General features: G+C 55.0%; 3 protein-coding genes across 3 annotated transcripts; 1 reads left to right on the top strand and 2 right to left on the bottom strand.

Annotated features, from left to right (window-relative positions):
* Positions 1 to 3,400: 3,400 nt before the first annotated feature.
* LOC119257025 (L-threonine 3-dehydrogenase, mitochondrial-like) lies at positions 3,401 to 15,571 on the bottom strand. Its single transcript, XM_037524751.2, has 10 exons — positions 15,546 to 15,571; positions 13,302 to 13,431; positions 9,297 to 9,470; positions 8,485 to 8,527; positions 7,881 to 7,951; positions 6,673 to 6,822; positions 6,428 to 6,600; positions 5,678 to 5,768; positions 4,180 to 4,449; positions 3,401 to 3,890 (listed from the first exon to the last, which is right to left on the bottom strand). Exons 2-10 carry the CDS (start codon positions 13,321 to 13,323, stop codon positions 3,751 to 3,753), a joined length of 1,134 nt encoding a protein of 377 aa, XP_037380648.1. The 5' UTR covers positions 13,324 to 13,431; positions 15,546 to 15,571; the 3' UTR covers positions 3,401 to 3,750.
* Positions 15,572 to 29,319: 13,748 nt separating this feature from the next.
* On the bottom strand, positions 29,320 to 58,447 carry MTMR9 (myotubularin related protein 9). The gene is made up of 10 exons (XM_037526547.2): positions 58,244 to 58,447; positions 47,850 to 47,958; positions 43,562 to 43,687; positions 40,958 to 41,131; positions 39,138 to 39,355; positions 38,269 to 38,430; positions 37,491 to 37,632; positions 35,586 to 35,806; positions 34,628 to 34,779; positions 29,320 to 34,150 (listed from the first exon to the last, which is right to left on the bottom strand). Exons 1-10 carry the CDS (start codon positions 58,423 to 58,425, stop codon positions 33,987 to 33,989), a joined length of 1,650 nt encoding a protein of 549 aa, XP_037382444.1. The 5' UTR covers positions 58,426 to 58,447; the 3' UTR covers positions 29,320 to 33,986.
* A 35,117-nt stretch (positions 58,448 to 93,564) lies between these two features.
* Positions 93,565 to 265,005, top strand: XKR6 (XK related 6). Its single transcript, XM_054701097.1, is given in 5 exon segments — positions 93,565 to 93,880; positions 93,883 to 94,217; positions 94,219 to 94,298; positions 250,571 to 250,767; positions 263,069 to 265,005. Coding segments are annotated over 5 exon segments (1,890 nt in total). The 3' UTR covers positions 264,031 to 265,005.
* The last annotated feature ends 12,565 nt before the right edge of the window (positions 265,006 to 277,570 follow it).

Below are 277,570 nucleotides of genomic sequence, written 5' to 3'. Positions count from 1 at the left end.
GAGAACTGAAGCTGACCGCCCGCTCCCCCGCCCCCCGGCCTGGGGTGGCTGCAAACGCGTCCTGAAAATGTGGAGGCTGACCCGCCATCGCAGCCTTGGGATCATCGAAGAACACGAAGCCATCGGCTCGGAAAGACATGTGCCGACAGCGTCGATGGCAGCGCAGGTCACAGCCGCTGGAGCGTGGACGCGGCCTCCGTGTCCTTGCTGCACACCTGGATCAAGGGGACGAGGCGCACTCAGACATTGTTCAGCTAAAAGGAAAGGAAAAATGAAGCCGTTTACAGCAGCCCGGGACGAGCTGGGGGCATGGGGTGCGGAATAACAAAGATGAGCACCGGTCATTTCCACGGTAGACGATCTGACACAGCGGGCTACGCACAAAACCCGGCAGATGTTTGTAAACACGGCAAGGCCTGAGGCCAAGAGGGAGGAGCCGGGCGGGGGACATAAGGGCTGCTGGTGGGGGAAAAAATGGATCTTTCTTTTTTTTTTTTAATATTTTTTATTTATTTGTTTTTTATATTTATACAAGCACTGAGTACAGTCAGAAGCGCGGGAGGGTGAGAGAATTCACCAGAGCCAGAGTAGGGAGCAGAACAGGCAGAAGGACCGAAGGACACTGCTGAGGGGAGCAGCGGGCGGCAGGAGAGGTCTGCGCGCCATGTGGGACCCTCCTCCGGTGGCCGGGGAGCAGCCGGGGATTGAACCGGCGCTGCAGAGGCTGCGGGCAGCTTCGCAACCCAGCGCTCAACCGCTGCGCCACCAGGGAGGCCCAAAAAATGGATCTTTCTTAAGAAGAGCGTGTAGAGTGAACTTTGAGAACACTTGTGATGGGTTTCACCTTCGATCTAGAAACACTGGGGCTGTGTGGAAACAAAACCCTGGGCTATACATGAAAGAAGCTACAGGAGAGAAAAATGAGAAATTTATCCTTACTAGCAGCACCTCTTACATGAAACCTATTTTAAAAGCTGTAAAAAGACAAAGCTTTTTTAATCCTAAAACAGTAAAGATATTAAAAAATTTTGCAATTACTCCCATCCTTTGCCTTCTAAACAGCGCCTCAGATCATTTCCAAATTAACCATAAAACATCCTCTTCCCCAGAAGAAAGGGAAGCGTTCATAGCAGACACCACGTCATCTCCCGGGATGCCGAGTGCACAGGAGCGTGTGTTGAGCTAAAAGATCACGTCTAATTTGAGTGGTAACTGGAGGGCAAGGCTGTCGCGAACAAGCAGCACCTGAGTGCTGGGACGGCCACTGTCCCCTCACAGGCTCTCCCGCAGGTGCCGCCACCAACTCAGGAGGAGGACAGGAAGCCTCCAGGGACCCCAAGTCCAGGTCGTCTGAGGAATCCGCTGGAAAGTCTGGAAGACCAGACCCAAGAGACACTCCACGCAGGTGCTTCACCCCCCACAGGGAGAATTTCTCACTCCTTTAAGGCACTTGAGAGTAAATTAAGAGCTTAAGTGTAAACAAGGAAAAGGTGGTCCTGAAAGCCCCGTCAGCTACACAAATATTCTGGGGGGCCTTATTTGACGAAAAGTTACAACCCAAACGAGACCCAACTGACAAACGGACAAAAAACGTGCTCCAGTGAATGACTCGTGGTGGGACGATCGAAGCCCTCACCGGGCCGTGCCCTGGGGCTGTGCACGCGGTGCTAAGGAAGTTGCTAACATCAAGAGGTGGGAACCCCCCCGCCCCCCACACCTCTGCAGCCTTGTACAGACCAGGTCCTGTGCGGTGGCTGCTGGGGTGTCTTTGTGGGACGAGGAAACAGTCTGATGTTAATTTTCATGACAGCTTGTTGGGTAAGTGAAAAAGTATCAGGCTTTCCCGTCCTCCCGCCATTAGCATTAATGATGGAGCCCAGCGGTCCTGCATGCTTAGGTGGGCGCACCTGGGCTGAGACCGGGCTTATAAGGGCGGTGTCATGGGGACGCCAGCTGAATGCGAAGAGAACGAGGAGCAGCAGAATGAGAGCAGAACCAGCAGAGCAGCAAAGGAGGAGCAGAGACCGCGGGAGAATGCCAGAGAGCCCAGGAAGAGTGAAGACTCGGAGCCTCCCCGGTGGCGCAGCGGGTTGAGCGTAGTGCTGTGAAGCTGTCCACAGCCTCTGCAGAGCGGGTTCGATCCCTGGCCGGCCAGGGAGATTGCCACATGGCGTGGCAGACCTTTCCTGTCTTGCCCGCTGCTCCCCTCAGCAGTGTCTTTGGTCTGTCTGCCTGTTCTGCTCCCCGCTGTCTCTGGTGGGCCCTCTCACCCTCCCGCGCTCTGGCCTGTACCCCGGTTCTTGTATTTAAAAAAAAGGGAAGACTCGCTGAGGACCTCCCTGCTTTGTAAAAATCTCAATAAAATCCTGAAAAGCCACCGAGAGCTCCAGGACTCTCCTTTACCATCTACCCAGATCAGAGATCCTGCTCTGCACCTTCCCGGCACTGCGCGGCTGCACAGCTGGGATGCTGCTAAACATCCTGAACTTCAAACCTAGTGAATTTTACCATATGTGAAAAAGATCTTATTAGAGCTAAAAAACACCACTCATGACTAGCTGTTTAAGAAAATAAAATGTGCACAGCCAGACTTGATAAGAAGGGGAAAAATTCAATCCACCTGATGATGAGACAATTCAATTATCTGGAGAGTTTCCCATGCAAAGCAAAATAGGTTTTCAACCTAGTTATGCCTATGAAAAACATTCACATTTTGACCTAGCAGTTAAGAATTCCAAGCAGAGGCCGGTAAGCATCTGAGAGAACTGCCTTTTGATCCTGGGCAGCCACTGGCAGCGGGTGAGGTTGGCCCTCGGTGTCTCCCAGGTGAAGCCACCTTCCAACAGCCGACGCTGCAGAGGGCCCAGTGCTCGCCCGAGGACGCCACCGGGCGGGTCACACACAGGAAAGCAGGGCTGGGAACTGGCCTCGACTAGTGGCGAAAGAGTGGGGAGACCTGGAGATTCAGTCCCATTTACTGAGCTGCTCTGAAGGGGCAGAGCCCAGAAACCTATCTACTTAGAAAATAAGCCCTGGGGGGCCTCCCCTGGTGGCGCAGCAGTTGAGCGCTGGGTTGCGAGGCTGCCTGCAGCCTCTGCAGCACCAGCTCGATCCCCGGCCACCAGCGAGGGTCCCACAAAAAAAAAAAGAAAAGCCCTGGGGATGGCCACGGCCTGCACCAGGAAGGCACTCAGGGCAAGACAGACGTTACCATTAGATCATCTCTGATATTCTTAATTTCCCAGATATATCGTCTTAAAGAAAAATACTCAATGATAATTTTCAAAGAAAATCCCTTGAACGTTATGGACACAGGATTAATCGAACGATGTTTATACTCTGATAGGTCAGTCAAGGCGACTTTTAAATGAGAAGATCATCTCTAAAATGTCATCTTTGGTCTCTAGTCAAGAGAACAGAGTCTTATGAGAAACATCTGAATTTAATTTCATTTCACACACATCACACTCTGCCCTCCCAGAAAAGGCCGCTTCACCTTAATAAGGAAAGTGGGGACCTGTGTCGTGGGCCATCACTGTGCCGTGTATTTGGACAAATGGCAAAGATCTTGAAGCCCACCAAACCCAGAGGTCATGGAGATGGCTGAGGTGTCCTCCACTGGGCTGTCCACAACGGGCCGCGAGCCTCAGCTACCAGGTCGCCCTCTCCAGTCACCAGGCCCCCGGCCCACACCCTGGGGTGATGGCATCCTGCACCTCTGCCCAGGACCCGGTGCTCTGCCCAGCCCCGTCAGCTGGCTCGGGCGAGTCTGGCATCAGCCCCGCTGTAACTCAGCATCGTGGTCACCAGCTCGGGGAGGTCAAAATCGTGTTTCCATCCCCAGTCCTTCCGGGCGTTGCTGTCGTCGAAGTTCATGGGCCAGCTATCCGCTGGGTGAGACAAGGAAGGCAGCTTTGTTATTCAGGCTCTAGAACATTCTAGGTAATGGTCTATCATGCAAGGGACCTAAAGGAAACCCCCTCCTAGGGGGACTAGAGGGGCCATGGTTCTTGGACAGCTCCTCGCGCAGAGACCTCACAGTTATGTGGCTGCTGCGGCTATACCTCCTCCCCCAGGTGGGGGACTCTCAGGGGGACCTTGCCCTTCTGGCATCGGGGTTCATGTCTGAGGAGCTGCCGCTTCATGAAGGCGTTAGGCCTTCGGCCAAGAGGTACCCACCGATGGCCTGCCTGACGGAGTCCACGTTGTAGGTGATCCGGAACCCCGGGATGTGCTTGAGGACCTCCCGGGCCAGCTCCTCAGGGGTGAAGCTCATGGCATTGACATTGTAGGTCCGCATGGAGAGGGCGGCAGCGGGCGCCTCCATCACCTGCAGCGTGGCCCTGAGGCAGTCCTCCAGGTACATCATCGGGAGCCTCGTCCCCGCCCTCAGGTTGCACTCGAACTGGCCACTCCTGACCGCGTGGTGGAAAATCTGCACAGCGTAGTCTGCAAGAGAGCAGGCCTGGCCCTTGCCCTGAGCCTCCTGGGCAGAGGTGGTGGCTGAGCCCCTCACCCCGGACTCCACTAATGGGAGTTACAACAGTTACTGCATCAGAAGTGACCCGAGAACTGAAAAACTCCTGCATATTAAAATGCCCCTCGCAAGCCTATCACATGTTCCTGGGTATAGTTCCTATGACAAACAGGCTCCAAACCACAGACAACTGAGGAGCAGAGCGGTGCTCAGAGCTGGGCTCCAGCCCCCCAAGAACAGCCTGCAGAGCCCCGCACCCACGCAGTCTCCGAGGCCACCCCGGGCTGGGGAGGACAGCAGAGGCAGGTGACCCCTGAGTGTGGCGGGAAGCCCGGGGAAGGGTCTCGAGGACCCCGCGGCCCCCAGATGCTCTTGAAGAAACGGCGTGTTAAGGCAGAAACTTTTAAAAAGTAACCAGACCAGTTACTTTACATCCCCTCAGATTTTGCCAAGTACCCTTCATGTTCTGTATCGGACCCTCCCAGGGAAGGGGCCCGCGTGGGAGTGTCTGCCACAGGCACCCCGAGTCCAGCAGGGGGACTGCTGCTACTGTGAGTAACAATACTGGTGACCCCTCACACCAGGCAGCTCGTCCGAACAGAGCTGTGTCCCGGGGGCCTGGAAGGGACCACGCTGAGCAGACAGTGGAGACACCATGTGTGCTCACCCACGTGCGGGGTATAAGGGACCAAGACAAAGAACAGACAAAACTAAACCCTAACCAACCCTTGAAACCTGACAGCAGAACTGAGGCTCCTGGTGGTGGTGGTGGCGGGGTGCTGCCAGGGTGTGCGGGAACTGTGGGTGCTCGGTGGAGGGCACAGTGCGGTGACATGCATCTGAAGGGGTGTGAGCCCCTTACAGCGTTGTAAACCCCTATCACTTCAGCCAAAATAACACAATTAACAACAAAAGAACTCTGTATTAAGAGCCAAAGGCTGTATTCAAAGAAAGAGACTTTCTTATTTGGCTTCTTCCTACATTCTGGGCAACAAATTTCCCCTCCAGTGTTAACGATCTGGTTCCTGCACATTGTGTGGCCACCCCCACAGATGAGCAGGCGCCCTGAGAGAGCCGCCAGCTCTCAGGCGCACACCCGGGAAGAAGCAGAAGCTCCAGCAGGAGATGGCAGCCCCGCCTCCTCCAGACCCTTGGGTGGCAAGAAAGCTCCTCACACCAAGCTCCAGACCCCACACACACCTGTGGTCCCGCCTCCGGGCTGGGAGTCGGCCGAGATGATCCCGGGATAGCGCAGGCACCGGAAGTCTAAGCCATAGCGGTGGTGGTAGTACTGCGGCGAGAGAGAAAACTCCCCTGAAAAAGGGTCAATCAGGTAGAGCGATGCAAAGGGCAGCCTTCTCCCGGGAACGCTCCATGCAGTCCTGCTAAAATACCCCAGGAGGTTCTAGGATCTCTGAAGTGCGTTATCAATAAACAACCCCATCTAAGTTGTCATCTTCAGACTGAGCGTTCAGGTCGGTGCTGTAAATAACGCAGCAGCCCCTGAGAGGTGTGAACCCCTCTTCAGAAAGGCGTTACTGCTCCTTGTCCCGACACTTCCCATCAGCATGCTCCTACAGGGCAGGTCTGTGGGAGGCCAGAGGGGGCGACTCCCCCCCACAGCTGAGGCCCTGGCACCATCAAGCTGTCGTTACCACAGGGCATGAAGGAAAAGAGGACACGTGAGCTGCTCTCCACAATGCCAAGTTCTAAACTCGTCACCCAGCTGCCGTGCAAGCCGGACTGTCAGCAAGTGAAGGTGGGGACAGCTGAGCCCCGGGCATGGCGTGGCCAAGGGTGCCTCCCAGTGCCATGTGGCAAACAGAATTGGTTTATGAGCACATTGGGGGGTTGGGGTAGGGGGGTTGGGGGACTCCCTCCAAGGATGACGCGGCAGCCATCTAAGGCAGAGAGATCAGACACTGGGCTACCTTGCCTGGCAAAGCTTACCTCCCCCATGAGCTCCGCATGGACCTTAGACACCCCGTAGATGGTCCTGGGCCTCTGGACGCAGAGGTCGGGGGCCGGGTCCCGGGGAGAGGTGGGGCCGAAGGCACCGATGGTGCTGGGCACAAAGAGCCGCAGGCCGTGCTCGGCCGCAACATCCAGAACGTTGTGCAGCCCTGGAAGGGACGGACATGGATCACAGCCGGGAGGAGCACCCCGAGGGGGCTGGGGTGGGGAGGGGGGCTTACCCGTGATGTTCACGGCCCTCGCCAAGGACACGTTGGCCTCGCCCACGGCGCTGAGCAGGGCGCTGTAGTGGACCAGCCAGGTGACACGGTGGTTGACCACGACCTCCCGCAGATGCTTGTAGTCCAGGATGTCGGAGTAAACGAAGGGGCCTGTGGGAGGCACAGGGTGAAGGGCCTGGGCTGCTGACTGTGCCTGTCCCTCCGCCCGTGGGCCAGGGTCCCAATCAACTTGGAAATGAAAGCCCCTGGACACAACACAGTGCTTGGTTCCTGCTAAGGAAGTCGCGCTGCCCGCGGGACGGGCACAGCCTCAGGTGTGCATCTCGGAGTCAGTGTGTGTACGCGCACGTGCTCACCACTAGTCAGTCCTACACGCTTCTCTTGGGCAAAAGCCACACCCTCCAGCTAGTCACAGCTCACACCCACCCAGGCCTCTCTGTGCCCAGGGGCGTCTGCCTGCTTGGCTCTCACAGCCCCGATGGCAGGTACAGTCCACTCGTGAGCAAACTGAGGCACAGGGAAACTAACTCACTTGCCGAGATCGTACTGAGTAAGTGGCAGGTTGGGTGGCAGCCAGGCGGCCAGAGCTGGCACGGGGACCACCCACCCCACACACAGGGACTCCAGGATGCTCAAAAGTGGCGAATTTTAAAAGAAACAGAGAAATAGGAGGGGAATAAACCCCAAAACTACTGCCCCCTGGCACAGAAGAAACCCCAATGGCGAGTCCATCACCCCACATCGGACTGGGGTCTTGTTCAGGGCCAGCTCCCCCTCATTCACAAGCTGCTGCCCGCCTCCCATGAGACCGGAAGGCTGACGCCAAGCCGGGGGGCCAGAGCAGGGCCACACAGAAACAGGACTAATCTCTTGAAATTTTTGTAAAGGGCCTTCTCCTCTGTAGAACTCATTGTCCGTTTTTTTCCCAAGTCAAGAAGTTGACTGAAAACACAAAGACAGAAGAAATCTTTTATTCCAAAGATGCAACTAGAAATAATACCAAAGACACGATGCCAAGACTCCAAGTTCAGGAGGCCCCATGCAGCCAGGCTGCTGGCGGCCGCCCTTCAGGACCACTGAGGACAGCACCAAGGACCCCGGGCGCTCACAGCCTGTGCTCACCACCTCTCTCTCCCCCAAGCCCAGATTCCCGAGCCGCCTCCCAGCTGCGCCTGCCAAGGAAAGACGGCGCACAAGCAGGCGCTCACCACTTTGGAAGACGTGGTCGGGAGGCTTCCTGATGTCAGACAGAATCACGTTGTCCTTCCCGAACCGCTTCCTGGAGGGAAGATTGGACGCGTGAGCTGCCTGTGCTGTCCGTCAGCCCCTCCCACTCCCCAGCGCACAGGCCTCCCGCTGTGGCCACACCGAGGCCCACCCGCCAGCTTCTCTGTCTCCAGTCACCCCCCGTCGTCGTCATCGCCGATTTCTCCCCACACCCCTATGTGTCTACCTCTCCCTCCTCATCCTTCCCGCCTCTCCTGCTGCCCATCTACCCTACTCTCCAGATCTCACCGGGGTCCTTTTCAGCTTCTGCCTGCACTCCCACCACCCCAAACATCTAGCAGCCCGGCTGGGGTCAAGTGTCTTTCTCTGGCCAACTTAGAGAAGAGAGGGCAAAGGGCATGCAGGAGATGCTGCGTGAAGGGCCTGCAGGCAGCGCGGGGAGGGACAGGTGCACACTGGCTGGACAGCTGCTCAGACACGGCCCTGGGTGCAGGCAGGGCGGGGCAGGGACCTTGGGCTGGGAAACCCGGGGAGTTGTGGACCTCGGAACACCGCTCCTCAACCTCACCGTGTCAGGGCTCTTACCTCAAAAAGTTAGCCAGTCCCACTCCAAGCTGGCCGAGGCCCCCTGAGTTAAGAGGAAAGATTTAGTCCAAATCCAAGCACCTGAATTACCCCCAGAGAGCAAGAACAGAATGATATCAACTTCGGTCTTAGCTAATTAGGAAGGTCACAGGTACCCCGGTGTCGGGGACAGTGCTCTGCCCAGGAGAAGTCACAGCAGCCAGACAGCCATCCTGGGCCAGGAGCCCCAGCCCACCTGCCCGCCCCCGCGAGGGCCCTGGTGCCTGACACAGCAGCCGCAACACTCAAGGTCAAACAGATCGTCTGCTCGAGGGCAGTGGGTCATCCAGACCCCTGCCCCCATTAATTGGGTGGAGACACAGAGGAGGGCCAGGAGGTTCAAGAGGTCATCTGCTGAAAGGGCAAGGAACTTTAGTGACCATGGCAGCTTCCACACTTGGAGGCTCCAATGTGCCGCTTACAGAAGCGGGCGCCGGGGGCTGGAGCACATCCAGGCGAGAGAAGTTACTGAGACCGCAGAGATGGCAGAAGGGTCTCCAGCAAGCTCTGGCTAACGTGGGACTAACGCCCAGACCCTGGAGCTGGGCTGGGGGTACTGGTCAGCGGAAGCCACCCGAGTGAAGGGGAGGGCCCGGGGGTGCTGACGACAGGATTCTAGCTGGCAAGTTCCGAGGAAGCCAAGAGGGAAGAGCTTCTGGTGAACAACAGTAGCTGGTGGTGTGACAGAGGATCCGAAAACAAGCAGCCACGCAGAAGCGGCACAGAAAGCAAAGCAAGACTCAGGCTACAAATGGGGGTGCGCGAAACCCAACCTGTAATTAAGACGCGTGGCCGTTCCAATTCTGAGGAGGCAGCATGGAAGCCGGCGTCGGCCGGGATTTGCCGAGGGGATGAGGCCAGATACCTGATGGGCAGGCCGGACGCCTGCCGACCGGGGCCCATGGCGCTCAGCAGTCTCCCGAGGACCAGCATGCCTCTCCCTGCACCTGAAAGACAGCGGTGGCAAAGGTGACAGCAGAGCCTTTGTCCCCAACACACAGCCCTCTCGCCACGGGGGACTCTAGATCCCCGGAGGGCGTGACGCCAGTTCACAGTCTCTGAACTGTGATGTGAGGGCAAACTTTCAGCCCCTGGCTCAGGCCGGTGCCTGCTGTCTGTGCGCCCAGGGGTCTCAATTCATGAATAGCGAGCGGGGCCACAACCGGGAGCTGATCGTGTAGTGTTGTCAACGGTCACACAACAAACATAATTTTTAAAGGCCCCCAGTACCGTTTTGTATGCTGGGATGCATCTGACTTAGCAGCGTCTCTTCAGAAAGGATTGTTTAGAAAAGCCGAGTTCTCCTTCCCAGGTCACGTCTGCTGTCAGACCAGCGTCCCCCACCTCCCCACCATCAGCCTCGCTGCTGACGGAGCATGAAGCCAGCCCGGCCTCAGAGGTCAAAGGGGTCGGATCGCATCTGGCTGAGGCTGGACACGCTCACGGGGCTTTCACCACCCTCATCAGTCCCCAGCACTGCGCAGGATGTCTTGGGAGGTTCTCAGAGCTGCTGTTTCGCAGGCGTGAAGCAAACCCCTGTGAGCCCAGGCCTGTATGCTAGGCCGGAGCCCGGGACCCCTGTCAGCTGTGAGCTCTCAGCTGTGTAAGTGGGAGATGGACCTCAGATGCCCGCCCTTCAGGCCAGGTCCAGCCATCTTGTATTCTGCACCAAAAAGGAGGAGAGGAAAACCAGCCACAGCTGAAGACATTTCCAGGTTCAGCTCAGGGCCCTGAGTCCTAGCAGTGACTGGACTGGCAGCAGGTGCAGGCCTGCGGCCCCAAATCCCGTCACAGTTCAGGTGACGGAGAACAAAAGGAGAAGCCACCATCTGAACTTATTCACTTTACACCCCTGGGTGGGTCCTGGCAGTGTGTGTTCAGGGCTCCTAAGGTGTAGAGCGTTGGGAGTCTGGTGGGTGGTGCGGGGCCTACTGTCAGCAGGCAGCCCCGCCGAGAGCCTGGGCCCTGTCCGGCTACTCCCCAACCACGGCAGAGGCTTCTCCGACTTCACTGTGAGGGGCCAGGCCAGGAAGACAGGTGTCCACACCTCATTCCAGGGAGGCCTGGCTTCTCCCCCAGCTCCCCTCCAAGGCCCCGAGGGGAGTTCATTCTTGCCTGTGGACACTGAGACCAGGTAAGAACTTTGATTCTCAAAGTCTCTTATTTCAGCAAATTCAAGGAGGGTGAAGAAGCCCATGGCAGAAACTCAGCATTCTTAGCTCCCAGAGCAGCTGGAGGATGGTGCCAGTGGAAAGCTTGGTTTTCCTTTCACAGGTTGGAGAGAAGAGAAAAGGCTAATGATGACCTCCTTCGTCTTCTCTCGGCCCCTCAAGGCGAAGGTGTGAGTGTCGTCAAGTTCCAGCACTGGGCAGTTCAGAACTGGTGCTTCTTAATCCTCTACAATTAACAGTGAAGAGTTGAGGCTCACTGCACTGGGCCCTACAGCACCCCCCGACCCCCTGTTTTTACCCACCCAGCAGCAGCACTTCCCAATGATGGATGGCTTTGGGGAGCAGTGTAGGCATTATAAACAAAGTCAGAATCAGAAACCTTCAAGCATCTTCAGCATGCAGTTCTTCCAACATGTTAACATAAACATTCTCATGAAAATAACTATTTTCCGAAACACACTTAGGGAGGAGAGGGCTGTCAATTCACATTTTGTATGATGTTTGATGGCGGCTTAATAGAAAACAGCTGGTTTCTCACATCTGCTTCTGTCTCAATCAACCAGTTTGTTGCTTTGATTGAAATACTGGAAGAAAATCCAGACTCACCCAGTGCAATAGTGAGGGATGGAGCAGGATTTAAAAGCCTTTGCAGAGAGTTTCGAGTACTCATCTTCGACACCCAAAATCCAACACAGGGTGCTTCTTAAAAGTCAGTGGCCGTGGGGAATCTGAGCTAACGGTTAACCTCCCTGCCCCGGCATCCTAAAACCCGCCGCCTGGTGACGCTTTGAATGGCTCTTCTGATCCAGTGGATCTGCAGGATTAAGTTCACACACTGGGCTCGTGGGCCCATGAGCTACACAGAGCTACCAACACTAACACTTCTCTCCTCCACCTCCACAGTCCCGCTGGTTAGTATCATCCCGATCTCACCAGAAATTCCTAAGGATTAGAAAGCTGTCAAGTTCACAGTGGTGGGTATAAGTAGATTCCACACTTAGTCAATCCTTCCGAGTGAAATGTTCTTTAGGAAAAAAAAGTGGCCAACTCAGGCCTCCCTGGTGGCGCAGGGGTTAAAGTCTCAGCACTATCAAGCTATCGCCAGCCACTGAAGCACCAGTTCAATCCCCAGCCAGGGAGCTGACCTACACGACGCAGCAGACTTCTCCTGTCTTGCCAACTGCTCCCCTCAGCCTGTTCTGCTCCCCACTCTGTCTCTGGTGAATCTTCTCACCCCCACCCCACACCTCTGGTCTACACCCCAGTTCTTGTATGCATAAATAAGCAAACAAACAAACAAATAAATAAATAAATAGTGGCCAGCTCACACTCAGTAACACAAACAGAACAAGGACAAATGGGCTGTGGTGGTGGGTGCATTATAGAAGCGACCAAAGGGGGTGGATCCTAAACTCCCAAAATACTGACAATTGTGTAAACCAATGGTACTTCAATAAAAAAAAAAAAATTACAAATAAAGGACAAGTACATCCATCCACTCACCACGTGCCATACTGAAAAGATACGTCCTCAGGGTCAAGGGTTAGTAAAATGAATCACTTTCCCTGTTTGGTGAAGGGCTCCTGAGCAGGATGTGGGCTCTGCCAGGCTCCCGCCCACCTGCCTCCCTGGGCAGGTTTGACAGCAAGCAAATCCATGGAAAGCGCCGGCTCCTGTGATTCCCTTCAGCGTGGTTTCCTCCGGACAAGGCTGTCTTGTATTTCTCCAGCAACTGCAACGTGGTAACTTTCCCTGTTGGAGGCTTCAACAGCCTTTTCACTTCTGGCCTGGAAGCTGACGCAGGCAGCTCAGGGCTCCCCAAGGCTGCTGTCTACCTGCACGGACACCCACTCTTGCCGTGGAGGACCCGAAAGATAACCACGATCAATGGTGCCAGCGTATTATTCACAAAGCTTCTGTGGCCACATGCAAAGCTACTCCTCTAACAGTGGGAAGACAGGGTTGCTGTGGTTTGCTTGTCTGGCTCGGCCTTGCCTGTATCTCAGGCCTAAATCCCTCCCGCCCACGAGCTGGGGAGCGCTGACCAAGTGTTGAGGGTGCAGCTTCGAGTTGAAAAACTTAAGTCTTCTAATTATCCCCCTTTGAAGCCAACAAGCTATCGTAAGTATAAAAAGTATATCAATGAATAGCTTTCTATTTTAGAATAAAATATTTTTTCCCCAAATCAGTAAGAGCTTTGATTGCATCACCAATGATGACACCTCTGGAAACTGCCACTGTGCACTTGTAAGAGAAAGAAAAAAATAACATTCTTTTAAACATATGATGTCACAGACTATGCATGGTTGTGGGGAACCCCAGCATTCCCTAGACTGCGCTTTGAGAACAGCTGTTCTAAAGTGAAACTTGCTTTGCCAAGCTACTTATTAAGTTTATATAAGGAAACCATCAAAGAGGAGGTTCAGTCCCTCCTCCTTCAAGACCAGATGGCGGCACTTTCTCTCCAAGCACCTTATTTATTTAACTGCAAGGGATTTAAAGAAACAGGTCAGCAAAGTTGCCTCCATAAACCAAGGGAAGCCTCCCCAGCCGGGCCTCTCTGGGAGGCTGTTGCACAACCTCTCTGACCCCAGCGCACACGCTCACCTGCACAGCCAGCCAGTGGCATCAGGATACAGGCTCAGGGCTCGCCCCCTTCGGAGACTGTTGGGATGTGGGGTGCCAAGGAGCAGACACTGCTCTGCTCTGCAAGAACAGGCTTCCTGGAGAAGCAGGTCTGGCAGGAGATGAATGGACAAGTTAGTTGGTTTAGGTGCCCAGAGGCCAGGGGGCTGCCTCCCCCAAAGCCCTGAGCAACACGCGCATGTCACCCCGGGTCAGCGCTCACCGAGCGCCTCATCCAACAGACAGTCAGGAAACCAAGTGTTTGGTTCCACAAAAAAACGGAACATCCCCATTCTCAGGAAAAATTACTTCATTTCTTGGCAGAGGAACAAATTCAATTGTGATAGATCTAAAGATAGATAATTCTGTTTCCTGAATAGTAAAAGAAACTCCAATTTGAAATCTGAGAACCCACAAAACATGTCTTTTCCCTGAAAAGGCACCATCTGCTTCCTGTAACATTTCTGCTGGCTTGTGATCACCCTGAATTTCTAGTCTAGCCCTCTCAGCCATGAACAGTAAATAAGAATGCACAACGTAATGACTTCCACGCATGAAGTCAAAGACATCAGCACCCCATGGGTGAATGAGCAAAGGCAGTAGATACATATTGTGGAATATTATATAGCCTTGAAGAAGGGGACCCTCCACACAAGCTGGGACATGGATGAACCTCAAGGACATTAAAAGTCATAAAAGTCAAGCACCCTGTGATTCCACTTACATGGGTTATAGGGGTATCTACACTACTATCAACATTGCAGATTAGGAAGCTGACAGGCAGTAAGAGAGGGGTGGGCAGAAGGGGATATGAGTGTTTAATTAGTAGGCAAAGACTCAGTTTGGCTAGACGAAAAAGCGCTAGAAATCTGTCCTACAACACTGTGAATATACTTAAGCCACTGAAAAGTACACTTAAAAATGTTAAAGGTGGTAAATTTTTGGTTATGATTGAAGTGATAAATTAAAAAAAAATTTTTTTTAACTATGTCCAGCCCCAAGCAATGGTTTGCGTGTAAATTGCTGAGAAGACAGCAAATCCGGGGTGGGGATGAGCCCTGCCCCAGAGACCTGCAGGTTCACTGTGGTGGCCACCAAGCCCCCCCAAGTTTAACCCCCCAGCCCCTGTCTCCCGAATCCTGGGGGTTCTCTTCTCTCTGCTGTAAACCTGTTGAAACCTCTTGCACCCCACGGACTTTATCTTTCCCCAGTCTCAGGGGTGCCAGAGTGCCCCCCATCCCACCGCCCCAAAGCGGATCTCACAGCTGGCCCATGCCGGCCCTGGCCGCACGCCTCTGCCCCAAGCACCCCACCTCACTGCGCTTCAAGGACCGGCAGCGCACCTGGGGGAGCCGCCTCCTTCCCGCGGTCCCCTGGACCTGCTGGTGCCCACGGCGGGCGGACCCCGCGGCCAGGCCCAGCCGCGGCGCCTCCTCCCCGCGCCCCTGCTCCCCGCGCCCCTCTCCCGCGCCCCTCTCCCCGCGCCCTGCTCCCCGCGCCCCTGCCCTGCTCCCCGCGCCCCTGCTCCCCGCGCCCTGCTCCCCCCTGCTCCCCGCGCCCTGCTCCCCGCGCCCTGCTCCCCCTGCTCCCCGCGCCCCTGCTCCCCGCGCCCTGCTCCCCCCTGCTCCCCGCGCCCTGCTCCCCGCGCCCTGCTCCCCCTGCTCCCCGCGCCCCTGCTCCCCGCGCCCTGCTCCCCGCGCCCCTGCCCTGCTCCCCGCGCCCCTGCCCTGCTCCCCGCGCCCTGCTCCCCCCTGCTCCCCGCGCCCGCACGTGCTCTCGGGTACCGGGTGCAGAAGAGGGGCGCCCCGGGCGCGGGCCCGCCCGGTCCCCTAGAGGGGAGCCTGGGGCTGGCTGGGGCGGGCGGCCACACCCGCCGCTCCCCGTGACCTCGCGGGCCCCGGCCCCCGGGGAGGGCAGCGCGGAGGGGCGAGCTCCAGCCCTGCCTCCGCGGGAGACGCCGGACGAGCCGGTTTCAGAACCGCGCGGGCCCCCGATCCCCGGCGGGGCCCTTGCCTCCCGGCGAGGGGGGCCCCCCGGCGCGCTCCAGCCCTCCCCGGCCCCGGCGCGGACCACCGAGCCCGCGGCGACCCCAGGACCGCGGCGAGCCGGACCCGACTCCGCGGCGCGGCCCCCGAGCCCGCCCCGGCCAGGGGCCCCGCGACGCCGCTGGACGCCGGAGCCCCCCCCACCCGGCCGGGCGCGGGGCCTCGGCCGCCGGGCACTGACCTTGCGCGCGGCGGCGGGGACGCGGGCCCGGGCGGGAGCGGCGGGCCGGGGGCGGGCGCGCGCCTTTATCCTCCGGGGCCCGACGGCGGCGCGCCAATCCCGGCTCCGGCCGGCCGGGGCGGGCCGCTCGCCGTTGCCGTGGTGACCGCCGCCCCGCCCCCGTCGGGGCCGCGCCCGCTGGCCCAGCGCCCCCGGCCGTGCGCCTCAGACCCTCGGCCGGGCGCGGCGTCTCCTCACGGGCGCGGCGTCTCCTCCCGGGCGCGGCGTCTCCTCACCGGCGCGACGTCTCCTCACGGGCGCGACGTCGCCTCACGCGCGCGTCGATTTCTCACGGGCGCGGCGTCTCCTCACGGGCGCCCCGGGCCCGGCCGTGACCCTCGTGGCGCCGCCGGAGCCGACAGCGGGTACGAGGCCGCCTCCCGCGCGCTTCCCCGTCAGGTCCCGTCCAGTCCGCGCCGCCCCGGGGCCCGCGAGCGTCCACGCGAGGCCCCACCCAGACCCGCCGGTCGCCCCGCGCGCCCGCGGCCGCGCTCCGTCAGGGGCGGGCCCTTCTTCCAAGCTCAGGAGAATCCGAGGTGCCGCGAGGCGACCCCCGCCCGCCGCCCTGGGGCGCCCCGCTTCCGGCCGAGCCCCCCGGGGTGGCGTGCGCGCCGGGGGCTGGGAACAGACGGCGAGGCGCGGCGCGGGGGCCCCGCGTCCCCGAGAGCTCGCGGCGGGGCGCCGGCCGGGGAGGGGCGCGCCTCCGGCGCTCCGGGGCGAAGTTTTTGCGCATTTTGTGACCTCGGGGTCCGGTCGGTCAGGTTCGGTGACTGAGGCTCCTCTCCGCCCCCGCCTCTGCCCGAGCATCTCTCCGGACCCGCCTCAGGTTCCTGGAAACTTCCATGACCTGCCGAGTGCGCCTCCCCCGCTGCGGGGTGTGGCCCCGCAGACTTTCCATCCCGGGTTCGCGCCCCGCGCCCTGACCCGCCTCGCGCCGCGTGGGGAGGCCTGGGGGGCGGCGGGCCGGGGTGGGCGCGGGGCTGGCCGCCCGGGCCGGGGCGTGCGGTCTCCCCAGCGCTGGTTCTGGAGGGGGTGCAGGCTGCGCCCCCGAGGCGAGGGGCCGCTGTCCTCTGCGGGGAGGTTGGAGCTAAACTGCCTCTGGCAATGCAACTGAGTGAGGAGAGTGAGCAATACCGCGGCGGCGCAGGGGTCTTTTGGGGTCCTGGGAAAGGCCGTGTCCGAGGGAAGGCCTGACGTTTTGTGGGGTTACCTGTGCACTCTGGCGCAGTCAGCAGCGTTCCTCCTCCTGATGAAGGCTCCTTCCCCTGGGGCTGCGGTGTCGCCCGCGGGAATGCGGATGGGCTGTTCCTTCCCAGCAAAGAGGAGCTGGTTTTGGTTTTTTTTAAAGATGTATTTATTTATGCATACAAGAGCTGGGTACAGGCCGGCGTTGTGGGGGGTGAGAGGACTCACCAGAGACAGAGTGGGGAGCAGAACAGGCAGGCTGACGAAGTACACTGCTGAGGGGAGCAGCGGGCGGCAGGAGAGGTCTGCTGCACCATGTGGGTAGCTCCCTGGCTGGGGATGGAACTCCTGCTGCAGCCTCTACGGGTAGTTTCATAGGTTGTGTCTTAACCCATTGCACCACCAGGGAGACCCCAAGAGGAGCTGGTTTAAATCTGGTTTGTCCTGGCAAAGGCAGCAGCCCCCAGGGGAGCCCCTGAGTGCTGGGAAGGGCCTGGGGCCACAGACTCAGCAGCCCCCTGGGCACAGCAGGGAGCCCAGAGAAAGGTATTACCCCAGTTTAGTCAGGGCAGGGAGTATCCTGAGCAAGAGCAGTGTCGGGTGGGGAAGTGAGGTGAGCTTCAAAGTGAAAAGGAAGGGTCACCGCCCACTGGCTTGGGTGGTAAGGTTTTACCTGAGTATGACAAAGCCACGGTTTTCTCTCTTTCATTTTAGGGCAGAGTGGGGGATGGGAAGGGCAGGATGGGGTCCTTTCCAGGCTTCTGGATGATGCTTCTAAGTGTTCAGAAGCACCTGATCATCAGGGGAGACTTGTGCAAAGGGGTGTCTGACGGACGCTGTAGCATGTTAGGATCAAACTTGTGCAGAATAAATATTAAAAATGTTAGGGTCCAGTCCTATTTGCAGACTGAAGAGGACCAGAAATTGGTATCAAATTACTGAAACATAATTTCCCTCCACCCTCACTGCAGTTATACCAACTGATTCCAGTAAAATCCATTGGCAAGTTAGTTCTAGTTTGTCTGTCAGGCTCTTTTGCATAAGCACAGTAAGGCCGTAATATTGCTGCCCTTTCAAGACTGGCTTTGCGGGAACCTCCACATGGACTCTCACAGGGGCAGGAGATGCCACGGTCGCCATTTACCTGTAAATACCTGTACTTTTAGATAAGTTCCTCTCCTTAAGTGCATTTCGATCCCAAAATGTACAATGTACTGGAGTCTTCGGGACTCCCAAGGGAGTGACCTTCTTTACTCTTCTTGGCAGACCTCGGACCCCCAAAGTAAGGCAGGAGTCTTTGTTCTCAGGCTCTGGGATCTTTGGACCCCTGAGGCAGTCTGGTTTCCAGTCCAAGCCTCAGTCATCTGACTATAGAGGAAAAAACTCTTATTGGATTTGTGCAAACACAGTGCCACGAAGTACCAGTCCTCACACGTTTTATGTTTTGGGATGAGAGAAAAGCACATGTTCCTCATAAAAAGACTCAGACTGCTGCAGACCACGTGGCCAGCTTGCAGGGCAGCTTTCTGGAGACAAAGGCAAGGCAGCAGGAAACATTCGCGGAAGGCACTAGTTCTTCTCAGGACATTCAGTAAAGTCTCCATCTCCCATTAGCCACTTTTAGGAGTCCAGTTTTTCAGCAGCTCTGCAGTCTTCTCAGTTCTGTGATGCGCCTGTTTCCAGACCACAGTCAGTTCCTTTTTCTGTAAATTAATTTTTCTGATTATAAGGTTTAGTAAGCAAACCTTTTAGTAAATAAGATAAACATACTTAAATTCTGAGTATAAAGCAATAGACGAGGTGGTTTGCTCATTTTTGTGACATACATCTCTTAAAATCAGAATTGACCAACGATATTGTAGCAGAATATTAGGTTTGAAGAAGTCCCATGTGCCTTAGAGCATTTAGATAACTAAATATTTAGATCACTTTAACTCAGTTAACCTATATGTTGACAAGTCTTACTATTTCAGACTTTGGATATCTGGAAAGTTTTATTATAAACTTACACAAATTTTTACAAAATAGTACTCAAATTACCCAGAATGAGAAATACAGGTTTTTAAGAGTAGATCTACTTTTCAGATAAGGTGCTGATGGGAATAAGATTCCTCTCAGTTAACCTAACCTGAGGGTAAAAGAGCACCAAGATGTTCAGATTACCTAAATCTGTTACGGAAATCTAGTAAAAGCAGTTTTAAGAATAACTGACTCTGTTGTAGAGCAGCCCCGATACAAAACGGGGTGCCTGACTGTGGGTCCTCACCCGCGCGCTTAAAAGGACTTATCAATGCTCTACTGCAGGCACACGTGAAAGGTTAATAAAAGGTTTATTTACAAGGGAAAGGGAAATGAGGAAATGTACAGCTCTGGGAGAAAAGTGGGAGACAAAGTTTTAAATGAGTCCTACCCGATCCGCCGATCAGGAATCCCAAAATGGCGCTCTGAGAGCTGGCCGCCAGCCAGGAGCGGTGAAGCCAGGAGGCGAGCGATCGCGAGCCAGAGAGAGAGCAAGGCCCACGTGTTTGGTTTTTATATCCAACCTGGCTGCCCAACTCCACCCTCAGGTCCCAGCCACCCTCCCCTTGGTGGTGATGGGATTTGTCTTTCCCAATGTCCTGATGGCTTTAGTCTGGAGTGGGGGTGGAGTCCACAAAGCCTGTATGAGATTATCTCAGGACATCCTTTTCCCCTAACAATTCCCCCCTTTCACTTTTTGCCACCATTTCCATGGTGATGAAGATCAAACATATGGATTCTGGGATACAGTCTCAGATGAAAATTTTCCAGGGTTCCAGTCTGAAAGAAAACGAATCCCTCCAGGTAGTGTCCATTGTGGAAAGCAAAAGTAAAGTTTGCTTTTATATAAGTACACTACTGATATTAAATTTAAATATTGTTGTAGTAAGTCATTTGAGCACATAAAATTTCTTTTCCTAAAATACCTCGCTCAGACCTTCAACACTTTATTTATACCATTTCATTTCAAAGGTAGCCATTTCATTTTGACACTAAATTCATCCCAGGACCTTCAAAATATCCATTCCCAATACATTCCTTCTTTTTAAACCCACACCTCATTTTACTTGCATTCAGAGTTATTACATCCTAGTTTTTAATTTCTAGATTGTAGGACATTGTAATAGCCGCTATGGCTATGTTATCATCCCTTTGGACTGCATGACTTACACATAAACACATGCTTTAATCTTCTTTTAGGTGGTAATGACATTAATACTTTGGTTTCCTCACAGTAAAACCCAGTTATTTTAGATCAAGTGATTCCAGATAATGAGAATAATAATTCTCATTATTACACTTAGTAAAACTTTAGTTTTTATAGGTGATTTGGGTCACCATTTAAATAGTGATAAAAGGAACAGGTTCAAGATGGAGATACCAATTGTAGCTTTAGTTTCTCTTAGGACTGGTATTCCAAATTAATTATAGGGGTGGAAAGGAATTTATCCTGTACCCCTTGGGGGTTTTTCTACTGGCAGATAACTAAATAAGCCTTAAACAGATTGGAAAAAGCAAGAAAAATCAGAGAGACATAATACCATATATACTTTCATACACATAAGAGCGCCCAGCAGGACTAACTCATCTAGAGGCTTTAGACGCCATCTTTAATTCCTTAGCTGGAAAAGGGGGAAGAAAAAAGTCACTTAGGGCATTTACTGGAGGAACAAAAATATTTCTCCCCCAAGGGAAGAGATAAGTGGCTTAGTCTTCCTGGAAAAGTTCTTTACAGAGAGAAATTTAGGTAAAAACATTTAAAGAAAAGTTATCTTTGTTAACATAGACCAAGTCAATTACTGTTTCTCCCTGAATACCGTTGAGTGTCCCTTTTAAGTTAATACAAAAATTTAAGAAAAATTAAATTACAAATTTAATTTTTAAAAATTAAAAATTAATTTTATTCTGTATTCTGCAGCATGTTAGGATCAAACTTGTGCAGAATAAATATTAAAAATGTTAGGGTCCAGTCCTATTTGCAGACTGAAGAGGACCAGAAATTGGTATCAAATTACTGAAACATAATTCCCCCCCCCCTCACTGCAGTTATACCAACTGATTCCAGTAAAATCCATTGGCAAGTTAGTTCTAGTTTGTCTGTCAGGCTCTTTTGCATAAGCACAGTAAGGCCGTAATATTACTGCCCTTTCAAGACTGGCTTTGCGGGAACCTCCACATGGACTCTCACAGGGGCTTACATACTTTATAAAAGCAAACTTTAATTTTTCATCTGCAAACGGAAACATGTGCTTTTCTCTCTCTTATCCCGAAACATAAAACGTGTGAGGACTGGTACTTCGTGGCACTGTGTTTGCATAAATCCATTAAGAGTTTTTTCCTCTATAGTCAGATGACTGAGGCTTGGACTGGAAACCAGACTGCCTCAGGGGTCCACAGATCCCAGAGCCTGAGAACAAAGACTCCTGCCTTACTTTGGGGGTCCGAGGTCTGCCAAGAAGAGTAAAGAAGGTCACTCCCTTGGGAGTCCCGAAGACTCCAGTACATTGTACATTTTGGGATTGAAATGTACTTAAGGAGAGGAACTTACCTAAAAGTACAGGTATTTACAGGTAAATGGTGACCGTGGCATCTCCTAACATGCTACAGAATACAAACAGTAACACCCGACTTTATAGCTTTAAGGCATGTGTGCTTTACTTTAAACCACTGAAGTTGGAACTAGTTGACTAAAATTCTAGATCATGATCTCAAAATATTGCAGGGCAACCCCAAAAGGAAATGGGGTGGCCTGGGTGTCAGTCCTCACCAGAGTGCTTAAAAAAACTTAGAACAGACCCAAGTGCAGGCACACATAGAAAGGTTCATAAAAGGCTTATTTACAAGGGAAATGAAGAGGGAGCCCAAGGAGGAGGGCAGGAGGAAGAGAGGGAGAGACTGGCAATACTGTCTTGAGTTTGGACCCCAAGAGCACACTGAACGCTGGCAAAACCTAAAGCCCATAGACCCACATCTTTTGGGTTTTATACCAAGCATGGCAGCTTAACTCGATCCTTCGTGCCCAGCAATCCCGTCTTGAGGAAGTTAAGCATCATGGCAGATCAATGGCATGATGGGATTTGTAGTCCTCAGGGCCTGGGAAGCTCTGCCACAGAGGTGGGGGGAGAGTCCATAAAACGTCAGTGGGAAGAGTTTACTCAAGACATACTGTCCTCCCCAACAAAAATTTGGGTTTTTTTGAGTTAGAATTTATGCAGGCACCATTTATAATTAACTTTAATATCACCACATTCTGGAGACAAAAGATACAAAGACAAACACAGACACAGAGAGCTCTTTCATTTACAGTGTTGGCCATGTGTACTAAGTTATTTTTCCAGTATTTGTGAAGGCACTGAGAACTCTTACTGATTCAATTTTTGAATTACTTTTTATTAATTCCTTTAGATAAGACGGTCCTTAAGTTTGCACTTTTAAGAATGACTTTTTGGTTTTAAAGATGTGCACAGAAAAATCTCTTTTTTTGTATTACTTTCCTAAGGTCAGAATTTTTTTCTAAAATTCTTGGAAGAGATTTGGATCACCAAATAAGTTTTGGGCTTTTTGTTAAGGCTTGGTACACCCATTTACGTAAGTTGGGGCTCAGGGAGTCTGCTAGAATTACAATAACCTTAAGTCAGTGAGATTAGTTCCTTCCAATTCTTTAAGAGACAAGCCAGTGGAGAGTCCACAGAAATGGACTGGGCAGACTCCAGCACAATGAGTGTCTGGAAGAGAAGTGGAATCTGTCACGGTCAGATTATAGTGGGGGCAGCCACTATAGGGGTGCCCCCTTCCCCCAGGGTGGTGGTTGGTCACCACCTTCACCCTGTGCAAAGGTCAATGTCATCAGGGATGAGCCCCATGGACAGCACACACCCAGGGTCCCGGGAAGTGTAGTGTCCTTCCCCAGCCGTGGAAACTCCATGGAATCATGAGAAAACAGCAGACAACTATTACCATCGGATCCAGGGGATCTCAAATGTTATCATGTCACAGAATCACCCAGTGAGCTTGTGCCAACACAGACTTCTGCTCCCATCCAGCGTGTCTGATTCAGTAGGGCTGGGGTGGAGTCTGAGCGCAAACTTCCAGCAAGTTCCCAGGTGCAATTCTGGCTGCCAGCCAGACGGCACACTTGGGGACTGCTGTTCTAATCCCTTTTCTCATGCAGTGTCCCTGTCTAGAGGGAATCTGGCCAGTTAGGGGCCCTTCCTCGCATTCAAGATGATAGTGAAATGTCTCCCCCATGTTCATAAACAAATTGACAACATATCTGTAATGTATCGGTCTAGGCTCCACATGTGATGAGATACGAGCCAGTCTTTGTCTATCAGGGTCTGGAATATCTCACAGTGACTGTGATGTGAGTGCAGGTGTCAACACGGCTGGGCCATGGGGCGTCCAGATATTTGGTTAAGTGAGAGTCTGGGGGTGTCTGTGGCAGTGTTTCTGGATGACATTGACATTGGACCCACAATTAAGTGAAGCAGATTGCTCTCCCCAGTGAGGGTGGGCCTGGCCCAACATGCCAAGAACCAGAGGGGGGATGGCTGTGTAGGGGACAGTCTGATATCTCTCTCTCTCTCCAGCCCTCAGACTGGGACACGGGTCTCCTGCCTCCACCTGGACTAGAACCACATCCATGGACTCTCCAGGGTCTCCAGGCTGCACATCTGGAAACTTCTTGCTTCCTAACCAGTGAGTCAGTTCCTTATAATCAATCTCCTGTTGCATAAATGGGTAAAGATCGGGTGGAGAGAGAGATCCTATTGACCTTTCTCTGGAGAACCCTAAGTCTTTTGAAGTGAACCCAGCAACTCTGGCAGACGGGACGTTACCTGATCTGGGGCAAGCTCCCACACAGAAGTAGCCCCAGAAAATACTTTCTCAATGGAAAGACTTAACATTGACATGACTCTTTATTGAAATATTTGTGTTTATGAACAGAGTCAAAATATTCCTCAGGTAAAAACGATGGAAAAGAGGCCCCTGTACCCCTTCCCATCTTAGTGCTTGTCGGTTCCATACAACAGAAAATCCCTTTTTTATTAGGCTGCAGGATCTCTGTTGCATGCGTGTGTAAACAGGGTCTACAGAAGAAATGTCTCTTTAGCACGGTTTGTTTATATTGAATTGGCGATTGCTGTGGTGGGCAGAAATATCAGGTGAGGCTGGAGGCCCCGGGGGTGCAAGAATCCACCAGGGACGGAGTGGAGAACAGAAAAGGTGGATTTGTTGAAATAGCCTGCAAGGGAGCAGGGGAGCCAAGGGAGCGGTCTGTGCAGGAAGGAGGGTTGGAGTCTTCTACACAGTGTGAAAGTTTTCTAACTTGGGGCACCAGTTCACACCAGTTGTCTGCTGCGATGTCTCGTCTTGGGCACCGGCCTTTGACGCAGAATGGGCCCGGGCCCCGCGTCTGCACTCCTAGAGCGGGGAGGTTTTTCTGGTTGTGGTGGTCAGTCTTATGGCCTGGTCCCAGGCGGCCCTGGCCGTTCCTTTACCTACTCAGGGCTCCAAGCCTGCCTGTTGGGCAAGGAGTGGGGGCTTAGTGTTTAACCTCATTAAGTAGTGCCCTGACGGTTACCATGCGCCTTTATGGAGGGGTATTTGTGAATAATGCAGAAAGAATCAAAATATAAAACTGTCACTTGGACAGCTGCACTTTTAAAAGGTCTGTGTCTGAATGATGGATGGATAGGAGCAACACAATGATTGTTGGAAACAATGTTTACAAAGGTTGCCTCTGCCTTTGTGTTGAACAATATATGACAATTAAAAAAAAATAAAACAAAACCCTCTGGATTCAGTGGAGAGGGTTGAAATCACAACCGTGACCTGCTTTCCATCCAAATTCCTTGAAGTGACTGTAGAGGCATTGAAAGAAGCGGCAAATAGCGTGATTAAGAAGAGGATGAGAAATGGTCGCAGACCGAAGTCAGCATTCTTGAAGCTGGAAACTGATGACAGATACATGTTTTACCAGACCTGAGAAAATGGAGCCCCAGCTGTTGGGTGGAGAAAGGTGAGAGCAACTGGGCTCACAAGACACGGGTGCGGCCCTGTGCTGCCTGGCACCTCAGGTGGCAGCTGGGAGTAAGAACAGGCCGGGTTGCATGCTTTCACAACAGGAAGTCGGATCCTGGAGATCCCCCTTCCCTACTCAACACAGGCTTGGCAGCTGTGGGCCTTTGGCGCCCGGCGCTCAGGCCCGAGTCCCACGGCCAGGGCAGCGAGCTGCCCTTGCACTGGCCGGAAGTGGCTGCAGAGCTCTTGATCTCCGAGGCCCCCTGGAAACTGTCAGCCTTCCCAGGCGCCAATGAGTGGGGCCTGGCTCAGCATTGGAGGTGCAGACTTGACTCAGGCCTCCCCCTTGGGAGAGGCGCCTTGCGTGCCCAGCCTCCTTGGCCCCCCCCCCAAGCTCTTCCCGGGGGGGCAGCCCCTGGATCTTGGCGGTTTGTCTCCCCTCTGGTGCACGTGAATCTTAACAAGGTCCCCCCACTACTTAGTGCCTGCTCCCCAGATCCAACAAAAATGATGCATCGACTTGTGGACCAGCCTGTGTGTATAGTGGAGGTGGGCACTGTTTTCCGGGAGGGGGCGTGTCACTAGTTCGTTCAGTTTTGCCGCCAGAACTGCCCAACTCTGCGTTCGTTACACGGCAGAGGCAGCTGTGAACACACACACAGACGGTCAGTTGTGTTTGCCGACTTCGAAAGGCAGCAGCTAGCCCAGCCACCGTGGGCGCGGCTTCCAGGCCACGTCCACACCCTCACCTCTCCCCTTCCTGTCCTGCCACCTGTATAAACCCCACCCCCTGGCCGGGCCCGAGTGGCCCTGGCGAATCAAGTGTCCACAGTAGTCAGTCTGTTAGATCACCAGAGAGGATCCGGACCTGACTCTTACCTGAGAGTCCTTCCACCATCACACGTTTGAATGTGGCTCATGTCGCAGGACAGTGAGCTAGTGACAGTTGTGGCAGGGGGTGGGGCGCTGGTTTTGCATTGTTTTGACCTCAAGACACGCTGTAGTGTGTGTGTGCACAGAGGTAGGCCAGGCTGGGCTTTGGCTCTCCCGTGCACACAAGGGCTCAATGACCTCATTGAAATTCTTGTCATTTGGCTTTTTGGTCATCGGTGAGTTGGAAAGACTGAGCGGCCGCGGGGTCCGTTTCACATGACTGCCTCACTGGCTCTGCCCTCCTGCTGACTGGCGGGGGGGGCCCTGAGGAGCCGGGCTCACTGTGCATGGAGTTCCTGAGCAGCAGAGGAGCGACTCAGCGGCCAGCCCCGGGCACTAGCCACAGGTGCTGTCAGGGCAACATCCAGGCAAGCTGGCCATGGCCCTTCCCCAGGGCTCTGTGGCCCTGGAGCTGATAGGCCAGGCGTTCCTGTGGACAAGGCAGGCAGCCAGCGGGGTACTGGGGACAGAGGGAGTTCCCCATGTGACAGGGAAAGGGCAGCTACCATGGGTCTTGTTCTGGCCTCCCAACCTCATGTACATGGGGCTCTGAATGTTAATGCTGACGCATCCAATAAAACTTTATTTACAAAAATGGGCCATCGGTCAGAGTTGGCCTGCAGGTCTTCGTTTTCTGATCCATTTCACAAAGCAGCCAGACCAGCATCCCTTCTGACTCTAGTGTGACAGAATGAACAATGACCGTAGGCCTGCGGGAAGGCCAGGAATGAAGGCTGAGGATCACGCCAGGGCCGCTCGCCCTGCTTCCTGTTCTTCCTGAGGGGCACTGGAAAGAATAAATCAACGGGATAATTTTTTTTATTATTTGTTCCCTTACATCATTGTTCATTTTGGGGACCATATCTTCTCCCCTCAGGTGTGGTCCCCGTAATTCTCCCACCACCAAAGCCCCCTAATCCATCACCACAGTCCCTCGTGCTCGTCCCTCCCTGTTCTGACCCCTCCCTCCACATCGTCTCTGGCATTTGTTTCTGTCTTTTCCAGTGTGGGCCAGTGTTGCTGGGGTGAGGTGGCATCTCGTTGTGGTTCTGAGTTGCGTTTCCCCGCTCATAAGCTGCATGTTTTTTCTTGTGCCTGTTCTGGATGTGTACATGTTTGCGCACCGTCAGAGGCTGTTGTTGTGCTCTGGTACAACATGGGACAGCAGGTGGCCTCATGTGGGACGCCCCATCACGTGTTGGCTCTCGTGTTCTCGATGGCTGCGCTAGGGCTTCCGGAGCCGATCAGGACATTTCTGCCACTCGGAGGACATTGCATTTCTTGGACTTAAGAGACTCATGTCTTTCTTCAGGTTGGAGGTGTTCTCAGCCCCTCATCGTACAAAGAATCGTTCTGTCCCTTCCTCTCTTTGACGCCCACGATCCCGTTGTCCACTTGATGGTGTCCCATAGGTCTCCCCTGCCTGCCCACTTTGTTCTTTTTCTTTCTGCTCCTCAGCCTGGATCTTCTATTCTCCTACCACCTTCTGCCTGGTCAAATGCGCTGCTGAGCCCTTCTTGTAAATTTTTCATTAAAGTGCTTCTCTCCAGTTTCAGGACTTGGTTCCTTTTTTATAATTTTTATCTTACTGGTATTTGCATTTTGTTTGTACATTTTCCTGGTTTCCTTCAGCTGTCTGTTTCCTTTTAGCTCTGTAACTCGAAGACAGTCTTTTCCAGTAAGTCCAATGTTAGAATTTCTCAGGGGTAGGTTCTTACAATTCATTTTGTTCCTTTGCATGGATGTTATCTGTTTCTTTGTGTGCCTTGTGATTTGTTTTGTTTAAAAATGAACATCTGGCCGTATGAGGTGCTAGCACGGACACTGGTATTCTCATCATTCCCCAGATGTGCTGAGGGATTTTTGTTTCATTTTTATTTTTCTATTCTGTAAACATTAAAATTTTCTTCACACAAACCTCACATATCACTTTGCTCTATTGGAGGAACAGTGTTGGATCCTGCATCTTTCCATGTTTACATTGGTCCACAAATCGTTTCTTTCAGAACCGTTTCAGAATCGTTTCTTTCAGATTTGTCTATCAAATATATTGTTTTCAAATTTATTAATTTTGGCTTTCAGTTTATTTTTAAAAAGATTTATTTATTTATTTATACAAGAACCCAGGGTACAGGCCAGATTTGCTGGAGGCTGAGAGGATTCACCAGACACAGAGCGGGGAACAGAACAGGCAGACTGACAAAATACACTGCTGAGGGGAGCAGCGGGCTAGACAAAAAAAGTCTGCCATACCATGTGGGACCCTCGCTGGCCAGCCGGGATCAAAACGGCGCTGAAGAGGCTGTGGACAGCTTCACAGCGCTGTGCTCAACTGCCTGCGCCACCAGGGGAGGCCCTTGGCTTTTAGTTTATAATTCCTTTTTATGCTTTAGAGAAAGAGAAATTAGAAGGAAAATTGTGTGTGAGAACTGTTTTAAATTTAAAGGAAAGGTAGTATTTTCATTCATTCATTAAATAATTTATAATGCCTGCTATGTTTTAAGTTGGATACTAGACAACAGGAAAATTAAAATATATATTTTTATACTGAGAGAGAAGTTATTTCAGCATTTAAATCCTACTAGAACTACAGGGATGCTCTGCTAGAAATTCTGAACCAGAATTTTGGTCACACTGGCTTTCCCTGGCTCCACCCATCACCACCTTATATGCTCCCTGGTGTGTCGGTCTGCCCTGTTGGTACCATTTTCATTTCTGAAATAGCTTCTCATCTTAATTTTACAGCTTGAATGGGCATAGTCTGCTGTTTTCTGTTCACTTTGTGCCTTACATTTTTAAAAAGTAATTTCAGGCTTACACAAGAAGTTTTTGTCTCAACCCCCCACCCCCTACATAGTTTAAAAAAAATACAAACTCTGCAGAATGTTCAATTGACCTTTGCTTGGTACTTCCTCATAATTCAATTCAGATTGTGGTTTTGTTAGTTTTTACCAAAATACCACAGAAATGATACTGTGTTCTCAGTGGATGGTGTAGGAAGGCAGAGGGCATGAAGCCCTCTGGCAGTATTGGTCGTGCTGGGACAAGGCGGCATCTACTGGGTTCCTTCACTGTAAGGCTACTTTCCCCATGGTCACTACCAGTATTTTATGGAAAGATACTTCGAGACCGTGAGCTTTTCCTCATAAACTTCTACCTGCTAGCTTTAGCGTCTGGGATGACTGGCCCTCTGGTCTGTCCCGGGCTCTCCCTTTGCTCTCACTGGCTTCGCCATCTCATGGGCCCCAGCAGGCAGCAGGCAGGACGCACTCAGTTCTCGGGAGGGGTCTGTGCGTAACGAGCTCTGTTGCTGACCCTCCACGCTTCAGCAAAATGATAGTGATAATGTACTCACACACCAAACAGTGTAAAAGCAAGTGTTAAAAGTGTTAGAGGAAAATGTGAACAATCTCCATGAAAAGTGCGTGGGAGATCATTGTACTATTTTGCAATTTTTTTTGCATGCCTGGCTTTTTTCCAAATATAATGTCAAAGAATGTAGCAGTTTTAATTGAGATACCATCAAAACCTTCACAGATACTTGAAAAAAATCAAAATCAGCCTAGAGATTTAATTTACAAGCATTTGAATATATTCAAATTTTATTACCGTTGTTTATAGAAATTTAACACTAGCATCTGTGTAACACCCTCTGAGGCAGAGGGAGAACACCACACACAGTTCTTGCACACTAAGGTAACAGTACCGTTGTCGACAAGACGGATTCAGTTAAGCACACTGGACAGAGCAGCCAACTCAAGGTGAAGATTCCAGTTTTAGAACACAAGTGAATCTATCATTTAGCGAACATGACAAGTAATATTAAAACGGCACACAGACTTACAGAAATTCAGAATTTCCCCCTCCAATTAAAAGTGGAGACAGGTTTGCAATATAGAAACCTGAACATTACAGCACTCAGGGTCGAGCAAAGCACACATACAGACACACTTGCCACACAGTGCAATTTTATTGTGTAAGACATGAATAATAGTGCACTTAAGTCCAAGAGTCACATTCAAATATATCAAGAGTGCAGTCCAGATACCCGGCTAGCGAAGAAACACACATTCTTTTTAACTAAGTTGTGCAAGGACATCATTTTAGTGTGGGTGGTACTGGATCCACAAAGACTCTGAACAACAGAACTCAGGTGCATTTCTGTTGACCAGCCCACCTCTCTAATAGGTGCATTTTTAAAAAAGAAGCAAATGTCTTGGGCAGACAGACACGAGGCAGTGTTGTAACGACTCATTTTCTTACATGTCACCAGCTAGTTGTCTGCAGCCTCACACCAGAATGGCTCTTGGTCAGGAAGCCTTGTCAGAATGGACTTTCCAGGACAATGTAGTAGCTGCAGTGAGCCCCAAATCTTTCACCAAATTCAGCACAAACTAGTTTTGTAGAGTAGCTCAAGAGAGAAGACAAGGTTTCCAACAGGGAATGCAGACAAGTTCAGACTTTCTAAGGCCTAGTCCTAGTAGAGCCTCAGGGGTCTCTTGGGGCATTTGGTTTAAGGAAGAAACTGCAGACACTGGATTTTAAAGATGCAGTGAAGGTAGAAGTTGTTTTATTCAAGGAAACAAAAGTTAGAAAACTGAGACCGTGAACACACAAGCGTTTCATATTATCTAAGACTAAATATTAATGGGACGTGTTCTTGTCAGGGCGGTGAGGTGCATAAAGTGACTGTGGCGCTGGTAGGAGAGGCGCAGGCCAGGTCAGAATCAGCAGCCCTGACCTGTCGCTGGAAGGCGCTCAAACCTGGCAGCAGACTGGATGGTCTCACTGTGCTAAGCCTCCAGGCGGCCAGGACATCGCTGATTCCGCCTAGTGTCATTCCGGCCCAGGAAATGCCTTCCTCATGAGGAGCGTGCTAATGCCCCCTTGTGGTTTTCGGTTCCTTCCGTTTGGGTTCACAAAGACCGAAACTTATGCCTCAGGGTAAGGTCAGATGATGAGCGAGACTGGTGTTCTAATTAAAACTGGCAAAGTAGCTAATCCTGAAGCCAGGCAACTACAAGAGTGACATCTGTAAGCAAATTTGCTTTAATGCAGCAAAATCTTCCCATTTTTCTCTACAAGAAACAACTACTGGTCAGTTCTTTTCCAGGACAGTGATTTTTAAATTTGATACAACTACTGACTGAATCAAAGATGAAAATCTCATTAAATACCATCCTTTAAAATGAAAAGCAATGATATTTCATCTCTATAAATCACACCTTAGAATTTAAAGTTTTAAAATTCCCCATTTGGGATCTTAAGTGTCTACTGTCTTCCAAAGTTTTCCCAAAAATCATTTTCAAACCTTGCTTCATAGTCCTAATTTTTCTTGAAAATAAAATACATTTATCGGTACTTTTAAAACCTATGTTACAATTTTTCCTTTCTTTTTCCTGTTTAATAAAATCAAAATGATAAACTTTTCATTAACTATTGAAAAAGTATTACCACCAAAAGTTTTAATATTTTTGTATGATCAGTGAACTCTGTTCTTCTGATTTTAAAAAAAAAGTAATTTAAATTAAAGGTTTCTTGAACTGCTGACAGATGATTCTAACAGATTCTTTTTAAAAAAAAAAAAAATTCTTTGTGGGGCCTACTTTTCACATCCCCAAACTGCACACCAGCTTTCCTGGTCATGAGTAAGGAGCACGTCACCTGCATCCGAGTCCTCCCCCCGCCCCATTACTGCCGGCTCTTCCATGGCTTTGCTCGCTCAGTGGTTCTGCCACTGTTCTCAAGAAAAATTTTAAAGTCACATTGACTGAAGACAAGTCTCCACACTTAATGTTTAACAAGTATCTTCTCGTGACGATGTCCAAGGTGTTCTTCCCATCCAGGGCACAGGTGGATAACGTAGTAGTGTCTCTAAAAGCCTCTTTGAATGATGATGATTATGCACTTCTGACAGAGTTCTCGTGTGGGGAAAACCCAAATATTTGCATTATTAGATGACTCCTTTACAAATACACTAATGCCAAAGTTTGCTTTTATGACCCGTAAACATAACTGAGGTTTGAGCGTCCTGACAACCGAGAGTCTGTCTCAATAAGAACCCAAGGCTGCTCGCAGTGCTCTGGGCGTGCACCAGGAAGTGGGCACAAATCGACAGCACCGGTTTCTCTGTAACAAGCCTAGTAAAAGCCCTCTTCGGGGCTCCATCCAGTGGCCAATCACATAACCAGGGGGTCCTTCTAAAGATGCAGTGAAAGCTCTGGAGCTTGAGCCCACTGTAGAATCTCCGGTCCCTTTCAAATTCCACATAGTTATCCAAAATCGATGGCTCACAAAGATGAGCCTCTCCCTGCCTAAAGAAAATGATAAAACCTAACGCTGTCCCTACAAAGGGGCCGCTCTTTCTGGCTGCTTGTGTCTATGCAGTGTCTTTTGCTTTTCTGTCCCTTTTCTAATAAACCTGCTCTTTAAATATAAAAGAAAAAAAAATAAAGATGCAGTAAAAGGATCTCCAGCTGGTTTTCCTTTTGGGTCCACAAGCTAAGAAGGAAAGGACTCTCTCTTCATATCTAGTCTTGAGACATAGGAGGAAAAAAGAGGGGCTGCGTGCACAAAAGCAGCAGGTCGTTTTGAGGGGCCGTAAAAAGCTGGGATGTTTGCTTTTTATAAAAACTAACACAGGCGTTTAGGGCAATGCAGAGCTGTGGCCAGCAGAGCGCGGCTTCCTTGCCTGGCCAGCCGTGCCGCCCCGGCACCCCATGGTGCCTCACCACAGCCAAGAAAATACCCAAGAATAGAGCTGAGGTTGGAGGAAAAGGCAGGCGAAGTCACCAAGAAAGTTTCGACTGTGGGTTGTCGTCTGGCCTTTTGCTACCAGTCTGAGGAAATGGGAAAAGGGTGCAGCTTCGGCAGCTGGGGACAGGCACCTCTCGAAGGCTCTGCCAGTGGCCACAGACTTCGCTAGAGTAGATTTTTTAAAATTCTGTTTTTAGCTCAATACATAGATCTAAAGCAGGTTCAGTTTGGGAGTGGTTTACACTGAATGGCTGTGTACAGATGGGGTGAAGTGCTAAAAAGGTTACTCTTCAACTCTCCCATTAAAGAAAAACCAGAGTTGGTCGCATCTAAACCAAGCAGGGCCACGAGCCGAAAGGTACGGGCAAGCTGCGCACTGCGGCCACCCCGTCCGGAAGAGCCCCGCACCCCAACCTGCCTCTGGAAGCTGAGATGTAACAGCTGAGTCGTGTTCACAAACTTTCACCTCCACTGAGTTCCACTGGCCTCACACTGAATGGACACCAGCAGGCAAGATAAATTGTCAAAAGGCTTAAGCCAACACGAAAGTTTTAACCTCAATATTAGTAAACTCTTAAAATACTTAAAATCAGACGAAACAATGAATACACACACATGTAAACCAGTGCAATAAGAACTTCAGACAAGGGCAGTGCATCTCTGGTTTAAGGAAAACATATTTGTAGCTTAATTATGACAAATTACCTCTAAATGATGGTTTAATGTTACACCCAGCATTTGATACATATTTAAAGGTGGGTTAAAAGAAATATCTGAAAACCAACCCAGCAGTTAACACCACCATATCAGTAACAAATTCCTACTTTATTTCTATATTGCACATTGTTTTAGTGTCTACTGTTAAAGTGAATTTACTTCTGAATGTAAATATCAGAGGACTGTGCCTGTTGCCTTGGAAAACAGTTTACCTGGACTAAGTATTCAGATTTTTTCTTGACAAACCAGAATAAGAATGGATTCCACTTTTTCAGTCCGATGCTATTTTAACGAGAATGGCTATTTTATGGGACAAAGATATTGGAAAATGCATGTTAAACATGAAAATCTTGATTTATCAACCATTTCAGTTTTGAAAAATACTTTTACACTTGCAGTATTTTTTAAACTAACAAATCCTCCCTCGCGAGATGAACGGCAGCCTGCCTGATCTGGAGTGCTATCTGCAGAGTGGACAGAGAGAAGCAGCTTATGATGAAACGGCGTCTAACATGAATGGCGCTAAATAGGTCACCTATTTTACATAAAATGGCTAGCACCTCCTTCCTGTTCCCCAAGTGAGGAGGCCTAACAGGCCACACGATACATGAGTAGTTATAGTAACTTTCATTCGTAAGTAATGGGAAATCCACGACACTATGGGGTCCCCACATCTAAAGCCCAAGTCCCAGGTTCGTGGGTAGAGGTGACCTCGGGGCACAAGGGGGCGGTGGAGCACTGGTGGCTGGGGAGGGCGAGGGCACGCTCTTAGGGACTCGCCTGTGGCCCATCCTCCGTTTCCAGTTCTGCCAGCTGCCTCCTGAGGACGTTCACTTTTGCTTGCAATTCCTTGTTATATTCTATGATGTTAACCATTTCCTCATATGCTTCATCCAAATGCCGGGAGGATCGATTCCAGCGCAGGAAGATACCTGTAGGGCCCAGGAAGGGTAAACAGAAGGGACAAAGCGACATCAGTGGGGTTAATGGTAATATATAATTCCTGGGTTATATATTTTTTTCTCTTTTCCCCACACTTCACATCTGTGCTCTACTAGACCCTGGCAGATGCAGGCATTCTGTGGCGCTGAGAGAACGTGACTGAATGCAGGCTCTGAGAGGTCCCGTTTCCATGCACACGCTCACTGTGCTTGCAAAACCCACTGTCCTGAGAAAGGTCAAAAGTCTGTTCTGAGACATGTGCTGGGGAGCAAGCGACAGTCACAATGCCACAGGCGTTTCCTTACAATTCAGGGCTTATACCCACCCTTGTGTGACCTCCTACACATGGGAATTCACTTTTACTGGAAAGTGAGAGTAAACGCAGAACCATACAAATCATCGTCCCTTAAAAAGCTCTCTTCAGAGTCCCCCTGTGCTCGCAGGGTCAAGAAGGCCGCCAGGCTTACCCTCCCACAGCTGAAGACTCTGCGGGGCCACCGACGGCCAGATGACAAGGTTGTTGGCTTCAAAGAGAGGGTTGGTGAGTCTGCTCAGCTCGCTGGGCTGATTGACCCAGGACCACAGAGACATCGTTTTCTGCTGGAGCTTCAACTTACATCTGATCAAGACAGAAAGTTGCCATTCAGGCAATTAGTTTCTAACAACTATTAAATGCTCCTCCTACAGGGACACTTTTCTCTGTACAGGTTAGGGAGGCAGAACCTAAGACTTTTAGCAGGGGAACAAAATGTAAAATAAAAATATTTTGAAAAACCAATCAGCATTACAACAAAACAAATACTGTCTTACAGGTTTCCAAAACCAACGAGAGGGTTAAAGACAGAACCTGCTTGTGCCAGATTCAGAGTTAAACGTTATTACCCAGACATTCCTGCACACACAAGCCCTTTGCTGTATCTGGGGTTGCATTTTAGTTTAAAGAAAAACTTCCTGACATTTGGTTGTTTCAGAGAAGACTAAGTATAAACTGGACTAGAAAGACACAAGAATTATGCGTGGAATTATCATTGAAAACAGAGGGTAAGTCAAATCTTAAAACTTACAATGTTTAAGATTTGTTTTTTTAAAAAATATATAATTGCAGTTAGCACAGAAAAAGCAACTGACATCCTTACATGGCAGGAACACTGAACAAACTAAGACTCCAGGGAATCTCAACAAGCTGAAGGGCACATAAAAACCCACAGCTGACATCAGCTCAGCGGGAAGGACAGACACTTCCGCCTGAGAAAAGGCAAAGATTGCCAAGGAAGAACAACTATATTTGCAGACAAGATCCTGTTCACAGAAAATCCCAGAGAACGCACATGCATGCACACGCACACACACACACTACTAGAGCTAACACTGCTAACACTGCAGACACTGCTTTCAGGAAGTGGCCCCAAGGAGCGGTGTACCCACCTTTCACTTTCATTGTTGCCCAGAAATGTTCCAAACTGTGAGGCGTAAGCGTGCTCAAAGAGCAGGATAAGGAAATTCTCATTAAATTCGAAAGAACACGGGAACTGCCGAAGGATCTGCCACACACAGTCCAAGAAGAGGAGGAAGACGGGCGACTCCCACTTCTGCCTGCTGCTGCAGTAGGCCGACTGCGCGCAGCGCTGCTGGAACGGGTGGCCGGCCTGGGGACAGGGAGATATGTCACGCCTGGGCGGCAGGTGGGGGCATGTTCTGCTGCCATTTTCATACCATGCAGTGGGACTCGTTCAGCAGATAATCCTGCAACTAGGGCGGCTGCCATTTAGATGTTTTCTTAAACCCATTTTTAGCAACTAAGGGAAAAAGACACAATTCCAAATCCTCATGAGGTATGCCGTTAAGACGTCACCATTGGAACTGCTCTGCCCTTGGAATAGCAAATGGAAGAATAATGAACTTCAAGAATGATACACATATAAGCTTTCTTTCCAGGCCTGTGAAATTTGCAGCAGAGTCTGAGAACACAAGCTCTTCAGGTGTGGTTACGGCCTCTGTTTACCCAAAACATTGGTCTGTTGGGAGCTACATTGCCTTGCCACTAAATGGAGAGATGTGGGCGTCTCATCGACAAACTTCAAAGGTTCTGGTATTAAATCTTTAATGACAGGGGAAGAGAGTAACTGTCGTGAAGAGACCTGCATGAATACCTTCACAGCAGAGATAAAACTTGTGCTTGGTTTCCCTCTTCTCCCAAGAACTGGAAGAGTCTGCCATCTACTGACCAAAGAAGATCTGAGGGTGTCAGCTGGCCTCCCCCAGAGCCCCAGGATAGACCCTCCCACAGATGGCAGCCTTTGGAAGGTCACACACCTGCTCTTCTTTGGTCTTCTGACTGCTTTATCTGACATAGCCAAAGCCACGAGCACTTCCCAGCGGCCAATGGGACCTTCAGACCCACTAAAATGGCAATAGAGAAGCCAGGAGGCAAACTCGTCTGTTTGCTGTGCCTCATGTGGACTATGGCTGAGGAGATCGTCACCTAACATGGAAGGTGTGTTTAGGACAGCCTGACTTAAACAAAGATAAAGACCAGCATCAGGCAGGGTGGATGTCTGTGTAAGAAGGGCTAGTAATAACTCGCAACTGTATCGACAAGGCCAGAAATGATTCCTTTCCAGGGATTCTCTCACCCTCAAGATAGAGCTATACAGTTGTTTCCAGCCACAACTGCTGACTGAGTTACAGTCTACACTGCATTCAGGTCACCTGTGTCAGCTGCACGTCAGCACTGTGACAGCACCGGGCTATGCCCAGGAGACAAAGAGGAGCTGGCCTGGTCCCCTGCCCTCACTGCATCTGGGTCCAGCTCAGACAACAGGGGCACACAGAATGGTGGACTTTATCCGTGACGGAGGGTAAGGTCCCACAGATGTCTGAAGGCAGTGGCATTCAGCTGGACCTCGGAGGACGAGGATTTCACCTGCTCCGGGAAGAGGACAGGGTGGAGTGAAAGGCAGAAAGAGCTAAAGTGTCTGCCTGGCTGCTACAGCACACCGCCACAGCCCTGGCCACCGGCCACACCCACACGTGCAGTTGGCGTCTTTTACTCAGGCGAGACTAAGTGCTGTGAGACAGAACTGCTCACGTTCCCTGCTCCTCCCCTGTAGGTAACGGGTGCAGCCAATGAGAGTCTGTTAAGGGACTCAAACGCCCAGTGAGCTATACAGGCAGAAAGAGATGGGGTGATGAGAGGCTCCCTGGGCGCCGGTGGCTTCTCAGGAGGGAGAGTTAGTGAAGATCGCGATCACTGAGAAGAAGACAGGGTGACGGCCCCAGAGTCTCGCGCACTGCACCTGCCGCCCCACTGTGTATGGCAGCTTCCCTCACCTGCAGCCACTCTCTCTCCACGAGGGCCTCAAAGCCACGGATGGTCCTGCTTCTTGGTTCCAAGATGATCTGGGCCAGGGAGGTTACCTGAAGCGTAGAATCAGTTCCTTCTGTTCCGTGAATCAAGACGGATGCTCCTTCCCTGAGAGGAAAACCCAGAGCACAAGTAGGGTAGCCGACACTGTCACTCAGCTCTGTTACCAGCAGCATCACCACGCACAGCACTTCAAAGTCCTGTGCATGCTGCTCTGTCCAGGAGACTAGTGGGGGCCTAAATAAGGGGCTGAAGGGAGCTGCCCGTGGGGGAAGTAAAACTACAATGAGTCCCAAATTTAAATGGAAGAACCCCTTCAAGTTATAACAGATCTCACACCTTTCGGCTGAGAATTTCCTCCCTTTACAAAACTGAGAAACAGTTCTCACCACTCACAGCAGGCACATAAGCCTTTTCTACTTTAATAGTTCACCTGAGCCTTTTTTCATCAAACCCAGAAACAAACGCTTAAAGTTCCTTTCCTGTATCTTTTTATTTTTTTAAAGTATTATTTCTTTAAAAAAAATTTATTTATATTTGTGTAGAACTGGGGTGCAGGCCAGATGTGTGGGGGATGCAAGGATTCACCAGAGACAGAGTAGGGAATAGAACAGGTGGATCTACTGAAATACACTGCTGAGGGGAGCAGTGGGCAAGACAGGAGAGGTCTGCTGTGCATGTAGGTCAGCAACCAGGCTGTCACCGTGCCCCCCGCCCCACTGACCTGCACAAGGTGCTCCTCACCTGTCCACACACTGGGCTGCGAGGCAGGCGGTGGTCAGGATCTCTTTGATGTGCGTCAGCCAGTTGGATGCCTCCAGTTTGCTGAGCCATCGGTCCATGTTATGTGTCTGGTCGTTACAAGCTTCTACAAGTTTGACGAGGCTCTCCTGCAGAACGTGATACCTTTCAAAAACAAGAAAAAGGAAACAAACAATGAAGAAAACAAACCAAAACTCAGCCTTCACTATATCCAACAGCAAAAATAGTGCCAAATACTAGAAACACGTTACCTTGCTAAGGATTAAAGGCCAACCTGTCAGGCTCAGCCCTCTCCCATGGCTAAAGGCGAGGAGGGGCTGGGTACCGCATCCCGCGGCAGGCAGGATAGCATGCTGGCACCTGCAGCCCTCTCCCAGGACCCTACCCTGGCCACCTCCTACCACCCCCATTCTCAGGAGCTGCCCTGGGCTAGCTCAGACCCACTGTCTTACCAGCTCCACCTCCCACCCACACAGAAGACTTAGTGGCTACCGATGTCAAGCATCAGCAAGAGATGACACAGGCAGGGGGAAAAGGGTGTGCGGAGGTGGTTTGGGGGAAATAAGCCTCTCTTTTGACTTAGGAGCGTGTGGATTTCAGGAGTCTGGTGATGGCTGGTACAGGAGTGTAAGAACAGACCTGCTGGTGATGAGACTCAGCTGACTGAGAGAAAGCAAGCAGCCTGACTCAAACTCCCCGCGGCCTTTTGTGATTTCTTTCTGCTTATCTGAGAGGACACACCTTGTCCTGCCAATTTCTGACTATGCTAACGTGTAGGAGTGTTTGAAAACTTGTGAATTTTGAACGTCATTAGCTCTCAGTAAGTCCATCCTGTCCCCAGAGCCTATTACCTCTCAATGGACTTGTGGATCCGCCTCCACTGGGGATAGTGAGCTTCCTGCTCGAAGCCGCCCCCTCTGGCCCGGGCCTGCTGGGCCACGTTGAGGGCCCGGGTGTCCACTATATAGCCGCGCTTGCCTGCCCTGAGGGTGGCGTTTATCAGCTTCTCGTCTTCCTTGCACCGCCTTCCGTTTGTGCCCGTGAGGGGCTGGCTGCTTCGCATGATGACCTCAGAGCAAATATGGATTACAATTTAGTAACAGTTGCTTTTGAAGTTTCTGAAGACAGAAATGAATTAGCTGTATTAAGAGTATATCAAAAACAATCATGTGACACTTGGAAATGGATTTAATCCTAAAACAAAGATATTTCTATATGTTGACAACAGTTAAAAACTGTAAAGCAGAAGAAGCCTTGCACTGCTACTTGATTTTTCTCTGGATGCTTCCACGTGATACAGTACCCGCTGCAGATCAAACATTGTTACTCGATTAGTCAGTGAGCGGGATACCCAGCAATCAGGCCTGCAAAGGAGATAGACACAGTGGCCTAAGAGCTAGGAAATTTTTTGAACTACATAAACTTGGCAGATTTTATAAAGAGTTATATAGACAAAAGGCAACAATGGCAAAATTTAAAAAAATTATGCACTATTCTTCATGGTGGGGGAATCATTTTCAATCTCTGAAATGCTGCTTATTCTCCAGTGGCCTCTCCCACCCTTCCAGTGCCTGAGACGTAACTACTGCATAGATAGTTGGTGGCGTAAAGACCTGCCACTTTGAAAGGTTTGGTTTTCAAATTTCTCTGAAGAAATCAACACCTAATATACTGACCTTTTCCTTGGTAGATGGTTTAAGAGTTATTTCAAGACACCCCAAAATATATACGGTTATCTTAATAATCTTGAAATTTAACCTGACCAACAGAAGTCACCTAGAGGATGACGAGGGCTCGCTTACAGACAGGGCTTGTCATTTAAACGGACTGACAGTGCATCTAACTGAGTCAGCGGTCACAGTGGGAAGCAACGCCCCCACGCAAGCCAAAGGGGGACCTGATGCCAAAAGCAGCAAATTGTTAGAGACCTTGTCATTCTAAATGTTCCCATGTGACCAGGGGAAAAGGAAAATGGAACGTGGTTACAACTTACCCACTAATTACTACTGGGTCAAAACAAGAAGCAGAATTTACGGGCTGAGAGAAAGCAGGAGGGGAACAGATTTAGGACATGTTCAGGGAACAGACAGGCAAGGCAGCTCGCTGCGCCCGGAGTGGACTCTGGTTGTCATCAGTGACGCGCGCATCTCTCCTCTTTTTCTTACATTGTGGTTTATTTTTGTGCAATAGTTGATTTCTCTGCTTGTGTACAGGCCCCGCAAGTCTCCCGTCACCATGTCACCCATGAACCTTCACCCTATCCCGTGGTGCGCTTATGTTCGTCTCTTGTTCCTTTTGCAAGTAAACAGTCTGCTTAATCCGCCTCTCACAGGGAAATGTGGAGAGAGTAATTGGAGTGTTTACCATTATTCTGCTCACAGAAATTTATGTTTCTATCTAAGCGTGTCATTTTATGTGTCAACACTGGCTTCCTCTACTGAGTCCTGACGATGAACCCACCTGGGGTTCCCCAAGGCCGGGTGGCATCACAGGAGGAATTCAAAGTCATGTCCCGATCACAGAATACACCCTCCTTCTGATTCTCTAAAGTTTAAACAGGTGTACGTTTAGCAGGAGTCACTAATCACTTCAGCGTGAGGAAGGGAACGTTTCTAAGAAAAGTTCCTCAGACCAGGCCTCTCCGCAGTCCGGCAGCAGCACTGGGACTCACCATTCCGTTCTTTTTATGGTAGTAGCTGAGCACAGGGAAGCGGCCGCCATGGCGAAAGGCAGCTACCTTCCGAAGTGCCTCGTCGTCGATGGACTTGGGGACGAGGACGACGGGCGGGTAAGAGGGGCAGACCGCGAACTCCTTGTTGACACAGCTTAGCCTCCATTCACTGGTCTGAAAAACACAAAAGCACCTCAAACCTGAGCAATGGTCTCAATGCCAATAAATAATCTGAAATATTTTAAAGGCCCTGATAGACCAACTTTCACACAGTGGAGAAGCCAGCTCAGAATTTAGCCAAAGGGTACAGGGCCCACCCTCACACTTGCAGAGAAAAGCAGCTCCACGATTCCAAGTCAGTTTCCTGCATCTCGCGATCACCCTACAAGCTCTTCCTCACCGAGCAATAACCACCGCTCTGCGACTCCCTCTATTGGCTTGACTATGATGTCGCTACAGGTTCCTCACTCACAGGCGTCCTGTCAGACACTTGAAAGACAGTTGTTTCTGCCTCAGCCTTTTACGCTCCAGAGTGACTACGGAACACGCCCATGATTGTCAGGGCTGACTCATCTGTCCTTCGCAAATGGCGCTCAAACAGTGCAGCCGCAGGAAGGCTGACGGCCAGAGGTGCCCGCGTCAAGCCCTTGTTCCTCTCTGCTATTCGCAAACGGAGAAGGCTGTAGACACACGGGCACATCTTAACACAAAGATGACCACGCCAAGAAAAGTTATACTCCGGCGTCAGTGAGGTGATTTCTCACTCTGGGTGCACGGGACAAATGCAAACAATATACTGTCAGATCACTCCTTATTTCAAACATCAGAATTGAAAACAACTTGAAGAATATATAAAAGATGTATAACATCTTTTATGGTACAAAAAGAATTTATGTAAATTTTGGTATGTTCCAGTAAATTAGAGTTGGCCACAGACAAGCTGGGGTTGGCAGCACCCAGAAGACTATTGTAATTTTAATTTTTTTTACTTTACAACATTATCCGTGTTGCCAAGCTCAGCCTCTTCATGCTGTTTCCAGACACACACGTCATCACTGTCAACACCCCACGTTGACGCAGACCTTTCAAGCAGCTTGAACTCTCTTTAGGATGGACTCAGGGACGTGGGCCTCAGAGGCCCTTTGCATTTGCTGCCTCCAGCGCCAAGCTGGGTCTGTCCCCGCCGGGCACACTTTCTTTCTGCCTTTCCCACCTCAGAGGTCTCTCACACAGTGAGTAGGTCACCAGCCCTTCAGTTCCACTTCCTGGCACCCTTCCCGCACGTGACCCCTGTACTGATCAGCCACTTCTTTATATTGTTACAGCGGCCTCTTCAGCAGCTTTGTAGCACTTTGCATCAGAATTGATTTTCTATAACGCAAATCTAATAATGTCATTTCCCCTGTGCCTTGTGGATGCTTTTGTCAGCACTTACTTTACTGTACTCAATCATTTAGATTATTATTAGACTTTGAACAAGTAGAAGGACAGGCCCATGCTCTGCTCATCTTCCCAGAATTCAGCAATAGTAAAACTTCAAGCCAGGGCTTTAAAGATGTTCTCATTAAATCTCTGGGTTACAGAATTGCAGGAAAGTAGCAGAACTTAAAATATACAAATTACTTAAATAATCAGCGTAAACCAAAAACTGAATACAAACTAAAAAAAAAAGCATTGCCTCTAAGTAAAAATAAGCATTACAAAAATGTACGCAGAATCATTTAATAACACAAGATTTTAGTTTATTTCATTCATACTTTACTTAACAGAACAGCTAACACAACTTAAGGTTGCCTTGGAGTGTCACTTAATCTCCAATCTACACTGATATGGGGGCCTCGTTTCAAAGAGAATTAATGACAACTGCAGGCTCCACTGAGGATGGCCAGGGCAGGGTGGGGCCCAAGCTCAGTGTCAGGAGATAAGGTTGAAAGAAATGCCAGTATTTCACCTACAGCAAAGCAAGCAGGCGGGGGCTCTCGACCTGAAGGGCAGTTCCTGGAAGGGGCCACAGGACGTGGGCCCTGTCCTCACTCACTGCTGCAGGGACTGTCAGTTACAAGAGCCTACGCCCTTCCCCTCGAGCCCTCTGGCCATTCAGAGGCGTGAGGACGAAGGGAGAAGCAAGACAGTGACACGGGAGAATGAAAGCTGCTTCTAGTTACGAGATCTTGGTGACCCAGAGGGAAAACGCAACCTGAGTCCCCGGAAACAAAGGTGCTCAGGGACTCGCAGATGCGGCGCAGCGGCTCCACAGACGGCTCCGGGGCTTAGAGCCCAACCACGGCACAGAAAGGTGTTTCTGGGGAGACACTTTAAAGCACCCCACGGTTCACTCAGAACATGCCAGGACTATATGAAGAGCTTAGTGTTTATCAATGTCATTCTCAAAACTGAAAAGGCAACATCTGGGCAGAGCAGGAGAGACGCGGCCTGTGCCGAGTGCTGGACAGTCTGCTCGCCAGAGGCCGCAGCACTGTGATACCTGCTTCTCCAGGCACAGGGGAGCCGTGCACCCCGCCACTGCCGAGGGAAGGGCCATTTGCACAGGTGCAGCAGGGGGCTGGCTTACTTCTCGTTGCCCACGGTTCTGAAGTTACTCACAGCAGCAGAGTGGAGCTCAAACTCTTGCTCAGGCAGGAAAGAGTGCCAGCCGTCCTCTATCACCTCAAACATGGGCCGGTAAAAGAACGGGTACATCAACGTGATGGAGTCCAGGGTGGACAAGGCCTGCGGGCAAAAAGAAAATGAAGACGGGAAGGGACACAGCACAGTCTGAAACGTCTGACTCACGACTTGGTCACGGCCTGACGGTCACGGACACCAGTCGACTTCTCCAGCACCGCATTCAGCGCTGGACACAGCGGTCATCTGATCCCAGCTGATTCTCATGACCCCGACACCCCCGAGGGACCTGGTGCTCAAACCGACTAGGTGGGAGGGACAGACACTGAGCTGAGCCTGTTCCAGGCATCGTCAACCTCGATGCTCCCAGCAGCCTCAGCAGGTGGGCCCGGGCCCCTCCCACTTCCCAGCCGAGCTGGTCACGTCATTTAACTGTTACGGGGTCTGGAACCAGAGTCCAGCAGTCAGACCCCAGTGTGACTCTGGCCCCGAAGCACAGGCACCTTTCACCTGGCAGCCTCCTGATGGGGAGCCATGGCTGGGAGAAGACCACCGAGTCCCGCCGGCATAATCCAAACTGCGCTGAGATGGAGAGTGGGGCCGATGCGCTAATACCCCCAAACTCTCAAGAGTGAAGCTGCTCCCCGTGAGGACATCAGGCTCACAGAAGGACAGGCGTGCACACACTGGGAAGCACGTCCCCTGAGTTCCCACGTCCAGTGCTCGGAGTTACCTGGTGTTGCCATTGAGAACAGCCACGCTCTCACTTAGCCAGCTTCACGCACACAGTATAGCGCTGCTGCCCGCCTCCACCTAGCGATACACCAGGCCCCCCAAGCATCTCCTAGCTGAAGGTCTGTACCCTCTGCCAGCCTTTTCCTATCTCCCCATCCCGGCACTGTTCTCCTCCACGAGTTTGACTCTTGGCCTAGACGTCACGTAAGTGACGCGGCAGAGCAGTTGCCCTTCTGTGTCTGGCTCATTTGGCTCAGCAGTGTCTTCCAGGTCCGTTGATGGTGAGGCGGCACTCTCTTGAGATGGTGGCAAACAGGACCCTGCACACATCATAGGCCAGGGCACACCCATGTGCACACATGTGCATATGCCCTGGCTTCCATACCTCAGCTATTAAGAATCACTATCAATCATGAAAGCGGAGTGCTGCTAGCTCTGCGACAGTGATTTTGTCTTCTCTGGGTAGATCCCAGAGGGGGATGGCTGCGTCCCATGGCAGCTTATTTTGTTTCTGGTGGAACCTCCACACTGCTGTCCATAGCGGCTCCAGTCGTCACCTTAAATGCCAGCTGCGGCCGTGGGCCCAGGCGACAAGACAAGCTCACTTTTCCGACTTGTCAGACTACAGCTTATGTCACTCGGCTGGAACTTGTCCTTCAACACATGAGTGCTAAAAGAACTAGAAACATTTCAACTCCAAAGGCAGTTGAAAGAAAGAAAAATGTCATCAGACTTTCTGCCAGGCTTTGGGAAGTGAGAACAGGCCTGCCAGCCTCCTGTAGGGCCCTCAGGAGGCAGCAGGGACGCTTGGGACTTGGACTCTTGAGGGCAGAACCGTCTTTTATGAGCGTTCACTGGTTACTCTGAAACCGTGTCAAGATGCAGAGAGGGCGGGAAGGATTGGGTGCCAGGGAGAGGCCAGAGGCCCAGTTCACTGTGCGCATTCAATGAGCTATGAAGACGTCGCTACAGTCCCTCTGAGGTCACATTAGGAGAATGGCTCGTAACTTCCGGCTTCACTGCAGCCATTAAGGGCTTCTGGATAATGAGTCAGTTTCGATAGAGCTCTAGGTAATATTTCTGGCTAATTAAACAATGATTAGCGTCAGCTCTAACAATGCTAAGTTAAGGCAGCCAGAAACTGGGTAGTGTGCTTTGCCCTGTTTCTGCACCACGGTGAGTATCTGTGGGCAACCTCCCCAAGGCACGCTATCCAGGTTTCTTACAAGTTACAAAGGGATAGAAAAGATGTCAGTGTAATCCCATCCCACAACTGAAACACGCAAAACCCCAGGCTCAACTGAAGTGGTATTCTCTGGTACATAGCAGGACGTGACCTCAGGATACCAGCCCAGAGCCTGTGCATTGCTCGCCCTGGTTACCAAATGTGACCAAATCAGCACGGCCATGTCCCTTCCAAGTGACAGACAGTTGGCTCATCTTCTCATTTCCTAGATTAAAATTTAGCAAAGGCAGAAAGAAAAATGTTACCTGCCATTGTCTAGTACCACAATAGTTGTTCTTCTCAAAAGAGAGAAATAAAACAAATAAAAACAAAAAGCAAAATCCTCTTACAGATTTTACGCCTTTCTTCTCCCTCTTAATAGTTAAGCAACAGCAGTTTTTTTAAGACAAATCCTAGATTAGTCAGACAGAAAAAAAAATCTGTGTGTCTCTGTAATTATCTAAAAAATACTGCAAACATAAAGTTAATTGCTATAATTTCATGGTAGTGATCTAAAATAAGGCAATTTAAGAAGTGTATACCAAGATAGTTGGTTAGAAAGGGGAATACAATAGTGTGAGTTTTTCACTTTAAATGTTAAATTACCCAAATAAAGTTTACATTATTTGTAACCTAACAGAGTCAACACTGTTTATGCAGATATAAAACAAACACATCCTGTCTTAAGCAAACCTGACATAGGGAAATTCAAACTCACTAAAAACCAAAGAAGACAATATTTGGTGACAATTTCTTGCTTTATAAAAGTAGTGACGGGCCTCCCCTGGTGGCGCAGGTGGTTGAGTGCCACACTGTGATGCTGTCCGCAGCCTCTGCAGTGCTGGTTCGATCCCAGCCGGCCAGCAAGGGTACTACATGGCGCAGCAGACCTCTCCTGTCTCACCTGCTGCTCCCCTCAGCAGTGTATTTCAGTCAGTCTGCCTGTTCTGTTCTCCGCTCTGTCTCTGGTGAATCCTCTCACCCTCCTGAGGATCTGGCCTGTACCCCAGTTCTTGTATAAATAAATCAATCTTTAAAATAAAATAAAAGTAGTGACTTTGGAAGGCTCGCCGTGCAGACACCTGCAGTGGGGTCCTCTCCTGGAGAGGCTGCAACCTGGGTGAGGCCTGAGGATGCGGTGGCGGGTGAAGCCAGTCACCAACGCACAACTACTGTGTGCGCCCTAAGCCGTGATTGTTACAGAGACAGAAAGCAGAGGGGGGCTGGGTTGAGGGGGGTCGTCGTTTCACGGCCAGAGTTTCAGTTTTGCAAGATCAGAGGCTCTGGAGATCTGTGGCCAATGATGTGCGTTCACTTAACACTACCGAATTTTACACTTAGAAATTGTTAAGGTGGTGTATTTGCAGGTTTTTCATCACAATTTGGAAAAAGTCTCAGCATAAAACTTCAAAATAAATGACATAAGGTCTTCAAATGGTAGCTGCTGTTTGTCAAATATTATACTAAGCATCCTACATATATCTATTATAACACAACTTACAAGTACGTAATGTTATCCTCATTGAATAAAAACCAGCCAGAGTCAGAGAGGTCATTTACCTGTGGCCACGAGTACCAAGCAGTGAAATCAAAAGTCAAGCGGGCTATTTCAATACTATTTGGCCAGCATTATTACTTCTCTTCAAATCTAGGATTGCACCTATTGTAAAAAGATAGACTGTAAAAAGTAATCCTGCGCTGGCTGCTGGTCTGGTGGAGAAGGCAGCTGAGCTTGGTGATTCTCTGGGCATTTCCAGTGTATCTGTGCAAGCCTGCGAGGGCAGGCGGGAAAGGCTGGATCAGCGGCCTCTTGGACCCCCTACACCCTCCTACTATGAAGTGACAGAAGCAATTTTTATAGTCATTACTTCATTGGTTTAAAATTCCACATAGGATCTTACTTAGGTAAACCCACTGGAGCTGAAAAAAGTTCATGAAATGTCTTTGGTATAGAGAAAATATTAATTTGTTTAGTAAACATGGAACATCAAGGAAAGCTAAAATTTCTCCCAAGATCCTATTTCCTAGCTCCACTAATGGGTTCTCCAAATAAGTATTCATACGAACAGACAAACCCAGTGTTGGTTACTTGACCAATGAACTCAGGGATTGAAATCCCTAGGGGAGCTGGGGTCATTCACGTGAAATGCCATCACACAGCCGTGCAGCCCTCCTGCAGGGCGCCCGCCCCGCCACGGAACATGGCCACAGGCTAACGAAGACACACAAGAGCTACAAGGAGTCTTGAGTATGATGCCCTTTTTATTGTGGCTTACTTTCATCCAATTTTCCTTCTAAAATACTTACTTCAATGGAACTGGCTATATTCAAACATTCCTCCATTCCAGGAATATCCAACTGAATAATTCGAAAATCTTTACATTTTATGATGATTGTACCCAGAGGTCCAACAAACCTGTAAAAAATTATAAATCATGCTTAGGAACATGTACATACCTAATGGAAGTATGTGGTTATTTCTTCGAACAAAGAATATAGCAGTAATTGCCATCTACACGCAACTTTCCTCTCCCAATTAGTCTAATTAGAGAAGATGATGCTTGCCTGCATCATTAAGATGTGAGCCACAGATCTAAAATATTGTGTACTTAAAAATTTTTTCAAATACACAAAGTAATTCACATTAGGCTAATTCAATTAATGGAGGATATTTGGGAGCCTTATTTCAAAGAACAAGAAAAAGACAGCTGCAATGAATGTGGTGTGTGTATGCAGGCATTTCTAAAACAGAAAATTCATTTCAGATTTTACTTACTTAGAAGATTTTATAGCAGTGATTTAAAATACAAGCATCTCTATTTCTATCTTTCAAAAACGATTAACTTGCAATTTCTCTTCTAAATCAAGGAAAATTTTAGAGTAAATGTTATAGCTAATAATAAATTTTGTACCACTAAGTTCTATTCACATTTAATTTCACTCTATTTGGGATTCCTGACTTGTATTTGTTGTGGTTTTGTCCGTACTTGCTGAGAGCTCTGATTTTTCTTTTGCTTTGCCACTGATTGTTTCCAGGTCTTTCCCATTCATACTTACTATTCCTTGGCCAGGAATTCTTAGATTGAGCAAAAGCTGACCATTATACTTGTACATGGTCCAGTTTAGAAAGCTCCTATAGCTACTCTCTTGAGCTCCCTCTCAATTGTAAGCACCCCGTGCCTCACAGCCCTGCACTGGCTAATTCAGACTGGCCAAGGTCATCAGCAGGGTCACATTCTAGTAAAAAAAAAAAAAAAAGCCACTGGACACACACAATTGATCATCACAGGGGGCTGTGTCTTATAAAATGTACTTGGAAAAACCATACTCTTGGTGCTTCCATTTCTGACAAAGGTGGGATAACAGAAGCCAGTGTGACCCTCCCACCTGGAACAGTTAAAATAAGCAGACAAAATATAAAAACTGTTTTTAAGACAGTGGACATCAGGCAAAAAAGAACAGAATGGGATTCAAGTCTGCCCCAGTTTACCGGTTAGGTCTGTTGGCTAATTTGCAGGGGGAGGGGGCCGAGGTACAGCTGGGAGCCCGCACACCTCTGTTAGAGGGAAGGTCTCAGATTCCACTTTGTACAAAAAGAAGAACAAATTAAATCCCAGAAGAGGAAATTAAATAGTAAAGATCAGAGCAAAAGTCAGTGAAATGGAAAGGAGAAAATTACGGAGGGAGGAAAAAAAAGAAAAATGAATGCTTGACAAAGGGTGCTAAGTCTTTCGTCCAGACTGATGCGGGGGAAAGAAAGTTAATCACAATTTATCAATACGGGAATGGGAGATGCCAGTCACTACAGAGTCCACAGGCATGGAAAGGGTGAGGGATACTAGGAACAACGTTGTGCCAATAAGTTTAACATGGTAAATGATATGGAAAAATCCTAAAAAGACACAAACTACTATAGATCATTCAAGAAAAAATTAACTAATTCTATAGTTATCCGATAGACTGAAACTTTCATCAAAATCTTTCCCACAAAGAAAACTGGGTAGCCTCATGATGGAGTTTTTAAAACATTTAAAGAAAAAATACTATCAAATCAAGACAAACTCAGAAAATTGAGTTTGTCACTCACTCCGCAAGGTACTACCCTCACACAAAAACCAAAGCCACTACACAAAAACTATGGGCCAATATTTTCCTCTATAATCTTAGATGCAAAATGTCTTTTAAAGAATTAGCAAATTAAATCTAACAATATATAAAAAAGGACAATACATCAATGACCAGCTGGGGTTTTCCAAGAATATAAGGCTGCTTTAACATTTGAAAATCAAAGTAAATTACTTTACCATACTGATACCATCATCTCAACAGATGCAGAAAAAGCATGTAACAAAATCCAACAATTCTGGATTAAAAAGAAACAAAATTGAGCAAGCCAGGAACAGGACACTGCCTCAACCTGGTAATAGCACTGACCGGCAACTAAGGAGGACCACTCACCACTTCTATTTAACACCGTGTGGACAGTGACAGCCCAGTGACAAGAAACGGCAACTGTCTGTATCTGCAGATGAAATGATTATTGAGGCAATCCAGTGAGAACCACAGAGAAGCTACTGCAGTGAGCTCAGTGAGGCTGCAGGATACAAGGACTCACACAGAGTTAACAGTTACTTCCACTCACTATGGCAACAATGTAGAATATGCTGAGGATTTTGTTTTTATTTAGGTGTGGGGAGACCAACAGGAGCAGAGGAGGAGATGACTGTCACTGATGAGCTGATTCCTTACAGGCCCCCAGAGGTGGGGGCGCACCATGGACAGGGGACACATGGGGAGGCAGGAGGGCAGTCCAGAGGCAGAAAGAGCAAGGAGCATGGTCAGGGCCCTTACTATGATGTTTCACAGAAAGGAATGGCAGGACGGGGCAGACACACCGATACATTAGGATAGGATGGTTGGGAAAATCGCCTCAGGTCAGAGCTACCGGTGGTCCCTGCAGTGACTTAGGGCAGGGGAAGTAGGGCACCGATTGCAGAAGAGGGGTACGGACTTGGGAGTGGCTGGCTGGCATATGAAGGGGTATCTGCAGGCAAGTTAACTGCCATCTCTAGGGACTGGCTAGCCCTAAGAAAGGCAGTCTCTCTCTGGGTCTACACGGCACTAAAATGAAAGTATATCAGATCCAGAAAGTAAAAAACTGATTAGTACAAATGAGCAACTGACAAAATACCACCCAAAATGATGAAATACATAGGGGGAAAACCTGACAAAAGGTATAATAAGAGCTGCAATTGAGAACTACACATTATTGCTGGAAGAAACGGAAGCAGGCCTGAACAAGGCAGATGGAGAGAGATGCTTGGTTCACTGGGCAGAGACTCGAGAGTAAATATGTCCGTTCTCACCAAATCCATTTCCCCGGGTCACCATAATTACAATCAGAATCACTGTACTTGAAGAAAGTGACAAGCTTCTCAAACCCGCAGCCCCTCCATGTCCTCTCCAGGGGTGCTTGCCTCCCCCCAACCTTTACATGTTCACCAGCCCAGAAGCTCTCTGAAGCCCCTTCCTCCTGGGCTTTTAAGGGGGCTTCACCACAGACACAACTGATTAAATCACTGGCCACTGCCAAGTCCCAGGAAATGGGGAGGGGGGTGCAGCCCTGGCTTTCATTCATGTTGGTGCCCCTAACAACCAGCCCCATCTTAGGGGTTTCCCAAAACACCCCCCGTATCTCTCCCTATTCATGTCTTCCACCTGATGATTCACGTGCTCGTGCTTGAGCACTCTTCGTCATCGAGAGATGGCAGAGTGGGTAACTGCATTTCCCGTGGGCTGTTCGCGGAGGTTAACCAGCCTGAGGAGGGCAGGAGGCTCTGACTGAGGCGGTCACCAGAAGCGGAGATGAGCTTCACCTGGGGGCTCTCGAGCAGTGTCTGAAGTGGAGGGAGCGCCCGGGCAGGGCACCTGCTTCTGGACATGGGGGAGCCTCTACATACCCACGGGAACTGGGCCCAGGAATTTCACAGCATAGAGAGGGGCTGAGTTACCAGATACCCACATATCAAGGACAAAAAGCAACTTGGATCTGTACTTGAAACATAAAAACCCAGTCAAAATGGATCATATATCTAAATGTAAAACCTAAAACTATCGAACTTCTAGAAGAAAACATGGGATAAAGTCTCTGTGACCTTGGGTCGGCTAAAATACCACAATCCCAAATTATAACAGAACTTCAAAATTTGAAGTGCTCTTTGAAAGATACTGCTTATGAGGATGAAAAGACAAGTGGGACTGAATGACAATATCTGCACATCTTGTATCCAATAAAGGACTTGTACACGGAATATATACATGATACATGCAATTTCAAAGCTCAGTAAAGGATTCTGGGAAGATGGTGGAGTAGGAAGCACCAGCGACCTCCTCGTCTGGACAGCAGCACTGGTGGAAGCTGTCTGCGAAAGGACTGTGGAACTCTGGGCTCCGGGGGAAGACTGGAGAATGAACTGGAGCAAGCTGCACACAATTCGCAGGCGTCAATGTGGACAAAATGCACCTTCTCCGCCCAGTGTCAGGAAACTGCTATTTCTCATCACAGGGGAGTGCAGAGAAGACAGCCACTGCTGCCTCCCACCCAGGCCGCTAGCCCTCCCCACCCCGGGGAGGTTCCAGTGGATTTAAAGGGCCAACTCCCTTTCCCATTCCCTTTCATTGTTCATTCTTTTATCTTTCAGGAGCTGGACGTTAAAGACCAGGACATTAAAAAGCACCCGCATATACGGGGAAAATTAGTAAGTATTCATGCATGCCCAGGGAAACTCAAAAAAGACCTAAAAAGATCTTATATTTACATCTCTCATTGATCCTTGGCACAGAGACAGCCTGCAACAAACAACCTAAAAATAACAAAAGCCAGGAAACCTGGGGAAAGAGGGTGGACTCAATCTGATCTGCAGATTTATTACCACATTAGCAGATTCAAATGCTCGGTGTTCAACAAAAAAATCACAAGGTACACAAATTAAACAGAAAAGTATGGCCCATTCAAAGAAAAAAAGAAATCAACAGAAACTGTTGTGAACAAAAGACTTGGGGGCAGGTATATTAGACAAACATTTTTAAAAAGTGGCTGTAATGATGCTAAAGACCTAAAGGAAGATGCGGGGAAAATCAAGAATATGAGGTGCAAACAGAATGAACAGACCAATAAAGAGATAGAAAACATAACTAAAAGCCAAAAATATTCTGGCACTGAAAAGTACAATAACTGAAATTGTAACCGGGTGGTCCCCAGGAAAGGGGGAGGTTCCCTGCCCCACCCAAGGGAGAGTGGAGCTGAGCATGGAGAGGAGAAGCTGCAGAGGAGACTAAGGAAGGAAGCAGGATGGAGCCAGAAGGAGCCCTGGAGGAGGCACATGGAGCCCAGAGACACGTGAAGAAACTGCGCTTGCCTTTTGGTCGTGGACGGGGTGACACAGATGTGGGTGAGACCTGTGGGGAGGTGACAGTGGCAGCTTTTATCTTGATGTTGATGTTGCTCTTTTCCTTCCGGGCTTGTCTGGTTGTTTCTGACCCTTTTCTGTGGGTCCCCACTGGAAGGTGCTTTAGACTGTGGCAGGTTTGGGGCCTTGCTCTGGGCCGATCCCATTTGGATGGAGTTTTTCTCCTGAGGGGACGGGTGACTGTGGGTGCTTGATTTAGAAACTAGATTCTTTGCCTTTCCTGTATTGTTTCCTATTTGTGTTAAAGTTCCTTCCCGTTAAAGTCTCATGTTTTGTGTTAATGCGGCGGATGGCAGAACCCTATATAGAATAGGCAGGTTTGCGGAGTTTGGGCTGCCCCTCTCCCTGCCCTGTAACAAAATAAGAATTCACTGAAGGATTCCAAGGCAGACTGGGGAGGCAGCAGAGAGAATGGGCGACCTCGGAGGGCAGGATGATGGAAATCCTCAAGACTGAGGAACAGAAGGAAACGAGAGTATAGATGAGTGAACAGGATACCACCAAGCGGACGGTGCTCGGCAAGAGCCCAGGAAAGAGAAGGGGGCAGAGAGCACTTGAAGAAGTGAGACCGAACATTTTCCAAATCTGAGGACAGAGCTCAGCAAAGAGAAGAAAACAGTTATCCCCCAGACAGCGATCAGCATTGCAGGTCTCGACCCTCCTGCTCCCTCCTGACCCCGCACTGGAAGCCCGGCCCCCATCTTTTGTCCTTAAATAGCCTGCAGTTTCCTCTTGAGGTTCTGCACCCAGCGAGAACCTTGCTAAGTAGTAGACACTTGGAACAGGGACCCCATCAGTACCCCCTGTATGCACATCCATTTCAGAGCGTCTGCATCAGATCTGACTCCTGAGGTGACCCCCATCTCCCTGCTGTCAAAAACAACTGATAACAACATAGGCGTCAGGCCCCAGCGGAGTCTCAGGCAAGAGCTTCTGTGCTTGGGACAGGCTCGAGCCATAGGCAGATGTGTGGGTCAGAGAACAAGGCCAGGTGGCGCCCCAAAGTGCTCTCCCAGTTTGCCCCCCCCCATGTTGGTCCTATTGCCACCGTATTCATAGCTACCTGGATATTACTGTCTTTCTAATTTTTGCCAGTTTGATGACTGTGAAATAGTATGCTCTTCGTTTTTAACTTGTACTTCTCCAGTTACCCGCTGGCTTAAGTATCTCTTCATGTCCTTGCTCGCAATTCCATTTATTTCCCTCTGAATTGCCTGTGAGTTTCCTTGACTTGCCGATGAAACTGGGTCTGTTGTCTTTCTGGTGTTGGTCTGTGCCAGTTCCTTGGATAGTCTCTAGGTCTTCACTTAGACACTGCAAATGTCTTCTCGGCTGTCAGCCATCTGTTAACTTTCCTATGGTATCCCTTGTGGAACAGAAGTCTTCATTTTTAAATAACATGTTAAAAGCAAAATATGTAAACTGTATACTTAAACAAGTGACTCTTCTGCATTTCAAACTTTATAAAACCAAATATTCTTGTCTTTGCTGACAAAAAAGTTCTTTAATCTTTTTTTTTTTAAGATTTATTTATGCATACAAGAGCTGGGGTACAGGCCAGAGATACGGGGGGAGAGAGGATTCACCAGAGAGAGTGGGGAGCAGAACAGGCAGACTGACTGGAACACACTGCTGAGGGGAGCAGTGGGAGAGTTAGGAGAGGTCTGCTGAGCCATGTAGGTTGCTCCCTGGCCGGCGGGGGATTGAACTCGTGCTGCAGGGGCTGCGGATTGCTTCACAGTACGGTGCTCAAACCCTTGCGCCACTAAGGAGGCCCCAAGTTCTTTAATCTTAATGCAAAATTCATCTATTTTTTTTTTTTTTATGGCCTGTGCTTTTTTAGGTTTTCCTTAAGTCCTTCCTTACCCCAGGCCCATGGGATGCTCCTCACTTCCTTCCTTGTTAGCGCTATAGTTTGATCCTTCATTTTCAGTCTTTAATTTGTTTGGATTCTACCTTTGTTTTAAGTGTGTTGAGTAACCAACTCTTCGTCTTCATATACTAAGCCTGTGCTCCTGACACTACCCTGTGGCAGCCCACCCTTGAAGGTCTCATACACCGAGTGCCTTTCTCACCGTGTATGCAAGAGTCTGCTTCTGCTGTGTCCCAGACATACATTTGTCTCCAAGTGTTTTCTAGATTTCCCTTGTGATTTCTTCTTTAAATCATTGGTGGTTTTAAAAACATGTATTTGATTTCTACAATTTTGTGACTTTTCCCATTTTCTTTTTGTTACTGATTTCTAACTTTATCCCATCGTGGCTGGGGAGATGAGCAGGGGCCAGGTCAGGTGGGGCCTAGAGCTACTGATGCTTTTCACAGGAAGCCCTGGGTGCGTTGAAAGCAAGGAAGTAGCAACCCTTAGACATTAGATGATGATTCTAGTCAATGGCAAAAAATGGGCTGTAGAGGGGCAAAAAGGGACAGAGCCGACCCAGTTGGACTGTTGCAGTTGCAGTGAAAAGGAGAGTGACTTGGAGTGGGAACAGCAGCACCAGTTAGAAGGCCACGCCTCCTGGGGAGCTGTAACCGGGTGGGGGTGAGGGAGGAGTAGTTTAAGAGTGACTCCTTCACTTTTGCCTCTCTAGATAGGTGCCCTTGGGCAAGCTACTTAACCTCTCTGAACCTCAACTTCCAGTGCATAAGACAGCTCCCCTCAAATCTAGTAGCAACTTATATTTTAATAGGCTTGTGGAATACTTTTATGTAAATTGCACACATAATTTTATTTGATCCTTTTAGCACCCAAGGGTTTATATTTACAGTTTTTTATATTTAAGTTTTTTTTTAATGGACTCAGATACCGAAAACTGAGTTAATTTGCTCAGTTGATGACTTGTTTTCATGACTGATTCCCTGCAAGGTTTCATCGGTTTATTTTGTTCTTCAGCCCTAGTTTCGCATCCACTTCCCACCTCGTCCTCAATCCCTATAGGCAGCTATGTCAGCTGCTGCTATTTGTCCGGTACAGATACAGATGCATATCCTGTAAGACACGCAGCACCACTGTGTGTGGGTGTCGTGCATGCATGTGAGTTTAGTTTACCAGGACAGGGTCATGTTGTAGATCTTACTCTACTTGACGTTTTAACCCAGTACTCTTTTTAAAGATTTCTTCATAATTACATCTCGGAGAGAGTTTAAGAATGACAGACATTAACAGGGGACAAGCTATTGGGAGTAAGGGTATACACCAGGCAGAAAGAATACTGATTCTTTAAACAAGTTACTTTCAGGGCCTCCCTGGTGGTGCAGCGGGTTGAGCGCAGCGCTGTGAAGCTGTCTGCAGCCTCTGCAGTGCGGTTTCGATTCCCGGCTGGCCAGGGAGATTCCCACAAGGCGCGGCAGACCTCTCCTGTCTTGCCCGCTGCTCCCTCAGCAGTGTACTTCGGTCCTTCTGCCTGTTCTGCTCCCCGCTCTGTTTCTGGTGAATTCTCTCACCCTCCCGTGTCTCTGGCCGTACCCCAGAGCTTATTTATACAAGCTCTGTATAAGTAAATCAATCTTGAAAAAAAAAACAAAACCAGAATTTCCCAAAAAAAAAAAAAAAAAGTTACTTTCAGACTTTAATGTATATGAAAATCATGTAGGAATCTTGTTAAAATGCAAATTCTGATTCAGTAGCTCTAGAACAACTGAACTCTGATCTGACCACCTAGCTCTTGCTCTTCCCATTCCACCATGCAGCTTCCCAGGAAGGAGGCAAACATGTACATTTCGCCATTTCTTGCCTAAGTGATCACATGGTCCGTGGGGTGTGTGGTCTGTGTTCCTTCCTGTCCTACCAGGCCCAAGGGTAGACTCTGGGTGTACATACATGAAGCAAAAGACTGCAAAGCAAATATAAAAAGAGAAAAATAAGGAAGGAAGAAGTTGATGGCATGGAGAGCCTCAGTCTGTCTCCTCCAGCCCCAGTGACTGTTCTGCAGGCAGTCCCTGCATTTCTTGTATGCCTTGAGGGCCAAGCCACCTGCATTTCTTGTGTGCCTTGAGGGCCAAGCCACCGCAGTGGGGAGTTTGGAAGGAGATTAAAAACCAATTGTGAGTCCTGGCTTCCAGGAGCTAACACACATGTAACTATCAAAACAGAAATATGGATATAGATTTACCAAAGAGATCTAAAGAGCTATAGGTTTTCAAGGTGAGGGATATTATTTCTAGTTGTGAGATTAACAGAAAAACCTGTGAAAGAGGTTCGGAAGGCTCAACTGAATTCTGGTGAATGGCTAATAACGATAGCCTAGAACCTTCTGAAAAAAGCTGTATTTTGTTCATCTTGGCGCCCTTAATGTGTCATAAAATATCTGAATAGAATGACATTCAGTATGTTTAACAAACTGGAGAAGCGAGGCATCTGGGCAGAAGGAAGAGAGTAGGACACAGCCCTGAGGGGCTACAGGGCGGGGGTGGGCAACAGTCAAGAGTGAGGCCGGCTGGGGAAGGTGCTCATGAAAGGCGTGGCAAGGGCTAGGGGGGAAGAGCAGGTGAGGCCAGACCCTGGGGTTTCAGGTGTTGTTAGGCAGGCCCGGGAGACCAGGGAAAACCTTTATACAAAGAAATGTGATCTGGGAAGTCTGGGAGGAGCTTGAAAAAATAAACCCATCACCACTTTACCCTGAGAGGTAACAGAAAAAGCTCTTGCCATTTATTTCTGCTTGAGTATACACTGGACGCTTCATTTACCGTCCCCGGGCACAGCAGCAGGGCGCCGGGGGGGGGGCTGTGACCGCGGGGGAGGGCGACCCTGACTCTGAGGCGCTGCCTGGGGAAGGCAGTCGCGGCTGCGAGGAGCAGCACCCTGCCGGGCGCAGCCTGCTCGGCCCCAGGCGGAGGCGGGAACAGCCCGGAGAGGCCCCGAGCCTCCCGCGGCGGGGGCAGCGCGTCGACGACCCCGCGCGAGCGTCTGATAAACCCGACCCCTCTAAGGGGAAAGCGCCAGGAATGGCGACTCCAGCTACCCAGTTCTTGGGGTTTTCCTCGGAAGCGTCGAGGAGGGACCGCGCCTGCACCTCCTCGGGCGTGGGGCCGGGGCCGGCCTCCCGGGCGGAGCGGGGCGTGGAGGGGACCGCGGCAGCCCGGCCACCACACCCGCCCCGGGGAGCCGCGGCCCCCGCGCCGGCCCTGCCCCCCCCAGGTCCCGCGGGCCGGGCGTGCGGCGCCGACGGGGCGGTGCGGGCCGCGGGCCGGGCCGGGCCGGGCGGGGCGGGGCGGGGCGGGCGGGCCGGCACTCACCGCTTGTCGATGGCGTCGATGTTGGCGTGCAGCAGCCAGAGCTCCTCGGCGCTGTCCTGCCGCGAGGACAGGATCAGGTGGTGGCCCGTGAGGCACAGGGTGCCCTCGACGGCCGGGTGGAAGGGCCGGTGCAGCACCACGTTGTCCACCCGCGGCGTCTTGATGAGCTCGGCGAACTCCATGTCCGCCGCCGGCGGGGGCCCGGGGGCGCCGGGGGCCGCGGCTCCGAGGCGGGGACGGGCCGCGCGCCGGGCGGGGAGGCCGAGCCCCGCCCCAGGCCAGGGTGGGCGCGCCGAGGCCTGCGGCCGCCGTCACCGCCGCGGGGCAGCGGGCCCGGGCCGGCCGCTCTCCCGCGGCTCCGGCCGCCCCGGCGCCGGGGCTCGGCTCCGGAGGCCGCCGCTCCGCAGGCCCGGCCGCCGCCGCCGCCGCCTGGGCGCCCCGGGCAGGCTGGGCGGGCCGCGCGGGCAGCAGAAGGCACCCGGGGGCCCGTCCCCCGTCCCTGCCGCTAGGGACTCCTGGCGGAAGTTGCTGCTCGGCGCCGGAGCCTGAGCAACTCCGGGCGGAAGTGGCGGGGCTGGCGACGGGGGGGCAGGAAGGCGGGGCCGGAAGTCGGGCCGCCTGGTCCTCGGGGAGGGCGTCCGGCAGCACCGCCAGACTCGGGCATTCGTGTTCCGCCCAGAAAAACAGCGTTTCTCCCGTTTGCTCTCGCCCCCGCCCCGGCCCGCAAATTCCCCCCGTCGGAGAAGTCGGGGACGGCGGGCCGCGAGGAGGGCGCCCGGCCGGCCGCTTTGAGGACTGCCGGCCCCTCCCGGGTCCCGTCAGAGCGTGGGCTGCCGTCGGCGGGCCGTTTTCTCCTCCCGCTCTGCGGGACGGCCGGGGCGGGGGCCAGTCGGTGGCGGGGGGTCCGGCGGGGCCGCCGAGCGCGACGCCGCAGCCCCCGGCGCCCGCCTCCCCGCGGCCCGGGGCGAGGAAGAGAAGACGCGGCGGCCTCGGACAGGGCCCGGGAGGCTTCGAACGCGCAGACGAGGACGCTCGGGCCCCGGCCCGCGCCGCGCGGGCACCTCCTTCCGCGCCCGGACCGCGGGGCGTCCGCTCGGGTCTCCCGGGGCTGGGGCCCCCCCTCCTTTCACGGGGGCGCGTCCACTCCGAGCAGGAAAGCAGGGGCGCGGGCGCGGGGCTCGGCTGCCCCTCGCGCCTCCAGCCGGCAGCCGGGAGTGCGGAGCCGGGCGAGGCCCGAGGCGCTGGGAGACGAAACCAGCAGCTCCCGGCCCCGCGGAGGCCGCAGGTGTCCTGGCGGCTGCCCTCGTCCTCCCCGAAGTGCTCCCCGAGCAAAACGCTTTATAGAACCGCTGCGGGGACGGCTCGGGTCGTTAGTCTGCGAAAGAAAAACAGGAGCCCACAGGTAAAGGGGGATGAGGAGAAATGCCCCATAAAGCCGCTTCTGATCATGGGAGTTTTTGGCCAGCCTCCCACTATTGTTAACGACTACCGCTGTGGAAGGGAGAATTTACTTCCAGAAGAGGAATAAGGGAAAGTTCTACAGTTCAACGTTTGAAGGAAGGTCCTTAAAGAGTAAGATTTACGCTCTGAACGGAGTGTCGCCAAGAGAGATGTCCCGCTCGTTGAGATCTACAAGAGACAGGGGGAGATCTCTTCATGGCCTCCATGACCCTATTTCCAGTTTTCCTGAAAGTACCAAAAAAACCCTATGAAAAGGCCATTGTATCCTTAGAATGTTTCATAAAGGCACAAAGCCATACCCATGACAGAATCGTCTATCAGGTGGGATTGTTACAATGAAACACCGGGAGCTATGTAAATATTACAGGGTTGCGGCTTGAAGTATAGAAAGCCCTTGAGATCCGAAGAAAACAAACATTGTCTCGCTACACGAACAGAAGATGGCAGCAGAGGTCGACAGGAAAGAGATGGGTTTCCTTGCGACTCAAGTAATTCAGTGACCTTGCACTTCAAGCTCTGTTGCACACGCAGCCTGGGCATCAGCACCTCAGGGGATTCTGATAAGCCAAGGAAGGCGATGGCATTTGTGATGCACATAAAACACCGGTCGCCTCACAGATGTTATTTGCATCATTCTGTAGTCGGCTGGCCAGGGTTATGTGCCTACGTGCTGGCTAGCGCCGGGGGAAACGGGGGCGCGGTTCCAGCACAGCCCTTGCCCTGCAAGGGTCACGCCTGTTGGGAAGGCGGACGCACCCCGGAGCAGCCAGTAAACAGAATGGGAGAGCGCGTGCCAACTCCTGTACACACGTCCTGCGCTGGGCTGCTGCTTCCCCTCCAGACCTGCAGCGGCTAGCAGCCGAGGAGGCCGGGGAAGGCCAGCCGTTGCAAGAGTGTGAGGGGCAGCGTGAGGGGCAGCTCGGGCAGAGCCCAGCCTGCGAGCTCCTGAGCAGCTGTGCGCGCAGCGCTGTGTTCCTAGCGCGGCCAGCAGGCGGCTGAAATCAAGCCCGGCTCCTCACGCTGAGTCCTTGTGTTCTCACCCCCTCTTCCCCCAAACAAGTCAGTCCCCAGATTGTTGCTGGGTCTTCTAAGAGCTCTGGAATTCCTCCACTTTCTCACCCTGAGAGCACTGCCTGGTCGGGGCCATCGCTATTTTCCAGCTCCTCAGCAGGAAAAACCTCTCCTCGGTCTCCTTTCTCCAGTGGGGGGACGGGGGTTCCTCTTCAACCCATTTTTCCGCGTGACAGCTAAAGACCTCTTTGGCGTTCAAAACGTTTTTCTTTACTTAACCTGTGAGACCCTTTGTGATTTAGCCCCTTAGGCGGTGACCCGCATCGCAGGTCCCATCTCTCTTACTCTCTCCCTGCCCAGCACAAACCCCCACCCCCACTCTTGGTCATTTTCATGCCCGTGATCCCCAAACAGCCGGCAGTGGCCCTCCTAGATTTTGACCTGGCTAAAGCGGGTGTGTACAGCAGGCACCGGTATAACCAGCACCCCTGGGAACTTCGTTCGGTGTGTTCTATCCCTGAGCTGTTGAGGCAGACCCTGCATTTTAAACAAGTTTCCTGCATGGTTTTCCTGTCCGTTAAAGCTTGAGAAAGCACTGTCTGAAAGGATCGGGGGTCCTTTCTGCCTGGGGTATGCGACCCTCCCAGGCCTCTGACCTGGTAAGTGTTGTCAGCACTTTCTCAGATGTCACCGCTTCTGGGAAGCCTTCCCTGATTCCCCCGCTCAGACTCTGGGCTCCATGTTACGTGAGCTCCACAGTGCCGTGTAATAACACTAGTTGATATTTTTTGGAGTGTTTGCTTTGTGTTTCAGACATTGTGCTAAACGCTCATGTAGTCTGAGGTTGATGAAGAAACCAAGCCCAGTGATCTTTGCAACTTTTCCCCAGTTAGACAGTAGGTAGTGACATCAGGCCCCACCCACATGCCACCCTGGAGACCTGAGCTCACCTGGGTTACTCTCTGATTTTACCTCTTGATAACCTGTATTGAATTAGGCTCCTTATGTGTCAATAACCTTCCATGAGCCAGAAAGCCCTCTGAGAGCGGGACCATGTCTTGGTTGGCATGTGCCAGCTAAGTGCCCATATTCAGCAGCCACTCAAGGTGTTTTGAAGAGATACCTTGTGTTTTATGTGACATATTCCACCCTGACTCCCCCCCCCCACTCCAATCTGAACAACTTTAGAAGTTGCCGCAGATGTTTATGCAGTGTTTTGATGAGAGTAGGAGAAAGAGGCTATTGTATTATCCCTACCTTGCCAAGAGGAAAATAAAGCAGGTGAGTAACTCCTCAGTGATGACGACACCGGTCATCTCTTACCTGTGCTCAGTGTTTTACAGTGGCTCGATGTCAATGGCCTGAGGAAATAAACAGGAGAGGAAGCGCACAGGTCAAGCAGATGGCAATGACCTTTCAATAACAAAACCAGGCAGAGAGGCAAAAACCCAAAGGCCGCAGTGGGTTTGTGGATTGCAGTGGGTGGCCAGTCCCTGCCATCCCACTGACATGGCTTAGACTTACTGTGCGACTGCTTTTGTCTGTAAAGAGTCTGACTTGAGGTGGGGAGAAGACAGCTCTTCGTAGGTAAGCAAAGCGGCTAAAGTTTCATCAGGTGGAGCAGCAAAAAGGAAGTTCCGAGAACAACAGTACCGTCGATGGGTCTGGTCAGATATTCAGATACAGCATGCGAAGAGCCACATTCCTTGTGCCTGGTTCTGACGTGCCAGTCCCCCAGTCACTTCATTTGTGAGGCCAATGAGAAGACCAGAAACCTGGGTCTCCAAACAAAGTGGCAAACTGGGGGGGAAGAGGGATTGTTGCCTTTGTTACATAAAGTAAGTCACCAACAAATGTCCTGCCTGAACCGCATCCATCTGCCGGCAGCGGGAGCTGGAGCAGGGAAGAGAGGAGGCGGAAGCGGAGGAGCTGGCCCTGGCCGGGCCTCTTCCTGCAGTCTCGGCCTCTCCTGGTGGTCTCCTGGGAGCCAAGCTGGCTTCCTACCTGCAGGTAACCCCCGGGCAGAAGGGGGCTGCCCAGAGCAGCTGAAGGTGTCAAGTGAGAACTCCTAAGAGCCAGGCAGAAACAACTTTCATGGCCTAGATGTGGATGTCGTTTGAGGTCACTGCCACAGCGCCCTGTTGATCTGAGTCACCCAAACCCACTCAGTTTCAAGGGGAGAAGACCCGGGGCCCTTCTCAATGGCAGCAGCATCAACAAGCGTGTTCGTGGGCAGGTACGCTGTGAGCATGTGGGGAGAGCGGGGCACACGTGTGTGTGAGCTCAGCTGCCCTTAGACACACCAGCAGCTGGCATGAGAAATAAAAAGAACATTGGGAAAGTCAGCACACTTTTTGGCTAAGTGCTTTTCTGCTCATAGCCATAATGACATGAACTAAGAATCTGCAATTACATATAATTGGATATAATTAAAATAAAGAGACATGTCTAAAATAAAGGCGTAATTAAGAAGTAGGAAAATTAAGTAGGTGGGAATGTCAACAATGCTAATTCAGAGATTGCTGTGGGTTTACTTTATTGTCGCTGAACGCAAATCAGGGTTCGCCTGGAAAGTCGGAGCCGTGGGAGACACAACAGGAGCGCAGGCCAGAGGACAGCCCGAGCCTGGGGGCGGGACAGCCAAAGGCAGGGCAGGGAGTGCAACTGAGTCCCCAGCAGGAAAAAGCAGTACCAGAGACACTCAGGGGTGTGCATGTGGACCTGTGTCGTGCACTACTGTAGATGATGCTGTTGAGTTCTTGATGGTCTTCTTGGCTATGTAGGAAGCACAAGTGGGGATATTTAAAGGTGAGGTCGCACAGTGTCAGCAGATTACTTTCAAGTCTGGAGAGGGAACACAAGAGGGAGAACGTGGCCAGTGATTGATGGCTGGGAAGTACAGGTGAAGTGTTTCCGAAGTGTACTGCACCATTTTAGCTTTTCCCTAGTCAGACATTTTTTGAAAATTTAGAAAAAATCAAAATGAAAAAGACATGAGATTTTCACAAGTTGCAATATGATAAGCATTAATGCAGCTAAACACCATCAAATAACAGACCTGCAGCTTGACTTCGTGTCATAGGTGGCCCAGAGTGACCTGCATTGTCCATTCAATTTCCCTAATACAGGGAAGAGTAATTGCTACCAACACTTGTAAGGATGTGGCAGTCCCTAAAGACCACCAAAGGTCACTCCAAGGGTAACCAGTGTTGTGAACATTATTGTTCGATGGTAAGGGTTGTTCGTGGGAGTTACAGTGGGAGTCACTAAGTCATGCATTTATCATTTCAAGTTCCTGCAGTGTAATCTTGTTATCAGCCAGAACTTCTCTAGATCTGAATTTTTCAAATCCAGAAATTCCCTCGGACAGATCACAGTTTCCTGCTAAATCTGCCTGTGCGGGCCAACTTCAGTCTCTATAAGGCTCATTTAAGGTCACTGCGTTCCAGGTCCCACCCACAGATGAGCAGTTTCCACCAGACTCTGCAGGGCCGAAGCCCTTCACCTGCACGAACACAGAGGCTGTCTGCATTTGCAACCCCAGGCTAGAGCACAGATGCTGGCACAGAATCGACATTCAATACAAATATCTAAATGAAATTGAGTTCTCTAATCCAAGCCTCTCCTTTTACCCATAAGGAAAAATAGGCTCAGCGAAGTGGAGTGACTTACCTAAGATCAGAAGTCATTGCAAAGCAATGGTAATCAAAACAGTATGTCATTGGCACAGGGTAGCTATATAGATCAGGGGAGGAGAATCGTGAATCCAGCAATAAACCCGTGTGCCTACAGTGAACTGAATTTTAATAAGAATGCCAGTACCTTTTAGTGGGGGAAGAATAGTGTTTTTAACAAATGGTGCTAGAACAGCTGGATAGCCAAATGCAAAAGAATGGAATTGGACTCCTAACTCACACAACCCACAAAAATTACAAAGGATCACAGGCCTGAATGTAAGAGCTAAACTATAAAATTCTTAGGAGAAAATCAAGAACATGTCTTCATGATGCTGGATCTGGACATGGGTTCTTAGATATTATATGAAAAGCATGAAGAATAAAAGAAAAAAAAATTGGACCCCTTCAAAATGTGAAACTTCTATGCGTCAAAGGACACTGTCCAGAAGCTTAAAAGACAACGTGCAGAATGAGAGAAAATATTTGCAAATCACCTCTTTTCCTCCCCCATCAGTTAAAATTACTGCCAGAATTCGAACAGAGACCACTGCAGATGTGTCATCCTACCATTTACGAGCGGTGACCCTCGTTATCAGCTCAAGCTACTGGAGAAAGGATGTGACTGTGCAGCTGGTAACAGGCACCATGGATGTGACTGTTGGGGCTCTTCTAGAAGCCCTCTGATTTGCTTCCAGTGCGTTCAGAGGGGCAGCAGCATTGCAACAGCGCTGAAGAGACAGGTGGAATCCTAGTCAGTTTTTGTGTGTGGTTAAGAACTGACCAAGTTCTGACACCATTCTTTTTTTTTTTTTTTTTAAAGAGGCATGTATTTTTATTTATTTATTTGTTTGTTTGTTTGTTTGTACATGCACTGGGTACAGTCAGAAGCGCGGGAGGGTGAGAGAATTCACCAGAGCCAGAGCGGGGAGCAGAGCAGGCAGAAGGACCGAAGGACACTGCTGAGGGGAGCAGCGGGCGGCAGGAGAGGTCTGCGCGCCATGTGGGACCCTCCCCCGGTGGCCGGGGAGCAGCCGGGGATCGAACCAGCGCCGCAAAGGCCACGGGCAGCTTCGCAACCCAGTGCTCAACCGCTGCGCCACCGGGGAGGCCCCTGACACCATTCTTTTAAGCAAGCGTAAATTGCATCCTCTGGCAATTGTAGCCAGAACACACAAGGGTCCCTGATCTGAGCCTGCCCCGCCCTCCAGGAGGCACAGGTTGGACACCGTTCTAACTCAAAGTTGGTGTTTGTCAGGGGCTCTGAGACCCTCCCAAGTCGGCCTCCTTAGCGAAGGGCAGGCACAGGAGACATCTACCTTTGGCGCTGAAGGGCTGGAGGGGGTGTCACGGAGTGTACCTTGTGGGCTGGAGCTGCTGGCTTGCATTCGCTGGGCTCCCAACATGTGTCTCCCCGCCCAGCACTGCTCTCCCAGCTCCCCCAGTGAGGAGAGCCTGCCTCCCTCCAAGGTGGCTGTCAGCAGCTGGCCACCACCCGGAAAAGGAGGTGAAGCGGGAAACAATTTACTGGGGTGTGAAACAAAGTCATCCCTAGCATAATGTGCCACCTAGAGGGGGTGGGAAAATGGTAACCCCCCTCCTCCCCCGCCCCCCGCCACTATACAACAAAATTCCTTGCAGTAACAATCATGTAATATCATCACAGTCCCCTGGACCCTGGTCTTCGTTTGGTTCCTTACCATCTTAATATTAAGTTAACCTGGTCCTTGTTTGTTCTGGAAACAAGACCCTGGCCGCCTGTTTCCCGGCTACCTGGCCCTGGGGTCAGCCCCATAAAATCAGAACCCCGTCGCCTTAGGCCGAGAGCGTGGCCCAGGGCAGGGCTGGCCCTCTCCCGCGGTGGGCCTACAGTCCGCTCTCCCGGCCTGCGCCTTTGATCCAGTTTCTCCCTAAATTCCTTTCATCACAGCCATTAAACCAGACACGAACTCCAGTGACATTCAGTCTGATAGTTCTTTTCTTGATTCACTTTATAGTGTCAGAATGCACGACGGAGGGGAGACTCCCTCTCCCATGTAAATATTATTCAAATTTAGTAATCTAGTTCATGTCTGAACCAAATTGGCACTTGCCAATAGGAAATGTTTGATCTCACAATTCTCAGTTTTACCGCTTTAGAAATTTTTGGTGAGATCTAATTGACACATGAGGCTGTATTTGCTTGAGATGGGCCACATGACGATGTGAGGCCTGTGTCGGGCGCAGAGTGCTTGTGTTTAGCCAGTCCCCATCACCACTCAGTCACAGCTGTTTTCTTGTGGTGAGCACTTTGAATTTTTTTCTTGTGAAGCGTCTCTTAGCAGCTTCCCAATACACAACCAGCGCCGAGGACCACAGTCCCCACACTGGGGATGCAGTGCGCGCGCTCTTACTCCTCAAGCGGTTTCAAATGTTAAACACAAAAAGTCCGAGTTTGTATCATGTAGAATGACGAAAGAGCTAATTCAAGGCGACTTCTTTGTCTTTCTGTTCACTGTGTTATCATGGTTTCATTTGAATCTGCTATTTAAACACAGACATTTGAGGCAGTTGCTGTTCAAGAAGCAAATGCCAAGCGCCAAGGTTTCTGAGCGCTAGCGACGGCCGCTGGGAGGAGCCTGTCCCAAGCCGAGTCCTTCTGGTGGGAACTTCCACAGCACCGAGCGTCCTCTGACTTCCGACCAGATAGATACGGTGTGAGGGAAGGAAGACCACCATGAACCACGTGGAAGCGTCCAGATGTAGCATTAAACACATAGTACATGCAGAGATTGTTTAGAGCTTCAAAAAACAAAAGATTTTTTGTGGAGGAGTATTTTATCACTGGCATTATTCAGAATTCCCAGCACAAATGTTCTAAAAATACTGAACTTTCAAGGAAATGTATTGTGTTTAAATTCTCTACAAAGGATGCAGCCCTCGTGCCTGCCCGGGGCCGGGCTGCCCCTGGGGCTCTGTCCGGGCTCTGCTGCTCTGGCCTCTGCTGCTGTCTTCGTTTAATGAACAGTCTTGAAATTGACTTTTTATTTTATACATGGGAAATCTCAAGGGTAAAAGGCAAGAGGACAGGAGGAGAGTTTGGTAGGTCCTTTTTCTCAGACACCATTTCTTAAAATTTTTCGAGCAAGTTTTACAAAGTGAGAATTTGGGGCGGGTGGGGCAGGGGCTTTTTCAAGTTTCAGGACTGCATCTGGGGCCCTCTGGCCGACAGTTGAAGACAGGTCAGCTACTGCACAGCCATTAAATGCATTGCACTAAGCCCTTTGAGTTCATGTTCTCGTCCTTACAACTGCCTAAGAATTAGACATTGATTCCAGTTTTACTGATTATGGAACTAGCTCAGAGTGGCCAAGGAAACTGGCCACAGTCCCCAGCTCATAAGTGGCAGCAGTGGGGTTTGAACTCAGTTTGTCTCCTAGAGCCCACGTTCTCTTAACCACCAGGGACTTCCAATCAGCTTTGCAACTCAGAGCCGGCGGGCTCTAGGGATGCCTACCCCAAACTGTGCTCGATGGTCACTGAAAGGTTGCGACTTCCTCAAATGCAGGCGTGGAGGCTTGGTCTGTTATAGTCTTACACTGTTTCCCTTAACCGGTTCTGGCCGGTCCCTGGCAGGGGCCTTTACTGTCCAGCAACAGCAGCTCTCAGACTTTAAAGAGTACAAGCACTGCACTACCTCTGGGGGGTGCCGAGCCTCTTCAACCATGGAATTGAAGCTCCCAGGATCTATGGATTTGATAGCCCTTAAATGACAATCATTTGGAATTTTAATATCTCCAGCCTTTTGGAGATGAAGGAGACTAGATGACCCGAGAGACCAGGGCCCAAGAGGTGTGTTCAGCTGACAGCGGCCGCAGGGCAGAGCAAGGCCCATCCCGCTATAACAGGACTCCAGGTACAGGGTGCAGACTTTTCATGGGGCCTGCCTCTGGGGAGCCGCTGCTCTCCGTTCCCGGTTTGCAGCCAGCCTGGGCGCCAGCTCAAGGCTGTTGCCGTACAGCATCTGCAAACACAGCCTCAGAAAGAAAGTTCAATATGTTTTTTCTTTTGTGCTCTTTAGGATCTGAAAGCAATTCAGCCATTTACCCTCCAGTTACAATAGGGCTGGACCCTGAGCTGGCTCCAGGCCAATTCGTTGCACCCCAAGACTGGCAGCGAACAGCCACATTGAGTAAAAATTCCAAAAAGACAGTATTAACGTGCTCTGCAGACACCCTGGGTGAGCACCGAGGACAGTGCTCTGCGTGTGAAGGCCAAGCGGGATGCATTTTTCACAGCAAAGACTCACCAATCAAGCTTGTGTTTCCTCTCTCACTTCACAGGGGAGTGAGACAGGCCCTCTCCCTCCTGCCTTCCTGGGACTAGTTTCCTTCTTCTTTGGGCAAATGCACATGGTGGTTTCCTCTGCTTTTCACTCCCTCTTCACGGCCACCTTCTCTGTAAAGTCTTTCCTGACTAGTTGATGGCAAGATGGGCCCAGCCCCGGGTGTTTCACCAGACCGGACGCATCTCTCCAGGCTGGGCAGGCCAGCCTGCGTGCATGTGTACCTGCCCTGGGGCTCCCGTGGAAACACAGTCTGGAGTTCCCCACATGCCCCCAGGCAATGCCGAGGCTGTTGGGAGGGACCACACTTGGAGCAGACTGCGCAGACACGCTCAGACTACACCAGTGGTCCTCAAGTCAGGCCCTGCACCCCGGATCTGAGCACCTTTTAAAAAATACGGCCAGGCCTCCCGGGTGGCGCAGCAGGTTGAGCGCCGCGCTGTGAGGCTGTCTGCAGCTTCTGCAGTGCGGGTTCGATTCCCAGCCGGCCAGGGAGAAACCCACATGGCGTGACAGACCTCTCCTGTCTCCCTGCTGCTCCCCTCAGCAGTGTCTTTGGTCCATCTGCCTGTTCTGCTCCCCGCTCTGTCTCTGGTGAATCCTCTCACCCCACACATACCTCTGACTGTACCCCAGTTCTTGAATAAATGAATCTTAAAAAAATAATAATAAAAATACGGCCTCTAGCACTCGTGGTGACCTACGTTTCTAGCATAATCTCCAAAAGCTGAGCCTGGAGTTTGAATTTCTAGAAAACCTCTAGGTAACTGATAATTAACTAGGAGTAGAAACCTTGTCCCCAGCAATAACCAGCAAGTGCTGACCTCCTGTTTATGTGCTGCGAAGACACTGTAACTTAATTTTGAAATTGGCTTTCAGAAGTACGCGCCTCGCAGGCTGCGACGAACCTGGAATGATCATTAGATATTTTCATGCTCAGGCCAGATTCCAAGCTCTGTACCTTCCCACGTAATTAGGGGACCGCAGCAGATGGGGAAACGGTCTAAAGCAATCGTGTGATGTTAATATCTTATTTACATGTATTTATACATCTCTTAAGATGATCATAGTAGTTGCCGGAAACCTAAATTGAGACGTTTGACTGCATGGGAATTTTAAAACTGGGGCAGAGAAGTATATTTCACCACGAGTTTGTATTCGCACAATTACACGTGGGCTTCATGTCCTCGGCCCTGGTTCTGGGTCCCAGGCAAAGGCTTTCTCGGCGCAGCCCCAGAGGGCAGTTCTCAAAGCAGCCTCTTCCCCACCTCCAGAGAGGGTGATCGAGGGCGGGAGAGAGGCCAGCGGGGGGAGACCCCGTAGTGCTGCTGTAGCGTGAACGTGGGCCATGAGGTTTTGGACCAAGGAAAGCTCTTGCGGGGCGGGATCAGCGGGTCAGACGACCCCAGCCAAGGCGCCGCCGGCCCCTGTCCTTGGACACCCCTCGCGGTCTGGAGGCTCAGCCTCGCCACCCGGCGCGCGAACACGTCCAGCCAGACGGGCATTTCCTTATGCGGAGCCCTTTCTCTCCCGCGTCCCTGCCTTTCTCGCGAACAGCTCGTGCTGTTCCCCGCTGTCTGGAGCTTCACACGTGCTGTCACCCTGTCTGGAACTGAGCAGTGCCCACACACACAGACATGCCTACAAATGCTTGTGCCATGGGCTTTGCCCCAAATCCAGCGCCTCGTTTTCTTAAGAAACCCCGCCTGTCCCAACGCCGTCAGCCAGCCCTGCCTGCGAGGCCAGGGACGGAGCGGCAGCGGCTGGCTGGGACCCTTCCCTGGAGTCTTCTTCCCGGGCAATCCTCTTTTTTTTTTTTTACTTCTGAGAATAAGTGTTTCCCTTTGCGGGGTGCAACCACTCTGTACTAGTCACGATTCCTGGTACCTGGAGGCGGGCCCCTGGAAGGCGAGTTGGTCGTGAAGACCGCCCCGGGATGGGCCTGGTGAGCTTATGAGAGAGGCGGGGAACTCCTGGCCTCTTCCCCACAGGAGGACACGGCCAGGGGGTGACCGTCTGGGAGCCAGGAAGGGGCCTCAGCAGACACGAACCTGCCAGCCCTTGACCTCGGACCGCAGAACCGTGAGGCGTGCGTGCCTGCTGTCCAGATGCCGCCGGCCTCTGGCGTCACGTTGGGGCTGAGACAAACGCCCTTCTGAGCTAGAGAAGCTCCTAAAGAATTTTTTCCAGAAGAGCCATTGCAGATGTGGTTTTTTCTGCATTACAAGGAAAGTGCAGGGAGGCCAAGCTGCCTGGAGGGTTCGAGGTGGACAGGCCTGAGAAAGTGGGAACCGGGGCTGAGTCTTGCTTCCTGCTCACAGAAATGCACCTCCGGCCTGAGATGCTGTGCGAGGGAGGTGGCGGGGCCTGGGCTCTGAGAGGCAGCGCCCAGCCCCGCCTGCTCCAGAGCTCTCCAGGAACGGGGTGGCCGGCTGGCAGGATGAGCCGCCTCAGCCCCCGGGGCCCCGGTGCACCCTGCACTAGCTGGGATGAGGGGGCAGCGTTTGGTGAGTTTCCCACATTCTCCTGTAGTCAGACCTTCCCAGTGCGCCGTGTTCTCACCTGACTGTGCTGAGCAGGTCTTTATTCTGGCGCTTTGACTCTGGGCCTTGCTGACCCTGCAGGGACGGCCCCTCCCAGGACGGGCCAGTTCCTGGAAACATCTGGAGCCTTCCACGTGCAAACCAGCCAACCCAGAGCCCACCCCGCAACTGCCTCTCCCCACCCGTCACACTCAGGCCTCTACCCTTCCCCTCATCACTCCAGGCCACCCCCATTCTGCTCTGACTCCTGGTGCCAGGAGTCCCCTCCAGCCCCCTCTGTCCCCTCCAGCCGGCCTCTGTCATGCAGCCCCATGTGCTCATGGTCCTTCCCTGCTGCAGCAGGTGTGAGAACGCCCTTCCTTCTCTAGGCTGTGGAGAGTCTGTTTCTAATGGTGGGGAGCCCCGCGTCTGTCCCCGGCAGAGCTCAGAACAGTAAGAAATTGCAGGGGTGGTGGGGCAAGGCGGGTGGTGCCATCCCATGAGTTTGGAGCCCAACAGCCTGGGCTCTCCTGGGGCCTTTCTGCTGACAATTTTGACAAATTCTCTCTTTTCCACAAATCAACCTCCGCATGTGTGAGACAGACAGGGCTTCCCCAAGGGCCCCTGTGCCCAGAGGAGGGAGCCCTGGGGTGCCACGTGCCTGCGTGCCCTTCCATGGCGGGGATCCCGGGAAGCACCGACCGGCCTGCGGAGTGTTCGCCCTCGTTTTCTTCAGGAGAAACAGAGGTGGAGGGGACAGTAGCCAGGAGGGCTGGGCAATGCCCTGCGGGCTTCCAGGCGCCCTCTCCGGGCTCGACTCAGGGTGCACCGGGCCGCACCTGCTGGGTGCTCCGAAGCCCCTGCCCGCGCAGTGTCAGGTGCATTTCTGAGCTTCGCTGGGGTCTGTTTTTCCTGCTCGCCAGTGGCCGAGTGGCCAAGCGCGCTGCTGCTGCGGGCGGGCGCCCAGGAAGCGCTCCGGGGGCCGTGTGGACAGAGCGGCATCTCGTGCTCATTTATTTCACACTCATGTTTTAAAATAGTTCCCTTCGGCTGAAACAGTATTTCCACCTACGATGAGAGATGGAAGTTGTGGGCCGGACCGTCCCCCGTGCCGTCAGCATATGGGCCGCCGCCCTCCCCAGCCCCACCCGCCTCCTCTCTGCTTTTCTGGCTTTTTCTGGCCCTGAAGAGGAAAATTTAGAAGAAAGCGCTGTCTTGTGTAATTTGCCGCTTCCCTCCCTCCTCTCAGCAGAAGGCCGAGAGCCTGCGGAGTCCAGCAGGCTTCGCTTCCCAGGGCAGGAGCGCCCCAGCTGTGCGGCCTCGGCCTCTCTGCCCCTGCGCCCTTAGCATCGGCCTCTGCTCCTCCCACCTGGGTCCTTACTTGCCCCCCCACCAAGTGGTCCTGCGTCTTCATGTCCCTTCTAGCCCATCTTCCGCCCTGCCCCAAGGAATGGGCCGATACTGCAAACTGGCCCTGCGGCTTCCTGTTTCATCCTTTCCTGACCTCCCCCAGTGACAGGATGCCACCCGCCCCTTGCCAGCCATTCCTCTGTCACCCTCTCCCCCGCTCCGGCCCTCCTTGTGGTTCCACGCCATTCTGCTCACACAGTGGGACCGCTCCTGTGCACAGGACCTCGGCCAGGGCTGCTCTCCTCTGAAGGCTTGAGTGGGGCTGCAGGATACACCTCCAAGATGGCTCCTTGACATGGCTGGCAAATTGGTGCTAGCTGTTGGGAGGAGACCGCAGCTCCTCACACCTGGACCTCTCCATAAAGTTCCTTGTGGTCCCAGCAAGGTGGAAACGGGATGTCATGGTGACCTAGATTCAGGACAGGAGTCACATTGCATCATTCCACAACGTCCTCCTGCCTTACATAGTAGGTCTACCCCATGCGTGACCGGCTACACAGAGAGCAAAAGCCAGGACATGAGACTGAGAGAGCGATTTTGCAGGCTGACTACAACGTGGACCTGTTCCCCCCGGCCCCCCAAATTTACTCTGTGGCCCAGCTGGGTTCTAGGCTTTGTTGGTTGATTTATTTTGCATTGCCTTTTTACCATTTACTGACTTGCAGGAAGGGTGTCTTAGCATTTGATGGCAGGAAATCTGACTCTGCTGCTTCTCATGGTTGATGCCTCACTAGAAAGTTGAGCTGGATTTGTTTAATGAAAGTATAATTGTTCACTAGAAGCCCTGCTAAACTCAGCCAGCGCTCTTACCTCTGCTTTCAGAGTCAGAGTCAGGTCAGACCTCGCACACAGCAGAATGACTAACAAATCCATGCTCCCAACCTAGTGGTCTTCGAGACCCTTGAACTCCCAGGTCTGGAAACTCCTCCTTGTCTGCCCTGCCCCCTCCGCTGGCACCATCCAGGCACCATCCCGGATTTCAGTTCTGTTCCCACCAGGCCTTTGGGTCTAAAGGCAGGATGGGCCCAGACACCAGCTTGGAGTGAGCACTTCACCCAAGTGCCTGGGTTAGCCCTTTTCTGTCTCACCTTCCCCCAGGTCCCCAACCCCTGCCCTGTGCAGGTGTCCTGTGTTTATTGGTGGCACCAGCTGTTGCTACCTACACAGCTGTGCCCCTGCTTTCTGCACGAGCCCTGGCCACGTCTGGGCTCATCTCACCAAAACATGGGCCCAGCGTTGGGGCAGCTGCCCATGTGTGAATTACCCCTCATGTCTGCTCGCCTGCTGGCACTGAGGCCCCCTCTAGAAGGTGCCATGGCAGGCGTCTTAGAAGGGTGTCCTCTGCGTCTTCCATGGCAACGTTCCTAAAAGAATCGAGTTTCAGTGTATCGAGCCCGTGTCACCAGTCCAGTGGACCCCTCTGGCCCTTCTAAGCATGGACCTTGCAGGGGCAGTGGGGAGAGGCGACTTCTGTGTAAAAGAACAAAAGGCAAATCGTTTTTCCTTGGCATTTTCCGCAGCACATAGCAGCAGGCCCTATTTTAAACTCTGGGATAATTCGATCTTAATTATACGGTATGTAGAGACGCTAATAAGTTTACAAATTCGCCAGCAACACTAAACACACATGTCGTAGAAAATGCCGCCCTTCTCCTGGCTTATTGTAGGGCTGGGAACGCGGGTAATTGTGGGCAATTAAGGGGGAGTGACCGGAGGGTGACTCAGAGGAGTCCTCCAGAGACAGTAACCCTGGAGAAAGCCTCAGGTCTGGCCTGGTGGGAGAGGGGCACCTGGAGGCGGGGAGTTGGCCTAGAACCCCAAATTGAGAGCTCGATCCGTCACCGCTGAGCGTGATCCAAAGGAAAGCCACGACCTGACTGTCCTGCTAGGCGCAGATGCCAAGAGGCCCTGGGACGTCTTTGAAGACAGACACCACATGGAAGGCCACCCCCTGTCCCGAGCCTCGTGCTGGGTGGGATTATCCTGGACCTTGGTCTCCCTGTATGCATGGCTCCCCACGAGGGTCTGCCACTCACCAGCCAAATTAAGGGGGTGGCTCTTGCTTCATTGTACAGCAGGGGCGCCCTATGGGAGTCCCGTTGGAGGTAATTGACGTGGCACCCATATAACTTCAAGCAGGTGTGCTGGCGCATGTCTGTAGCAGTTAACACCCATTCACAACCTCCTCAGCCTCCTTTCTTGGGGAGAGGATAAGTAAGGTCATCTGTGACTGCTGACCCGTAGAAGGTGCTTCATCAGTGTTTGCTCAGGAAGGAACAAATAATCCATAAACATTGTTTCCTACTCAATCAAGGTATGAAAGCACAGAGAGGCCAAGCCACTTGGCCAAGGCACATAGCAAGTGGACAGTCAGCTGGCCCCTTGTCCTGACGGGGGTGCATTCAGCTCAGCCAAAATCAGGGCAGAACCAGACTGCGGTATGGAGATCTATTCCCTGATCTTATATTGTATAAAAATGTTTATTTTCAAGAGGGGGAAAACAAAAAGGAACACCCCAAAAGCTGAAGGAGTGTGAATACCTGACTGCACACTTCTTAGGATAAAATAGAATCTTTGCTTCCGGTGTGTGTGTGTTTAGGCAGATGACATTCATGTTTGATTACAAACCCCAGGATAGAAGGAAAATAAATATGCTCACAAAGCCTAGGGACTCCCAGAGGGAGGAAGGGAAAAGGATCATTAGTCAATGATGGCTGCTGACTCTGGGGGCGCCTAGATCTCCCGGAGTCTCCCCGGGCTCAGCTACCCTGCATGGGGCTCCCGCCTCCCCGGAAACTCCACATTCAAGCATGGGACTCGCAGCCCTCCTGCTCCATCTGAACCCCCACATTTCCTGGCCTCATCTCTCCTGCCTTCCCTCCGGCACCCGCTTCTGTGCCACACAGAGAAAGCTCCCGGCACCTTTCCTTCCCCCTTGGGGATACAGTCCGTCTTCAAAGTCCCACCTAAGTCCTCTCCTGGAGCCGGCGGGGAGCGATGGCTTCCTCTGCCGTCCTGCAGCTCTTGGTCGTTCTCTTGTATCTATCAAAGCCTGCCTGTCATTACAATGACATGTATTTGGGAACACGTCTGACTTTCCCTCCGGATCTGTGAATACCCTCTCAGTGCCCCACTGCCAGAGCCCTCTGTGTGAAAGTCTTCAAAGTGTTACTTGTTGGAGAACAATTTAAGTACTCCAGATTAGGGGCCTAAATGAATCCGGTTCCATTTAGCCGGACAGTGGGGTTTTATGCGACCACTGAGAGTATGATGTGGGGACTGAGAGGATGCAGAAGCACAGTCATTGACATTCATGTTTCTGCTCCCCCGCCAAGGCCACAGATACTCAGAGAATATTCCCGCCCTCTCCCGCCCCCTTGCAGCAAGTTAGCTGGGGCATGTGAGTATTTAGACAATGCAGTGTGACTTTGTTGTGGCCCCGAAAAGCTCCTGCATGCCTCTCCAGGCTCTCTTCTGTGCAATGACCAAGATGCCATGGGGTCCAGGCAGACCATGGGGTCCACTCCTCCCAAGTGACCAGTCAACAGAGGTATGAAGTTTATGTTTGGAAAGTGAGAACTGACCTTTGTGGTGTTAACCTTCTGGGATTTTGCTGAGCAAAACACAAAACAGAGGCGTTAATACCGCCTTTGAAGGCCAACATGTCAATGAAATGCTATTACAGTACCTAACCCAGTGCTTGGCACATAGTAGGTCTTGTTAATGCTAGTCCCTGTCTCCGCTTAATCCACCAGGATACCTCCCATGTCACAGCAGAAATGCTACAGCTGTCAGTAATGAGTGCTTCCTCTGCGGCGCCAAGCCACTTCTTGTTCTAGTTCCAGCTGGTGCATTCGAGCTTATTCCAGGATCCAGGCCCAGAGCCCCGGAGAATCAGATGGAGGGAGCACTTGCCAAGACTACCCTCTGCGGAGCTGCCTGGATAGAGGCAAAAGGGGTGGGGCTAGGGTCCACTTTATGCATATGAAGTTTCCAGTCAGTGCAGTTCTGATTGGTGGAAAGTTTGTCAAGCTGCGATTGGTGTCTTGTCAGTCCTAGCGAGGCTCGTCTGTGTGGTTTCATCCTCGCTGGGGATACACCTGCGTGGCCGGAACATAGCTGGGGGCCTGGACCTCAGGGGCCCGACCCGCAACAGCTTCCAGGCTCGTCTTTGGTTGTTACCCAAACTTGGGATGTCTTTATGTTTGTTTTTCCAGCGGGGATGCAGAAATGGGGAGCCCGGGATGCCCCCAGTTTTGTGGTTTGACTTCTGGCTTGCTTGTTTGCTCGCTTATGTAATGGAAATCATGACTCTTGCCTGGGTGGGGCAGGAGGGCAGAGTCAGGGCTTCCTGGGCCTGGTGCTAGCAGCGCTCAGTCCGGGGAGCAAGGGGTAAGGGTTAGGAGGCTGCCAGAGAGAGGGAGGATCACGTTTAATCCTGTTTGTCCTCTGGGAGTTTTCCAAAGCCAGACAAGGACACGGTCTCTAATGCCCGGCCGCTCTCACACACGTCCAGGACCGGCTTTGTGTTCTTTTTAAACGCTGCACACACTTGGCTGCACAGAGTTTAAGGAGGACGAAGATCGTCTTAATAGTGTTAATGGGTGGTGATGGGCAAATCATAATCTTGTAACCAAAATGGCCCCCTCGTTTGTGTGGGCTATTGAAAGCCAAGGCTCTTTGGTAGGTAGAGAAGAAAGGATTTGAGATTGCTGCCACCCACCTCCTCCACGGGAGCGTGTTAATGGGGGGACGTCTTAGCGCTGGGGATGCCTGAAAAGCAGTTGCTTTGTCAATTCCAAACATTATTGTGACTTGCTCAAGCAGCGCTGAGGGATGGATGGGGTGGGGGCCGGTACCGCCTGTGGTGTTTGCATTTTAGGGTTCCCACGTTGCTGCAGCAGCAGAGTGACTGCTGAGAAAGGCCCAGGAGCAGGGAGTGCGTGTTCTGGATTCCTGCTCCCGCCACTCACTTGTCTTTCTTGGAGACCCTGGTCTCCGCGCGGGCCTGCTGTGGCTGCACGTGGCTTGAGCTGCTGACTTTTAAACTTATTTTTGGAAGGACACTTCAGTGCACATAACTCAAAGCTTGCATGCAACTGGGTAGACACCCTCAGAATCGCCACGCCAGGCAGGGAGAGCGTGACAATTGTGCATCATCTTTCTTGCAAAATAGCTACAGATGCTTCTAAGGGAGATAGCCTTGGTCTCGAGCTGTGTGTAGAGACGCTGCGGGGAAGCAGAAGGCAGTGAAAGCCGCGCAGCACGTGGGGAGGGGTTCAGCGCCCACGTGCACTTTCCCTCTGCCATCCCGGGCCCTGCATCCAGGTGAGCACCAGTGAGTACCCGTGAGGCCCCCCAGTGAAAGGTCTGAGCAAAATAGGAAAGTCTTCTGGTTTCAAATGCCTTTTGTTGTTGTTCAACAACAGGAAATACACTAAAATTAAAGGGAAAAACACGCCAAGATGCTCACTCGAGGACCAGAAGCCGGGGGCTAGAAGTGGGGGAGAGGCTTTCCGAGGCTTAAGCAGTGACTTTTGAACACATTTTGTTTTGTTTTGTTCTGTTCTTCTGCTTGGGGAAACCACAGTCTGGTTGGTGAAAGGGAGGGCAAGCGGGGGGCGGGGGCAGCCGGGGGAGGGTGGCTTTGTGAATTCTGAAGCTGCAGTGAGTGATGGCAAGACCCGGCTCAGAGCAAATTCGTGGAAAACCTCCAAGCGGTGATCAGTGTAAATGTGACTCGAGAAACAACTAGAGAGAAGCTCACATGGGGTTCTGGGATGGGGTGTGACAGGAGCCCATGGGAGTGCACTGGGGAGGCATTTGGAGGGACAGATGGCGGGACTTAGGGACACAGTGACACCCAGGTAAGCCCCCATCCGTGGAGCAAGAGCTGGTGTTAGCTCTCAGGTCGGAGCTAGGTCCCTGGCCAGGGACCCAAGTCAGGCAGTAGCAGTGATAACGCTGAGACTTAAGCCCCTGGCCACCAGGGAGGCCCACACAGAGTGTTTGCATGGTGGCTCTTCCCTTTTCCTCCCGTGACTCAATCGCAGTTAACGCTGGTGCATAATAGGATGTGGCTTCCGCGTGGGCTGGGGCTTAATGGGGTGTGGGGGGAGGAAAGAGCGGGGTTCAGAGCGCCTGAGGCCACAGAGGCTGGGGTTTATCTTTAGATAGTGGATGTCATTCTTGGATGATCCCCCAAACATTTACTGAACACCCACAGATACCTACCGCACACCCAGTGTAGACCGCCCTGTGTGTATGTGAGGGGGTACCGGGCTGAACGGGTAATCCTTGAGCTGACCTCATCCTCCTAACAACTTTAAGATCTAAGTGGGGGACCAGATTATTTTTCCTAATTTTATGTTCAGGTTGAGGGTCTAAATGGAGGCAGAATGGGGTGGCACCCAGATGGCTGTGCACCTGGATTGGGGCTCACAGCCGCTCTGGCATCACAGGACACCCCGACTAGCACGGAGTCTGGAGGGGCAGCGGCTGAACATTCAAGCTCCTGCAATAGGAGAATTGACGTTTCTGTTATGAACTGTGTTTTGAGGTTTTACGACTCAGACTGAAGAGAGATGACGGAAGCCAGGGAAGCGGTTCTTTACGTCAGGAATGACGTGCTTCACCCTGACTGGGCCCCGGTAGGAAAGGGCAGACTGTTTCCACAGAGCTTTTTAATAAATGTTGACCATTTTTTACTGTTTGCATGAGACATTTTCTCAAAGTCTTTTTATAATTACAGACCCTAAGAGTAACTGAGTCAGGGACTGTTAAATTCCCTATGATTTGTACTTATATTCAGAAAATCTGAAGAGTGCTGGTCACCATGATGATGATTTTGTACTTTCATAAAAGTATCCTCCAACTTTGCCAGACCTTGAAAATCTGAAGCGGGAAAGCCCTGAAACCCTAGACTGCTAGGAATCTTTGCTGCTTAGCTCAAACCTGTTTTACGTCTTTCAAAGTTCTCCCGACACCCTTCAGGAAGCCTGTGATTCTTTATAGCTAATTCTTTACAGCAAGACTCACTCCCAAGCATCATGAACAAAACAGCAACAGCCAAAGGTCTGAGCTGATGAACAGACAGATACACAGTGACACGTTCCCTTTTTTTTTTTTTTTTTTTTTTGTGGGACCCTCGCCGGTGGCCGGGGATCGAACCGGCGCTGCAGAGGCCCGGGGCAGACTTGCAACCCAGCGCTCAACCGCTGCGCCACCAGGGGAGGCCCAGACACGTTCCCTTTTGACGTTGTCAGTGTTCACGCCTCCCTCTGCCAGCAGCAGCTGCCCTGTCCACGAGGGAGTGGAGGTGACACCCAGGGCTCCCTGGAGTTCATCTAAGTGGCTAAAGAGTAACTCACTGACTTCGTGTTCGGTTCCGTAGTTGAAGCGTGACCCACCATTTCCCCCGGACTCAGGTGGTTCTCTTATTTGTCTGCATCACCTGCTGGGAGGATCGCCGTGAGCTGCTCTTGCTGTCAGTTGCAGGTGAGCCCTGCTTACACCCCAGCATCACTGGCGTGGACTCGGGGACACCGCTGAACTTCTTTGCAGCTCTGATTCCTCGTGGGCAAAATGGGGATAATTCCTCATCTTCGGGAGGCGGTGACAATGAAACAATAATGCACGTCCGGTCACCCAGGGCCTGGAGCAGTGCGCGTCACGGAGGCGAGCTTCCCGTCTCTGCCTCTAGCAGACAGACGCGTCGACAAGGACCTGCTCACCCTGGCCACCTCCCGTCTTACGTCACAGATCACACTCAGACCCTGAATCAGACGCTTCCCAGCACACACGCCCCGAGAGCCCGTTCTGACTCGGAGTCTCCAGAAGAGCTGCTGCGGCGACTCCCCCTGACTCTGGGGAGTGGCAGCTTTCACTTCAGAAACCAGAATCGTAGGGCTTGGAAATAAACATTTTAAAAAACAGTTGGGTTGCGGTTTTAAGCATATTTAAGTAAGTTAAGTAAGAGTATATTTAAAATTTTTTATTTATTTATTTTCTTTAAAGAGTTATTTATTTATACAAGAGCTGGGGTACAGGCCAGAGGTACAGGAGGGTGAGAGGATCCACCAGAGACAGAGTGGGGAACAGAACAGGCAGACTGACTGAAATCCACTGCTGAGGGGAGCAGCGGGGAGTCAGGAGAGGTCTGCCGTGCCATGTGGGTATCTCTGCAGCCGGCGGGGATGGAACCGGCACTGCAGAAGCTGTGGACACCATCACAGCGCTGTGCTCAACCGCCTGCGCCACCGGGGAGGCCCTATTTTTAAATTTATTTTTATAGCAGTGGAAGTAAGAGTGAGGGCCTGCTGGATGGCCAGGTTGGGGATGAATGGTGCGGCCATTTGCTCTGGGTCTTTGCGGGATTGTCTGCCTTGCACCCCGTTCTCTTGGGAACCCCATCTCCCTGGGCTCCACCCTGCAACCTCCTTACCTGACTCACTTTGCCCATCCTGATTGGCTGGCCCAGGAGAGGTGCCTGGAAAGAAGTGGGGTCTTGAGTATTTTCTGTACGATTTTCAGCCAAATGGACCCGGCACCTCCGGCTGGAGAGAAGACTTGGGTCTCTGCAGAGGTCGGGCTGATGGCCAGGGTCAACCTGTTCTAGCCTACGGAATCTTCTCAACCAACTCCCGGTGCCTCTGAGTGTCACTGCTTGGAGACCAGGTCTTCCCCGAGCAGTGCAGAGAGGAGAGGGATGAGGTACGTGCACGGCCAGGGGGAAGGCGCTGCTGTGGGACGGGCCGCAGCGGAACGCAGCCCTCAGGCCTCCAGACCTGAGACAAAACTAATTTTTGTTGCTGAAGCCCTGGCCCGTGGTGCCTCAGGCTGGCAGCTGATGCCCAGCATCACCCCGATGCGAGACCTCAGGACCTGATTCCACCGGGAGGCCTTCGGTGGGTGGAGGCTGAGGTTTGCCAGCCTTTCGGGCGAGGGCTTGGCATCCAGTTGTGCTTGCTTTGGTTGTAGGTGAGGACACTGGATGGCAGCTGGGTGGTGGGTCGCCTGACGGCTAACAAGGGGAGAATTTGACCTGCCTGGTTATTCGGAAGGCTCCCTTCTGTGCTGTGACTGGGAACTAAATTCTGTGGTTTTAAGAAAGCTGTTGAAGCCACGCGATTCTGTGCGGTTTTATTTGAAGGCCAATTGTTTAGTGAAAAATAAGCTAACACCTTACTTCTGCCACACCTCAGGCTGGACTCTGTGATTTAAGCTATTTTGTTTCATGTTGATTTTGCTGTCTCATATTTTGAGGGATGTTTTTATTTCTACTATTTCTTCTCTCTTTATGTATCTCTTTTATTACTCATTATATTAGGACCCATTGTGAGGTTGTTCAAAATCACCAAGTACATTTCTCACTCCTTTATTATTTCCGAGAAGCTTGGTTATACAGAGTTTTGTGTTGTGTTTAAAGCCATGTATATATTTTTTTCTGTTGGAAACCTTCACAAAGAAGTTCCACTCTAGAGAAGGGACTCAGGAGTAGGAATTGGAAACCAAATCCCACAGTTTGCTGCTGATTCTGCTTATGGGAAGCAGGACAGACCAGCAATACACAGTGAAAGCAGTGGAAAAGCTCAGAGACTTTTGTGATTTTATCAGCAGATGGCAAGTATAATTTAATGTAGACAAACTAATAATTAATTGGGGAGCAAGGAGGCCAGTCCAGGGATGTGTCTACACAGAAAATAATCCTCTAGCACACAGATCAAGAAAAGGATTTAGGGATTATTCTTGAAAAATCATTAAAACTATCAGTCTGGCGCACAGATCTGGGAACAAAGGCAAATACAGTGTTAGCAAAGAGAAATCGCAGGCGCTGGAGGTGGCGCCTGCCAGTTTGAAAAGGACTTGTTTGATCTACTCAGGAATATCATCAAGTTGGCCATTATTATGCAAGGAGGGGGCAGGAGAAGGCTAAACACCCAGGAGTGAAATGTATCTTCTTCGGAGAGGAGATGTAGGCCCACATGGCTTCAAGGACCTTGAGGGTTGTGAAGGCCTGAGCTGTCTTGGTAAGACTATTGGGAATGGTGGGAACTGGGTCAAAATGGAAGGTGCTTCAGTCTTTCTCTCTCTCTCTCCCTCTCTCTCTCTCTCTCTTTCTCTCTCTCTCTCTCTCTTTCTCTCTCTCACACACACACACACACGCGCACACACACACACTGGCCCTCATAAGAAGCCTGCCTGCCCAATTCAGCTTTGGCCACCAACATGGATCCCAACTTAGCCCCAAAAGTTTTGCTTTGTGCCCCTCTCTGCCTCCTCCCTGAACTGAGAATCCCCGGAGGATGAGCCTCTGTCTCACTCCATCTTGTCGCCTGCACTGTGTCCAGCATGTTACTTCAGCCTGGAAGGCCGCTGGCAGGTGCTGTGATGGAGAAGGGTCTGTGCAGAGCAACAGGCACAGTGCCTGCCCTGCGGGGGCTGTCGTGTCTGGAGGCAGGTCCCCAAGAGCTCACGAGCATGCCCAGCAGCCCACGCTGGACTTGACTCAGCCTTGTGGCTCCTAGTTTGCATGCGGTGTGTAATGATTTCTGTCCCTGTAAAGTATAATGCTGTGTTTTTTTCTCTGTCTCTTCCTCCCACCCAGCTCAGCCTCTCTTCATCCAAGATCTTTCTCTTTCCATTTTTAGCAAATGGGAATTTCACAGATGGCTTTTTCTTTTGTTGTCCTCTCATCCTGGTCTGTTTTGCTTGTTTTCCTTCCCCTTTTCTCCTCTACCTGGGCCACCAATGATGGGAGACAAAGGAACCTCAGGGGAGTCGATCCTTGGGGGGTGTGATGCTCTGGTGAGCAGAGTTTGTGTTTCACTGACATTCAGCTCCATCAAGTAGCATGCCCTTTGCTGGGAGGTGATATGTCTAGAATAGATTAATAATTAAGCTCGTCAGGCTGTTTTTAATGTTTATTTATACATTTAAATTGTCCCTGTTAGATATAGATTGTAGCCTGTATAACCTATATCTGCAAATTATAAAACAAAATAATACAAGTGAATACCCGCAAACCCACCTCTCGAAGCTAGAACATTCAAAATCCCATGGAAGTTCCTGTATTTTCCTTAGCATTTCTTTGATGCCTACCAACCCTGCCTTAGGGCATTAGGAGCATCAGTTATGACCGTGCACAGAGTAACGCTTTTGTCAAAAGGTGAAGTACACCTTTAAGTTGTTTCTTGCATCTGTCACCTCTTCTCCTCCCCACATGCCACTGCTGTGGCTCAGCTCCCAAGATCGCATTGTGACCATGACAGCAGCCCCCTCATTTGTCTCTCTGTCTCCATTTTCACCCAAGACAGGGCCAGGAGCTGGATAAAGGGGCAACTTTGGTGGGGGGAGTCAGTCTGAAAGAGGCATGTACACATCTGAATCAATTAAAAATATCGTGCCAATAAATTTCATTTTCATACAACTCCAAATAACTAGCAAAATACAAGCTGATTCTATTTACTTTACTGCTATTCAGTTTTCTTTGTTGAATAACACATTGCTACAAACTGAACAACTCAAAACACACATTTCTTAGTTTCTGTGGGGCAGGAGTTCAGGCACGTCCCGGGGGGTCTGCTGCTCAGCATCCCAGAGGCCGTAACTGAGGTGTCGGCTGGGCTGTGTTCTCATCTGGAGACTCGACTGGGGAACAATCCATGTTTGAGTTTATTCAGGCTGTTGGCAGAGTCCATTCAGGGAGTCTTAGAGGTCCCCTGACCAACTGGGCTTCTTCAGCCTTTCTTCTTCCTTCACCAGGCCCAGCCCAGCCCACTAGGATGGAGCCTGGAAGAATCAATGAATGCCAAGAGAGTGAGACCATGTCACCTTTGTCGTATTTGGTGGCTTTGAATCAAGTCATGGTTCCCTTCCACTTCAAGAGGGGGGATTACATGGAGGTGTGAATGCCGGGAGGGGGATCACAGGGGGTCATATTTGGTTCTATCCACTACCTGTACCAAAGGAAACAGTGCTTTGAAATGGGGGAAATCCTACTCAGGTGGAAATGATTTGTCATAATTTCTTCCCAAAGATTATATGTGATAACTGAAACTTGGCATTCTGCTAAAATTTGAAAACCAAATAATGCATTGTGTAGTTGTTGAATATTTGAAAGGAGTGACTTGTTATAGTATCTAAATTTAAAATCCTTTATTTATCTACAGCACAATAAAAGTGCTTTCATTTAGAAAGTCATAAAATATAACTCATGAATGAAAAAGAATTCCATGAAGGAAGTAACTATTTTTCCAACTTTTAAGAAGACTGTTGATTCTGTCTGGGCTAGAAAGAATCCATCTGTTTCTGAATATGACCTTTATCTGAATATTAGTTACTCCCTATCTCCACTGAATAAATGTTGAACCAAAAAATTCTGATTTCTAGAGACACCAGTTAGTCAACTGAGGACACCCACTTGTCAGCTTCAACTTCTATACAATCATGCGACAGTGACTTTTCAATCAATACCAGACACTAAACCATGGTGATTCCAATCAGCTTTCCCATATAGCAGACGACAGCGCCTTGGCTTGTGTAACCACACTCTGTGACAGTCACAAGGATGAAATCTCATAGCGACGCATTTCCTAGTGTCCCTCTTGCTGACACCTGATAGTGCTGCTGTTGAAGTTATTTATCTAAAGCACAAACTTGATTTTGTCTCCTCTGATCCGCAGTCTCTGATGATTTCCCACTGCATCACTTTTAAAGTCATAACGTGGGCCTCCCCGGTGGCGCAGCAGTTGAGCGCTGGGTTGCGAAGCTGCCTGCAGCCTCTGCAGCGCCAGTTCGATCCCGGCTGCTCCCCGGCCACTGGAGGAGGGTCCCCATGGCGCACAGACCTCTCCTGCCGCCCGCTGCTCCCCTCAGCAGTGTACTTCGGTCTCTCTGCCTGTTCTGTTCCCCGCGCTGGCTCTGGTGAATTCTCTCACCCTCCCGCGCTTCTGACTGTACCCAGTGCTTGTATAAATAAATAAATAAATAAATCTTAAAAAAAAAAATAGTCATAACGTGGTCATTTTTGAATTTTATTGGCTCCAGTCTGCACTAGCTATCTTCCCCTTCCCACGTCTTCCTGCATCGGTCGATTCACGAAGCAGCAGCATGAACGGCGCTGCTCGCCTGTGTCATGCCTCTGCACATGTTCTGGCCTCTACTGGACACATGTCTGTAAGGATTGGCACAGTAAAGAGTACGAGAGCCAGGCCAAGTTTCTGACAGGCAGGAAATTTATTGTGCCCTTGGGTGAGGTTCGCTGACCCCCGAGGGGGTCGAAGAAGTCGCACCCGTTGGGTGATGAGGGTAAGCTTTTGTAGGGCGGGACCTGGCATTGGTGGGAGGTGGAGAATGAGGAGTAGAAGTTGCTTTTCAAAGAAGTTGCTTTTCTCTCAGAACTGGTTGTTCTTTCATTGCTGCTTTTCAGGCCCTGTGCAAACCAGGCAGAGCCAGCTCTCAGGATGCAGGTGGCAGCAATTTCCAAGTTCCCTTTTTCTTCCCCAGCCTTGCCCTGGCCTTGACCTTACAATGTCCACCCCTTCTCTGTGCATCCAGAGACTTTGCTTTTCTTGCCACCAGATTCCTTGGGTGAAGAGCTTAATATGCAGTACGCGATAAATATCACTCAAACAACAGAGCCTGAGACTTGATTTATGAGAGGTTGGATGAAATGATACTTCTTTATGTTTTAAAATTATTACACAAATGAGAATGTAAGGCTGCATGTTAAAAAAATTAAAATGTGTGGTAGAGATTCTCAATGCTATAGGACTCCGGAGGAAGAAGGTGCCCCTCTATGCTGGCATACGTACATTTTTGCTGAAGGAAGTGGAATTTGAAATCAGTGTTGAAAGAGGAGAACGATTTTGAGCCATGGCTAATGGGACATGTTCTTCAAAGTAGGACTTCATTAAAAGTTTATGGACCTGAGTTTTTGAATTGCGTGATAGAAGGAGGAAAGACTTTGTGAATGAAAAAAAGCAAGATGAGAAGGTCCAGCGCGGGAAGGAGCAGGCTGTGTGGTCCATGGGGACATTTTCTGGGTCAGGCTGTGTTCTGCCAAACACAATCTCAACCCCCTAAACAGAGCCCCCCTACTTTCTACAACGGTGGATGTGTTAGTTTATACCGCAAAAGACACTTTAACATTAGGATGCAAGTATTTTGCCATGGGGAGCTTCCTGGATGAGCTGGGGGGATTAGAAGGCCAGGAGGGAGGAAGGGCAGGGTTGGAGAAGGAAAGCTGGTCACAGGCAGCGGAGGGAGGAGCCAGGGCTGGTCTGGAAGAGGGGGGGAAGCTGCTTGGTGTGCTGGCAGCTCTGGAACCCGGATGCGGGAACAGTCCCTGGACCTGCAGAAGGGACACTGTCAGGCGACACCTTCGCACCAGCCCACCCATGTGGTCTTCCCAGGACCGTGAGATAATAGGTGTATGTTTTTAGATTAAATTTTGTTCTTTCAAAAGCTTTGCAGGGAATAACCGACTTAAATTATTATATATTTAAAGTGAACATGAGGTTTGATATGCACAAACATTGTAGAATGATCGCCAGGGTCAAGATGGACACACACGTGAGCTCACACAGTCAGTTCTTTTGTGCAGCGAGAACGCTGAAGAGTTACAGCCAGCAGCTCCCAGTACGGGTGCTGTGTGACTGGTTACCAGGCCGTCCCTTAGATCCTCACAACTTGCTGTTCTCACGATGAAAACATGCACCCTTTGATCTCCATCACCCGCCATCCCCACTGTCCAGGACCCGGCAATCCCCGTTTCTAGGAAATTAGCTCTGTTTCCAATGTGAGTGATACCACAGTCTTTGTATTTCTCTGTCTGCTTCTCTTTACTGAACACAACACGCATTGTTTTAAAGCCACTAGGTTTGTGGGCATTGGCTATGGCAGCCACAGGGGACACGGAGTAACTGGGGAGGGAGTTCTGATATTTAGCACGTACTACACCCCAGTCACGAATGTCACGGTAAGCTGTGGGGAGGGGTGGACACATCAGGTTGATTTCAGTCTGGAGGACCATGTCCAGGGGCCATGAGGGGCTGGTGCAAGCTTGTTCCATCACACGGTTCCTAGAATGGAAGACAAGAGTGCACGGGAAGCCTGGACTCCTCTAGCCACACAGTCCTGGAGAACCAGGAGGGAACGTGGTGTAAATCTCTGGGCCAGCAGCTTGTTGACTCGTTCACCGTCCACTGTTTCACTTGACTGCGGGGGGTCAGAACCACTTAATTCTCAGTACTCAGTGGGGCACCCGGTGTGTGTCGAGGGCACTTTGATATTTGTTGATGAAGAAATAGCCTCTAATCAGTAATTGTTCTATAAATCTTAGCATCACTTCGTGACTCATCTATTATGTAATACTGTCTGTTCGCTGGTGTTGCTAGGTGTCTACTTTCTGTCTCCTGTAGGATTGTGATCTGCAGGAATTATACCTCATATTTCTTTGTGCCTGAAGAAGTCAGATGAATAGTATGTTTTCAAGCAACACTTGCTGAATCAGACTTAAGTTGATACAGTATCTGTCACATTCTGAAATACAACCAGAAGACACACCTAGAACTTGAGCGGGACACCCTTGGGGTGGTCCTATTCCTTGTGGAGCCGGTGGTATTGGCTGGGGTCTTAGGGCAGCACTGAACTCAAGAGCCGTGTACATTTTCTTTGCATTGGAGACATATCAGTTTGCCAAAAGGCAAACCCAACCAGCATTTCCTCCAGCAACTGATTGAATCCCATGTTGTTGGGTAAAGACCAGAGAAAGGACTTGGCTTGAATTTGGGGGTCATATTGTAGGACAAATACACGTCTTTAAATTCTAGAGTAACCTTTGGTCTGGCAAGAAGCTCAGGGACAACAGTCTATAGTAGAACCAGTATAACTCCCTTTCCCATCCCGTATTCAACTCGAACGGAGGGGAGGGGGCGGGAATAGTCCTTCTATGCAATGATTGGATATGTGCGGTGTCTGTATGATTCCATGTATATCGCTTGCTCTTCATCTTCTTTGGTGAAGCTTGAAGACTTGATTTCATGTAAGTGTTTGGATGATGGAGTTACACTGAGCTGTGCACTTTGGGGGAGTTAACTCACAGAGCTCATAATTCCTACTTAGACATTACAGTGGGCAAAAAATATAAGGACTCTCAAGAAATGTTTAAGTCAATTCACAGATGTTGGAGGTCTTAAAAGACAAGAACTTTTACAAAATAATCCTCAGGGATGTTACTCTTTGAGAAGGAATATGGATGTCCCTACCCCGTCCTCTTACCTGTCTGGGTGACTTCTCCCAAGCACTTGTCTCTCTCCACCCCTGCCCTGGGAACACGGTTCTCCCCCACTGCCACCAACACCCTATGGGTGATCACTTTTAATTTTTTTCTTGTATATCTTTTCTGAGCTGCTTTATGCAAATACAAGTAAGTAGGAATAACCACCTTATCCCTTCCTTACAGAAAATGTTGCCTTTTCTATATTGTCTCCTACTCAGTTCTTTTTGTATACAAAAGTATCCTGCACCTCCTTCTGTATTATTAAAAATAAAACTTAAAATTTGTACCATCATCATGTCTGACTCTGCCCTGTGGATGTACCACAATTTACTTTTTTTCTCTTGTTTTTTTTTTTTTTCCTCCTGCATTCTCCCCACCTGCCATTATAAACAATGCCAAGTGCATAAACTTGTCCACGTGTAATTCCTGCGTGTGCCTGTTGACTTGTGGGACAAAGTCCCATCATTAGAACTGATCGCACTGCTGATCTTGGGAGTGCCAGATTCTCTCCCATAGAGGTTGTACCATTTTGTGGCGCCAGCAACAGTGTGAGTGTGTTCTTAACATCAAAGATAGAAATGCAGCTTCTGTGGATAATGGATTCTATTCACCTACTCTGCAGTACTCAAAGAACTCCTATTTCTATAGAAGGAAATAAAAGAGAAAGAGATGGTAAAGATGCCATCTACCTACCAGTCTTGAGACTTTAGCCAGACCCAAATAAGGAAAACCTTGTGAAGAATGTGTGAGAAATCCCCTTATAATGCTTTTGTGGGGGCAAATTGCCATGTGGGAATTCTCCCAGAGGTGTATTAGCATCACAATAGGGTCCCTTCTATGCCTGGTATAGTAACCCTGACTCTTTAGAGGGGCCAGAACTGCCTGGTTCAGGCGATGGTGGGGTAAATGGTTTAGGGTTTGGAATTAGACCTGCCTGGATTCTAATCCATGGCTATGCTACCTCCCCATGACTTTGGGTAAGTCATTTGGCTGATGTGGGGCTGCTTTCCAGACCACCAGAATAAGGATACTATCCCCATGTCGTGGGAGGCATCTAATACATAACAGCATTCAACATGAAGTAACCCCTCTTTGCCTTTCTGAAAATTAGTACAGAGAATTGGGGAAAAAATATCCCAAAGTCCTCCCTAATCAGTCAAAATTTATGCCACAATTTCTAGATTTTAAATCGGGCTTACTTGATTCATAGAAGACAATGCAAAAATCTGTTTCCTATTATTTTATATATAATTCCAGCATACCTTGTCCCTGGGCTTCTTGCCTATATCAGCACAAAAGTAATAGGTACCAAAGTTGTTCACTGACTGAACTATGGAAGCAGAGCTTAAATTTTTATTTATTTATTTATTTTGCTATTTAGAAAGAAACAACAGAAATGTCCAGTAGCCTCTTTGCAGCTTCTTAGCATAAGGTGACCTTAAGGTCAAGTCATCTAGAAAGGGCTCCTGGTGTCTATGAAGGAAGCAGGCCAGTGGTGGAGGCATTTCCCATGCTAGTCAAGAATTGAGGTTTCTCGGGGCCTCCCCGGTGGCGCAGCGGTTGAGCGCTGGGTTGCGAAGCTGCCCGCGGCCTCTGCGGCACCAGTTCGATCCCCGGCTGCTCCCCAGCCACCAGAGGAGGGTCCCACATGGCGCGCAGACCTCTCCTGCCGCCCGCTGCTCCCCTCAGCAGTGTACTTCGTCATTCTGCCTGCTCTGCTCCCCGCTCTGGCTCTGGTGAATTCTCTCACCCTCCCGTGCTTCTGACTGTACCCAGTGCATGTATAAAGAAAACAAGCAAACAAACAAACAAATAAATAAAAAAAAAAAAAAAAAAAAAACATGCCTCTATTTAAAAAAAAAAAAAAAAGTATATTAAAAAAAAAAAAAAAGAATTGAGGTTTCTCAGCAATAGAACGAGCATTATAATGATTTGTATTATAAAGTATAATATACAATTTTTTAGGTACTCGAAAGGCTTAATTTCAGTTATCTAGAATGTTATTTCACTCATTTAACCAATTTGTGTACTCATCTAAACAGTATTTATTGCATGCTGGCTGTGTTTTCAGTCCTGTGCTAAGTGCTGGACTTAACTTGGAACAAATACCTAAGAGCCCAACATTTCAGGTAGAAAAGGTGCCATTCATGGCACAGTCTAAATTTAGGTTAATCTTTCAATGAATCTTTGTGGTAACTTTGCTGTTGCTATAAATGATTTTGATTTTAGAATTTCCTGGGTTCTACCATGTGTCCCTTTCAAAGAAGGCAGAATGAGATCATTGAAATAGCAAATGTAAAGTTGAAATCACTTGGCAGTCCCCAGATCTGATACAGCTTTTATCAGATGTAGCTTATATTTGCCAGCCTTATATAGTGAGTATGATTTACTTGGCTAATTCTACTGGTAGATTTTGTTCTCTGCTGCCTGCTTTTATATCTCATTTCATAGCCTCATAGGCTTAAGTAGAGGAATATATTTAAAAACACAAATGAATAATACTTCCTAGAAGTATTCCAAACTACTTGCATTCATTAGACAGTCCCAATCTACTGACTGACAGAGTTAAGTAACTATGTGTTGGTGCAATGCAAACATAGCAACAATGGAAATTACTGTTTATTTAGTGCTTACTGCCTATGCCATATCTTGGTGAGCATTTTGAGTGCATTGCTACCTTTAACCAACCCGGCAATTTCTCAAAGGCATTGTTGTTATTTCCATTAGATAACGGAGGAAACTGAAGTTTAAAGAGATAAACTGGGATCCCAACTTGGGCAGTCACACGCTACACTAATGCCAACTATCCAGGGCATTCTTAACTCAAGTCCAGGAGAGAAACAGCGTCCCATCCATAAGCAGAAATAGTCTTTGCCTGCTATCTGTATGTTTTATTACCAAAGAAGCTTAAATCATAATTTAAAATAAAAGGATACAATTAATATGACTCATTTCCAAAAGTAGATTTTGGAATGACTGTCCCCCATCCTCCCATTTGGCTGGGATACAAATTCTCTGTGAGCACTTTCTATAAAGTCTTGACAGGTTTTACCTTGGCATAAATACTCATGAAAAGTGTGTCCTGAAATGGGGAACCCTCATCTTGCCCTGCCACTCTGAAACTCTACTGGGTGCTAGACCATCAAATATCATATTCCTGAAAATAACAGTAGAGAAAATTTCAAAGGTAACTTTCTTCCATAGAAGAACGAATTTGTCTGCAGCATCCCAGAGAAAGGTATTGGCATGAATAGGTTTTACTAAGGGAGAAGCAGACAGAGTCAAAACTGAGTTCATGGAAGTAAATGGAAGGTCAGTGAGAAAATTCAAGGCTAAAAACTTCAAAATGTTCCTCTCCCATGACCAGTAACAGCCGCGGTCATGAGGCGCGCCTCCCCCTGGCTTCCCTCTGCCTTCCCTGGAAGATCATTGTGATTCAAATCCATTCAGTGCTGCTTCACCTTGGCAATTGTTAGTTCGGATTAAGTCGTGTACCCTGCACCTATTTTAATGACATAGCACATCGACAACGTTTTCATTCATTTAAAGCCATGTTTGCCGACAGAGACTTAGCACCAAAAAATTCTGAAAGGGGCTCTTCACACACTGCCGCGGCCTGCACGAGGAGCTGGCACCGCGTGGGCTCTGGCTGCTCGGGGTACTTCCACAGCAGGTCACAGCCTTCGGACATCGCTTGGTTAACAGGGGTGCCGGCGGGACAACTCTTCCCCCGTGAGGAGGAAAATGCACCCACGCGGGGCCCGCGCCCCCGCTCAGGTCACGCTCAGGCCGACTTTCAACTGGATTTGCCCGGAGCCTTGTCCGGGGCCCGTGGGAACTTGACCACGACAGACAGGAGCGTTGTGAGCGACGAGGGTCAGGGGCGGCAGAGGAGTCGGGGTCCAGGGGGTGCGCGGCAGCGGCCGTCAGGGGCCCCCGGGCCGGCCGGCGCTTTCCCGGGGCCCCCGAGGGCGAGGAGCGCGAGGCCCGCGCGGCGGGGGCCGGCGGCGGCCACGGGGGGAGCCACGGCCATCTTGCCGGGGTGGCGTCTAGCCACACAATGAGGTCATCCTCGCTCCCGGAAGTGACACGCCGTCACCTGCCCGGCCTGGCTCCGCCCCTTCCCCCCGAGGCCCCGCCCCCCGCCCGCGGCCGGGAGGGCGTCAGGGGGCGTTTCTGCAGGAGGAAGGCCGGGCGCCGCGACGCTGAGGAAGGGGACCCCCGAACGTCTGGCACTGCCCCCTCCAGAGAGCACTTTGGACCGCCTCGCTCGGCCCGGCGGGATTCAGAAACGCCGAGGGGTCAACCTGATGGGTTTCGGGGTCAACGGAAGAGGGGGCGGGGAGCCCTGGCGGGGAGAACCCCCCGGCCCCCCGCCCAGCAGCTGAGGCCCAGGAGGGCGGCCATCTTGGCCGGGAGGGCCGGGCTGGGGAGCGGCGGGCGCCGTGCGATTGGGGGGCTCGCCCGGAAGTGACGCCGCGCGCCCGGAAGCGGAGGGGTTCCCCGGCCACTCCCCCCGCGCGTCCGCTCCCCCGCTTCCTCCCCGCCCCCTTCCTCTCCAGCCGTCTCCCCCTCCCCGGCCCCTGCCTGCTCCCCCGCCCGCCCTCCCCCACCTCCGCGCTGGGAAGAGAGTCAAGATGGCGGCGAAATCCGATGGCGGCGGCGCGGGGGTGGGCTTCGCCCAGCTGCACAACCTGGACGAGGCGGTGGGCAGCGGCGGCGAGGAGGACGGGGAGCCCGGGGGCGGCGGCGGCGAGGAGCCGGGCGAGAGCAGCTCGCTGCACATCTGCCACTGCTGCAACACCTCCTCGTGCTACTGGGGCTGCCGCTCCGCCTGCCTGCGCGCGCTGCTGGGCAGGACGCCGCGCCGCAGCGCCGCCGCCGACGGGGGGGACCAGCCGCTGCAGCCGCCCGGGGCCGCCGGCCGCCGCCCCCCGACGCCCGCGCGGCCGCAGCCCCGGCGCCGCAGGCGGAGCGGCCGTGGCTCGACTGCCTGTGGATCGTGCTGGCGCTGCTGGTGTTCTTCGGGGACGTGGGCACCGACCTGTGGCTGGCCCTCGACTACTACCGCAAGGGGCACTACGGCTACTTCGGGCTGACCCTCTCCTTCGTGCTGGTGCCGTCGCTGCTGGTGCAGAGCCTGAGCTTCCGCTGGTTCGTGCAGGACTACACGGGCGGCGGGCTGGGCGCCGTGGAGGGGCTCAGCAGCCGGGGCCCCCCCATGATGGGGGCCGGCTACGGCCACGGCGCGGCCCGCGGCGGCCCGGGCGCGGGGGGCTCGGCCACGCCGGGGGGCGCAGCGCCTGTGCCGCCTCTCCGTGTGGATCTGGCAGTCGGTCATCCACCTGCTGCAGATGGGGCAGGTGTGGAGGTAAGCGCGGGGGGCGGGCGGGCGGGGGTCCGGCGCGGCCTCCGCGCGCGCGGCCCTCGAGGCGCCCGCGGACGGGCCGGGCCGGGCCGGGGCGGCGGTGGCCGCGCGCTCCCCGGCGCCCGCGAGAGCCCGGCCCCGGGGCGGATCCCCGGCCACGCCTTTTGGCCCGCGGCGGCCCCGGCCGCGGTCAGCCGGGCCGCAGCCCGGTGCCGCTCGGCGGGGACGCGGCGCCCTGCGCCGGCCGCCGTCCCGGCGGACCTCGGTGTCCCCGCGCCCCTCGCGGCGGTCCCGGCGCCGGCCGGCCGCGAGCTGCGCCCCAGCGCGCCCCGCGGGGGCCCCGCCTGCGCCCGGCCGGCCGGCCCGCGGGGTGCGCCCGGCGAGACGTCGTCCCCGCGCCGGGCCTCCGCAGTGGCCCGGGGGGGCCCGTGCGCGAGCCCGGCCCCCTCCTCGGCCTCCCGGGCCCACGCCCCCTCCCCGGCGGCGCCCCGCGGAGGACTCGGAGCCGCTGCCCCCCGGGATGGAGAAGGACTTCGTGTGTTTATTTATCCCGCTGGAGCAGACTTGCCTTTCCCGCCGCCGGGGCAAAGCGCGCGGGGGGCGGCCGCGGCGGGGAGCGCTCACCCCGGGGACACCGCCGGCCGCGCGCGCGGACAGCCCAGCCCGTCGCTGCCCACTGCGCCGGCCGCAGGCCCCCGGGCGAGGTACCTGTCCCGGCCGGCCCCGCCCGGCAGCCCCTCCCTCTGCCAGCTCCCGAGGCCAGGGCAGCTCTCCAGCCGCTGGCCGCTTTTCCTTTGGTCACCAGCCCCCCTGCCCGCTTGACCGGCCCCTCCCGGCCCGCGCCCGCCAACTTCAGGCAGCTCGGCGGGCGCCGGGCGCAGCGGGTGTGGGTCTGAGCGTTTACGAGGGAAAGTCTTGCTGAGGATCAGCCCCCGAGCTCTCCAGGTGCAGGCGGCTCTGAGAAGACATCTTGCCTCCCGCCCAGCCCCCTGCTGGGAGGGCGCGGCAGGGGCTCTGGGCTTCAGTCCACCGGGAGGTGCCCAGGTTAGCTGAGGTAGAAAGTTTGCTGTCTTGTGGATTGTTGGCTAGGCACTGAGTTCAGAATTTTAGGAGAGATGTTTCACAGAGCTTGGGGTTGAATTAGCCAGATCATGAAAGCGAAGCCAGAACTTTGCAGAGTTAACGTGGGGCTTGGGCCTGGGGAGGGCCTGGCGCCTGCTCTCCTGGCCCTCCGGGCTGGTGCGATGGCCTTTCCAGATTGAGCCAGGCCACCTTTTTTGGAGCTGCATTTGTCTGCGGATAATTTGATTCCTACTGAGTTTATAAGAAGAGGGGAGGGCGATCAAGCAGATAAGAGAGATGATTGGATGACGGGTCAACTTTTAGCTCCCAGGAGCCTAGTTTGGGTCACATTCCATTTTGAAATGTTTTGATTTTGAAATCTAAATCTTAACAACACCTTTCAACACCCACATCTGGAACGACTTTTTGGTTTCTTGCAGGTTGGTGAAGGAGGAGAGGGAGAAAAGTATGGGGAAGAGAGATTTTGAGATAGTAGTAAATTTTAATAGCACGTGGGTGTTGAACAACTAGACCGGGGCTGAGTGGGCCAGAGTCATCTACTCCCCGGAGTGAGGTTCGAATTCCTGGGAGAACTGTTTCTGATGGAATCCACTCCAGATGTTCCTGATGTCATTATCAGGACCCAGTGAAGTCGGAGTCCAGCTTCAGTTCTCTTTAAGGCGGCGTTGCTTACCCCCGCTCACATAACCGTCATCGTGTTTGAGCAAAATAGCAGTCCAGAAGTTAGACAACCTGGAAAGTACTTTGAGTGCAAGTACTTTTGTTTAAAGTAGGGGCACATATTATTTTTCCTGATCTTCACTTAATTCTCAAGGTCTGATGAGGTGTCGGTGTGTATGATGATGAGTCCTGCGGGTTTACTATGTCTGAATTGTTTTTAGTCGTTTTCAAGATTAGTCTGTGTCTCTAAATATTTCATAAAGTTAAGGTTATTAAAAGACATGCTAATTCAGCTTATTTCTGCCAACATAGCTCTGCTTCAGAAGAAATATGCACTGAGGAAGGATTTTATTTTTTTTATTTTTAATGTTTTTTCAGTAAGCTGGTTTTGCTGGAGATGCTCCAGGAGCCGGGTCAGCTCTTTAATGCCTTGCTAGGCATGTGGCTGGCGTGGAAGTCATTTAGATGTAAAAGCTTTGGAGAAAGGTTTTTACTCTTGTTTTTACCCTCATGACAAACAACTCCTTGTCAGTGTGTATAAACATCCTCGTTTTTACTGCAGATCTTTTGGGGGCCACAGTTGTTCCCTCCATCATGTTTGCTACTTAAATTTTGCTATTTCATGTGGTCACATGACATAAAGGTTAAGATCTGTCATGTGACTGGAGCCACATTTCTGGGGAAAGATGTCTGTGAAGTTGTACACTAAACGCCGATCCCCTTACACCACGAATACCTGTCTCTGCATGCACTTTTTATTTTTTTTAATGAGAGATTATTTAACTCTTGCTTGGACAAATCATAGCATTTAGTTGAGCAGATTGCGTCCCTTGCGAGCAAGGTGGCAAACTTCTGTGCGTGTTGCTTTTCCTGTTGAGCTGGAATGTACTTGACATCTCTTTGCCCTAATGATCATCCGGGATGTTGGGGGTGTGGGTAGGGTCGGGTGGGAGCTGGAGCGTGGCTGGTGTGGTGGCTGGTGTGGCTGCAGGCCCTGCTTGGGCCGGCCGGGCACTGGCGCGCTCCCCGGTCCCTGGCGGTGCTGTGGCTCCCAGGGTGGAGGGCTGTCCCGGCCCCGCATTTCAGGTGCTCTGCTTCGCAGGTGGATGAGTCACCCAGACCAGGACTGTGAGTCACACCGAGCTTCGATTGCCGGCAACGTGTTGTTATTAGAAAGTGAGGTGGTTTTCTTAGAGGGTTAGACGGCAGGAGAGGTCTGACTTCATTTGCAGGTTGTGTTGCTGGATTAAGTGTTTTCCTTCTGCCTGTCATCCTTTCCTCGATTTCGTGCCTCGTGTGGTGGCGGGCCTACCCCCCCAAGGAAGACGTGTTCCTGGGCCTACAAGTTTGCCGAACGTCACCAGGTCACAGCCAAGTCACTTGTCTTATTTACTTATTTGTATGGATGGGGTCACACTTTGACTTTCCGAAGGAAGAGGGGAATTTCCTGGAGGTCTCAGCAGTAGGAGTAACGTGTAAAGTGAATGTCAGCTGGCCTGGGCAGGCGGGGTGGGGGGGGGGCTACTTTAAAGGGAGAAAAGAAGACGGTGTCCCCTGTACCCTCCTGGGCCCACCCGTCTTGAGCAGCCAGAGCAGGACGCTCCCCTTGGCATTTCTGTCCACAGTGGAGGCCGCGGTCTCGCAGAGGGACGAGCCGCCTCATCGCGCTCCCTTGCTGCTGGGCTGGGGAGATGCTGGTGCTCGTGGCTCCCCTGCCCCTCCTCTCCTGTGTGATGCGACTTTGTTCTCTTGGCTGTTTCAGATAGTGGTTGTCAACGGAGCAGAACCTATGGTAGCTTTAAAAAGAAGAAAAGAAACACCTGAGCTCGCTGGGCCTGTGGTCTTGCCTCTAACTCCCTGCAGGTGCCGGCAGGCCGCCAGGCTTGACAAACACTTTTCGAGTTGGGTTTCTAGAAACCCGGTGAAATCAGGTTCTTCCTTGGAAGTTACTGCACTTTGTTCTCAGTCAGTAGATGGAACAATTGGGAGCGGAAGGCCTCACACAGCGAAGCTGGGGTCCAGGGCAGCCCTGCGGGGACAGATGGCTTTGCTGGGAGGCCGGGGGGCCTGGCGCGTGGGACTGTCTCAAGTGCACGCACTTAAGGCGCTTGGTGGCTTTTCTGTGAGTTCAAGTGTGGATCTCATCCTAAAAGGATTCCCAAGTCCTGAGCAACCTTCAGTAAAGCTAGGCCACTTCCTGCCTTTCATCTGCTCCACGTGGCGCTGAGTGTTAGGATTATGCGGCATGTAAAGGTGTAGTAATCTTTATCTCCAGATGATTCTCTTCAGGGCTTTGGGAAACTTAGCTGGGATTACAGGTGGTGCTGGACCAACTGAGCTGTAATGTCCTGGTGGTGCTGAGCTGTCGTGATTGAAGAATGACGATGTTGGCTTACAGGTGTGGGTCCCCATCCAGGGTCGCCTCACCCTGGAAGCGGGCGCGCATGTGTGGGGGACTGTAGGTGTCTGCTTGTGATTGGGTAGGAATCTCAGTGTTGTAAAAATGTCATTTTTTTCTATTTTATTCATAAACTGAATGAAATTTTAGTTTAAAAGAGACTCAGTGAGACTTTTGAGGGGAAATGAGAAAAAATGGTCTGAGAGAAGTCAGTGTGTTTGAATAGTCAAAAAAGAGAAGACCCTTGACGAGACAGACGGGGCTCACGCTCCAAGGGGTGCGCGCCCGGGCGGTGCTGAGACAGTGTGATGGCGGTGTGGGGGGGGCTCCGCAGGCAGGCGCAAAGCAGAATAAAAGGGGTGAATTGACATGACTGGGGGGGTTGGTAGATGGTAGAGGCGGTATTTCTCATCTGTGGATAGAAAAGGATTGTCTGACAAGCAGTGTTGGGGCAGTTTGGTTGCCGCCTTGCGGAAACATGTTCTCAAGGAATAAGGGATCCGTCTGAGCGGGGTGCTTCCCGCCAGGCCGCGGCCTTCGCCTGCTCTCCGCGCACAGGTTTGCCGCTAACGCCTGCGTTTCCTTTCCACGCTGCTCTGTTTGCCTACTTGCTTCTGGTCAGGTGTCATGTCTTTCTTATTCTCCTCTGAAAGAACGAAGCGTGTTTTAAAAAATCAAGAAAATCTGGCCTCGTGAATAAAGCGGAGTGACTTTTGACCGTTGCCTGAAGGCAGCTCGCGTTCAGCGCGGCGCGTAGCCCAGCCCGGTGGAGGGAGATTCGAGGGAAGACTCGGGTTCATCCTCCAGCAAGTTCCAAAACTGGTTCCTTGTATTTACCAAGTGAATTAAATAGGTTGATCTTTAATGTCCCGTCAGTTTTAAAGAAAATTCCATGATGCCGGAGGCGTCAGCGTTGAAGGCTCATCAGACTCTGGCTTGAACAACTCAAGTAGTTAAAAATGTGTAGGTTTCCCAGTGCCTATTCTGTTATTTTGATTTAGTGAGCTAATTCTCATTATTTTCAATCACTTTGGGAGCTATAGGGACAATTTACATAGGTCTCTTTGATGTTCAGATTTGCAGCAGACTCGACTTCTGAGAAACGCTGGTCAGGTAGCTAGTTTTGTGAACTTGCAATTTTAGTTAAAGGTGGCCACTTTTTGCAATCTTCTGTTTAAATATTTTATTTTAAGCTGCTTTCGGTTAAGCTACAGCAGCGTGCTGTCTGGCAAAGGTATGTATGTTGGCAGTTTATCTGATTGTTTTACGGAGAGTTTCTTTACCGGAGGGGAGCCTCGGAGTTATCTGCTGCAATTTATTGCTTGGTACATTGTCTCTCATTTAGAAAAGTTACTGTTTGTAAATTTTTTTTTTTTTTCTAATGACAGCAGCTTCCATGTCAGTTGTGAGCTGTTCTAGGCAATAATTATGAATAGACTTTCCCCCTTGGATTAAGGTAGTGACTTTTTTGGTTCAATGTGAATTTTGGGGAGAGCTGGAATTTCCGGGGAGGATTCAGTGACTTGTTACAATATCATTACATTTCTACATAAAATTTAGCCTGAGACTTTTCTGTGTGCAGTGTGGAAGAACTTGGTCCATTGCATTATTTTAATATTTCTTAAAACAAACCCGGAGGCATTTGGCAAAGTGCTAACAAAATGTTTCTTATCTATCACTTTTATCCTCAAACAAGTAGTTTTAAAAATTATTTTTGTTTTGGATGCAGCATTTTGGTCTTTTTTTTTAAAGTCGTGAGGAAGTGATTCCTGTTGTCCTGGTTATCAGTTCCTAGCTCGTGAGTGGCAGGCTTGGCGCTCACTTCTCAGAAGAGATGTGAATATTGAGTTCACAGACTGGTCAGCACAACAGCTTTCTCCCCACCCTCTGGGAGGGAGGTGGCGCTGCTCCTGCTCCGCCTGGCCAGGTGTGCCCCGGGCATCACAGGTACGTGCCGTGGAAGCTTTCTCTTCCATCTTTTGGCTCCTTTCCCTTTTATAAATGTCTTGGACTTGTGAGGGGAGATGGCGAAGGCGGGGGAGACCAAACCCAGGGCTTGGAGGCCGCTGAATAGAGCTGGCGGAGGAGGAAGAAGCAGGTGCGGTGCTTGCTTCATCTGTGTCCTCAGTCAGCAGAGGCCTCCGGGCTAGGCCAGGCCGGCGCCCGCGCCAGTGCAGCTCGTGGGCCCACTGCAGGCTGACGGAGTTGCGCCTCAGGGAGTTGGGCCAGGAAATGAGAAATTTTGCTCAGACTTTCCTAGGGAAGCCTCACGCTTGGAAGCAGGAAGCGTCGTGCGTGGGACACCTGTTGCCAGCAGCTGGCCTCAGTCACGGGCGGGCCGACCTCCCTGTGTGTGATGTCATGACCTGCCTGTGTGTGACGTCATGCCGAGGCAGCACCTGCCGGCGTCCCTTCTGCTGCTAGAGCATCAGGCCGCGCCTGTGTGCTGCCCGCAGGGCCATCGCCTGAGAAAGCCAGGGTTCCGTGAGATTTCTCCAGCTGGCCCAGCCACGGCTCTGGGTCTTCCCCGCCTCCGAACTGGAATTTGTCTTGTTTCTCAACTGGAGAACAGTCTCTCCTTTTCTCCCTCCTCACATTGACTTTTGCAGAGTCCTGTGGTCAGTATTTTGGGTTGTCTGGTCATTTCCTCCCAGTGCATCTGCCCTCGGTGTGCTGGGAGATCTGGGGGCCGCCTTGGCTCGGTTATGTGGACAGCCCGCCTGGGCACAGCTGCCTGGCCCGCCCCACCGCCAGCCACGTGCGGCGTCACCTCTTGATTCATGTTCAGGTGCCAGATTTCTTGGGGTAAAGGGAAATCATGAAATTGTTGGGATTCGTATTTTATTTTGTTTTATTTATTTTAAACAGATGACACTCCCCCCCCAAAGATGATCCATTTATTCAAGAACCGGGGTACAGGCCAGAGGCGCGGGAGGGTGAGAGGATTCACCAGAGACAGAGCAGGGAGCAGAACAGGCAGATTGACTGGAATCCACTGCTGAGGGGAGCAGCGGGGAGACAGGAGAGGTCTGCCGCGCCACATGGGTCCCTCCTTGGCCGGGGATCAAACCCATGCTGCGAAGCTGCAGACAGCCTCACAGCTCAGCGCTCAACCGCCTGTGCCACCAGGGAGGCCCAGGATTCGTATTTTAAACCAGCGCCCTCATCAGCTTCACCGTCTCTCAGGAGTAGTCTGAGCCCCGCGCTCCTGCTTCAGGCCCGTGGGTGAAGGAGTTAGCAGCCTGTGCCCGGGGCAGCTGAGTGGGTGTGAGTGGGCCGAACTCACCCTTCAGCATAGTTTTGGAGGAAGAGCTTTCACGTTGGCCCCACTTTAAAGGGGCAGGGCCCAGGAGGGGCAGGGGCCAGGAGGGGCACATGCAACGCGTGAGAATGGGTGACTGGAGTGAGAGCAGAGGGCAGGAGGCATGTAGACATTCCCAAGGAGGAAGGGAAACATGGAAAATTCTGTTTTTCCAAATACTGTCTCATTGTAATTTTGGCAAGGTCCCGTGTGCCCGTTGTGGAGATGAGTGGGTGGTGGTGAGGGCGGGGCGCCTGGTAGGTCACCGGTGACTGATGCAGGGGGTTTGGGCTAGACCCCACGGGTGCCCAGTGCGTGCTGTTCCCACCTCTGCTTCTCTGCTGATCGGGCTTTTCTTGCCAGGGACTTTGCTTCACTTTGGGTCTCCGCTGCTGGCTCATTGGATGTGAGCAGGGGTGTCCTTGCACCCCTGGGGTCTCCTGCTGCCTGTGCCAGGTCCTCGGAGACTGACTCGCAGTCCTACATGGGAAGCTCTGAGGACAGCGGGCAGGCCCTTCTGACAGCCTCTGCCGATGGGTTCCCCCGGCGGGGTCACCCCAACACTCTGTACCCTTCAGAGGTTATTTTCAGAACTTCATCCGCTCTCTTCCTCAGGATAGACACACCCTCCCGCCTTGGGGCTTTCACACTCAGGAAGGGGAGCTGTTAGGCTGGCAGTATCCACCGCTTGGCCAATGCTCTGCAGGTGCCCGCAGGCTTCCCTGGGTGTTGCTTGTCTGCGGACGCGTTGGCAGCTGCAGGAGCAGCAGCTGTTTCCAGATGTGGCTGTGCTTTGGAGGCTCCTGGGGCACCAGGGATTTGGGTCCTTCCGGGAGAGGTTGTGCTCCAACAGGCCTGGGATGGGCCTTAGACCCTTTATAGTTCACAATCCTGTGCTTCCAGGAAGATACTCAAGCAGTGCACAGACAGGGATGAGAACCACAGTTAAATAGGCTGATTTCTATCAATATTTACAGAAGTGGTTCTCAAGGAGCAGTTTATGCTAGAATCACTTGGGATTTTTTTTTTTTTTTTTTTTTTTTTGTAAACTTAAGCACTAGGCACGTCGGATAGAGAGGGGTGGAATGTGTAAAGGGAGAGCGGATGGTCTTAGTGGAATTCCAGTATTTAAATGGTCTCTGATTGGACCTTCGTCTTAGATGGAATGGCAGAAAGTGTGTATTAATCAAATAATAGCTGTACTTGCTATACACTAGGGCATGTGGGTTGCCATACACCATCGTAAGGTTTAGATGCTGTGAAGATACTTAACGTTAAAATTGTACGACAGGCAGTTGAGTATTCCTTGGCGTCAGAAGCTGCTTTGGAAGTCTGAAGTACCTCAAGGTCATTACTAATGTGAAATATCACTGCTGGGGTTTGGAGGTGCCAGATTGGAGGCATTTTACTGTGTTGGGAAAATTGATATTCAACCCAGAGTGGATATCATGTCTCAGATTCTCAGAAATGTTGTATTGGTTGAAATCGGTGCCAAAGATAGGATTCCTAAAAAGAAACTGGTGAGTGCAAGGGGAGGAGTGACCCGACAGGCATCCCTGGGTGTCATGGAGACAGAGGAGGGGCAGCGGCAGGATGCCCTGACTGCCCTTTGCTTGACAGCATGAGGGAAGACTGGCTCGGCTCGGGGAGGAGGCCCTCCAGCCCCTGCTGTCACGCCGAGCTGGGGACCGCGGAGACCGGGATCAGCACGGAGGCCTAACATCTGCACACGCTGAAACCGCACCCTCCGAGTCCCCCTCAGAGGCACCGTGGCGTTGGTGAGGAAGCCCGGAAGCTACGTGGGCTGCTCGGGTCACGTCCTTGGAGAGGCCGTGTGGGGCAGCGGTGGGCGGAGGTGGGCAGAGGTGGGCAGAGGGCATGTGGGCAAGCACAGCGCAGAGTGGGTTGAATTGTAAGTGATTCTGGATCAAAATGAGCAAAACTCCAGATCTGTCATTTTGCTTGGTCATAAGGAAGCCAGCTTTTGAGTCGTCAACTAAACAGTGGTTATAAATAGCTCCGTATATTTAGGATGCTGCCATTTTGCCTTCTGTAAGACTGTTCCCATCAGCGCTGACTCTGAAGGAAAAGACTGCCTCTGCCTTCCGATAAGGAATTCATATATTCCAGCTTCACGCCGTCTCAATGGTTTGGCTTAGACCTAGTAGGAGGCGGTGTGCCTTGGGATTGGAGGAAGCGGGAAGCTACAGTGAAGGACTCATTACGCCGTTTGCAGATTAAACAAAAGTCAGAATGAAGCTGAGGCTAAAACTGTTCAGTGGTAAATTCGGAAAAATAGAGAATTAGATGTGTTTGTAGCTTTTGTGGACAATATTTGGGTTTTTGCTCTGGTTTCACATAATCATCTTCGGGTACTTGACTAGGATTAAATGAGATGGGACTTGTCTGGCACGTTACAAGGTTTGAATGCGATTTCCTGTTTGCTTGGATTTTGTAATTCCCCACCTCAGTTCATGGCACACTCACGTCTACCGTAATGCAATAGACATGTTCCTGGAGAACCTCCATTCTGCAAAATCACACGCTAAAAATAACAGGCTGTGGAAAAAATAGAATGAAGGCTCAATTACGTAAAACTCGATTTTGTAATCAGGGCACCGGCAGCAACAACAACAGCAGCAGCGCAACCCACATCAACCCCCGGCACAGTCTTGGCGCTTGCATTCGGCATGACGTGGTTCTCGATCTTTCATGCTGGGGCACGCTTCCTTCTTTGACATGTAGATTCTTGAAGGTACTACTGAGCTGCTACTGGGGACCCACTTGCAAAGAAAGTGCTGACCCAGGTGCCCCCACAGCGGGTGGATGCCCGGCCGGCGCCCGAGCGCTCACCTGCCACCACTTCCTGTGCCGGAGGAAGGTGCTCCGGGAACTTTCTCAGTGTTTTTCTTCCAGTGTTCATTTTTTCCTTTTCTTGGTCTTAGCACTGTTGGCAAAAAATCTTGCCTTTAGTGGCTTCAGAACATCGGCAGGCTGAATGGGGTTGCCCTCGTCCTCACCTGCCTCCCCTCTCCCTGGGCGCAGGCGTCCTGGCACGGAAGCCTGCATGGGGCTGGGCTGCGGGGGTGTCGAGAGGCAGCTCTTGACAATGGCCGGGTCCTGTTGTCATGGGAGTTCTAGTCCTGGAGATGCTGCAGCGTTTCAAGGTTAAGTGAAGGCCCTTACTCATGCTTCGATGGCCCAGAAAGCAGGGAAGGGCTTTTCCATCCCCTTGTGTACACAGACTTTGGAAGGGGGAAGCGAACGTCTCCATGCTACGTCAGCGCTTGGCTCACATGTATGGAGCAGGGGTGGTTTTAAATTTGGCTCATTTGAATCATGGTTGTAGTGAGGTTTTAAAATTCATCTGAGCATACAGTAAACAAATAAAAAAAAGGAGCAGAAGTACCCAGTTGTCAAGGAAAGACTGATGGGTAGAATAAACAGACGCTTTCAGTGATATAAACAATCTGTTTTCATAGGGTGGTTTTTCTAGGGTGGTTGGGAGAACTTCCAAATTTAGTCGAAGTTAGTTAAACGGAAAGGCAGGAGACACGGCGAGCGCGCGTGGTGGCCGGTGCTGTTTCCGTAGTGTCTGTGGTAACCGGTGTCTCCGGGGCTCAGCACAGTCACATTGGGGGGCCCCCTGTGGGTGGGCCCGGGTGGCCTTGCTCTAACATCGGGTAGGGGCTCTCCACCCCCAGCTCGCAGCCACTGAAAGGAAGAAGATGGAGAAGATGCAGGTGCTGCTCCTAAGCCCTGGCCTGACGTGACACGTGTCACCACTGCTGCTGTGTGGATCGCTCTGGCCGCCTGCGTCCGGGGTGTGCCGGTGCCTGGGCAGCAGCGTGACCCCACAGAAGAGGGAGCTGGCATTTTGGGGAGTCAAGACTCAGAAAAATTACCCTGTGCTTAGACCAGTTTCCCTCCAGATTTGGGAGTGGGTGTCTATGTGATGTACATTGCTATTAAATAAAGTGAGTAAAAGAGACAATTTCTTTTTGCAACTGAGTTATGTCTTAATTCAACACTTTAGGTTTTGCCAGTCACCGTAGGCATCTCATTGTGCCCTTTAAAAATGTAAAAAACACTTCTAGCCTGAGGGTCTTAAAAACAGGCTGATCCCTATTTTAATCATTCAGGTAAAACAACTATACTAGCTTTTAAAAATAACAAGTGTAATAGTTTTCCATGTGATCTGTAGTAGCTAGGCTAACTTAAAATGTACTGAAAAAATAAGAGTAGACTTGTACTTACTGAAGTAAGTTTTTTCTAGATAAAATTTCACATAATTTTACCATTTCAGCTAAAAATGGCCTTGATGTGCTCATTGAAAGTGTCATGGCCCTGGGCGCAGGCCCTGGCCTGGTTTCACGCCTTACGACATAATTCATCTGACTTAGGGCCATTTGGGATCTTGCTGTGTGACCTCAGCTGATATAACACTGGCTAAACCCCCAAGTTACTGTTCCCCAAGTAACTTCCCCCCAAGGCCACTCCTTGTTGTTCATCTAATGGTCCACGTAGATAATTGTACACACGGGTAAGAAGTGTGCAAGGTTTTAGAAATTTACTAGAACTCACTGGTTTTGATTTGTATCTTGTTAACCACTAGGGATGGAATCAAATTCTCTAAAACTTCATTATAAAGTATCTTAATGTATTGATTGAATGTAAAGCAAACACCAACTTTCACGTCATGTCAGTGTGTTTTATGAGTTCTGGAAATCCACAGGCCGGCTGGGTGAACTGGAGGCCGCTTTCCCACACTGTGGCCCGACGGTCCACGGTTTATACACGTTCTGTTAGCTTTGAATTACTCTTGAGGTCACACTTTCTGGTATTCTTAATTGGCTTTTAAAAATTAGTTTGCTAAACCAGTAAAATAATAAAGATGTGTGTTTATATAGGGACTATTTAATAATTAAAGTTCTACATAATATCACCACCAGTTGAGCCTATACCAGGGATCTAGATGAGGATCTTTGTTTTTTTCCTCTAAAAGCCAGAAGTTGTGACCTCCACGCCTAATAAGTAATTAATACCTTCTCAGGCTATTGTACTTGAGAAATAAAACTGCAAATTGTAATTAGGATAAAAACTATTTGCAGAAACCTTTCACAGAAACGGTGTGGTGTTACAGGTCACATGCACACTACGTGAGATGAAATCTTTTCATCATCTGGTGCTTGTTAGTCCTGCCTTCCCACTGTTCCAGCTGTTGCTGCCAGGGGCTCTTGCCCAGACTGCAGCCAGCCTGGCCTCCCTGGCGTCATGGGGCCCAGGGACACTGGGGGCCCTGCATGAGCTTCATCAGAGTAAAGGCAGCGACATCCGTGGACTCTTGGACTTAACGCTCCCGCACGTGTTCTCATGCTTCCACGATGGTTAAGCCCGTGCGCGTAGACGTCTCAGTTTTCATAAGCCCGTGTGGGTAGGAGCTCCAGAAATCCCACACCATAGTAGTTACATCCTGTGATGTTGACATGCATCTAGGTACCTCTTCTCAAGCTGAATACAGAACAGATTGCTTGACCTCACTTTAAATTACTCTTTATTAAAACATGTAACCTTGAATAACAATTTTTTAAAAATCCAGCAAATAATATCACACCCATTTGGGTGACCGTCAAAACCCCAGAAAATAACAGTTCTCATGAGGATGTGGTGTGCTGTGGTTGGGAGAGTAAAATAGTGCATCCTACTGGAAACCTATATGGTGTTTCCTTAGAAATCAGATAGAGACTTCTGGAGGACCCAGCCATCCTACGGATCCCTTCGGCTCCGTACCCAAAGGGACTGGAGACAACACAGAAATAGGTGTGCTCACAGCAGCGCACTCCCGACTGCCGGAAAGCGGCCCTGAGTGTGGGCGAGCAGACCAGAGTGGCCCTTCCACACAAGGGAGTATTCATTCAGCCTTGGGAGGAAGGACACCCCAACACCTGTTTCCACGTGGGTGCACCTTGAGGGCCTGATGCTGAGGGACAGGCCAGCCACGGACAACAGAGACTGGAGGCCACTTCCATGAGTCCCTGGAGTTCTCGAAGAGGTGGGGGTGGGTGGGTGGGTTAGCAGACTTGGGCCGGGGGAGTGGGGTGGGGGGAGAGCTCTGGGGTGCATGCCGGTGCTGCGTGCAGTGTGGATGTGCCTCCTGCCGATGAGCTTACACGTCCAAATGGCGTGATGGTAAGTTTGATGTTAGGCGGATCTCGGCTCAATTTTAAAAAAAACACACAAACCCTCCAAATATTTCCATTTCTTCCTAACCCTACTCACAACTTGAAGACACACAAACAGATGAATGAACAAACAAAAACCTCTTTCTCTTCCTTGCCCAGGACTGTTGCCAATTTAATAAACAAAACCAGTACTAAATGTGTCCCCACTGCCAACCCATTTAGCTCAAGGCCTGCCTCCTGTCAGTGTTCTCGCCAGGCCGTCCAGCTGGGGACCAGTCATTATTGTGCTCCCCCAGAATACTTCAAGATCTGTCACTACCCCTTCCACAATGCAGTGTGAGCACAGCCAGGGCGAGGCCTGCTGGTGTTGCTCTGACAGCGACTCCTGCGCGGGGACTCGAGGCCTGCCGCCCCGGGTATGGCGTGACCTCCATGCCAGAGCCCCTCCAGGTGGTGATGCCCGGCTCCGTCTGACCAGCAGGCCCGGGAGCCCCTAGCGCTCCGGCCTCAGAGCCTCCGACCAGCCGTGAACTTGGATAAGCCCCTTCTGCGATCCTGAGTTTTCTCGCGGGTAACTACTGCTTATTTTGAACAGAAACATCAGCAACAGCTCTGTGGAGGAAGATCGCTTTCTGGGTGGTTTCGAGAATTAGTGGGTGTAAAATCTGAGAATAGGGCTTGACGCGTAGTAAGTGTTCTCTAAATTAGACATTTGTTAACAGCTCCTCTACCTGGCATGGCATCGAACATTGTAGCTGCCTCGATGAGGTTATCTGCTGGGCCAACTTTTTCCCCTGGGCCTGACTGTGAACCAGTCCTCTTCATCCATGTGAACGCGTGCTTATGTGTTTCAAGTAAGTCACCAGATCAAAATGTATTAATGTGAAAGCAGCTGTAAATACGTGTCTTAAATAATTATTCTCCTAAGTGAAACAGTGGAAAGCTACAGTCACTTTATAATTTATTTACATATTGACAAATGCTTGTCTAATGAGACTATTTCAAGGATAAAACTAGGCAGGCGTGTCTTGAAATACTGTCTGTCTAGAAGTCAAAACATCTAGCACTAAAAGAAGTCTTAAAACGTTGATAGGAGCTTTTTGTAAGAAAATAAAGTGTTATGAAATATACATGTATAAGCTTTTGACTGAGCGACCCCCCATCTTCAGCTGATGAGGGAAACACAGTATAAATGGTCTCTGCCACTCCCCCCAGCATGGTCTGTGAGCAGCCGTGTCAGCAGATCTCCGTGCACAGACCTGGGGCCCCGAGCAGACTGCCTGCGGCGGTGCCTCTGTGCCCAGAACACACCCTGGAGTTTTAGGCCTAAAGAACGAAGCCGTGTGGGGCCGGAGCGTGTCTGACTCCGCGCTGCATCGCGCTGTGGCTGTCTGGCCAACGCATGGGGGGCACCTGCGCTGCAGCCCCCACACGCCCTCCCCTCGCCTGCGCTCAGCCCGGGGGGTGGAAGTCCCCCCTCCCCGACATTCGCCGCTGGCTTGGGGACTTGGGCTCCACGGCTGGAGAGTGGAGCCCGGCATCCCGCGGGTGGAGGTCAGGGATGCTGCCCGCCACCCTGCAGGGCCCAGGACAGCCAACGCAGCGACCCAGCGGGACGGGGCAGGACACACGGCACGCAGGATGAGGACCCCGCCCCACACTGGCGTTTCCCTCATTGGGGCGAGCGCTGACTGTTCCTGGGACCTCTGTGCATGGTCTCCTCGGTGAAACGGCCCTGGTCTCTGCACCCAAATTTCCACCCTTGACTTCAGATTACCCCAGGGGTAGATCTGGCACTTAATATTTGTATTTCTTCATTTTTATCTTGTTTATAGTGTTAGCAAACGCCCTTAAGAGTAGGCTGTGTGTCTGCTCATCTTAACGTCTTGCAAAGAAATTTGTAAGAAGGAACTGAACGACCAGGCGTGGCCCCAAGCCTTCCCCATGTTGGCACAGGCGGCTAAGAGGCGGCCGCTGGAGACAGGGTGGCGAGGACGCCCCTCAGGAGGTGGGTGCAAGGGGTGTCTGAACATCAGCCCGAGTCGGATTTCCATGCGGGGTCGGACTTCAGCACCAAGGTTTTGAAGAGGGGAGCCCGAGGCTTGAGGCTTGAGGATGCAAGTGCGAGTCTAGACACACATGACCAGGGAGGGTCTCGGCCCAGCCCTGCCTGGAAAGTAGCCCCGGCCAGCACGGGACCTGCTGGATCCCAGGGGCTGCTTAGCGCGGAGGGGGCTTTAATCTCGGGTCTTCGGTGGGCGGAACGTACCTAGAGGGTTCAAGTGTTTCCCATGAGGCGGCTGCAGTCCAGGCTTGCAGGAGAAGGTAGCGGGTAGCCAGAGCCTGGCCTTCCTGGAAGGAGGCATCTTCACATGTCACGGCTGTCCCCTGGGTGGGGCACCTCCAGCGAGAGGCCGCTCCCGGCCACTGGCCTCCTTCAGGGCTCAGACCGAACCCAAACCCATCAAACGCTGGAGAGGGCAGCGGGCCGAGGCTCTGGCTCCCTGGGGCCGTGCGCCCTGCAGAAAAACACGTTTTCTCCTTGATCCAGCGCCTTCCCCGTTTCTTTTCTCTCTCTTTTTTTTTTTTTTACTTAGATGTTTAGACATGAGTTTGTTTTAGTGATTTCTCCCTGGTTGGGATATTTTTGAGCCCTCTCCCCCAGCCTTTAATGTGTGTGTCTCGGAGCGTTCCCTCCTGGCTGGGACTCGGGCTGTGCTCCTGCCCGCCGGCGACCACCCGAAGCCACGCGAGGAAGCCTGTGTAGTGAAGGAATCCATGTCACTGCCTACGGGTTTTGACCCACTTGTAATTTCCAAAGTGTCAGAGCAGGAGTAACTCTTGAGGTAGCTGCAGGTCCATCCAGGGCTGGTGAACTTCCTGAGGATGACTCTGGAGCAGGTGTGCACCCCCAGCCTACCTCAGGTTCATCAGGTTTAAGGGGGGAAGACCTGGTTCCACCCAGCCCTGCTGGCTCCCCACCCTGCTGCTCTGCTGAAATGGCCTCTCGCGTCTATTACAAACTAAGTGTGAGGGGTCAGTGAGTTTTGTTGCTGTGAGGGCCTCAGACTCGGCTCCCTGCCGCAGCTGGGGCCTGGGTTGAAGGCGCATGATGGGGCCTGCATGCCCCTCCTCGGCCCCTGCTCTGTATGTAGTGGCCCTCGCTGGGCAGCTGAACACAGGCAGATGCGCCTTCGCTCTGGGTTCTGGAGGCTGGAAGTCTAGGGCGGTGGTCCTGCTGGGACCCCAGGTGGAGTCCTGCTGGCCCCGCCCCACCTGGAGGCTGCAGACAGTCCCTGGCTCTGTCACCGCAGCGCCACCCACACCTGCCCGCGCCGCTGATGCCCCGAGTCTGTGAGTCTCCTTTCCTGAGGGGGACAGCAGCCACACTGGGCTCAGGGCCCACCTGCCCGAGTGTGACCACCCCTTAGCTAATGAGGTCTGCAGCACCCCTGTCCCCAGATGAAGTCACTGTCTGCGATACGGGGGGCTGGGCCCTCACCTCTCTCTGGGGACATAGCGAGCCCGACACGCTCCTGACGCACAGCTTCTGCCGCGCTCTTGGAGTCAAGTCGGTTTGACTTGAGGGTGGTTGGACTGACGGCCCTTCAGATGAGGCACTGCACGTGCGGGGACACGCGCCTCCCTGCAGGAAGAGGGGGAGCCCCCATGGTCTGATTCAGTGTGAGCACCGCCCCCACCCTCCTGACTCACCCAGCGGCCGCACGTCCTTCCCGCTCCATATGTCTCGGCCTCGCTCCGGCACCTTGCAGAGCCTGGCCTGCCTGGGAGAGTGGGCTGGGGGCTGGCTGGTGGGGTGTGACTGTGCTGGCAGGGGGCGTGGGCGCGGGGGAACCGCCCTGGCCCAGCCTTCAGCTGTGCTGGTGCTGGGCTGCCTCAAACTGCCGCGACCAGGTGGCCACAGGCCCCGCAGGGGGTGCAGCCTGGTGGGCTTGGCTTTGAGAGACCCCCACGCCTTATTGAGAAAGATGCCTGCTTGCTGGAGGGACTCAGTGCGGGGAGAGGACTTCATCTGCCTCCTCACCCCGGATTTTAAATAGTCCTTGGATTTGGGGGTGGTGTGAGGTGGGCATGTGTGGTAGAATGGGAAATGGGGGGGTCACGCCCATATTAACATTTTAGTAAAGAATCTGATATGTGTCTTGGCATAACTTTTTTTTTTAAGATTTTTATTTATTTATTTATACAAGCACTGGGTGCAGTCAGAAGCGCGGGAGGGTGAGAGAATCCACCAGAGCCAGAGCGGGGAGCAGAGCAGGCAGAAGGACCGAAGGACACTGCTGAGGGGAGCAGCGGGCGGCAGGAGAGGTCTGCGCGCCATGCGGGACCCTCCTCCGGTGGCCGGGGAGCAGCCGGGGATCGAACCGGCGCTGCAGAGGCTGCGGGTAGCTTCGCAGCCCAGCGCTCAACCGCTGTGCCACCGGGAGACCCTCTTGGCATAACTTTTAATGAAGCAAATGCGCTTATTTCATGAGCAAAGGGAAATGTTCATGGAAGCGCCCCTTGCCGGCAGGCTTGCTTCCCCCTGGCGCCGCTGCCAGGTCGCCACAAGGGACGGACGTGTTCTCGGCCCAGGACAAACTCCAGGTCCCGTCGTGGCGTCTCCACAGCTGGCCCTCGTTTCCCACCCTGCAGGCTGGGACGGCCACGCCGACCCCACGGTCCCTGAGCTGGTTCAGGCGTCTGCCCAGGACGTGCATCGGCCAGGGGGCCACGCCAGGGGGCCACACGGCTTCCCAGGTTTATTTTAATTGCGAGAGTCGTCACGTTTCAGGTGCTGGGCGACTTGTGACAGTGCCTTCAAGACGCTGACACTGGCAGGTTGAAAGCCGCTTGGGGGGAGCCAGGTGGAGTGAGTTCGGTGGGTTGTCCCTTGCGGGGCAGTGCGGGGTGCACCTGTCTCCCCGCAGGGGTCGGGGGTAGTGTTTGTCAGGGCAAGTGCACATCACTGTCTGCTTCTGGGGGAGGGTGACGCTGTGGTCAGGGCAGCCGGGGGACAGGGCTTCTCGGTCATACTGCCTTCACAGTGAAGTGACGACACGGTGAGCAATTATTTTGAGAACCTACTGCAGAGGGCTCTGATGGGGAGCTCTCAGGAGCCCCTTATATTTCCCTCTTACCCCCTTTATTTTTGTGAAGTCAGTGCTCCTTTGAGAAAGCCAAAACGGAAACCTGGTGACCCCAGATTGCTTCAGAACTGTGGTTAAATATGGCCTTCTTCAGGTGTGGCCCCGGAGCGTGCGAGGCGGTGGGAAGCTCCGTCCTCCTCGGCCGGCCTTTCTCAGGCGCTCCCTGGACGTCGCCTGGGCCGCCGCAGGATGGGCTGAGCCTGGCGCGGAGTGGGGGTGCTGCGTGGGCGGCGGGCAGGTCCCCACCGCACGGGCCGCCCCGAGGGCTACTCCAGCCGGCAGCCGTCTTCTCTGCTGCAGGCACAGCCTCTGCTCCCTGAAGCAAAGGGAAGAACAGAATGTCTAATTATAATAATCTTCTAATAATTACAAGATTTTGCATTCATTTTCTTTTAAAAATCTATTTGAGTAACTACTAGCCTTCAGAAGATGTTGGAAAATAGTGTTTAGGCAGCAGCTGGCGGCTCCCAGCGCCGGAGTCGGCCGGGCTCGAGCGGTTTCGCTTGTTGGACACACACTGTGGCTGCCCTGTTGCCGCCCGAGGACGTTCTCCCGAGCAGCTGCTTCGCGCGGGAGCGGACACCGAACATTTCTACACTGTCCTGAAATCCGGGGGCTGTGTTGGAGAGCCGCTGGCCATCTGGAGGTGATGACTGTCGGAAGGCGAGGGTGGGGCCGCCGGAGCCCCTGGTGCGGGTTCATGCTCCGCGGCCAGGACGGCCTCTCCCGCCCCGTTGTCAGGAAGAGCCATCTGTGGGGCCGCGTGTCTGGAAATGGGCTTTGAGCTGGATTCCTGCTTAGTCGCAGTTTCATTGTTTATCCAAAGTTGCGTGTGTCCAACAAAACGTCACGGTCTGAAGAAGTCGCAAAACACCGAGTGTGACGAGGGAGGGGACATCACCCCTCCTTGGGGTCACCCCCTGCAGGAGCGCTGAGCTCAGCCCTGTCCGCACCCCAGTGAGTCTAGCGGTGACTGGGGTCCTGCCCACACGGTCACTGGTGATGGCAGTGACAGCCCCTTCTCTGAGGCAGCTTCCCCAGGGAGGTGGCCGGGCGGTCACGGAGCAGGTGGTGACTCACCATGGGAAACAGCAGCCGCCACCACGTGCTTGGCTCACCAGGGGCCCCTGGCCCTCCATGCAGAGCCCTAAGCGCCCTATGTGGATGTCACTTCTGGACCTTCACAGTCACCCTGTGGGGTGACCGCCCCCATTTTCCAGGTGTGATAACTGAAGCTCAGGGAGGTGAGCTCCTGATCCGGCACCACCCAGCCCGTAGGCGGTCCAGCTGCAGCGGGCCTGGCTCCAGAACCACCTTCTCATGACGCCAACTCTTGGCCAACGTACCTCTGTCTCTGGAAGCTGTGAGGGCTGTAAATCAGGTCATGGGGCCTATGGCTGTGAGCGACTAAGTGCCAGAGAGGGGTTTCTGTGTAACTGATTAAACACTTGCCTCGAGGCGGCTCTGCTCTGGCGGCTGTTTGTGGGACTTCTCCTGGTTCCGCCTTGTAAAGTAAACCTTTTCCCTACGAGTCTGCTGTGGCGACCCCTTCTCGAGACTTCTCTCTGGGTTCTGTGTGCTTTCTGGCTTTTGCTCCTGCTGAGTAGGCAAACATCTGGAGACAGCTTATCACTAAAGGGAAGGAAGCTTTGCAATTTTAAACTGATTTATGTAGACGCCTTTTCTGTGTTTACAAAACGCACCCCCCACCTCCAAAGCCCACCTGCTTTCTATATCACCGCCCCCGTCCCAGCAAACCAAACCCGTTTTCTTTGGGGGTCGGCAGGTGCATGTGGACAGCGTTTGGAACATGGAGGAGGTGCCTCTGTGAGGCCGAAGGGAACAGTGTGCCCGGCGGGCATAACTGGGGCCCAGCCGCTGCAGATGCCCGCCCGACTGGGGTCTGTGCTCCCCCACGCAGGGGTGGTCTGGTAAGACCCCACTCGAGGGTCGGCCCCAGGGGTGGACACTGTGCCTAGGGACGCTCTTCCTCAGCCGACTATGGGTCAGCTCTGTGGGTGCTCAGTGCTGGCCTCCCGGCGGCCTCCTGCCAGCCAGTCTCTTTTTCCTCGTGCTGCTGTGTCCCCGCACCTGGCCGGGAGGAGGCGCTCCTGAGAGCATTGACTTCAGGAATTTACAAAGAATAAATATGAAGGAGATAAGATATTTTCTCATTTCTCCCTGGTAATTTCTAGACTGCAATGGTAAGTCCAGAATTCAAGGCCCCTGACTTAGGCCCTGGGTTGCCGTGCCACGGGGGTGGGGCGGGGGATGTGCAGAACGTCGCCTGCAGAGCAGCAAAGGGCGATACTCAGCGTTCCTCTGTGAATGACCCAAACCTAAGAAACTCTCCGGCATTGCTCAGGCTTAAACCCCAATGAGAGTCTTGAGAAGCTGCAGGTTTTCAGGTGGACAGGTGCCGCGGCCTTCCCCCGCGACTTTCCTCCAGCACTTGAGACTCGGATCAGAGCATCAAAGGGCAACCATTATTTTTAGCAGCTTTAAGACACAATCCACAGAACACAGAGTGTCCCCACTCAGAGCCTCTCAGCACGCGCACAGGCCACCAGCCCTCCAGAAAAACCCTCTGCTCCCACAGCGGTCACTGTCCCCGCTGCTGAGCCCCTGGGGTCCGCTCAGCTGTCATCTGCCTCTGGAGAGTGGCCTGTTCTGGACATTTCTGTAACTGGGGTCCTGTAGTGTGTGGGCTTTTCTGACCGGCCTCTTTCACTTTCCCCCAACGCCCGAGGTCCGTCCTCGCTGTCGGCAGCGTCAGCTCTTCAAGCCCTTCTGTGGCCGAGCGGCGTTCCACTCTGGGTGGACTGGACACCGGTCGGTGGACCTCGGGTGGCCCTGGCCGCTGGCTGAGGTTGAACGGACCTGGAGAGGTTCGCTGCAGCTTTCTCGGGGGGACACGTGCTCTCACTTGCCGGGCGTGCCCCTCGGGGCGGGCGTGCTGGGTCCCGGGGTGATTCTGTGTTTGACGTTTTGAGGAGCTGCAAAGCGTAGCAAGTTAGTGCCAGACATGAGCAACTCGCCCCGAGCTTGCCTGGCTCACCCTGCTGAAGGCGCCCTGGGGCCCCGCCACCCACCTCCCTCTTAGAGAAGCTGCGGAGCTGGAGTGCATAGTTCACCTCTGCGGAGAGGTTGTGTTCCACGCGTGTGTGCGGCCACACTGCTCTCTCCTTGCGGCTAACTGTGTAGTGAAATATATTAACATGAGATAGGGCATTTTAGCCATTGAATTTTTTTTCCTTGTGGTAAAGTGTTCACAGTTTAAAATGCGCCACTGTAACCATTTTGCTTTTCTTGTGGCAAATATTCGTAACATCGTGTTTGCCGCGTTAACCTTCTTTAAAGGTTAAGAAAACCCTTTTGAAAAATATACAGTCAGTGGCGTTAATTATGAAGGTGGTTGTGCAGCCTTCGCCTGTATCCATTTCTAGAACATTCTCATTGTCCAGATAGAAACGTCCATCAGCCGTAGCACCCCTGTGTCTTCCCTCCAGCCCGGTCACTGGTCCGGCTTCCCGCCCTGGCCTGCTTAGCTTCCCCCGGGTGAGCCTCCTGGAAGCGCAGTGGTGCCTGTCCCGTGCCTGGCTCGTTTCTCTTAACGTGGTCTTCAGCGTCACCGGTGCCGCGGCCCGTGCTGAGTGTCATTCCTCCCGGAGCCGGAATGGCGGCCCGCGCTGGGAGTGACCCCCCCTTTCCCCTGGTCCATGCCTCAGCGGTGGCCGCGCGGCCTGTTTCCGTCCTCTGCGTGGCGAGCCGTGCGGCCGTGGGCCTGCTGTATCCGTGGGAGCTGCTGCTCTCGACTTTTTGGAACATACGGAGACAGGACGCTGCTGGGCCACGCGGTGACCCCGTGTTTGACTTTCTGGGCGAGCACCAGACTCTTTCCCTCACTGCGACGCCATCTTCCCTCCCGTCACCGGGGGCGCGTGGCGGCTGCTCCACGTGCCCGCCACGGACCGCCCTTTGCTCCGTCGTTGCCACGTCGGGCACGCGAAGGTGTCTTGCCATGATTGTGCCGAGCGTGTCGCTGATGACTGGCGGCGGTGAGCGCCTTCTCGTGGCCTCTTGGCCATTTGTATCTGTCCTCTTGGGACGTGTCTGTTCGGGTCTTGCCCTGCGTGAGGGACGGGCCTGTCGCTGTTTCGCGGCGGGAGTGCCGTGTGTAGCCTGGACAGAAACTCTTCTCAGTGTACCCTGGGCAGATGTTTTTGTCCCAGTGCGTAGGTTTTATTTTCGCTTTCTTGATAATGGCCTTTGATACAAAAATTTTAAATTTCTAGTCCAATTGATTCAACTTTTCTTTTGTTCCTCATACTTTTTATGTCCTATCTAAGAACCCTTTGCCTAACTCGGTCACGAAGATTTACCTGTAAGTTTTCTTCTAAGAAATGTATGTTTTTTTTTTTTTTCACATTGGTCTATTTTGAGTTAGTTTTGGGGCATAATGTGAAGTAGGGTCCAGGGTCAGTCTTTTGCGAGTGGAAATCCAATAGTTTCATTGTCGTTTATTCCTGTCCTCATTGAATGGACTTGACATCCTTGTTGAAAATGAGTTGGCCATAGATGTATGGATTTCTGGACTCTGCTCAAGTCCATTGGTTTATATTAATCTAATGTCAGTACCATATTGATTTGATTACTATAACTTTGTAGTAAGTTTGAATTGGGCAGTGGGTGCTATAAAATGGTTATGCCTTTTTTCAGAATTGTTTTGGCTCTCCAGAGCCCCTTGAAATTCCATATGAATTTGGGGATTGACGTTTTCCATTACTATTGAAAGGCTGTTTGAAGTTTTGATAGGGAACACAGTAAATTTATATTTTGGATTGCCATGTTAATGTTATAAAGTCTGCCATGAACACAGGGCCTCTTTCCATTTATGTATATTTTTGTTGTAGTCTAGTTGAGCTGATATAACTAAATGCCATGGAGTAAGTGGCTTAAACAGCAGACTTTTATGTCTCACAGTTTTGGAGGCAGGAAAGTCCAGCTTAAGAGTCAGCAGACTGGGCTCCTGGTCAGGACCTGTTTCCTGGCATGCAGACGTCTCGCCGTGTATCACGTGACCCTTCTTGGTTATCTCTGACTCACGGAGGCACCAATCATGTCCCCACCTCATGAACTCGTCGAAGCATAATGACCTCCCAAAGGCCCTGCCTCCAGATGCCATTGCCTTGGGAGTCAGGGCGGCAGAACGTGGCCACCACACATGCACTGAGCCCAGGTCGTCTAATTTCCTTCAGCAGTGTTTTGCGGTTCTCAGTGTGCGTGTCTCTTCAACTCCTGGCTGCATTTATTCCCGGGTATTTTGTCCTTTTAGATGCTGTGGGAATGCAGCTGCTTTCTGAGTCTCCTCAGGGTGTTCCTTGCCGGTGTGTTGAGACACAGCTGACTATTTGTGTTGCTCTTGTGTCCTGCAACTTTGCTGAATTTGTAAATGAGCACTGGTAAGGTTCTCTGAGGGCTTCTGTGAGTAGTGCCAGGACTTCTTTGTCCCGGAATCACCGCCTTCTGCTTCTTTCCTTGCCTAGTTGTTCTGGCTGGAATGTCACCGTTGAGGCAGAGGTGAAAATGGGCGCCCACGTCTTGTTCCTGGTCTGAAGGGAACATTTTCAGTGCTTTGCCATGGTGTGTGGCGTTACCCATGAGTTCTTCATAAATACCCTCTAACGTGTTGAGAAAATCCTCATTTGTCAAATACCGTTTCTGCATCAGCCGCGATCACATTTCTTCCTTCCTTCTGTGAATGTGGCTTATCCCGGATTGGTTTTTCTGTGTTAGGTCGGCTTGCGCTCAAGGAGGGTCTCCCACTCGCTCCTAGCGTGTTGTCTTCTTCACACATCCTTGGGTTCAGTTTGTTTCATCGAGGGTTTTGTGTGTCCTCAGGGAAGGTGGCTTGGTGTGTCCCTTTCGGTGACGTCTTCGCCTGCCTTTGACACGAGCGTATGTTAGCACCTTCGTGGAATGAGTTAAGAAGTGTCCCCTTGTCTTCTAGACTTTGGAAGAGTTTGAAAGGATTAGTGTTGTGTTCTGTAGAGTTTGGTTAAAATTCACCAGTAAAACTGCGGCCTTGAACTTTCTTTCTTGGGAGGTTTTTGAGTACTCGTCCAATCCCTCAACTTGTTTCGTGTTCCAACAGAGGTTCTTAGAGTGCCAGGAGCTGAAAAAACAAACAAACCTCTCAGGAATCTTTGCAGGTCAGTTCTGTGCTGGTCCCCATTGAAAATGTGGTCAGACTTGCAACCAGCCTCGCATTCCACCCCGGGGAGAGACTGGGCCCCCGCGGGGCTGTCTGCGCCTGTGTCCTGCTTGGGCGGGCCTGCAGCTGTCTAACGGCCTGGCTGCCCAGAGGAGCCTCCTGGCCTTTCCTCCGAGGACCCGAGTGGTCAGTGGCATAGCTCACCTGTAACCTTTACCTCGGGGGTCTGCGGACTGTTCCCGAGTGATGTTGCGGCGTCCCAGTGCCTCTCCTGCCCGGGCAGCTCCGTCACCCGAAGCAGAGGCTGCATGGAGCAGCGTCGCGTCGGCTTACAGCAGCCACACGGTGCTCACTCTCCGGAGCCGGGGGCAGGGCCTGTTCCGGGCATGAGGGCTGCTGCGTGTTGGTGGGTGGGGCGAGCGCCAGCGAAGAGGCCACGAAACTTCCCTGCCCTGGAGTTGGCCTTCTCCCTGCTCCAGAGCTGTGACAGTTTTCCAGAGTTCTGACCAGGTCGATCTTGACAGTTGGTGCTTGTTCCTTGACATCTCAGGCACAGTGAGGGGGTGGCGGGGGGGATGGGAGCAGGGGACGGCCCCCTTCGTCCTCTTGCTGGCGTCTCCCTGTCAGACTCTGTTCTCTTGGGGTTCACAGACACCCCTTCACCCACCATCTCCAGGTCTGACCCCCCCTCCCTCGGCCTTCCATGCAATGCTGTTTCTGTTACGCCGTTTTCAGTGTTGTTAACTGAGCAGTAGTGCTAATATTTTCCCCATTAATTATTAAGCACTAAATATAAGGTTTGAAAAAAGGCTTGGTGCCGTGCTTTTGCATTTTTCCCATGTGCACCTGCACTTTGGTAACACCCCAGAGTCGTAGCGAGTGTGACCTGGTTTGGGCAGCACCCGAGAGAGCCCTGTGACCTGGCCTGCCCCGTGTGGTGGGCGCTGGGCCTCTCCCTCCTATAGCAGCATCTCAGTGTCATTGGCAGGACAGCGCCCGCATATGCCCTTCTGAGGCCCGCACCCCCTCTGTGACGGGAGAGCAGAGGCTTCTGGCGCTGGACGTGAGCCGAGGGTCCTGGGCCCCAGGTCCGGGATGTGGAAGGCCTCGTCCTGTTCCTCGGCTGCTTCGTCTTGGTCAGTCTCGGTGATACGGGTGAGGGTTCACCGTTAGCTTTCCAGGACGACCTGGGCACGAATAGGTCACCTTTATTCTGAAGACGGAGTTGGGGAAAAAGTAGAAAGACGGTTGATGATGAGTAACGGCTTTTACTCAGCGAACCTGAGGCCGCCGTCACCCAGCTGGCCTTGCAGCCCCACACCTTATTTCTGCACACGTCAGGTAGAAATAGGATGTGATCAAGCTCTCCACGAAGGCCTAGTGTCCGTCTGCCCTCGATGCTGGAAAGCCGCCCCCAGCGGAGGCAGGGCCCTGGTGTCCACCACTGCTCCCGGGTTCTTGGGCTGAGGCTCATCTTAATCCTCTTGGTGCTTCTGATTCTTTGATGTGCTCACACATATCTCCTTTGAACCCCCATTGGGAGGGGAGGGGGTAGGGGCCACCTCAAGTGGCAAGCAAGACGTGAGCCAGGCTCCTTAAGTGGGTGATGGTGGCGTCTGGGCTGGCCCCGGAGTTGCCAGGCGGGAGCTATTCCCAGGTTGGCACCTGCCACGCGGATGCTGCAGAGAGTGGGTTACCTGATCAGAGGAGAAAGCGGAGCTGGAAGTTCGTGGATAGTGAAGCAGCGGGGCGTCTGTGAACCAGAGCGCCCTGCTGTCACCGCATGCGGGTCCGTGTGCACGTGTGTGGGCGCATGTGTGTCTGTTTACTGTATTTAGGCCAGATGCCTTGTGTCTGAACACATGGCTCTTTTGAAAGCTGCAAGGCCGTGTCAGACCTGTTGAAACAGCGACTTAAAATAAGAACCTCTGGAATTTTCGTTTCATTTTTATTTTTCCCTTTTTCCCTTTCAGACCTTTCATCCTCCCCACAGGTCTCCAGAGGGGAAGGACTCAGAGTAACATAAACGCAGGGGCAGTGACTCCCAGGGGAAAGGCCGGCGCTGCTCTGAGCAGGTGCTGGGAAAAGGGCCCGAGCTGGGGAGCGGGAGTCTGGCGAGGCGGAGTAATTGACCTCATCCCGCCGCCGGCTCACAGTTGCCAGGGCAGTGCGGAGGATCAGAGAGGATGGCTCTGCTGGCGGCACTTTCAAACCCTGCTCCTCTGCCTGATTGAGTCGAAGCCTGTTCTGGGGCCTTGAATAGGCCGGCTCAGTGGGGAGGAGAGTGGGGCGCAGGCCGACTCCCCGCCTGTGCAGAGGAGCATGCAGAGGAGCGGCTCTCCCCAGGCCGCCTGCCCCTCCCATCAGAGGCGCATCTGGAGCTGGCGCGGGCGCTTTGAGGCCTGTTTGTCGTCCCCCCCTCCTGGGTCTCTCCCGAGGGCTGGGCCAGGACAGCAGATGAGCTCCAGAACAAAGTAAAACTTGAAACCTTCCTTTCGCTCTGACCTCGGACGCGTGGGTGAACTCTGCTGCTCTCCGAGGCTGTGATCTGCGCTTCCTCCACCTGGAGCTGGAAGCGGCTCTGAGACCGCAGCCTGGCGCAGAGCCGGCCAGGCCCATCCCCAGCGGGCGCGTGTCCACCCCCCACGGCGGGCCCTGCTCAGTCAGTGGTCTTGTTGCTGGCGCTTTGTTTTTAATTTTTGCCTTTAGATTTTAGTGTGGGATTTAATTCTGTCATGAATGCCTGACAGCAGGTGCAGGGCTGGTTGATTGCGTGGCCAGGTGGACGAGGCGCAGGCACAGTTTGAGCTTTTTGTATAGGTCAGACCTGGAAAATGACAGTGTCACAAGAGACAGCCTCGGACTGGCTCGGCATTCGTCCCACGACAGTGACTATTTAACTGAATTAAGTGCCTCTGGCCAGGGACTTGGTGACACACCGCTCGGGGTGATAAATGTCGGAACCACGGCTTTAAAAGTGCTCTCATGTTTGAAAAAAAAGGGCAGTTGTAAGGCCTGGTCCTCACACAGCATGGTCTAATAATTTCTGACACTTTTTATATTAACAAATTTGTTGGGTTTTGATCATTTTGAATGACCCTGATTTTTAATAGGAAGTAATCTTAGGTTTTTGTCACTTGAGTTTGCAGAATCAGTACAGGGCTCTGTTGTCCTTGTTTTCAAGTGACGGTGGATTAAAAGTACTTGTTTCTTGGGCCTCCCTGGTGGCGCAAGGGTTTGAGAGGCAACATATGAACCTGTTCGTAGCCACTGCAGTATGAGTTCGATCCCCAGCCAGGGACCTGACCCACAAGGCGCAACAGACCTCTCCTGACTTGCCCGCTGCTCCCCTCAGCAGTGTGTTTCAGTCACTCTGCCTGTTCTGTTTCTGACTCTGTCTCTGGTGAATCCCCTAACTCCCCACCTTTGGCCTGCACCCCAGTTCTTGTATGCATAAATAAACAAATCTTTAAAAAAAATAAAAGCATTTATTTCTCTTCTACAAGGAACCGTTTTCTTTTTCTTAAAGTGAAGTTTTGGACACCAGTCATTGAAAAAGGTGAGCTGCATTGAGAGTGAGATAAACGGCGCAGGCATGGAGCATGTACGAGCTCTTCATGCTGTCCCGAGCAGCCCTGCGCGGGCCGTGTGACTGCACTGCTCATGGGTGCGTTTAAAGGGGACTGAAGAGCTGATCCGGGCTCTCCTCGGCTCCCGAGTATCAGCCAAACGAGTCATCACAATGCCTTAAGTTCAGGGCCGCTGTGGGCCAACCAGAGGTAAGTCTTCAAGTTTTTAGAAGTAAAAAGTCATACTCTGTCATAGAATTAAAAGAAAATACATGAAATTTCTCTTGTAATCTATAGAAAAGAAAGTACGTTCTCTGTTTTCTGTGTCGCGGTGTAAAACTATTTTCAGTTTCCAAATCCGGGGGCTTTAAATGAATTTGAAATAAACCCACCCAGTGCTGAATCAGCGCAAACCCCGGGGGACTGTGACGGCCTGTTGGTGGGTGTGTACTTAGGATATAGGACACGACGCAAAAGCAAACACACAGAGAGAAACAGAAAGGGTCGATCCCCACAGGGAGTGAGGAAAAGGAAGACGGGCACGAGAGAAAAGGGGGCAAGACAAAGTTCTGGCTGGCACGAGGCCAGACGCTCTCTCATCCCCCAACCCCGCCCCGAGCTCATCTGCTGAGCAGAGACTGGGATCCAAGCCGAAGCTACGTGTGGCACGTGGAGGATGGGGGTCCTGCGCTCGTGGGGAGGGGGCAGCCAGCTTGCTGAGGAGAGGCTGATGCAGCACACGTGGTGGACAAAGGCGCGCTGGCCTGTGCTCCGTGTTCACCTCCCCACGGCAGCCTCTGTCCACCCGTTTCCCAGCAGCCTCCACTCAGGGCACATGGTTCGCAGCAACCCCACTGTCTCGGAGGCTTTTCCCCCTCCAACAGTTCCTGATTATAAAGGAAAAAAAAAAGTTTTTTTCCCCTGCCACATTGATCCTGGACCACTGTGCTTTACACTGCGACCTTGTGTATCTTCAAATCACGTTAGAAAATTAAGGCTATAAAGCTTCAGCAGGTTTGGGGTATCTGACTTTAAAACTCTTGGACTAATTGTAGAGAGACTTGCCGGGCCTACTTCGTGGCAAGTATGTAGTTATTTAACCCAGCCCACGTGTGCTGTCCATGTCTCCCTCCCGCCCCTCCACTTTCTGTACCCCTAGCTCTTGGGTTCACTTCCATTCTCTTACGAGGCTTTTTTTTTTTTTATATAATTAGGTAGGTCCCTGTCTTTAAAATAAAGAGCTTTTTTATCTTGGGCATGTCACTTAATTTTTATGGGTTACTCTTTTATATGTAAAATGTAATGGAGCTGGACTACTTTCCAGCTACGAAATTCTGTGAACCTTCTGGTTTTCATCTTCCTCCGTTGTGTGTATTTGCTATGACCTGGATAATTAAGCGCAATTCCTTTTTACAATGGCAGGCTAACCCTTTATAATTCCGTTTCCTCCTTTGTGAATTAAGCCAACTGGAATTTTTTTTTTTTTTGCAGGCACTGATGGTATAATTTAATGCATAATTTACAGTTATATCAATGTGTTAACTATTAAACTCCAACTGAGAAAGGCTTGTCATAGCTTCTAAAGTGATTGATTAATCAGTAAAAAAAAGTTGCCCCTAACAATGTAAAGAACTGCAGGGTCCCTGAAGGTGTTGGCATTTTAGAGATGGGCACCGGCACGGAGGGCACGTGGGGCTGGATCTCGCCCTCTTGAGTATGTGGTCCCGGCGGAGCTCCAGGCTGTGCATCAGGGTGGCTGTTCACAGTTCCTGGGAGAATCATCATGAATCCACCCTAACCACGAGCCTGGGTATTTTGGGTGAGTTTTGCCAGATTTGCCCATTTCGAACCCTTGCCAAAGGAGTTAATGAAGTACTCGTTTTTAGGTACATCGTGGGCAAAGGTGTGAGACGGGAGTGGGCTGGTGGACAGGAGGGGTAAGGGAGGTCGTGGGCAGCTGTGAAATGTGGACGGATGCGTGGAGGGAGGGAGGCAGGTGGTGGTGGTGGAAAGGACTCTCAGTCCTCGTCCTAGCTGGAGATGCTCAAGTCTTTATTTAGTCTTAAAAATGAGCGCAAGGGGGGGCCTTGCTCCCTGCCGCTAGGTGGTGGAGCTTGGTGATTTGGCGCTTGGGCTGCTGCAGCATCTCAGCCCCAGATTTCCTGAATTTTAGGCCCCCCCGGGTGCTCTGCCTGGATCAGGGTCCTGCCCTGGATGAGGGTCCTGCCCTCAGCTTGATGATCATCTGTTTAAGGAGTCATCTTATCATTAGAGTCTTGCCGTATTCTAATCTGGTCTTCACATTTTAGAATCTTGAAGTGGAAGATTCTCCTTCCCTTCCCAGGCCCAGCCAAATCTTAGAGCCACAGTATTTGATGCAATTGCTCTCATCTGCCGGAACGCGGGAGCCACCTTTTAAGGCCGCCGTTGCCATCGGTAGCCTCATTCCTCGGGTTAGAATCCGCCTGTCCTGGCCTGACCTGGAGCTCTGCGAAGCCGGGTCCTCTCCCCGGACTCCGGCCCTTCAGGAGTCTGAGGACAGTCAGGATGCCCCTTCCGCGCCGCATTTTCTCAGTCTCAATATTCCACTCTTTCTTTCCATTTATGGATTCCCCACCGTTGTTCTTACCCAATCTCAGTGTCAATGAAGACCCAGAATGGAATGTAACAGCCTTTAAAAAAATCAATTGTGATTTTTTTAGCAGCAAGCAACAGAAAACCCCTTCACATCTGGTTGGAACAATAAGTTTACTTATTTCCACGCGGAGATGTACGTTTTCTTTATGCTGAACATTCCGAAACTGAGACACTGTGAGCACCGAAGGGAGGGGTGGGGCAGTGCAGCTGACGTGACTCCTGGTCTCACCACTGATGGGCTTCCGTTTGATGAGACAGGATGTCATCTCAGCTCTCAGAACTTCTCAGGGGAGGGCGACTGAGCAGTAAACAGGCTGTGATCTGGTCAAGACAGCAGAGAGCGGCATAACCGAGCACAGGAAGGGGCGGTCCAGGTGCGGGCAGCGTCCCGCAGAGGGGACAGAGGAACAGCGTCCCGCAGAGGGGCAGAGGAGCAGCGCAGCCTGAGGGTCGTGCTGCCTGAGGCTCTTGGCTCGTTGGTGAGAGTCGCAGCCGGCAGACGCAGGCGGGTCCTTGTGACAGTCAGCAGATGGTTTCTCCTCTCCAGACACTGCTAAGGAGAGAACTGGGAGTTGCTGTTCTCTCCTTGTCCCCGCCGGGAGAAGGGGAGCTGGGTCGGGCTGCACCCCGCAGCTGCCCAGAATTCTCCCCCGCACCCGAGGCATCTGTTTGATTCACAGTAGTTTCCTTGTGTGGGTCCATGACTGGCTATTTTTAGGCTCCATTGCGTCAGTGACGGGGGGGAGGGGGGGTGAGCTTTCGGCGGCACATGCAGTCACCAGCCAGTACTGTCTCAGGGGAGAGCAGACCCCTTCTTTATATGCAGTTTTAAGAATAAGTACACCCACGCACCATCACCTGAGGGGGTGGGGGGAGGCAAATATTGTTTAAAAATGACCAACGATGTAAAAAAATAAAAAATAATAATAAAAAAAAGAAAAAGTACACTTTCCCACCGTACCCTCCGCGGCTTGTCACTGGTCTGGAGAACGGTTCACCCAAACCCGTGGGCTGGCTCAGGCCGACCCCAGGCCACGTTCGTCCCTCTCTGACCAGCCCCCCGGGTGGGGAGCGTGCTGTCCGTTGAGGGCGTGTGGGCACCTCGGGCCACCGCAGTGCAGACGGTGGGCCACACTGGCCTCGTTCGCTCCTGGACACGACAGACTAAGTCCAGAGATGGGTCCTGCTGGCATTCCATCTCCCAGAGAGCGAACCTGAGGCCCAGAGAGGCTAGGTAATGAGGTGAGGGCGATCTGTCCAGGATGTTCTGCCGGTGGATGGCAGAATGGGTCGCCCCCAGCCTGTCCCTGTGGCCCTGGGTCCGCTCTGGCCCACCCGGCGGTATGCTGTGGGGGGTTAGGGCCGAGAGGTGCCTTTAGGGCTTGGCTGCGGCAGGAAGGTGGGTCAGTCCTGGCAATGGCTTCCTCCCTCCCTTTCTTCCCACCTATATTAGTGTCGTTGGCACACCTGGACCTAAGTGACCCCACAGGACGTCGCTGGAATGTCAGCCAGTGGCCCCCGGTGCCCCGCTCCCAGCTTGGAAACTCCTGGCGTGGGCATGCGGGGAGGGGCAGCGTCGCCAGAGGCTGGCGGTTAAGCACGTCACCCGTGCGTGGTGGGTGTTGGGGCTGGAGGCTGAGGACCTTCATGGGAAGGACTCGCAGGCCAGAACTTTCCTGGCAGGTAGAGAAATAAACGCAGAGGTCTCTGGCTCCAGAGCGGCCGGGAAAGCCAAAGAAGCTCTAGGCCCAGCTTTCAGGCCTGGCTGCCTGGGCAGACAGGACAGCCCGTGCCTCTTGCTTGCTGTGCCCTGCTCAGCGCTCGAGGCCGTCGCCCTGCCCAGCGTTGGCCGTGTTCTCCCACCTTGAGCCTCGCGCGAGCTGCTGTCCCCTCTGCTGGACACCGCGTTCTCCTTTGTTCCTACGTGTCTCGTTCATCTCCTTGGAATTTACTGATCCTTCCATTGTCACCTGCCTCAGCAGCGGCGGCCCCTGCCCTCTGCCCCGTCAGGCATGTCTCCTGTCAGGGTGCCCGCCACCCCGTCTGTCCCGCTCTCCCCTCATCCTGGGGCCGGGCGCAGGGGCTGAACGGTATGGGTTCCAGGGTCACTGATCACACAGTCGTGAAGTTTCCTGATCAAGAAACAGCCGCTCCCCACCTGAGTCAGGTCCCACTTCCCGCCCCTGAAGACTCCGCACATCTGGGCTCTGGTTCGAGGCGCGTGGCTGGAGAGAGCGGGGCTGGAACAGCTCATCTGTCTGCTGGTAATTCTTGGAAGTCTGGGGCTGGGAACCGAGAAGCTGGTCACTCCAGGAGAACACGCAGACCTTCATCTGTGAATTTTAGGTCTGCTGGGGAGGTGCGAAGGCCACACGAGTGTCCCCATAGGTCCCTCGCCTGGTTGGCATCACTGGGCACATCTGTCCGACCGAAGCCAGCAGGAGCCTGGCTCTGCCTGAGCTTCTGGCTGCTCGGAGGTTCCCTGTTTGTGTCTCTTTCCGTCCTGGGGTCCTGTCCGGGGTCCCGTGTGGCCTCTTGTCCTGTGTCCTTCGTCCCCTCTGGCCGAGACAGTTTCATTCTTTCTTGGATTTCACAACCTGGACAGTTCAGGCGAGACATTTTGTACAGTGTCCCTCGATTTGGGCTGGCTCGATTGCTTTCCTGATTGGATGCATGTTGCAGAGTTTTGGAAAGAGCACCCGGGGCAAGGTGCCCTCATCACGTCGGAGGCTGGTGCTGGGAGGACCCGTGGCGAGTCAGCCTCGCTGCGCCACCCGGGCAGTGTGCCAGGTCCCTCCACCGTCCACTTCCTGCCTTTCCTCCCGCCCCACTCTGTGCTTTGGAAGCAGGTCACCCAGTGGCCCCCTGGAGGGCCATGGGGGGACCAGACTCTCCCCGCAGGGCAGTGCCTGTGCACCCTCTGTAAACAGGATCCGGTTCTGCTCTCTGCCGCGTGTTCAGATTTACCGCCATGCAGCTGCCGTGGGTATGCGGTCGCTGTGCGTGTGCTGATAGCCACCCGCTCGGTGCTCATGGCGCCCCCGGTGAGCTCATTTGGGGGACAGCAGTTTTTAACTTCACTGGGGTCACAAGCCTATTTGAAAAACTGAGCATTGCTACAATCTTTCCTTCCCAGGCTGTAAGGTTTGCACACAACTTTAGGGGTCTTGTGGACGTTCGGACTCTTAGAGCTTCCACTTAGACATCTTCGCTCTTGAATAATTCAGGCCGGCTGGAGAGACGGCAGGCCGGAAAGTAGCGTAGCAAGTGTTGCATCCTCTGGGGGCGTCCGAGGAGGGGATTACTAGGAATGGAGCTGGTCACTGTGCCGAGGGGCTGGGCAGAGGGGCAGAGAGGAGATGCCGCTTGCTCTGGGCCTCTGTGAAGGAGAAAGTCGAGCCTGGAGAGGGAATACCACCAGCCAGAGCTGACCGGCAGCCTGGGTGTCTGGGACGGAGGGTCGGGCCCTGCAGGGCGGAGGTGAGAGGAGGCGGCCAGGGCTGAGCCCCAGGAGAGACGTGGATGGTTCTAGGTTTACACATTTTGAAATGTTTCGGTGACTAACGACTCTGTGCACAGATTATTTTCCTCTTGAGTTTTATGGTTCGGTCTTTTACCACTTCACGGCGCATGTGAGCCGAGGAGCAAGCAGGAGCTGGAGAATCGCAGGCGCGTTCTGAGGAAGTTGGGCGGGGCAGGGCTTGGGGCGGGAGGGGCTCGGGGAGAGGTCGGGTCCCGCGGAGTTTGTGTGAAGTGGGAAGAGACTGGAGCGGGTGTAAATGGAGCAGGGAGTGGGTGGGAAGGAAGCGGCGACTGGACGAGGCCTCTGGACGGGGACGGGGCTAGCAGCGCGGAGCAGAGGCGCGGGCGGCAGCGAGGGAACCATCTGGCGCCGTGTTTAGAGCAGTCGGGCTGGTGTGAGGTTTACGGCTGGCTCGTGGGCCATTGTGTGGCCTGGACCTTGCGCCTAGCGGTGCCTGCGTCCAGGGCGCCCACCCGTGTCCTCGTGTGGATACTCGGAAGGTCTCGGTACGTTCTGCTGACGGGGAAGCACCTGCGCGCCCCGGCCCTGATGAGCCGCGTCCAGGCAGTTCAGGGCACAGGACAGGCCATCCGAGGGCCAGAGCAAGGCTGACCGAGAGCCCACAGTTCTCTCTCCTGCTGTGGCCAAGCGGAAAGGCGTCTCCCCACTTGGTGTTTCCGGGGAGCTGGGGAAATGGGCTCAGCCTGCAGGGATCTTGCTCTAAGCAGTGTCTTGTTTGGAAGCGAATCCGGCGGGTCCCACAGCCTGAGTTCGCGCTGGACGCTTTTCTGTCCCCTGCGGCGGCTTCCCCGTGAGCCCTGAGGACCAGGCGTCTTCACGGCGGCGGCCCTTCTGGCAACCCAGGCCGCCGTGTTACTGCTGGCTTCTCACCTGGTCGGTGCTATTTGTGAAGGAACCAGAGCTCTTCTGGGGGGAATCATTCCTGAATGAAGCATCAAAACCTAGTCTGTGTCCGAACATGGCTGTGACTCGACACTTAACCGAAGGAGGGTTCTGGCGCAGTGTCCTTTGGGCTCCGTATCAGTTGACTCTGGAAATTAATTTAAAATGAAACGTTGGTAGGCAGCCGTGCTCTTGCATTCATAATTCTCTGTGCTCAGAATCTTGGTGAAAACATGCAGTTTCCTCTAAACACTCAGAAACTGTGTACGGAAGTTTTATTGTTCAGTAACTGCTGAGTGTTACAAGACCAACAACTTTCACTTTAAGGAAATGTTTTCCTTTTGTGATTAATTTTTGAGAAAAAAATTGATAAAATTACATCATTTGTGCTAGTAAGCTGACTCTGAAGCCTTCACAATCAGCGTATTTTATACTCCTGGACTCATTCATTCGGCAAGTGTGGGCAAAGCGTGGGTCAGGCAGCGAGTGGGAAGGGCCTACCTTGCTGGGCGGGCTGAGAGAGGTCAGGGGTCTGGGCGCCTCCAGGCCAGGGGCTTACCTTGTCTGTGACCTGGAATCTGCAGCCTGGGGGACCAGGAGGATGGGAGACATGTAGGGAAGGATGTAGGAGGCAGAAGAAACCACAGGGAGGGCGCCTGCAGAGGGCATGGGTACTGTGCTAGAGGCCCCAAAGCCTGGGGTGCACTTACGATGTGGGGGTGGAAGAGCAGGCACGGTGCCAGGGTGGTGAGAATCTTGTAAGGATTTTTTTTTTAAGATTTATTTATTTATTTATACAAGCACTGGGTACAGTCAGAAGCGCGGGAGGGTGAGAGAATCCACCAGAGCCAGAGCAGGAAACAGAACAGGCAGACTGACGAAATACACTGCTGAGGGGAGCAGCGGGCGAGACAGGAGAGGTCTGCGCGCCATGTGGGATCCTCGCCAGCGGCTGGGGATCGAACCGGTGCTGCAGAGGCTGCCGGCAGCTTCGCAGCCCAGTGCTCAACCGCTGCGCCACCAGGGGAGGCCCTCTTGTAAGGATTTTATCCCAAAGACTCCAGAGAGTCCTGCAAGTGAGAGGAAGAGATTTGTGTTTGAGTAAGATGACTGCACAGACATTCTTGAAACGTTTTCACCTCATGAGTGTTTGCCTAATTTTCAGATTACAACAGTGTGACACGTGCTTATTTCAAACAGAGAAACCGCTCTGAAGTTGAGGTGCAGGGAGCAACTGCCCCCGACTTCACTCTCACACAAGTAACTGCCATTAAAAGTTTGCTGGAAAAGTCCCCCGTATTGTTCTTACCCACTTTTGTAAGAACAGTTCGGTATTTGAGCCACTGTCTGGAGCCTCTGGGCCAGCGCAGGTGGCTCCGTGCAGCCCCTCCCATCCCAGGAGCTGCCTCAGCTGTGATTTTCATGGCTCCTTACAGAAAATGTTTGCATTTTAAGTTTTTATGAATATAAGAAGTATTCCTATAAGTACCAAAGGCCCTGGGTGAACTCCTTGATAGACACTCAACTCCTGCACTTGCGTTGGTATTCAGGGGGTAAATATTTCTGGCTCTCAGGGAACAAACAAAACACGCTGTAGCCACCAGGGACCAGTCAGAGAAGCATGTGCACATGCGTGTGGTCCTTGGTTGGATTTCAGCGTCATTTTTGTGTTTTGACTCCGTGAGCGTCGACAAGGGAGCACTCCCCTGCAGCCAGCCCCTCAATCCAGAAGCCAGACCCGGGAGAGCCCGGGACTCTGCAGTCTCCGCAGCACAGGCAGCGCTGGAGGCCCCAGTGCAGAGCCTGTTTCTGAGACTCGATGGAGCTGGCCCCGGTGTGGGCTGTTCTCGCTCCTCTCTGCACCCTGTGCCGTTGGTGGGGAACGCGAGTCAGCGCTGTCCGGAGGTGATGGGCCTGCTGGTGCGCCGTGGCTGGGAAGATGCTGCTTGGCCTTTGGGGAGCACGTGCACACACTCTCCTGGGGCGCTGCTGGGAAGCAGATGGCATGTCGGGGTTTCGTATTAATACAGCGTTCATCAACTCTCACATTTTAATGTTTTGTTTAGTTTTTTTTGTCATGTTATTTCCTTTATTTTTATTTGGGTTCTTCTCTCTCTTTCTGCACGTGGCCTTATGATCCGTTTTAGTGGACATGGCCGTGTCTCGCAGTGGCGGGGTCAGATCCTCGCAAGTCCTCCCTGGGGCCGCCCATCCTTGGGTGTGAAGCTCCAGGCCGGCTCGTGTTCACATATGCGTGGCCTGGTGTTTGGCACTTTTTTAATTTCAGAGTTCCCCGGGCGGTCTCGTGTCTTTGTTCGTCAAGGTGAATGTCGGGATGATTCTGAAGTTGACAAAATAAAGTATGTTGGGATTTTTACTTAGAATTTTATGGAATTTATAATTTACATTGATGTGAATTGGCACTTTTGCAATATTGAGTCTTGCAGTTCAGAAGAAAACATAATTTTCTAGTTAATTCAAAGCTTCTTTTATGTCCTCTACTTCAGCTACAGGGTTTCTTAAAATACAGATCACCCACATTTCTTACTAAGTAGATTCCTCATTGTTCCGTGCTTTTAAAAGGGTGAATAAAGTATTTTCTTTTACTCTAATTGGAATGGAAATGTTAATAAGGCGTATTATTTAATGTTTTGCTATATTTTTTCTTTGAATATTATTTGAGTATTCCTTAGCTCTCATAAAGAAGTTGATGTGTCGTGTGTGTGTGTGTCTATGCATTTTTCCAGTTCTTTTTTTCCAAAAGGGATTGGCAAGTTTTCTTGTCTGCTTCCAGGAGTAGGTTAGATAGGTTTATAGTGATTTTTTTTTTAAATAAAATACCCTCCTGAAATCATCAGGGTAGGTGTTTCAGGAGTTCAGCCGTGTGTTTATCAGCGCTCTCAGATCCGTCCAGCTCGTTACTGAGAGGCCCGGCGCGGCAGAGAAGGCCGGGCTGGCTCCTCACAGGCAAGAAATCCGTTGAGCCCGGGGGAGGCTCGCCTGCCCCGCGGGGCCGAGAGGTCGCCGTGGGGGCTGAGGGCAGCTTTTATAGGGAGGGGAGGCGCGACGTGGGGGTGGGGGCGTGGGGGACCTGAGGAGTGTGGTGGGCTGGGAGGAGCGCCGCAGGCTGGGAGGAGCATCGTGGGCTGTGGAGGAGCGCTGTGGGCTGGGAGGAGCGCCGTGGGCTGTGGAGGAGCACTGTGGGCTGTGGAGGAGCGCCACGGGCTGGGAGGAGCACTGCGGGCTGGGGAGGAGCACCGTGGGCTGTGGAGGAGCACCGTGGGCTGTGGAGGAGCACTGTGGGCTGTGGAGGAGCGCCACGGGCTGGGAGGAGCACTGCGGGCTGGGGAGGAGCACCGTGGGCTGTGGAGGAGCACTGTGGGCTGTGGAGGAGCGCCACGGGCTGGGAGGAGCACTGCGGGCTGGGGAGGAGTGCCGTGGGCTGTGGGCTGGGAGGAGCGCTGTGGGCTGTGGAGGAGCACCGTGGGCTGTGGAGGAGCACCATGGGCTGTGGAGGAGCGCCACGGGCTGGGGAGGAGTGCCGTGGGCTGTGGGCTGGGAGGAGCACCATGGGCTGGGAGGAGCACCGTGGACTTGGAGGAGCGCCGTGGACTTGGAGGAGCGCCATGGGCTGGGAGGAGCACCGTGGGCTGGGGAGGAGCGCCGTGGGCTGGGAGGAGCGCCGTGGACTTGGAGGAGCGCCATGGGCTGGGAGGAGCGCCACGGGCTGGGAGGAGCGCCATGGACTTGGAGGAACGCCGTGGGCTGGGAGGAGCGCCGTGGGCTGGGAGGAGTGCCATGGACTTGGAGGAGCGCCGTGGGCTGGGAGGAGCGCCGTGGGCTGGGAGGAGCGCTGTGGACTTGGAGGAGCGCCATGGGCTGGGAGGAGTGCCACGGGCTGGGAGGAGCACCGTGGACTTGGAGGAGCGTCGTGGGCTGGGAGGAGCGCCGTGGGCTGGGAGGAGCGCCGTGGGCTGGGGAGGAGCGCCGTGGCTGGGGAGGAGCGCCGTGGACTTGGAGGAGCGCCGCGGGCTGGGGAGGAGTGCCGTGGACTTGGAGGAGCGCCATGGGCTGGGAGGAGTGCCACGGCACGCGGCATGAGCAGTGGGGAGCGTGGAGACACCATCGCGGCTGCTGGCACAGGTCAGGGACCCGCACGTGTGGGGCGGCTGCGCTACAGGGGCTCTCACTGCTGCTGGGGGCCCCACCGCGGGCGTTGGGGTTCCCGGGGCATCTTGCCATCCAGTACATCGTGAATGTTGTCTGTGAACTTCGGGTTTGCTGCTTGCCTACTTTTACATGTCATGTAGAGAAAATTCTAGTTTTCTGTACAGAAAATTGAATTTTATTTTATTTTTTTTATTATCCTTCTCCCCTCCTAATTGAAGAATTGTAAGATCTTATTTTCAGAGTGAAGTGTGTACCTGGTTACAGGAACTGCCGTGTCACGAAGGACCACCTGGTAAATTGTGGGCTTCAGCTTTAGAATTTGTGTTTGATGGCAAAGGTTAATGGTTTTATTGTGAAATGACCCTAGAGTGGGTTAGAGAACTAATCGCTTTTATTAATCACCAAGTAACTGAAAATTATCCGCGTGTGTAAGTAGCTGACTGTATATTATTACCCTATTGCAGGCTCCGTCTTGCTGTCTGTTTTTTATTATCAGCTAATGAAGTGATGCAGAAAAATATACTTCAGTGTGGAGAAATACACTTCTGAGTTGAAATATAAGTCACTTGTTTTTTTTAGTGACTTGGTCTGTTTCCGTAACATAGAGCTCTTCAAGTGAAATCAGTCATTTCATGAAAATTGTAGAGAACTGGGAATTTATCTAATTGTCCTTCCTGCTGTATCAATCCTAATTTTGCAGCTTTTCATCAACTTCTGAAGACCCCCTTGGTTGTTAAAGAGTATTTTTATTTTTATTTTTTTTACCTGGTGCCCTCCTTTGTTTGATGGGGCAGGGGAGGGCCCAGCTGGGATAATTCAGATGAAATAAATCTGCTTTTTAATACCTTCTCAGCTTGATTGTCTCAATGAGAATCTGAAATCGGATGCAGGCCTCCGGGAGGCGGCACCTTGGGCCGGCCACGTCCCTACCTCCGCCGGGAGTTTACTGCGGGCTGCACCGAGGCGAATGGGGTTGTTAGCGCGTTTGGTTTCCTTTGATTGTGTCCGAGGTCTAACCAGTGTCCTGTTTCCCGAGTAAAATCCCTCTGATTCTGACTCTTAATTATTCATATTATGGGAAAAGCGGGTGGAAAAGCCTCGCCTGTCAGCCGCAGCATCTGCCCTGAGCGCCAGCCGTCGTGGACGAGTCCCCGGGGCCACGCGCGTGTGAATTTTTCTGGAACGGCGGCAAGGCAGCGTTTCCACTGGGATTCACATGCCGTCAGTGTCTGAGGCCGGGCCAGCGCCTCCCTGAGATTGCTGACATCCAGGAGAGTGACACAGGACCCCCCCCTTTGCTGCTCCTCCCTCTTCCGTGTGGGGGTGCCTCCAGCAGGGCCCCTCAGAGTCACCGTGTCAGGCGGGGAGGTGTGCCAGGAAGCGGGATTCTGGGCTCCGGTCTCCCCTCTGGTATGTTCAGTGTCTGTCTGGCCGGGGTTTCCCGGCTCCGCTGCCTGTGGCTTTGACTTTGCACCCAGCTGGGGTCCGTGACAGGTGCCTGGGGGTGTTAGCGCCCCGAGTTCCATGCCGTGCCACCAGCGGCGCCGCGTTACCTGGGTGCCTGTCAGGAATGCAGATTCGTGGCCCCACACTAGACCTGCTGAGCCAGAAACTCCAGGATTGGGGACTCAAGCTCCGTATGTGCCCAGTGAGGCCACACTGTGGGGTGCTAGCTCTGCACAATGTCCAGTCCCGGCGCGTTTTCATGCACAACCTCAAACTTGGGACAGGATGGCCACAGCAAACAGGAGGCTCCGCAAGAGACCGTCTCAGGCACATGCAGAGCTTGAGTCCCCAGCACGGCTGGCTGGCCAGGCTGACAGCGAAATCTTGCACTCAGGCCCTGCAGAGATCCAGTCCCCCCAGTGAGGCCACACTCCTCGGGGTGCAGGGAGCTGGCCCTGCAAGATGTCCAGTCCCGGCGCAGGGAGCTAGCGTGTGTTTAGGGACTGAAATTTACTCGAAAAATACAAGAAGGGTTGAGTCATTATATTAGAAGGCACAATGGAAGACATTGTGAGGTTTTCTTTTAAATTTGTGACATGGAAAGGAAAATTCATAGAAACGGTTAAATTTTGTGATTTAATGATGACCAATCTTTAAAAATTATTTTTGAATGGCTTAAATTCAAATGTTTAAATTCAAAAGCTTAAAATTCAAAAGTGAACAAGGGTGTGTAGTAAAAGGTCTCCATTTCCTCCTTGACCCCTGGCCGCTGGCTCCCATCCCCGGGCAGCTGGCCACACTGTTGGCCTGTCCCTTTGCATTTGGACACGCACGTCTGTGTGTGTTCCTGTGCGTGTCTATAATCTTTGTCACAGTAGCTCGTGATAGCCGTGTGCTGTCACTGCTGTGTTTATGTTCCACACACGTGCACCGTGTTTCACGTCTGTTAGTGTATCTGTAGGATAAGCTTCCAGGACTCAGTGCTTGTGTCAGAGAGTGCACAGCAGCTGTGATGGGGTGTGCGTGGCACCTGCCCAGAACAACCCGCAGCCAAGCTTGCTCTGCCCTGATCATGGTCTTGACTCCACGGGCCTTGTGTACTCGCTGAGTTGAAACCTAAGATCTCTTTCATTTCACTATTTGTAAATTTCACCTTAATTTAAAAGAGCGACTAGAGCCAACATGAGCCTTAATGAAAAGATATTCTCGATGGTCTGTGGCGCATGCTGCAAGGCAATACGCAGACGGGGTGGCTTCTGAACAACAGATTTCTTTCTCAGGGTCTGGAGGCTGGAAGTCTGGGACTGAGCGTCCTGTGTGCCTGAGTCCTGCTGCGGGCCCGCTTCCTGATCCATCGCGGTGCATTTGTGTGTCCTTCACATGGGAGGGGTTGAGGGAGCCCCTTTTATAAATCAGAGCATTAACTCCGTTCCTGAGGCCCCACCCTCAGGACCCAATCACTGTTCAGAGGCCCCACCTCCAAACACCATCATATCGGGGCTTAGGATTTCAACATACGGGTTGCGGGGGGACACTGACATTCGGGAAAGGCAGGTGTTAAACCGAGGGGCCGAGGTGAGAGCGGGTCAGCTAGCAGCGGCTCGGGGGAGAAGGGTGGCTTGGCTCAGGCAGCGAGCCTGGAGGTGGCAGAAGCTGCCGGCTTTGGGGCAGGTGTGAAGGTGGAGCTAGTTTGCTCTGCGGATGTGACGGTGGATTTGAGGGAAAGAACATCGTCAGAGAAGCAGCCAGGCTGCTGGTGGGCTGCAGCTGCACTCACTGATGGAAGCTGAGGAGCGGGTTTGTGGGAGAGATCAGGGGTTTGTCGTTGAAGACGCATGTTCACGTGTTCGACATCAAAGAGACGGTTATGTCGGCAGAGGCCAGCGTTCGGGGCTGACCCAGGCTGAGGCTGCCAGAGTTCGGGTTGGGAGGCACCGATGGTAAGTGCAGCCCTGAGGCTGGCCGCCTCTGCCTGGGAGCGAGCGAGGGCTCCGGGGAGGCCTGAGAGCTGAACCTGGGGTCTGACTCAGTGGCCAGGGAGGCGAGAGAAACCCGACCCGGCCTGGAAGGAGACCAACGCAGTGTGAGGCCTGGGGAGCCGGCACAGGGAGCGTTTCCTGGAAAAGGCGTCGGCTGCCTCCATCAGGTAACGTGAGGCCCCAGCCCTGGCCCGGAAGGCCAGCCAAGTGAGACAGCAGATGACCGGGCTGATGACCTGGCCAGGAAGTTTCTGTGGCATGTCCAGGGTTGGCTGCTGCCTGGACTCGGGAGAAGGCAGAGTCGGTGTGGAGAGCAAGGGCCTGCCGGGGAGGGGAAACGTGTCGGCGTCTTCCTGATGATCATTTTGAATCTGGAGAGCAGGAGAATGGCTGGAGCTGCGTGCGCAGCCCCGGTTGGTACTAGGGGGGAAAAGATCAGAGACAGAAGCTGGGAGACGGGGTGCATCCGGCTTACAGGGAGGGAAGTGCCAGCTGATGCCCGGGCGGAGCTGAAGGCGTCTCTGCTAATGGCTTCTGCTTGCTGAGAGAGGGGGCAGGAGCTGTCAGGGAGTGTGAGGTTTGGGGAGTGAGTTGTGGGTTGCAGAGAGAGAGCGCACGTGTTAAATAATTGTCTGGGAACATGGACTCCAGGGATGAGGAAATGTGGATGATCTGAGATGTGTGGGGACTGCAGTGGGGAGCAGTCCCGGGCTGGTGCGGGGAGGTGGGTGCCCAGGCTGGGCCGCGGGTGTGCCAAGGAAGGATGGTGCGATGGGCTTCGAGAGCTGGAGACCCTAATGAGAGCGGTGACTGGAAGGCCTCAGGCGTGGGGCTGCCACTGCACTGCGTGGGCAAAGGCGGGGGGGGGCGGGGGGGGCAGGCCAGGAGGGTACCAACGGCTGGGTGGGCCGGGAGGTCACCCTGGGGGTGGTGGCAGCTTCGGAGCTGGCCTGTGTCCTTAAAGAGGCAAAACTCGGGGGTTTAGATTTTGTTTTACATCCTCACTTCTTTCTGCCCAGCTTCTTCCTCAGTTTGTTCCATATTATTTGGCACCGCCTTAAGGGCTTTGCTGTTGGCTTAAATCTTCTGTTTTCTCTTTTCCTCCACTGAGGCACTGCGTGCCTGCCGCGTTGTGTGTGGAGTTGAAACAGAACTGCAGCCCCGCTAGTGTGAACGACACCTGCAGACAGCCGCGTTCCGGCATTGAACTTTTCAAGATAAAATTGATCTTTTCCCCCCAGTGTAAGCTCAGGCGTGGACCCAGCTGGCGGCTCCAGTGCGGTGGCCCGTGGGGCCGTCCTGCCCCGCGTGTCTCAGGCTCAGGAACAGGCCGCCTGCGCGGAGGGCACTTAGTGGGCTGCGATGCGGGACTTGGAGTGCAGCGTCCCGGCTTACCTGGGTGGCGCGCGCCATCACAGGGCTGCTGACTGGTGAATGTGGGGGGCCGGGGAGTTGTCAGCACCCTGAAGGTGGACAAAGGGCTGCCCCCCAGGAGTGCTGGCCCCCGGGAGCTAGGGACGGCAGGGCTTCCCCGTTGCACCTCCAGAAGGAGGAGTTGGCTTGGATTTGACTCCAGAGCCCGTAAACTGCCCAGGTCCACTGAACTCCTCTGCAGCCAGGGCGGGGGTGTCCCATGTGACTGAGAGTCAGGACTGTCGGGGAGTCAAGCGACGAGGCCATTTTTAATGATGTTTATCTGAGTACCAGCCAGAGCCCCCGGTTTAGTACTCTGTTGTTCTAGATAATAACCCTGGTGTGTGGAGAATTGGACATGAGGCTGCTAAAATGGCCAGACCTTGTTAAACATATAAATTAGATAGTTGATTCTCTTCTTTGGTTTCTGTGCTCGCTAAAACTTGGATTATAGCTTCGGCTGCCTGTGTGGTCTGCCTGTGTGGGGAGATGCACCGGTGCCCTTTGATCACAGTCTGGTTTCCAGTCCACCCTGCCTCCGCACTGGGGCCCTGGCCACAGGGCTGGCTTTCTCTTGGTCCCCGTGGCTGTCATGACCCCACTTCCTTTGCATTGGCATTGTGGCTTTTGTTAGTCCATTGAGAGTCATCGGTCCATCCCTGGGAGATGTCCACTCCGTCCTCAGTGGGTCACTTTGCTGCTCCCGTGGGGATTGGTCTAGTCCCTTGGGGTTAGCACAATCCCAGGGGTCTCCTGTGTGCAGGGTGAGAAATGAACATTAGAAGATTGACTTTCGATCATTGAAAACCAGGAAAGTGGCAAGACACGTTAGTTTTCAGAATTTGAGAAGTTTCGAGATCTGGATAGGTTGGAGAGAGGCCAAACATGAGGTGAACTACAGCATCGTTACATGTAGAGTTCTGTGCTGTATCCCTTTAAAGATGCTGAGGTGTAGGTGACAGAGTGATGTGCTTAAATTAAATTTCAAAATTAAAAATGCGTCCTGGGCTGGCAGCCTATTAACGCCCTAACCACCAGCGGTGTCTCCTGTGAGCTGTGGCCCCTACGGACACCTCAGGCACCGCCCGTATTTCCTGACCCACAGTCTTACCAAAGGTATTTTTATTCCTTTATTTTGAGATCCGAAGTACCACAGCTTGCTCGCCCAGAGCTCACCAAGTGGGCATAAAGGAACTGCAAGGCCAAGGAAGCTGAGATATAAAAGCCGGTTGCCCCGACCCCGCCAGCTTGTGTGTTAGCTTGTGTGTCCCTCCCCCTCGGGAAGCACGTGCAATAAACGTGGCTTCCCTCCAACTTCTCTTTCTCTGTGGATTCTTCCACAACCCGCCTCGAACTAACCTAGGCCCCTGCCCCCCTGTCATGGAGATTCAGAGTTTCCAGCAACTTTTGGGGAGCCGGGAAAATAATGGCCAAGAAGCACGTGGTGTGGGATGGTGTGCAGAGAACCCTGTTGAGCGGCACCGGACACTCCGACAGCACTGAAGCAGGGTCCAAGGACAGCGCTAAGGAGGGGGACCACATGGGGGGCAGGGTCTCACCTCAGTGGGGTCCCAGTGGGGTCTCACCCCTGTGCGACCCACCCCAGTGGGTCTCACCCACTCGATTGTACTCATGGTCCAACAACAGCAGGGTTTATTTAACCGATGGGGGGGAAGGAAAAGAGCTTTTGAGGCCACAGGTGGCGGCCGTCTCACCCCAGATGGTGCCTGCAGGTGCCGGATCCCACGTAAAGGCTGCTGGTGGAAGATGAGGAGACACTGCAGTGGCCCGCACTGCTGTCTGAAGGGGGCTGGGCACCTGGCTGGACGGCGGCGCCAGGGAACCGGAGGCCATGGCCAGCTCTTTGAGACCCTGGACTGAGCCTGACTGTTCTCGCAGGTGGCACTGGAGGCAGGGGCCGGGTCTGAGTCTCTGCCAAGGTCTAAGGAGGCTATGAAGGCCACAGGGAGGCCCCGTGGGTCCCACGGAAGCCGGCTGCTTGGTGCTGCTCCTCCCGGGGGCTGGGAGCAGAATCCAGCTTCTGCGTGCCCAGGCGGACGCCTCCTTTTCCCCGGCCTCGACGCCAGCCCCACACGGCGCTTCTCCCATCCTGCTCTGCGACTGCCTGGAGTAGGGCGCGTCCACCACTGGTCCGCCTCCGTTGGGTGGCGTGACCTCTGTCTTTTGACAGGAAGGGAGCATCGAAGGCCCGAACCCACCCCCCTCGTCTATTAGGAAGAAAGTAAGAACCAGGAAGTAAATATTTTGATGTGTAGACACATTAAACTTTAAGATGTAAGAAATTTTCTCTTCAAGCCATCCTAAAACAGAATGAAGCAGATGAGAATGTTTCCTATGAATAACATTTAAATTTTATAGAGTTCTAACTTTTGGCAATAAAAGACCGCTAGCATGGGAGACTTAGAGAGCGAGCGATGAAAGTACATTTTATTTACTTTGCGTAGAAAATTTCTACTTGAGCTTAATTGATAGGATGGCTGGTTCTGGGCACAATATCCAGTTAAGAACTTAGGCACTGGGCGGCGAGGAGGGGAAATGGCTACGGCCCAGTTAGAGCAAGTCTGTTGCTTTCTGAAATAGACAAATCTTACATTTCTAAGGCTGCACCGTTGGGTCTAATGGGGTGCGGGCAGAGCCCCTAAATGCTGTACCTGGCCAATCTGACACCTCGCCCTGCCCACCGGGGTAAGGCGAAGGAAAATACTGGGTGCTTATTTTTAGTTAACAGAATGTAAATATGGTAATTTCCTGCTATAATCTTTCAGTGTGGCGGCCGTCGATTTTCAGCATTTGCTAAAATTATCCAAAAGGGAAGGGATGGCATGTTCTGCAGTTTCAAAATGAATGCCCAGATGTGGCAGGAAATGCACGCGGAGCCGCCTGACTGTGCTGGCTGGGTGGGGCGCCTGCCAGTGTGCTTTGTGACAGAGTAATCATTTTTTATACATTTTCTAATTATAGTGTGGGGAGCCAGCCCATCATGGCCAGCTGCCGCAGGAAGCACAGAGCAGGATCTACTCCAAAGTTCTCAGACTCATCCAGTTTTATTAGGGCATTTGTTTAAAGGACAACCTTTTGAGTTCCAAATATTGGGTCACAGTGTGAGAAAACAAGGCAAATCCATAAACGAAGGCAAATGCAAGGTGCTCCGTCACAGGAATCTTAGCAAACACGGCTGCCTTCCTGTGCCGTTGGGGTGAACTTCTCATCAGTCGCTTTTCTTCTTTGGCTGATTTGTGCATTTTGTGAGTCGGGGACGCCTACTGTGTACGGAACCCCCAAGAGAAGGGGAAGAGCTTGACTGTCGAGCTTGGGACAAGGTCGTTTCAGAAGCTCAGGGTCCCTGTTGGTGAGAGCCCAGAAGATTCTGTGTGTTCGGCTGCACAGCTGGTCCAGGAGCTCGGTGGGCAGAGCCGCCCCTGTGCAGAGAGCATAGTGTTGGGCTCAGGAAGCCCCCGCCGAGGCTGTCCGGCTGTCGTCCACTCTTCCCGCGGCCCCTTCTCCTCATCCTCTCAGTCCCGTGTTCTCTGCGTGAGGAGACATCACGACCTGCTTCCCTCTGCCTGGGTCGCCTCTTTCCCTTGCTGGACAGCACTGGTCTTCTCTTACGTCTCAGCTCAAAGGTCACTTCTTCCCAGAGGCTGCCCGGTCAGGTCTCACACCCCTGGCCACGGGAGAAGGCAGCACAGGGCCCCCTCGCAGTGATCTCGTGGCCTCAGCTGTTTTCCTTCTGACGGCAAATGTTCTGGGTCGTAGTAAAGGCACCACCAGCTCCTGGAGGGCGCGGCCATGTCAGTCTGCACCCTGGGCCCTGGCATGTCGTCAGTTTCCAGGAAATGTGTGTTGAATGAATGGGCAAAATTAGATCCCTCTTGAAATTTGAGTTTGACAGTAAGAAGCAGAAGCGCGACAACAGTTGAAGTCAGTGACATGTTCAAGGAAATGCATTGTGACTTGGTTTCGGGATCGAAAGACTGAAGTATATTTGCAGGCAACAGGAAGGGCGTCTTTCAAGGAGCAACTGAAGATGTAGATGATGAGGGAGAACCCTCGGCCTGAGGCTCACAGGAGTCACAGGGGAGGCAGCTTTAGAAGGAGACCCCCTTCTAGCCTTGCGGGGGTGGGGGGTGTTGGAAGGAGCAGCCGCTTAGTGAGGGCTCAAATACAGGGAGCCCGGAGTGGGCTGCTGTTGCGTGCCTGGTGCTTGAGTTTCAGGGGCTCCCTGTCCAGAGCACAGCTGCCCACGGGATGGGACAGGCCCAGTGAGTGTGTCCAGAGGTGGCTGCCGCGTGTCCTGACAGAGGCCACTGTCCTGTAAGTCCTGGCCTGTAAGTCCTGGCCTGTTGGGTCTTCGTGGGGTTCTGTTCTGCAGCGCTGTTTTGGGGCAAAGATGGGAAGAACTGTGGCGTTAAGATTGTTTAAACAATGGGCTGGTCACTTTATGGTGCATCCTACGACCCTCCCCACCCCTTCCACCCCGCCCCTGCTGTTTGACGGGGCAGCCAGGCCCTCATGTGCTCTGTCTCAGGGCCCGGAAGGGGCAGGTCCGGGCCGAGGAGAGGTGTGAGTGTTGCTGGCCGCCGGGGCTCCTAGGCTGATGTTGGCTGCCCATGGTGCACAGGGAGTGTGGGGGCATCACACAGCCCCTCCTGTGCTGCAAGTGCCGCCAGCTGGTTGCAGGTTGGCGAGGTCACATGGGGCGGTGCCGGCGGGGGCCCGGGCCCTGTGGTTCTGCTGCAAAGGAGGCTTCCACCTGCAGGCCGCCCCGAGACCGCTGCCCGCTTCCGTCTTGAGAAATCCGCCCGTCGAGTTGGGAAATGCTGAAGGCGCCAGGCGTCTAGGAGGAACTTTTCCTAGAAGGACAATTCATGATACGAAACCCCCCGGCGTGAAAGTTAGAAAGTGGGGGGCTCCCCTCCATCCTTGGGTCCCAGCAGCCCTGGCATGCCCATCACCCTCATCTCCTCCCTCTTGCCCTTCTTGAGGGGCTGCCTTTGGAGTGAGGGGCGCGTCTCCTCAGAGTGGCTCACGGGGCGCCTCCCACAGCTGCTGAGGTGTGATGGCAGACATGGGGTGGTCCCACCTCCCACGTGTTCAGAGAAGTCTGGAAGGTCAGGGCACGGAGGTCAAGTTTCTGAGTCAAAATCGCGTGGACTGTAACATCTGGGCAGGCGCTGCCGCTGGTCTCAGGCCCTCCCGGCGGCGGTGGGGTGGGAGGGAGGCCGGGAGCCGTGCTCAGGGCTGAAGGCCGCTGCTCCTGCTGAGCATCGAGGGCTGCTCGGCCTTGCCTGGCTCGAGTGAGTTTGACGGCGCCTTCCTGTGTTCACAGGTCATCTCGCTCCCCAGGGAACAGCCTGGGCTCATTGCTGTTTTTCAGTGGATGGTTTTTCTTAGCAATTTGTGGAAACTGTGTGTTTAATATTCTCTGCAAGTCGTTTCCTTGGTTTGTGTTAATTTTTTGTTTACGATGGAATTTTTTTAGTTTTTGCACTCCCTCCCGTGTTAGATGCCTTTGGCGGGAGGTGTTCCAAGCTCTAAGTTGTGATTAAAGTTTTTCAAAATTTATTTAAAATGTTTTCATCTTCTCTTAAACCAGCTTTTTGTTTTGGCTGTAAATGTGGCTGTTCATGGGCCTCCCTGGTGGCGCAGCGGGTTGAGTGCCGTGCTGTGGGCCTCTCTGCCGCCTCTACAGCGCGGGTTCGATTCCCGGCGCCCGTGTGGCACAGCAGACCTCTCCTGTCTCGCCCGCTGCTCCCCTCAGCAGTGTATTTCTGTCGTCTGCCTGTTCTGCTCCCTGCTCTGTCTCTGGTGAATCCTCTCACCCCCCCCCCCACACCTCTGGCCTGTACATCGGTTCTTGTATAAATAAATAAATCTTAAAAAATAAATAAATAAATGTGGCTGTCCCTGGAGCCAGGCTTACTGAAGGAAGGCAGAAACCTGACCTAGGTGTTGCCTCAATGCCATTTTGCCTGCATTCTCTCTTCTTCCTATGGGATCCTTAAGTTTGAGATGTTCTGACTAGTAGATACGCTGTGTGTCTAATAGCCTCTAGATCAGACGGGGTGGGGTTGAGTGGAAAGCTGCTTGTGTTGGGATTCCCGTGTGTATTGAGAATGCTGTGGCCTGTGTGGGCTGGGGGTGGCGGCGAGGAGCGGGGCGCCAGGTGCTGGGCTGAGCCGACAGGGAAGGGCCCCGGCCCCAGGCTGCTGGGCCTCCTGGCCCATTGCATCACGAGGCTTCGCCTTTCCTGCCAAAGGGTGAGTCTGCGGAAACAACTTTGATGAGAGTGTGTTTGGTGAGGGCTGTTCTCAGATAGTAATTGTGTTTATAGAAATTAGATTCTGTGGTTTGTTGACATGCCTGACTGACTTGCTGGACTCCTTGATCTCGTGAATGGGATCCTGCAGCAGGTTGGCCTTGGGGACATGGGCTTTCATGGGTGTAACCGGAGGCTAGTATGAAGCTACCTGCAGAACACAGTCTAGGGTCCACATCCCACCGCTTCACTGTGAAGACCATGACGGGCATGGTAGACACGTGGGTGTGGAACTGCCCCTGCCGGGGTCCTGTGGCTGTCTGTGGGCCGGATGCGTCTGTTGGGGAAGGGACAGCCCCTCACTTAAACACCAATGCACCTGTACTCGAAATGCAAAGGAGGCAGAGCTGTAAATGCAGTGTGGACGGCGCAGAGACGCGTGGACCTCACTTACGGGACAGGTCTGAGCTTCAGGGAAGCAGGTGGACCCCCTTGGCTGCTTCTAGTTTCTGCCCAAGGAGGGTAGCGGTGGTGATGGAAGGGTCAGCGTGGGATCTGGGGGTTGATAGCGAAGGTGTGTTTGCAAGGTTTTCCCTGCAACTTCCTCACTGCAAGCTGAAGGGAGTGAGTCCTGTGGCTTCCAGGGTGCGGGGGGCGGGGGGGGGGGTGCGTTGGCTGCTTCCAGGTAAGACCCCTGTGCTGCTCGGTTTTCCCTGATGACAGTTTGGCTGCATCCAAATAGAAAACGTACAGAACCGTCTTTGAACATCAGTGGAAAATGAACTTTGAACGCTGATTTTGTTTTTAATGTTTTCACTTGAGGCAAAAACCATATGCAAAACTGAGACTCAATTCCAACACAGTTTAACACAGTTCCTTCTTTTTTTTTTTTTTAAAAAAAAAGCTTTTAGTTTTTGCTTTATTAAATTTTATGTAGAAGAACTGGGATGTAGGCCAGCGATGCTGGGAGAGGGGGTGTGTGAGAGAGGATTCACCAGAGACAAAGTGGGGAGCAGAACAGGTGGATTGACAGAAATACACTGTTGAGGGGAGCAGCGGGGTCAGGATTGGCCTGCTGCGTCCTGTGGGTCAGCTCCCTGGCTGGGGATCGAACTCTGGCTGTTGCAGAGATAGACTGGGACTTAACCCCCAGGCCACCAGGGAAACCCTACCACACAGTTCCTTCTTTAGTCTAAATGTTTAAGTGTGATTGCAGTTTATTACTTTAAGCAAGCATATTAATACAGACTCCTGGTAATTCATGAATTCTATTTAATGGATGTATAGGAACCAGTGTAAAAAAAAAATCTCTGAGATATTTGTCTTCATTACGTTGTAGTTCGGGTCAATTTTTTAAGTGTAGTTTGGCAGCAAAATTTCTGAATTTTAAATTATGGCTTCAATTGAATGAAGTACTCTTATATTAAGTGATTTTTGAAGATACTTGGCTGATTTAACCTTTCAGAATCATCAGAGACATTTATGCATGGGATGGAAACTACCGGCGCTCTCCAAAAGGAGGAGTCATTTTCAGGATTAATGCAGGATTTTGAAAACACAACTTCTTGCCAACGAGGCCTTTTGAAGGCAGAGGCCACTGTCAGTGAGCGAGGCCTCGGACAGCAGCCTCGCCCCTCCTGGAGACGCAGCAGCCCTTGTCTCCTCTCTCCTCAGCGTCACAACCCAGGCGTGAGGCTCAGAAATGCAGAGTGGAAGGTCAGGGCCCACTCACCCAGGGTGACCGGGCGCGTGAAGGCCGCCACCGTGGCTCCGCCAGCAGGCACCCTGTGTGCTGTGGCTTTGCCGTGAGCAGGGACAGGGCTCCTGAGGGCTGGGTCCTCTCTGCTCCTTTCCGGCCTGGGTGTGTGGGTGTGAAAGCACCTTGCTGGCGTCATACACCCCACGAATGCTGTTGTTCTTAATGTTGCCCCCCACAAAAAGTCTCATCCTCTCAGGAGAGGAAGACTCACCAGCTTTGTCGCCGTCACGTGGGCGCCCCAGCAGCTGGCGGGTAGGAGGAGCAGGCCCTGGCCAGAAACGTGTGTGTCGTCACTTCCCTGTGATGAACGTGGCGTCTGACGTTGTGTGTGTAGCTGACTGTCACGCTAGCGATTTCACCCATGATCGTTTGTTCACTCCATATGTATTTTTATTTTTAGCTCTAAGTGAAAGCCAGGAGGCCTAAAACTGAAGTGAGGTTGCTCTGAGGTGTCTGATTTCTGACTAGAAGGTGATCGCCTTGTCCTGAAGCCACCTCAGACAGAAGGTGATGGCGGCCCCTGAGGGCCACACTTTCCCGTCCTCCCTTCCTTCGTAAAATTAAAAAAGAATAAGTTATAAACGGAAGTACCAGACAGCGGTGGCGCTGCTGTGTCCTCCCCAGATTGGTTCGGGTGTCTGCCCCGGAGTGAGCCGTGTGAATCTACACGTTACTTTAGAATCGTGTAGATGCTTTTGAAAGTGAGCCCCAACGCGCTGCTTTCCCAGGCACCAGCTGCTCGTGAGGCAGAAGCCCAAGCCACTAGGGTGTTGCAGATTGAAATCCTTTTCTTCCTTTGCAAACCAGGAGAAGCAGGGCTGCTCTTATACAAGAGGAGCTCTGGATTTCAGGTTTCTCAGATTAGAAAAAGGCTCCTCGCCATGACTTTTCTTTGTCATAAATGATTTTGATGCTTTACGTGTTTTGTTTTTTTTTTTTCACTTTCAAGAATGTGAAGTGCCTGTTAAGGATGTTTGTGCTCAGTTAACTCTGCATCAAGGATCACACGTGTCTTAGTTAAAAATACACCCCACAGTTGGAGGTAACAGGGCTGTTGTCATTGTAGTAGGATTTTTTTTCTGGGGTGGTGTGACACCCTTTGTTACTTTTATTCTGACGGCACATGTGCTGTTAAATGTGATATTTAGGCAGTTGTGGGCTTAAATCTCAATCCCGCCATGGACAGGCTTGGGATAAGGGTCTTAAAAAAAAAAAAAAAGGGTCTTTGCTCCGTTCGGATATTTTCAGAGTAAATAGTTACGGTATTTCTTCCCCGGTGCTATGTGTAACCGTGTGAAAGAAAACTAGTATCCCCGGCTCACGTGTGGCCCCCATGTTGCCTGTTTAACCACAAGAGGCTGAGAAAATGAAGTGGTCGTCACAATCCAGAGGGCAACTTCCAAGAAACTGATTTTACTTTAAAAAAAAAAAAAAAATTTTTTTAAAAAGATTTATTTATTTATTTATACAAGCACTGGGTACAGTCAGAAGCGCGGGAGCGTGAGAGAATTCACCAGAGCCAGAGCGGGGAGCAGAGCAGGCAGAAGGACCCAAGTACACTGCTGAGGGGAGCAGCGGGCGGCAGGAGAGGTCTGCGCGCCATGCAGGACCCTCCTCCGGTGGCCGGGGAGCAGCCGGGGATCGAACCGGCACTGAAGAGGCCGCGGGCAGCTTCGCAACCCAGCGCTCAACCGCTGTGCCCCCGGGGAGGCCCCCCAAATTTTTTTTTTAATTAATTTTTAAAAATTTTTTACATCATTGTTCATTTTTAAACAATATTTGCTTCCCCCCACCCCCTCAGATGCATTTTACTTTTTAAAAAAGCATTTTAAAAGTATTTATTTTCATGTTTTCTTCTAGAGGTCCCACTGTCACTGTAGTTCCATACTTTTCCTTGTTGGTCTATAAACAGTATCTTCTTGCAAAAACCATTTCATAACAGTATTTTCTCTGCTGCTGAGAGTGACTTACCATTGGTAACATGTGTTCTGGTCCACGTGTGTGACTTGCTGTGGTGACAGCCTTGCCGCCCGGCGCCGTCGAGGTTGCTGGGGCGCCCGGTCCGCGCCTGCCACCCAGGTCAGCCGGCCACTTAGTTCTTCCAGGACAGTGCCCGTACAGGCCGGCCCTGGCTTTGGCCTGTCTCCCAGTGTGTTCCCGGAGACGCTGGACTCCCGACTTCCCGGGGGAAGTTAAACAGCTTTAAGTCGCACGCTTTTCAGGGTTGCTCACAGTCACTTTTGTGTATTGTTTTAATAAAGAACAATTACTGATAGTTTGCACTTTTAGGAATTTCTCATTTTTTTATATTTACCTAAAAAAGTTGTGTTTTCACTTTATCTGTCGTCCCTTGTGTCCTGGAAGTGCCTGAGCTTGGAGCCCGGGCTGGACCCGCTGCTCACCGGCCACGGTGCGGTTTCCGGGCTCTGCCTGCGAGAAGCATCTCCGCCAGCTTCCGTCCCAACCCTGAGTGCGTTGTGGTAGCTTTTACTGGAAAATAGAGCTCATGCTACTCTAATTTCAAGCCTGGAAACTGTAGGTGTGGAGGTATTTTGACCCAGTAAATATTAAGTAGATCGTACGTGTGCATGCAGTTTGATACTTACTTTGTCATAAATAAATACTTTCTTGTTTTTAAGCAAAACTTCAAGATAGGCTTAAGAACTTATACCTGTAAGATGAACACAAAACTTTGAAATGTCATCTTAAAAACGATAGAAGTAAATACTGACCTATGAAAGTCTCTTCCTCTTGACATTGTTTAATTTCTTTCTTTGTGTTTTATAGGTTTGCATTTTTTTTTTGGTGGCGGCGGGGTCTTGGATCCCTAAGTTGACTTTTTTGGAGATATATTTAGGGTCTGGACGTTGTTGCTTTTGTACATATAATCACTTACTCGGGGCATCAGCGATCTTAAGGGGAAGTCTGTGTAAGGTGAGGTGTGGTGTCTGCGTACCTGAGCTGCCTGCCGCTCTGAGAGCTGCCGGTGCTGGCGTCCTCTCCAGAGACAGTCACTTGTCCACCTGGGGCTTTCGTGGCTTCCTCTTTCCCGGGGCAGTTTCTGTCCATCCCCCGGGCTGATCTGGTCAGCTGCTTTTCTTCCCCTGCCTGGCGACGCAGCTTACCTTGGTCACAGGTAGTTGTTGATCAGGAAGAGAGGAGAGAAAGACCATGCCGTGGGCGTTCCTGCGGCTAGTAATGACCCAGTTCCCGCGCCAGAACCCTCTGTATCAGAGCATGGAGATTCTGCCCAAATTATATCCAAATACACCTGTGGCAAAATGCTGCCAACTTTCGAGTGAGATGTCATTAGGTGGGACAGAGGTGCTAATGAGGAGGAGAGGAGCGGTTCCGCCTCAGGGGGCTGAACTAGTGGGGAGCAAGAGGCTGAGAGGTGGACGGTGCGAGAGAAAAGGCGGAACAAGTGGAGTATCCCCCGTACAACACCGAAAGGCGACTGTGGGCCACGAGGCCACGCGCTGTTTAAAACCCTGGCAGCCTCCCTGGGGACCGGAGCTGGCGATGTAGGCGGCAGGAAGGGGCCCCGAGGAGACCCGGGCCGTTGTGCTGTCTCCCTGGCCTGCTCTGCTGGGTGCGGGGCGCAGAGGCCGCTCCCCTCCGGCCATGGTTCTCGTCAAGCATGTGTGTGCTGTTGGCCACACGGGGAAAAGGTTGACTTTAAAACTTTATTCTGAGCGTCTCGGGCAAGAGCCCGGGGAGGCTCGCGGGGTGCTGGGGCTCCCGGACGGCACTTCCCCCCGCGGTGCGGGGGGTGGGGGCCCACGAGGGGAGTTTTCTTAATGTTTCTGTTTCAAGGCTTCTAGAAGCTAAGAGACTCCACCGTCGCACCTCCCTCCTCACCCTTTCCTGCCTTGCTTTGTCTGGAGAAAAGCTGACGAAGGTGTCGTTCATAGGCAGCGCCGTGAAAACACCAAACCAAGTCCCGTTTTCATCTGCCTGTGTGTTGCGGGCCGAGCTGCTCCCCCAGCCTGTTGGCTTTTAAAAAACATTCTTTTTGTGAGACTTGTCAATAGAGGTCTTTGTGCTCAGCCAGACCGACTGGGCCTAGGCACTCGATATTCCCAAAAGGAATTAGAGGCAGGAAAAAACCTGGTTCCTACTGGAATGAATATTTTAAAGACCTTCTTAGGTTCTGAACGCTGTGAGAACCGATGAAAGAGACCCAGGAGGGGGCAATGCAAGCGCTGGAGAATGGAAGTGGGCGAGGGGGCGGCTGAGTGTCGCGCACCCTCGGTTTCCTGGGGCTTGCGAGGGCGCGTGCGGAGGAAGCCCCTTGGGCAGGTGGATTCTGGTGGCGGCGGGGCGGGCCGCAGGGGCGCGCGGTGGCATTTTGAGGACAGTGGCGGGGAGATACCGGTGCGATTCTTGAGGGTGAGTTTGACTTTATTCTGGTGTGTTACATTAGATTGGAGAGAAAATATGTAAAAATATATAACTATAGGGGAAAATGCAGAACACCAAGCATGGCCTGGGGACAGTCAGGATTTGATGGTTGCTGTAGAAGAACTTCCGCATAAGCCTTCACCCTCCTTCACATTGGCCCTGGCTGTGCTGTAACAGTAGCATCCCCTGCACCACCCTCGTGGGCCTCCCTGCGAGAAGCCCCGAGTCTGACTCTGTTTACCCAGGGAGGACCGGTCTCGGTACAGTCGTCACGAGGGGACGCGCAGGGGTCGTGAGTCGAGCGCAGCGGTGTCTCTGGAAGCCGTGGGCTCCCTTTGCACGTCTAAATAACGCACTAGGGCCTTTCCACAGAAGACTGTGATGTCTGGGGGTGGAGGCCCGCCCTGGGGTGTCAGGCCCAGGACCGCTCAAAGCTGGACTTCCTCCCCTTCCGCCCTGGCCTGGGTGGCCACCACTGACTAGAGCACAGGCCGGACGGAGGTGCTTGGGCTGACGGGCAGCCCCAGGGCCCGTCCGGAGCCCCAGCCCTGCAGGCATAGCAGTCCTGGGGGCCGCCGGGGCAGTGGTGAGCGGCCCAGCGCATCCCACGGGCCCGCCCCGCGGGTGCGGGTCACCTCCCAGAAAGCTGAGCGGAGACGGTTTGTTTTCAAGAACGAGCAGGTGTCTCCTGAAGGTTCTGCTTATTATGAAGGTTTTCGCCTAAGGGCGACTTTCCCTCGCATCTCGAGGTGTCAGGCTCCCCTGTTGAGTGTGTGCGGCACCTCGGTGAGGTGGTGGGGTGAGCGTCACCCCAGAGCGAGCCCCACTAGGGACTGGTTTCCTGGTGGGTGTAGAAGTTGCGTCCCTGTACGCCAGCCTGTCATGGTCAGCAGCGCCTCTGGACAGAGCCTGTGCGGCCGACTCCTGCGAGCCCGAGCTTTTGGGCAGAGGCTCCCAGAGACCCGTCACGCGGCGGCCCGGGCCTGCGGTTTGTCTTCAGAATAAAAAAAGGCAGTTTCTGCAAAGCACGACAGCGTGCAGCCAGTGAAGTGAGTCCCGCTGGCCTCTGGCAGCCACGGTGACGGGGGACTTGGAACCCAGCACTTGGGGGCTCTGAAGCTTGTAGCTCTCTTCCAGGAACCTCGTCGAGATGCCTAGATTATTTCTGAATTTTATTAAGCTGAGAAGTGTCCTCAGTTCTGTTTCAGCAGAGCGGACCTGCTGGGTTCTAGAGCGAGGGCCAGGCAAGGGGAGCCCTGTGTGTCCCCGGACACTGGCAACTCGCGTGTGCACCAGGCGATCATGTTGGTAAGACTGGAAAGCAGCGTTTGTCAGAGAATAGGCAAACGACTCTCCAGAATCCACGCCGGGTATCCAGGTGTGTCTCAAACAGAAAAAATAAGCTACCGTTGCTCTTAAAGAACATTACCAAGTTGCCCAGACATGTTCAAATGTGATGTTACGCAAAAAAAAATTTTCTACATGTGCTTTTCAGAGACACCTGCATGTGTGTTTTGTGTCAAAGGGCATAGAATGTGCGTCGTGATATTCTGACTCTTGCTTTAAGGGAAGTTAAACTTAAGTGAGCTCATCATTTAAAACCTAATATCGGGAAGTGATTCGGCGTGGCGCTCCGCGTGCCGCTGCTGGCCCTGCTCGGCGGTGTGCGGGTGCCCCCGACGCGGCCTGCGTGGAGCTTTCCCACGTGACGCTAAACTGAGCTGTGCTCGCCCCGGTAGGAGTTTCTGGACGTGGCCGTGAGTGCCGGGGCTGGGCCCGGGCCCCGTGTGTGTGGCGGTGCACGCGGAAGGAACTTCCAGTAACTAAACTTGTGTTAAAACATGTCAAGTTCAAGACACAAAGAGACCGGTAAGCACGATGGCTTCAGCGAGTGAGCTCGGCCTTTTCCTGCCCAAGTTAACTGGTAGGAAATGGAATGGGGGACGCCGGCAGGGTGGGGGGGCGCCGGCGGGTGGGGGCGCCGGCGGGATGGGGTGCATTGGCGGTGGGGGGGGGGAGGGCGAGTGGATTGAAGAGGCAGAAAGCCCCTGACTGGAATCGCAGTGGTCGGGCCTCTAAGTCATGTCCCGTGGGCCCGAGCCCCGGGTCGGGGGCTGGGTCAGGCCCGGAGGCCTCTCGGCAGCCCATCCCCACAGGTCTGGGTGACCCCACAAGCTGGTGCCAGTCTGCACAAAATTGGAGAAAGGAGCGTGTAGATGCTTCAGGAATGTCTCTCAGTTAGAACAACTGCCCTTTACGCTTTCCGGTCCTGCTCGCTGCTCTGTGCCCTTACTCCATGCAGCCAAAGCTTGCGTCCCACGTAGGAGCTCTGGGCAGCTGAAATTCTTTTGATTGACCGTGAGCCAGGAATTGTCGCGGCTGAGGTGTGGAATGTTAGCGCACGAAGATCCCAGTTGTTTATCCCCCAGCCAGACCCATGGGGCACCCATGGGGTGCCCGTGCACAGCCAGAGTCTCGGTCATCGCCTTGGCGCCTCTGCACAGAGGGGACCGTCGGGGCAGCTAGGGCGCTGCTCCCTCGGACTGGCTCTGGACACACCCCGCGGGGGGCCGACAGCTGTGTGTGGAAATGCACGCACAGCCCGAGGGACTCGCCAGCACCGCCCCGCAGCGTCTCAGCCGCCCAGACCCCGCTCGGAGGTGACAGGATTGGTTCTGTTTGCACTTCTTATTTCTAGCATCAAGTTTGTTGGTGTAGAGCCTCAGGGGGCCGGATGGCTTTCATGAATTAGCTTTAAACTGGACAAAAGGCTCCTGGAGGAGCAGAAACTAAGGGTGAATCCGTGATCATCGGGACTGAACGGTGATTCCTTCATCTTCCCAGTGGAAGGGCTTTTTTTTTTTTTTTTTTTTTTTAAATAAGCAAAAGACCAAATTTTTAATCTCCGTTGAAGTGCCTGCCACTGTGCTGAGTCGTGTGTGTCGGGAGTGAATTTCCGAGAGAGAGAGACGAGAGCTCTTCCTGTGGCTGCTGGAGGGTGGAGCGTGGCGCCTCCCTGAGTGGGGTGGTGGTGGCAGAGGGGCAGAGGAAGGCCGGGCTCCAGTCGCGGCTCACAGTAGTTGCAGGGCACCTCCTTCATCTCAGGGACGTTGCAGGGTTCCTGCTCCATTGCTCATCAGGGAACGCGCGCCATAAACCCGGGCAGTGACTGGCGAGGCGTGACGCCCGCTTCAGCGCTCCCCGGACGCGGGAGCCGGGAGGAAGTGACTGGCCCTGAGCGGGCTTGGGGTGCCCTGGGCGTGCCGTGCTGTGAGCCCTGCGTCCTTCCCCACGGAGGAGGCTGTTGGCAGAAGGCCCTTTCAATGTCTAGATTCCGGAAGGCGTGACTGTGCCGGTAAAATGTTGGATTAAATAGTTCAGCAGCCTCAGTTGTAGCAGAGAGTAAATCAATCCACAGTGCAATCGTTTCGCCTGGGCGTGGCGTGACCCCATCACGGCAGGTTCGCGGTTCCGTGTGAAGGGACGGCTCGCCCTTGCGCCGCGGCCGTGGCGGCACCGTCCCGAGCAGGGAGCTTCGTGGCTTATTCTCCCGGGGTCTCAGTCTTGCGCCAAACCCAGTTATATTTTTAGTCAGATGAGACCTCAGCAGTTTTCCCAAGGAATCGGGCTTTTCCTGGCCTCCCGCACGGCGCTGTGTCCTCCGGGCCCCTGGAAAGCCACTTCGCCGGGGGCTGCTCCAGCACGTCTGAAAGCCCCGCCCGTGGCCCCTTTTAGGGAGCGCCGTGAAGACGGTCACGTTACCGTGGAGAGTTTCCCCCCGGGGAAATGAGGAACATCCTGACATACCAGGCCAAAGGGAAACGCGCCTCCCCGTGGTGTGGGGTGAGGCGCGACGGGTGCTGCAGGGGTGCAGGAAACCGTGGTGCAGCCCTGCAGACCGGGCCCGGGCTGGCTTTCCAGAGCGACGGGGCTCCCCTCCTGCCTGTCCTCGCCCCCGCCTCCCTCCTGTCTGACGGGAAGGATCTGGCTTCCGGCAGCATGAGCGCGCCTGGCCGCCTTCAGCTCCTGAGCGGGCGGGGTCACCCCGTCCCCAGCCCCGACTGCAGAGCGGGCAGCCGTGTGTCTCAACGTCTGGACTGTCTCATCTGCCAGTTGACTCCCTGGTCCGTGCGTCTCATCCTCTTCAGTCAGAAAGTCTATAGCAAAGCCGTTTTCTCCCGCTCTGCGGTGGGGGAGGGTGCAGCTGGAATGGTCTTTGGGTGACTGAGTCTTGCTGCAGCTGCTGCCAGGGTGAGCTGTGGCCCAGGCGCAGTGCTGGGCTCTGGGGAATGGGCGCAGGCTCTGGCGGAGGTGAGCAGACCCCACGCCACTCACCTCTCCGGACCAAATGGGGAGGCAGTTGGGGGTGCCCGGCACCCTGGTGGGGGTGGAGGGCAGGTCTTGGTTTCCAGATGGGAGGTCAGCGTGGACGTGCTGTGACAAGGACGGCGTCCTTGTAGACCAGGGCTCACCTGCGGCCTTATGTGAAAGAAGAGAGAAAACAGCGGAAAGACTGCCCTGTGCTGGCGGCTCTGCCTGTGCGGGCAGCTCCCGCTCATCCTGGACACAGGCTGCTCCCCCAGCCCTTCTCCTGCCTCCTGCCCTGTCCAGACCCCCCGGGGCACAAGCGTGGCTGCCGGGCAAGCTCGTGGCTCTGAGAAGGCAGTGCCGCTGCAGGGGGGCAGGCACGCTCCAACGGGCGAGCCGTCAGGCCGGCTGAGGGACACGTGAGCTGCGCAGCCAGGACGAGCCAGGTCACACAGGTGACGAATGAGGCAGGTGATGGGGGTCCCCGAACTTCCTGCTAAGGAGTGGGGGCCTTGGATCTACCGGCAGGAGATCTGCTGCCTTTGGGGTTCTTCATGAGACTGCTTGGCTCCCGCGGGTCCTTAATTATCTCTGGCAAGGGAGGAACCAAAGAGAAGGTGATTAGTAATAATTTCCTCTCTCGGGTCTCTCGATACCCAGTTTTCCAAAATGCAGGTCATTCACTTTTTGTTCTCGAGAAAGATATGATTGTAAGAATGCAAATGGCGTGGGAAACAGAGCAAACTCACCATCTCACCCTGCCACCACCTTCCAGTCCCAGAGGTGCCCTTGCACAGGGCCCCACCCCTGCACCCAGGCCCCACCCCTGCACCTGACCTTGCTGGCTGGGCTGCTCCTCGCCCTGGACCTGGCACCTGCCGCTGGACGCTCAGGCGTTTACAGAGCCCATTTCCAGGGTCTTCCACGCTCAGGCTTACAAACTCGGTGTCAACGAACATCCTTCTGGTTTCAGGACCGAGTCACCCAGTTGTCTCCTTGGTGTGTTTGAGGGACGCTGCAAAAACCGGGGATGCCTGGCACACACCTACCACCAGCAGGCCGTTTGCACACGCGTGTGCATGTGTGCCGGGTCCTGGGAGCCCCTGAGCACTGGCTTGTCTTCCCTTCTGTGTCGGGGGCGAGCTGGCCTCTCCCCGGCAGGCAAGGGGAGAGGTGTGGGAAGCCCCTCCCTCCTCCCGGGGCTGCCCCGCTGGCTGTGACTGAGGCGGAGCAGAAGTGGGGCCCCGTGCTGCCCACACTGGCTTTGATTCTGCCCGTCCTCCTCTAATTGGGCAATCAGAGAGCGCGTTGGTGAGACATGCAGACACCCCTGATCTGCTCCTCAGTGCAGGAAGCCTCGCGGTGTGGAAGGGTAGATGTGGTGGTTACTCATTTTGTGGTTTTGGGGACTGTTCCGGAAGTGGCCTTTGCCCTTGTGGCCTGCCTTGCCCGGGGTGCTCCCAGGTGCGCCTGCACCTCGCTCTGGCTTCCTCGGCTCTGCTGGGACGTGGGCTCCTCAGAGGCCTGGTGAGGTGGAGCCAACCATCACCCCCCTCGCTTCCTCTCTGCAGCTACCATGCCCTGGTCTCTGCCTCTAAACTCAGAGAGGGCAGGGTCTCGGTGGTGTTCTGGCCTTTTCTTTAAAACCCAGAACAACACCCGGTGTGTTGGAACCTCTCAAGTAAACGCCTCCCCCACTGCTCCTATAAGAAACTTCTCGGAGGCCGGGCTTTCTTGTGGTCTGGATGGAGGTGAAGGACTTAGAGCAGCAGCTCTCCCGGTGGGCTGCCCGGGGCAGAGCCTGCAGCTCTTCCTGTAGCCCCTGCCCCGGAGCGCGTACTTGGAGCCAGCATACTCCAGCCCCAAGGCCAGCAGGGCTAACCTGGGTGCCATCTTTGAGAGCACAGTCCAGGGCTGGACACAGCAGGGGGTCCATGCCGAGCACAGCTCTGGTGGGCACCGTCCAAGGCGGGGTGACAAGTCAAGTGGGCAGACTTGACCAGCCGAGCATTGCCAGTGGGTTTGTTGGGCATAGCTGCCCTTGGTCTGTGAGCCAGGGACACGCTCTGAGGGAGGGGGCTGGCTGGGTGGGGGCGCCTGGAGTGTGGAGCCCAGGGCTCTGGGAGGCTCTGGAGGCACTGGGTGGGTGACCGCATGGTGTGTGGTTTCGGGCAGGATGGGTGAACGGCCATGGCTTCCTTGTCACATGGCCCCCAGGGCCCAGGGGTGTGTGTGTGTGTGTGTGGGAAGGTCAAGGACTCTTGTTTCCTGCCAGACCATCTCACACGCACAACTCCTCGGAGTGCTGCTTCCCGGGTTAGACTTCGGTGGACTCAATTTAGGAGCTAATGGTAATTTTAAATATTACTATGGAGAGAATGTTCCAGCAAGTTCCAAGGCCAAAAGTTTAAGAAAAGCAACTTTTGAAGCACAATGGTTTTGTATTTCTCCCAGTCCTTAAGTTTCAAAAGAAAGAAAGAAAAGTAAATAAAACTTTTCCTCCTTGAATACAGGTAGACTGAAATTTAAGTGACTAGAATTTCTAAGTGATTTTTCTCACTTATGCAATCAATCAATCAATAATCAATCAGATATTCTAAGTGGCATCTCACACTGTCCTATAAGGAGCGTGACACTGAGAACAAGCCACGGGCTTGTGCACGCCGGGGGCGTCACTCAGGATTTGCATGGACACAGCTCTGCAGAGCTTGGCCAGGGCGGAATCCCGGGCCCTGGTTCCGGAGTAGTGAGAGGCGGCGTGTGTCCCAGGACACACATGTTCTGGGAGCAGAAGCACACACGGTGTGAAGAGCTGAACACAGGGTCATTCATCCTGACCTGGGACCTTCTGCTTTCACGCCAGTTCCGGAAATATGGCTCCAGCTCAGTCCTCAGCCCGTGTGCGTATGTGCACGAGCGCTTGTGAGTGTGCATGTGATGCACGCTGATGGCCGAGTCAACTGCAGGTTGGGATCCGGCATTTCTACCGTGGGACCCCGGGCTCAGACCCGCACACCACAGCCTGGCCCCCAGGGCACGCGGGCAGCCAAGCTCTGGCTTCCCAGGACTGCCCCATGCGGGCTTTCATTGCCTGCAATGGGGCGAAGCTGGCGACCTCCTTCCACACCTAACAGACAGGTCTGCAGAGGCAGATGCCTGGGTTGTGCTGGATCCCAGCGTTTCTCACAGCTCTCAGTGCGTTTTTCTTACACCAGTTTTGATTTGCTTGTTGCACCCTGAGTATAGAAGTGGGGAGTGGGGAGCTGGAACTGAATGACATTTTTGGAAACCCAGCAGAGAGACTATAGACCCACCTGAATAATCACAATAAATCACATAATATTATATCATAGAATTCATGCCTCATATAATTATAAATTAGAATCTAAAATATCACAACTAGCACAACGAAGCTGTGAACATGGTGGTAACAGTTAGTTACTGTGTGGGGTCTCCCGAGACCTGCGCTAAAGGGCTGGGCAGGTAAGAAGGTGCCTGGGTGGCTCAGAGACTGCACCCGCAGTTACAAGCCAGGGGGCAAACTCTCACTCGGAACTGGCCAGCTAGAAACAAGATGGCTTGGCCTCCGCTAGAAGTAATTTGGCACGGGGGCAGCTTTCCGTGAGGTGCTGGTTGTGGCTGTTCTATGCTGTGTGCTGAGAACGGGCTCCTGTTGTCAGGGCCAGGCCAGGGTGGAAATCAGTGTGGTGCTGCGGGCCTGTCCTGCGCCCAGTTGGTGACAGGCGCCTGCCGGCTGGGGTGAACGAGATTTAGGCCAAGTGAATCTCCGGCGGCTTTGTGCTCACATCTCTCCAGGAGGAGCTGCTCTGTGACCGCTGTGGCCTGTCCTCCTTCCTTCCCAGACTTCTGCTCTCAGGCCTTTGCCTCCAAGCAAAGCAGCGGTGGCTGGGAAAGATGTGAGTTATTTGGTGCGTTGTTGCGCTCCAGGGCACTGGTCCTTGAATTCACCGTGTTCTGTCCTGGCCTGTTATAAAGGCAGTGCATGCTCACTGCAAAAATTTGGGAGGTGAAAGGAAAGCTTGAGACAGAGGGCACTCCTGCCACCCAGCAGTACCCGCCACTGTCGCTCCGTGGCCCTCGTTCGTGAGTCTTCTAACGAGTGGACCCTATCACTTTTTTACCACTGAGGATTTTAACCATAGAAGAGCAGAAGAATGAATATTTCTCCAAATTTTGAAACTGCTGTTTTCTGGTTGGCATCGGGTCAGGTGGCCGACTGGTGGCTTGTCCTTGCTCCCCTGTGATGGACGTTTAGTGGGTTTCCTGTTGTTTAATGTCTTCTGAAGCCACATCTCTGATTATTCCTTTAAGGTAAATAATGAGAAGTGGATTACCAACTCAAAAGACATATTGAAGCTGGTATTTATTATCAAAATGATGCCTTTTGATACAGGTTAACAAAGCATGTTCTGGAACAACTGATCCAATATTTACCCTTCGCCACCAGTGCATTCTGACTGTTTTTCTGTATTCTTTTTAAACTTTGCCTCTTTAACTTTAAAGGGATAGTTCCATGTTTTGTTTTTTTTTTAAAGATTGATTTATTTGGGCCTCCCCAGTGGCGCAGCGGTTGAGTGCCGGGCTGCAAAGCTGCCCGCAGCCTCTGCAGCGCCGGTTCGATCCCTGGCCACCGGGTGAGGGTCCCACATGGCGCACAGACCTCTCCTGCCACCCACTGATTCCCTCAGCAGTGTATTTAGTTGGTCTGTCTGTTCTGCTCCCCGCTCTGGCTCTGGTGAATTCTCTCACCTTCCCACGCTTCTGACTGTACCCAGCGTATAAATAAATAAATAAAAAAATTTATAAAAAAAATTTATGCATACAAGAACTGGGGTACAGGCTTTAGGTGTGGGAGGGTGAGAGGATTCACCAGAGAAAGAACGGGGAGCACAACAGGCAGATGGACTGAAAACACTGCTGAGGGGAGCAGCGGGGAGACAGGAGAGGTCTGCTGCGCCATGTGGGTGTGCGCCCTGACCTGCCGGGAATCGAACAAGCACAGCAGACAGTCTCACAGCGCTGCGCTCAACCCCCTGCGCCACCAGGGAGGCCCAGTTCTGTATTTTAATTTACGTATATCTGATCTTCAGTGAGACTGTATTTCCTATATGTCTTTCTTTTCTTTTGTGCAATGTCTCTTGGGTCCTTGGCTCATTTTTCTCTTGGAGTTTTCTTTTGTTGCTGCTGCTAATGATTCCTGAAAGCTCCGTCTGTGTTCAGATAGGAACTTTTGCCACTTGTACACACGCTTCTTCCCCTTTGGTATTTATGGTATTTTTTTGACGTTGACAGTTTTACACTTTTACGTAGTCACATTTTTCACTCGATTATGCTTCCTTATGCTTTTAATGCTTAAAAATGTCCTCCCAATCCTGAAATAAAATGACTATTAAAGTTCATTTTAATGGTAGACTTAATCAGAAGACAGGGGAATTAGAATTGGCGGCAAGCATTTTGAGAAAATGCAACCACTAATTAAATGTGATCTAGTCTTAACCAGATACATACATCAGAGTAAATTTCCAAGGCCTCAGAGCCACTGAATCGGAAATTTAAAAACAAACAAACAAAAATCATACCTAAGCCCACAGACTAGGAAGGAGCAAAGCACACTTGTACGTGATGTCTTTTTTTTTGCTTGATTTGAGCATTACATTTTATCAGCGTGGAGCCTATGTTTTGTCATACCTGTTACCCCCAGTGAAGATGAGAGAGTTGTTCCAGCTTTTGTGGGGAAGAGGGTTCAGAACATGTGCTGGGGGCGGGCGTGGTCCTGCAACATTACGTGGTTCTCTGAAAGTGCCGTTCTCACACTTTCTCATTCACTGCGTATGCGGTTGTTTCTGAGCTCCTTATTTATTTATTTTTTTTGTGTGGGACCCTCGCCGGCAGCGGGGGAACGAACTGGCGCTGCAGAGGCTGCGAGCAGCCTCACAGCCCAGCTCTCAACCGCTGCGCCACCAGGGGAGGCTGAGCTCCTTATTTTTAATTAGGAGCTATATTTGCAGCTGTAATTTATTTAAAAAATATATGGAAATATTGGAAGACACAATATACTTACAGATTTCAAATGTAATACCTATAATTTTATGTTTTTATTAACCAAAATTCATCACATTTTGATACTCAGTAGTAACTCACTTGAAGTGGAGTATAGACCTTGAACGTTAGTATTTACAACTTGGGGAAAGAAAGTCAAACCCAAAATAGTCAGTTTTTATATCTCTACACACTTGAACGATGCTCATCAGTTAACATTGACAATACAGTTCTATGTCTCTAGCCTGGAGCTGTCTCATCAAAGGCTTTATAAGGAAATTCACCTATGAATCAAGCTGTGCATTTCAAATGTCTGCTCCATAAATAGCATCCAGCATTTTTAAGGAGTAGCCAGACTGTCAGCAGGGAGTAAGAGGGAAGGCACAGACAGGGCTTGACTTTGGGGAGGGAGCTTGGTATTTCAGGACCTCAGAAAAGATGGTGGTGGTGGTCGTGATCGTCATGATGATGGTGTTGATGATGGTGATGGTGGTGTTGGTAATGGTGGTTATGATGATGATCGTGGTGATGGTAGTGATGATGGTGGTGATGACGCCTTTAGTGCTGTGAGGAGGAACAGGCCTGATTAAATAATTCTCATGTCTGGAAGTTGGTAACCACTCCATTAACGATGGCCCCACCACCCCCCAGTCTATTCAGGGGACAGTTTGAAGGAAGATGTCGGGGGTTAGGGTTGGAGGCAGAAGGCTCTATGGAGAGGTCCCTGTTTATTTTCAAAGTCCCTTGATCATTTTGAGAGGGAAAGTATATTTGCCAAAATCAAAAAGTGGGTACTCTAAAGACACTGAAGTATGTATAACGTGCTAAGTGTTGTATGACAGACGACACTTTTTTTTATTTAAAAGGAATCAGTGGGGGCCTCCCCAATGGCACAGCAGTTGAGCGCTGGGCTGTGAAGCTGCCCGCGGCCTCTGCAGCGCCAGTTCGATCCCCGGCCACCAGGTGAGGGTCTTACATGGCGCGCAGACCTCTCCTGCCGCCCGCTGCTCCCCTCAGCAGTGTACTTCGTCAGTCTGCCTGTTCTGTTCCCCGCTCTGGCTCTGATGAATCCTCTCACCCTCCCGCGCTTCTGACTGTACCCAGTGCTGGTATAAATAAATAAATAAACAAATAAATAAATAAATAAAAGGAATCAGTGGGATGACAAGTGGCCTGACGTAGTTACCACAGTATTTTTGTATCATTTTCATGGATAAGATGCTTCACCTGGATTGGAGTGAGTGTGGGTATGAAGGGGAGGGAAGGAGGGTGTGTGACGGGGGCCTGAGAGCTGGGAGGGCGCCCCCGAGTCCAAGGTGGAGCTTGGGCGAGGGCAGCACGTGCAGCTGCCACGCAGCTCCCATGGTCGAGGTGTGAAGAGTGGCCCATGTGGGCATTCTGGGGCCAGGGAGGGCAGCCAGGCAGCGGGCCCATCTCCCCTGCTCTGCGAGCCCAGCCCATGGGGCTCCTCACCCTCATGGCCCTGGGAGGAGAGGAGCTGCTGGCTGGCTGTGCGGCCTGTGGGCCCCTTGCAGGTCTGACATCCCATGATGCAAAACCCATTTATTGGTTATTGTGGGCCAGAAAAATTGAAAGAGGTTGAAAGGGATCCTGAGCTCCTTTCTGGCTTTGGGTCCCCCAGAGGCAGCGCAAACGAGCTGCTTGACTGTCTTCCAGGAGGAAGAGTTTATCTCTGGACCTCGTTCCGGCCTTGCTGGTCTCCGCAGGACAGGGCCGTGGCCAGCTCCTGGCCAACTCCTGAGCTAAGCAGTTTCTCCGCCTAATCTTTTGTCACCCAGGATATTCCCTGCCCACCAGCATCCCGCAGTCACGGCTTCCCGAGGACACAGACCTTTCCACCTGGCCCCGACCTTGAGGTGTCAAGGTTAGAGCGCTCCGCGGACGAGTCCACCGTGGTGCTTGCCCCATATCGACTCTTCCTTTTGCGCGGCAGACACTTAGCTGACTCCGTGTCCACAGCCCTGGGCTGGGCAGTGTTTTTCAGCGGTCACTGCCTGTTGGTGGACTTCAGTCTCCATTCAGTGGGCTACGACCTGAATCCTAAGAATAAACATCAAATAAAATAAAAAATATGTGCCTCACACAGAGTAAGACTATTATTTATGACAATGTTTGCTTCTGTTTTCTATCTGCAGGGTGTGTGTGCACTGGGTGTGTGCGCCGTGTGTGTGTGTGTGTGTGTGTGTGTGTGTGTGTGTGTGAGTGAGTGAGTGAGTGTCGGGGGAAATGTATCCTCGCTCCGGGATGTAGTCATAAAACCCCGGTGCAGTGATCCGGGCGCACAGCCCATGTCTGCTGTGCCCCCTCCCAGAACCTGACGCTCTTACTTCAATTTGATCCAAGTTCGTTTTGCAGCCAAACATGAGTAGGGGTGGGGTGGGCTGTCGAGGGGCACTGACAGCCTCTTTACTCCACTGACGGGCATCTCTGCACACTCCCCTGCGGAGTGGAGTCGAACCATCGACCCTAACGGGCATGTTGCTCTCAGTTGCTTTCCGAGGGCCCCAAATACGGAAGTGCGGGGCTTCCCACAGCGCCTGTGGCCCCGTCCCGGGGAGAGCAGTTTTCATCGCTTCGGCAGATATTTACCAAATAGCCAGAGCAAGTCTGTGTGGTACACAGTGTCGGGCGTGGAAGGAAGAAGAGTTGATGTGAGAGGAATTCTTGGGGGACGTGACAGAACGTGGGGCTGCCCGAGCTGACTCGGTGCTTTCCTTTCGTGCTCTCGCTTCAGTTTGCCCACAGCCACAGCTTTGGGGTTGCCCCTCTGAGTCTCCTCCCTGCCGGGCCTCCCACCTGCAGTGCTTCAGCTCCGCACATTTGCAAACCGGCTTCCAACTGCTCCCCCCCATTCCTGTGTCCTTGGAGGAGTCACTCTCCCCCCTCATCTGGACACCCCCTTCCCCGCGACCCTGTCATCCTATCATTGGCAATTCCCGTTGACTCCCCTCCATAACAATCCTTGCCCTTCCCCTCTGCCCCTCCCCAGCGCTCCCTAAGGATGTAGTGCAGACGCGCTGGGTTGCTCCTCTGCTGAAAGGGGCCCTCTGCAAGGGTAGTGGGGGGAAGCAAGCATCTCAGGGGAGGAAGCCTGGGCACAGGCGGCCCCTCTCCCCACTCTGATGGGTGAACTGGGGCCAGTCACACGGGGTCAGCGTCTCCTCCCTAGAACGGGGTCTTGGGAGCGTTTCATGCTTGTAGCTAGGAGGACCCACATCTGCAGCGGCAACTGCAGTGAAAGGTGAGCTGCTCCTGTGCACGGGGATTTGAAGGGCATGGAATAAAGAGTGAAACTCGGAATTTACAAAGAACTGCCTTCAAACCAAGAAGGGAAAAGACCCAATTTTTTTAATAGGCAAAAGATATGAATAAGCAATTTCCAAGGAGACAATCAAAAGATCAATAAATATATAAAGATGTTCAACCTCATTAGCAATCCAGGAAATGCAAATTAAAACAAAATAGAGTTTCGTGTCTACCATACGGCGCAGAGGGTGGGGAGTATGTCAAGCAGAAGGAGCTCAAGTCGCTGGAGTGTAGTGCAGACCGGCCCCTCCCTGGCGAGCAGTAACTGCGAAGCCCAAGGTGTGTCTGCCTGCGCCCTGCAATTCCAGGGCCAGGATGGCCCTTCAGAGCTTGCGGTCAGTGGCGAGACCCCTAGAGTCGCGAGAGTATCCACCGAGAGGAGGCCGGCAGTCATTCAGTGGAATACTACGCAGCAGTGGGACTGGTCAGGTCAAGCCACGGTTGCGTCAACATGAATAAAATGGAAAATATGTTGAGTGACGAGAAGCTGACTGCAGACTATCCATGGTCCGAGACCATTAATATAAAATTTTAAAAGGTGTTGAGCAATAGTATTGATACACTGTGTCTGTATGCCTGTGCGTGCGTGTGTGTGTGTGTGTGTGTGTGTGTGAGAGAGAGAGAGAGAGAGAGAAAATGTTTATGTGTGGGTAGATACGGATCAAGCTCATCCGTATAATCCTGTTGAGCAGAACCATTCAAACATTTGTGGGGCCTGATTAACCCCGAATCCAGGGCAGTGGTTCCCTCGGAAAGTGGGGGATGGAGGTGGGGTGCTCAGTGATTCATTCTTGAAAAGAAAGCAAAGCTAGAATGCAAAATGTTAAATTTTGATTAAGCTGTGTTCCTTGAATTATTCTCTTTGCATATGTACTTGAGATATCTCATTTTTGAAAAGCGCTCGACCCCCGCCTGGCACTCTGTGGATGTATAATAAATATTCCCATTCAGGAGGCTCCAGTGTTTCCTTTTTTCTGGCTAGTTGAGTTCCAGTCCCACCATCTGATCCTTCCATGTCAGACAGGGCCTCAAGTCCCTGATGAGGCACCCAGTACCCCCACTTCCTGCTCCAGACTCAATTTCCAGGCTTATGCTTTAGCGCTTCCCTCAGCAGACCTGCTATTCCAGCCAGACCCCAGGCATGGTGTTTGCCTGCGCCTTTGTCATGACCTGTGTGATTTTCTTGGCTGGAATTCCCTTCTCTCTTTTCAATGATTATACAAACCCAACCCTCTTTATATCCATCCATCCATCCATCCATCCATCCATCCATCCCTCCATCCACCCATCCATCTGTCCATCATCCATCCAGCATCTTCTATGTGCAAGGCACATAGAATCTATCCTGATTTGCTTTGCCACAAATTATTCACAGCTTTCACACAATCTCCTTATACTTCTAATATAGAATTTATCGTATTAAAATTTATTTAATGTTGCTAGACTAGGCTTTGAAGGGCAGATTCCTATTCATTTTTAATGCCTTGCACTTATAGGAGCTCATTAAATATTGGTTGAAGAAATAAATGAGTCTCAGATTATATGTCCAAAACATTGAAATTGATGTTAAGATGATGGTTCCAAGCTCATCACTTGAATCTAAATATTTAGTGTCTTCCGCTCGTTGATGTTAATAAGAGCACGGTGCACCCCGCCCGTCTGTCAGCCAGAGGAAGCGGGGCGCAGTGCTCCCGGCCGTTCTGGCCTCGCGTTGACCGAGGACTCAGACTCCTCAGCACGCAGGCTCTCGCCTCCCTGGGGACTTTGCCTTTGGTTAAACAGGAAGACGCTGCACAAAGCCTCAGTGAGTGACAGGGCGGGAGCGTGTGGGTCAAGTCAGTGGCGTTGGCGTCATGGTCTGGGGTCGCCCCTAATGGAACAGCTTGTTCCCTGGTCGTGGCTTGAGGCCGGCACTAGAGAGTCGTTCTCTTGGAGGGGATCTGGGTCAGAATTACCATTTGATGTCAGCTTGGGTTTCTGTAAAATTCCCTCTTTTTCTTGGTTCAAGTAGCTGCTTAATGACATCTCCATCGCATGGAAGCTGAGACGCAGGTGAGGGTCTGCGATGCCTCTGCTGCCACGACTCCCAGCCGTGTGCGCCTCAGCCGTCTCCCTGGCGTGACTCTGGGGGCTCTCCCGACAGGTGCCTGCGAGTCCGACTCGCCGCTCACCATCCTCGCGCCCTCCTTCCGGGGTGCTCCTGGCTCAGTGCTCGGCCTGACAGCAGCTCTCTGCGCCCAGCACCCAGCCAGGGACTTTCAGTGCGCCTCCTGACCCCATGGGCTCTCTGAAGGGGTGTCTGTGTCCTCTCCGCCTCCTGCCTCTGCTTGAACATTCCAGCGATGGGGCGCATACTCACTTTGGTGGAGATCGGGGCCTCACATTGTCTAAACACTGTGGGCAGATTGGGGAGCCTGAGCCTTCCGTGGCAGGTTCAGGTCCTCACAGTGGACCCCAGTCTTTTGGGGCAGTGGGTCTTTGGGGCAGTGGGGTAGGGGTCGCTGCTTGTGGGTCCTGGTGTCCTCAGAGTGCTGCCCTGGAATGCATGGCAGGACTGCAGCTCTGGTTGCTCAAGTTTGGGGTGCACAGGACGCATGAGCATGAAGGTGTGGGTGAGAGTTTGGGGCTCTACGTGCAGATAGGATATCAGGCCTAGCGGAGTCACACCCCCTGCACCCCAGTTGTGTTCTGGGTGAGGAGGGTCTGGTGCCCTTCCCTTCCGTAGGGGGCGGCCACCACCTCCAATGCAGACCGCTCCCGCTGGGGGTACTGGGCTGCCGAGAAAGAATGGGGATCCCTTGTCAGTGAAGAGCTTCGAGCACGTCCTGAAGCCCGCTCTTCCCTGTGCTGTGCTGTAGGCTGCGGCATGGGTGCGGGACCTGGGCCAGCCCAGCCTGCCCAGCAAGGCCCAGCCGGCGTCTGCCAGGCAGGCCGGAGCCGGCGCTCGGCAGCGAACTTCAAAGGGAGACCAGGCTCCTCTGTGACTGCAGGCGTCTCTGTGCCCCGCACACCCCTCCTGAGTCACCTCAGGGCCGGTCAGCGCTGTGGCTGAAGCTCGCGCCTACTGGGCCAGCCTAGCCGTGAGCTGTGTTTTTCCCCATGTGAGATGGAGCGTGGTGGGACCGAGCCCCTGCAGACCCAGCACCCCGGCCTGCCTGCGGGGCTCCCTGTCCACATCTGGCTCCTCTTGTCCTGGGCACCTGCCCACCTACTCCCTCTGACACGCCTCAGAGCTTTGCCTTGGCTTCCCCTGCCCGATCACCTCGCCCCACCCCCGGGCTCCCCCTCTGGATTTGTTTCACCGGTTTGACCCAACAGGGATGTCTTCACATGATGCAGAAACTGGGAGGAGTCCAGCCCCCCAGTCTCGCTCTCGACTCCCGGGAACGTACCTGGAGATGCGTTACCATGTTCTGGAATAGCCTCCGCAGTCAACCAGCTTGCTCTCCCGGGCGGAGGCTGAGGCTGCCTTTGCCCCGGGGCTGCTGGCTGCCAGGTAGTGGCCTCGGCAGCCTGCGCATGGAGGGGTCTTGCGGGTACGCTGCTGCAGGTGTGCGGGCTCCTGGGTCAGGGCTGCCGTGGGCTGGGCGCCCGGCAGGGCTGGGAGAACCTTTCAGTTGCAGGAGAAAATTGGTTCATACTCAATATCAGCCCTGCTTGTGCCACACACACCCTCAGAGAGATGCAGCCTCGCCTTCCAGTGCTGCTTTTTCAGGGAGATGGGATTTATTCTGTTTGACTAGATGGTAGTTGGGTTGAATCACCAGGGTACACAATGGGGGGGGGTCTCCTGGGCCAGTCTCCGCCTTCTTGTCGAGTTGGGAGGAACACAGACTCCAAGGCCCACCCCCTTCTCAGGCTTGGGGTCCCGCCTCCTCTGGGCAGTGGCCTGACGGGTGTCCCCTCGGGGCGTGGAGCGCACATGGGTGTGGGGTGCGGGGTGGTAAAGATGCAGCCCCCTCAGGCGGCCCAGGGAGCTGGACTTCATGGAGTCCTGGCCCAGCGTTCACTGATTTTAGGAGCTAAGTTCTCTGGGTCTCAGCTTCCTCATGTGGCACTGTGCCTGCCTCACAGCCCGGAAGGCGAGGGGCCGTCTATGAAACGGGGCAGCAGGCTGCCGCGACTGGTCAGGTCCTTCCTTCCTTGGTTCCTGGACAGGCTGGCACGGTGCAGTGGGGCGCCAGGGACGGTGCTTTTGAAGCGGCTGTAATCTCGCTGGGGCTGGAGGTAGGGGGAGGGCTGTGGCCTGGTCCAGCTCCCCCTCCTTGCTGCCCCAGCCTCACCTCAGGGCTTCCTTGTCAACCTGGAGGTGAGGAGGGGGCAGCTCTGCTCAGGCCCCCAGACCAGGCTCTCAGAGTGGCGGGGGATCCTGTTCCCGATGGAGATCCCGGCACGGAGACCTCGTTTCATGAAAGGACCTCTCATTTCAAAGCAAAGGAAAAAAAACATCTATGCATCTGATTTTTAAACGACCATGGCCTCATGTAAAACACTCTGAAGCGCTGAAGATAAAAAGCGCGGGAGGGCAGACCACAGGCAGTCTCTGCCCTGGTGGCACGTCACAGAGGAAGCCCCGCCGGGCACAGGGGAGGCCGTCCGCCTACACTGTCCTCTTCCGTCCTGCGCAGCCGGGCGCGCCTGTGCCCAGCCCCTAAGCCGCTGAAGAGGGAGAGGACGGGCCTGGGGCACGCCGGGGTGGGGACGGCTCTTGCTGTCACACTCGCCCTGGGGGGGCCTCACCAGCCAGGGCCCTCACTTAGACCGGAAGAGCAGGAGAGCTCCGTGGGAGACAGGACAGAAGGGGCCGTGTCCGGGCGCCCTCTGACCCTCGTCTGTGGACTCAGAGCACCCACTTCGTGGGTTGTGGCCAGATGCCTCCCGTGGCTTCTTATGCAGAGCCCAAGTCGGGGCTGATCCCCGTCCCTCTTGCCGCTGGGCAGGGCGGCTCCTCCAGGGGCTCCTCCAGGAGGGGGCCCGGTGCTCCTCCCTCCTCCACTCCCACAGCACCCCCAGCCCCTGCTCTTCTGTGGGGCAAGTCTGCATCTCACCCAGGCCTGAGTGCCCGGGCCCGCTGCACCCTCGCGGGTGGGCATCGGCATAGCCAGTGAGATGTGGCCAGGTGGTGGGGGAAGCCTCGTGGAAACGTTGAACAGGAACAGGGCTTGGAGCCTCTCCCTCCCCTTCACATGTGCAGGGGGTCCCCATGGACAGGAGTGGGGGCCTGGGCGTCAGAGCCAGGATGGGAATCTGGTCTTTGGACTCCCAGCCCAGATCCCATCACCTCTGGCCCAGTGTCTGCTGCTAAGTCTCGGGTCACCCACTGCTTCAGATTCACCCCAAGACCCATTGAGCCTCTCTGGCACTCCCCGTGGGGTCCTCGATGGCACCCTTTTGGGGCTGACATTTCTCTGTAAGAAGCAGCCAAAGACGCAGAAGGTACCGCAGTGTGTTGTGCAGTAAGTGCCCGGGCGTGGCAGGCGTGGACAGGTAGTGACCCCCGAGATGGACAAGAAACCCAACGGCAGGGCCAGATAAGAGATCGCGTGCCTTCCCCGGGGCTTCCTGCAATGAGGACCTCTCGTTGTGGGGACCCCTGAAACCAGAAGCGCCTCTTGAGAGGGGAGAGTGGGAAGGTAGGCCCTCGGTTTAATCAGTGGACCTCGCCTGCTGCCTGAGGGCTTCCCACACCCCTGCGAGCCTCACACAGCCAGGTGAGGAGGCACAGCAAGGCAGGTGCCTAGGGGCTGCCTGGCTCTGGGAGGAGCCACACAAGTGTTACCCTCCCCTCCCGGTACATATTGTCCCCACTGACGGCAGCAGAGGCTTATGGGAGCCAGCACAGACGTCTGTAAGTTCACCCGGCTGGACTGTGGCCAGGGTGAGACTGAAGCCTGGGCATCTGACTCCCTAGTCCGTCCCTTCCCTCCTCCTGCATGGCCACGTAGAGGAGCCTTCCCGCCGCCAGCAGAATGGTAAAACCCCTTTAGGAATCTTAGCAGCCCCCTGGCTTTGGGGGCCTTCCTCCCGCCAGGTGGGACCCGGGTCTTGACCAGGGAGCTCTGGGTGGGCACAGAGCCCTGATGTGCCACAGTTGTTGGCACCTGCATTTCTCTTAGAGACGCAGGTGGGTTCCATCCGCCCCTGGATCAGCTCGCAGGAGGCGGGCGGCAGCTCCAGGCCCAAGGAGGGCGCAGCTCCGCGGGATCCGTGTGGTTTTCTCTGTGCCTTGCTGGCCCGGAGCCCTCCGCGGCTTTGCTTGTTGTATTTGTTCTGTTCTGAAGCTGGGGCCGGCTCTCCGGACCGCCCGGCTTCAGAGAGCAAAGCAACACTGTCTTGGGTGGTACCGACTTCTCCCTGTCCCGGGGGTGCTGGTTCCGCGGGCCCACAAGGCCCACAGCTGTCCTCGCGCGTCAGCATCCACCGTGGGGTCATTTCTTCTCTTCTGAATGTCAAAAGTCCTGCCGTGGTTTTAGGGTTTGGAATTCGAGAGAGTTAAATTTATGTTCCCGTCGCTCAAGAGAATCTCTCAAGTGCCGAATAAACATGTTACCAAAGCGTGACGCGGTGTCCACTGTGTGGTGCGGGGATGCGCTGGCTGTTTTCTGTCTGGTCAATCAAATGCCGAGATAACATTGAGTTGCTAATCAGTTAGGGTGCTTTTGGCGACAGGCACAGAAAACGCACGTGGAAGTATCAGCCAGGAGAACGTGTCCCGTCTGCTGCCAGGAAGCCGCATGTGGCCCGCCGGTGAGCGGGCAGCCGAGACCACGCGCAGACCCGGCTGCTCCGCCACCCGCAGGCCCTCGGGCTGCCGCCCCGCGATGGCAGATGACTTCCTGATTCCAGGGGAATTTTGAGACGTGACCACATTCGGAGGCAGAAGAGGGCCCTGCCTGTGTGTCTCTGTTCCACAGCCCCCCACGGGCTCCCGCCACATGCCCTCAGCCCGCACCCACGCAGCTGTGCCCGTGAACCCCACTCGGGGTGTGCGGCTGCTGAGAGTGACGTGGACACGCGGGGCTTACCCTGAGCCTCCATCTGCCATCCCCTGGGGAGGGCGAGCCCGGACCAGAGTTCCCTTAGCCGGGAAGGGGGTAGGGGTGCGGGTGGGTACCCGGCACCATCCCCTCCCCTGTGGAGGCAGAGGCTGCTCTAAGCCCCCCAAGCAGGGCCACCGAAAGCAAAGGCATGCTGGCCACCACTTCCATGTTCCCAGGCCCAAAGAATAGCCTGCAGGCCGCGGCGGGGGAGGAGCCGGCGCCGCCCGCGCTGCTGTGCCGCCCTCTCCCCGCCGTCCGAGCTGTCCGGCTGTGGCCTGAGCTGGGGCTGGCCGGCAGTGGCGTCTGCTTCCCATCAGCACATCTTGCTGACGCCATGGTGAGCCGGCAGGATGCAGCTCTGAGGCCCCCCGCTTCCACTACCTGTGCCAAAGGCGCAGCACCACGGTGCCCTAAGCACCTGCGGCGTGCCAGGTGTGTCTGCAGCCAGGGGCTCGGGCTGGGCCTCAGCCCGTAGATGTCCAGCACAGTCCACGGTCACTAGGTTCAGCTTCAGTGTTTGCCTGTAAGGTGGTTGGTTGTCTTTCCCAAGTCTGTTACTCACATGTAAGTGACGATCCACAAACCAGAGCCGGCCCCATAGAGACAGCGGGGCAGGACACGCGTGCTGCTTGTCTTGGAAAAATGTTTTGTTTTTTAAATGCATTTGCTTCCTGCTGCTAGTTCTTCACCTGAGGGAATGTGGACAGAGGGGGTTCTCTGACCGCCGTGGAGGTGATCTGTGCAGTGCCAGGCCCTTCCTTAGTGGCTTCTCAAACTAACAATCCCTGGGGAGTGTGTGCAATTCCTGGGGTCCTGCAGCCCCTCAGACTCCACCCCTGCACATGCTCCCAAGCCGCCTGCACAGACAACCCGTTCCCCTGGGTCATGTGCACACTCCCCTGGTCCCCACTGCAGACATGCCTCCGCCCCCACGTGTACACCGGGTCCCCATACTTGCACCCCAGGGTCACCACACCTGCCTCGGGGGCCCCACTGCACAAGCCGAGCCCCAGTTCGGGAGACACCTGTGTGGCTAGGGGCAGAGCGCTGGCCCAGAGTGGGGACTCCGCCAGGACAGCTGCAGCGGGCAGCCAAGCAGCTGCGGCTCTGGAGAGCTGGCGGTGGGGGGCATGCGGGGGGGTGCCGGTGAAGGGCCGGGAGCTGAGTCCTTGCTCCCGCGGAGGAGGACACATTTTGGGCTGAGTAGGGAAGGCAGCAGAGTGGAGACCATGGTCCAGCCTTCCGAGGACAGGCCCATGGGTGATCGACCCTGCCAGCTGGACCCCAGGGCCACCCCAGTTGTGCTGAAAGGGAGGGTGGCTGGCAGCCTGGCCTCTGTAAGCCTCTCTCCCTGGCCCTGTGATGGGCAGGGACCCACCTTAGGAGCCCTCTGACTGCACAGGTGTGAGGAAGAGGAAGGGGCCCACCTTCTGCCTATCCAGCATGGGGGCACTGCCCCTCCCTGTCCAGGAAGCAGCTACGCGGTTGCCAGCAAGTGCCACTCTAGCGAAGGGCACCAACAGAGCCCACACACGTAGCTCGTGCAGGCTGGTAACTCATTTGCACAGACTTGGAGGGAATCAGAAAGAGGCCAGGCTGGTGGGCGCAGCTCTAAATTTACACCTTCCAGGCGTGGAGATGGGGAGATGTTCCATTAGCGAGAGGTGCTGTGTACACGGAAGCGCTCCTCCCGGGTAAATATTTTCTCTCTCCCCCTCCCCCAAATTAAGCTGTGCTCTGCTACAAAGCATTGGTTACAAAGCCTCGTTCCTAACGACAGGGAGTTTTATTTCGAAGTGACGGGATGACGCGCACCTACTCGGGAAGTGCTAAGTGACGGGCCTGGGAGTGGGAGCAGATGCTGCGTGCGGGAGCGTCGAGCGGCTGGGTCCTGGGCAGCACGTTGCTGGCGCTGCCAAGGGCACAGCCCACACAGGCCAGGCTCCGGCCCGATCTTGATGCCCTGGGTTGCTGGAAGCAACGGTCAGACCATCAGATCAGCAAGCACTGCCTGTGGTGGGCAAGTGGAAGGCTCCTTGGCAACCCCACTGCGGGACCTGCTGCGTGCAGTTGCAGAGCTGAGGCCCAGGCGGGCAGACAGGTCTAGGAGCCAGGACTGACCCCGCCACCCCCCAGGCCCCTGCCTCACCGGCTTCCTTATTTCTTCCTTTCAATGGTGTTTATTTTTAAAATAATATATATTTAAAGGAGGGTTTTTTTTTAATAGCCCACCCTGTAATCTCCCTATGTTGAGTGCTTCAAAAAGTTTTGCATTTCCTTGCAGAAATAGAAAATACACATCACCGGAACCGCGCAGACTATGTCCTGCTGCGTGCGGAAGTGCTGTCTGCCTGTTCGCAATCTGCCCCATGTTCAGCAGCTTCCGGGGTGTTGCCCATTTCCATAGTGACTCTTTTGACTGGGGGCACATTCCACGGGGACCCTGTCGAGGGTGCACGGCGGGCGAGGGCAGCCTGCGTCTCCCCGCACTGACTGAGGACGCTTGCTCCTCCCTTTATAACTTGGCGATTGCGCGTTTGTGTTCTTGTTACTGTTCTTGTTATTGGAGCCTCGCCCGGCTCTGTGAGTGTGCTGGACTCCCGGTTCTTGGGGGGGTCTCACAGAAAGGAAGCTGGCCTTGGAGACACCTTGCACCAGCAGGTGGGGGCCACCTCTTCCATGCTCAGAGCTCCAGCACCCAGCCAGGTGCTCCCCTCCTCAGGGCATAGACTGGCAGCGGGAGGGGCTGTCTCTATGGGCAAAGCTGCTCTGCCCAGTCCCCCGTCTGGCCCCGCACCCGGGTCCCTAGTATTTGCTCCTTCCAGGTGTCAGCAGAGAGGCAGCCTGGGGAGCAGCCTGGTGGGTCACTGAGCGTGCCCTGCCCTCTGCTGCCCCCTCCTGCTGTGGGGGCCTGAGCCTGTGCTCAGTCTTCAGGGGCTGGGACGTGGGAACCGGCCAGCCTCGCTGGGCTGCCAGCGAGATCTCCCAAGCAGGCCCCTCCAGTGCTCCCGTCCAGGCTGCTCCGTCTCTCCAGGGAGCCCACGGGGCTTCCTCGTGTTTTCACCTCCTGTGACTGTGAGGTTCTCTTTCCACTTGACGGTCTGAACTCCCGGGGGGCGGGGGGGGGGCGGGAGAAAGGGCTGGGAAGCGCCTGCTGACGCGGGGTTTCCTGGGACGCGCCCCGGGAGGAGGCTCGGCAGAGGCATTTCATTCCTCCATTAAAACGAGTTAAATGCCCACATTTTGATGTGTGATCAAATCGTATTTGAAATACGCCGGGCCAAATATATTTGTGATGAACTGCTGCACAGATAATGGAAATCATTTCAATAAAACTCTCACCCCCACTAAGGCCTTCGTCAAGGGATAACCTGTTTGACATTGAATCGCAGAGACCACGCGGTCCTGCCCCTGCAGGAAGAGCTTCGCTCCACTGCCGCGCCGGGTGCATCAGGAAGCCGAGGCCATGCCAAGGTTAAAGTCCGTCCTCTGACTTCTCAGGCACATTCCAGTTTGTGTGGGGACAATAACAGTTTTTAGGGTGTGATTTTAATGCTTCTCAAAATTTGGACTTCTGTTCATCGTAACAGTGCCATTTTGAGGTGCTAGCCTAGAGAGAAGGGGGCTCCCTCTCCTGGCCCCCTAGAAGAACGTGTGCTGTGCCTCCTATAGCTGATGGCTTCAGCTTTACTGAGAGATGGGTGGTTTGGGGCACACTTTGTGCCAAGCAGCTGCATCGCCGTTCCCCTTGTCACGGTTCACGTGGATGCGGCCCCCTGTTGTCTTGACCTCGCGCACCTCTTCCACGACCCCCGGTTTCCTCACTGGGGAGACGAAGACCACAGCGCCGTTCTCACAGGCTGAGCCTCACGCGCGGGAGAGCTCCACAGGCCTGGGGTCCTGCTACCAGGGCATGTGCTGTGGGGCGCTGGCTGTCTGCCCCCCAGATCATTTCCCGCCTGAGCCAGTTCTCCGCAGGCGTCTTGGCCGTCCAGCGGGACAGGGTGGACTGTCGCTGAAGCTGGAGGCCTGTCTGCTTGTTACCAGAACAGCGAGTCGGGGGCAGCCCCGAGCCCCGGGCGGGCATTGCCTTTCCATCGTCTCAGTTTTCATCATTCCGTTTTGCTGCGTTGAGAGTGAGAAATAGATAAATAGTTAAAGTGCTAAAATGAGCCCGGAATCAGGTCAGCAGTATTGCAAAGATATCTCTTCTGACATGTTCTGATTTCTTTTTTCCTCCGTCTTCACCCTCCTCCTAACATCTGTCCTTTCTTATAAAGAGACAAGCCCCTGACTTGGCCTGCGCTGCCGCGTGGACAAATTGTGCCGGAAGAGCTGTCCTTTGTCCGTTTGCGGGGGAGCGAGCTGGTGGCGGGGCCAAAGCGACCAGAGAGGCCTGGGCTTTCTAATTAGGTGAAGACCAAGAAAAATATGTGTCCATTAAAAAACAGAAGCTGCAATTTTTTTCTTGCTTTTTTGCCTTGGGTCTCTGCATACATTTCAGGGGACTGCCCATTTGTGGGGGGACGCTGGTCTCAAGCATGCTCTCTCCTTCTTGGGGCACTTTTGGTGATTAATTTTTTGACCTTTATTGTTTTTTTTTTATATCAGAATGTCACCTGGTCCTTGTAACGAATTCAGGCAGAATATAAAATAAAGCTGTATTATCTGCCTTCTCCCTGCCCCTCCTCTTGGCTCCAGCCCCCCAGCCCCTCCCAGGGGTGTAGGCTCCAGGTGTTGGGGTGCTGTGGATTCCTAGGCTGTTTTATCTCAGTCAGCTCACAGACAGCAGATGTGACTTGGCGGGCGCGGCGGCAGGGACACGTGCGCGGCCACGGGCCTGTGTCCGCCCTGGGCCGGCCTCACGCCAGGAGCGCAGATCTGCTTCGTTACTCTTAGAAGTTGCATTGAATCTGGGGCTCGATGGAACCAACCAAACAACATGGGGTGCCCAAATACATTCGTCCCCTCTTCCACCGATGCAGTGGGACACTTGCTCCTGCCCCCACAGACCTGCCAGGAAGGGGCCTGGCCTCTGGCTGTACAGGGGCCCTCGGGCTCAGAGGCCGTGCTGTGCAGGGGGCTGGCTCCCCGGAGCAGGTGGCTGCGCAGTCCTGTCCTGCTTCATGCCGTGGGGAGCAGAGTCCAGGTTGCGGGGCTGGCGTGCAGGGCTCTAGTGGCGATGCCCTGTTTGTCCTTTCTCCCTTTGCCTCCACCAGGACCCCTGTCCTCTCAGCCCAACCACCAGCTGAGGCTTGCTGGAATAGTCTGCACAAGGCATAGATCTCCGGGCTCCCGGGAGAGTCTGTGGCCTGGGGGCCTGGATGCCAGGGCAGGTGTCCATCCCGTGACCCCACGGCTGTGGGGCTGGAGGCCTGCAGGCTGGCCGGGCCGCTCCCTTCTGCTCTCAAGCGGCTCTTGAAGGCCGACTGTGGGGCTGTGGGAAAGTCGCTGGAGCCCCTGGGCCTGACCTCCCCTTCTGTGAACCAGTGAGGAGGATCCTGGGCTGGTGGTGCCCATGAAGTCCACGCCTTGCTGCGGTCTCAGGGCACAGAGGAGAGTCAGTGTCAGGTCTCCCCTTCCCTCGGGATTCCTTCCCCAACTTCTGCTTTCCAGATGAAATTTTAAAAATAGGTCTGTCTTCCCAGCAGACGTAATAAATCCTAGAGGAAGGTACGAGAGAGGTTGCTCCCCACAGAGAGCTTTGACACACGCTGTCTGGAATGGCTTGGGGTCAAGTTCAAGGTCAGCGAAGCGGGCTCTCTGCTGGAGGGGAAGCTCCCGCCACCCTGCGCCGTGGCCAGCTCGGTGGTCAGTGCCTTTGGGCCTTTGCACTCAGCCTGCTCCACGTTCCCACAGCGCCTTTGAACCTCTGGGGCCCAACTCTGAGGAGCAGGAAAGGCCCAGAGTGAGGGGGTCCCTCCTTTGATTTTAGCAGTGCAAATCATCGGTGCTGACAAAGATCAGAGCGGTTGCCATGGGGACCAGAATCGTGCCCAGATTCCTCTCTGGAGCTGGGAAGAGGGGTGGGCTCCCCCCAGAGGCCCGAGGGTTCTGCTTGGCTGCGGGGACACAGCTGCACGCTCCGCCCCATCGGTTCTCCCTGCTTCATGCCCAGGTGACCCTGGAGGCCTGGGCCTGGCTGGCCCCACCCTCGCCCTTCCACCCAGAGCCCCCTGCTCCCGCCCGCACCACGCTCCCTGGACGGCCCGGAGGACGAGGAGGCACCCTCCCTGAGTCCACGCCTCCAGCCCAGAGCCCTTGGGCCACTTGTGTGTCGGGATTGGGGTTGGGCGCTCCGGAAGGGGGCATCCCCTCACATGCCCGTCGGGCGGCGTCATCAGGCTCTGGGTCCCCCGCAGCCCCGCAGGGGGCAGGTGACAGGGCCCGCCCACCCCAGCGCCTCCTGCCTCCACCCCGGGCAGCCTCGGCATTTCAGGTATTTTGGTTGAGGGGCTGTGGACGAGGCTGGGCTGCCCAGCTGTTCCCGCCCGGGGGGGCGTGTGCCCGGCCCCTTGTCTGCTCTCCCGCCCCCGCCACCCCGCGGGGCCCCTGTTGAGTGGTGTAAAAGCAGGTCCTTTCTGCTAGTCTCTTGTTTTGCTTTTGTGGCTGATCTGGTTTCGTCCATTTGAACGGCGAGCTCCACTGTCGAGGCCGAGGGCCTGGCAGCCGGCAGGTGTGCCTGTTGGGTGCCATGGCGTGTATTTGTTCCATTGTGCACCGGCAGGTATTGCGCACCCACTGTGTGCTGGCCCTGTGGCGCTCGCAGCCGGCGGAGGGAGGGAGGCCAGGAGGACAGCATCACGGCGGGTGTGCGGCTTGATCGCGTTAGAGGGTGGCTGACCAGTGGTGGGGAAAGGCGGAGAAAGGGAGAGTGTGTTGGGGGGTGCGGGGCACTGGATGTGTCCTCTCCAGACACGTGCATTGACTCGTGCCCCCCAGTGTAGCGGTAAGTGGGAGGGGGTCTTTGCGAGGTGACTAGGTCGTGAGGGCAGGGGCTCATGCTGGGGACACGAGACCCCAGGGGCTGGGAAGGGCGTGGAGGAGGAGGGCCCTGCTGCGCTGCTGGTGGGGTGAGCAGGTGCGGCCATGATGGAAGCTGATCTCGGTTTACCTGAAAATGGAAGAGGGAAACACCGAGCGGCCTGGCCCCTGGGAGTCCATCAGGGTCGTGAAAGCATCAGCGCCAAAGGTCTCTGCGCCGCCACGTTCATGGCAGCTCTTTGGGCAGTGAGCGGCGCTTGTCCACTGCGAGTGGGGAGCGACGGCCCGCCCTGCGGCAGCGCTGGGTCAGGTCGCGAGAGGCAGCCATTTCCAGCAAAGTGGGGTTGGAGGGAATGACCTTCAGTAAAACGAGGGGGGATGGCAAAGGCAAACCCCGACATTTACCCAGTGGGTGATGTGAAACACTGCGAAGTAAATACCTACAAAAGTCAAGGAACACACATCCGCTCCCTGCTTGTCCCACAACCGGCTGGAACACCTCCGTGCGGAGTCTGCCCGGCCCACGCCAAGGCACTCGGCGAGCGCAGCTCTGGGCTCCCGACCTCCGCGGCTGCTCACATCTGTCCCGGCTGCTCACATCTGTCCTGTGCTTTTCCTCCTCCCGCCAACCCGACGGAGCCCGGTGCCCTCCGCGTCTGACTTGTCTCCTGGCCACGTTCTGGAATCTGCTGCCAGACTCCCACCCCAGGGCGGAGGGCCGGGCCACCCTCCCGGAGCTGCTGCCCGTGGACCCCGGGCAGTTCCCCATCCTGCTCCGACTGCCGCGGCCGGCTGAGTGCGCTCTGGGCAGGCCCGCTGCATCCACCCCACAGCCTGTGAACTGTGCGCCACGCAGGCCTCAGAATGTGGTGGCATCTTTTCATTCTCTGTTATTGATGAAAATTTGGGTCTGGAAAGAAAAACTGGCTTTGGGATTGATTTTCATCAGTTTAATTCGTCTTTGGCATTGATCGTCAGACCAGAACCCAAATCCGGCCGTTTCCAACCAGCAGGAGATGTTGTTGCAGGTGCCGCGTTGGGGCCGGCGCAGGCTCGCGTCTCCCATCCTGCCGTTGACCGCGATGACCGTCCTCCCTGTCCTGGGCTGGGCTGCGAGGTCTTGGTGGGTGGCATCTCTGCACGGGCCTTCGGACTCCCCACACCCCCCGGCGCCTGTTCAGCACGATGGTGGACACACCCTCCAGCGCTCACACGGGCCAGTGACTACCCCTCACGGGGGGGCCCAACGCTCCGGGTGCGAGAGCTGCGTGCGCCCGCGGGTGGGGTCCAGGGCGGTGCCGCTGCAGCTGTGGGCTCGCAGGTGCAGAACGCGCCTTCGCCAGCTCTTTAGCTCCTGTCACAGCCGTCCTGCCCTCTGGCCCCCAGTGCCCCCCCTCCCCCCGGCCCAGCATGTTCCAGAGTCCCAGGCAGAGGTAGGCCGGGGCCTTCCACGCCGTCTCCGCGCAGCGTTGGAGACAGACCTGCACTGGGCCCGCGGCAGCTCTGTACTGGGCCCGTGGCGGGCGGCCCTGGCTCTGAGCCTCAGGGAGCGACCTGCCTCTCCGCGGGCCATGTGGGCAGGGAGCACGTGAAGGGTGGCTCGGCTGTTCCCACTGACTCCAGTGGACTGGGTGGGGCGTCGAGGGGCAGAGGGCCGTGGGGCCCTCGCTGCTTCTGGAGGTGCAGGTCTTGGTCCACCATTAACTCCCACGCTCCGTGCCGGCTGCGGCGCTGGAGACAGGCGCTTCTCTATGCTCAGCTTGACAGTTTTTATCCTGCTGTCCTGCCACATTTTAACTCCCTGGAGGGAGGAGCAGCTGCTGGGTCTGTCTGATCTCCTTGGCGTTGTGCGTCAGTGGACACCTCCTGCCTGAAGGGCAGTGACGGGATCTCGTCCTGGCACAGGGTGCAGGCCTCCTGCCCCTCCCCCGCGGGTCCCGCCCGAGCCTGGCCCCGGGTCAGCAGGCCGCCCGGCAAGCTCCGCAGCCTGGGCACTTCCAGGATGGAGGGTTCTCGTCTCCTGGAGCCTGGACCCCCAAGCCCGAGGTGTCGGCGAGGTGTCTCCCGAGGCCTCTCTGCCTGGCTTCTAGGTGGCCGCTGCATCCCGCGTCCTGTCCTTACTGGGGCACCCATTAACTGGGTTCGGGTCCAGCCGGTGAGCTGCTTTCCCTTGATCACCTCTTTGAAGGCCGTCTCCAAACACAGCCACCTCCTGACCTGCTGGGGCCAGGGCTTGCCATGTGAGTTTGAAGGAACACAGCCCAGAAGCAGCCTCATCGTTGTCTTTATTTACCGTCCTCAGCCCCCCACACCTGACTCCTAACTGCTAAGGGCCTGGCCCCCCTCGCTGCACGTCCACCCAGGGCTCGGCCTTGAGAAGGTGCACGTGAGTGTCTGCCCTGACCACAGTCCTGTCCAGGGCCAGGGCTGTCGGGAGGAGAGGGTCACCCGGCCCTGTCGCTGGCCTGGCACCGTGCCGTCAGCCACGTCCTGCCCGTGGAGTCCCCGGGATAGCACCCGATGGGCTGCTTGATCAGGACATTCATCCTTGGCCGCCCCTGCCCTCCCGATGCTTGGTCCGGTGGGTCCCGTGACGAGGGGCAGGGCCGAGAGGCGGAGGTGTCCATCTTGGTCCTGATCTGCCACTAAGTCGGGAGAGCCCGGGCGAGTCCCTGGACGGCCGAATGCCAGTCCGTGAAATGGGTGCGCCCTCGTTCTGGCCCGTTCCGTGAGGATGTCCTGAGTGTCTCTTGTGAGCTGCTCTATAAACGCGAGGAACCGTTACGTTCACTCTTCCTGCTGGAGTCTGCGAGCAGAGGGGTGCCGCCGAGGCCTGGGGTGGGCCAGCTGTGAGTTGGCTCCCTCCCCTGGGAACTTCTGCCTCAGGCAGGGAAGGAACTGGGGCCCTGTCAGGACGCATCTCAGCCACGCCTCCCAGACCCCCGGAAGACGTGGGGTCCCTGCTCCATGTCCGATGAGGTCATTTTATTTCCTGGCGTGGCACCGTGGGTGGCCAGGACTGTGGGGCGAGGAGGCCAGCGCGCACTCTTTGGAGCTAGGGACCCGGTCTGGGCTCAGAGCGAAGCGTAGGGGGGTGGCTCCATCAGGGAGTCGCAGGTGCCTGGGGTGGGTGACAGGTGAGCGACGTGGTCATGCACTCTGACGTTATAGCCAATAATGCAGCTGTGGTCCCTGAACCCCCACCCCCTGTGACGCTGTAGCCACGGTCACATGGTAGCAGCAAGCTCCTACATCTTGCGTCCACCATGATGAAAACCGGTGAGAGACCTCGGGGAAGAGGTGGATCACAAGTCAGAAAGGACACACGCACCTCAGGGGCCTCCGCGGCAGCAGACGCGTGTAGCTGTGGTGGCCCTGAGGCTGACGCCAGCCTGCACTGGGCGCTGCAGGGGCTTTCCCTGCAGAGTCCCCAGGCGAGCTGTGTGTGGGGCGCCGCTGGCCCCGGACTTGCCCTAACAGGGACTCCAAGATGGTATTTGTGCGCACAGACATTCATAGTGTGTCTTGGGAAAGCATCTTGCTACTAACAAGAAAGCTGTGATCTCCTAGGAGGAAGTGAAATGTGCTAAGTAAAAGCGTGAGTGGGTCAGACAGTGTTTGGTGTGGCTGATGGGTGCAACTCAGGTTCAAGGCACCCGAATGACTGGGAGGAATGTCGTGCTGGAGGCAGAAAACTGGATAACGTGAAGGCTCTGGGTGGTGGGGTACCCTGAGGATTTTCAGGATTGCGTGAGACAACCTGCAGAAAGTTCTTTCTGAAGATTACGGGAACTCACAGGACTCATGAGACAAAGTCAGGTTTATACCTAGGAGGCAGGGATCCGTAGGAAAAGTTCAACTCTGACCTCCTGCTGACTTGCCATCTTTGCCATGGATGCCGGGAAGCTGGCAGCTGGTTGCCGTCTTTGCCATGGGCGCTGGGAAGCTCCCAGCGAAGTTCCGTACTCAACTGTTCTCATTCCCTTGAGTCCAGCCTCTCAAAGGAAAATGATAATTCTGCCTCCTTCCACATCTGTAGCCCCATTTGGCATGTCTCTGCTTTTACAATAGTAATTAAAGAAAATTTGTGTTGTCATATCCTTTTAGTAAATAGGCGGGAGTAAAGACATATTGAAAAATAGTTCCAGACTTTATTACAGAGCAGGAGAACAAGCTGTGCGCCCCACTGCTAGCCGTGCCGCGCCTCCAGTGTCCCGTCCTGCTTTGCTGCTAAGCCTCGACTTCCACGGACGTTTACCGCCTGGCACCAGCAAGCACAGGTTGCTGTCTCCTCAGCCTAGAGACCCACAGGCCCACAGGTCTTGTTTTTTTCCCCTTCATTGGCTCCTATTGTTTCATTTTATGAGTTATTTTATTATTTTTGCACTTCCTCTTGTGAGCTATCACCGTTCTCTTTGCAACCAGAAGTGTAAATACCTGAGGAAACGGGATATAAAGTTGGGGTGTGCCGGGACATGAAATGTACAAGATTTTATAGAACTGATGTGTGTTTTTTCAAGCGGTAGAAAACAGAATGTTTAAGGAGATAAAAGTTGAGAGGAAATCATGACAATTCTTGCAGTTTACTTTTGACTCTTTTCTTTAACAAATTGTGACGCCCCTTTCCTGAACAGTGTTGGGGCTTCTTCACCCTCTTGCCCTGATGAGAGACTAGAGCACATGGAGTCAGAAGTTGGGGGGCTGCCACCACCACAGGGGGCTCTTGCTCCCTGAAATGGGCCTGACTCACTACGCAGAGATGAACAGGCGCAGAAAGGGAAGCTTTCGCTTTTCTCTCCCAGTTGGAGATGAAGGGGGCGGGCCTGCGTCTCAGAAAATAAATGGGCTGTGCTCCGAGGCTGGGGGGGAAGGAACTGCATGGAAGACGAAGCAGCTATTGGAGACAAAGTCGGAAACGGCAGAGCAGAGGACCAGGCAGGAGGACTCGGCCAGGCAGTGCCGGGGAGTGATGTGTGCGAGAGATGCAGAGGGAAGGGGAGGTGCGTGGACGTTGGCATAAAAAAGAACTTTCGAAGGGCCAGTGAAAGAGAGAGCTGGGGCGGAGCAGGGAGCAGGCCTTCGTCAGCCCCCCGGCAAGTTCAGAAGCTTGGAAGGGAAATTATTAATGGAAGGGAAATGAGGAGAAAGAGATGCTGCACTCAGGCTCTAACTGGGGGGAGGGGACGGTGCCATAGTTAAGTCCCCACGTCTAAGAGAATAGCCTGGGAGAGGGAGAGACGAGAGCACCAGCCAGCGTTGGTGGCCAGGCCCCCGGCGCCTCTGGGGAGGGTGGGGAGCGGGCAGTGCCAGAGCATTTCTGCACACCAGCACCTCCCCACACACTCCAAGTGGGCTCTTCTTTTTTTTTGCGAAGAAGAAGGCCTGGGGGCAGGGGGGGGGAGAGAGAGAGAGAGAGGAGGGAGGGAGGGAGAGGATTCACCAGAGACAGGGTGGGGAGCAGAACAAGCGAATCTACTGAAATCCACTGCTGAGGGGAGCAGCGGGGAGACAGGAGAGGTCTGCTGTGCCATGTGGGTCATTCCCTGGCCGGCCGGGGATCGAACTCAGGCCGTGGGGGTGATAGTGCTGAGACTGAACCCCTAGGCCACCAGGGAGGCCCCAAAGTTGACTCTTACTTGTCCATCCCTCACTCCAGCCTGACTCGCCTTGTGCTGCGCATCCAGTAAGTCTCGTGCTCGTCAGGCGAGAGCTGGATGCTGAAACAGGCGAATGCCAGAATGTCAGTGACAGAATTTACATCTACGTCCTGTCCACAAAGACCACGTGGGGGTGATCCGTGAGTGGTCTTGCATGTGGTGATTCAAGATTCCAGACTACGCTGTTTTCCTTCTCCGGGAATGCTAGAGTCCTTCACGTGTAGCCAGGGCATGGAGAGAAAGGATGGACGATTTCCTGTGCGAGAATTTTTGGGCCATTGCTGGAAAAGATACTCACTTCCTATTGGCTGGAAATCAGTCACATGGCCACACTGATTGCTAAGGATGCCGGGAATTGTAGTCTGGCTACGTGCCCAGGAAGTGTTAGGGAACCATGTTGGTAAATACATTGCTTATGTTATAGTACTTAAAAGAAACGACACTCAAATTTTAAATCCAGACCTTGTAAGAGGGTAATTCTGCTTATTACTGTGGGATACTTTGCCAGATATCAAAGGGATCCAGCAAATTTGCTTTAAACAGAGACTCGCCCAAGTGCATTTAATCCGTGGCCCAGCCCCCATTGTTGAGGCTCGTGCTGTGCCAAGATCATAGAGGAGAGGTGGGGGTGGCGAGACACCTCGTGCCCCACAGAGCAGGTGGTGTGTCTGCTCACTTGATGTGTAAGCTCTTGCCGGGGGCAGAGGGAGGGGCAGGAAGAGGGGCAGGAAGTGGACGACCCGCATTGCTCTAGTTGCAGATCTGGTTCCGTCTGTGAACTTCCTTCTCATCATCACGGTTCACCCCCAGGGACTCTCAGGAGCTGAAGCCCCTCCCTACCCTCCTGCCTTGGCACCCCAGGTTTCCTGGGCACGTGAGATGGGTTGCTCCCTCCAGCCCTTGTTCCCCAGAGGCGGGGCATAGGCCCTGCATGGAGAGCCTGCAGCTAGAGGGCCCCACCCCGCTGAGCACGAGCAGGAGGGGTTAACAGGATGCCCCCCAGGAGCAGGCCGCTTCTGCTCCTGCTCTGTTGTGCTTCCAGATTGGATTGAACTTACTGTCCACTGTCAGGTCCGCTTTCTCTCAGCATGCCGGCCTCCCTGGGTTGCTGTCCTATGGAATTCTCTGTTTTCAGATCGCTTTCGCCTGCATGTCTGAGGTCTCCTGTCCTGGTTTCACCCTGCCACAATTCCTGCCTGCTCTTCAGAGGTGGAGTGTGGCTGAGGGATGCCGGCCAGGGAGCTGAGAGCAGAAGCCTCTAATCCTGGCTGTGTCCTTGCCTGACCCGCGCGCACAACTCAGACTCACTTAACAGCCTCGGGTTGAGTCCCTGTCTGCCAGCGGCAGCGGTGCTCTGGTCTTCCCTCTTCTGCTGGCCGCCCTCACCCCCCCCCCCATGGGCTAGGGGTTGAATGGGCTCTCGGGACCCTTGGCCAACTGCTTCTCTCACAAGGGGACCGGAGATTTAAGCCCGGGCTCCGCCTCTGCTTCAGCACCCTGGACAGGGCCCGTGCAGCCTCCCTGGCAGTGGGCGGCTCCTTTCCTTGGCTAAGAGTGGGGTGTGGAGTTTTCTGGGCAGAACAGTCTTTCAGGGTGTGCTGAATGAGCGAGAGTGAAGGCAGGTTCCCCTTCACCCACCTCAATTCTGGAGGCGACCCTGAGTGGGTCTGCGCTTCTGTCAGGTGGTGATTCCAGTCAGCGTGTCTGCTCACATTTTCAGTGGTTTGGAATTTAAGAACTGGGCTCTGTGCTCTTCACCATCCACAGACTGGACATCGTGGTACAGCCCAGCTGTTTCAGCGGGGACCAGGGGAGCCAGCCATTGCCAACCCCTTCCCAGGCAGCCACTGCAGTCAGAACATGGGCTGCCTGGAGACACACCGTCTCTGCTCTTTGAGCCGTCACTCCCCTGTCTGTAACGTGGGAGGCCACATTGGCTGTTCAGAGTTGCTTCAGGGCTGGTGTGAAGGTGGAGGAGTGACCCCCACATGCCCCTGTGCTGCCCCCTCGTCTCTGTGTGGCTTGTTCTCCGCTCCGGTGCGTAGCGCAGCGAGGAGCCGCTGAGGGGGCCGTAGGAGCAGAGCAAACTGAGCACTGGGCACGAGGAGGCGGGTGATGTGCTGCCAGTGTCCCTGCTCCCCCAATCTGCCCCTCCTGGGATGCGAGTCCCTTTATGGGCAAAGTGCGCCCCCTCTTTGTCATCACTTTGTAACCTCTTCAATTCTTTGTATCTGGGGAAAACAAACCAATAATCATACAGAAGTAATCCCCTGGGGTTCCAGAAAACCCAGGACAAGTGGTTCCCACTACGGCCCCAGTTCTGACACTGCACAGACCCCCAGGCTCCCCTGGGAGGCAGGAGATCTCCACTCAGGTGTGGCTGGGAAGTTCCACCGCGAGGCCAGGGGGACGGGAGGGCAGGAGCTGCTGGCTCTGTCCCCCTCCCTCCAGCTGTGCCTCCACCCCACCCAGAGCCCTTGGGAGCCCAAGGGACCGTCATTCACCTTTGAAATGGAAACCAGCCCCTCTGAGGCCTGCTCTTAGGGTGACATTTGCCTGGATTATCCTTCTTTATCTCCACCTGCTACTCTCCCCAAGCTCTGGCCCCCGGGTGGGGGAGAGCTTCTGGCTGAGGCGGAATGGTAGCACCTTGGCGACCCCAGATTGCACTTATCCAGAAGGATTTCTTTTTACAAAATGAGTTTTCCCTTTTTCCAAATAAATTTTAATCCAGGTGAGAAACTGGACTAGAGACACAATTTTATAAAGTGCTTGAGACCCTCCTGTCACCACAGCGATGCTAGCGTGGCTGTTCATTAAGTACCTCTGTGTGCAGTTCCTCTTTAGTCCTTACCTTGTCCTACTAACACGGACGCTGTCATCGCCGCGGTCCCTGCTTCAGGTGGGTTGTGGCTCTTAGAGGGGAGCTCGGTGGAACCTGACCTTGGCTGGTGGGCTGGGAGAGGGGCAGGAGTGGAGACGGGGTGGGGCCCCTCGTGCGGGGCCCTCATCCGCATCCTGTCTGCCCCCAGGGGCCCCTCCTCGCTGGCTGGCAGCGGGTGCTGTGCCTGAAAGCGGCGCCTGTGTTTCTCTCACACGCAGAGCTGGGTTTGTAAACAAACGCTGGGGTGGGCGCTGCCGCCTACGCAGCAGATGGCTCTGCAGCTGCCCGCCGGGCGGTCCCTCCCTCTCTGCTGCAGCGTGGGGCGCTTGGCGCTGCCCGGGGCCCGGGGGACACTGTCCGTGCCTCCTCCTCCTCCGCTCTGGGGGCCGGGGGTGAAAGCCTGATCCAGCTGCCCATTCTGCTCCCTCCCTCTCTTTCTTCCTCCCTCTCTCTGGAAGTGTGCAGTGGCCAAGCTGGTCTCTGCCTCCAGGGACATTGAAGGCAGAGAGAGTACACAGGCCATTGCAGTTTAGCCTGGGGCGTGCCATGGCGGAGAACTGACACTGGAAGCCCAAGGCAACACTAACTTCCACTCAGTGGATCAAGGAGGGCTGCCTGGAGGAGGTGGTTTAAGGCTGACAGAATGAGCAGCCATTAGGAAAGTGGAAGATTAGGGAGGAGCTGTCCCAGGGAAAAGAGATAAAAGTGTTAAGAGGAGGTGAGAGAGTTTTCTGAAGGGGAAGAGCCTGGGAGACGTGGGCTTCTGCCCGAGGGCAGGAGGGGCTGTGAAGGGCTTACTCCCCAGGGTGTCGGGGGCCTTCTCATTTGGGTTCCCACACAAATTGTTTCATAAAGGAACGACTGAGCTAGACATTGTGCAGAGCAGTTCCCAGTCCAGGCTGGTCCTGGAGTGTCTGATAAAATACAGTTGCCCCGTCCACGCCCGGGGCCCACCTCATCCTTCACGGGCTTCAGTAGTTTCTCCAGGTGTCTCCGGGTGAAGGAGACCCCTCTGTCTCGGGGATGGGTGACTCACAGACAATTCATGGGCAGAGGGTGCTGATTCCTGGGGCGCTCAGCACCCGGAGCGGACCTCGAAGTGAGTGGTGTCTGTCCCAGGAGCGCTGTGGACGGGCTGAACGTGGTCACACGCAGCGAGTGCAGGCCTGGGACCGCTCACCCTGCCCTGGCCCTTCCCACCAGGTGTTCTCCGGCCTCCCAGGGTGTTGGGGGTTCCTGTGAGGTTGTGGCGCCAAGAGCTGTACCACAGTGCGTGCTCAGGGTGTGTGGTCCAGCCTCGTGGTTCTTGGACTCTGATCCATTCTGACACCTGCGGGTGCTTTGAAAGGTGGCCCCGGGACTGAGCGGGCAGGGGGACGGGCTCTGTCATTTCAGTGGGCTCCGTGGATGCGCCGGTGCCCAGCAGGGTGGAGCACTGGGCACGCTGGCTTTGGGGCCGGAGGTCGCTGAGATCTGGCTTACGTGCAGCTGCCTTAGGTCCACCCGGTCAAGGCAGGACCTGGAGACGACCGGCACCCTCGGGGAGGGGGCACAAGCATCCTGCCTGTAGCCTGCACGCCCCGCCCGGTCCCCATGGCCCGTGGGTGTCCAGATTCTGAGGACAAAGCAGCTTCTCTCCTAAGGGCTCAGCTCTGCCTCCGCTGCCGGCCAGGCGTCTGGCCCTGCGGACGTGCGTCCCTCTGTGCCTCCGTGTCCCCATCTTCAAATGGGGATCATCGTAAATGCTGTACTTTTATGACGTTAAATGAAGAGGCAGATAAAGAACTTAAATCGGGGCTGACACTGCGCAGGGGCTCACTGCTGTTGTGAACGCCTGCATCATACGTAGTCACGTGAGAATCCATCAGTGTGGACTTGCGCTTCCCATCTCGGGCAGTATCCTGCTCCGTCCAGGCTGCCCCGACCCACCCTTGCTCCCGTCCCCCTGGACACGGGGCTGCCCAGCTGGGCCACGTTTCCCAGCATGCCTCGGGCTCCGTGTGACCAGGTTTTTGCCACCAAACCCGAGCGCGACTGACTCACGGAAGCTCACACGTGAGCACACAGGGGCTTTCCGTGTTCCCGCCCAGAGGCGGCAGGACGGGCAGGTGGATGGAGCCGCGCTGAGGGGGCCTCCCGTGATCCTGCGCCTACTAGGGGCTTCTTTCGCGAGTGCCCTTTTTAAATTAAAAGTGAAGTGTACAAACGAGCGAATTCTTGATGTCTTCACAGAGCTGTGCAGCCCGTCACCTGATTCTAGGACTCGTCCCTCCACCGCGAGGACGCCAGGCCCTTAGCACTCCCTCCCGTTCTCCCGCCCAGGCCCGGGCGGCCCGTCCTCTGTCCCTGGGTTTGCCCGTCCGGGACGTGTCGTGTCGGGGCCGTGGCGCGGGGCGTGAGACTGGCCGGCTGGCGTAGCTGCGGTGGCTGCTTCCCTGCTGCGGTAGCGGCGCGACTTAGCTCCGCTGTCCAGTGGCCCCGTCGGGCGGACAGTCCCCCGCCGCGTGCAGACACCGCGGTTTGTTCAGTCACTCTCCGGGCACCGGCCCCTTCCCGTCACCGGCTACCAGGAGCGGCGCCGCCTCGAACATCCTGTGTGAGTTTCTGTTTCCCGCTCCCGCGGGCGTAGCCCACGCAGTGGCGTTGCTGCGCCGAGTGTAACGGGAGGTTTGGCTTTTGGGGGAATTTCCGGACTGTTTCCCACAGCGGCTGCGCCATTTTATGCTGGAGGAGCAGAGCGCCGGGCCCGTGCTCCGTCGTAGGCGGGAGAAACCAAACCATGTTTGTTGGGGTCACGGCCTGTTGGGGTGGCCCTGACTCAGCAGGCCCGCGGGCGCCCTGATGGCCATCCCGGTGCGTCTTCTTAGCGGGCTCGGGGGTAACAGAAATGAAGCCGGCGTGTGTGAATGAGACCACAGCGGGGTGGCTTTGCACCAGGTGGGGGTTCCGCCGACCTCGCCTCCGTTCTTTTATTCGTCCGTCTGGAGGTTTTGGGCTAAATGTTAAATGCCCGGAGTCCGCCTCACCTGTAGGATGAAGGGCCCCGGGAAGGTTGCTTAGCTTGGGGGCCCCACCTGCCTCCCCTGTAAAGCGGGGCAGGCACAGGCCCTGGGGACGCTGGCGCCCACCACGCGGGGGCAGGGAGGGACGCCGCGTCACGGTCGCCGTCGAGGGACGCCGCGTCACGGTTGCCGTCTGTCATTGCCCATGCCCTATGCTCAAGTCCATCTCAGAGGGGTGGACAGAGCATGTGGGGGGTGGGTTCTCCTCCAGAGCTGGGGGGTCTGACGCGCTCCCCAGGGAGGAACCTGTGCAACTGCCTGCTGGGGAGCAGGGAAGGGAGAGGGAGAGCCAGCCCGGGAAGGGGACAGCAGCGTGAGGCCTGGTGTGGGGGCGGCTCCAGGCCCTGAGTGGGCCAGCATCCTAGTGGGCGCTCCCCGTGCCTGCCCCCCGCTGGTCCTCTCCTCCCCTGGCCCAGGGGCTTCTCATGAGGCCTGTGCCCCCCCCCACACCTTGCAGCTCACCACCCGCCCCCCGCACATCCCTCTCGGGGAACATGCATCCCCTCTCACACTCCACCAGTGCTTAGGACCAGCTGAACCCCCAAGGATCTTGGCGGTCTGACCTGGGGCTGGGGATTGTCAGCTTTTCCTTCCTGCATGACGGACTCAGGAGTGGGTTTTTCCACTCGTGAAAATCAGGAAAGTGCCAGTGACAGGTGGACGCGTCCTGACGAAGTCCCGCTCTTCGGAGGACTAAGCCAGGGCACGGGCGGAGCGCCGGCGCGTGTCCCCGGGGCTCTTGACTTCCGTCCTGACTCAGAGTCACCCTCAGCCAGTTTCCTCACCTGAAACATGAGGGGCGGGGGCTGGACGCACTTCCCGGGGTCCCCACTGGATGGTCTGAGATCTGTGGCGGGTCCCTAGCCCATGTGCTCCAGGTGACCGGCTCCAAGAACCCCAGCGCCGTGCTGGAGCCTGGCCTGCTGTCCGCCGGGCCGGCCGGCTCCTCCTCTTCCCTGAGTCTGACCTCCCGAGGCGGGGCGAGGGTTGGCGCCCTGTTACTGGCAGAGAAACTTCTGCCTGACCGCTCGCCCTTGTTCCGGTGAATGTTTGCCCAGCGGCTCCCAGCAGGACCCGAGCTGCTGGCCTCGGGGCAGGCGGCGGCACGGAGAGCAGACGGGGTCCAGGGAGGGGCGTGCGGGAGAGGGGAGGTCCCCCCACGTGCGCGGAGAACCTCCACGGGCGCGGGTGACAAGCCTTCTGGGGAGGGATCAGGCTCAGCTCGGCCTCCCCGGCGGAGGGCGCCCGCCGCCCCCCCCCCCCCCCCCCCCCCCCCCCCCCCCGCGCCGGCACCTGCTCTTTCCAGAGGGGCCTTGCCCTGGGCCGCGGGCGGGCCGTGTGCCGTTCCGGGAGCTTCAACCCCGGGCGGCCCCGGCCGCGCTTTCCTCCTGTTTCTCCCAGGACGGGGATATTGCGGCGAGAACGCCACGCGCCTCTCCTCCCCCGTGGGCTCGTGTCTGCATCCCCCAGGCCTCGTGCGCACACGGGCACCTTTTACATCGCCGACTCCAGGGAGCCAGAGGGCGCAGAAGCCCCTCCTGCCTCCGCCCCGCTTCGGGGGTGTGCTGGTCGGCAACAGTGAACGTGATCAAGTTTTGGGGGGGAGGGGGGTGTTCTTATTGTCATCCACAAGGCGGAGAGCGAAATCTCGGTCCCGGTGGGGGTGCTCGGGCAGACGCTGGAAGCGAGTTGATCAGTGGAAGCTGTTTCCAGAGAGAACGGGCCGCTGATAAATCCCTGCCCTCGATCCGTCCGGGGATTGCAGCGCGTGTCCGTGGAGCTGGCCCGGCTGGGAGGGCCTGGGGCAGCCCGTGGGCACAGGCCCGGCTGGCTGAGTCCTCCCTGACGCTGCCCTCCCCGCCCTCCGAGCGGCCCCCCTCGTTCCCGCGTGCGCCGGGGCTCCAAGGACTTAGTCCTTAACACGGAGACGGGACATTCTCCCCGCCCTCGCCCTGCCCCTTTGTCGTCTCAGAGGCGAGCGAGGCCTGGAGGACGCCCTGATTCCAGAGCCGGTCACGGGGCACCTGCATCTGAAGTGCCAGATGCTGGGGACCCTGCGGGGGGCAAGACAGACCCTAGTCCTGAGTACTCGCCGCCTGGATGCCCAGTCAGGTTGGAAGGGCTTCGGCCTGGAGTGTGTCTCGATGCTGCCCAGCTGCATCTGGCAACCCGAGGGCAACCCTGGACAGTCACCAGGGAGCCCGGGCTGGTTCACGACTCAACGGGAGTTTGTGTCGGCGCCGTCGGGGACCGGGAGTCGGAATGGCGTGGGGCCCCTGGAGTCTGGTGTGGCCTCTGAGCCTCCCCCCGGCTGTTCCAGGTGGGCCAGGTGACCCTGACGGGGAAATGCAGGGAGGCCGGTGAGAGGCAGAGCAGGCGCGGGCGGGGGAGACGCCCCCTGTCCTCAGCAGCCCACCCTCATCCGTTTTACTCGCCCGCTTGACAGATAGCCCGGTGCTCCCGGGGCCGGCATCAGAGGGGCGCCGGGAGAGCCAGTTCCCTCCTCCGCGCCGACACTGAGGGTGCCCCAAGGAGCTGCCTGTCAGCCAGGAGGAGGGCTCTCCCCAGAGCCCCCGTGCTGGCACCCTGGCCTGGGGCTGGCACGTCCAGGCCTGAGAGATACGCGCCTGCGGTGTCTTAGCCTCCTGGTCTGTAGTAGCTTTGTTGCAGTAGCTGCCGTGTTGGCCACACTTTTTGTTTTTATCAGCTGGTGCTTCCGCAGCTTAGTCCCCTTCTCCGCAGCGTCCGGGTGGAGACCCCCGTGGCATCGGCAGAGTCGGCTGGCCCCGAGCGCGGGTCTTCTGGCCCCTGTCTCCTGGGGCTGAGCCGTCCCCGGACCGAGCTCACCCTCAGGTCCTGCAAAGATGCGCCAGGACGGGCGTGCTGAGGGGCTGGTTGCACTTCTGGCCTCCCTCTTTCTGCAGATAACTGGCCACAGCGCCGCCTCAGGAAGGTGCTGAACCCTCCCGCCAGATCCCGCCTTGCTCAAAGCGGGAGCCAGGTCGGCTGCTCACCAGCTAAGAATCAAGTGAGACCAGGGGAGAGGCCCAGAGAAGATTTCGTGAAGCCAGTTGCTCCATTGTAGCCGGGAGAATCCCCGATGAGATTGTACAAGCGCCAGCTCCGCTGCGGGGAGACGGCCACAGCGTCCCAGCTCCCCAAAGCCCAGAGCCACTTCCTTTCCCCAGAAAAGTGTCCTGCTGCTCAGGCCAACCACTTGGCAGGGTGACCTCCAAAATGCAGGCCAGGGTGGCAGTCACAAGAGTCTTGTGACTCATCCTCAGCAGACGTCCTGTGAGTCCCATTGATAAAAGCTGGCAGCCTCTGCCGCTGGGCCGCCAGCCAAGCCCGGCTTCATTCACCCACAGGCGGGGGCGGAGGGCGGGGGGGGGGGTGGGTTGGGGAGAGCAGGAAGCGCAGGCAGGGAGGAAGGAGCAGAGGCCTAGGACTCAGCAGTCAGGAGGCAGGTCAGGCCCCGAGGCAGGCCCTATGGCCGGGGAGGAGGCCGGCCAGAGCCGCCGGGCAGGCAAGTGTACCCGGGACAGCCTGGGAGAGACCGGTGGCGGCCAGCTGGGCCAGTTCTTCCCAGACCTTGGCGCTTCTAGGACTCCTCCAGGGTGCCTTAAAATATGCAGGTTTCCAGGTGAGCTCCGCCTGGAGCAGCAAGAACTCCTTCGGCACCGCGGGCGTCTGCCAGATCAGCTTGGCCCTGACGCAGCTGCCTCGGGACAGACCCCCAAGATGGCCCCACCCCCTTCAGTAGCCTGTGCGAGTCCAGGTCACCTGAGTTTCTGACCAACAGGTCACAGATCAGAGGCGCCGGCGAACCCTCTTTGGGTTCCATCCGTGTGCCAGAGCGGCTCGCGAACCAGGGAAGCGCGGTGCTTGCACGACGCCTGGTGGCGTAAAGGGCTGAACTCCCAACCCCACTGCCCCCCTGTCTGCTCCGCCCCGGCTGCCCGCGGGTCTGTGGAATCCACTTGTTCCGCGATGTTCACGGCTGATCATGACATGCGTCCCCCATTCGGCACCTCCCGCCACGCTGCGACAGTGGTGCGTTCTCGTGGGACAAAGCTCCGACTACATCAAACATGCTTTCTAGCCCCCCGCCTCCCTGCCCAGAGATGCCAGCGCGCGGCTCTCCCGTTCCTGTCCTTCGCTGCAGCATTTCCTTCGTCAACGTGAGTTTCACAAGCTGAGCTGATCTGCTCTTCCTACAGTTTTCCGTTCTGCTTGTTTCCCCTAAATACTGTTAGAAGCACTCTCTGTGTTTTCATAAACTCTTCACGAATAACATTTCTAAAATGTGTTCCTGACACGCCACACGCGCCAGCCCCCACAGCCTAAACAGCACCTGCAGCGAGCCTGGAGGGGGCATGGCCGCTGCCCGCAGGCCGGGACGGGCCCCAAGGAAGCCCGCGTCTGCCCGGCCAGCGTGCCCGCCCGCGGCCGGGGTGCTCCTCGGGCCCCACGCCGCGGGGCTTGGCTTTCCCTGTGAGAAAGCAACAGCTGCGGGTGGCGGCGTCCCTGTGCCCAGGCAGCAGGAGCCCTTGAGGACGAGGGGCCTGGTTTGGAGCACGGGCAGTGGGGAGCCCCGCCTGCCCTGGGCGTCTCAGCGCGCTGCCTTGCCCTTTCTTCTTCTCTTCTAGAAACTCATTTGTTGCTCTTGCTGGGCGTTGTTTCACATCCTCGCTAGTGTTTTGACAGTACAGGGCCCCCCTCGGGTGACGTTGCCATGGCTCTCCCACCCCGAGCACCCACAGCCGCCCCCACGGTCCTTGGGGCTCTCCCCGACCCGTCTCACCCCTCACGCGCTGACCTTGTCCTTTCTAAGGAACTGCCTGTGGTTTCTCTTTTCTTCTGACTTCTCACCTCCCTAAAGGAGGCGACAGGCTGGCTGGAGCCCGGATGGGAAAGGTGAGTGATTGTTGCGAGGCGGGAAGCCCCAGCTGTGGAGGCATGAATAATTCAGTGCATCAGCAGTTAGCGAGTTGTGCTTTTAGGGAGTGAATGGGAAGCTTGTTCTGCTAAAGGGCTCACAGTCTTTTGCTCTTTGGAGAGCAGCTTTCCCCGTGTTCTGTGGAATGGAACCATCTTGGTCTGCTTATCACGGAGGGACTGTGTGCCCTGGGAGGGTGCCCTGGCTTTGGTCATTCAGCAAAGAAGCGTCCGCTGTCCCCGGGCTGTGCTGGGACCTTGTCAAGGGGCCGTGGTCTCACGAGTGGGACTGTCACCGCCGCCTTCCACGCACCCAGCAGCCTCACTCCTGCTTGCTTGGATCTTGAGTGGTCTCTGCTGCAAGTCCTTGGCTTCAGCTCTCTGTCTGGATCCCACTGTCCTCGTCTGTCAAAGGACAGACCCACACAGAGGTCCCTCGTGGACCTGCCAGCTCAGAAGCGCTTGTCCAGTACACGCGGGCTGTGTCTGTCGAAGGGAAGGGGTGGGCTCAGCCTCACCATGGTGGTCGGTTGTCCTGGTTGTCCTGGGCTGTGGGGCTTCTGCTCCAGGAGGCGCTGTCCACGCGTCCGGCCTGCCTGCGGGCGGCATGTTGCTGTCCGTGGTGCTGGCACCACCCTCGGCGCGCGTCGCTGTCCATGGTCCTGGCCGCGCTCCTTCCATGTTGCCTTCCCTGATATTTTTTTGCCACTTTGCTTCTCTCCCAGTTCGGACCTTCTAGTTCTGAAACGGACCTTTGTCGCTGCACACTTCCTCTCGTGGGCTGTAAGGCAGGCGCGTTGAGTGGTGTGCTAGACCTTTCTGCACCTTGATGACCCGTCAGGCGTCTTCCAGCCACACTTTCCTTGGGTGTTGTCAGCTCCACCTGGGTTCTGGGACCTCCCTGAACCCATCGCCCTGGTCACAGAAGCATGAACGGAGTGACCTGCCCTTTCTGGAGTAGGGAGAGGAGTGGAAACTGAGAGTTGGGGGTGGGGGAGGTTGGGGCCTTCCTAGTGGAAAATGGGTGAATATAACCAGGTAGCAATAGAGCCCACCTAACCCGCTCTGGCCAAACTGAACAAAAATAATTATTTTTTCAAATCCCAGGAGAACAGAAATCACTCCATTTGTTGAATGACTAAAATTACTTCCCTGAGTCCCTAAAGTTTGTTTTCCCCTTTGCCCCTCCATTTATTAGGTTCCCTCCACACAACAGATGTTTCCCTGCACTCTGGTTTAATTACCTAAAATACCTGCGTGACCTCGGATGAATCCCATGATCATGGGAATTCAGATCCATTATCTAGGAAACGAGAGGGTTGGCCTAAATTAGTAACTTGCAAATATTTTCAAAGCAGAGACTTCTTTTTCTCAAATTAAATCCAATACAAAGTTTCCCAAATATAAAATAGATACAAGCAATATTGTTCATAAGACAAGGGTCCCTAGGTTCAAACTTGGAATATGCACTTTTTATTAAATTGGTAAATGAGAAAAATGAGTCCATTCTAACAAGGCACAGGGCTGAAATGATAATTAGCAGTTCGTTTTCCTCATCAGTCTTGGCCTTCAGTTTTGTGTGTGCATAACATGGGATTGAGACAATTCTGATCAACTCAAATGGCAGTAGATGGCAAGAGTCTTTTGACAGCCCACCTGGTCATTGTTGAACTGTTTCCTGCTGAGTGAAACACATCCAGACACTCGGCAGAGGACTGTTGGATGATTTCTTTTGCACAGTAAAATCACTACTGGCATCCTTATTATAAATATGAATGGGATCATAATAAATACAAAATCTACCAAAAGCGTGAATGTTATCTATGAAACGATGACAGTGTGACAGGTTGTGTGTGCTCTGTTGGCACAGCCGGCTCCACAGCCCCACCCCACATCTGGAGCGCACACGCCTGGCACTTGCTGAGCATGGCACAGGCATCTCTGCCTGCACGTGGGTCTAGCAGGACTGGCAAGCACGTCGCTGTGCTTGCCGAGACTGGTGCCCTTCCACCACCTCCAGGGGCTCCTGGGCCAGGCCTGCGCAGGAGCCACAGAAGCTGGCGGCCCACATGGATGGTATGGATGGCCTTAAAGGTGCCACAATTTTTGTGATGTCCTGTCTTATTTGTGGCTTTTAGAAAATTTCGCTTTTGACTGGACTCAGAGCTAGGGGTGGAAGCTCTCGAAGAGACAGCCTCCGTCTCTGGGCAATCTGTCCCAGGTGTTTTTCTGTGATCTCCTTCATTCTCTTGGCTGGAAGTTTAGCATGCTCGTGGCTTCCTGCTTATTTTTCGTAGTATGTTGTTTATGCAGAGCGATGCGCCCACCTGTGGTGCAGAGTGCATGAGCCCCGGGATGCCAGCTCTGCTGTGCTTTGGTCCTAAGCACTGTACCTTCTTGGTTGAGGGGCTTTCTCACAAGGCATTGGAGGACGTCATCGCCTTTAGAGTGACCAAAAAGTTTGCAGATTCTGCTAGCTCAAGGGACTGCTTCCCCCTGGAGCTCCAGCCACATGGATCTTCTTCCTGTTGCCAGTGCAGTGTCAAGCTTCTTGCCCTTGTCCCTTTGCTCATCCTGCTCTCTGCCCACGACACCGTCTTATTTTGGTTGGTAAAGTCCGTGCATCATGGAAAGCTCGGCTATGCTGTCTTCCTCGGTCTTGACCTGGGAGATGCTCCGTGGCTGTGCCAACCTGGTCGTGCAGCCACTCTCATCTGAGTGCTCTCAGCCCCTCTGCCCTCCTTGTGGCATTTGTCACTCCCCAGGAACCTCTTTTCTCCCCAGCCACATTGGGGCATGCCGAGGGCAGGCATCTTGTCTGATCTGGTGTGGGCCCGGACAGGGCCATGCTGAGAGCTGGCGTCAGGACTCAACTGCTGGAGCCATGACAGGCTGAGCCAGCGGGACAGCACACGGATCTGAGGGTCTGGACCCCTCTGGGCCAGCGATTTCCTCCCCAGACCTCAGTCTCCTCATTTGTGACGTGGGGGGACTGGACTCCAGGTGGCCTCTCCACCTGTAGTGTGTGTAGCAACTACTGGGGAGATCGTGGAGCCTGTGTATTCCTGGGTCCCTTCTCCCTTCTCGAGAGTTACATCTGAACCTCTGGGGTGGGCGTGGGCATCTGGATCCGTCACGTACATCCAGGGAGCTCTGGCTCGCGGTCTCAGAGGCCCCTTGTGTGACTCTGGCTCGGGAAGGCTTTGAGGCAGGTCCTTTCTGAGTTCGCAGGGCTGGTGGGTAGAGCTGGGAGGGGCGGAGGAGCTCTGCGCAGTGGACGAGGCAGGAGCCAACCCTCTCACCACCATCCTGACCGACTTCGTCGTCACGGCTACCTTCACCACCGCACCCCTGGGTTCGCTTCCCCATCTCCTGTCTGGGGATCTTCATCCTCCTGACCAGCAAGCCACCCCCCTCCTCCCTGTGCTCCCGGGAGCAGTGCACGTCCGGCACCGTGGGCTCTGCCTGCCGTCTTCTCGAGGCTGGGAGCACAGGAGGCAGGACTCAGAGGGTTGCCACGCCCCGGGGCAGACCCTGGCGCACCAGGCTGCGGGTGGCCGAGTTCCACGCCATCAGGGCCTTGTTGGTTGAGCCTGGAGAGAGCGAAAGAGGCGCTTGCCCCTGGGTAGCCCCATGTGCCCCATCCCTCCGCCGCAGGCCCCTGTGCGGCTGCCACGTTTGAATTTGGTTCAGGGCAACCTTTTTTTCCCCATTTTTGCAAAACAAAGATTTCCTTTTCCTTTTCCCAGCCTCTTCCTCCCCAGTCTAACTCTTGTGAAAACAGCGTGCGTGGCTGAGCCTCGGGTCTCCTGGTGTCTTTGCGCTCCGCACGTGTGCTCCGTCTTTCACGCTGCAAACGGCCTTGCTCGGGGAAAATATGTTTCCCCTCTGCGAGGCTGCCATTCTAGGGCAACGCCGAGAAGACAGAAAGAGACAATTTTACTTTTTCTTCCCCTGGAAAAACCCACCAAGATGCTGTTTCCCTTGCTTTTTCTGGAGGGGAGGTATTTTTTGACAGCTTTCATCGCTGTTCTGGCGCGCAGCCCTCTATCGAGTGCCAACTTGTGAGGGAAGCAAGGGAAGCTAGATGAGCAAAGGCAGGATTTTCCAGAGGGGCTCCAGAGCCCTGGAATGCGGAGTCGTAAGGAACCTCGTGGTGAGCCTGGCCCCGCCCCACCGGGAGCCCCCGGGTGGGCACCGCACTGTCCCGGGCTGCCTGCTGGCGGTGCCCATGTGCCCTCCATCAGCAAACGTCCTGCCAGCCCCGCTCGTGCAGCCTGCGGATGGGCCTGGTGCTCCGGGGCGAGAATGAATCAGATACGGCTTCTGCCTCCGCCCGCTGCCGCCAGCACAGAGGGAAGGTTGTGTGCTGATTCATGGCGTCGCTGGTAGAAGCTAAGGTGTCGCGAAGGAAGTCCTGCTTTCTCCTGGAGTGTCCTGTCAGCCGGGGGAGCTGGAGGCGGAAAGGTTTGCAGGAGGAGGTGGCACTTAAGCTGAGTTTTGCAGCCAGACTCTCTCCATGGAAACTGGCCTCCACGAGACGGACACCCATTTGCCCTGGCCCCTTCACTCAGAATGCCACCCTCTGTGGGTGCAGCCCTGCAGGTGCTGGTGCGCAATAGCTGGGTGTCCCCAAGCCCCTGATGTTCTGTCCTTTCCTCGACTCTCTTAGCCCCACTCCTCTGTGTCTCATGGCTGGTCTCCGGGAGCTCTGGTCCCTCAACTCCTGGTGGGGCCCTAGCCCCCTCATGGGGTGTCACCCTCATGACCTCGTCTTATCCCAGACACCTCCCAAAGGCCCCACCTCTAAATCCCATCTCCTTAAGGGGGGAGGCTTTGACTCATAAGCTTTGGGGATAATTATTCCCTAGCAGTGACCCTAGGGGAGCAGCGAGGGCCTCCTTAAAGGGGGATGTGTCCACCATGGTCAGAAGGAGACCCCCCCGAGGGCCAGGCAGGTGTGGGACTTGGGGGTCATCAGCCTGGCAAGGGTGCTGGGGTCTCAGAAGGAGGATGAGAGACAAGACAGGTCTCCTGGAGGCGTGGGTGGTGGCGCCCACCCTCGGGTGGCTGAGGTGTGAGACGATACCTGGAGGGCTTTGCCGTGTGCCTGGGACGCACTGGCCATGAGCAGCTGGCGTGAGGGAGCGAAGGTGGAGACCCCACGAGCCTATGCTGGCTGCCATGGCCCAGGGCGCCCTGACAATGGGGTCCGGCCCGGTGAGCTGGGGCCACGCGGTGGAGCAGCCTGGGGCCGCCCGAGAGCAGCGAGGTCTGCTCCTGGTGGGTGATGGGGCGCAGGGCGCTGCGGCCACTCAGGAGGCTGGTTCGGCAGTTCCTGCAAGACTCAGCGCTCCCTGGGCGTCCCAGGTGCACACAGGGCAGCTTAGAGCAGCTTATTCACCCGCGTCGAACCTGGGTGCCACTGAGGTGTCCTTCCGGGGAGCGCGGGCGCGGAGACGGCGGCCCCTCCAGACAGTGGGCTCAGAGGCTGGGGAGGACGAACGTGAGAGGACACGAGGAGGCTGAGCGCGAGCCGAGTGGAGGGAGCCGGGGCCAGCTCCGCCTCCAGCTGGCACTCGGGAGGGGGCAGGCCAGTGCCTGGGGCGGGGAGGGCTGAGTAGGCGGAGCCTGAGGACACGGGTGGGAAGCGACTGCAGGACACTGAAGTGGTGGACAACGAGTGCCACCTGTGGGTGCTGATCACGGGCAGGCTGTGGCGTGGGGGCAGGAGGCGTGGGGTCTCTACTGTCGCTCAGTGTTGGTGTGACCCTGCAGCTGCTCTAAAAAGCCAAGCCTGTTGTTTTAAAAAGTGGCGGCACAGCAGTGGCCTGGGGTGCCAGGGCTGGGGAGGAAGAGGCAGCTCTGCCCTCAGGAGCCCCCCATCATGCGGGGGCAGCCATTAAGGGGCCCCACGCCACAGGCCGTGGGGACCAATCTGGTGATGCCAGGCTGGGGTCCTGTCCACCTGGGGGCTGGAACTGCAGGCCTGGAGGCCGATGGCACCGGATGGGGGGTTGTTTTAGGATGAGGGTTGCTGGAGGTGTGGCGGGTGTGAATTCTCCTGCGGCTCTTGGTGCCCCGTGGCAACGCGTGAGCGCAAGCTGCAGGCGAGCGGGCAGGTGAGTCGGGCCCAGCGCAGAGTTCCTGGGCGACCTGGCGCCCCACCCAGGTGCTCCTCGCTCTGCCTGTCTGGAAACTGGGGCCGAGGCCTGCTCAGTGGACGGCAGTGAGCAGGGAAGAGGGCGTGAGGGCCTGTGGCGCCCGCTGGCCAGCAGAGATAGAAAGGGGAACCCCAAATGCCCGTCCCGCTTGGGATTTTAAATTTTCTGATAGCCTCATTAAAAAAAGTAGTAAGTAGGTGAAATTCATTTTACTATGTTGGGATGTTAGGCTGTTTTAGCGTGTCAGGATAGTTTAGCTAACCCAGTCTGTTAAAAGTGTTACCATTGAAGCGCCATCAAAGGAAATTCATTCATCACACAGTTCAGGTTTTCCTACTAAACCTTCGGCCCCTGGCAGGTGCCGCCACCCCGGCGCGTCACAGTTTGGCCCGAGACCCTGCGGCTCTTTGTGGCCTCGGGCTGGCCAGCACGGCGGCCCCCAAGCGCTGTCATTCCGACCTTCCCTCTCAGCTGGGGCTCACCCAGCACCCCGGCCTCACTAATGACGCGCCCGGCCACCCTCGCTCTAGTCCGTATTAGCGTTATTCTAGCTCGACCTTTATCTCCTGCCTCTCGGCCGCGTGTTCGTAAACTCCTGTGAGCTTGCAGCCCAGGCCCGCGCGGACCGCGAGTTAGTCGCTTGCTCCCGAGCAGTCCGTGCTCACCTGTGCCAGGGCACCCACTGGGCCTCCAGGTCAGCTGTGTGACTCAGCCTCCCCACGCTGCCCTGCCGTGAGGCTTCTGGGGGTATGGGGTGTCTCTGTCCCACCCGACGCCCCCAGGGCGAGCTCTCCGCGGGTCCTGGCAGCTCTTCAGCAGGCATTTTTTGAATAGACGCCACCATCCAGGCTGTCGGCTCCTTCTAGGGGAGAAGCATATTATAAAGCGAAGGCTCTAAAGTCAGATTATGTAAAAACGTGTTGAAAGGCAGCGGGACATCAAATGCAAGGACTGGATTGAAGTTTGATCCGAGGAGACGTGCCTCTGGCAGAGGCGAGGACCAGCGGCCCGCGGCGGGTGTGCGCTCGGGGCACGAGGCCGAGCAGGCATGAGGGGCCCGTGGGCATGTGTGCTGGGAGGAGCGAGTCCCGGCCCAGCGACTCGCGGTCTGACTCGCCGTGGCCAGCTCCGGGAGCCGGGGGACGGGGCGCTGGCTCTTCCTGGGCCATTGGCGCCCCTTCCCAGACAGATCCCGCCCCCCGACGGCCCCGGAGCCACCAGCACTGAGACCACCGTGAGAGGGAGCAGGCCCCGGCCAGCCGCTGTCGCCGCCCCAGCCCAGACGCTGCGCGAGGAGGGAGCCGGCAGCCCAGGCTCTCGCCCGCCCTCTGCGCCGTCCGCTCCCCGTCAGCCCTTCGGCAGGCGTCTGTGCCATTAGCCCTCGGGGCCGGCGGAGGAGGCGCCTTAGAGCAGGTGGTGGCGGTGTGGGGAGGAGGCCCCGCCACGGTGGGACTGGGCGCCGCGGGCAGAGGCGTGATGGCGCCGGCGTGGCGTGGAGGGAGTCCTGCGTGTCAGCCCCGGAGTGGGGGCCGGGGACGGCCCAGCCTGAGGCCGGAGCCATGCAGACGTCTTGGGCTGCAGTGACGACGTTCCCGCTGCTGCTTCCTCTCGCCCTGCCCTGCACGTGCGTTCCGCCATGTTCCCATTGCACGGATGAGGTTGGCGAGGGGCAGCTTGTCCCAGGGCAGCCAGCTGGGAGGGGTCCGGGGGCAGGGGGAGCAGACAGGGCTCAACACCCAAAGCATATAATCAGAAAAGTAGAGAATTGCACATGCGTGTGCGCGCACACACACACACACACGTGCACACACACGCAGCACTCTTGCAGGCACGCTGTCTGCAACAAGACAAAAGCAACTGACACTTCATTTGAAACTGCTGCAGAGAGCCCCGGCCGCTGCTTGGAGCAAGGGTGGACACTGACGTGAACCGTGCGCTCGTGGCCCTGCCCCAGGACGTCTGTCGGGCTGTGGGTGGACACAGGGTGCTTCTGAGGGTCATCGACAGTCCTGGCTTCCCCCTCCCTGACCACCCTTCTTACTCCCTCTGCAAATGTTGCAACGCTGGGGTCTCTAGAAACCCAGCCCGCCCAGCTGGAGGAGGTCAGTGCACTGCAGACTCGGGAAAGAGGGGAGGGGCGCCCCTTAGCGTGGGCTCCTGCAGGGGGCAGGAGGTGGGGTGGGGAGACTTTCTCTGCTGGAGCAGGTGTCTGTGTCTGGGGCACTTTGGGGACAGTGGCAACTGGAAGGTTCTAGAATCCACTGAAAACAGAGACCCTTCTGGGGTCTGGGTTCCCTCAACCCTAAATAGACTATGAAAGCTTTAGGCCTTACCCACCACCCAGCCCCAAGGAACCAGCAAGCAAGGGTCTGCTCAGCGTGCGTCCCCCCAGCCCCCTGCAGTGTTTTTCTATGGATCCTTGGGGGTCGGATGCCTTGGGGGGGGCATTGAATCAGGGGCCCCAGGGGTCTGCGGGTGATTCAGGTCTGGGGGAAGCGCCACAGGGCAGCGGGGTGGGCAGGAAGCGCAGGGGGCGTGGGGGGACAAACGGGAACACAGATCCCAGGGGAGCCCTGTCCTCCCGCCCCGGCGCCTTCAGCCGCCCGCGACTCCCTGATCCAGACAAGTTCCTGTCTCCGGTTTTTGTTCGGCACATCAGAAGCTGAGCTTGAGCCTTTGGTCTGGAGTTTGAACAAATTGGAACTGAAATTGCCTCCACGGGTGACCGGGAGCCGGGCTGTCAGGCTGCGCAGCACCAGGGGTGGGAGGAGGAGGGACCCCGGACCCGGAGCCACCGAGCCGGAGCCCTGGTTCAGACGCCGGGGGCCGCCCTGGGCGCTGAGGACGCGGCGGGCGTCGAGCTAAGCGTCATGGCAAGGACAGCCGGAGACACCCTCTGCTCTTTGCAGGCCGCGGGGTAGGGCTGGGAAGCCCGGGCTTTGGAAGTGACAACTCAGGTGTTGGTTCTGCGCCCCTTGCCCCTGCAGGGCCTTGGCAGGGTGGCCTCTGTGGGCACAGTGTCTGCCGGCGTCAGGGGAAGCCTCAGTCCCTCGTGGGGGTCCCAGAAGATGATACAGGCCTCCCCGACTACCTCCAACCCCCACGGTCCTCCCCCTTGGGCTCATGACACCCTCTGTCCCCTGAGACAGCGCCAGGACCCAGCTTCCAATGTTTGCTGGCCATCAGTGTCCTCTGTGCTTGGGTGTGCCCTCTGCCTTGGGCCCAAAGGGGCACTGGACGCTGCTGGGCAGCTGGAGTCCTGGCTCACTGCACGCGGGGCAGCGCTGCTCGTCCTGGTGGTGCCGTGTGGCTTGTGCAGGACAGCGGCCGGGCCACCACCTGCCTGGCGCCTGGGAGTACGTGGGGACAGCCCCTCCAGCGTGTCTGTCTAGGACGCGCGGCCCGCACTGCAGCACCGAGGGCCGGCGCCTCTGCTGGTGTTCCCGGGAAGTCCCCGGGCCGGCCCCCCTGAGCCTGGCCTTTGCTTTTCCTCCTTCCCTGCCGTCCAGTGCTCAGCTGGCGGAGGGGGCGGGCTGAGCCAGGCTGCGGGGGGCACCTGCCAGCGGAGATGCGGGGGCAGCAGGCAGGAGGTGAGGCTACCTGGGAGCTGGCCACGTGCGAGGAGATGGGGTCACCCCGGAGCCCTGTGCCGCCCCACGCAGCGGGTCTGGAGGGTGTGTCTGGCTCTGTCCTGGCGCGTGGGAACCAGCAGTGAAACGAGAGCAGCCTTGAGCCTCTGGGTGACGCTCTGGGGTGAAGAGCACAGCAGCGTGTGGGTCGGGGGGGCTTGAGCGCCTCCAGCCCCCCGGCCCTGGGCGCTGCGTCCTCTGGTCTCTGAGCTGGGGCTGCCTTCTGCTTGGGGGGCTGGGAGCGACTCTGACTCGCCACAGGCTCTGATGAAATAAATATCGATTCATATTTGTGCTGTGAATGGAAACTGTGACTTAACCAAGGCGGCCTCTGCGCGCGGGCTGTGCTAAGAGCGTCCTTAACCCAACAGATGGAACGGACTCCGGTGGGTGCCGCCTCCCACCCGCCCGGCTGTAGGAGAGGGAGGTGGGGCTCCCTCTTCACCCCGCCTCCCCTGGGAGGCCCCTGGTGTCTCAGAACAGTCTCCCATCTGCGGTTCTCAGGGAGACCCACATCCCGCCCCGGGGAGGCTGTGAGGCGGAGGCTAGGTGGGCACCAGGGCCGGGTGTATCCAAAGCCAGAGCAGTGCCCGGGGACTCCTGGGTCCTTTGCGCAAGGCCAGCCGGAGTCCTGGTCTCCCGGGCGGGTCCCATCATGGCCCACAGCCCTGGCCTGGAGCCTCCTCTGAGCCGCTGTCCTAGGAGCTTCACACGTGAGCTCTTCAGAGCTCTGCAGCCCTGGGACAGAGCTTTCCTGATGATGCCCGTTTCACAGATGAGGAAGCTGCACGCAGAGGCCCGCTGACCTGCCGAAGGCCACTCAGGAGCTTTGGGGGTAAGCACACTTTTGCAGGCGTCTAGAAATCCATTCTAAACCCTCAGATTAGGAAAATAACGAAGTTGGCCTGAGAAACTAGCCTATAAGTGCCCACCAGGGGCTCCTTGGCTGGGATCACAGGGGGAGGAGGAGTCTGTGGGGGCTGGAATGTCCCCCAAAAGCTTCGAGCACCTGGCATTGGGGTTCTCATGCGAGTCTCAGAAGCACCTGAGGAAGCTCAGGTAGGGCCTTTCCATGTGGCAGGGGCCCAAAGGCGTCGCACACGGCACAGACCAGCTCTTGTTTGTTGGGTGGATTCTCGAGTGACTAGATACTTGGATTCTAGGTGGATCGATGGATGGACGGACGGACGGACAGATAGATGGACAGACAGGTTTCTGTAGGGATGAAAGATTGACAGGAGAACAGGCTCTGCTTTCAGCCTCAAGTCACACGTGCCGGGCCGACCCCTGGCTCCACCCCAAGCCCAAATCCGACTCTGAGACCCTCCCTGGAAGTTCCGTGCTCCCACCCTTTCCGCAGACCCCGCGCCCCGGGACACGTGGGTCACGGCTGCGCAGAAGGTGGCTCCGGCTCCTGTCATCCGCGTGGGCCTGACTCTTCCCGGAGGCGGGCCCGCCCTGCCCCGGCCCTGCCCCGGCCCTGCCCCGGCCCTGCCGGCAGAGCCATTGATCTCTCAGCGGTTGCTGCTCCGCTATTTATAAGCCGCCACTCTGCCGCCTTGCGTCCGCCCAGCGGGGACGTGAGCGCCATGGCCTCTGGTCATGTTTCTCTTTTCTGGGGTCAAGCTCATGAGGAAGCAAAGCGCTTCAGAGGTCACAGCTTCTGGGCCCTGTGGGCTCCTGGTTGAGGCGCCTCCTCTTAGCTAAAGCCTGGAGCCAACTAACCGCGCTCGTCTGGCCTCCTCGGCTGTGTCTGCAGAGTGACTGGGCCTGCCGGGGTTGCCAGTGGCCAGAAGCTACTGCCGAGCTGCTTCCTGCACCCAGGTGAGGGCTGGGCCTGGGGCCGGCCCGGAGTAGCGGGAGTGCCACCTGCACTCCCTCGAGGCCTGTCGCGGAATCTGTTACCTCCTTTGCCTGGTGCAGGGAGCCCATCTTCCTGGGGGCAGCTGTAGCTCTCAAGGGCTGGGGGGCGGGAGGGGCTCCATCATCTCAGGGACCCGGAAGTCCAGAGGAGGAGGGTTCTGCCCCCCCTGTTCTGGTGGCCCCTAGCTCTGTGGCAGGGGACACTTTGCCCACCCAGGTTCTCCTCATTTGTCATCGGTGAAGGAAGTGACTTCGGCAGCGGAGAGTGAGTGAGGACTTGGAACTGTTGATGGTGGCCCCATGCCAGGCACTCTGAGGGGGAGGGACATGGGATACACTAGACCAGGCTTTGGCCTTGCAGGGCCTGCACCAGCGGTCACAGCTCCCGGAGACCTGCACGACGCAGGGCAGACTCTGCCTTCTACCAGGGCTTCAGACATGCAAGCAGGGGGAAGGAAGGAGGGATTGCATTTTAACAGAGGGTAAGAGAGGGACGGGGGGCCTGAGGACTGGCATCGAGCTCTGGGACAGTGGATATGGGGCAAGAGCAGGCTGGCAGGAGGGTCAGCAGAGAACCCGGGCGGGGGGGAGGAAGTGGTCTGCAGAGGCTGTGGCATGGGGTGGTGCGGAGTGGGCGACCCTGGGACGGCCAGGATGGCTACGCAGATGGCGAGAGGGCATGAAGAGGACTTTGGGCCAGGTGAGGAGCTTGTGGCTGCTTCCTTGGCACTGGGGAGCTGAGAGTCACCAGCCATGTTCCAGGAAGACAGCAGGAAGAGAGTGTTGGTTCCGTGTGTGCGCGCACGCCTGCCTGTGGGTGTGTCTAATGAGAAGGACACTTGCCGAAGGAATGTGCAACTCTCCCAAGTGTGTTCTCGAAGGGCCCACATGTCATGACCTAACTATGCCAAGTCCTGGCTTTTGCACAGACCCCAAACTCGGATGGTAGAATTGCTGCCATGCCCCGTCCCCCTCCCTCTGGGGGCCAGCCTCAAGTGCCCGTGGTGGAGGCATCTGCCAGCCGGTCTGCCTCCCGAGCTCATGCAGGGAGAGGTGCTGCCTGCCAACCCTCTGCAGTGGACCGCAAGCAAACAGGTGTGATCCAGGCCTCTTGAAATCACTATGGTAACCAGGTAGCATCACAGCTAGTGGCAGGAAGGGGGCCCGGAGCTGAGTCACAAAGGATTTAGGGCCAGATGGAAGGAGGGCTGCTCACCACACTCTGCCCCCCAGGCTGTTCCTGCACGGACTGACTGACTTTGGATTGTCCTGAGTCCATGGTGTGAAGACCTAAGACCTGACCCAGAAGCCTCAGGTGCTGGCAGTTGTGGGGAAGAGCTCTAGCCGAGGGACAGGAACAGAAGGAACAGGCTGGATGTCAGGGCCACGCCCCTTCTCCCTGAGAATGATCTGCAGCTCAGGGTCCTAAGGACCAAACTGCCCGCACCCCAAGCAAGCAGACCCTCCGTCCCTCCGGTGCATCCCAGATGCCTTTTCTCCTGGAAGCTTCTGACTGCTCCCAAGCCCCGGTCAGAGGCACTCCCCGGTGTGTGTTCCATCCTGCACCTCCCCCGGGACTCACACAGAGACTGGTGAATTGTATGTGGGACTCTGGTGCCCACCAGAATGAGCAGGAACCCTCCTTGGGGGGGGGGGGTCTCTGGATATCAGGACCCAGTGGGGTGCAGCTGCAGCAGACTCGGTGGGTGCTCGTGGAAAGAGGATCCCATCGTCGGCCGGGCAGGACTGGACCTGGCTCAGGCCGTCTGCCAGCACTTGGGTTTCAGGCCCAGCCGCTGCCGTGGTCAGTTACAGGAGGTCCCCAGTTTGCAGCTACACAGCCGGGTCCTGCAGCTTCATTTCCCGGAAGCAGGTTGTGACAGCCGGGGGTTGTCCTGCCAGGCGGGGGTCCTGGCTGTCTCTCCAGTAGATACACACGTGTGTCCAGATGTCCCTCCCTCCGCCCACCCCGCCGTCCACCCCTGCACCCACTGCCTGTCTACCTGTCTACCTGTCTCTGCATGTCATTTGTGGACCTGCATCTGGTGTGCCTGCGTCTCCTCGCTCCATGTTCTCTCATCACCTCTCTCATCTGTGCCCGCCCGCGTACTTCTTTCTCTCTCACCTGTGACTCTTGTGTTTACCCCTCCACTGACCACCTCTGTTTCTAGCCTCTCCCTCTCATCTGAAAGGTGACTTGCTCAGAATTTGGGGGCTGGGGAAGGTAAGAGAGAGGAAGGAACTGGGAAAATAGGGGCTCGTGCTGCAGGAGATGGGGGGACAGAGATGCGCTGGCTGCGAGGGGCACGCAGAGGAGCGGGTGGCTGCAGGCGGAACCCCCGGGTGGAGCTGGACTTGGGCTGCAGCACCGGGGGACCGGGGGAGGGGGCCGGGGGATGATGTCACCCTTGCCGGTGGGCCCAGGGGGCGGCTTCGGGAACGCCGTGGTGGAGCGCAGGGTGCGACCACAGCCAGTTGCAGGCGAGCAGGAGCAGGACTTTCTGGGTCAGCCGGGATGCCTGGGGTCAGGAGGGCACAGGCTGAGGTCTGGGCGTGGGGCTGAGCAGGGAGAAGGGGCGAGAAGAGGCTCCAGGCTCGCCTTGCGGAGGGCTCTGGAGCCATGGAGCCAGCGCGGTGCCGCACCTGTGCGCACTCCCCCGGGTCGCCAGCCTGGGAGCGCCACTCGATGTCCCAGCTCATCGCACGGAGTCAGGCTCTACCCACACCTGGCTGTGGGGCCAATGGGGGCAAAGAAACCCCCCGTAGGAATCGGGGCTCTTGGCCCTGCTGCTGGTATTTCCCCATCACCAGGCCCCGGGAGGTGCCCACACCTGAAAGTTCTCAGGGGGGCTCTGACGGGGAGCTGGAGAGGCCAGATTTGGTCTAAGATCTGAGAGAACTGATTGCCAAAGGACCTGTCTTCCCTAGTCTCCCCAAAATGGAGAGAGGGGAGTGGTTAGATGGTCAACCCAGAATCTGAACTATTACACCTGCGCCCCACCAGCCCCCGCCCCTCCGTGCTGGCCAGTTTCTCCCTTCTTCATTTCTCTCCTCTCGCCACCCTCCCCCCAGCTCCCTCCCCCTGGCCTCACCCAGCTTTCCTGGGTCTGAGCTCAGCCAGTCTGTAGGGTAGCTGCTCCTGAGGCTGGGGGTGCCCCAGCCCCCCTGCCATGCACCCACTGAGACATGGGGCTTTGCCAGGCCTGCTGGTTTCTCTGCCAGCTTCCCAGGCGGCATGCACCTCCATCCCCATTACCACTTGAGGTGGGGTTTCTGGCAGGTGCGGGTGGGAGTTACCCAGCAGAGAACAAGAGAGGAGCCCCAGGCCCTCAGAGCCTCCTTGCTAGGCAGTGCTTCCCGCCTCCCCTTTATTAAGGCAGGAATCTGGACAAGGGATTTTACAGGTAGTTGGACTCCTGGATACGCTCAGGGATGCAAGTGCAGGCCCGGGGGTGGCTGGCGAGGCCTGGACACACTGCGAGCTGAAAGTAGAATTAGGGAGTTTGATTTACCTTTAGAGAAGAGGGGTAGAGCCCTGTGCATCCCCAAGGGAACACTCCCAGCTAAGCTAGCAGCACCCTAGAAGTGCCACCCTTCTCCTTGCCCCGGCTCAGCACCCCTCATCCAGGGAAACCGAGGCCCTGGCATCTGTCATCATTTCTTTCGAAGAGTCTAGAAATCCGCAGGAACAGAGGGGCAGAGGGGCCCTCCAGCTTCCCGCCGCGGAGGGCCATGCCTGTGGTGCCTGCGGTTGAAGGTGGTCAGGAGTTTGGCTCTGCCTCTGGACGGGACAGCTTTTTGGTCCAAGAGTGAGGTGACGGCGTGGGGGAGCTTTCTGGCTTGGGCTCCGTCTTACTGGGGACTCGTGCTCACTGCCCCCGGGCTTCGTTCTGGTGCCTCTGGAGTCCTGGCAGGGTGCGGGTCCTGCCCCAGATCTGTGTTGAGGCTCTAACTCCCAGTCGATCCTCTGACTACCTGGTGGCCTTGCCATTCTCCAGGAAAGGCCTTGAGCTGAGATGCAAGTGAGGCCTGTGTTCTTGGGGGCCTCCAGGAGGGAGCCCACGGGGTGGGGGGCTCCAACCTTCCAGAAGCGTTTGCAGGGGCCCCTGGAGCTAGCAGGCAGAGGCTGCCCCCACCTGCAACAAGAGAGTTGCAGGCCTGGGAGGTCAATGGCATCACTTCAAATATTTTCCTGGTGTGGTTAACTCCCTGCCTGCTTTTGAAAATGTGGTCATTTAAAGACAAGAATCAGCTCCCCCAGAAGCAAGGCCAAGGGCCACCCAGCTAGTTGGGAGCCTTTCTCCCTCACAGGAATGAAGAGTGACATGGTCGAGGGGACAATGTCGGGGTCTGAATACACGGATTAATGCAGACGCGCTTTCAGGACCTTTGAAAACGCTGCCCCGGCCCCGGCGTACTCACTGGCTGTTAGAAAATGTGCATCGTCTAAATGGGCATTGTGGGACCTTTAACTGCTCAGATGATGATGGATCTGGAGAGCCTAACAATTCCCTCCTGACCCGTTCGGCCTGTCTGCCGAGTGAATAAAGGAGAATTTGGACAAAATAGCGATTTCACGAGGTGGCCCAGATTGGAGCAGGCCGGTGGCCCCGCAGAGGCCCCCTTCACCCCAGAGGGGTGCAGTACAGGTGGGCGGGAAGACAGGCCCCGGGGCGGGGTGTTTGTGTCTTCACATACCAATCGCTGCGACGCAGAAACCTCTAATGCAGGTTTTGATTTCTCTCTAATTCACTCAATAAAACGAGGGTAGAGAATCGATATAAATATGTGGGTGACAGGTCCCATCTGGATTTCGGGAGGCCCTGGCCTCCTGGCCCGTTCCAAGAAGACCACCCACATGGATGGGTGGCCGGTCCCGTCAGCACCTGGGTCCAGGCGGAGCTCGGCGCTGCCATCTCACAAAAAGGCACCAGAGATGAAGCGCTTCCTTCGTGAACTTGGCAGGAGGAAAGTTAGTCTTGGCTGTCCGCAGCCACCCTGGCCAGGCTGACCCAGACGGAGCCCCACAGGCAGCGGGGAGCTGCGGTCCTGAGTAACCACCCCCTCTTCTGGGTGCTCCACCACTTTGGCCTGGAGAATGCACTTCCCCGACGTTGTCGTGAGGAATCCCGGGGTGCAGCCTTCTCCCTCCTGGCCCACAGCCCCCTCTCTGTGCCTTCTTGACCGGAGACTTCTAAGGACCCTCCTCGGGTGGGTGGGCGAGGCCCATCCTGCCTCTTCCCTCCGCCCAGACCCGCTGCAGCAGGGGTGCCGGCTGCGTCGCCGCTCTGGGGTCTCTGTGTCTTCGGGGTTCCTGCCTCCGAGGGGCTCTGTGAGGCTGGCACACCTGGCACAATGAGCCCCCAACATGTCAGTTTGGAAACCGGTTTCCACGCTAGCCTGGCCCCCGCCCTGTGTGACCTTGAGCAGTCAGCTCCCCTTCCTGGGCCTCACTTTGTCCTCACGCCAGGGCAAGAGTGGCGGGCCCGTGCGGGAGCGTCCGCGGCCCCTGCAGGCCCCAGCGCTGCAGCTCAGCAAGGCGCTGCCTCCTTCCTGGGGGCCGGGGTATCGGCTCGCGGGAGATGTGCTGGGAAGGCAGGGGATGCTGGAACGGAATCGCATTTGTTACGGCGATTGATTGGAAGTGGACTGACATGAAGCGAAATGTATTCGCTTGTGGTGGCTAATGAGCTGTTAATGTACTTACGGATGAGGTAGCGGGGACGGCTATCAAAACCAAGAGTAATTCAGAGAAGGGGGGCACTGGATTGGAGGAGCACCTGAGCTGGGGGTGGGTGGGATGCGGGAGGGAACGGAGGTGCCATCTGTTGCTGACGGCTCCAGCTCGCTACCCGTCCTGGTGTGGGCACTCTTGGGGACAGCGGTCCATAATGGTGGGGTAACCATGGCAGCAGTCACGCCCGCACTGATAATAAATGGCTCCTACTACGTGCCAATGGCGCTGTGAGCCCTTCACATTATGAACTCACTTCCCCTTTCCCTGGTCCCCTTCCGCAGGGAGACAGGAGCGCAGGGAGCTCACATCACCTGCCAGGGGAATTTATTTTTTAAAAAATATTTATTTATGCATAGAAGAGCTGGGGTGCAGGCCAGAGGTGTGGGAGTAAGAGGGTTCGCCAGAGACAGAGTGGGGAGCAGGACAGGCAGACTGACAGAAGTCCACGGCTGAGGGGAGCAGCGGGGAGACAGGAGAGGTCTGCCGTGCCCTGTGGGTAGCTCCCTGGCCAGGGACTGGACTCATGCTGCGGTGGCTGCAGACAGCTTCATAGTGTTGAGGCTTAACCCCTTGCGCCACCAGGGAGGCCCCCCGTCTGTAGTGTGTTTACTCTCTGTCTTGGCTGCTTCCTTGGCCTGGAATGTTCTTCGCATGCCCCTCTTAACCCTTCTCCAGATCTCTGCTTAAGTATCTCCGGAGGCCTGTCCATCCTGACAGTCACAGCCACGTGGCCCTGCCTTATTCCCCTCCTGACATCCCCACTGCCGCACGTGCTCGCTTGTTTATCTTCCCCAGGGAGACTGAAGTGCACTCGGGGGGGGGGGGGGGTCTCTGTCCCTCTGTGCTCTGCTGTCCGCTTAGCAGCCAGGGCAGGCCTGGCACCTGGTAGAAGCCCCATAGACATTTGTTGAATGAGTGAATGAGCCAACAGCGGAGTGAAAGAATGGATGAAAACTGTCAGGGCCCTCCGCCCCCTGGTGCGCCCGTCACTCCTCACCCGCCTCGCGCCTGCGAGCAGATGCCTGCTCAGGCCGTGGCTGCAGGGGTGGGGTGGGGGTGGCTGCAGGGGTGGGGTGCACATCCCAGCACGGCCCCCTGGGTCTAGGAAGTCTGGCCTCCCCCACCCCTGCATCCCTGCACCTCTTGCTCCTTCCTGGCGGCACCCACGTCTGGGCTGGTGAGTGACCTGCTTCAGGCGGCACCTCCAGGACCGGGAGTAGGTGTCGGCACTGTCTGGGTCGGGCTCTGCTTCACGAGAGCACGGTAAAGGCGCCGGCCAGGGAGGGGAATGTGCCAGCCTTGAGAATGAAACACGCACTGACGCGCTCTCTCTCTCTCTCTCTCTCTCTCTCTCTCTCGCTCTCTCTCTCTTTCTCTCTCGCCCTCTCTCTCTCTCTCTCTCTCTCTCTCTCTCTCACTCTCTCTCTCTCTCTAAAGGATTATTTGGGGGGAAACTAGGAAACTTTGACTCCGGACTAGTTATTATTGTTGATATGGTTGTGATTACCGAGGCACACGTGTGTTTCCTGGCCGGGTGTATAACAGGACTCCCGAGAGGGGACTGGGTCAGGAAGGCTGCCGTGCCCCAGGAGGCAGATGTTATTACCCCATCTTCTATGCGGGGAACTGAGGTGTACACAAGGCAAATCGCTTGTCTGAAGTCACGCTGCTGCCGAGTGCCTGCGCCGGTTGTTGTATGTGAGTAAATGAAGACAGTATTTTAGGACCGTTGTAGATTTGTGGAACTGTGACCACGTGTTTCGAGAGCCCCGTCCTCCACCCGGCTGCCGTTGTTAACCCCTCCCATAGCGTGAACCCCGATCCCAGCAATGAGCCCCGACTGATAGGCTCTTCGTGACTGACACACGCACCCCACTCACATGAGCACACCCCGACGTCCTGTCTCCGTGCCCCCCGGTGTTCAGGCGTCAGCCTCCAGGGGCGTCCCTGGTGTGTGACGACCCTGGTGGAAGGTGCGCTGGGCAGGCCTTTTGCAGAAAGCCTGGCACCAACTTCGAATCCAAATCCGCCATCTTCCAAAGCTCATGGGATCTCCACCCGCTCATCTCTTTGCAGAGGGGGCGAGAGGCCGAGGTTGATGTACTGTTGGGTGATGTTGCCAAAGGCCGGGAAGCTGCAGAGTGAGACCAGCTGGCACCTTTTGGCCTTGTGGGGGCCTAGGGTGTGCTGGCCAACCCCCCGCACCACGTGGGACGATGGTTCAGGGGGGAGAAACCAACACGGGCGTGCAGGTCCCTCGAGTCCCTGCTGCACGTCTTTTCGATACACACCCATAGTTCCACAAATCTACCCTGTTTGAGCCAGAGGTCCTCATGCCTCTCAACAGGTGCCCGGCTCTGGGTGAGCAGTGATGGCTCCCGGCCCTTCGAGCCTGCCCTGTGGGGCCGATGCTCTGCACTGGGCTGGGCCTTGGGAGTGGTCGCTCTGCATGACACCAGCAGCGTGGCTGCGGCTCAGTCAGCCTCCCTGCAGCTCCCCCGCAGCCTGGGCAGACGCTGTCCACCTGCTGGTGGGCCCTTGGGAATTCAGGGAGTCCCCGTGGGGGCAGGAGGGGGCAGGATGCACCTGCTGCGGGAGAGGGAATCCAGGAGTCCTGGGCGGGGTTTGGAGGGGTCACCTCACCTGCCTTTAGCATTCAGGGCCCACCTGCGAGCCCTGGGGGACACGACTGCCATGGTGGGATGAACCTGTGGTGCACCCCGCCAAAGGGATTGGGCTCGATGCCGCGGCCAGCAGGAACCACGGGAGGCCTTGAGGGGGGTGAAGTGAGAGCTGCTGTCCGAGCCTTTCACCAGTGACGTGAGATGTGGGGCTGGCAGGGCTGGCGGCCAGGGCTGCGCTGTCTGTCCCTGGGTGAAGGCCACAGAGTTGCAGTCCAGTCCCTGAATTGCTGCATGGGCCTGAGTTGACTCTTCTGTCGCGTGACAAAGGGGGCACATCCAGAAGAAGGGGCCCGGACGGAAGTCAGGGCCACCAGAGAGGGACTCCAGGTGCCCAGGCACTGCTCGGCCCCACTCTGCACCCACCGCAGGTGGACGAGGTCTGTGGACTTTTGTTTCCAGCTTCTTCCACCGGCAAGTGTGCAGGGTGACCTGCTGCAGGCCCCGGGGGTGACTCCCCATCTCATCTGCTGCCGAACCCCAGCAGCAGCCGCTCTCCCTCCCGGCCCCTCCTCTCTGCTCTCTGCCGGACCCGTCACCCGCCCATCTCGGTCCTGCACGTTTTTCTTTCTCTTGAATTGAAAGCAACGTGTTTGTGTTATGGCGTCGTTGTCCATTGTAGTAGCTCAGAAAAACATAGCTCTGCAAAGGAAGAAATAACAGGAAGGCTCGCGGTTCAGAAATAAGCCCTGTTAACATTTTGATTCATCTTTTCATATTTTTGCCAGCATATATACATATATTTTAAAATAAGATTATAGCATAACACACTGTATCTTTCCTAACGACATGTTGCAGCATATTCCCGTGTCACCGCGCCCCATATTATCTATCATTTTTACTGTGGCAAATGCACATGATAGAAAATTTACCACCTTAGCCCTTTTCAAGTGTACCATTCTGTGCCATGAGGCACATTCACATTGCTGTGCAAGCCTCACCCTTTCCTTGAACTTTTTTATCTTCCCAAAGTGAAACTCTGCCCCATTACTCAGTAGCTCCCCATTCTGCCCCCCTCGCCCCTGGCAACCACCTCCCCGCCCTCTGACAGGACTTTCCTTGTGCTCACAGCCTCAGCTGGGTGGGGCCCTGAAGGGTTTATCCCCCTTGAACCATCGTCCCGCGTGGTGTAGGGGGTCGGCCACACAGACCAGCACAGTGGCCTCGAGGCTCATCCACCCGTGGCATCCGCCGGATTTCCTGTCTCCAGGACGCGTGACCCATTCTGGTGGCGCGCTTTTGTTTGTCCGGCCGTCCATGCACTGAGGCAGCTTCTGCCCTCCGGCGATGGGACTGTGCGTAGTGCTGTTCCCAACACGGGCGTGCAGGTCCCTCGAGTCCCTGCTGCACGTCTATCGATACACACCCAGAGGACGACTTGCTGGATCAAACTTACGGTCATTTTTGATGACTGCAGAGCATTCTGTTGTCTGGCGAGCAAGTTCAGGGGACCAGTTCCCTCTTGCTGGCCAGGCAGGTCAGCAGATAGTTGTCCCTGTTTATAAATATCAGAGTAATAAACCTCTTTGTCATCTGTCTTGCTCTGTAGTGAACCTTGGAACGTGGACTTGGGCGTTTACTGCCTGGCGCATGGCTGCCAGGGCTCCCCCGGACTCACAGGCTGACGCCAGCTCTGCAGAGTGAGGCGGGGCCTTGTTCTGGCCCCAGGGTCAGCCCCTCTCGCTCACTCGCCACTCACCCCAGCGTGCTTGGGACCTGCTGCGCCTGAGAGCCCAGCGTTCCTTCAGCTCGCTGCTTCCTTGCTCAAGCTGGCCGCTCTGAATATGGGGCCCTCCTCTTCCCACCCCTGCCCAAGGCTCACCTGGACTTACCCTGTGACCTTCCTGCTCACAATCATAGCAGAATGAATCACCCCCTTTTCTGTGCTCTGTACCTGCGTCTGTTAGAGCATTTGTTATGTTAGCGTAATTATTTGTTGATGGGGCAGCCTGGAACAGCAGAGTGGGGAGGTTTGCAGGCTCTCGCTGACCTGCTCCAGAAACCCAGGCCTTACAGTCTGGCTATGGCAGGCTGTACAGCTTCTCTGAGCCTCATTTTGCTCAAATGAGGATCGTAACTCCCACTTTAAAATAGTTATTTGAGGATTAGAGATAATTAGTGTCGTTTTCAATGTCAGCACAGATTAAGTATTACAGTGTTAGTGCCAGGATAGTAGCCGTGATGACAAGGCTGCCAATAGTGATGATGATGGGATGATGATGATGGTGATGGTGATGATGGTGATGATGATGGTGATGGTGATGGTGGTGATGATAATGGTGATGGTGATGGTAGTGGTGATGGTGGTGAGGATAATGATGATGATGGTGATGATAATGATGATGATGGCGATGGTAGTGATGATGATGGTGGTGATGATGATGATGGTGATGGTGGTGATGATGATGGTGGAGATGGTGGTGGTGGTGGTGATGACGGAACTGCTGATGGTGCTGAGCACGGTGTGGCAATGACGATGTCTTTACTCCTGTTAAAAGGTGATTTGTTAGGGCAGCACTGGGCAGTGTCATATCTGCTGCCTCGGTGTCTGGCATGGAGCACGTTTGGTGTAAAAATATTTAATTACTTCGAGACTCACTTGCTTGGGGGGCTGGTTCTTGAGCTCACTTGTTCAGGTCCAGCTAAGCCTCCCTCCAGGGTTCTCCTCGGTTTTGCATTTTCTGAGCAAAGGGCATGGTCAGTAGAGCTGCTGGCTTGGGTGCAGGGCTGAGGTGTGGCCTCAGTACTGCCCTTAACTGGACCAGTCACTTCTCTGGACCTCAGGGCCTCCATGAGAGCCTCCGGTTCAAATCTCTGACTCCACCCTATGGTTCATGCAAAGGCGCTCAGCTCTGTCGCTGTCCCCAGCTCATCCTCACCCTCAGCTTCACGGCCCCGCGGCAGCGGCCCCAGCACCTTGCCAGAGACTCTTCCTTTTCCCTATTGTCCCCTTTCTGGGCACTGTGGGCTCAGCACAGGCTCGCGGCAGTCGGGGGAACGTTGGGGCTGGTGGGAGAAGACAGTGCTTGCAGTCACCTCACTCACTTCGCCACCCTACCCAGCTGTCCCATGGCTGGCCTGCGGGAGCATTAGCTGTCACCTGTGTATTTCTGTCAGGAGCGTTATGGGACCACCTGTGCTGGGTGGGAGGGGCACTGCCTTAGGGATCTGGGCATGTCACGTCTCCATGTCCCCGGCCTCCTTGCTCTTTGGCCAGATGTGGAAAACAGCTTTTTTCCCCCAGAACTTTTCATGAACTTTGGCGTCGAGGAAGAGACTTGCCCGCCAGCACGCTGGTCCAACTCTTCTCTTTGAAACTAGAAATCTGGCGAGCGTTGACTTATTTCTTTACACATTTTGTTCTGGAAATAAAGAAAAAAACTATAAATGAAGAGAAAACGCTCAGCGATCAGCCCTCCACCCAGACACAATCTGTCAACGTTTTCTTCATTTTATCTTAGTATTTTCACCCACACTGATGCTATATCATAAAGAGTGTTTGCACGCTCAATCTTTTCTCTTCCTATGCTATGCCGAACCTTTCCTCGAGTCATCAGGACAGTGCGGACGCCCGCGGGGCTGCAGAGAAGGGCCTCGGTTTCTCAGTGCCTTGAGTGAACCCTCCTAAGCACGCCGGCTCCCTCTGTCTGAAATCCCCTCACTGTACCCCAAGGGTGCATGACGGTTTTGAAAGGGTTTCTGTCATCTTGCAGGCATGGCGTGGACGGAACTCTACTTCATGTTTCTTCGTAGAACGACCGTGAACGCTCAGCCCCAGATGGGAAACTGAGTCCACAAGACATGGAGGAATTCCACTGTCGAGTCACACAGCCACAGCCAGTCAGCAGCTGGCCTAGACTTGACCCCAAGTTTGTCTGCAGAGCTGCTCTGTCCCTGTGGCCCGCCTGCTTGGAGGCCGAAGGAGCAGAGGCCGAGGGGTCTGGGCCAGGCTGCAGGGGGCTGTGGGCCCCTACCCAGCGGAACCGGTCAGATGCGTGTGTAGGGTGCTCTCTGGGGGGCGCGGGGAGCCCGCCTGGAGGAGATGAGTGCTGGGCCTGGTGGATCCGCGGGGCCAGGACCTTGAGCGGCTCCAGCCTCCAGCCTGCGCCCTGCTTCCTGCGCTGGAGCTTTGTCTGCTGCTCCTGATGGGTCTGAAGCACACTTTTAGGCTTTGTCCTCATCAGTCTGAAGGGGCGTCTCTCCAGGCCTGTCAGTGAGAGGGAGAAGGGCGGGACAGGGAACGGTGAAGTCGAGGTTTCGCAACTATTTTAAGCACAACTCCCCACCCTAAGGATGGCAGGTCGCTGGTGCCAGAGAAGGATTTTGCAGACCTGACAGCTGGTGTTCAAACAATTAGTCTCAAAATGACAGCCAAAGGGGTGTGTGTGTGTGTGTGTGTGCGCGTGCGTGTGTGTGTGTCTGTCATATCTCTGGGGTGCTGTCCTAGACATGTCTTGGGCAGGGTTAGCTGGTTCAGGGCAAGGAGGGAGGATCCTGGGATTGAGCTCAGACTGTGTCTCAGGGGGGCTGGAGACACCCCCTCGGCTGCACACGCAGGCATCACCCCAGATCCGCCGCCTCCCCTCCCCGACCTCAGCCTTCTGAACTCCAACATGCGAGTGGGACCGTCTGAGTCCCGTTCACCATGTCGGGGGCCTCCTATGATGGGGGCAGCAGGTGCCTGTTGGTGTGTGCCGCGTGCCCACCACCTGGTCCCTGCCCACTGTCCCCCACTCGTCCTGACCACGCTTGACTTTCTGCTTGGAGAGTTTAAGGCTTGGCTGCCTTCTCTGGTGGGGCCGGCAGCTTTGTCCAGCTCACACAACCTCCATTTCATTTCCATTTCCCCCAACATTTCCCACCTGACTGGTCAGGGCTCTCCAGAGAAACAGAACCCAGACAGACAGACAGACGGATGATCGATACAGAGAGAGAGAGAGATACGTAGAGGGTAGGACTTATTATGAGGAAGTGGCTCACGTGATTATGGATTCCCGAGGCCCAAGATCGGTCCTTGGTGAGCTGGGATGCCCAGAGAGATATTGTGTAATTCTCATGTGAGCCTGAAGTCCTGGGTACCGGGAAAGCTGATGGTGTTTTAGTCTGAAGGTCAGCAAGCGTGAGACCCAGGAAAAACGGATGTGTCTGTGTAAGTCCAGAGGTAGGGGAGAAAGCTGGTCTCCCAGTGTGAAGACGGTCAGAATTCTATCTTATGCAGAAAAGGCCAGCCTTTCTGTTCTATCCAGGCCTTCGCCGGATTGCACGTGGCCCACCCACACTGGGGGAGCAATCTGCTTTTCTCAGCCACCAGTTCCAACGCTAATCTCATCCAGACACACCTAGAACCACGTGACCAAACATATGGGCACCACGGCCCAGCCCAGTTGACACGCAGTTACTCATCACACCAGCCAACACCCTTTACCCCACCTGCACCCTCGCTTCTTTTCCCAAGGCCCCGTCAGTGTTCATTTCACCCGCCGTGGCAGGTGCTGCTCTGGCCCTGGCCTGGCCCCCTCTCCGTAACCTCACCTGGAAGAGGGACGTCGGCTGTGGGCACCTTAGTTATTTCCCACGTGGCCGTCTTACCAGCTAGAGGATGAGGGAGGCCGGCAGCATTCTCAAGTCGTAGACTCCGGAGCCCCAGTCTCTGGGTCACAAGTGGCTCTCCCCCTGACTGGCCAGCTGACTTGGGGTCCTTTGCGCACTGTCCCCTGGCACAGCGGAGAAGCTCTGACCTCGGGGGTCATCCTGCGGCTCGGGTGAAAGCGTGTGCTGTTCCGCCTTCAGAAAGCGTGAGATGCCCGTGACTGCTTCAGTTGTCGCTGCCCTGGCCCGGGGCTGCGCGTGGGCTGACGCCAGGTGCCCCGTCAGTCGGTGCTGAGTGGGGTCGCTCCCATCAAGTGTGCGTGCTGACGTGCCAGTCGTGGGGATGGGGACTGAGCGGCAGCTCAGGGGACGCTGGCTTCCCCCTGCTGGGAGGAGTCTGGCTAGAAAGGCTGTGGCGGGTGACTGCACGCACGTGGGTGTGTGCACAGGCGCCTGCTGGCTCGGTGGGGAAGGGGCGTCTAGACCTGGCCTGTTGCTGCCCGTCCTTCCTGCAAGCAGTCACTCCTCTCTCCTGGGCCGTGCCTTCCTGCATGGCCCCGGCCACACCGACTCCCAGCGGGGCAAAAATCCCAGAGAATGGGCATGGGCGGGTGTCGTGTTCACTCCTCTTCAGAAAGGGAGGCTGCAGAGAAGCCCTGTAATTGGGACGATTTCGTTTCTTGTTCTCAGCAGTACAGAGATGCGCTCAGCAACTCCGACTCTGCTCCCACCCCAGGTGAGAACGCGAGAAAAGAGCCGAGACTATAGAAAAGCAGCTCAAAGCCTTTCCTCAAATTAGCTGGGGACAGTCAGAAAGGCTCCTCAGCAGAGGACAGACGCCGCTGACAGGGAGGGAGGTGCCTCTGGAACTGAGAACCGGCTGCAAGCCCGGCGCGACGCCGGCACCCAGCCTCCGCGGCCTCCCGGCACATGCAGGAAATCATGGGAACTGCAGAGGCGCTCTCAGTCAGGAGCGATGAGAAACCTTATTGATTTGGTAATTTGATAACAAAGGATGGTTCCTGAAGAGAAGTAGTTCATTTTCTAGGCACTGCTTCCTTTAAAACTCCCCTTCTTACATCTCTGTGGATCCGCAGCGCCTCAGATCTCAGGACGCTGCTGCTGAGAGGATCCTGAGGGGCTCCCGTCCGTCCCCTCTATCGTGCACACGGCGGCGCTGAGGCCACGGCATGGCGACGGCCCCGGACACCCGTGTGATCCCGTCACGGCCACTCGGTCCTCCTCTGGCCCCGTCCAGCAAAGGGAGGAGGCGCCATGGAGGAGATGCCCGCCCTTGGCCAAACGGCACGGGGGTGGGGTGTGAGAGCTGCGGGCGGCGGGCGGGCGGCGGGCGTGAGCTTGAGCGGAGTTGCTCCCAGAATCCCACGCAACGGCGGATAGTGCTGGATTCCCACGGGTCCCCGTCGTGGTGGCCCTGCGAGGCCGCTGCCGACACAGCCCTCGCCACACGGCAGGACTGGGGTGGAGAATCAGCTTTCCAGCCAGCAGCCGCTGCCGAGCACGCTGGGCCCCGGGCACACCAGCTCGGCTGGGGCGGGGGCGGCCAGAGGGCTTGCAAAGCGCTGCCTCTGGCGTGTCTGTCAGGTGTCCCGGGAGAGGTTGCGCTGGCTCTGGGCTCTTCAAGCAGGCGGCCCTCCCCGGCAAGCGGCTGGAAGCCCCGGCAGAGCAGAAGGCAGAGGCAGGGTGACCACGCTCTCTGTGTGGACTGAGAGGTCCTTCCTCCCGCCCCACGCACCTCCCGCTCCCGGCTCCCGCCCGCGGGCGGCTGGCACCGGGGGCCCCTGGCTCTCAGGCCGTCGGACCTGGTCTGACTCCCACCACTGTGCTTTCTGGTCGTCGGCCTGCAGATGGAAGATCGTCGGGCTTCTTGGCCTCCACAGCCACGTGTGGCAATTCCCATGACCGGTCTCTCCCGTGGGCCTCTGTGCGGCCTGCTGGCTTGGTCCAAGCGCAGGCACGGCCCCTCAGCCCTCACCACTGCCCGCGGGAGGCAGAGCAAGCCCCCGCCCCCCCAGGGTGTGGCACTCAGCTCTTGTCCGGCTGCATCTTGTTCAGCGTGTTCCTGGAGCTGAACGTCGCCCAGACTGGGGTAAATGTCGTCCTCAGCAGCGTCTCAGGAGGGGGCTGGACCTGTGCTAGACAGTGAGGGAGAAGAAAGTTGGAGCAATCGCAGATCCAACCCTCCCTCTCCCCCTGCCTGAGGGTGGCGGCTGCGGAACTGGGCTGTGTTCTCAATGGGCAGCGATACCCCGTGAAGTCGCTCCATGCTGCCTGCCAGGGTGCGGGGACACACTGGAGCCGGGGCTCGTGCCCCCACTCTGCTCCCGCTGTAAATGTGGAGGTCCCTGTGCTGGCACAGCGCCCCGACCGCTGTCTCCTGCAGAGCGCCTGTTTCTTTCCGGGTTTCTCGGCAGGCGAGTGACCCCCCCTAAAGAGGCCTGGGTGTGGGCACTTGGGGCTGATGTGAGTGGGGAGGCAGCACTTTCCTTAAGATAGGGGGACCTCAGGGCCTCCCCGGTGGCACAGCGGGTTGAGCGCAGCCCTGTGAAGCTGTCCGCAGCCTCTGCAGTGCCAGTTTGATTCCCAGCTGTGCCGGGGAGATTCCCACATGGCGCGCAGACCTCTCCTGCCTCGCCCGCTGCTCCCCTCAGCAGTGTATTTCAGTCAGTCTGCCTGTTCTGCTCCCCGCTCTGTCTCTGGTGAATTCTCTCTGGCCTGTACCCCTGTTCTGGTATAAATAAAAATAAATCTTTTTAAAAAAAGATGGGGAACCTCAGGGCCCTCAACTGTGGGGTCCGTCACAAGGAACATGTTGAGAAGTCCTGGGGAGATGGTGGGGGACGCGGATGTCCTGAAAGTTGGGCTTGGAAGGTGACCAGAAGGGCCCTCCCGGCCCTGGGGGCATGGCCCCCCTCCACGCTGAGCGCCTCCACCAGAGCAACTCCTCTTCCTCCTTGATCTGGGCCTCTGCTGGGCCTCCAGCCAGGAAGCTTTCCTGATTTCCAGTTCTGCCTTGCAGATTAACACCCCTAATTTAATAGGTCCCAGATCCATCTTTCCTCTCTCTCCTCTCACCTGCGCGCTGCTGGCGGGGGTCAAGCTGTGTTCTTGTCCGCATGCCTCGCCGGCCTCTCCTCGTGGGGCCCGCGCTGCGGTGCTGGTCTGGCCCGAGCCCCTCGTGCTGCAGGCTCGTCTGGACGGGCTGGCTCAGGACAAGGAGGCCTTGCCATGGACACGTGATGTGCTCAGGGCTCAAGCTTAGCTCCAAATGACTTTGGCCAAGAGTGGACTTGTGGCGTGGGAGGAGCTCGGCCCCTGAGCATCGCCCATCTCCCTCCCCACCCTGGCCTCTCTGACCTTTGTGTGGGGTAAGGGGGGGGCCTCAGAAGCTTTGAAATCAGACAGATTTTCACTCATTCTGCCACTACCAGTTGTTAGATCTCACGTTCAGACAAATACTGGAGTCCCCTGAGTTAGTTTCCTCCTTGTGAAGCGGCCACAGGTTTCCTCTCCTGCAGCTGTCCCGCGGGTTACACGGAGGACACACGTGCACGTGAACAGGCGCTCGGCGCTCTCGTCACCGTGAGCTCTGAGGCCCCGGAGTGCGGGCCTGATGTGCAGCAACACACGAGTCCCTCCTAACCAGCTCTTTTCCTTGCGTTGACTTTCCAGATTTGATTCTTAGAGCAGCTGCGACCTGTGGCCAGGGCTGAGAACAGTCACAGGCAGAGCCTCCGCCCTCCCTCCTGCCCGCCTCCCCTCAGCCCTGAGCTTTGAGGTGGTCAGACTCCCGTTAGTCCCAGCCTGCGTCCTGCCTGGGACTGACCTGTGAGCCGCCTGGGGAGGACGCTGAAGGCAGGCCTGAGCAGGCCTGTGATGACAGCGCAGTGACTCAGCATGGCAGGGTCTGAGGGGGTCGACAAGTGTGGATTTGAGCCCAGTGGTGCTCATTTCCCCAGAGGCTTGGTGCCTAGGCACCCCTGGCATGTGCTGGTGAGCGGCCACCAGCTCGTGTTGTGGGCATTTTGCAGGGAAGCTTCAGCTTCTGGCTCGGTGGGGACCGGGCCTGTGGACTTGCGGGGCTTTCAGGGGCCCAGCCGAGGGCACTGCAGTGTCTAGAGGGTTTTGGCTGTGGCGGGTCAGTGAGATACCAAGCAGGACCTGGGCCTTCCAAGAGGGACTGACCAGGCTTGGCGGGCACAGGGGTCCTCTGAGTCACGTCTGTGCCTGCAGGTCACTCTAGGCCCCACCTGAGTGGCATGGGTTGGGCTGAGGCTGCGGGTGCTGGGCTATGGCTGAGTAGGGTGGGGAGCCCCAGGCCTGCTTTGGAAGAGCTGGGCTTTGGGGAATGAGCCGGAACATTCTAGAGCATTCCAGGGGAGCAGCTAGGGTGTCTGCACAGTCAGGATCTAGGTGGCTGGGGCTGTAGTTGCTCCATGGCCAGGGGACTCCAGGCTGGGGTGGATACCAGGAGGGAGGAGCATAGCAGAGGGAGGAAGCAGGAGACAGCCACCCGGCCTCCTTCTCCTCGCCGACTCTCTCCACCTGCATCTGGGGCTTCCGGCGTGGGCTCCGTGGCCCTCTGAGCACGGCTGTGCGTCCAGCCTGAAGATGCAGGCTGAGGCCGGCTCACCTGTCAGCCCTCCACCTGGCCGAGAGTCACGCTGACGAAGGAGGGAGGCGGAGGCTGCAGGGTGGGATTTCTGGGCTGCACCTCCTTCCTGGCCTCCCACCCCCCCTTCCCTCCTGTCATGACGTCACCTCTCGCCACTGCCCTCACGTCCCCTCCTGTCTGCTCCTCCACTTCCTGACTGCAGCCCGCTGCTGCAAGCGCTAGGTGCTGATTAAGATGGATGGATTCGTAAGAGGCATTCAATGTGACGAGAATAAAAAGCGCACAGCCCGCCTGGACGCAAGGGCACGCGGCCAGAGAGGAGCATCGCTCAGGAGATTGCTTTACTACTGCAGCTTCTCCTTAAAATAGCTTGTGCCCCCCACATCCCATTTTGGTTGCTATTTATATAAATGTAGATACACACATAGATGCATTTTAAAGCAGAACCTTTTCTCTCTTTCCCACCTGCCTTCTTCGCTTCCTCCTTGTTATTAGTGGAGACCAGACGCCAATTTTTAAAAGGCTTAAGAATTCAAGGTCACTGGGGAAAGGTGACATTCTCTGACCTTCAGAGGTGCTTTGCTGCTTCAGTCAGCCTGAGGGTTGCACCACTTAGGAGCTTCGTGGTGCTGCTGGAGATCATGGGGGTCCATCTGGTTGCTTCTTCAGGGGGCTATGGATGTGCCCCGAGGACCACTCCCCTCCTCCCATCGCGTTTGAATCCCCTGAGATATCATTTGTCCTCTTGGGGGAAATATCTCCAGATGCAGAATTGACTTCCTTGATGCACTGCTTGGCTGGCAGGATGGAGAAGGTCAGGGATTTGTTCAAGGTCGTGTGGAAGAGGAGGCTGCACCCAAAATCCTTTCTCCTACTGTCCTATCTAGGTCTTACTTTATGATAGGAAAAAGAGGAGTTTCAGTTCTCTTTAAATGACAGATCTGTTTTTAATGGTTCATAGGCTGCTGCTCATTCAAGGCTGAACCCCAAGATTCTCACTATCCAAAGAAAGAGACCTTGTACAGGGACAGTGTCAGGGAGTTATTGCGAGCAGAGCTGCCCCCTAGGCGTGGAGCGGGTTCTGGGGAATAGTTAGACAGAAGAGATCCAGAAGACAGCCGGAGGGGTGGGCTTTCAGACAGATGAATTCTTCATTCTATTAAGTAGCCACTAAATTCTCTTGGCCTGTGGGATGTGTGTGTGTGTATGTGTGTGTGTGTGTGTGTGCTTAAATGGTGCTATAGAATTTACCACCACCTATTAATTTTTTTATAAGCTCTTTAAAAAATAATTGACAGCTGAACAGCAACAGGCTGGAAGGTGATGATATCATCACTGTGCTATTTATAGATCTCCATTTCCTGAAGAGTGCAGATCTTGATATTTAGATGGTGAAGGCCTGTGGGTAGGATTCCTGCCCAGTTCTGTGCTTCCTGCTGTACCCGTCACATGGCTGTCTCATGACATCCGTTGTTAACCACCTGTTTATAAACAGGAAGCTGAAATATAGAGCCAGGATCTGGAGAGAGAATGGAATTATCCAGGTTTGTTTTCCCACTTAGCCCCCCTCAACTAGACTTTACTCAATTCATGTATTTGGAGGTAAAACCCAAGAACAGTATTTGAACCATTCCAATCTGAATGTATGATCAGGAATAAAAAGAAGAATGTTATTTTGCACAAGATTGTGGAAGAAGTTGGACAAGAATGGGAGATAGACATTGAAGATAAATTACTAAAGACAGTAATCCTGCAGCCCCATCTTTAATGAAATTTAGATTAGAGGCCATAGTTCCATTCTGGTCTGGGTTCAGAGGTTAACCACTTACTGCTCACTCGAGCTCTTAGAGAATCTTGTGTGAACCTGGGTCATTCTTTGTATGGAAGGTCCCCTAGATTCTGCTGTTATATTGATTTGAGCTGCTGTTTTGCTGTGAATTAAGATCTATGGCAAACCTGAAGATGCAGAAAAGATAGACTCATCTTGTTCAGATCTTAACATCCAAATTAATCTTGAAATAGAAGCTGCCTCTTTGGATAACCTCTGAATCATAATGATCCTCAGGCTAGTCAGAAGCAAGGAAGAACTAACTAGAATTCAAAGGGAAAGAGAAAGGCAGTTTCAGCTAGAGCAAAGCTTGGAATACTGAGAGCAAGTGTGAGCCACAGTGTGTTGTGACCATGGTCAGCTCCTGTTGGGCCAGAGCAGGATTTTCAGATCATCATCAGCAGCCCCTGCTATTATTGGTGTGAGACCCTTAGCAGCAAACCCCACGCTCTGTTATCACCCACACACACTGGGGTGGGACCATGGACAGTTCCTGATGGCGCCAGAGCGCACTTTTCAGCACCATGGCCAGCGGCAACCTCGCGCTCAGGACCTGGTTAGACTGCTGCTGCTTTTTCTTTTTCTTTTTTTTTTTAAGATTTATTTATTTATGCATACAAGTATTGGGGTACAGGGATACAGGCCAGAGGTGTGGGAGGGTGAGAGGATTCACCAGAGACAGAGTGGTGAGCAGAACAGGCAGACTGACAGAAATACACTGCCCAGGGGAGCAGCGGGCGAGTCAGGAGAGGTCTGCTGCGCCATGTGGGTTGCTCCCTGGCCGGCCGGGGATCGAACTCATTCTGCAGTGGCTGCAGACGGCTTCCCAGGATGCATCTTAGCCCCTTGTGCCACCTTTGTATTGGAGCACTTCATGGTCAATGTGGCATTGAAACTCACTCCACAAGTATAACCACTACAGATATATTCTTTAAAATTTTAACAGTGGGGTGTCACATTTACAGCCTCTCCTGTGAGGTGGGGAGTGTCATCAATCATCATTTTGTTCTGTGAAGAGTTGGCACCAGCAGCTCTCTTTGACCTCTTTTCTTCCTTTGGAATCCCAAAGTGAAGCCACTTTCCGCAACTGTGTATGCTTCATGCCTCTTGACTCTGAACTTCTGGCTAACTGACAGGCCTTTGTATGCAAGAGTTAGTGGGATCTACATGTGGTCTTTTCCTCAACAGCTTTTTATGTCTGTTCAGGACAGAAAAGCAGAAAAGGGGTGAAGGGAAAAACAGACCTGAGTTTGGAGACCCCAGACCTGAGCCTAGAGACTCTCGCTCTTTCATTTGTATACAACGGGGGTTTCCGTTCTTCTGGAAATGATGGCGGTGTCTACATAACGTCTGCTGGGGATTTCCAATGAATAAAAAAAGATCAGGATTCACCAAATGAAAGCACTGAGTGTCTCTGGGACAATGACTGTGTTTGCTCATCTGCTTGTTGATTCAATAGAATTTAGTCACCCACTTTGTGCCAAGGCCAGTACTAAGTGCTGGGGAGACAGTTACAAGCAAAACACTAAAAAATCCATCCCTTCACAGAGCTTACAGTCTGGAGGGGAGTCAAGTCATTGATCAAATAAATAAGAATAGTATTAGATAGTAATCAGAATCAAAACAAAAAGCAAGGGATAGGGGTATGAAGTATTGTTGGGGGAATGTTGAAATTTTAGATGCAAAGCCCCACTGAGACGTTGACTTAAATAGTGCTTTTTAATATGGAAAAATAAAGTATATGCCACAAAGCTCGGATGGCATCATCAGGCCCTGTGCACCCATGACCCACAGAAGGCAGCTCTTGAGTAAAGGCCAAGGGAAGTGAGGAGCAAGCCGTGCAGCTTCAAGGCCCTGCACCGTTGCTTCCTAGAAGGTCTGAGGAACAACGAAGAGGCCCCTTGGGCTGGATGGAAGAAGACCACAGGGAGGACAGGATGTCAGAGAGGAAATCCGGATCCTGTCCTATGGGGTCTTGGGAGACACAGCAAGGACTCTAGGCACTTTTTATACTACAGTTGCCATGTTTTCCATTAAATCCTCAGACCTTATTCATCCTGTCGCAAAAGTCTGTGCCCTTTTACCAAACTCTCCCCATTTCCCCCCGCCCCCCACATCCTGGCCGCCACTATTCTGCTCCCTGCTTATGTGAGTTTGACTTTAAAAAATTCCATTAAAGATGTTGTATATTCTACATACAACACATGTGGTTTTCTATGTCTTATCCACTTGGAATAACGCCGTCATAGTCCATCCGTGCTGGAAGTGGCAGGGTTTCCTTCTTTCTCAAGACTGAATAACATTCCATTAAATATAATATCTCCTTTATCCAATCATCCATGGATGGACACTTACGTTGTTCCATAACTTTGTTATTGTGAATAGTGCTGCAGTAAACATAGTAGTGCTGATTTCTCTTAGATATTCTGTTTTCATCTCTTTTGGATACACGTCCAGAAGTTAGATGACTGGACCACATATTAGTCCTATTTTTAATTTTTTAGGAACACCCATGTTATTTTCCATAAAGGCTGCACCAATTTCCACGCCCGCCAGCAGTGCCCAGCAGTTCTCACACCATCACTGACACTGGTTGTCTCTGGTCTTCTTTTTTTTTTTATTTTTTTTATATAATTTAAAGATTTATTTATACCAGCACTGGTACAGTCAGAAGCGCAGGAAGGCGAGAGAATTCACCAGAGCCAGAGCGGGGAGCAGAACAGGCAGACTGACGAAGTACACTGCTGAGGGGAGCAGCGGTGGCAGAAGAGGTCTGCGCGCCATGTGGGACCCTCGCCTGGCGACTGGGGATCGAACCGGCGCTACAGAGGTTGTGGGCAGCTTCGCGACCCAGCGCTCAACCACTGCGCCACTGGGGAGTCCCATCTCTGGTCTTCTTGATGCTGGCCATCCTAGCAGGTGTGAGGTGCTGTCTCAATGTGGTGTTGATTAGTGCTGGTGAGCAACCATGTGCCCACTGTCCATCCATCTGTATGTCTCCTTTGGAAAAAGTCTGATCAACTCCTCTGCCCATTTTTAAAATTAAATCATTTGGTTTTTGTGCCATGGAGTTATGAGAGTTCTTTCTGTATTTATATTTTGGATATTCACCCCCTATCAGATACATGATTTGCAAATTCTTTCTTCTGTCCTGTAGTTGTCTTTTTCATTTTGTCGATGGAAGAAAGGACTCCTAGCTTGGATCTGAATGAAGTGGAAGCCATTACAAGATTTGCAAACTGGTTTGCAGTTTGACGGGAGCCCTCTGGCTCATTGAGGAATAGACAGTGGGGGCAAGGGTCGGCACTTGCGTGCATGGAGATAATCCATGCGGGAGAGAAGGGGGTGGAACAAAGTGGTCACACGAGGGCTGGTGAGAAGTGGTTGAAATCGGAATATATATTTGACGTCCTTGACATAGTGTATAGAGTGGATGTTTACGGAAGCTGAGGCTGACGCCAACATTCTGGACCAGAACAGCTGGAAGGATGGGTTTCCCAATTTTCTCAACTGTAAATTGATGATAACGCTGCTGCTCTTGCCAAGTGGATTATTGAGAGACTCTGTATTGATCAGGCAGCAGTGGCGTTGTCGGTTCCCAGGCCAGAAGACTCCTCTTCAGGATATAATATTGGGCACTCGTGGTTCAGCCTGTACACAGATGCATCTCCCTACATGCTTTGGAGTTTCTTAAGGATTTGGAGCTGCTTCGATCTTACTTTCTTAAAATACAGGTGACATTTGTAGACGGCTGTATATGTCATGCACTCAGCTAAACCCGTCACGTACATTTCATTTAAGCCTGTAACACACCTCTGAGGAAGAACCTGGCATTCTTACTTAGAGATAAGGAAAGTCTAGGTCCAGAGAGATTAAAAGGAATGTTGCCCACAGTCACTCAGCTATGTGACGGAGCCACAATTTAAAACCAAGTGTGTCGAATTCTAAAGCTTTTTCTCTCAACCGTGGATGCTGTACTGTCCTGCCTCCCACTTCCTTTCTTTGCTCAAAATTGACCAACTTCCTCTCTTGCTCATCAGAGTTCCACCACCTTTTGTAGGAAATACATTCTTTTAAAACTTCTCAGTACCAAGACCGTGAAATATAAAGGTGATGGCGAGACTGCCGTCTTTAACGAGTCGCGCAGGCTCGCCCAGCTGCTCGTTGCCTGCAGGTTACGGCGCGCTTCCTTAAGTGGAGAAACTTACCTGAAAACCCTCCCATTCATAGATTCACGGAGTGTCACCTTTAGAAAGGCTGCATACATGATGGAGTTATAAAAATATTCTTATTGGTTTCTTAATTCTATGATAATTTCATTTTACGTTTTACTATTTGATAGGAAATGAATATTTGGGGGCATGTGATGTGAAGTAGGTATCCACTTGTCTGTCATTTTCCCAAAATTCTGATGACCTGAGCACCTTCCGTGGTTAACAATCCAGCCTTCCCCCTGTGATGTGAGCTGCCAGCTCTGGTGTGTATTACCTCCCAGTCTGACTTTCTCTTTCTGCCTCTCTAATCTGTGTAGCTGGTCTGCCTGCAGCTCACACTCTAGGATTGCACTGTTTCAATGATGTAGCTTTGTAGTATTTTTATCATCTGTCAGTCATCGCCTCTTATTACTCCTATTATTTTCAGAAATTTCCTAAGTACTCTGGGTTTTTCATTTTTCCATGCGAACTTGAGAATCAGCTTATCTGGTGAAACAGATATCCATTGGGATTTTTACTGGGATCTCATTACATTGAAAGATTCATTTAGGAAAAATTTAACTTCTTTGCTATTGGTGGGACTTCCTGGCCAGGATGCGGTATGCTTTGCCACTTCATGTTCCGTAATGGAAACAGTCATCTCAATGATTTCACTGTCATCTCAATGATTTCTTTATAAACGTTTCCGGGTAAGTGAGTTCCTGTGTATTATCTTTTTGTTACTATTATAGTGGCATTTTTACTACTATGTTGGTGTTTTCTTTCATGTACTACTTGTCTGCATTCAGAAAAAATGGTGATTTCTGTTTATTAATCCTGTACTCAATAAGCTAGTAGGATTCTTTGACTCTTCGGTTGATTCTCTGAAGTTTTCACCTGCAAATAATGATAGTTTTAACTTCTCATTTCTCATTTTTTTGCCTCTTTCTTTCTGTCTCTCATCAAATTGGCTGGTGCCTTTGGAGTCATGTTAAAGATTTGTCTTGCTACTAGATATTCGTAGGATACCTGTAGTGTTCCACAGATAAGCGAGACGTGGCCTTCGGAGTTCTGAGATTGTGTGTGCTTGTGCAAATTGTATTATATTTTAAGGTAAAAGCAGGAGTTACATCGTGATGAGAATAGAGGCTGCACTTTATAAAATGCCTGTTCAGGCCTGTGGAGATGGTCCTACGACTTTCTCCGCTGGTCCGTCCTGTGGAGTCGTGGTGATAGGTCCCCACACCTGCCGCGTCTGGGGCCACACGCTCGTGTGTCTGAGGTGTGGGGTTCTTTCACCTGGACTCTCCTGCTATTGTTTTGCTGAAGAGTTTTACAGTGGGGTTTATAAATAAGATTCATCTTATTCATAACATTCGTGTATGTTATTTATGTCTTATCCTTTGGGGTTTAGATGCCAATGTGATTCTAATTTTATGAAGAATTGGCAAACCAGTGTTCTTTTTCTGTGCTCTAGAACAGTCTCCGTGCATTACAGCTGTCAGTTTCTTAAGAATTCCATTTTCCCCGTGATGGTGATTGGGCTCAGTTTTTGCAGTGGGTCCAGTTCTCTGACGAATTTTTTCTGTGATAATTGTTCTCTTGACCCTTCCCTTGTTCCCAGATGCTGGTGTTGGTAATTCGTGCTTTTCTATAAAATAATTCATCCCAGGGCCTCCCTGGGGGCTTAGGGGTTCAAGTCCCAGCGCTATCAAGCTATCTCTGTCTCTGGTGAATCCTCTCACCCCCACACCTCTAGCCTACACCCCAGCTCTTTTTTGCATAAATAAATAAAATAAATCTTTTTTTTTGAAGATTTATTTTTATTTATTTATGCAAGCACTGGGTACAGTCAGAAGCGCGGGAGGGTGAGAGAATTCACCAGAGCCAGAGCAGGGAGCAGAGCAGGCAGAAGAACCGAAGGACACGGCTGAGGGGAGCAGCGGGCGGCAGGAGAGGTCTGCCCGCCATGCGGGACCCTCCTCCGGTGGCCGGGGAGCAGCCGGGGATCGAACCAGCGCTGTAGAGGCTGCGGGCAGCTTCGCAACCCAGCGCTCAACTGCTGCACCACCGGGGAGGCCCTAAAATAAATCTTTTTAAAAAATAAAATAAGTCATCCCAGTTCGATTCTCAGATGCCGCTGGAGTGGGGCCGGGACTCCGCGGTCTCCTGGGTGTCCCCCATGTCCGCCGGCCTCCCCACCACCACGCTGTGCGTTCGTGCTTCTTCCCGTCTTTCTTGGTGATGACGAACAATTTCCTCAGAGAAGCAACCCTTGAATCAATGATCAAGTCTGCATTTAACATTTTGTTAGCTCCCCCCGACTTCAGATGTGTCTCATCCCGGGTACTTCTGCCCAGATCCACTCCGGAGTGACATCTGCACACACACACCTGCTTTCTTCTGGTTCCCACCACCCTGTGAGCTCGTTGATGCTTCAGATACGAGCAGCCTCAAGAAGTTAAACGGCTCACCCCAGACCACATAACTAGACAGAGAAGAAAAAGGGGTGCCCCCTACCCCGAAGCTCATTCCCAGCCTGTCCTGGACATGCACCTGGGCCCCCTAGGCTGCCTGCTCCCTGAGTCCCTTTAGTCACCCCCCAAGCTCCATTCTCAGCCGCTGCAGGTGAGGCTCCAGCGCGGGGTCTGGGCAGCCCCAGGGCACTGACCCAGCCACAGGCCAGGTGCGGCTTCTGTCATGGACTTGCGCTCCCGTCGCACCCTGTGGGCTGCTGGACCGACTCCAGGAAGGCCTCGCCTGGGCTGCAGGCTGTTCAGGTTCAGACCTCACAGCTCCAGGACGGGTCTCCCGTGAGCTGCCTCCTCACAGCAGAGGTGCTAGGACCCTGCTCGGCCTCGGGGCTGGGTCAGACCTTGGTTTCGGGGAGTGGTCGAGACACCCAGGTGTTGGAGGGGGCACGCGACCAGAGCCTGGCCTGTTACCTGTTTTGCAGAAGTGGGACCTAAACCTGGGGGGGCAGGGGTGCCACCCAGATGTGTGTACGCCACCCAGGACCAGGTGGGTAGGACATCTGCCGACCACTTTCTTTCTTGTCAAGTAAACATTTCATTTGCTTTCTTGGAAATGATTTTCAATTGAGAAAAATCAAAGGGGAGGTGCTGTAATCGTTGCCCCTCTTATTTATTTGTACTTGGCTTTTATTTTTTTTAAAAATTTATTTATTTATGCATACAAGAACTGGGGTACAGGCCAGAGATGCAGAGGCTGAGAGGATTCACCAGAGACAGAGCAGGGAACAGAACAGGTGGAGTAACCGAAATCCACTGCTGAGAGGAGCAGCGGGGAGACAGGAGAGGTCTGCTGTGCCATGTGGGTCTGTCGTGGACTCGTGCTCCCATTGTGCTACCCATGTGGGTAGCTCCCTGGTCAGGCATCGAACTTGTGCTGTAGTGGCTGTGGACAGCTTTATAGGCTGTGTCTCAACCACTTGCACCACCAGGGAGGCCCTGTACTTGGCTTTTACATATTAATTTTGCCACCTGCCATTTGCCTTTGACACAGAGCTGATTGGACAGATGACACCCACCAGCTGAGTTGGGTGCCAGCCTCATGGGGGTGAGCTGATTGTATCTCAGCCTTGACCCTCTTACCTGCATTGCAACGGGGTGCGGGGCCACGCGCAAGGCCAAGCCTTGATGTCGTGAGTTTTGCATCAAAGTCTGCCTGGAGGGAGAGAACCTCGCTTAGGCCAACAACAAGCATTTTGAATTCTGAATCGCTTTCAGCCGAGCCACAAGCTTCTCCTAAACAACTAGTCCTTAGAATCAAAGCACAGTTCCTGGATTTGCCCGCGTTCCCAGCAGCCATCATCTGGATTTGAGATGTGACATCTCCATATAATACCAGACCCTGTTACTGCTAACCGTGAAATGGTGGCATTTCGCTGGAGGAAGAAGGAAAAATGAAAGACTTAAGCTGGAGCGTGAAGGATTAAACTTGTTGTAAGGAAGAAATTGCTGGACGTGAGGGTTGTCCTCGCTAGAGCGAGTGTCAGTGGAGGCCGGGCCGGTCGCTGCCGCACGCCTTGAAAGACGTCGTGTTAGATTTTATTACCAAGAAAGTACAGTCGGCACTAAACTGGGAGGTTTACTCTAAACCGTGGGTCTTCAGTTCTGTTCATTTTTATGTTCCGGCTTAGAGAGGGCAACTCTCTTTCACTCTTCAGCTGCTTCTGTTCAGGCCCTGCCGACGGGGCTCAGCGAGATCCGTGCATCCCCAGACCTTGGTTTCTTCCCACAGCCTGTCGTCCTCGCCCTGTCTGACCTGTCCTCATGCCTTCGGGTTCTGCCCTGGAGGTGCCGCCTCCATCTACTGGCCCGGGCTGCTGGGCCTCGGGTCAGTGCCCACGAGCCCTGGGAATGCAACCGTGACCCCAAACCCACGGTGTGGGCCCACGAGGGCATTGGCCCTGCCTGGTCGGGCTTCCTGACCGCTCTCAGGGACGTGCTCGCTCCCTCCGTCAGCACCACCCACACGCATTGCCCGCAAGCACGCGGCGTGGGCACCCAGCGTGGGTGCGGGAGTGCACGGGCTCTGTCTCCATGTTTCCATGTGAGCCTTTCCTTTGAGAAGCCCCAGCTGGACATCCTGTGGGGCCTGCTTGGGGTGGGGGAGGTGCGGAAGGTGAGTGGCAGAAAGGCTGCAGGGCAAACGGGCCAGGAATTGTAAATCAAAGAAAGTGTCTGTGCCCACCTGGTATTTTCCCTGATGAACTTTCTTTGGTTTTTTTGGTTTGGTTCTTTTTTTTTTGCTGTAACAAACTATGAGGCCCTCCTGCCACCTGGCAACACCCCGTGGCTGTCTCTGTCCTTCCACCTGTGAGGTGAGGTCCCTGTCTTGTCCCCTGCGCCAGGGAGACGCTGGTCCCGGGCAGGTCCCGGATCCAGGAACCAGTGGGCTGCGGCGGGGAATATTCTTGTGGCCTCCCGCCACGGCTCGCTTTCTGGGGGTCTGTGGATGCCGAGGAACATCGGTGCTTTTCTCTCTATGTTGCTTGGGCAAATGCGTACTGAGCCCTGCTGGGCCCTGCGGCCGTGTGGGGACAGGTGAGAGGCCGAGAGCTTCACGGCTCCCCTCCTAGCAGGAGAGAGAGGGAAGAGGGGCAGCATGTGTGTGCCAGGAGACCGCCTGGGACCCACGAGGGACGAGCTCTCATCCAGCTGGGGTGCAGGGAAGGCTGCCGGGGGGGTGATGCCGCTGCCTGGCTGGCAGGCCTGAGCAGAAGGAGTTAGAACAGAGGGCATCAGGCAGAGGACACAGGGCTGAGCTTTGCAGCCTGGCCTGGGCAGGCAGCAGGCTGTATGCCTCGGGGCACGCTCTGTGGGAGTGGGGTGAGGGGTGACTCAGCACAGTGCCCCCGTAAACACGGCCGAGCACATCTGGTGCCCTGAGCACCCAGCTAAGAGCATGGCCTGCCCCGTGAGCCACAGGAGCCCCTGGCTCCCTAGGCAGGACGCCAGCTCTGGGGAGAGGTGTCAGGCCGCCCTGGGCCTGGAGGGCGCTCCCCAGCAGCGCCACAGTGCAGAGTTTAGGCCAAGATTTGGGGGGAAGAAGCCCCGAGGTCTGAGGCCAGGCCTGTGAGTGTGAGTCTGTCTGTGGCTGAACATGGTCCTCAAAGCAAAGACCCCTTGTCCTAGAGAAGCGAGGGGGCCAAGGGCAGAGCTGGGCGGGAGGCAAAGGGGCGCCGCCCGCCTTCTGCAAGAGGGTGAGGCCCACGCGGGCTTGACGGGACCGCGGAGACAGGGAGTCTTGGGCGCCTGTCTGTTTCCTCGGAGGAGAACGCTGAAGACTCCCGAATGAAGAGCTCAAGTGATGAAACACACCTCCTTCCTATTGAGTGGGACTTTCATAAATTGCCCCCCGTATCACATGCATTATTTAATTTGTTTGAGATGGAGGGCATTTCGCGGGATGTATAAATCCATGGAAATTTATTAAGTCTCGACAAGCGTTATTGAATGTTAGATTAAGTTTTTCAAATGGGCAAATGTTGGATGGTTTAAAATTATTAATTAATGCGTAACATTAAATACCAATAAATTGCACCATATATTTATGAACTATCTTTGATATCATTAAATATACATATCAGGCAATAAATCTATCCCCTTCTATAAATTGTTTCTGAGCCTAGGTGAGTTTGGGTTCGGTGGTTGGGGGCGGGACGAGTCTTGTTGGATGTCGAGGGCCCCGGGCGGTACCCAGGAACGAGGGGCCTGTCCTGTTCGTTTCCATTGTTCCTGTGGTGTCAGATGCGGAACCAAGGGGGGACAGTGGCTGCTGGCGACCTGAGGGTGGCGGCTGACAGCTTCTGCACACCTTGATGTCGTTACCACATCACCACATCAGCCACTGAATGGACAGCGGCCATTAGCTGAGGGCCTACTGTGCGCCCTGAGAGCAGCTCGGGCGGCTGACACTGCAGGTGCTGAGAGCACCCAGGTGGCCAGGCTCCCCGGCTCTGCGGCTGGCTGTGCATTGGCGCCTCCCAGGGAGCTTAGAGGAGGTGGGAGACCTGCACCCACCCAGAGACTGGCATGCCCCAGGTCCTCGATGGATGATTTTTATGTGCAGTGAAGGCGTGGGAACCACTGCCCTAGCCCTGTGCTTCTCCAATGTCAGAATGTGAGACAATCACCCCAGGGGCTCGCTGTCCCTAGGTTCTCGGGTGCAGCCCTGAGGGCAGGGCCTGAGGACTTGCACCTGTAACAAATATCAAGGAGATGCGAACATGCGGGAGGGATGTGCTTGGAGCGCGAGGACCAGGCAGGCCAGGGTCTTGAGGGGGTCCGTGAGCAGCAGCAACGGCAGCTTCTTCTGGGGACTTGTCAGAAATACACACTCCTGGCCCCACCCCAGGCACACAGATCTGAAACTCAGGGTGCAGGGGGAGCAGCACAAGCTGATGGGTTTAGCTACACCCCAACTAATTCCGAGGCACTCTGAGGTCCAAATGCCTCGCTGTGGAGCTTCTGGCCCAGCTGCGGCGAAGGGGTCCTGGCTCTCTCCCGGCTGGGCTGGGAGGGCAGCTGCACCCCAGGAGCGCTGGTGCGGGAGGCGCACGTCTTGGGCGCAAGAGCCGCGCTGCTCCCGGCGGAAGCGCCCTGTCTTGGCCCGGCCAGATGCCTCGCCAGCTTCCCTTCCCGCCTCGACTGTCGGAAGCAGGAACGTCTGCTCATGGTTCTCGCCTTCGTGTTCTGTGCGGACTAAGAGTTAAATCGCCAAATCCTGTCAGACAGCCGTCGGTTGCCCTGGCAACACCCTGCAGCTGCCGGAAAGAGACTGAGCTCCCAGGCACCCCCCCATCCCCGCCCCCCAGTCTCAAGTGAGCCGTTTGCTGTCTTGGTTTTCCTCCTTGAAGGAGGGGAATCTGGAACTGCTCCCACAGGCCCCCCGAGTGCCTGGGATTTCCGGGGGTCACCACGCTCTTTCCTCCCACCTGCACTCAGGCAGCAGCTGGGTGTGTGTGCCAGGCCCTGCGCCGTGCGTCCCTGTCAAGGGCAAACCAGGCAACCCCCGCCTCCAGGCGGCCCAGGGAAGCCGGCCTCCCTAGCAGGAGCTCTGTTCCCCGTGCTGGAGGCAGGTCGCGGGTCCCCAGCCCCAGCCCGCCTGGCAGCTCAGTGCCCTGTGCTGGGTTTTCTCAGAGCGGGAGGGAAGGGCTTGGGACCGACCGACCTGTGCCCAGCGCACCGGGGATCTGCGGCCTGGGAGCCAGAGCTTGCTGGTGCAGGGCCCTGGGCAGGTGGCGTCCTCAGCAGGATGCCAGGGGCGCCAGGCCCCGGCCCCTTCCAGGAATTGGGAAGGGAAGGAGCAGTAAGGAGCAGGCTTTACCACCCCACCCGCCCCGGCAGAGGGTTGACCACAGGTTTTACGGGGCTCTGGAACGCTGGCCAAGGAAACTGAGTCACAACGCAGTCTGATGGGCCGGGGCGCCGGGGACGCGGGCTTCCGGGGAACTGCAGTGTCAGCCCAGGCTCCGCCTTTGCTTCGGGGGGGGGGGGGGGCGGGCAGGGCTGAGCATAGATGGAGCCTCGCGCCTCCACCCGATGGGAGCTGCAGGTGGTTGGAGCTGTCTGGGAGCCTCACTGGGGCTTCTTTTTATCCTCAAGAACAGGAGGGTGTCCGGATGCCCCTGAAGGCTGAGGCGTCACTTCCCCCACCTGGGATGGGGCTGACAATTTGGGCGCCGCAGAAGTGCTGTGGGATGCTCGCACCAAAGCCGGATGCAGAACTGAGTTGCATCATGCAATTAAATAACCTTCCGTTGTCTGATGACATTAAGCTTCGGAGAAGCATTTAACTTAGAGTTCGCGTTGTCTTGCCTCTTAAAGATGATTGAAAACAAGTGTCCTCCATGCCTGCAGGACCCCTCCCGCCCCGGCTCCCCCACCGAACAGCCCAGAATAGAGCAGGATGTCAAGATGCCTTTGGTTGTGCTTCAGAGAACAGCACTGGTGGGAGAAGGTGCTTGGCCCCCCTCCCCTCAGTGAAGGGGCAGCTTTTCCTCTCCGGCCCACGGTGCTGTGTAATTAGACACGCGTGTGCGTGACTGCAAGAGCCCCCATTTTATTGTCCGTGGACTAAGGGTGATTCCTGTGACCTTTGGCTTGGCTGGCCACACCCGCAGCCCCCCTTCTTTCCTGAGTTATGTCCCTAGGACAGCAGTTATCTCCCTAGGACACGCATCTTGCCCCCCCACCCACCCCTTTTGGAATTTTGCCGATAGCCCGTCAGCCACCCGGCTTATCTGCAACAAGAACCAGGGAGATCGTCTTGATTAATAACTTGGATCTTGCAGTTTTACTCTTTGAATCTTACTGGGGGGCTTCCCTTTGTATTTAGGAAACACCCAACTTCTGTGGGCTGCTGAGATCCGGTTGCTTTCTCCTCTGACCTCATGACCGGCCGCCGTGCCTCAGCCATCCTGACTTCCCAGGGCCTCTGCCCTCCCTCTGCCCAGCGCTTCTGACCCTGGACCTCTGCATGGCTGCTTCCTCTCCCATCATACAGCTCCCGGGGGAAACGTCCTTCCTCGGGGAGGCTTCCCTGACAGGCCAGTCCCTCCACCCCAGCTGTCACGCCTGGCCATCACGGTCACCTGGCCCAGGAGGGTTTCCTTGTGGCTCTCAACGTTGATTTGCAAATGTGTTTCTTTCTCACCTACCTCTAGGAAGCCAGCCTGCTTCCTCCTACAGCGATCCCTGCCGCAGAGCGGGCCCTTAAATATGTGTTGAGGAGTAGATGGGTGAGTAGTTGGGGGGAGGTGAAATTTCAGACTTTGGGGTGGTGGGGTTTTGCATCAGCCCTGAGCTCCTGATGCTGTGATCTTGGACAAATCTGTTTGCTTCTCTGAGCCGCCTCTTCCTTATCTGTAAATTGAGAACACCCCACTGCCCCTCCCCACAGACTGTGCTGGGGAATCAAGTAAAATAACCCCACAGAAGTGTCAGGCTGCCTCACAGGGATGTTCATTCTTCCTGTCTAGTGGGGGTGCAGGATTCTTTGTGATCAGAGGAGAGGCCTCAGCTCTCACTGAGTTGGGGTCCCCTGCCCTAGGGCAACTCACGCATCTTCCCAGGACGGGGTGCAGGGGCACTGCCTGTGAGACCGCTGATGCTCATGGCTTAATGGAGTTGAAGTTCCCCTTGACATTGGAAAGAGACTAGACCTGAACCCACCTGCCTAGGAAGAGACCTCCGCGAACTCCAATCAGAAGGAGGGAGGGCTTTGTCAGGGCGGTTGGAGGTAAGGTCAGGACAAGGCTGAGATGGGACATGCCAGGGCACACAGTCGCGGAGACCATCACTTTGAGGTGTGTGTGCACCTGAGCGTGTGTGCCTCATGGCCTCACCCTACTCTGCATCCTGGTCACCGGAGCTCATGTTTGGAAAGGGCCATCGAGAACTACCTCCCACCTGGGATTCCTCCCAGAATGTTCCAGCCATGAGAACACAGAGGGAGGAAAGGGCCATACCTGAAATCCCCTGTCATACCTGAACTCACCTGTCATACCTGAATCCAGGTGAGGGCCCAGAGGAGAGTCCCACTCCACAGGGGCTGACTCCTCTCCTCTCCCTCCTGTCTTTCCTGATTCTGGGACTAGGGACTGATTGCTGTGAACCCTCCACATCGAGTTGGGGGCTTCCTAATCCCCACTGGACGGTGTTTGGAGGCAGATCCTCTGTGAGGCAACTGCATTAGATGAGGTTGTGCGGGCGGAGCCCCCAGGATAGGCTGTCCTCATGAGAGGCAGAGACCAGAGCTCTTTCTCTGCCGGAGAAGCCCCCGTGTGCACATCAGGAGAGGCCTCACGAAGAGCCGGGCCCGCCAGCACGTGACCTTGTGCTTCTGCCTACAGAACAGACATGAACGTCCATCTGAGGCTCTCAGTCATGTTTTTGTTCGGAGCAGCCTGAGACCCTGGGCAGGGCCTGCCTCCCCATGAAGCCTGCGTCACCCTGTTTCCCCGACTCGGGCCCAAAGAACAACTTCCCCTCTTTCCTGGGGTCTCCGTGCCATGCTCCCTGCAGCACAGGGACAGGACAGGCCTAGAGAGACCTTCAGCCCATCCTGAAGGGCCCTGGTCACACACATCCTTCTCTGCATGAGCCCACGCTGGGGGGCCACGAACGAGCAGGTGCCCTAGGAGACCCAGGGGCCTGGAGAGGTGGTTTGGGGCCCAGGGTCCATGCCACACCCCGGTGGCAGGAGCCCTGGAGAGAGGGGACCCCACTCCTGGGTAGGCCGGACCCGGTTCCGTGCCACCTGCTTCTCGTTAGAGCAGATGTGGATTCGGCACAAGAGGAGAAGCCCATCCCCAAAGAAGTGACGCCCCAGGCCTCGGCCTGAGCCCCACAGCGGGTGACAGCGTGGAAGGAGGTCATCCTGCCTGCTCTGTTTTCCCCTCCAATGGCCCCGTGGCCCTCGGGAGCCTCATTCCTTCCCAGGACAGAGAAGCCAGAGCAGGTCACTCCACTCCAAGAGCGTGGTCATGGCCTTCATCAGCCAGAGGCCCAGGCTGCCCTCTGTCGGGACGGCCACGCTGGCTCAGGTGGCAGCCCCAGCCTCGCCCCTCCTCGGCGACTTCAGAAGCAGGCTCGCCCCTCCGGGGTGACAGAGGCTACCCACGTCCCTGTCAGGCCAGAGGGTGTCCAGGCCGAGCTGACCCTGCCCAGAGGAGCTCTCGAGACCCTCTGGGGGAACAGCGTCGCCCCCAGGGAGCTGCCTGTCACCTCTGATGTAAGCATGTGAAGCACAGTGAAAAGCAAGAGGCGCGTCCTAATCCCATAATCACATTAGTGCCGGCTGCAGAGAGCCAGCGGGGCCGGCAGCCGGCGCAGGGCACGCGCCTCTCCCGCGGCGCCTTGGTGTCCGTCCAGACAAGCATCAGGCCTCGCAGAGGGGCCGTCTGGAGGGGCCACGTGGAGGCTATTTTGAGATTTAGGGTGAGAGAAGCCGCAGTAGGAGCCATTTAGACCTTCTGGCCTCGTGCATCGGAGGGAAACTGAGGCCCAGAGAAGTCTGGTGCCCCGCAGAGTCACACGGCACGCAACAGACCAGCGCCCTTCCCCACCTCTGTGGGTCTCTCCTTTGTAAATCTGGTTTAGTAGATTTAGAAAACATCAACATGGAGCTCATGTTTAATTAATGTTTAGTTAAATCTAGCACCGTTCACTAGGTTTTAACAGTTAATAAAGGAGTCATAATATTGGGGACTGTTTTGAGATTGGGTAGACTTGTCGGCTTTTAATTTGGTTTAATGTAAGTTCCTGGACCAAAAACAACCGATTCTGATCTGCAGGGACTTGCAGGTGGGAGGAGAGCCCTTTAGGGGCTGGGGAGCGTCCCAGATTGGCCCCTGGTCTCCCACTGGGGGTGGAATGGGGAGCAGGCCAGAGGAAGTGAGATGGGGCTTCAGAGCAGGGAGTCAGCCCCTCCCAGGGTGCCGTCCCGGTCGACTGCAGACCCCTCGCATCTCCTTCCTGCTGGTGCCCGCGGCCCCGTCCCTGGGGGCCTGGGAGGCCACCAATGTTGACACTTGGTCCCCCAGTCCCTGGGCCCCGTCACTGCCAGGGGGAGCAAGCAGGCAGGGGCCACCCCGAGTTTGGCTTCTCAAAGATCCCTCCCAGACAAGGGTCTTGCCAGGAGGGGAGCATCCTTCCTTCTGACGGGCACGCCGATGTGGGCGAGGCCCTGCCTGTGTCTGAGAAGCGGAAGGCCGTTGAACTCCAGACCCCAGTCTCCCCCAGTCTGGCTGCGGGGGTGCAGGTCTGCTGGCCACAGTTAATGTTGCTTGCACTTTATCACGCGCGGGAGGTCTGGGAGGTCTGGGGCTTCCCTGCCTCCAGTGCATAAGTGCTCCCCTTGTTCCAGCAGTGTCTCCCCGTGCCGCAGTGATGAAGGTGTGTACGTGGTCTTAGACGTAACACTGCCCATGCTTAACAGGCCACGGTCAGCTGGGACAGCTCCACGTGCCCCGGGAAGCCAAGAAAGCCGCGTGACTTGCCCCTGTGGGATTAGCCTTGTGTGACGCTGCTTTGTTGCGGGGTCTGGCACACAGCCCCAGCCCCGCGGTGCCTGCGCTGGCTCCTGCCCTTTGGTGTCCTGGGCCCACCTCCCTTCCGTGGCGCCTGCCACTTTCTCTGGAAAGGCCCCTGCATGGCGGGACTCCTGTGCTTGCTGGCTCCACAGCCCAGACTCGAGCCAGTGTGGTGTCTGCCCCTCGCGCCCCTTGCATCTCCCCACGACAGTGGCCTGGCTCTCCGGGGGTGTGGGCACAGACTGGCCTCCAAATGCAAGTTACTTCCCACCCCAGGAGAAGACCCCAGGGTTCCGGGCGGAGGTGAGACACGGCCTGAGCACATACCTCTTCCTCCTCCAGTGCAGGTACCGGGCGCAGGGCCAGCGCTGTCCCTAGGCTAGGCCTGCACTGTCCCCACAGAACCCACATGCCAGCTGGGGAGGGGGTGCGGCTGCAGGAAGCCACTGGGCAGCTGGACAGAGACCATGAGACCAAATAGCCAAAATTGTTTTGGCTATTCTAGTTCCTTTGCCTTTCCACATGAAGCTTAGAATATGCTTTTCTAGCCTCCAGAAAGTTCCGCTGGAATTTTTGTTGAAATTGTGTTAAATTTATGGATCAATTTGGGGAGAAATGTCATTACTTTGCAATATCATGAGTACTCGGTGCATGACCCCAGTGTGCCTATCACTGAGGATTTCTTTTGTTGTCATTTAGTAGCCTTAGCATACAAACCCTGTACGCTTTGTTAGATTTCTTTCTAAGCATTTCATTTCATTGCAGTGCATTTAATTGGCATATATTATTAACATTTCAATTTCTAATCCGAATGTTTTATGGGCACAAGTTGTGACTGGTCTATAGGAAAACACTTGATTTTTATATTCTGACCTTATGAGACTTAGATAAACTTACCAATTAGTTCTTTTTTTTTTAAGGGTCTTTTTTTTAATAAAAGATTTACTTTATTTATTTATACAAGCACTGGGTACAGTCAGAAGCGCAGGAGGGTGAGAGGATTCACCAGAGACAGAGCGGGGAGCAGAACAGGCAGACTGATGAAATCCACTGCTGAGGGGAGCAGCGGGCACGACAGGAGAGGTCTTCGCGCCATATGGGACCCTCGCCGGCCTGCCGGGGATTGAACCGGTGCTACTGAGGCTGCAGGCAGCTTCACAGCCCGGTGCTCAACCGCTGTGCCACCCAGGAGGCCCTTTACCAATTAGTTCTATGAACTTTTTTGGTAGATTCCTTCACATTTTCTACCTAGATGGTTGTGTCACTTACAAATAGGGTGAACTTTGCTTTCTCCTTGGCTTTTGGTATATACTTTCTTTCTCTCGACTTGTGGTGTGTCTGAGGCTTCTAGTTTGATGCGGAACAGGAGCTGCATACTTTTGCCTTGTTTCTGATCCTGAAAGGGAAGCATTCATTCTTTTATCCTTACACATGACATTAACTGTGGGTTTTTGTAGGTGTCCTTCATTAATATCAGGGTAAGGAGGCCCTCTTCTATTCTAGCTGCTGGGAGTTCTCTTTTTAAATCATGAATGATCTTGACTTCTGTCAAATATATTTTTTCTGTAGCAATTGATATGATGTGTGGTTTTTCTTATCAATAGATTTGATTACATTGATTGTTTTTTTGATTATCGAACCAGCCTCAGATAAAGTGCAGTCGGCTATGGTTTATCATTCTTTCTGTATAGCACTGGATTGGATTTGCTGGTATTTTATTGAGGATTTTTGTGTCTGTGTTTATAAGGGATATTGTTTGTACTGTTACTCTCTTGTGCAAGACTTGTCTAGCTTTGGTATCAGGGTAATGCTGGTCTCATAAAGTAACTGAAAAAGTCTCTCTTTAATATTCTGTTAAAAAAGTATGTGGAATTGGTGCTTTCTACTTTAAATACTTGGTAGCCATCATTACTCTTTTTCTAAAAGAAAGTTTTCTGACCTTCAAGCCACACAACGCCTGGACTCAGCCCTGTTTGGGACTCTGAGGGCAGGTTCACTGCAATGGGAAGTCTCAAAGTGCCATTTCTGAGAATGTCATGGGAAATGCAGGGGATTGTGGGACTGCACTGTGGGACCAGACTGTGAGCCTGTTCAGCCTCCTGCCCCTGCAGAAATTGCAAGCAGAGCCATGGCTAACACCTGCCCCACCACCATGGGCAACGTAGTTTGGGCCAGGCTGTCTCTGGTCTGCCCGACCCATGACTGGCTGTGTGATCTGGGGCAATCACTTGGCCTCTGTGAGCCTCCAATTAACCAGTGGGGAAAGGAACCCCGACAACTGTGTCTCCTTCAAAGGGCTGGCGTAGGGGCGGCTCGAGGGCTCTCCCAGAGCAGGTGTCAGGAGGCTTAAACAAAGGAAGGGGAAGAGACAGAATTGGGAGGAGAGAAAGCAGAGTAGGCTGCAGGAGGGCCAGGGAGAGCCCCTGGGCTGGGCAGTAATCACTGCCCCTGAGACTATCTCACTTGAACCCCTGGGATCCTCTTGGGGTGAGCTTGCCTGCCTTCATTTGTCCAGCATGCCCTGGGGGTCCTTCTCTAGAGAAGGAGACTCAGGCACAGGGTGGCTAGGAGATAGGTCAAGGAGACACAGTCTCCTTGGAGGAGGACCCAGGGGCTTGGGGCAAACTGCTTTCCCAGGCTGGCGCAGGGACCCTACAGGCAAAGGGTCTGCCTTGGAGCAGGTGTGGGAGGAGCTGACGTCCTGCCTGGAGCCAGGTGGCTGGCTTGAAGCCCTGCTCCACGCTCGCTTAGCTGGACAAGCCAGGGCCATTTCTTAACCTCAGGCCTCCCGGCTTCACGAGCTGGCTGCCAGGATTCTATGAGGCCATAGCGCGCCGTGGCCGTGGGAGCACCGCGCAGACACCAGCCTTTCCAAGAGCCTGAGCAGGCCTCAGCGAAGGGCCAGGCGGGGACAGCAGCCAGCCGCCCTCAGCCGCGAGGCCCAGCCCGCAGTGACTTCCTGCGCTGGGCCCAGCACCTGCCGCCCCGAGGCCCAGGAGGGAGCCCTGGGACAGGAAACCAAGCCCAGGCAGGGCATTGGGGTGTCTGCCTCCTGGTGAAGGGGCGCCTCCTGGAACCCGCCAGGAGGGTCTGTGGGGCAGAGCCGGTGCCTTCCTGCAGGGGCTCCTGGCAGACCGGGCCCAGCGCTGCCGCAGCGAGGCCGGGGATGAGATCACCGCGAGCCGGCCCGGCCGCTTGGGGTCTGGCGCCACCTGGTGGCCACGGCCAAGGTCGTCCGCGCCGGCCGGGCAGCCGTGGGCGCTGAGGTCACCTGCGCCCGCCGCGTCCTGGGCAGTGCCCGGCTGTCCGCGCCCAGGCCGTGAGGATGGACGGAGAGGCGGGCGGGTGGGAGGAGGCAGGCGCTGCGGCAGGAAATCCTGGGCCGGCCTCTGGGCTTCGGCTTCCACTGCAGGGAGAGGCTCGAGGCCCCGGGAGGAGCGTCAGGTGTGGGGTCAGCCCCGCCGGCTCTGTCTGGCCTCGGCGTCCCTCTGCTGCCCCCCGGGCCGAGAGGCCCTGCCCGCGCATCCCGCCCCTGCCCTTTCCTCGCCTCGCCCCGCGATGCGTGCCCAGAGGACATCAGGCTTGGCCCTGGGCAGACTGGGCGCTGCGGGCTCCTGGCCTGCCTTTGCCCTGCCGAGGTGGCGGGGATCTGGGGCGCGGGGCAGGCGTGGCTCTGCCATGGACTCATTCCTCCGCCCCTGACCGCCTTGCGAGCTGGACCCGCGGAGCCTGGGGTCCGAGTGGACCCCTGAAAAGAGCCAGAGCTGTGGGCTGGTCTCCGGAAGTCTGTGCCGCCCGTGGTGGGGCTGAGGTGAGCTGAGCCCCTCTGAACCCGGGCTCCCTGGCACCCAGGCTCGGGGGACACAGGGCTGTCGAGGGGGCTGGCCTGGAACGTGACCCCACCCCTGCACCTCAGGGCCCCTGCGCCCAGGCCGCGGCATCTGACGCACCCCCTGCCTCCTCGCCCCTCCTGCGTGCTCAGCCCCTCCCCTGGCGCCTCCGGGCCCAGGTCATCTTTGTGGGGGCCCTTGTCCGGCTGGGCCTCCCCTCAGCCGCGCTTTCCTACTGCGCTCCTCTCCCTCCCCTCCTGCCGACCCCTCTCTGCACCTGCGGGTCTGTCCACCTGTCTCTCCGCCTGTCTCTCTCTGTGTCTCTGCTCAGGGGCCCCATGCCAGGCCATCAGGTCCAACACCCCCTGCCCTCGCCCAAGCCCCTCCCTGGACCTCTGCGTCTGGGAATTTACAGGAGCCCCAGAGCGGCCTGGACCCTTGGGGAGTGTCACCACCAGCAAGTGGCAGAACCAGGCAGCGTCAGGATTTGGGGCTTCATTTCACCTGAGCCTCGATTCCCCTGTGTGTGAAACGGCCATAGCCAGACGAGCCCCACAGGCGTGAGGGGCCCCGGAACACCACTGGCGGGGGAGGTGTATGGGGGGGTAAAGCGACTGGCCCTCCCAGTCAGTAAGACTCTGCAGGGCCCCCCAGCCCCCGCCCCCTCCCCGCATGCCAGCCCCTGGGTGGCCCCTGCAGAGCCCAAAGGCCCTTAGGAAGCTGAAGAGTCACCCAGTCTGGTTCTCAGCCGGCGGCCACACCCTACTCTGACCCACAAGGGTCACTCGGGGGCTCCGAGTCGCCCCAAGGTCCACCCTGGGGCGCCGTCCATGTGGCCATTGCGTGTCAGTGCCCTGGAGGGGGTACTTTCTGGGGCTCGGAGGGCAGATTCTCTGGCAGCCCTCACTCCTGATACGTGTGCTGCGCGCCGCCTCTGATCTGGCGCCTGGCTGCCGGGACCCCTATCCGGCCCCCAGTTCCCTTGCCCCCACGGGAAAATAGAGCCCTTCTCGGGAACCCCTTTGAGGGGCAGCCCCTATGTTTGCTGCAGATGTGGGTGCAGCCATCTGCGTGGTGCGTGACCCCCGGGGATCCTCCACCCGGGGGGCCACACTCTTCCTCCCACTTGCGTCGGCGCTGGGGGAGGCATGGGGAGCAGGCGCGCTCGCGAGCCCCGACAGGAGAGACACCCGGGGAGGCCGAGGACGGGGCGCAGAGCAGGGGCCGGTGGCCGGGGGGGGGGTTTGGAATTTATTCCAAGCACCACCGGCAGCCCAGGGCGTGACGGGCGCGTGTGTGTGATTGTCAGAGGACACTGGCATGGGCACTGGGGAGAGCCGCTGGGCTGGGCGCCCAGTGAGAGGACTTGCCCTTCTCGCCGGGCAGGAAGTGGAGTGTGCCACCGAGTGGTCCCTGGGACCCCCGAAATGAAAGGGTGCGTGCCCTGACACTGGGCCCTGCCTGTGACTCTTAGCGCGGAAGGTCTTTAGCAGGGTCCGTGTGCCTGGGGGAGAAGAGGCGATATTCTGAGTAATAGTTTCCCACAAAAGCCCCCAAATGACCCGTCCCCTGTGGGCGAAGGCCCAGTCAAACGGGGTGGCCCAAAGCAGGGCCACTGAGGCCCGAGAGCTTGTTGCAAATCTAAGGCACCTTCTGACAGCAAGAAAGGCCTCAGGCAAGCCTGGGACAGAAGGAGCAAAATCAAGTTCAAATCAAAATAACAGCGGCTCAGGACAGCCTCCCGCCTGGGGAGGCGCCCCAAGTCCCTGGGTGCAAGTCAAAGCCGGAGAAGCAAGCGCCCCGAGGCCCCACCTTCTGTGTTATAGAGCTTCCCCCGCCACTCTGCACCCCCGCTTCCCGGTAGCCAGTCCAGTGCGGCTGCATGTCAGTGGGGGGCGCGAACCCCGTTCCCTCCCCTAGCAGAGGCAGCAGGCGGGGACCAGGCTGGCAGTGGGGTGAGCTCCCCTGTGTGCTCCTGGCAGGCCCTGGGAGAGCACGTCTTACTTTACAGAGCAGCAAACTGCGGCCGGTGGGGGGAGGACCTGCCTGGGGTCACCTGCGGGCCAGACCCCTTTCGGACCCGCCCCCGCCCCACAGGCCCCAGAACCCCTAGCGCCATCCCAGCGTCTGGGGGCCCAGCGGGAGGATGTGCACGCAGGCGGCTCCTGCCGGCCGACGGGCCCTGCAGCCCGGCCGCCCGCCATGGCTGAGTTGTGTCGTCTCTCTCGGCAGGTACGTCCGCACCATGTACCTGGGGATTCAGAGCCAGCGGCAGAAGGAACACCAGCGCCGCTTCTACTGGGCTATGATGTACGAATATGCAGACGTCAACATGCTGCGCCTCCTGGAGACCTTCCTGGAGAGCGCCCCCCAACTGGTGCTACAGCTCTGCATAATGATCCAGAAGAACAGCGCCGAGACGCTGCCCTGTGAGTGCCCCGCGGGGCGCCCCTCCAGGCCGCGGGTCTGCCCGCTGGTGCCCGCGGCCCTCCTGGTCCCTGCGTCCCCACAGCACCCCCCCGGCTGGCGCTCATGACACAGGTCTCTGGTACATGGTGGGGAAGCCCACCCAACCTGCTCAGATACCCCACTTGGAAGAGTGGAGCAGAGCTGGGGACTTGGGGGCCCTGAGAGCAGCAGTTCAGGGTGTCCAAGTAGGGGCGACAGTCCCTTTGGTGTGGGCCGAGTCCTGATGCTTGCACATCTAGGGGAGGGGGGGCTGGAGGTGTTTGCACATCTAGGAGAGGGGGGGCTGGAGGTGTTTGCACATCTAGGGGATGGGGGGGCTGGAGGTGTTTGCTCATCTAGGGGATGGTGGGCTGGAGGTGTTTGCACATATAGGGGATGGGGGGCCTGGAGGTGTTTGCACATCTACGGGATGGGGGGGCTGGAGGTGTTCGCTCATCTAGGGGATAGGGGGCTGGAGGTGTTTGCACATCTACGGGATGGGGGGGCTGGAGGTGTTCGCTCATCTAGGGGATAGGGGGCTGGAGGTGTTTGCACATCTAGGGGATGGTGGGCTGGAGGTGTTTGCACATCTAGGGGAGGGGGGCCTGCAGGTGACATGTGACAGAAGGACTGAGTGTCCAATGGCTGGTAGTTAAGACGGCTCCGCCTGGGGTGTGCGCCCCTCACGGGCAGCCTGTGGGGAAACCCTGCGAGAAAGCAGGCTCTGCCCTGGAGGACCACACAGCCAGGCGCGGCGGAGCCTTTACTGCCAGCGCAGCCTCAAGCCCCTTTGGCCCCTCTGGCAGCCCGGCCTCGGTCCAGCTGCTCGGAGCTGCGTCCGGTGCTGGTGAGTGAAGCGCCGGGCGGCCAGGGGAGGCTGGGCGCTGCTAAGCAGGTGTCTAGTTCCAGCCGGCGGGACGCTGAGCAGGAGCTGGCACCCTGGAGGAGGGTGTGATGGCCTCTGGCCCCCACCCCTCTGCAGAAGCCCTCCCCCTCATGGGCACACACACCCACTGGAGTGGCAAAGAATAGGGGAGACAGGGGACCCCCCCCACAGATGCAGCTCCAGTGCCTGGGGACACAGGCCCCCACCTGCTTCCCAGGGCCTCGGGGAAGGACCCCTCAGCTGAGGGTGGGCACCCAGGGGAGGAGCTGGGAGCGTGGCTGAGCCAAGTGGCGCAGACGTGGGACTGCAGAGGAAGGGCCGGGCTCTGAGTGGCCGGTGGAGCTGGCCCGATCAAGGTCGGAGCCCTTCCAGGCGGTGGCACTGCCAGTGACAGGGATGGGGCCTGAGGGGTAGAGTGGGCAGGTGCGGGGGACCCTGAGCCTCGAGCATGGTCCGAGGTGGGGGCGAAGGCGGGGCGGTGGCAGCAACAAGGCCAATCCAGACTTTCAGGGTCTCTGAGAGCCAGAGACAACTGTAAGAGGTTTACGTTGGGAGCCCACGGCAGCCCCAGGAGGACGTACTTGCGGTCACTCCCGATTCATGAGGATGACACTGAGCCCAAGGGGGCTGCCTCCCAGGCCGAAGGTGTCTCCAAGGCTTTCAGGTGACGGAGACGGGCCTTGTGGACAGTGGGCTCTGGCCTCTGCTGGCAGCAGGGAGGGTTGTGCTGCCCCTGCAGGAACTCCCGGTGTCGGGGGCGGGGTTGGGGCTGGTGGACATGCACATGCCTGTAACCCCAGCTGTAACCCCAGACCAGCTTGGGAGGTGATGTTTCTGCTTCCTGCCCCCGGGGTCTCTACCTGGGCTTGGTCTTTGTAAACGCCCTGTGTTTGGGGGTGTCTTGTCTGGGCTCCCTCTGCCGGGTGCTTAGGGAGATTGGCCTGGCCAGCACCTTCCACGCTCCTGGGATGCCTTTGGAGGGAGGCTCGTCCACAGGGGGCCCTTCCCTGGGGGCTGCCTGCTCAGACATGCCCTTTGACCCTTGGCTTGGACAAGCGGTGGATGAGGGATGATTCTAGAAACTCTACACTCCCTGGGATTCTTGAGGGCTACCACGATTCCTGCTTTTTATAAGCCTGCCGTGCTGCACAAACCTTTGTGCTAGAAACCAGGATTTTGGAAATTTCAGTGTTTCTGTTTGAGAGACGAGGGTGTTGCAGCTCTGAGACACCAGCCTCTGCCCCAGGTGGTCTACCTGAATGGTGCCCACATCTCAATCTGGTGCACACCGTTCAGTCTCCTTGGATCCCCCCAGGTAGCCTCAGAGGGACCCTATGGCACCCCCAGGTGTGCTTGGGCTGTGGTGCACCCCCTACCCTGTAGCTCAGCTCAGGGCCAAGGCTAGAGTCCCTAACTAGGGTCAGATGAACAGGACCCCCCCAAGCTGGGGCCGAGGCTGAGCCTGAAGGTGGGGCCTGCTCTGGTCCCAGGACGGGGCCGAGCCGAAGTGATCCGCCCATTGTCACAAGCGGCGCTGCAGTGGACAAAGCTCCACAGGGCCTCCAAGCCCGCTCTGAGGAGGGAAGATGGTGAAGATTCTTGCAGAGATGCTTTGGTCAGTGACAAGAAACTTGAACCTCACCACTTCACTTTCCAGAGGAATCTAGAGCAAGAGTCTCTAGCACTGGAGAGCTCAGTCCAGGCCATGTAGTCCCGCCTCCCTGTTCAGTGTGTGGGGAATTGAGCCCAGAGAGTGAAAGAAGCTGCCCCAGGCCATACGGCGAGGAAGGGCTCAGGCACCCCTTCCTGCCCCACTGGGCCTCAGCGAAGACGCAGCAGGCGTCTCTAGGGAGGGGTTCAAGCCCCAGGCCTCACGCAGGCAGCTCCCTGCGCCCACCCAGCCACCAGTCACCAAGAATAGAGAGTAGCAAAGTTATGTGAAAACGGGCATCTTTACTGAGACAGGAAGTGCATGAAAATAGTAAAACCGTGACTTTCTTGTCGACGGACATTGAGCGTTAAGGTCCAGTCAGGAACCTGTCTTTCCGTCTTTTGGTGTTGGCTTCCCTGCTGTTTCTTTCTGGACCTCACTCGCTGGCTCCTTTTCTATCAAAGTCCTCCCAGGACTTGTACCTGCTGCTTTTTCTAGCCAGGGCCCTGACCGACAGCTCCGTGCCTCGCAGAAAGACAAGTTTTTGCTGGGGTTGCTTTGCACTCGTTAGGCTACAGCGTCTGCATCTCTCTCTTCAGCTGCCACCCCCAGCCAGGGCTTCATCTGACCCCTGGGAGGCTGGACCGCACCCAGCACCCCACAGAAAATTAGCTCCGCCTCCACCTCCCTTACCTGCTTCCCCTCTGGTGCAGGCAGAGCTCCCTGGCTCTGGTTCTCCGGTGCCGGGGAGGCCCGGCGGCTGCTTCTCAGCGCTAGGGTTGGCTAAACGGCCTCCCTTGCTTTCTCTCTCTCTTGGCAGATTTCTGGATTTCGTTATGTGAAAAATGCTTTCTGGTCTCTTTCCAGTCTTGCTCACACGGACATTAGCCATCCCCATCCAGGACACAAAGGTTGATTGCTTGAGCATTTAGGACTGGGGTTAAAATGAGGTGAAGCTGCCACCCAGGAGGTATGGTGACCGCTGTGTGCCCTGCAGGCGCCGGGCCAGGCTGGCCCCAGGCTGCGAGTGTCCCGCAGTCTCCTCATTACCAAGAAGGAACTTGCTAGAACTGATACCTCGTCCGGGCTCAATGCGCATTAGGCCAACACTGCACACCAGCATTTTTTTTTTAAAGATTTAATTATTTATTTATACAAGCACTGGGTACAGTCAGAAGCGCGGGAGGGTGAGAGAATCCACCAGAGCCAGAGCGGGGAGCAGAGCAGGCAGACTGACGAAGTACACTGCTGAGGGGAGCAGCGGGCGGCAGGTGAGGTCTGTTGCGCCATGTGGGATCCTCGCTGGCCGCTGGGGATTGAACCCGCACTGCAGAGGCTGTGGGCAGCTTCGCAGCCCAGCACTCAACCCCTGCACCACCAGGGGAGGCCCTACACCAGCATTTTGAGAGAAGAAAGGATTTGTTTGTGATTCCACTGGCCAGAAGACAGGTGTTAAAACTCACCGCTGTCTTCCCTTCCCACCCAGGAGGGAAAGGGATTACAACTTGGTGGGAGCAGAGCTGAGGATAGAGCGTTGCCCTTCCGCACTTGACCGCAGTCCACTGGGAAGTTACAAAGTTGCAAAGCCCTTGAAACCAGGAACCCCAAAAGGCTCTTTTCAAACAACCAGATGTTTCTGGTCGGTGCACCCTCAGCTTCTGGATTTGTTCTAGGCGGCCCCTCTTCCAGGTTGACAGCCCCCCTGCTTCTGAGTATGGTCTGGAGTTACTTTTCCTGTCTTGCTATTCTGTGGGGTCTCTAAGTTGCAGCCATGTGGCTCACAGGCAGGTGTTTTTGCGAAGACAAGCTCAAAAGACAGGTAACCACCCCAACTGCCTAAGGATGGCGGGCTGGCGACGGTTTCAAAGCAACTGTGGTCTAGTTAGTCAACAGGACCAGGTAAGGAATCTAGGATTGGGGGGGTGTCCAGGCCCCTCCTTCTTAGTCATCACCGATCTAAGCCTAGTGCAAAGAGGCTTCTCCCTAACTCCCCTCAAGCTGAGCTGCAGTCACCCACCTCTGACAGATCCCCAGGAGCTCAGGCCTGTTGGTGCAGAGACCTCCCACCCTCGACAGCAGCTCCTAGCCACCTGTCCTATTCCTGTGTCTTAGCTGGGAACAGACAAAGACAGGACGAGACCGTGGTTCCCAGCGGGCCCCTTCCTGGCTGCCCTGTGTCTGCGTCCAGGACCGAAGGGAAGGGATGGGTCCCTGGACACAGGTGTGGCTGGTTCCCCAGAGGGTGCGCCCTGTCCCCCACCCCCATCCCCTTGTCTCCGACCTCCTCCTGTCTTATGGGACAGCTGCTAGGCAGAGACAGCTGCAGCTCACACTTAGCCACAGGTAGCTTCTTGCAGAACAGAACATTAAAACCTTACACGTGTACACAGAATTTGGAAGGGCCTTAGGCAGAGACCTACGTCCTTTCCCTGCCCCGTTCTAGCTGAATCTGCACACGGTTCTGAGGCCTCTGGACTGAGGTTGCCCCTAACAACTGGCAAGAGGAAAAGGGGAGAGTTCTTTTCCTTTTTCAGATTGCAGTGAGAACCCTTAGTGTGAGGTGTACCCTCTTCGTAGATTTTTAAGTGCAAAGGAAAATGTAGCATGTGAATATGAGGGGGAGTTCTCAAAGCAACAGAAAAAAATAGGAGAAAGTAAATGGATTTCCTGAGTGTTAGCACAGGTGAGCTAGCAGGTGAACACCCAAAAAGTTGTGCATGAAATGCTGGAACGGAGAGAGAGGTCAAGGCAGGCTGATTTGGGGGCTTTGGGAGCTCTGCCTGGAGAGGGCAGGGCTCATGCTGAAACATGCCGGGGCGACCTTACGGCTTCACCTGGCAAAACTCCAAAACTTGAATCCTGGATTTCATGAACCTCAAGCAGAGAAAGGTGAAGCTGGGGCCAGACTGGCCTGTGTGCCGGGGGCTTTCACTCCCTCTAACATGGCTACTAATCTGTGACCTCGAAGCTGATCAGAGCACGTGATGGGGATCATCTGGTGACCTCCAGAGTCCTGTGCTCGCACCACACATGTGTCCAGCTGCAGGACTAGGCCCTTGTCACCCTCTTGCAGAGCCCAGGCTCCACACACTTGAGGTGACTCGCCAGGGTACCAGCCAGCAGGTTTGGGACTGCATCTTGAGCCCAAAAGCCCTCTTCCAGGGCTCTGGGCCGCTCCCCCTGGCTCACCGGGCCCCGACCCTGGAGCGCGCACTGCAGGCGAGGTTGGTTCCTGGTCAGCCAGTCTCAGGCCTCCAACCCCCCTTTTCTCCTGCTTCTCATGCCCCACCCTTCGGTCCTTGGTAGAGGGCCTGCTGTCCCATTGCCACAAGCCCTCTTCTCCCTGGATTCCCGCCGTGGTGCTTAAATCAAGCCCGAGGTGCCCGGGCGCCACTGGGCAGCGGCTGGAGGGGCAGAGCGAGGGAGCGGACCTTGTAGGAGGAACCTGGGTGGGCAGCAACCAGCCAGGCGGGGGCCGTTTCACTGCCCCCACCTCCGTGAACGTAGTGGGCATCTCTGACTCATCGCTGAACCTCTCTGAGCCTTGCTTTTCCCTTTAAGCTGGGGCTGATCACACCAGCCCCTGCCTGCTCAAAGAGGGGTGCAGGGGGCCTGTGACACTCAAGGCGGAGGTGGCTTGGGGACTGGAGTGGGGGAGCCTAAGGTGGTTCTGCTTTAGGCGAAGAGTGGCTTTGGGATTTAGATTGAGCTACATCATCCTTGCATTTGCAGAATCTTAGGGTTCCAGCAGTCCCCTCCCCTGGCTCCACTTAGACCCCGGGATCCTGGACCTGCAAGGCGGGATGGGGCGGGGGCCCCGCAACCCCAGCACAGGCTGCTCCTCTCGGGGTGGACTCAGTTTCATGGGGCACCACAGGTGAGTCTGTGGGCAGCGGTGATGCTGGTGCATGCCTGCCTTCAGCTCTGCAGGGCGGACCCGAGACACCAGGCAGACCAGGTCTCTGCTCTCGCCGCCGCCAGCTGCGTGGAGGCAGGCCGTGGCAGGCGAGCCTCGGGACAATGCAAGCTCGAGCGTGCATTGAGTCTTTGTTTATTTGTTGATTCCGAGTCTTGACTAGCCGGCCCTGGACCACTATCCTTCCTGTGTATCTACAGAGAGTACATGGGGCCTGCATGGAAAGTGTTTTATGTATGTAAAGTGTATGGGCGCAGAGTTGCGTGTTATAAAGACACATAGATCTGACTCCGCACAGGTATAGCTTCGGGATGATAGAATTTTCTGTACCCTCCCTGTGGTGTTCGTGCACATGTGTGTGCATGCTTGGATGCACAGCCTTGGTGTCGTATACACGAGTGTGTGTGTTTTTGTAATGATAAGTCTTTTTTTTAAAGATGTATTTATATATATTTATTCATGCATACAAGAACTGGGGTACAGGCCAGAGGTGCGGGGGCTGAGAGGATTCACCAGAGACAGAGTGGGGAGCAGAACAGGTGGACTGACTGAAACACACTGCTGAGGGGAGCAGAGGGGAGACAGGAGAGGTCTGCTGCATCATGTAGGTCAGCTCCCTGGCTGCCTAGGGATTGAACTCGTGCAGCAGTGACTGGCGATAGTTTGCTAGCACTGTGTCTTTAACCCCTGCGCCACCAGGGAGGTCCCTGCACACGTGCATTTTCCATTTACCATTTTTGATTCTACATGGTCCATGGTCCATGGTCCACAGCCTACAGCTGGGGGCGGATCTGTTTGTCCCAGAGCCCCGGTTCTCCCAGGACACCCAGACCTCTGCTAGACAAAGGCTTCTGGGAGCTTCAGGGCCTTGAGCACGGTCAGCCGCTTGTGCCTCGGTGAGAAGGGGTTTATGGACCATCCCTTCTTCACAGTGTGCTCAAGGCCAGCCAGATCGGCATCTGCCGGCTGGTGTCATACCAGCTGCGCGGCTGACATTTGTTCTAGATGCTCTAAAGTTTGTCTTTATCTGCTGGCATCTGAGAAAGCAGAAGGATGAGGCAGGGGCCGTTTCCGCTCTCCCTCTGCGAGGTCTGTGGAGTGCCCGCGTTGGCCTTGGCTCCTGGGCAGGGTGGCTGGTGCGGCCTATGGTCACCATGACCCCGAGGGAACGTGAGCTCGCAGCGCTGCTCAGGGGGACTCATGGGACAGTCCAGAGAGACGCTGCGTCTGCAGACTGTGCGGTGGCCAGTACGCCTGTGACCAGGACTCTTTCAGGCTGCTCCTGCCTCTTCACGGAGCCTGCAACACCACCTGCCAGACCCCTGCCAGTTCACAATTCTTTTTGAACTTGTAGAGAGCTCCGAGGACACAGGGAGTGCCTGTCAGCTCCTAGTATATCTGGAGCCAGATAACTCTTCGTTTTGGGGGTGCTGCCCTAAGCATTGCAGGATGCTTGGAGCACGCACACCCAAAGTTGTGACAACGCAAACTGTGTCCGGACTGGCCACTCCCAGTGTGGGGGTGGGGAGCAAAAGCACCCCCTTGAGAACCATAGCCCTGCTCTTAAGTGGGTGATTGTGGGTATTGGTGGCTGGATGTGGCCCCTCCAAGACGCCCACCTCCTAATCCCTGGAACCTTCTGGAGTGACGCAGGATTGGGCAGGGGCAGATTTTTCTGGATTATCTGGTTAGACACAGGATGATCACAGGGTCCTTCTAAGCAGAGGGGAGAGCTAGGGGCTCAGACAGTGGAGCCCCAAGGGACCTGAAGGTGCCCCCCATCTGGCTCAGAGCAGGGAGTCGGGGCCTCAGCTGGCCTGTCCACGAGGAAGAGCAGGTCAGTTGCATATACGTGTGCAGGGAGGCAGCTCTAGACACTGGGAAGACCCAGGACACAGATTGTCCCCTTCGCCTCCGGAACACAGGGCTGCCCGCACCTTGGCTCCGGCCATTCTGACGTCCTGACCTTGGGGCGGCCGGTCTCTGCTGGCCGAGCTCACTTACTCTGGCCAGACGGCAGAGAAAAGGGTGCTGTCGACCTGGTGTGGGGTGCACCAACAGCATGACCATCGGGATACGCGTGGCGTTGAGTGGGCAAGCGTGTCCGTGCAGGAAGTGGCTCAAGAATCACTTGTTGGGCGTGACTCAGCACCAGGCGCAGAGGAACCTGGGTCAGGGTAGCGGTTCGGGGTGGGAGGGGGGCAGTACTGTCACTGAACCCTTGTTAGAGATTAGCAGATACGTGATAGGGATTCAGAGCCCACGGAGAGGCGCCACCGTACGATGTCAGCAGTTACCCGTCGTGGTCAGATCTGGCTCTGCCCGCTGTGGGCCAGCCCCTTATGGTGTAGAGCTTCTCTGGCCAGGATGTGTTCTAACTTCTCAGCGTTGCGGAGACATTCCAGTCTCCCCACCACCACCCGTTCCCACCAGGCCGTGTTGACTGGCCTTGGTCTCCCTGATCCTCAGCCACGTACATGTCAGGCCCTGGGTTCCATGCACAGGTGTTGGGTCCCATCTTTTCTGGAGGTTGCCCCTAAGGCAGCCCCCGTGGTAAGCTCACGTGGGGATGACACCCTCACCAGATACTGTAATGTGATGAGAGTGTCTGTGCTTTCAAAACACTGTGTGCAAAGAAAACCCCAGACATTAAATTATTTGCAGTGGAAGCATCTTCCCATGAAAGTTTAAAGAGGAGGTGGGTGTCTTTGTTGTTATCCCATCAGAATTCTGGAGGAGACTCCAGGCTGTGCATGCTGGCTGGGTGCCTTTGGGGTGTGTGTGGGGGGGGTCCTCACAGGCTCGCCTCCTTTGCAAGGATGCCCTCCCGGCTTCTCCAGGAGGAATGACCCAGACCAGTGGTGTGTTGCGAAATTTACTGACCAGTCCTGAGGGCACCATGATTTGCAGGACTTGCCAGTTTCCGTGGTGTAAATATTCCCATCACACGTGGCCGACGCGCCATGGGCCAGCCCAGAGTCCCTGCACATGTAACGGTTCGGTCTCCCAAGCGGGGTGAGCAGGCTCCAGGGATCTGCATCAGCGCTTTTGTCCACCACCCGTGTAGCCTTGGCCGTGACCCCACATCCGAGCCCGGCTGGTGGCCGGCAGCCCTGTGCTGGTCGCCTGCCTCTGGGTGCCTGGGCGGGGAGGCACCGCGCACCATCTCTCCCTGCGGCGGCGTCCCCTGGGCGGGAGTGGGGACAGCGGCAGACGGTGACGCTTAGAGGGCTGTGCACACAGCTGCCTCGCCTTTTTCTGGGAACGTTTCCAAGAAGAGACGGGACTTTTTAAAAATATAGGGAGTTGGGGGAAGTTGGGTGGATGGAAAAGGAAGTCTTGCCCATCTAAAAGGAACTCGGTGTGGGGAAAACACAGCAGGGGGATTTGTAGAACAGATGGTGGGGTTCCCCCAAATGTCGCTGTGGTGGAAAGGAGGGAGGAGGCGATCTGGAGAGACTGGGTGAGTGGGTGTCGTCCTGGCTGTACAGACAGACGGGTCTCAAGCACGCCGGCCCATGAGGGACACGTTAGGGGGGTGTGTGGTGTGAGGCCGTGGACTGGCCATGCTTTGTTCTCCATCTGACCACAGCTCACTTGGCAGTGACCTTTGGGTATTGCATCAGCACCTGAGGCCCCCCGAGTGACCCCCCCCACCCTTGGAAGGGCGTGCGTGTACGTAGACCACAGATCAGTCCTTCATGCTCTCGCCTGGACATCAGTGTGGCCGTTCTATTCCTGGAAACCCGAGCCCCCAGGTCCAGTGATCAGCGCCAGAAGGCCCCTCTGCCGGCCTCTCCCAGGGACTGCCCCGGGGCGGGCAGCTGTGCAAATGCCCAGGCGGCCAAGCGGGCTCGGGGCAGCTCGGGGGGCTCACAGGAGCCCTGCCTCTGGGGCCGCGCCAGGAAAAGGAAGAAGCCGTGAAGGTCACTGCCCAGAACGTGTCGCCGCCAAATGCGATGAGTTTAACGATTCCCAGCATGACCTTTGGCGTGCGGAGTGCGAGCCGACTGTCCACGGGGCTCTCACGGGGCCTGGAGGGGGGTTGGGGGCGGATAACCACTGGCCTTTGGCAAGACACGCATCCTGCGAGTGGACCCTGAAGACAAGGAAGCCTGCACCCCTCCCACCCTGTGATGGGCAGGCTGCGGGCCCGCCGAGGTCCACACTTGGTGGGACGCGTGAGCCTGGGGGTTCCGTCGGGGCGCGCCCTGTGTGTCTTGAGTGCTGTTCTGAGGATGAGGGGGTGGGGTTCAGGCTCACACTTGGTGTTTATCTCAGTTCCCAGGGGGGCCCTCGCCCAGGCGCCCCTGACTGCTGATCCCCATCCACTCGCGGCCTAGATTCAAATCCTTCACACCCAGGGGCCTCAGCCTTTTCTCTCTCCTCGCCCAGCCCCTCAAGGCCACGTCCGCTGGTCCAGCAGTGGAGGGCACATTCCCGGGGTCACTGGAGCAGACTCTGAGTTCCAGCGCTGATCCCGTTTCTGGATAATGTGTGCTTTTGACAAAATATCTTAAGGTTCTTCGTGCAAAAAATGGGATCGGGGCACCATATAAATCTAATTCAACCCTTCACACTGCAGGCCCGGCTCGGATGGCAGGACGCCTGCCCTTGGGCCTCCCTCCAGGGCTTGGAGACACGGCCTCCTCTCGGTGGGCCAGGTTCTCTCTTTTTCTAGACAGTGGTCAGATTGGATTTGGGTTCACACTCATGATTTCATTTTAACTTAATTGGCTCTTCTGAGACCCTGTCCAGAGATGGTCACGCTCAGAGGCCCTGCCTCGGGACCTCGACACAGCAGCCCCATCGCGGGCTGCTCTAAACAGGTCGATGTGTGCACGTGCTCCATGAGTCTCGGGGGCCAGGGCTCTCGGGGGGCCCTGCTGTGCCCCAGAGTTAGTTGGCTGCCCCAGTGTCCTCTCTGCAGCAGCTTCCAGGAGGAACTGCAGCCCAGTCTCGGGGCCGTGATCAGAGGAGAGGGAGAGAGGCCAGTGGCCGAGGCCAGGGACTTTAACGCATTAACCAGACATAACGTAGGAGCGGGTGCCGCCAAGGCCCAGATGCGTTCTCGAGCATGTTGCCAACACCCTCACGAAGGCAGCGTGGGCTGCCGGCTCCCCCAAAGCATGAGTCACAACGCTAGTGGATCTGGACAGAAGCCAGAGCAGGCCGGGTCCTGCCAGCCCAGACCCCGGCAATGGCCAGCGGGAGAAAGCAGGCGGGGGTGCGGGTGGCTCGGGGAGAAGAGGATGACCCGGGACGGAGGCCCCGGAACACGGCTGTGGCCGCAGGACGTAGTGGCGGGTGGGGAATAGAGTGCGGCTCATTCCCAGCTGCCGGGGGCCGTGAGTGATCGATGGAAAGGGGCTGGCAGTGCCTTCCCGGGAAACGGCTGCGGAGCCAGGGCAGTGAGTGTGCCGTGGCCTTCCCCATCCGTGTCCTCCTTGCGCCCTGCGGGGGCCGCGGGCTGCGGGTGGAGGGGATCCCAGCCCTGGACGTGCGTCGGCCTGGTGCCTTCAGCCGGGAGCGGGTGGCCCCGCGCACAGCAGGGTGGGAACCGTCAAGGCAGCCCTGCTCTCCCCACTCTCCCCCCGGCCCGGCCCGTTGGCCTCAGCGTGCCTCTCGAGCCCTGGCCCTCCGCCTTTCCGCGCGGGGCCCTGGACGCCGGACCTAGACCCCCAGCTGTCAGCTGCAGGCGCAGCCGTGCCCGCCGGTGCCGCGCCTGCCCCTGTGCATCTCCCACTCCAGGGGGTGTGGGCGCCTCCTCCCGCAGCCCGCGGGGCCATGGCCGCGCGTGTTGACCGTGTGGGTCTGTCTCTCCGGCAGGTGTCTCCTCTGCGACGTCCCTGATGTCCCTGGCTTGGGTGCTAGCCTCCTATCACAAGCTGCTGCGGGACTCCAGGGATGACAAGAAGAGCATGAGCTACAGAGGGGCCCTCATCCACCTCTTCTGGCGTCTCTTCACCATCTCCTCCAGAGTTATCTCTTTTGCCCTCTTTGCTTCCATCTTCCAGCTCTACTTCGGGATCTTCGTGGTGGTGCACTGGTGCGCCATGGCCTTCTGGATCATCCATGGCGGAACGGACTTCTGCATGTCCAAGTGGGAGGAGATCCTCTTCAACATGGTGGTAGGGATCGTGTACATTTTCTGCTGGTTTAACGTCAAGGAAGGGCGGACTCGATACCGAATGTTTGCGTATTATACGATAGTCTTGACCGAGAATGCTGCCTTGACGTTCCTTTGGTATTTTTACAGAAACCCGGAGACCACTGACTCCTACGCGGTGCCAGCACTGTGTTGTGTCTTTATTAGCTTTGTGGCTGGGATCGCACTGATGCTCTTATATTACGGTGTGCTGCATCCCGTGGGGCCGCGAGCTAAGATCTTTGCCAGCTCCTGTTGTGCCGAGCTGCTCTGGGGCATCCCTCTGCCCCCCGATGTTGAGCCCATGGCGCCTCAGACCCCTGGGTACCGGGGGACCCAGGTCACGCCCACCAGAGCCGTCACGGAACAACAGGAGGACCTCACGGCCGACACTTGCTTGCCCGTTTTCCAAGTGAGACCCGTGGAGCCCTCCACCCCGTCGGGGCGTCCTTACCCAGAAGGGCCCCTCATTAAGATTGACATGCCAAGAAAGAGATACCCAGCTTGGGATGCCCATTTCGTAGACAGGAGGCTGAGGAGGACTATTAACATCCTACAGTACGTGACCCCCACTGCGGTGGGCATTCGGTATCGGGACGGACCGCTCCTTTATGAATTGCTGCAGTATGAGTCTTCACTCTAAGAGCACCTGGGCCCGAGCTGAGAAGGGGACCTTAAGTTTGGTCGGCGGTAAACACCGCCTGCAAGAAATATAACCCTCCCTGCCCCCAGTACACAGAAACACCACCTCCACCACCACCTCACCACCACCTCCACCACTGCTACAAAAAAGAGAAAATAATAAGTCACGACCCCTTCAGATAAGCTTTCTTTCCAGTCGCTGTATGTATACAAAGATACTCTCTATGTTTTGTAAGTAAAAACAAAAAGAAACCTTTCTTTTGTTTTCTACACATAAACAGTATTGAAAAATCCCACACTATGGTTCAGAGGGTGGAGTAGGAGGAGCTGTCTCCACTCCAGACGGAAAACAAGTTTTATACCTTACACCAAGTGTAGATCATTTCTGGGATTGGTGCTGATTGAAAGAACAAAACAAAACAAAACAAAACAAACAAACAAACAAACAAACCTCCAACTGCCTTATGCCCTTAGGTGCTGGGTTTGTTAAGTACTGTCTTGTTTCCTCACGCCAGCCCTCTGGTGCCCTGCGCACCGAGAGGGACGATTCAACAATGAAATGAAACTAATCTGGAGACAAAACAAAAACCAACCTGCGAATAAAACGCAAAGCAATCATTCCTCCTATCTGACGATTTCTATTGAAGAAAACAAATTTACCAAAAGCAAAGGCGTAGTATCCTCTCCTCCTTTTTGCTTTTTCTCCCTCCCCTCCTGCCCCGGCCCCCAACTTCTCAGCCTTCTCGGAGCCCAACAGTCATTTGAAACGCAGATGGCTGGGCGAGCTATTTGAAGGCTGACTATGTGCCATTCGAGCAGTCACCTAGTGAGAATCACACTTACTTCTTGGCAAAAGCGAAACAAAAAGCCACCCCAGCAATTCGCTTAGAACAGGAAATTCCAAAGCAAATTTAAGAATTCCATAGATGCAATCAAAGAGAGTCAGTAATAATAAAACTCAGCATAGTAGCAAAAAGAACGACATCAATTTAAAGGCACAGTATTTAATCAGTGACTGGCAAAAATGATCTGTTCCATCATTTTTAGGCCGTGAAGGTAGAAGTACCACGTGTGATACTGCGTAAGGCCGGCTCTGTTTCCATTTGGTGGGAAGCCTTAAATTGATCTGGAAAGAATTCTTCATTTTTCATTTGTGCTTTTTAAAAATATTAACACAGAGAAAAATTAGAGTTTATATATATACATATATATACATACACATATATACACGTATATATGTGTATGTATATATGAAAGTCAAATTGTAATAACCGATCCATTTCAAAGACCGTTTGGTGCTTCTGTCTCTCACCATTGTGGTTGCTTGGAAGTCACTCAGCTCCCTGGGCCGAGAGGGAAACTGTGTGTGTGTGGCTCGTGTGTCCAGTGCACGCGGATGTATGTATGCGTCTGCTGCAAGGTCTTGCCAGAATCGTAGAAACCGCTAGCAGACCCGCTCTGGTTCTGGCTGCCGGGAGCGCGAGGGGCTGGGAGGGCCAGGAAGGAGGGGGTGGTGCTTGAACTTGAGCCCCTGTCCTCCTGGGACAGGACGGCCAGACTCACACCAGCAGCAGCGCTGGGTCCTCGAGGCGTGTCATCCGGGTGAAGATTTACTTTCTCATTGTACCCAGTTGACTTTCTGGAGGTGTTCCAGCTTTGTTCAACCATTTCTTGATGTTGTTTTTCCAAGTGTCGCCCCAGTAAGGAGCGTTTCTGTTCGAGGGCGTTTCCATCCCAACACGGCTCGACTTGAGCACTGGGGAAAAAAAAAAAAAAAGGAAAAGAAAAAAAAACACAAAAAGAAAAAGTCTCCACAAAAAAAGAGATCTATATAAATATATATATACACACACGATATTTTTAATTCAAACCGTTAGTCTTTGTTGTGTGTAGCTGCGAATCTTCTTTATTAAACTCCAGATATAACTGTTTAGGGTGCGAAACCTCACATTGAACTGTTCTTAAGTTCAAGGACTGAGGGTTATTTTTTATGTTCGTGGGTTGTTTTCTTTTTTTTAAATAACTATTATTCAAAGAGGCTTCTCCTTCCCGCCCCGTCACTGCTCGGCTAGATCTGTCAAAAAAAAAAAGGGAAAGAACGTGTTTAAAACACATCGGCTGTACAACGGGACACTCCTTTCTCTGTCCTGACCCCTGGACCGCCTTCATGTGTGCTGGCCCTGGCTGCTGCGCCAGGTGGGAAGGAGAGCGGGCAGGAGACAGCCCCGGCCAGCGCCCACTCGCGGGGAACCGCGGCCACAGCACACCCGGCCGGCGAGGCCCAGCGGCCACTGCCCACCCACCCCAGGCAGGCGTTCCGGCCGCTCGTGAACGGCTCGTGCAGCTCTGCTGCGCTGGAGGCGCTTCTCCATCCGATTCTGCTCCCCGCGGGGGTGAGCCCCGTGTGTACTCTGCTGAGGCCCGGGTGGGGGTGAGGCCGTTTGCGAGGGTCCCGCACCTGGGCTGGCTGGGGGCCCAGCGACGCCCGAGGCCACCAGCGCCATCCTCAGCCCCCGTGTCCCCGCCTCCCGCCCCGTGGACCCCTGCCACGCGGGCTTCCCTGTCAGTTCCTGCATTTGCTTCCCTTCTCTTTCCCTTTTGCTGGACACCGTCCTAGCTGGTCACTTGCCCCATGTTGCTACCCTACCTTAGTGCGTGCACATGTGTGTGTGCATGTGAGTGTGTGCGGTGAGTGCGTGCATGCGTGTGTGCTCATGTACACGCGTGCTTGTGGTGTGTGAGTGCATGGCTCCTGCCCACATACAACCGAGGATTGGCGGGCGTTGACCTGGGGTGACCTCTTCAGCTCAGGGAGGGCCCTCTGGGCTCAGCCACGGGGACAGCGAGTAGCTCGGGGGCGTTTCAGGATCCCCTCCACCCCTGTTGCGGCTGGAAGTCTTGCCGCTTCTTTCTTGAAATGCCACGGCCCCTCCCGCCAGCCTGTGCTTTCGTGGTGGTGAAAATAGGCCTCTGAGCTGTAGCAGGGACTCTGCTCTGCAGAGAGGCAGAAATGGAAGAAGCGTTAGGAAGGAAATGGGGGAGGGGGCAGGAGGGCTGCAGACTGCGGGGAGGCGTCTGTGGTCAGCGGTGTCCATCTTCAGGCAGCCTCTCCCTGCCCAGCTCCCCCTTCACCTCCCCTGTGGCCTGGCCCCCAGTGTCCTTCCCTTTGGAGTGTGGCCAGCTGACCCTGGGCCTCGGTGTGGGATCCACACCCTTCCTTATGCGTCCACCCCGGGAGGTGCGCTCCCTGGGGCCCGTGTCGGTCCCGAAAATCCAAGTCTCTGAATCACTCTTCACTCGAGGGCAGCACGGCCTCACCCTGCCCTGGGACTCCACTTTCAAGCCTGCCCCTTCCTGAGCCCCAGACCAGCCCCGTAAGGGTGACTTGAGGGTCCAACCCACCTGTCCCAGCTACACCCCAGATATAACTATTTAGGGTGCAAATGCCTATGATGTGTTTAGTTTTATTTTTAAATCTTCTCGCCCAGGGACGACTGTAGAGACAGCTGCCCCCCAGGACGGAATTCTGGCAAGGAATAAGCACACCCCCCGGAGCTGGGCATAGAACAGGAAGCTCCTCCTTTCTTTCCTTATCGCACCCATGACCCAAATACCCCCCGCCCCCCCAGAAATTTTGGCTCTTCTCGTGCTGGAGCTGCTGTGGCTTCCCTGGGACCCTGGTTTCTGCAGCTGCTTCTGCCCCTTCTCCGGGCCTCAGTGTCCTCGCACAAGGTCGGGGGGACGTCCCATCCCAAAGAGACCCGTGGTGAGGGCCACCTAGTGGGTTTAGTTTGTCAGATGAGTCCCCTTGTCTCACGCCCTAAGCTTCTCATAGCCCATGTACCCTGCCCTTGGCCCAGACTCGCCCCAACAGACAAGCCGGCTGCTCTTGGGAACTTGGTGATGCTCCTTAGGGCTCCTGAGAGCCTCCTTCTGCCCCTCCCCACACCCTGCCCCCTCCAGGCACTAAGTCACCCCATACCCTTTGGTCCCCAGGACCGTCACCTTACCAGCCTTTAATAAGCATGACCCCCTGGGTCCCAGGGTGGGTGGAGAGGGTTCCTGTTTGGATGAGAGCGTGAGGGCAGGGCCCTAGGGTGCCTCTTGCCTTGGGATTCAGACCCTGCCCCCCAGGCGAGAGAGGATCGCGGAGTTTTGTAAAGTACCCAGCGATAGGGGCTTCTCCATTCTCCCCCGACATACCCCCACTGAGGGCAGAGGAGAGGATTTAGCTGCTGCTGGTGTTGGGAGACCCTCTGGCAAGCAGACCTCAGCTGCCCACCCCATGCCATCTGCATCTGATTGAGGGGGCCCCTCCCTCTGCTCCATCTGTTCTGACCCTTGATCCCGGGGTGAGGTGATTGTAACAAATCCCAAGCCCTGATGCCCCCAGACCTTAGCAAAGTGTCCACTCCCCACCGCCTGGAACAGATGGAGGAGGGTGCCGAGCAGGGCAGGGCCTCGGTGTGAAGAAGGGAGGTCGGAGCCGAGAGATCTCTTTAGCTACTTTAAAGGTTTCCCGTCTTGCTTCAAATGCTGCATCTTGAGCTATTGGCCAAATAGCTATTGGCCAAATAGCCCAGATCTCCGGGCCTCCTGCTCCCTCGGCCCCCAGGGAGGGGTCTGCGGTCACCTGGCCTTTGCTAGGCGCGGGGACGGTGTTTCTTTGCCAAGGAAAGTGGCATCTTACTCCACACGAGCTTCTCCAGGCCCCCACTGGGCCAGGACAGCAGCACGGGGCCCCACCAAAGGATGGGGTGCGCCTGGTGCCCCTTAGACTTTCTTGCTGAAAAGCTAAAACCTGGTGTCGCTTTGCCAAACAGAGAAATATTAAAATTAAGCCACCAGGTTTGGGTTGGGGATGGAGGGCACCCGAGGGCCACTCCCATTGTCCTTGGGCAGCAGACCGGCAGGGTCTTTCCGAGGAGGCCCATGGCACCGGGGGAAGTGAGTGAGGGGCAGGACCCCTGTTCTGTCCATTTCACCCACAGACTCATGCCGGTCGCCGGCTGGGTCTGCGCGCGCACGCGGTGGGGGTCGGGGTGAATGGGATGAGAGGGGAACCCTCAAGGTTGGCGTCTGCCTTGTTCCCCTCCTCCACCACTGGCCGCAGAAGCAGCACCCCTGGCTCACCCGTCACAGTCTCCTGCATGTGGGGAGCACAGGGCCCTGCCACCCCCAGCGGCCCCCAGCCCGCGTGTCGGGCCCCAGAGCGTCCCGAGTCGCATGGCCTCCCGGGTCTTCCTCAAAGCCCCTCGCTGGGGAAAAGACGCCGCTCGGCGGAATGCCGGCCCCGGCAGCGGGCTTCGTCTCGCCGTCTTTAGCTACTTTAAAGGTTTCCCGTCTTGCTTCAATTGCTGCATCTTGAGCTATTGGCCAAATGTCAGGAGGCGGGTGCCGGCCAGTGCCTGCAGCGTCAGTCTCTTCGCCTGGCCTGTCTGCCTTATTCCACTCTCCCGGGCGCCACCTGCTTCTCCTCCCGGGAAGGCGCGGTGCTGCCTTGTGCCTGCACCTTCCCCTGCAGTGGCTGGCAGGACGCGGCTGGACTGTTCTGGAGCCAAGGCTCTGCAGTGCTATTAATGGCAGGTCCTGAGGGCAGCAGACGGATGAGCGTAGGAGCCCCCCACCCCCACGCCTCACCTGGTGAACGCCTGGTGTCCGGGCTAAGAATAGACCAAATAGGAACTGAGTGGGCCCCTGGCCTGGCGCCTCCTCCCGTCCAAGACAATATGCCAGCCCCCCCGGGCACCACTGCCCCTGCCAAATCCCCAACACGAGTCACAGACCCTACGCCAGAACCTGAGGCCAGTCAGCTCATCCTGGCTCGTCCAGGACCACACCCCAGGCCCCCCACACCGAGGGCCCAGACATCCGTTCCCTCTTGACCATCAGGCCAGCTGGTAACTCGGCGCGGCCCCGGAAGCAGCCTTTGACCACGCGTGGTGGTATCAACAGACAGCCGTCGGCCGGCCTAGGGGGTGGGCGCCTGCGTCCCCGTCCCCAGCAGGCCTCTGCCGTCCTGGGCTAGGAGGGGCGGGGAGTGCCGGCTGTGTGCCGTGAGCAGCTCTTGCCCAGACCCGGCGAGGCCAGGCCAGCGCAGCTGGCTCGGGCCACCGCTGTGGTCATGGACAGCCCGCCTCAGCTCTCGTGCCTTGGTGCCCCCGCCTGCTGCGTGGAGAGAGGGAGGCCGACCGCTCCTTTCCCTCCTGCTCAGGGCTGCTGGCTGGATTCGCGCATGCCCGCACACGGGCGTTGCAGAAGGACTCGTGCTGTCTTGGGGGCGGGAGCATGGAAGGATGGGGTGATCTCCAGGCGCTACCTCCCGGGAGCCCTGGGGCGCAAGGCCGAGCCAGACCGGGAGAAGTCCGCGTCCCTGTCGTTCTTGGACACTTCACACACTGTGACCCCGGCGCTGTGGTCCCCCGGGCGGCCAGGACCCACTGGCTCAAGCTGGCCCCTTGGAGCCCCAGTCCAGTGTCCTGCTGTGGAGTATCCTGTAGTGTCAGGGAAGCTACAGGGCAATGTGAAAGCTGGTGGCCACGAGCATCGGGCAGGTGAGAGAGTGGGTGAGCGGAGAGTGCTTGGCGTGGTAGGAAGGCGAGGGTAGCTCTTCAGGCAACGTCAGCTCCCCCTTTCACACCCACCCCCCGCCTTCTTCCCTACTGTCTTCCTGCCTGGAGTCTCCTCATCAGATGGCCTCACCCTCCTTTGCCTCTGCAGAGTACAGAAACAGGCCTTGGTTTGGTAAACAACCTTCCCAACCGCCCAACGCGGGCCCGCTGGTGCGCCTGAGCTGCCCTGGTGTGCTGCCCTGGGCTTGCAGGCAGAGACCCGGAGTCAGTCGGGCCGGGCATGCTCACAAGTGACTTTTATCCAAATCAGGGTGTTTTGTCCCTCCTAATTTGAATTGGAAAAGTTTAGGTGCGTTTCTTTTTCTTTCCTTTTTTCTTTTTTTCCTTTTTTCTATGGTTTGACTGTTATCAATTCAACTACCAAGTTACCCTTTGAGCAGGAAAACAGGCCCATCCTGAGAGCGTCCTTGTTCTCAGAGCTGAGCCGGAGTGAGGGCAGGTGGGAGCCCCGGAGAACAACGCCAGCTTCCAGGGGAGCTGCAGCCCCGGTTTTCCATCAGTGCTGAGAACCAATTTTCTAAGGAAAATTCTAGAAGTTTTGGCAGTTCTAGGTCAATCCACCCTGCTCTGGCTCAGGCCCAGGCCTTGGAGTGCAGGTGCATTCTGATACAAAAATTCTCACAAAAGCGAAAAAATAACTAAGGCAGCTCCGAGCCTGGCCTGCGGGGGCAGGGGGCAGTGCTTCTGCAGACCCCCCAGGCGTGGAGCCTGGCAAGGCCTCCGCCCGTCCCACCTGCCCCGACTCTGCTCTCTGAGGTCCACGCGACTGTTTTGACGGCACGAGGGGCCAGGTCATAGTTGGCTTTCAATAATGACTCTGTTTGGTTTTGTATCTGGTGGTTCTGTGGAGAGGCCAAATCCTGCTGGGATTATTTATTTCCACAAGGTCTTTCTGACGGTGAGCAGAGGGAGGAACGCGGAGACCTCGGCCTCACGCCCACTCTCCTCGGCGCCCTCTTGGACTGGGGTGGATGGCGAATGTGTGTTCGTGCATCCTCGGTGAGCGAGAACTTCGAAGATGGACACACGGAAACACAGAGGACAAAATGACTCGGTAGATAGATAGAGGTGGCTTCCAGGCGTATCCAGAGAGGACATACCAGCATCCGTCTTATCGTTACTTCCTACACTCCGGAGCAGAAGTAGCAAAGCATGTTCTTTTCCAACAGAAGAAGGTGATGTTCCCAAGGGAGCTGCTGGACGCTGTCGGTGGACTCAGGGGTCCGAGAAGGCCCCTGAGGGAGGGGCAGGCGGGGTGGGCAGCAGGCGCTCAGTCTGCAGAGCTGAGTCAGCTCACTCCCGGGGCCAAGTTCTCTCTCCGTGCAGGGGGACTCGCCTACTTACCTCACAGGGTTGTTGTGAGGACGGAGGAAGAACTCTGTCGTGTTGGTCAAGCACGTTGGGGAAAAGTCGTGTCGGTTACCAAGTTTGCTTCTCATGGAGAAACCTTTTAAACGTGAAGCCATCGCCTGCCGGGTGCAAGGCACAGTGGGTGTTGTGGGGCAGGGAGCAATTCTGTTCCCCTCCTTCTTGATTTGTGGGTGTGATAAATTAATGATTTTACAAGAGGACAGCGTTCTCTCCTGTGGGCAGAGACATACGTTCTTGGTGCTTCTGCCCACGAAAGGCCAGTCTTCTCTCCAGCCCAAGGATTTGGGTGAGACAGAAGGGCTTGAAATCCTCTGGCTTCCATCAGAGAACACTTCTGAGAAGCAAACAGTGGTTGTTCTCCTCCCTTGGGGGAAATGGAGGCAAATAGGGGGTGCGCGTCTCCTGTGACCAGCAGATACGGTTCTGTGATTCCAGACATGGTCCTATCATTTGCCTCCGCCTTCATCTTCCGTCTCCCACCCAGAGGGCGGTTTGCTTGGCTGTGCGGGAATTGCTAGGTTCCTGGGGTCGGTTGGCTTCCCTGGAGACTCTGGCACAGTGCTGTTTGCTGCGAAGTCCTGGCTTCCAAAGACAAGGGTCTTTACAGAATCAAATCAAAACGTGCATTTTTTTTTTTTGAGGGGTGGTGGCCTGCAACCTCTCAATTTCTTAGCTGCCAAACATAAGAATGAAAAACTTCTAAAACTTGTCGTTTGTTTTCCACCTGCAACATTCTTCCCAAACATACTCAAGGAATCTAGAATATTCTAGAATATAGCATTTCTGGAATTCGTTGTTGCATGCTTCCCCGGGTTCACCAGTTTCTGAGTTGAACAGGTCAGAATTCTTGCCCCAGATGGAAGTTTCCTGTAATTGCCCCAGAGCTCAGTGCTCTTTGGGAATCACTAGTGCTTGTCCCTAATCCTCCAGAATCCTCCTGCCACAGAAAGAACACCCTCAAGGCTCAGCAGGGTTTCCCCTGCGTTTTAGAATCATAGGGAAACCATTTGTGACTTTGGAAATCGTTTTACGATGCCAGCCTCTAGGGAAAGAAGACGATTCTTTAATTTGCCTTGTAGAGAGAAGGGACAGAGAGAAAGGGAAGGTGATTTGATTTTGAAAAATGGCTCTTCTGGTGCTGAGAAAAGATGTGGGCTCTGCTCCAAGTTGACCCCTCTACCTGGGTGCAGGCCTGGGAAGGCCCGCGGGAGAGTCTTCAGGACCCCGAGGTCGTGTGGAAGCTTCCTGTCCTCTCCTGCCAGGGCCGGGGCCCGGAAGCAGTGGCCCCCACTGTGGTGCTGACTGGGCCTGGTCATTCCGTGTTTCTCGCCACTCTGCCCCTTGAGCCTCTAACCCGGTGCTGGCTCCAGGCCGGTTCCTTCATGCCCTCCGCTGCAGAGCGGGAGTCTGTCCACACGCAGCTCCTCTCGCCTTTTGCTTGCCTTCACACCGCCTTGCTGCCTGCTTCCACCAAATACAGCCTCCGCCTTGCAGAGCGCCATCCGCCGCCAGCCTCCCCGCTGTGCTGCCTGCCGAGGCCAAGGCCGGGCCCATCCTCCTGCACTCACATGCATGTGCCTTCCAGAGGCACGCCCTGCTCCTGGGCTGGGGGGCCGGGGGAGGGCCGGACTGTAGGTTGGGGAGACTTACTGATAACTTAGGAGGCCAGGTGCCCCCCACCCCCACCTAGGGCATTGGCCCATCGACATCACTAAAGCCCCGTGCCTATGACTGTTCACAGCCGGAGGGGTCCCCACAGGCCTCACTGTGGAGCCCTAACCTGGGGCCCCGACTTGTTCACCACTGATGGCTTCATTGTCACTCCTTTGAAATCACAGTCACTGAAAGGCCCGAGAGGGAGGGACCGCGCGGAGCCCACGTAAGCTGAGAGCCCACTGGGATTTTGGATTGTGGCGAATTCTGCAGAACTGAGCCGTTACGGCGCATTCTTAGCTGACAGACCACACCCCGACATGACAATTTGCCCGTTGGGGGCACGTGTGTGTGTATCTTTCTTGAGGGGCTTAGCAAGTGGATGCAGCAGGATCCGGGGGTTAGGCTTCTCGCAGGACTCGGACTGGACCTGGTCTAGATTGTTTGTTCCTGTTCCCAGGCCCCGGCCGTGCAGACTCCTGAGCTGGGACCAGAGCCCGAAGCGTCTGATCCTGCAGTTTAGACACCCTGGGGCTAGGGAACGTGACCCCGTGCCTGGGGACGCTAGCATGTGGGGGCCATTTCTGAGCACTCGCTTATGGGATCTGATGTGACAGCACAGCTGTTTGCTCCCCAGCCGGGTCAGAGCGGGACGTGCGGGGTGGCGCGGGGCAGGTGTCGAGAAAGCCCCCATGGCGGGCTTCACGTGACTGAAGTGGCAGGCTCTGCTGGATGACGCCTTCCACAGGAGGCAAAGGGCGTCTGGAGGGGAAGGTGCCCAGGTCGTGTGGTGCTCAGGGTTCTTGACCTGAACCCCAGCCTCAGGTCTCTCCTTTGGGGGTGGGGGGAGACCAGGGAAGAGCCTCAGGGGCAGGGAGCTATAGTGTGAGGGCTCAGGATGGGGCAGGTGCTGGCAAGACAGACGCAGCCACAGGAAAGGCCCCGAGCCAAGTGGGAGAAAGCCGCAGGGTCTAGCCAAATCCCCGAGAGACCTTCCCAAGCCCAGGTGCACAGGAGCAGCTTTTGGGGTCCCCTCCCCTAGACTGTGATGTGTGAGCCTCATCCCGTGTGGTGCCACCTGCTGCAAACTGCCACTCCCCCTGTTTCCACGGCCCCTGTGCCCAGTGCCAGTCAACCTGTTGTCTGGCTGCTCCTGCCTTTCCCCTGTGTGGTCCGCTGTGACAAGACAGGTTTCCAGGAACCTGGTTTTCTCTGGGCAGCCGAGCCAAGTGGCTCCTTGGGGTGTGAGGAGAGAAACCAGGGGAGATGAGAGCACCCTCCTGGGGGGCGTCAGGGGAGCCCTGCCTTCCTGGCCAGTGAAATTACAGATGTGTCACAGAAGGCAACACACCGCAGAGGAGGAGGGAGGGAGGAGGGAGGCAGAGCTGATAAAGAGCGGAAGACAGAGAAGCAGAGTTCCCTGAAGTCTCCCGTGGCCTCGGCTGCCCGTCAGCGGCTGTCGGTGCACTTGGCGCATCAGATCAAATGAACGCTCCTCCCTGCAGCGGGGCTGAGCTTCCCAGCCTCCTGCGGCCCCACGTCCACTGGGACTGCCCCGGGACCTCCCGTGCGGTGCTCTGGGTGTTCCCCGGTGCTCTCGGGGGCGCCTCGCCCACCTCACCCAGCCTGGGGAGGGAGGCAGGGCCCCCCGGGCAGGGGCCAAGCCCCACCTGGCCTCCGAGATGATGGTTATGTTCCCCGGGCCCTTCCTTGCACTTGTTTGCTTCTCCTTGGCTGCCTCTGTGCCAGCCATTCCTCCACTTTTAACCCAGTGAAGCCAAATGACACTGCTAACTGACTCTTTATGGAGCAAAACGATTTGAAATTCTCAGGTAATTCAAAACCTCGAGTGCATAAAATTTGTAATTCTCCCCAAAGGGCTAACACAATATTCGCGTTGCTACTCTGAGCGTTAGCGTGTCTGAGAGACTGCTGTGTACGCGTGTCTGAGGGTTTGAAGGAAGCAGAGTCAAACCCCATTCGTGTTGAGATTCCACCTGCCCCGTCCCCACACGCACAACCTGAACAAATGACCAAGCATGAGCCCATAAAGGGAAGGTTCTAGAACGTGGCAGTACCCTTGTCCCCCTGTCCATTTCGATGAGCTGGGGCTTGGCCGAGGATCTCCCGCCACCCTGAGACTTGCTCCCGCCCGGCTGGCACGCGCCCTCCTTCCTTCGTGTCTCTCGTCTGCGTCATCACCTCTTCCGTCCTGAGCAGCAGGGGCTCGAGTAGAAAATCGCTTCCAGCGTTCAGCCCATGTCTTCCTTTCCCCTTGACTTGCAGGGAACCGTCAGCCCAGGTTAAGCCCGTCCACCGAGCCTCCTGCACAGGCAGGTTCCCTGAGTTGACCAGTTTCTCAGCCTAAGGGAGGAGAAATCTGATGGGTCCCATCTCCCGGCAGAGGGCGACACGGAAGGGGACTCAGCCCAGGAAGGTGGGGGAGGCCGGGCTCCCACCTGCAGGTGCTGCTACAGGTAAAGCCTCTGATGCTTTCCTTGGGGTGAAAACAGGGCATTTCCCTGAGCGGATAGTTTAGTGTAACTCAGCGGAGCCCCTGCTCTATGCACGTGCGCTGTGCCCAGAGGAGCCGCGGCAAGGGGAGAGCGTGCTGAGCAGCGCCCGGAGGCCGGGAGCTGAGGCGGCACCTCCCCCGTCCCACAGCCAGTGCAGACGCCAGCAGGGCTCAGCACTGCGCGGCCTCGCCGTCCATGTCCCGCTGCGCTCCGTGCTGCTCTGACGCGCGGTGGTCACTGGGACTTGGACAGACTCCGAGAGCACCGGCGGCAGGAGGAACGTGGTAGATGCCGGAGCCATCAGGCGGGCACCGTGGCGTCCGTGGCGGGGTGCTTTCTGCTGGAGTAAGAGGAGACCTTCAGAGCAGCAGCCTCCACCTGAGCCCTCTTCTCATTCCCCTGCTCCCCTGAGACCGCCCGTGTTCCTGGCGGCTACGACTGCTCCTTCCACTCGGTCCCCATCAGGGAGCAGCCGTGACAGCGTTGGGGGTCTCCCGGCCCTGCATGTTGGCGACAGCAGAAGCAGGGGCAGCCAGCCTGCCCATCCAGACCACCCAGGACAGAGCCGGGACTCTGGGCAGGACCCCAGTGGCCTGAGGTGACGGAGAGGCAGGGGCTTGGGGGACAGCCACCCATGTCCATCTAGAAAGTTCTAGGAGTAGACGGGCAGACGGCTCCAGGCGCTCAGTGCTATCACAGGAGGCGTGTGGATGGCAACTGGCATAAAAAGAGAGGGGTCGGGGGCAGCGGCGTGTCCTGGTGCTGCTCTCTGTCCCGGGACGGGGCCCGCGGAGGCCTCTTACAAACAGAGGACTCTTCTGGCAACAGTCTTGCCTGTCCCTGTTGTCTGCGCCCCAGAGTAGGTTTGGATGAAGAATCCAGGTTGCGGGAAGGTGGACTGGCAGTGGTTTTTCTCGACACTGAAATGGGACGGTCGTTTTCAGTATAGACAAGCTCAGAATTTGAAAACCAGCTCAAGCCCCCTCCCCACTACCCCCCCCCCGCCCGCTACCCCAACCCCAAACAAGGAACAAGAAGGAAAAAGCAATAGACGGGCCGGAGCAGCCCCCGGTGCCCAGCTGTAGACGCCATCGGACAGGGTCTCAGGCCGCCCCGCCCTGCCGCAGCAGGGGACAGCCTTGCGGGTCCCACCAGCAGGACCAGGGCCCAGTCGGGAGCAGGGCAGAAGAGGGGGGAGGAGACCCCTGTTCTGCCCCCATGCCCTCCATGAGACCTGCCCGCAGCAGGCTCCCCTCCCTCCCCCGCTGAGAGCAGCGACAGGGAGGGCTCCGCGGGCCCAGCCGTCACCCACAGAGCTCCCGGCGCCTTCTCTCGGGCCTCAGCTCTGCAGGCCCCGCCGCCGCCTCCT

The sequence above is a fragment of the Talpa occidentalis genome, unplaced genomic scaffold (genome assembly GCF_014898055.3).
Source record: "Talpa occidentalis isolate TD23 unplaced genomic scaffold, MPIMG_talOcc4v2.1 talOcc4.4, whole genome shotgun sequence".
NCBI classification, from domain to species: Eukaryota; Metazoa; Chordata; class Mammalia; order Eulipotyphla; family Talpidae; genus Talpa; species Talpa occidentalis.
This window is presented reverse-complemented; position numbering and strand designations above follow the sequence as displayed.

Excerpts from the sequence above, each read along its gene's own strand:
- LOC119257025 (XM_037524751.2), bottom strand. The coding sequence starts at position 13,323 with ATGCCACTGGCTGGCTGTGCAG. Across the intron at positions 6,823-7,880 it reads CGACCACGTCTTCCAAAGTG|GCCCCTTCGTTTACTCCGAC; the intron begins GTGAGCGCCTGC and ends TGCCTCCCACAG. Across the intron at positions 6,601-6,672 it reads GAGGGCCGTGAACATCACGG|GGCTGCACAACGTTCTGGAT; the intron begins GTAAGCCCCCCT and ends CGTCCCTTCCAG.
- MTMR9 (XM_037526547.2), bottom strand. The coding sequence starts at position 58,425 with ATGGAGTTCGCCGAGCTCATCAAGACGCCGCGGGTGGACAACGTGGTG. Across the intron at positions 38,431-39,137 it reads ATCCACAAGTCCATTGAGAG|GTATCACGTTCTGCAGGAGA; the intron begins GTAATAGGCTCT and ends TGTTTTTGAAAG. Across the intron at positions 35,807-37,490 it reads TGGAGAGAGAGTGGCTGCAG|GCCGGCCACCCGTTCCAGCA; the intron begins GTGAGGGAAGCT and ends CCCTGTCCCCAG.